We start from the raw sequence: 288,358 nt of genomic DNA on the forward strand, positions 1-288,358 counted from the left end.
GACTGGTGCACAAGGACACCCAGGTCTCGTTGCACTTCCCCTTTTCCCAATCTATTGCCGTTCAGATAATAATCTGTCTTCCTGTTTTTGCCACCAAAGTGGGAGCTGTTCCATTGGGACGGGCTCCACTTAAACCTGGGATCAGTGTCCTGGCGAATTGAATAACTAGGGCAGTAGAAAGGGCTTTAAGCTAAGGAAGGGTGGGTGGGAGGATTCAGGAAAGAGTAAATTTAAAACCAGCAAGAGAAATATCAAGGCTCTAGAGCAGAGTAGAGTTTTGGGTAAAAATAAGCAGATTGGGTCAGGAAGGGACAGAGAGAGTAACAAAGGTAATCAGGCATCAGTGACTAAAGTGACATCAGGGAAAAATAGAAATAAGTCAAAGCTAAAGGCACTATATCTGAATTTGCGATGCATTCACAACAATATAGATGAATTAATAGCGCAGATAGAAAGTAACAGGTTTGATCTAATAGCCATTATGGAGACGTGATTGCAAAGTGGCCAAGGTTAGGAACTAAATATTCCAGGATACTTAACTTTTAGAAGAAATAGGCAAAATGGAAAAGGAGGCCCTGATAATAAAGGATGGGATAAAGGCAGTAGAGAGAAAGGATCTTAGCTCTGAAAATCAAGAAGCAGAATCAGTTTGGGTGGAGCTAAGAAATAGCAAGGGGCAGAAAATATTGGTGAGAGTTGTTTCTAGGCCCCCAAACAATAGTTGTAATGTAGGGCAGTGTATAAATCAGGGAATTAGAGGCACATGCAACAATGGTAATACAGTAATCATGGGGGACTTTAATCTGCATCTAGACTGGGCAAACCAAATTTGCAGTAATAGTGTGGAGGACAAATTCATGGAATGTATGCAAGATAGTTATCTAGATCAGTATGTTGAGGAACCAACTAGGGAATAGGCTATTTTAGATTTAGTATTATGCAATGAGAAAGGGTTAATTAATAATCTTGTAGTAAAGGGGCCTTTAGGAAGAATGACCATAATATGATAATATTTTATACTGAGTTTGAAAGTGATTTAGTTAAATCCGAAACTAGGTTCTTAAATCTAAACAAAGCAAATGACGGAGGTATGAGGGGTGAGTTGAATATGGTAGATTGGGAAACTACATTAACTAGTATGATGGTAGAGAAGCAATGGCTAGCATTTAAAGAATTAATACATAATTTACAACAAATATACATTCCTTTAAGGCACAAAAACCGCACAGGAAAAGTGGTCCAACCGTGGCTACCAAGGGAAGTTAAAGATAGTATTAGATCAAAGGAAGAGGCTTATAATGTTGCCAAAAAGCGTAGTAAGTCTGAGGATTGGGAGGATTTTAAAATTCAGCAAAGCAGGACCAAGAAATTAATGAAGAATGGGAAAATAGAATATGAGAGTAAACTATCGAGAGACATAACAGACTGTAAAAGCTTCTATAGGTATATAATAAGGTAAAGATTAGCGAAACTAAATGTTGTTCCCTTACAGGCTGAGACAGAAGAAGTTATAATGGGGAATAAGGAAATGGCAGAGAAATTAAACAAATACTTTGGGGCAGAAATTCCGTTCCCTATGGGTGTGTACGCGTTGTGTACTCACCCGTAGGGCCAACAGAAATGCCGGTTTTAGGCATGCACTGCACATGCGCTGGAAACCGGCATTTCCAATCTGTCAAGCTGCCTGCCTGGGAGCAGGGCCTCTGCGGGTGGAGAGTTCTGTTTTTTGGAGACCCTCTACCCGCAGAAAAAACTTACAATTCTTGCGCCTGGTAATACCAGGATAAGAGTTGAAAACATTTTTTTTTTTAATTTCCACTGATTTATCATTTAAAAATACTTTAAAGAAAGGTAAGTTTATTTTTAGCCCCGTTAAAAACTAATTATTTTTTTCAAAAAATAAAATTTTTGTTTAAAATACTTAATTTATTGTAATTTAAAGTCATTTTAAAAATGTGATTTAAAAAATGTTTTATTTAAGTTTTACTATATTTTGGGGGTGATCTCTATTCATATATTTGACAGGTCTTCCTGTCAAATGTATGAAGGGAGATTCCCTTCTCTGATTGGCTCCCCATGGCCCACATGATCCCAGGGACGCTGCGAACCGCCTGCGCCTCTGGGATACGTGGGCCCTGCGCACCGGCAGTTTGGAGAGGCCCATCAATGGAACTCTGCGCCTCCCAGGAGCCCTCCGGTCCAAGCGCAGATTTATCCAGATCGCAGCCCTCTGCCCGCGGGAGGCCTGCGAACGGAATTTCCGGGCCAATGTGTCTGTCTTCATGGAAGAAGATGCAAAAACCTTCCCAGAAATAGTGGGGAACCAACGGTCTAGCAAGAATGTGGAACTAAAAGAAATTAGTATTTGTAAAAAAATAGTACTGGAGAAATGAATGGGATTGAAAGACAATAAATCCCTTGGACCTGATGGCCTACATCCTTGGGTTTTGAAATAGGTAGCTATAGAGATAGTGGATACATTGGTTGTCATTTTCCAAAATTCCATAGATTCTAGAATGGTTCCCACGGATAGGAAGGTAGCAAATGTAACCCCACTGTAAAGTCCGCGCCTCAATAATACACGGACTTCGGGAGAACAATTAAACAGGTATTTTACTGAACAGAGGGTACTCTTTTAGTTTGGACCCAAAAAAAAACAAATTGGACTGTAAATGAACAAAAGTTCAACTAAAACTTAACAAATCAAATTAAAATTTGGTTTTCCGGGTTGATGATGCACTCCAGTCCCCGCGGCGCCCACCGGTCGCGGAAATACTCAAGCGCACCGGTGGACTCTGCGTGCTCCATCTCCAGGGCCACCCGGGCACGAACATGGCCGCGGAAGAGAGGCAGGCAATCTGGCTGGACGACCCCCTCGACCGCCCGCTGCCTGGGCCAATTGATGGCTCTTTTAGCCAGGCCCAGGAGCAGTCCCACGAGGAGGTCCTCCAACCTGCCCGCTCCCCTCCGCACCGGGTGACTGTAGATCAAGAGCGTGGGACTGAAGTGCAACCAAAAATTGAGGAGCAGCCCCTTCAAGTAGTGAAAGAGGGGCTGCAACCTCTCACACTCGACATAAATGTGAAACACGGACTCCTCCAGGCCGCAAAAAATGCAGGCGGCCTGGGAGTCCGTGAACCTACTTAAAACCATATTGCACGGGACCGCTCCGTGCAACACCCTCCAGGCCAAGTCCCCGATGGAACAAGGGAGGACTCCCGCATAGAGAGCCCTCCATTGGGGACACTCGCCTCCGCCAGTCGGCAAGACGCCACGCCAAGGCGTGTCTGGACGGCAGACGAAGATGGCAAAGTGGAGAGTGTGCAGGAGCAGCCCGTACAGGAACCCCTCCGCGCGGAATGAAAAGGCATGGAGGGTATTTCCTCGAGACGGCTCAAGTTGTGAGGTGCCGGTTCCCGAGGGGAGTTTTGGGGCCGGGCGCCGATGAGGAATTCCGTTCGAACGGGGGCAATCTCGGACGGGATCGCCCCACGTGCTTGAGCCGCCTCGAAACACCCAGTGGAGTCGGGACCCAGTGCCACCTTCACCGACTCGATGGCTTCGACCGCGAGCCGGACGTTAGCCCAGGACAGGCGCCGCGCCAGCTCCTCTGGCGCCATCCAGCCCGCTCCTCCGCCATCGAGCAGGTCCCTGACTCTGGTCACCTTGCCAGGCACAGCCCTGCCCTCCGCCAGCCGCCCGAACCCGCGGTCGTGGAGGTGCGGATTCCTGAGCAACGGCTCCCGAAGGAGAGCTGCCGCTCCTGATGGGGGAAAGCTCTGCCTGGAAGCGACGTAGTTCCAAACCCATAGCAGTTCCTGGTAGAAGACAGGCAGCTCCTGCAGGCCGGCACACCTGCCGCCCACTTTCACAAACAGGAGCTGCGTGTCGTAATTGAGGGCGTGCAGCTGGCGGTAGAAATACGTCGCCAGCGCACACCATCTCGGAGGATTCTCGACATACAGGTATCTCTGCAGCATCTGAAGACAGAAAGTCGCAGCCTGGGTGCGAAGGCACACCAGCACCTGACTGCCCTCCCTAAGCGGGAGACTCAGAACCGCAGCAGAGACCCAGTGCTTCCTTTTGTCCCAGAAGAAGTCGATGAGCTTCTTCTGCATCTTGGCAACAAATGCAGGGGGAGGGATCAAAGTGACAAACCGGTACCACAACATGGCGGCCACCAGCTGGTTTATGACCAGCGCTCGACCCCTGTAGGACAACACTCGGAGCAGTCCTGTCCAGCGTCCTAGGCGAGCGGTGACTTTGGCCTCCAGCTCTTGCCAGTTCGCCGGCCAGGCGTCCTCGGCAGGGCTAAGGTAGACTCCCAAATAGAGGAGGTGTGTGGTGCTCCAGGCGAAAGGCCTGAACTCCTCCGGCAGGGAGTCCACCCGCCACTGACCCACCAGGAGTCCGGAACATTTCTCCCAGTTGATCTTGGCGGAGGATGCGTCCGAGTAAATCTGCTGGCATTCCCGCATCCTCCGCAAGTCAGCGGGATCCGTGACCGTGAGGAGCACGACATTGGTGTAAGCTGAGAGGACCATCTCCACGCCCGGCCCTTGCAGAGCCAGTCCCGTCAACCTCTTCCGCAAGAGGCGCAGGAAAGGCGCCACGCAAATGGCGTATAACTGACCGGACATGGGGCATCCCTGACGCACCCCCCTCCCGAAGCGAAGGGGCGCCATCAAGGACCCGTTAACATTAATCAGACACTCCGCGGCGGCGTACAGAAGTCGGATCCGGGCGACGAAATGCGTCCCGAACCCGAATGCGCGCAGAGTCACGAAGAGATACTCGTGATCCACCCTGTCGAATGCCTTCTCCTAATCCAGGGAAAGGAAGGCGACCGACAGACCAGCCCTCTTGGAGTGGTGGACCAGGTCCCGGACCAGATGGATGTTATCGTGGATGGTCCGGCCCGGGACCGTGTAGGACTGGTCGGGGTGGATCATGTGGGCCAGCACGGTGCCAAGGCGAGCAGACATGGCCCTGGCAAAGATTTTATAGTCCGTGCTGAGGAGGGAGACCGGGCGCCAGTTCTTAAGGAGGCGGAGATCGCCCTTCTTAGGCAGCAGGACAATGACCGTCCTGCGCCAAGAGAGGGGCATCTCCCCGGTCGCCAAACTTTCCCCCAGGACCCGCGCGCAGTCGCCCCTCAAGATGTCCCAGAACGCCCTGTGGAACTCCACGGTCAGCCCGTCCAGCCCCGGGGACTTTCCCCTGGAGAGCTGGCGGAGGGCGCCGGTCAGCTCTGCCAGGCTTAGCGGAGCGTCCAATTTTTCAGCGCCCTCCGGGCTGACCTTCGGCAGGTCCTCCCACAAAACTCTGCGTGCATCCTCGCTGGACGGATCCGGAGAGAACAGAGCCCCGTAATAGGCGTGGGTCTCCGCGCTGATTCCCTCCGGATCCGAGACCAGAGATCCGTCATCGGCCAGCAGCCCCAAGAGCTGCTTACGGACCCCCCGTCTTTTTTCCAGCGGGTAGAAGGGGGAGCCGCGGTCCAGGTCCCGCAGGAGCTGGATCCGCGACCTCACGTACGCGCCTCGGGACCCGACGAGCTGCAGGTCCTTCAGCGCGCCCTTCTCCTCTTCATACACCTTCCGTAGGGCCGGGTCCTCGATGACCTGACCGAGACGGGACTCCAGTTCGAGCACCTCCTTCTCCAATCGCCCGACCTGGGCTTCCCGCCCCTTGGTCGACCCCTTCGCGTACTCCTGACAGAAGAGACGGACGTGAGCCTTGCCAACGTCCCACCATAGCCTCAAGGAGGGGAAGCCCCCCGGCTTCCTTCTCCAGTCGGCCCAGAACCGACGAATCGAATCCCGGAACTGCGCGTCCTCCAGCAGCAGGTTGTTAAAATGCCAGTACACGGACCCCGCCCCCCCGCGCGCAGCGGAGCGATCTCCGCCCACACCAGGTGGTGGTCCGTGCACAGCACCGGCCGCATGGATGCCGCTGGAACGTAGGAGACGTACGCCCGGGAAATGTAGAGGTGGTCGATTCTGGACCTTCCTCCCCCAGACCTCACGCTAGTGAAGCGCTGGAGTCAGGGTGGAGATTTTGCCAGACGTCCACCAACTCGAAGGACCCGACTAGGTCCCTCAACTTCTCCATCGCCGCCGGGCTTCGCGGGGGACCCGAACGGTCCCTCGCCTCGCGGGTGCAGTTAAAATCCCCCCCGAGGATGACGCACTCGCCCACGTCGACGGAGCCCAAAAGAGCGGACACTTCTTCGAAGAAGCGCACTTGCTGCGCACCGGTCTGAGGGGCATACACGTTCACTAGATGGAGCGGCACGCCCCCCAGGCGAACAGTGACCTGGAGCAAGCGGCCCGGCACGTGCTCCTTGATCCCCAAGATCTCCGGCTGAAAATGCGGGGCCAGCAAGATAGCCACCCCGCTGGAATTGTTGGAGAGGTGACTCATGCTGACCCCTCCTTGCCACTCCAGGAGCCACGTGGCTTCGTCTCCCGGAACGGTGTGGGTTTCTTGCAGGAAGCACACCGCATACATCCCGTCCCGAAGGACCGAGAAATTATTGAATCTGCGGCGTGCCTCCCTGCTGCCGTTGATGTTGAGGCTGGCTATGGTTATCTTCATGTCAGAAGCATAGTGCAACCTCTACCTACACCTAATGGGGGGAGGGAGCGCAGCCGCTGGTCAGCCACCACTTCCTCAGCAGCCCAGTGAGGAACGTTCTGATCCGACGCAGCTCGAGCGGGTTCACGCCCTCGTCTGCGCCCATGATTTTAACGGCGGCGCGGACGGACACGATGAGCAGCGCCAGCTCTGACCACCTGTCGAAGGCCAGCCGGATCTTATTGTGCCGACCCAGGCACGTGGCCATAAAGTCCAGGAGTTCCCTTACGGGAATGAGGAGAGACTCGGCGAGGGGCACGAGGTCATCCAGCGCCTCATCGGCGCTGGAGTCCAAATCGTCCTCCGTGCCCATCATCGAGTCCCCATCCTCCTCCAGGGGGTCGTCACCAGCGGCCGACCCGTCCGTCGCGCAGTGCGCAGCGAACGGCTCGGCCGCACCAGCCGGCCCCGCCTCCGCCTCCGCCCGGGTCCCACCCCCAGGATCGGTGGCAGAGGATTCCTCCCTGGGCTCCTCTAGGGGCGCCGGGCCAGAAGACGGCGGCGGTTCAGAGTCCCCCTCCGCCTCAGACGCCAGAACGACCGGAGAAACCGGGGAGAGAACAATTTCCAGCTCCTCCAGTACGTCCGGCACCAGAGACGCAGCCAGGGGGCCATCCTCCTCCCCGCCACCAACCTCCGACCCAGCGGATGGGGTGGTTTGAATTAAAACCTCTACCAGGATGAGCAGCCCCTGGGAGATGTCCGGGTTGCATTGGGCGAGCTCATTTTCCTCGAGCTCGCCCGACCCAGACCCCAGGCCGCCCAACCCGGCGAGGGGTAACGGCACCGATAAAATGTCAATCTCCGCCGTGGGTTGTCCTGAGCCCACCCCCATGGGCAGGGTCTCGTCCCCATCCCCGGGAGGCACGTGCCGGACAGACACATCTGCCTCAGCCTCCCGAGGGACAGGCGACCCCTGCCGATCGCCGGTGGTGAGGACAGCGGGGGGGGGGCGGCGCAGTACCCGCGGCGGGCGACGACTCCCCCTGCTCGGAGGGACCTTCCTCCTCCCGGTCCTCCTCCTCTTCCAGGGGGTCGCGCCTTCTTTATAGCACGGAGGGAGCGAGGGAGACCTCCATGTCTGCAGAGGTCTCCTCCTCTGCTCCCTCCGGTGGAGCAGGTTTGTCGGGTTCCTCGGGCCCGAGTCCGGCCGCAGGTATTGGCGTTTCCGCTACGGCAGTTGCGGCCACAGGCTCGTGCACGAGGCTCCTCCCACTCGCGTCTGCCCCAATTAACTCCGCGAGGAGCGCGAGTGTAAGGGGCTTAAGGGGCAAGGGCTGGCCCTCCATGGGGGGACCCGCCCTAAGGTGTTTTGATTTTTGCCGCGCCTTCCTTCCGGCCGGACGTGCTCCCTCCCCCCTGCCGGAGGCCTTGGTCGCATCGGCCTCCGACGTCGACCGCGCATCAGCGGTTCCCGACGCGCAGGCAAATCCGGGGGGAGAAGCGGCAGCGGCGCCAGCCTCGGCCGCACTAAATGCTCTGGCGGCCTTGGAGGCAGGGCAGTTTTTCCGAATGCGACCCACCTCCTTGCAGGTGTGGCACCACACACTGTCTGACGTCCAGAAGACGCGATAGGCGGTCCCCTCGTGGTGGACGACGAACGCCCCGTCGGTGTCCTCCTCCCGCGCCAGCTGGATATACAGCTGGCACCGGAAGGAGAAGACGTGGCGAAGGCTGGCTTCCCGGAAGCCGAGCGGGATGGGCGTGATCCCTGACCTCACCTCCCCAAGTTGGCATAAATGGGGGAGGAGGAGCTCACCAGAAACATAGAGCGGGACGTTCGAGATGACGATCCTCTGCGTGGTGGCCTCGAGAGGATCCACCGGCAGGAAGGTCCCGCCCACGGTGAGCCCCTTGGCGACGGCCAGGGACACCGCCCGCTCCGACCCCAGGAAGAACACAGCCTTCCCATACATTTTTGACGCTGCGATGATGGCTGAGGGGCCGACAACCCCAGCCATGGCTTTAACGCAGGCCTCAATGGTCATAGTGGGGTGAGTGTAGCTCTTCACCCCAAGCTTTTTTGTCATGAGTTTAAAAGGTGACGGGGCAGCAGAAGCAGCGGGAGCAGCTGTGACTGTGGCTGCCACTCCCGCATAAGTCCTGGCTGGCCCCGCCACCGGCGAAGATGCAGTCGCCATTATGGGGTATTTCTATAAGGGCTACACTCACCCCAAGGCACAGGCCTGAAGGTGTTAATGGCCTCAGGTATTTTTTGGTCCTCTATTGAGCAGAGGGAGCTGTTTAAAATGAAGGCACACCTCTCCCCTTATTGATTGAAATTGGGAGATGGGCCTTCTCCCCTCTGCTCAATAGGCAATTAATAAATAGAGATGAAATTGAGGTGCCTCAGAGAAAGAGGCAGAGAGAGACAAAGAGAGAGAGAGAGAGGGGGGGTGGGAAGGAGGGAGGCCGCAAGGGCAGGGTTGCCACTCAGGATGGTGGGTGGGTGGGTGTTGGCAGGGGTGCACTCTCCGATGGAAATTTAAAGTCTTTGATGGTGGTGGTCTTCTGGCAGGGGGAGAAGATGTCTTCACCTGGGAAAGCTGGAGATGCCCCAGGCTCAGTCCCAAACCAGGTCTTAACGATGTAATAAATGAAATTGGACTTCACCTAGGCAGCTCCAGCTGTCCCAGGTCAGGCAATAGAAGGGCTGCTTATTAGTGGTGTGTGTGCCCTAGTTTTTAACAAGAGCCACACACACACACAGACAGCCCTTGATGATCCGGCCTTTTTTCTTCTTTTCTCCCCCCACCTAAAATACAAAGTCTTTGGGAGAGTGCCCCAAATAACACCCAGCTGTAGATGTTCTGAAAGATGATATTCCTCCCTCCTTCCGAACAGTTGGTGTTGGTTGATGGTGGTTTCTCTCCCCTCTCTCCCTCTCCTGAAGTGGAGGCCAATTTGGGGTGGCAGTAATGGGAAAGGCCTCTCCCCTGGTTGATGTTGTTGCTGGCCTCCTTTCTCCTTCTCCTCCTCTGTCCTCTCTCTCCAGGCACCTCTGTTGTCGTGATGATGATGGTGGAGGTGGTGGTGGTGACCTATCATTGTCCTCCTCTTCCTGGTCAGGAGACCACCACTTTCCACTCTCCACTCTCCTGGTTTGGCTGCTCCTTCTCCTCCTGCTGACTGAGGCAGCTGCACAGCCAGCAATGCTGAGAATGAGGTCTGAACAGGAGGGCAACGTCAGACTGAAGTACAGAAGCCTGCTAGGGCCTTTTAGGCAGGGGTGGTCACTGCCGGTACTGCCGTATAAAATCAGTTCTTCTCTTAAAGGTACATACACAACAATTCCTCCCCTTTTAGATAAACAGTACATAACATTCATTTAACAACTAAATAATAACTAATTACAATTACAATTTTCTCGGTACTATATACATCAAATGAAATAATCATTTATAAGTTCAGTCTTTGAGGAGGCTTCCTAATCCTGACTGGATAGCGCCTTTCTCGAGTATCCTGTTCTTGCGGTGGAGTCGATTCTGGCTCATTGTCATTGGTTGGTTCGTCAGCTTCCAATACCACTGCTTCTGAGGTAGACGCAATCTGTACTTCGGGCTCATTACCAGGTGCACATGCTTGTGGTATAGGTTTGGCTTGTTCCTGTGACTCTAGAATCTGGTCAGCATGGCGTCTCACAATGCTCTCTCCAACGTCCACTGTGTACATTAGTGGTCCCTGCTGTGTGCATATCGTTCCTGGCTGCCATTTTTCTGTTCGGTAGTCGCGGGCCAAGACTGGTTGTCCTATCTTGAAGCTCCTGGTTGGCTTCTCGTTGATGTGCTGGAATTGCTTATCCTCAACATCTCGTCTTATGTTTGGTTTGAGCAAATCCAGGCGACATCTTAGCCTTCGGTTGAAGAACATTATGGCTGGAGCTTGGTTGGTGACTGCATGTGTCACATTCCGGTAAGCAAACAAGAAATTATCTACCTTGTGTTGTAGTGGTATGTCGTCGTTATACATCGCCTTTATTGCCTTTTTAAAGGTCTGAACAAACCTTTCAGCCAATCCATTTGTGGCTGGATGATATGGGGCAGATGTGTAATGTTTCACCCCATTATTCCTCAGAAACCTCCGGAAATCCTTGGACACAAACTGTGGCCCATTGTCGGAGCAAATCTGTTCTGGCAAGCCATTCCTGGCGAAGATGGTCCGTAGGACTGCAATAGTTTTCTCCGTGGTGGTGGAGGACATTTTGATGACCTCTGGCCATTTCGAATGGGCGTCCACGGCGATTAGAAACATTGAGTCCATAAATGGACCAGCAAAATCAATGTGTACCCGTTGCTATGGAGATGAGGGCCACTCCCATGGGTGTAGAGGGGCCTGTGGTGGTGCATTTTGGACTTTCTGGCATCCTGAGCAGCTCTTGGTCAGGTCCTCGATTTGTTTATCGATTCCCGGCCACCACACATAAGCCCTGGCTAGGCTTTTCATTTTTACCCCTCCCAGATGACCTTCATGAAGCTCATTGAGCATTCTGTCTCTCAACTTGGGTGGAATTACCACTCGGGATCCACACATCAAGGTCCCCCGGCACACTGACAGCTGTTCTCTCCTTGGCGAGAACGCTGGCAACAGTGAGTCGCCATGTGCTGGCCATCCCTTCACCGTCAAATCATAGACCCGAGAGAGTGTCGGGTCATTTCGGGTTTCCTTCTCTATACTTGAGTTTCTAACAGGCAGATATTCGACTATGGTCGCATGGAATATCTCAACAGGGTCCACTGCAGGTGCTTCCTCTACCGTAGACAACGGTAGGTGCGACAGCCCATCAGCGTTTCCATGCTGCTTCGTACCCTTGTATTCTATGTCGTACTGATGTGCCCCTAGAAAAAGTGACCATCTTTGCAGCCGTTGCGCCGTCATCACCGAACGCCCTTCTTTGGGTTAAAAATGGAGACCAGGGGCTGATGATCAGTCAGTAGGGTGAATTTCTGCCCGTGCAGATAGTGATTGAACTTCTTCACCCCCCACACCAGGCTGCGGGCCTCCCTGTCAATCTGGGCGTAATTACGCTCGGCTGAGGTTAACGAGCGCGATGCAAAGGCTATTGGCCTCTCTGAACCGTGAAGGAATTTGTGTGACAGCACCGCTCCAATGCCGTAGGGAGACGCATCACATGCCAACCGAATCGGTAGTGTTGGATTGTAATGGGCCAATACCTCTTTTGAAGTGATTAGGCATTTACATTTCTGAAAGGCACGCTTACACTCATCACTCCATTTCCATGTTACTCCAGTTTGCAGCAGGGCATTCAGTGGGTGCAGAATTGTAGATAAATTCGGCAAGAACTTATGGTAGTAGTTCACCAGCCCGAGAAACGACCTCAGTTGCGACACATTTTCCGGTGCTGGAGCCTTGACTACAGCCTCAATCTTGTCTGGCGACTTATGCAACCCTTCCTCATCAATCATGTGGCCACAATACGAGATTTGTCTCCTGAAGAACTCGCATTTGGGGCGGATGGCTCGTAGCCCATATTCCTGCAATCTAGTGAGCACCTGCTCCAGGTTGGCAAGGTGTTCACTGTCATTTTGGCCCATCACCAGGATGTCGTCCAAATAACACTGGGTCCCTGGGATCCCCTGCAGGACTTGTTCCATTGCCCTCTGCCAAATAGCCGGGGCTGATGCTACCCCGAATACCAGTCGATTGTACTGGTAAAGGCCTTTGTGAGTGTTTATCGTGAGGTATTTCCTAGATGCTTCTTCCACCTCCATTTGTAGATACGCTTGGGCCAGATCAATCTTTGTAAAACGTTTCCCTCCAGATAGTGAGGCGAAAATATCTTCTATCCGTGGAAGTGGATATTGTACTGTGTGCAGGACTGGGTTCACAGTTACCTTGAAGTCCCCACAGATGCGAACCTTCTTCGGCTCCCCAGGTGTGCTGCTCAATGATTTCTTCATTACAGGAATGATGGGTGTGGCCCACTCGCTCCAGTCCACCTTGGACAGCACACCCGAAGGCTCCAGACTCTCCCGTTCTGCTTCAACGGCTGGGCGGATTGCGTACGGCACCGGTCTGGCCTTAAAAAATTTTGGGTTTGCATTATCTTCGATTTTTATCGTTGCCTTTACTCCTTTTAGAGTCCCAAGTCCTTGTTGGAACACCTCTTTCGCGTCAGTTAGAATTTGTGACAGACGTCCAGGTGCGACGTCATCATCCTTTTTGTCAGTCACAGTTAGCGCCTGAATGGAATGCCAATCCAATTGTATTTTTCGGATCCATTCACGTCCCAATAATGGTGGTCCTCCATCTTGTAGTATATATAGATGCAGTTTCTGTGTTTCCTTGCCGTTATATTTAACTGGCACCCTTATTTTTCCTCTGGGGTAGACTTTTTGCTCCGTGTATGTCTTCAATACAATGGACGTGTCCTTTAAGGGTATGTGTGAGAATAGCCGCTCATAGTCTCATCGATTCATGACAGTTAGGGCTGATCCTGTATCCAATTCCATCTTTACTTGGGACCCTGCTATCATGAGGGTGACCCAAATGGTTCGGTGATCCTCCAAGCTGGCAGTGCTTCGATAACTTGCGTAGTTCCGTAAGATAGTCAGCATTGCTCTCATCTTTGTGCTGGTTTCTTTTATGGAACTTGAATCTTTCTGCTATCAGCAGCGATGTAGGGCTTAGGTGTTCCTGTAAGATATTAACAATCTCCTCAAAACTTTTCTCCATTGGTTTAGCTGGGGTAATTAAATTCCGCAATAGGCCGTACGTTCTCGTGCCCATCAAATTTAATAATACCGACGCCTTCTTTCCATCGGCCACCTCATTTGCCTTGCAGTACACTTCAATTCTTTCCACATACGTGGTCCAGTCTTCTGCCTCATTGTCGAAAGCAGTGATACTGCCACTTTTCGGCATCTTAGGCGATTTAAAATGGCGCCTCCCGCGCTTTTTCTTCTTCCCCAATGGAATAAAATGGCGCCTCCCGCGCTTTTCCTTCTTCTCCAATGGAATGAAATGGCACCTCCCGCACTTTTCCTTCTTCCCCTTGCTGTCACGCTGCTCCTAGCGTTCTACAGGGTAATGGCGACGACCTGCGGCTTCGGTGCGTCTCACTTTTCCTTCCCCTCGTTTATTTTCTCTCCGCTGCCCGGTTCTTGAGCACCGACCGCGCTCCACCCTCTCTCTCTCTCTTTCTTCCCGGCGACGCTGCGCGGCCCCTTTTGCAGAGCCGCTCGATCGAGCTCGAGCCCGCCGCAGTCCGGAAGGGTCAGCGCACTACCTGCTACCAGCACGATTTGCTGGAACACCTTGACCTGGGGAGCCAAGCTCAGCTCTCCACAGCCTCTCCCGCAATTCTCCGAACACCGATGGATCCTTGGGCGGTTGCCCGCGGTCGACGCCCGTTGCTCAGACTTCGACCTCCAAGAAGCTTCTTCTCAGGGTGAGGTGATGCAGTACCGCAGGTGAGTTCGAACCTGCTCGTCGCCACTGTCAAGTCCGCGCCTCAATAAAACATGGACATCGGGAGAACAATTAAACAGGTATTTTACTGAACAGAGGGTAATCTTTTGTTTGGACCCAAAAAAACCCCAAACAAATTGGACTGTAAATTAACAAAATTTCAACTAAAACTTAACAAATCAAATTAAAATTTGGTTTTCTGGGTTGACGATGCAGTCCAGTCCCCGCGGCGCCCACCGGTCGCGGAAATACTCAAGCATGCCGGTGGACTCTGCGTGCTCCATCTCCAGGGCCACCCGCCGCGAACATGGCCACGGAAGAGAGGCAGGCAATCCGGCCGGACGACCCCCTCGACCGCCCGCTGCCTGGACCAATTGATGGCTCTTTTAGCCAGGCCCAGGAGCAGGCCTACAAGGAGGTCCTCCAACCTGCCCGCTCCCCTCTGCACCGGGTGACCGTAGATCAAGAGCGTGGGACTGAAGTGCAACCAAAAATTGAGGAGCAGCCCCTTCAAGTAGTGAAAGAGGGGCTGCAACCTCTCACACTCGACATAAACGTGAAACACGGACTCCTCCAGGCCGCAAAAAATACAGGCGGCCTGGGAGTCCGTGAACCTACTTAAAACCATATTGCACGGGACCGCTCCATGCAACACCCTCCAGGCCAAGTCCCCGATGGAACAAGGGAGGACTCCCTCGTAGAGAGCCCTCCATTGGGGACCTCCGCCGGTCGGCAAGACGCCACGCCAAGGCGTGTCCGGACGGTGTTGAGTCTGGATGTCCCAGTTAGGTTTAGGATCAATCACTGGACACAGACAACAAGAATAACTTTTAACAGGTCTTTACTATTCGATGGTCAGGGCTGAACTGCCCAGCAAATCCTTGCACACCACTTATATACCGGTGTGGTCACCACCGGTATTACAGTATTACAGTATACAGCAGCCAAGAGAAAGTAGTACATCTCTTAAGGTAGTTCTCTTAAGGTGGAACAGGTTACATACACCACAATCCTCCCTTTTTAGCTTAACAGTTATATCCCCATTTAACATAACATAATAACATATATATATACAACTTCATGCAAAACAGTTCAAAGATTCAGTCTCTGAGGAGGCCTCCTGATTCGAGCTGGATAACGCCTTTCAGGGGTCTCTGATTCTCGTTGCTGGGGTGACTCATCTAGTTGGTCTCTTATGGATTGGACATCATCATCAGGTACATTCACTTCTGAGGTAGATGCTTCAGGTTCACTAACTTCTTTCACAGTTGTCTCTGCCGTAACCATGGGATCGACCCTTGTTCTCGATTCTACCAGTTGGTCAGCATGACGTCGTATTACATTTTCACCAATATCTACCGTGTACATCAGGGGTCCTTGTCTGGCCCGAATTGTTCCAGATTGCCATTTCTCATTTTTATAGTCCCGGGCTAACACTGGTTGTCCTATTTCAAAACTCCGAGTGGTCTTGTTATTTATATGCTGGAACTGTTTATTTTCAACTTCCCTCCGCACATTTGGTTTTAACAAGTCCAACCTGGACCGCAACCTCCTGTTGTAGAACATCACAGCAGGACTTTGGTTTGTCACTGCATGAGTGGCGTTTCGATATGCCAGTAGGAATTTGTCCACCTTGTGTTGTAGTGGAATCTGATCTTCGCTCATGGCCTTTATTGCTTTTTTAAACGTTTGTACAAATCTCTCGGCCAACCCGTTTGTAGCCGGATGATATGGGGCAGAGGTATAATGTTTCACCCCATTCTTCTTCATGAATCCCTGGAATTCTTCTGACACGAACTGCGGTCCGTTGTCTGAACATATTTGCTCTGGCAATCCATTTCTCGCAAATATCGTTCTTAACACCGCGATCATCTTTTCCGAGGTAGTGGTAGCCATCTTAATCACTTCTGGCCATTTAGAATGTGCATCCACCGCAATTAAAAACATGGAGTCCATGAAAGGACCAGCAAAGTCAATATGTACACGTTGCCATGGGGTTGAAGGCCATTCCCATGGATGCAGCGGTGCAATCGAAGGTGCATTTTGCACTTTTTGGCACCCTGAGCAGCTTTTCGTCAGCTCCTCTATCTGTTGGTCGATACCCGGCCACCACACATAAGCCCTAGCAAGGCTTTTCATCTTGACTCCCCCCAGATGACCTTCATGCAGTTCCTTTAGAACTCTCTCTCTTAACTTAGGAGGAATAATCACCCTTGTTTCATACATCAATGTTCCTTGACAGACGGACAGCTGTTCTCGTCTTGCTGAGAATGCCGGTAACAGTGGATCACCATGTGCTGGCCATCCCTTCACTGTCACTTCGTAGACCCTGGACAGTGTCGGGTCATTCCTGGTTTCTCTTTCAATACTTGCATTGGTGACTGGTAAACATTCGATGATGGTCGAGTGAAATAACTCAACAGGGTCAACCGTCGGTGCCTCCTCCTCTGTAGGTAGTGGCAGGCGCGACAGCCCATCAGCATTACCATGCTGCTTTGTACCTTTGAATTCGATCTGATATTGATGTGCCCCTAGGAAAAGGGACCATCTCTGGAGTCTCTGTGCTGTCATCACCGAAACACCCTTCTTAGGGTTAAAAATGGATACCAACGGCTGGTGGTCTGTCAGAAGCGTAAACTTTTGGCCCTGCAGGTAATGATTAAACTTCTTTACTCCCCACACAAGGCTGAGAGCCTCCCTATCTATCTGAGCATAATTGCGCTCAGCGGAGGTCAATGATCTGGATGCGAACGCAACTGGCCTCTCCTGGCCATTTGGCAACTTGTGTGAGAGTACTGCCCCAATACCATATGGAGAAGCATCACAAGCCAAACGAATAGGCAGCGTTGGGTTGAAGTGAGCCAACACTTCCTCTGAGGTGATCAATGCCTTGCTTTCGCGAAAGGCCCTCTTACAGTCCTCGCTCCACTTCCATGGTACTCCCTTCTGCAAAAGAGCGTTCAGCGGGTGCAGCACCGTGGATAAATTTGGCAGAAACTTATGGTAATAGTTAATCAACCCTAGAAACGACCTCAATTGGGATACATTATCTGGAGCGGGAGCCTTCACAACAGCTTCGATCTTGTCAGGAGACTTATGAAGCCCCTCCTGGTCAATGGCATGACCACAGTACGAGATCCGCTTCTGAAAGAATTCACATTTCTGGCGATTAACTCGAAGACCATATTCTTTCAATCTGGTGAGCACCAGTTCCAAGTTTGCAAGGTGTTCCTCGTCATCATCTCCTGTAATCAGAATATCGTCCAGGTAACATTGTGTACCTGGAATTCCCTGTAATACCTGCTCCATGGCCCTCTGCCAAATTGCTGGACCCGATGCCACTCCAAAAACCAGTCTATTATACCGTGTTGATCGTGAGATACTGGCGTGACTCTTCCTCAACTTCCATCTGTAAGTACGCCTGCGCCAGTTCTATCTTGGTGAAGTGTTTCCCGCCAGACAATGAAGCGAAGATATCCTCAATCCGTGGAAGCGGATACTGCACCGTGTGAAGCACCGGATTAACAGTGATCTTGAAATCACCACAGATGCGAACCTTCCCCGGTTCCCCCGGCTTGTTGCTCGATGAATGCTTCATGACTGGGACAATGGGCGTGGCCCACTCACTCCAGTCTACCTTAGACAGTACTCCTGAACGTTCTAGCCCTTCCAGCTCAGCTTCCACAGCAGGTCGTATTGCATAAGGTACCGGTCTGGCTTTGAAAAATTTCGGGTTTGCATGTTCTTCAATCTTGATGTTTGCCGTAATTCCTCTCAGTGTTCCCAGTCCTTGTTGGAACACCTCTTTAGCATCGTCCAATATTCTGGACAATCGTTTAGGTTTGACATCTTTTGTACTGGAATCTACCGTTAGTGCTTTTAAGGAATGCCAGTCCATATTTATTTTCCTAATCCACTCCCGTCCCAGTAGTGGTGGACCTCCCTCAGGTAGCACATATAAGTCCATTCCTCGGCTTTCTTTGCCCTTGTGGACCACCTTTACCTCTATCTTTCCGATGGGGTATACTCTTTGCCCCGTGTATGTTTTCAATACAATCTCCGTATCCCATAGGGGAATATGTGGGAATAACCTTTTGTAATCTTTCTTATTCATGACCGTCAATGCCGATCCAGTGTCCAATTCCATCTTCACTTGGACTCCTGCTATCTGAAGTGTGACCCAAATTGTTTGGAGGTCTGCTCCCTTACCAACATTGTGTACTCTTAGACTACCCAGTTCATTACTGCTGGCGTCTGAATCTGACTTCTGTTCGTTCGAACTGTTCTCTGTCACCTTGTGTACCTTTTTGTACTTTTCCTGCGGTGACTTTTTGTTGCTGGTTTTCTTTCCTGACCGGCATACTTTAGCTATGTGGCCAAGCCTGCCACATTTTCTGCATTCCTGATTTTTGAACCAGCACTGGTTCTGATCGTGTGTTGTCTTTCCACAACGATAACATTTTACTGTACTCAAGACCATTTGATTGGTACAGAGTTCCGGTGACCGTAGCTGCATTTCCACAGTGCCTCTTGCTGCGGCTTCTTGCGATGCTGCAATAGTGACAGCATTATCAAGCGTAAGATCATTCTCTTCAAGCAGTCGCTTTTGTGTTCCTTCTTTTAACAATCCACACACAAATTTATCTCTCAGCGCATCTGCTAGCCCTGTCCCAAACTGACAGTACTTCGATAGCTTACGTAGTTCAATTAAAAATTCAGCGTTGCTTTCGTCTTTCAACTGCGTTCTTCTGTAAAATTTAAATCGTTCCGCTATCATCAGCGGCGTGGGGTTTAATTGATTTTTCAGGACAGTAACAATATTCGCGAAGGTCTGATCCGCCGGTTTAATTGGTGATAGAAGGTGCTTCAATAGCCCGTATGTCTTCGCCCCCATTGAGCTTAATAAGGTTAATGCTTTCTCATCATCTGGTACCTTATTTGCTTTATAATAAACTTCCATGCGTTCTACATACGTGGTCCAATCTTCAACATCACTATCAAAGGTATTAATGCTCCCATGTTTAGGCATCCTTGCAAGTTTAAAATTATTTTTTTTTTAAATGGCAGCTTCCCGTGCTTGTCTTCTTCCCCCGCCTACTAAAATGGCGGCTTCCCGCGCTTGGCGGTCTTTCCCGCGCTCGTCTTTTTCCCCCGCCGACTACAATGGCGGATTCCCGCGTTTGCGTTCTTCCCCCGTTGGCTGCAATGGCGATTGCCTTGCTGCTGCCGTTCTCGCCTCCCCAGCGGTTCTCACTCCCCGACGCTGCTTTGCCTTGCAGCCCCGCTTGCAGCCCGGTCCTTTACACCGGCTGCGTTTGAATTCTCCGTGGCTCTCATGCCTTAAGCTTCTCAACTCCCTGACGCTGTTTTGCCTCGCAGCCCCGCTCGCAGCCCGGTCCTGTACACCAGCTGCGTTTGAGTTCTCCGCGGCTCTCGAGCCTTAAGCTGCCCCAGTCGCTGCGCCTCTTGGCCTCGATTGCAGCCCGGCCCTTTCTACCGGCCGTGGTCGAGCTCTCCGCCCTTATTCCTCCGTTTTCACTCCCCTACTCCACAGTCAACGCGGCCGACTTTCTGCTCGTGTCACTGATCGGCTTACCCACCACCGTGGTAGAAGGGATGAACACTGCCTGTCGCTGATGGAGGGCTTCGTGGTCAGAATTCTTTTTCTTTTTAGCCCGGGTTCTCGATGCCTCCCGTGCGATGGTGCTCAGCAGGATGATGAGGGCGGATGCCTCTTCTCGACGCCCGTTTTGAGGACGAAGCTGCCTTGGATGTAAATTTGCCACAGGGTAAGATCGGACTCGTCGCCACTGTTGAGTCTGTATGTCCCAGTTAGGTTTAGGATCAATCACTGGACACAGACAACAAGAATAACTTTTAACAGTTCTTTACTATTCGAAGTTCAGGGCTGAACTGCCCAGCAAATCCTTGCACAACACTTATATACCGGTGTGGTCACCACCGGTATTACAGTATTACAGTATACAGCAGCCAAGAGAAAGTAGTACATCTCTTAAGGTAGTTCTCTTAAGGTGGAACAGGTTACATACACCACAGACGGCAGACGAAGATGGCAAAGTGGAGAGTGTGCAGGAGCAGCCCGTACAGGAAACCCCTCCGCGCGGAATGAAAAGGCACGGAGGGTATTTCCTCGAGACGGCTCAAGTTGTGAGGCACCGGTTCCCGAGGGGAGTTTCGGGGCCGGGCGCCGATGAGGAATTCCGTCCGAACGGGGGTAAGCTCGGACGGGATCGCCCCACGTGCTTCAGCCGCCTCGATACACCTAGTGGAGTCGGGGCCCAGTGCCACTTTCACCGACTCGATGGCTTCGACCGCGAGCCAGACGTTAGCCCAGGACAGGCGCCGCGCCAGCTCCTCCGGCACCATCCAGCCCGCTCCTCCACCATCGAGCAGGTCCCCGACTCTGGTCACCTTGCCAGGCACAGCCCTGCCCTCCGCCAGCTGCCCGAACCCGCGGTCGTGGAGGTGCGGATTCCTGAGCAGCGGCTCCCGAAGGAGAGCCGCTGCTCCTGACTGGGGAGAGCTCCGCCTGGAAGCGACGTAGTTCCAAACCCATAGCAGTTCCTGGTAGAAGACAGGCAGCTCCCGCAGGCCGGCACGCCTGCAGCCTACTTTCACAAACAGGTGCTGCGTGTCGTAATTGAGGCCGTGCAGCTGGCGGAAGAAATACGTCGCCAGCGCACACCATCTCGGAGGATTCTCGACGTACAGGTATCTCTGCAGCGTCTGAAGACGGAAAGTCGCAGCCTGGGTGCGAAGGCACACCAGCGCCTGACCGCCCTCCCTAAGCGGGAGACTCAGAACCGCGGCAGAGACCCAGTGCTTCCTTTTGTCCCAGAAGAAGTCGATGAGCTTCTTCTGCATCTTGGCGACAAACGTAGGGGGAGGGATCAAAGTGACCAACCGGTACCACAACATGGCGGCCACCAGCTGGTTTATGACCAGCGCCCGACCCCTGTAGGACAACACTCGGAGCAGTCCTGTCCAGCGTCCTAGGCGAGCGGTGACTTTGGCCTCCAGCTCTTGCCAGTTCGCCGACCAGGCGTCCTCGGCAGGGCTAAGGTAGACTCCCAAATAGAGGAGGTGCATGGTGCTCCAGGCGAAAGGCCTGAACTCCTCCGGCAGGGAGTCCACCCGCCACTGACCCACCAGGAGTCCGGAACATTTCTCCCAGTTGATCTTGGCGGAGGATGCGTCCGAGTAAATCTGCTGGCATTCCCGCATCCTCCGCAAGTCAGCGGGATCCGTGACCGTGAGGAGCATGACATCGGCGTAAGCCGAGAGGACCACCTCCACGCCTGGCCCTTGCAGAGCCAGTCCCGTCAACCTCTTCCGCAAGAGGCGCAGGAAAGGCTCCACGCAAATGGCGTATAACTGACCGGACATGGGGCATCCTTGACGCACCCACCTCCCGAAGCGAAGGGGCGCCATCAAGGACCCGTTAACTTTAATCAGACACTCCACGGCGGCGTACAGAAGTCGGATCCGGGCGACGAAATGCGTCCCGAACCCGAATGCGCGCAGAGTCCTGAAGAGATACTCGTGATCCACCCTGTCGAACGCCTTCTCCTGATCCAGGGAAAGGAAGGCGACCGACAGACCAGCCCTCTGGGAGTGGTGGACCAGGTCCCGGACCAGATGGATGTTATCGTGGATGGTCCGGCCCGGGACCGTGTAGGACTGGTCGGGGTGGATCATGTGGGCCAGCACGGTGCCAAGGCGAGCAGACATGGCCCTGGCAAAGATTTTATAGTCCGTGCTGAGGAGGGAGACCGGGCGCCAATACTTAAGGAGGAGGAGCTCGCCCTTCTTAGGCAGCAGGACAATGACCACCCTGCGCCAAGAGAGGGGCATCTCCCCGGTTGCCAAACTTTCCCCCAGGACCCGCGCGTAGTCGCCCCCCAAGACATCCCAGAATGCCCTGTGGAACTCCACGGTCAGCCCGTCCAGCCCTGGGGACTTTCCCCTGGAGAGCTGGCGGAGGGCGCCGGTCAGCTCCGCCAGGCTTAGCGGAGCGTCCAATTTTTCGGCGTCCTCCGGGCTGACCTTCGGCAGATCCTCCCACAAAACTCTACGTGCATCCTCGCTGGACGGATCCAGAGAGAACAGAGCCCCGTAATAGGCGCGGGTGTCCGCGCTGATTCCCTCCGGATCCGAGACCAGAGATCCGTCGTCGACCAGCAGCCCAAAGAGCTGCTTACGGACTGATGCACTATCAATTACTCATAAAAGACTGAGAGTTAAGAGAGTAACTAAAGGCTTTTATTAACAATAGAATGAAGGTCTGCCTCGAGTGGTCGACCGGTCCAGAAATACAAAGGGCTGGGGAGCAGTCACCTTTATACTAGGACTTGTGGGAGGAGTCAGCCGAGGCATGTCCAGGCATGTACACAGTGGAATACAAACAGTGGTTTACCACATTCACCCCTTGTTTAAAATTGAGTCCGGCGGGGTGAAGTCTATTAAAAGTTAGTGTATTGGAGTCTCTCCGGAGGTCTTGTCTGCCGCTGTGATCGGCGTGGCGACGGCAGGGGTAGTGGAGCTTCCGGCGTCGAGTCCTGCGTCGGCTGTGGCACAGGCGTGTCGTCCTCGTAGATGTCGAGCGGGTCGCGGGGCCCAGGCCTGCCGTCTGCTGGGGCTGGATATCGGATCATGGGGGGTGGTGGTAGTGAGTAGTGGGTTACTGCGGCCCCCGAGGGTGCAAGGTCTCTTATGGAGACTGTGTCCTCCCGCCCGTCCGGGTATGCAATGTAAGCATACTGGGGGTTGGCGTGGAGGAGGTCGACCCTCTCGACCAGGGGGTCCGTTTTATGGGTCCTCACGTGCCTTCTCAGTACGACCGGCCCTGGGGACGTCAGCCATGGTGGTAGCGATGTCCCCGATGTGGACTTCCTTGGGAAGACAAACATTTTCTCATGAGGGGTGGCATTAGTGGCAGTGCAGAGCAGTGACCGAATAGAGTGGAGCGCATCGGGGAGCACATCCTGCCAGCGGGAGGTTGGAAGGCCCCTAGACTTTAAGGCTAGCAGGGCGGCCTTCCAAACTGTCGCATTTTCTCTTTCCACCTGTCCGTTCCCCCGGGGGTTGTAACTGGTGGTCCTGCTTGTGGCAATACCCCTAGTTAGCAGGTACTGACGGAGTTCGTCGCTCATAAACGATGAGCCCCGGTCGCTATGGATATAGCTGGGGAAACCGAACAGGGTGAAGAGGTCGTTCAGACATTTAATGACCGTGGCACTGGTCATGTCCGGGCAGGGGATGGCGAACGGGAAACGGGAGTACTCATCAATAATATTGAGGAAGTACACATTGCGGTCGGAGGAGGGGAGAGGCCCTTTAAAATCAACGCTCAGGCGCTCGAAGGGGCGAGTGGCTTTTATCAGGTGGGCCCTGTCTGGTCTATAAAAGTGCGGTTTGCACTCAGCGCAGACTTGGCAGTTCCTGGTCATGGTCCTGACCTCCTCAATAGAGTAAGGCAGGTTGCGGGCCTTGATGAAGTGGAAGAACCTGGTGACCCCCGGGTGGCAGAGGTCATTGTGGAGGGCCCGCAGTCTATTGATCTGCGCGCTGGCGCAGGTGCCACGCGATAGCGCATCCGGAGGTTCATTGAGCTTCCCGGGCCGGTACAAGATCTCGTAATTGTAGGTGGAAAGTTCGATTCTCCACCTCAAGATCTTGTCATTTTTGATTTTGCCCCTCTGCTTGTTGTTAAACATGAAAGCAACTGAACGTTGGTCAGTGAGCAGGGTAAATCGTTTTCCGGCCAGGTAGTGCCTCCAATGACGCACAGCCTCCACAATCGCCTGGGCCTCCTTCTCAACAGCGGAGTGTCTGGTCTCCGGGCCTTGGAGGGTTCGTGAAAAGAAGGCCACGGGTCTCCCCGCCTGATTGAGGGTAGCGGCCAGGGCAAAGTCGGACGCGTCGCTTTCCACCTGGAAGGGGATGGATTCGTCCACTGCGTGCATGGTGGCTTTGGCAATGTCTTCCTTGATACGGTGGAAGGCTAAGCGGGCCTCTGCCGTCAAGGGAAAAGAGGTGGACTTGATCAGCGGATGGGCCTTGTCCACATAGTAGGGGACCTACTGGGCATAATAGGAGAAAAACCCTAGGCACCTCTTCAGGGCCTTGAGGCAGTGGGGCAGTGGGAGTTCCATAAGGGGACGCATCCGGTCGGGGTCGGGGCCGATGACTCCGTGTTCCACAACACAGCCAAGGATGGCGAGGCGGTTTGTGCGGAATATGCACTTCTCCTTGTTATATGTCAGGTTCAGGAGTTGGGCGGTGCGGAGGAATTTTTCAAGGTTTGCGTCATGGTCCTGCAAGTCACGGCCGCAGATGGTCACATTGTCCAGATATGGGAACGTGGCCTGCAACGCATTTTGATCTACCATCCGGTCCATCTCCCTTTGGAAGACGGAGACCCCGTTGGTGACGCCAAAGGGAACCCTAAGGAAGTGGTAGAGGCGGCCATTTGCCTCAAAGGCAGTATACTGGCGATCCTCAGGGCGGATAGGGAGCTGGTGGTATGCTGATTTCAGGTCAATGGTCGAGAAGACGCGGTACTGCGCGATCTGGTTGACCATATCAGCTATGCGGGGGAGTGGGTAGGCGTCCAGCAGGGTGTAGCGATTTATTGTCTGGCTGTAGTCGATGACCAGGCGCTGCTTCTCGCCGGTCTTAACGACCACAACCTGGGCTCGCCAGGGGCTGGTGCTGCCCTCAATAATCCCTTCCTTCAGGCGCCGCTCCACTTCAGTTTTAATGAAAACCCTGTCCCCGGCACTGTATCGCCTGCTCTTTGTGGCGATGGGCTTACAGTCGGGGGTGAAGTTAGCAAACAGTGGGGGGGGGGTGACTCTGAGTGTGGAGAGGTTGCACCTGGTGCGCGGCGGGCAATTTGGGAGCTGCTAGCTGCGGACTGTGAGTGGGGGTAGTGGTCCACCGTACGCCATCGTAACACTTTTAAGGTGGCACTGAAAATCTAACCCCAGCAGGACGGCAGCGCAGAGGTCGGGCAGGACCAGAAGTTTAAAATGATCGTACACGGTCCCGTCTACTACGAGTGTCACTACGCAGTAGCCGCCGATGTCCGCCGACTGGGACTCGGAGGCCATAGAAATCCGCTGGTGCGCAGGCAGGACTGGGAGAGAGCAACGCCGCACCGTGTCGGGGTGGATGAAGCTCTCCGTGCTCCCAGAGTCAAAAAGGCAGATTGTATCGTGGCCATTTACCTTAATGTCCATTGTGGAACTGGCCAGCTGGTGCGGTCTCGCTTGGTCCAGTGTAACGGATGCCAGCGTAGGGGTTGGTGTGTCGCTGTGGGTATCAGATGAGGCGGTGTTGGGGGCCTGCTGCGTTCCGGCTGTCGCCCAAGATGGCGGCGTCCATGATCCCCATGTGGCTGGAGGCATCCAAAATGGCTGCTGTACCGGTGGTTCGCACATGGCCGGGGAGGCCCAAGATGGCGGCCCGCATGGCCCACACACGGCGCTGCTGGGGTTCGGGGTGGCTTTGGCCCTGCAGACGTTAGCGTAGTGTCCCTTCTTCCCGCAGCCCGAGCAGATCGCGTTTTTCGCCGGGCAGCGCGCTCTGGGGTGTTTTGCCTGGCCACAGAAGTAGCATTTCTGGCCTTGGGGCACTGCTGTCTGGCCTTGGGACACTGCTGCGGTAGTTGGGCCGTTGCTGGGGTGTGGCTGGGGTGGCACGGCGCTATGAGGTGGTCCTACCGTGTCCCAGGCTGTCATTCCCCGTGGCGTCCACGGTGCAGAGGAGTAGGCATTCATGCCCCGGTAGGCTGCATCCAATGATAGTGCGAGTTCAGAGGCCTTGTTGAGGTCGAGGTCACTCTGCTCCAACAGTCGCTGTCGGGTGTAATTGGATCTGTGGCCCGCTACAAAAGCGTCCCGGATAAGTTCCTCTGTGTACACGGCGGCCTTTACATCCTTACAACCACAGGCCCGGCCAAGCACAGACAGTGCCTGAAGGTATTCTACGGTCGATTCCCCAGGTTGTTGTTTACGACTCCCCAGAAGGTGCCTGGCGTACACTTCGTTCACTGGGCGCGTGTACTGGTCCTTGAGGAGCTTGATAGCGTCCGCGTACAAGGTCGCGTCTTGGATGACCGAGTACACTCGGTGGTTCACTTTGGAAGTCAGGACATCCAGTTTGTCCTCGTCCGATTTGATTGCTGCGGAGGCGGTCAGGAATTTTTCGAAACACTTAAGCCAGTGAGTAAACTTGGTGGATGAGTCCGCCTCCCGATGATCTAAGTCCAGGCATGCTGGTGTGAGGATCTTCTCCATTATAAAAATTTTGTTAATAAAATTGATGCGCTATCAATTACTCATAAAAGACTGAGAGTTAAGAGAGTAACTAAAGGCTTTTATTAACAAAAGAATGAAGGTCTGCCTCGAGTGGTCGACCGGTCCAGAAATACAAAGGGCTGGGTTGCAGTCACCTTTATACTAGGACTTGTGGGAGGAGTCAGCCGAGGCATGTCCAGGCATGTACACAGTGGAATACAAACAGTGGTTTACCACACGGACCCCCCGTCTTTTTTCCAGTGAGTAGAAGGGGGAGCCGCGGTCCAGGTCCCGCAGGAGCTGGATCCGTGACCTCACGTACGCGCCTCGGGACCCGATGAGCTGTAGGTCCTTCAGCGCGCCCTTCTTCTCTTCAAACACCTTCCACAGGGCCGGGTCCTCGACGACCTGACCGAGACAGGACTCCAGGTCGAGCACCTCCTTCTCCAACCGCCCGACCCGGGCCTCCCGCCTCTTGGTCGACCCCTTCGCGTACTCCTGACAGAAGAGACGGATGTGAGCCTTGCCCACGTCCCACCATAGCCTCAAGGAGGGGAAGCCCCCCCGCTTCCTTCTCCAGTTGGCCCAGAACCGATGAAACGAATCCCGGAACTGCGCATCCTCCAGCAGCAGGTTGTTAAATTGCCAGTACGCGGACCCCCCCCGCGCGCGCAGCAGAGCGAGCTCCGCCCACACCAGGTGGTGGTCCGTGCACGGCACCGGACGCATGGAAGCCGCCAGAACGCAGGAGACGTACGCCCGGGAAATGTAGAGGCGGTCGATTCTGGACTTTCCTTCCCCAGACCTCACGCTAGTGAAGGCGCTGGAGTCGGGGTGGAGATTTCGCCAGACGTCCACCAAGTTGAAGGGCCCAACCAGGTCCCTCAACTTCTCCATCGCCGCCGGGCTTCACGGGGGACCCGAATGGTCCCTCGCCTCGAGGGTGCAGTTAAAATCCCCCCCGAGGATGATGCACTCGCCCGCGTCGACGGAGCCCAAAATAGCGGACACTTCTTCGAAGAGGCGCACTTGCTGCGCACCGGTCTGAGGGGCGTACACATTCACTAGATGGAGCGGCACGCCCCCCAGGTGAACAGTGACCTGGAGCAAGCGGCCCGGCACGTGCTCCTTGACCCCCAAGATCTCCGGCTGAAAATGCGGGGCCAGCAAGATAGCCACCCCGCTGGAATTGTTGGAGAGGTGACTCATGCTGACCCCTCCTTGCCACTCCAGGAGCCATGTGGCTTCAGCTCCCGGAACGGTGTGGGTCTCTTGCAGGAAGCACACCGCATACTTCCCGTCCCGAAGGACTGAGAAGTTATTGAATCTGCGGCACGCCTCCCTGCTGCCGTTGATGTTGAGGCTGGCTATGGTTATCTTCATGTCAGAAGCATAGTGCAACCTCTACCTACACCTAATGGGGGGAGGGAGCGCAGCCGCTGGTCAGCCGCCACTTCCTCAGCAGCCCAGTGAGAAACGTTCTGAGCCGACGCAGCTCGAGTGGGTCCACGCCCTCGTCTGCGCCCATGATTTTAACGGCGGCGCGGACGGACACGATGAGCAGCGCCAGCTCCGACCACCTGTCGAGGGCCAGCCGGATCTTATTGTGCCGACCCTGGCACGTGGCCATAAAGTCCCGGAGTTCCCTTACGGGAATGAGGAGAGACTCGGCGAGGGGCACGAGGTCATCCAGCGCCTCGTTGACGGTGGAGTCCAAATCGTCCTCCGTGCCCATCACCGAGTCCCCATCCTCCTCCAGGGGGTCGTCACCAGCGGCCGACCCGCCCGTCGCGCAGTGCGCAGCGAACGGCTCTGCCGCACTAGCCGGCCCCACCTCTGCCCGGGTCCCACCCCCAGGATCGGCGGCAGAGAATTCCTCCCTGGGCTCCTCTAGGGGCGCTGGGCCAGTAGACGACGGCGGTTCGGAGTCCCCCCCACCTCAGACGCCAGAACGACCGGAGAAACCGGGGAGAGAACAATTCCCAGCTCCTCCAGTACGTCCGGCACCAGAGTCGCAGCCAGGGGGCCATCCTCCTCCCCGCCACCAACCTCCGACCCAGCGGATGGGGTGTCTTGAATTAAAACCTCGACTGAGATGAGCAGCCCCTGGGAGATGTCCGGGTCGCATTGGGCGAGCTCATTTTCCTCGAGCTCGCCCGACCCAGACCCCAGGCCGCCCGACCCGGCGAGGGGTAATGGTACATATAAAATGTCAATTTCCGCGGGTTGATCCGCGACCCCCGCCATGGGCAGGGTCTCATCCCCATCCCCGGGAGGCACGTGCCGGACAGACCCATCTGCCTCAGCCTCCCAAGAGACAGGCGACCCCTGCCGATCGCTGGTGATGATGACAGCGGGGCGGGTGGCGCAGTACCCGCGGCGGGCGACGACTCCCCCTGCTCGGAGGGACCTTCCTCCTCCCGGTCCTCCTCCTCTTCCAGGGGGTTGCGCCTTCTTTTTAGCATGGAGGGAGCGAGGGAGACCTCCATGTCTGCAGAGGCCTCCTCCTCTGCTCCCTCCGGTGAAGCAGGTTTGTCGGGTTCCTCGGGCCCGAGCCCGGCCGCAGGTATTGGCGTTACCGCTACGGCGGTTGCGGCAACAGGCTCGGGCACGAGACCCCTCCCACTCACGTCTGCCCCGATCAACTCCGCGAGGAGCGCGGGTGTAAGGGGCGCAAGGGGCAAGGGGTGGCCCTCCACGGCGGGACCCGCCCCAAGGTGTTTAGTTTTATTCCGCGCCTTCTTTCCGGCCGGACGTGCTCCCTCCCCCCCGACGGAGGCCTTGATGGCATCGGCCTCCGGCGTCGACCGCGCATCAGTTACTCGGGATGCGCGGGCAGACCCGGGGGGAGGAGCGGCGGCGGCGCCAGCCTCGGCCACACTAGACGATCTGGCGGCCTTGGAGGCGGGGCAGTTTTTCCTGATGTGCCCCACCTCCTTGCAGGCGTGGCACCGCACACCGTCCGACATCCAGAAGACGCGATAGGCGGTCCCCTCGTGGAGGATGACGAATGCCCCGTCGGTGTCCTCCTCCCGCCCCAGCTGGATAAACAGCTGGCGCCGAAAGGAGAAGACGTGGCGAAGGCTGGCCTCCTGGAAGCCGAGCGGGATGAGTGTGATCCCCGACCTCACCTCCCCAAGTTGGCGTAAATGGGGGAGGAGGAGCTCACCAGGAACATAGGGCGGGATGTTAGAAATGATGATCCTCTGCGCGGTGGCCTCGAGAGGATCCACCGGCAGGAAGGTCCCGCCCACGGTGAGCCCCTTGGCGACGGCCAGGGACACTGCGCACTCCGACCCCAGGAAGAACACAGCCTTCCCATACATTTTTGAGGCCGCGACGATGGCTGAGGGGCCAACAACCCCAGCCATGGCTTTAACGCAGGCCTCAATGGTCATAGTGGGGTGAGTGTAGCTCTTCACCCCAAGCTTTTTTGTCATAAGTTTAAAAGGTGACGGGGCAGCAGAAGTAGCGGGAGCAGCTGTGGCTGTGGTTGCCACTCCCGCATAAGTCCTGGCTGGCCCCACCACCGGCGAAGATGCAGTCACCATTATGGGGTGTTTTTATAAGGGCTACACTCACCCCAAGTCACAGGCCTGAAGATGTTAATGGCCTCAGGTATTTTTTTTTTGGTCCTCTATTGAGCAGAGGGAGCTGTTTATTGATTGAAATTGGGAGAGGGGCCTTCTCCCCTCTGCTCAATAGGCAATTAATCAATAAAGATGAAATGAAATTGAAGTGCCTAGAGAAAGAGGCAGAGAGAGACAAAGAGAGAGAGGGGGGGGTGGTTGGAAGGAGGGAGGCCGCAAGGGCAGGGTTGCCACTCAGGATGGTGGGTGGGTAGGTGTTGGCAGGGGTGCACTAAAGTCTTTGATGGTGGTGGTCTTCTGGCAGGGGGAGAAGATGTCTTCACCTGGGAAAGCTGGAGCTGCCCCAGGATCAGTCCCACACCAGGTCTTAACGATGTAATTGGACTTCACCTAGGCAGCTCCAGCTGTCCCACGTCAGGCAATAGAAGGGGTGCTTATTAGTGGTGTGTGTGGCTTAGTTTTTAACAAGAGCCACACACACACACAGACACCCCTTGATGATCCGGCCTTGTTTCTTCTTTTCTCCCCCCACCTAAAATACAAAGTCTTTGGGAGAGTGCCCCAAATAACACCCACCTGTAGATGATCTGAAAGATGTTCTCCTTCCCTCCTTCCAAACGGTTGGTGGTTGATGGTGAAGGTGGTTTCTCTCCCCTCTCTCCCTCTCCTGAAGTGGAGGCCAATTTGGGGAGGCAGTGATAGGAAAGGCCTCTCCCCTGGTTGGTGTTGTTGCTGGCCTCCTTTCTCCTTCTCCTCCTCTGTCCTCTCTCTCCAGGCACCTCTGTTGATGTGATGATGATGGTGGAGGTGGTGGTGGTGGCCTATCATTGTCCTCCTCTTCCTGGTCAGGAGACCACCACTTTCCACTCTCCACTCTCCTGGTTTGGCTGCTCCTTCTCCTCCTGCTGACTGAGGCAGCTGCACAGCCAGAAATGCTGAAACAGAGGGTAACGTCAGACTGAAGTACAGAAGCCTGCTAGGGCCTTTTATACAGGGTGGTCACTGCCGGTACTGCAGTATAAAATCAGTTCTTCTCTTAAAGGTACATACACAACACCCACTATTTAAGAAAGGAGGGAGGGAGAAAATGGGGAACTACAGATCAGTTAGCCTGACATCAGTAGTAGGGAAAATGCTAGAATCTATTATTAAGGACGTGGTAACAGGGCACTTAGAAAATAATAATAGGATTGGGCAGAATCAACACAGATTTATGAAAGGAAAATTATGTTTGACAAATCTGTTAGAGTTTTTTGAGGTTGTAACTAGCAGAATAGATAAAGGGGAACCAGTTAATGTTGTGTATTTGGATTTTCAGGAGTTATTCAATAAGGTGCCACACAAGAGGTTATGAAACAAAATTACAGCTCATGGGATTGGGGGTAATATACTAGCATGGATTGAGGATTGGTTAACTGACAGAAAACAGAGAGTAGGAATAAACAGGTCATTTCGGGTTGTCAGGCTGTAACTAGTGGGGTACCGCAAGGATCAGTGCTTGGGCTTCAGCTATTCGCAATCTACATCAATGATTTGGATGAGGGGACCAAATGTAATATATCCAAGTTTGCTGATGATACAAAGCTGGGTGGGAATATAAGTTGTGAGGAGGATGCAAAGAGGCTTCAAGGGGATATAGACAGGCTAAGTGAGTGGGCAAGTACATGGCAAATGGAATATAAAGTGGAGAAATGTGAAGTTATCCACTTTGGTAGGAAAAATAGAAAAGCAGAGTATTTTTTAAACGATGAGAGATTGTGAAATGTTGGTGTTCAGAGGGTCCTGGGTGTCCTTGTACACAAATCACTGAAAGTTAACATGCAGGTACAGCAAGCAATTAGGAAAGCAAATGTTATGTTGGTCTTTATTACAAGAGGATTTGAGTATAAGTGTAAAGGCGTCTTACTGCAATTATATAGGGCCCTGGTGAGACCACACCTGGAGTATTGTGTACAGTTTTGGTCTCCTTACCTAAGGAAGGAAATACTTGCCATAGAGGGAGTGCAACGAAGGTTCACCAGACTGGTTCCTGGGATGGGGGGATTGTCGTGTGAGGAGAGATTAAGTAGACTAGGCCTATATTCACTAGAGTTTAGAAGAATGAGAGGTGATCTCATTGATACATACAAAATTCTTACAGGGCTTGACAGGGTAGATGCTGAGAGGGTGTTTCCCCTGGCTGGGGAGTCTAGAACCAGGGGTCACAGTCTCAGAATAAGGGATCGGCCATTTAGGTCTGAGATGAGGAGAAATTTCTTCACTCAGAGGGTGGTGAATCTTTGGAATTCTCTACCCCAGAGGGCTATGGAGGTTCACTTGTTGAGTATATTCAAGACAGAGATTGATATATTTTTTAATATTAAGGGAATAAAGGGATATGGGGATAATGCAGGAAAGTGGAGATGGGGTAGAAGATCAGCCATGATCATATTGAATGGTGGAGCAGGCTTGAAGGGCCGAATGGCCCACTCCTGCTCCTATTTCTTATGTTCTTATGTCCCACAGGTACAGGGCATCATCGATTGCGTACATGTGGCCATCAAGCAACCCACATCACCCAGGAGTGTTTATGAACCACAAGGGCTTCCACTCCCTCAATGTGCAACTTGTCTGCAACCATAAAAAGATCATCATGCATGTGTGCGCCAGATTCCCTGAGCTGTCATGACTCTTCCGTGCTGCGCCAGTCCACCCTCCCTCAGCTCTTCACACCTCCAAACAGACTTACCGGCTGGCTGCTTGAAGTCAAGGGCTATTCACTGAAGATGTGGTTGATGACATTGTTGAGGAGGCCAAGCATTGAGGCCAAGGAGCATTATAAAGACAGCCACATGTCCACCAGATGTGTCATAGAACAAGCAATCAGCATACAGAAGATGTGCTTCTGATGCCTTGACAGATCTGGAGGAGCCCTTCATACACACCAGCCAGTGTCTCCAGAATGATCCTCGTATGCTGCGTGCTGCACAACATAGCACAGCAGTGAGGATTGGAGCTGCAGGAGAAGCAAGGCACAGAGCACACAACCTCTGAGGAGGAGGATGAGGAGGAGGATCATGAGGTGGAGGAGGACGATCATGAGGTGTAGATGGCACCAGCAGTGGCGCACATTGCTGCCCGGGAGGCCTGGGATGGCCTCATAATGGCCCGATTTCCTTAACTTGCACCAGTGCATTCATATGGCTACCAGATGCTTTACCAATTCCACCGCCCCCCGACTTCCCCATAACACCACAAAGCAGTCCTACAATGACCAAGCCATTCCTGTCACCCAAACCCCCAGTGCTCGAGGTTAAATAACGGATCACCATTCACTCCTGGTGACAAAGCTACTTCCCAGGTAGCAGGCAAAAATGGACAAGATGGAAAAGTGGTGCAATTAAATAAATTTATGTGCATCATAAATAGAACTGAAACTTAGTAGTAACATTTTGGCAAACACCCATGTGCATACACTTGTGCCTCTACGATTGTGTCTTTTTTCATTTCCATGTGCTTCTATGTGGTGCAACCCCTGTGGCTTCAGCAGAGGTAGAGTTAGGCTACTCACTTCATTGCTGCGACTGCATAGACACTTTTGGTGGCTGTCCTCTGGGTTTTGGAGCCTGTGAGGGCCCTGCCAAAGACTGCTCCTCCAGCAACTGTGCAGGGGCAGACTTGGCCATCGGGATCCGAGGCAGCATGTGGGGCTTTGACTGAGGGGGAGGCACTGGGGGAGAAGTGGGAGCACTTTGAGAAGAGCCCCCACTTCCACGTCTCCTTTTACCATCATCAATCTCATGGGCCACCTGCTCTTCCCTGCTACCAAGGAGCTGGAGAGCATCCTGCTGCACGTCAGTGGGGTGATGAACGCCCAAGTCTACATTGGTATCCTACCTCGAGGTGAGGTCAATGAGTCTTTGCAATCTGTTGTTCACAGCAAGCATGTTCTTGCTCGACTGGCGCATTTGCTGCTCCTAGCAGGTGGCCATCCTTTCCATGGAACAGCACATCATCACCATCGCCTGCGAGATGGTGGTACTCATAGCAAAATACTGCAGATGTTGGAAATCCGAAATAACAACAGAAAATGCTGGAAAAACTCAGCAGGTCAGGCAACATCCGTGGAGAGAAATTTGAGTTGACGTTTCGGGTCGAACCCTTCTTCAAAATGTTGGAGATGGACTCTCCATTCTCTATACATTTTCGCACATCGCGGCTGCAAAAGCTGCCAGAGCCTCGCAAATTTGTTGCTGCTCCTGCAAGATCACCCTCTTTCTCGATGGCCCCTGAGGTTCATAGAAACATAGAAACATAGAAAAATAGGAGCAGGAGTACGCCATTCGACCCTTCATGGCATTGCCAAATGGCATCCTTCTGTGGTCTAGCTTCCTATGATTGCATTAGGATAAGGGTGAGTGTCAGTGATAGTTAGTCAGATGGGGATATGAGTAGTTGCATAGAGAGTGAGGGATGGGTGCACCTTGCCAGGTAGGCTGGTGTGAGGATTGACATGCAGGAGTAAGCTTAGGAAGGCAGAGTGATGGGGTTGGGTTGACATGAACATCAGGATGTAGGTGAATGTGGCATTGCACTCACCTTTCCTGACCTCATGAGGTCATTAAATCTTTTCCGGCACTGGCTCCAGGACCACCTTACTACATCCCTGCTGCTGACCTCCTCCACGATCTCCAGCCATGCCCTCTTGGTGTCTCTCGATGCTCTTTTGCGCCCATCCCCAGGGAACAGGACCTCCCTGCATGCTCTGACTCCCTGGACCAGGACTTCCAGGGAGATATCAGTGAATCTGGACGCAGTCTTCTGTTGGTGTGACTCCATGACACACACAAATCTTGGTGATAGCCAGCAAATTTCACCCCTCCCAACTACCTTTATATTTACACCAACAACCTTCATGTTTGCGAGGCTGTTTTAAACACCTGAACTGAAAACCAGTCATCAGTGATGTTAGCAGACCCGCTCCATTTAATTGGGCTGGGAAACCTGCATGACTGTTTCAATTGATGTAATTGAGTTAAACGCGCAGTGCAGAACGCGCTGTTAAAAATTTCTCGATGGCGACCCGATACGTGGCCCGCACGCACCCACCCTGACCCTCGGGTAAAGATTCTCGCCCAATTCATTTATGTAAACTAGAAACAGTAGCAACCATAACACTGAACCATGCCGCACATCGCTCAGTATTTTCCCACATTATGATATGACTCCTCTAACAAGTCCTGTTGCTCTCTACCCTTCAGCCAATTTCTTATGCATTCCAAGTTTTACCCTGTATTCCAAAAGCTTTGCGTTTAACTGTAGCTTTTCATGTGGAAATTTATCAAATGCCTTTTGCAAATCTAAGTACCTAAGGTTTACCAAATTCTACTTGGGTTGTCACTTCCTCGAAGAAGTCAGGTTGTCTTTGCTAGCAACAAGTTGTCTGAAAGTATAAGTGTTATAGTGATTCAAAATATTTGTACATGGAAGCTCCAGTGCTAAGTGGCAATTTATAAATCAGGAATATTTTGTGCAAATGGCACTGGGAATATAATTTATAAGATAATGTTTACAAATAAATGTTAATTTTGCTATTGAATAAAAGTCCTATTTTTGACAAATAGCATCTAAGGATTAATGCACATTTGTAAAAAGAAATCTGCAAATAACGTTGCTGATAAACTACACAGATATTGATTTTGTTGATCAGCAAATCTGTGAATAGGTGTCAGATGCTGCCATAAAGTAATAGACAACATATAAAATCATCTTATGTTACTGCTTAGTTGTAAATGCGAAAGATGCCTTATACTGCTTCATTCATTACCTCATAATGGATTTTATCACTTAATAACACAAACAAAAGGAACTCAAATGCCCAATACAAATAGTTTACAATTAATAGATTATCGTTCTTCTGAAGTGTGATTGTTTTACTGTCTTTTCCCCTCAACAGTTTATTTTCCCTCCTTTCCTGTCCTGTAGGCATTGGCCTAGAAATTCGATGAGCTGGGCAACGGCCGGTGCCACCGCGGGCCGAAGTTAACGGCCGCCCGCAAAAAGAGAGCAGGCAGCACTGATATTTTGGTGCTGCCTGCTGATTTAAATTAGCACAGCACAAAACTTACCATGTAACGCGCTTCGGGCGCTAGTCTCAGCAAGAGGCCCAATGCAGCGAGGCTGTTGCATTCCTGGAGTGAGACAGCATTCTCTTAAAGCTAGCCTGTCATTTTAGAAAGCAGTGTCAATCCCTTAAAGGGGAACTGCCTTCTAAAAAATTTTTAAAAATCATTTAAAAATAGGCAGTCTTTAGCTCTTAGAGCTCAACTGCCTTCTGAAAAAAAAAGCTTTAAAAATAATTCTGAAATGGCAGTCTTCAGCTCTTAAAGCTGAACTTTAATCCCAGTTTGGCATAAAAATAAAACAAAAAGGTGACTCAACCATGGCTAACAAGGGAAATTAGGGATAGCATAAGATCCAAGGAGAGGACATATAAATTGGCCAGAAAAAGCAGTAAACCTGAGGATTTGGAGCAGATTAGGGTTCAACAAAGGAGGACAAAGGGATTAATTAAGAGGGGGAAAATAGAGTATGAGAGTAAGCTTGCAGGGAACATAAAAACTGACTGTAAAAGATTTTATAGATATGTGAAGAGAAAAAGATTGGTGAAGTCAAGTGTAGGTCCCTTACAGTCAGAATCAGGGGAATTTATAATGGGGAACAAAGAAATGGCAGACCAATTAAATACATACTTTGGCTCTGTCTTCACAAAGGAGGACACAAATAACCTCCCAAAGATGTCGGGGAACATAGGGTCTAATGAAAGGGAGGAACTGATAGAAATCAGTATATGTAGGGAAATGGTGTTAGGGAAATTGATGGGATTGAGGGCCGATAAATCCCCAGGGCCTGATAATCTACATCCTAGGGTACTTAAGGAAGGGGCCCTAGAAATAGTAGATGCATTGCTGGTCATCTTCCAAAATTCGATAGACTCTGGAACAGTACCCATGGATTGGTGGGTAGCAAATGTTACCCCACTGTTCAAAAAGGCTGGTAGAGAGAAAACGGGGAATTACAGACCGGTAAGCCTGACATCGGTAGTGGGGAAAATGCTAGAGTCCATTATAAAGGATGCAATAGCAGAGCACTTGGAAAAAAGTGACAGGATTGGACAAAGTCAACATGGATTTACAAAAGGTAAATCGTGCTTAACTAACCTACTGGAATTTTTTGAGGATGTAACTGGTAAAATAGATAAGGGAGAACCAGTGGATGCGGTGTATTTGGATTTTCAAAAGGCTTTCGATAAGGTCCCGCATAAGAGATTAGTGTGAAAAATTAAGGCACATGGGATTGGGGGCAAGGTATTGACTTGGATAGAGAGCTGGTTGGCAGACAGAAAGCAAAGAGTTGGAATAAACGGCTCTTTTTCCGAGTGGCAGGCAATGACTAGTGGGGTACCGCAGGGATCGGTCCGTAGACCCCAGCTATTCACAATATATATTAATGATCTGGACGAGGGAACTAGATGTAATATCTCCAAGTTTGCAGACGACACAAAGCTGGGTGGGCATGTGTGCTGTGAGGAGGATGCCGAGAAACTCCAGTATGATTTGGACAGGTTGGGTGATTGGGCAGAAGCATGGCAGATGCAATATAACGTGGATAAATGCGAGGTTATCCACTTTGGTGTCAAAAACAGGAAGGCAGTTTATTGGGAGAAGGGGAAGTGCAACAAGACCTGGGCGTCCTTGTGCACCAGTCGCTGAAAGTAAGCATGCAGGTGCAGCAGGCGGTTAAGAAGGCAAATGGTATGTTGGCCTTCGTAGTGAGAGGGTTTGAGTACAGGAACAAGGATGTCTTGCTGCAGTTGTACAGGGCCTTGGTGAGACCACATCTTGAGTATTGTGTGCAGTTTTGATCGCCTTATCTGAGGAAGAATGTTCTTGCCATGGAAGGAGTGCAGCGAAGACCCACCAGGCTGATACCTGGGATGGCAGGAATGACGTATGAGGAGAGATTGGGTCGATTGGGCTTGTACTCACTGGAGTTTAGAAGAATGAGAGGGGCTCTCATTGAAACTTATAAAATTCTAACAGGACTAGACAGACTAGATATTGGAAGGATGTTCCCGATGGCGGGGAGTCCAGAACCAGGGGTCACAGTCTAAGGATAAGGGGTAAGCCATTTAGGACAGAGATGAGGAGCAATTTCTTCACCCAGAGAGTGGTGAACCTGTGGAATTCTGTACCAAAGAAGGCAGTAGAAGCCAATTCATTAAATATATTCAAGAAGGAGTTGGATATATTTCTTAAGGCTAAAGGGATCAAGGGATATGGAGAGAAGGCAGGAACAGGGTACTGAATTTGGATGATCAGCCATGATCTCATTGAATGGCGGAGCAGGCTCGAGGGGCCGAATGGCCTACTCCTGCTCCTATCTTCTATGTTTCTATGTTTCTATGCACTGACTTCCACATGTAAAAAAAGGTAAAAGTGCTTCAGCACTAACACAAATGGCTCAACAAGCCAGGGAAGGGGCACCCAGAGTCTCGCACACAGCACTCCAGCTTTGTGCAGGCTTCAACACTGCAAGAGAGGTCCTTTACCCACAGGGGGCCAGGAGGCCCTCCAGAAAGAATGTTGTGAGACCAGATTATCGAGGTCATCACTGTCAGCAGTGTCGCCCCCCAGGGCCTGGCTCCAGTGCCCAAAAATATTTCATGACCTCAGACCAGCGGTCAAGGTTGGTGAATGCATCTTATAAACCATCTCCTACCAAGTGCACCATTAGCCTCGCACACTGCTCATTGCACAACTCCCTCCCCCGTCTCCCACCTACCAACATTCTGCACCAATCACAAGGCACACCTCACATTCCTAGCTTCACCTCACCCCCTTGGAGGAGACAGTGCTGGCCATTCTTGGCAGGGGCATAGTGGAGCCCTTGGACAGCGTCGGAGCTGAAGGGATACAAGATGCTGGTAACCTCAGATGTTATCCTCCTTCTCATATCCCACTTCCCCTCATCCCACAATATCTTCTCATTTACAAGATGTGCATGGTGTAAGCATGCAGCTCTTGTTTTCTCACCCTCCCTTCACCACAACTCTACCCTTGTGCCTTCCTCATTTCAGGCACCCAAGAAATACAGCCTGCCCAGCCAGAGGAGGAAGAAGAAGAAGAACCGTCACTCAATTTGACACTCCCAGCCAGCAGCTCCTTGAGGTTGTCCTGTAAGGCCATCTGCAGTGTCCCCCACTGAAAGTCAGCAGCCTTCCACCAGCCATGCTACAGTCACTGGGGTAGCACTACAAGACATCACTAAGATAGGCAAAGGCACACAAAAGAGAATCACTAAAAATAGAAAGAAAGACTTGCATTTATATAGCGCCTTTCATGACCACCGGATGTCCCAAAGTGCTTTACAGCCAATGAAATACTTTTGAAGTGTAGTCACTGTTGTAATGTAGGAAACACGGCAGCCAATGTGTGCACAGATAGCTCCCACAAACAGCAATGTGATAATGACCAGATAATCTGTTTTTTTGTAGTGATGTTGATTGAGGGATAAATATTGGCCAGGACACCAGGAATATCTCCCCTGCTCTTCTTCAAAATAGTGCCATGGGATCTGTAGTGTCCGAGTATCAATAATACACGGACTGCAGGAGAACAATAATAACAGGTATTTACTGAACAGAGGGTAAGCTTAAACTGAAGTACAGAAGCCTGCTATGGCTTTATATACAGGTGTGGTCACTGCCAGTACTGCAGTATAAATCAGTTCTCTCTTAAAGGTACATACACAACAATTCCTCCCCTTTTAGATAAACAGTACATAACATTCATTTAACAACTAAATAATAACTAATTACAATTAAAATTTTCTCTGTACTATATACATCAACTGAAATAATCATTTATAAGTTCAGTCTTTGAGGAGGCTTCCTGATCCTGACTGGATAGCGCCTTTCTTGAGTATCCTGTTCTTGCGGCGGAGTCGATTCTGGCTCATTGTCATTGGTTGGTTTGTCAGCTTCCAAAACCACTGATTCTGAGGTAGACGCAATCTGTACTTCGGGTTCATTACCAGGTGCACATGCTCGTGGTATGGGTTTGGCTTGTTCCTGTGACTCTAGAATCTGGTCAGCATGGCGTCTCATGATGCTCTCTCCAACGTCCACTGTGTACATTAGTGGTCCCTGCTGTGTGCATATCGTTCCTGGCTGCCATTTTTCTGTTCGGTAGTCGCGGGCCAAGACTGGTTGCCCTATCTTGAAGCTCCTGGTTGGCTTCTCATTGATGTGCTGGAATTGTTTATCCTCAACATCTCGTCTTATGTTTGGTTTGAGCAAATCCAGGCGACATCTTAGCCTTCGGTTGAAGAACATTATGGCTGGAGCTTGGTTGGTGACTGCATGTGTCGCATTCCGGTAAGCAAACAAGAAATTATCCACCTTGTGTTGTAGTGGTATGTCGTCGTTATACATCGCCTTTATTGCCTTTTTAAAGGTCTGAACAAACCTCTCAGCCAATCCATTTGTGGCTGGATGATATGGGGCAGATGTGTAATGTTTCGCCCCATTATTCCTCAGAAACCTCCGGAAATCCTCGGACACAAACTGTGGCCCATTGTCGGAGCAAATCTGTTCTGGCAAGCCATTCCTGGCGAAGATGGTCTGTAGGACTGCAATAGTTTTCTCCGTGGTGGTGGAGGACATTTTGATGACCTCTGGCCATTTCGAATGGGCATCCATGGCGATTAGAAACATTGAGTCCATAAATGGACCAGCAAAATCAATGTGTACCCATTGCCGTGGAGATGAGGGCCACTCCCATGGGTGCAGCGGGGCCTGTGGTGGAGCGTTTTGGACCTTCTGGCATCCTGTGCATCTCTTGGTCATATCCTCGATTTCTTTATCGATTCCCGGCCACCACACAAACGCCCTGGCTAGGCTTTTCATTTTTACCCCTCCCAGATGACCCTCATGAAGCTCATTGAGCGCTCTATCTCTCAACTTGGGTGGAATTACCACTCGGGATCCACACATCAAGGTCCCCCGGCACACTGACAGCTGTTCCCTCCTTGGCGAGAATGCTGGCAACAGTGAGTCGCCATGTGCTGGCCATCCCTTCACCGTCAAATCATAGACCCGAGAGAGTGTCGGGTCATTTCGGGTTTCCTTCTCTATACTTGAATTTGTAACAGGTAGACATTCGACTATGGTCGAATGGAATATCTCAACAGGGTCCACTGCAGGTGCTTCCTCCACTGTAGGCAACGGTAGGCGCGACAGCCCATCAGCATTTCCATGCTGTTTCGTACCCTTGTGCTCTATGTCGTACTGATGTGCCCCTAGAAAAAGTGACCACCTTTGCAGCCGTTGCGATGTCATCACCGGAACGCCCTTCTTTGGGTTAAAAATGGAGACCAGGGGCTGATGATCAGTCAGTAGGGTGAATTTCTGCCAATGCAGATAGTGATTGAACTTCTTCACCCCCCACACCAGGCTGAGGGCCTCCCTGTCAATCTGGGCGTAGTTACACTCGGCTGAGGTTAGCGAGCGCGATGCAAAGGCTATTGGCCTCTCTGAACCGTCAAGGAATTTGTGTGACAGCACCGCTCCAATGCTGTAGGGAGACGCATCACATGCCAACCGAATCAGTAGTGTTGGATTGTAGTGGGCCAATACTTCTTTTGAAGTGGTTAGGCATTTACATTTCTGAAAGGCACGCTTACACTCATCACTCCATTTCCATGTTACTCCAGTTTGCAGCAGGGCGTTCAGTGGGTGCAGAATTGTAGATAAATTCGGCAAGAACTTATGGTAGTAGTTCATCAACCCGAGAAACGACCTCAGTTGCGACACATTTTCCGGTGCTGGAGCCTTGACTACAGCCTCAATCTTGTCTGGGGACTTATGCAACCCTTCCTCATCAATCATGTGGCCACAATACGAGATTTGTCTCCTGAAGAACTCGCATTTGGGGCGGTTGGCTCGTAGCCCATATTCTTGTAATCTAGTGAGCACCTGCTCCAGGTTGGCAAGGTGTTCACTGTCATTTTCGCCCGTAACCAGGATGTCGTCCAAATAGCACTGGGTCCCTGGGATCCCTTGCAAGACTTGTTCCATCGCCCTTTGCCAAATAGCCGGGGCTGATGCTACCCCGAATTCCAGTCGGTTGTACTGGTAAAGACCTTTGTGAGTGTTTATCGCGAGGTATTTCCTAGATGCTTCTTCCACCTCCATTTGTATATGCGCTTGGGCCAGATCCATCTTCGTAAAGCATTTCCCTCCAGATAGTGAGGTGAAAATATCTTCTATCTGTGGAATTGGATATTGTACTGTGTGCAGGACTGGGTTCACAGTTACCTTGAAGTCCCCAGAGATGCGAACCTTCTTCGGCTCCCCAGGCGTGCTGCTCAATGATTTCTTCATTACAGGAATGATGGGTGTGGCCCACTCGCTCCAGTCCACCTTGGACAGCACACCCAAACGCTCCAGACTCTCCAGCTCTGCTTCAACGGCTGGGCGGATCGCGTACGGTACCGGTCTGGCCTTAAAAAATTTTGGGTTTGCGTTATCTTCAATTTTTATCATTGTTGTTACTCCTTTTAGAGTCCCAAGTCCTTGTTGGAACACCTCTTTCGCGTCAGTTAGAATTTTTGACAGTCGACCAGGTGTGACGTCATCATCCTTTTTGTCAATCACAGTTAGCGCCTGAATGGAATGCCAATCCAATTGTATTTTTCGGATCCATTCACGTCCCAGTAATGGTGGTCCTCCATCTTGTAGTATATATAGATACAGTTTCTGTGTTTCCTTGCCGTTGTATTTAACTGGCACCCTTATTTTTCCTCTAGGGTAGACTTTTTGCCCCGTGTATGTCTTCAATACAATGGTCGTGTCCTTTAAGGGTATGTGTGAGAATAGCTGCTCATAGTCTCGTCGATTCATGACAGTTAGGGCTGATCCTGTGTCCAATTGCATCTTTACTTGGGACCCTGCTATCATGAGGGTGACCCAAATGGTTCGGTGAGCCTCCTTTGCGATCACGTTGTGTAACTTTAGACAACTTAGCCTCCTGCTCCCGGAGTCATTATCACTCTCCTGATCTTCCGAACTACTGTCTGTCATTCTTTTTTACTTTCTTGTACTTTTCCTTAGTAGTTCTTGTAGTGTTGGTTTTCTTTCCCGACCTGCAGACTCTTGCTTTGTGTCCCATTTTCCCACATTGCCTGCATACTTTGTCCTTAAACCAGCAGTCCTTCTGATCATGGGTTGTTCTGCCGCAGCGATAGCACTTTTCTGCTCCATATGCTATTTCGTTAGCGCTGTATTCTTGTGGTTTCTGTTGTATTTCCGCAGCTCCCCGTGCTGCTGCTTCGTAGGATACTGCCACGCTGAAAGCCTGTTCTAGCGTCAGGTCCTTTTCCGAAAGTAGTCGTTTCTGGGTTCCTTCACTCTGGAGCCCGCAGACAAACTTATCCCTTAAGGTGTCTGCCAGTCCTGCTCCGAACTGGCAGTGCTTCGATAACTTGCGTAGTTCCATAAGGTAGTCAGCATTGCTCTCATCCTTGTGCTGGTTTCTTTTATGGAACTTGAATCTTTCTGCTATCAGCAGCGGTGTAGGGTTTAGGTGTTCCTGTAAGATATTAACAATCTCTTCAAAACTTTTCTCCATTGGTTTAGCTGGGGTAATTAATTTCCGCAATAGGCCGTACGTTCTCGCGCCCATCAAATTTAATAATACCGCCGCCTTCTTTCCATCGGCCACCTCATTTGCCTTGCAGTACACTTCAATTCTTTCCACATACGTGGTCCAGTCTTCTACCTCGTTGTCGAAAGCAGTGATACTGCCACTCTTCGGCATCTTGGGTGGTTTAAAATGGCGCCTCCCGCGCTTTTTCTTCTTCCCCAAGGGAATAAATTGGCACCTCCCGTGCTTCTCCTTCTTCCCCTTGCTGCCACGCCGCTCCTAGCATTCTACAGGGTAATGGCGGCAACCCGCGGCTTTGGCGCATCTCACTTTTCCTTCCCCTCGTTTTATTTTCTCTACGCTGCCCGGTTCTTGAGCATCGACCGCGCCCTGTGCGCTTCACCCTCTCTCTCTCTCTTTTCCCCCCGACGACGCTGCACGGCCCCTTTTGCAGACCCGCTCAATCGAGCTCGAGCCCGCTGCAGTCCGGAAGGGTCAGCGCACTACCTGCTACCAGCATGATTTGCTGGAACACCTTGACTGGGGAGCCAAGCCCAGCTCTCCACAGCCTCCCCTGCAATTCTCCGAACTCCGATGGATCCCTGGGCAGTTGCCCGCGGTCGATGCCCGTTGCTCTGTCTTTGACCTCCAAGAAGCTTCTTTTCAGGGAAAGATCCCCGTGAGGTGATGCAGTACTGCAGGTGAGTTCGAACCTGCTCGTCGCCAGTATAGTGTCCGAGTATCAATAATACACGGACTGCAGGAGAACAATAATAACAGGTATTTACTGAACAGAGGGTAAGCTTAAACTGAAGTACAGAAGCCTGCTATGGCTTTATATACAGGTGTGGTCACTGCCGGTACTGCAGTATAAAATCAGTTCTCTCTTAAAGGTACATACACAACAGGATCTTTTACGTTCACCTGAGAGGGCAGACGGGGCCTCGGTTTAACGTCTCATCCGAAAGACAGCACCTCCAACAATGCAGCACTTCCTCAGTACTGCAGTGGAGTGTCAGCCTAGATTGTTGTGCTCAAGTCTCTGGAGTGGGACTTGAACCCACAACCTTCTGACTCAGAGGTGAGGGTGCTACCAACTTTTTTTTGTTTTATTAATATACTTTATTGAACATTAAGAACATTTACAACATCGTGATCACTTCATTGTATCATACAATTCCATTCCGCCGCTCTGCACAGCCATTCCGCCACCACATTTTAACATCAAAACCTGAAGTATAATTTGTCTCCTGTAACATAAATTAATCGATTGTACTTTAAAAATTGATTGTAAAATACTATCTTTAAATTCCTTTCTGAATAAAACATCCACAGAGCCTTATAATGATCTTTTAGCTTATATTTAAAATACTCTTTTAGATTGATTCTCTGCCCCTTAAAAAACAGAGCATTCCTTCTTTGCACAATCACGAATCTAGCCAAACTGAACGTTAAATTAATTGCCACTCCGCTAGACTCAGGCAGACTCTCCTGCAATCCCCATCTCAAAATTGATTCGCATTCTCGCTTTTCGGTCCCCACCCAGCAAAAAATCTTCACACAACTGTCGAACATAGTACTTAAAATCATTTAACTGTGGACATAATGCCAGTAAATGGGACAGAGTCTCATCCCGTGTCCCACACACTGGGCAAGTTACCCCCTCCACTCATCCAATCTTGCACAAGACCGTCATGGTAAAAATCTGGTTATGAGCCAATTTGAAATCCAGTTTAATCCACTCTGGACATTTAAAATTCGTCCACACTCCCTTCCAAATCCTGTTGAAGTCCAGCTGTGGGTATATACTCTGCCAAAACTCCTGACCAGCAGGTGTCTTGGATCTCCATTCTCTAAATACCTCATAGAAATCTCGAGTATTACAGTTGTCAAATTGAACCAACTCTCCCCCTTTCTCCAGCAGAAAGCTTGGAAAAGCGGGACGCATTTTACTTCCTTTGGAGATTTCTGCATTTATTTCTTCCATCCAATCCTGTGGCACTGCCCTCACAATCTTCTCATACATGATCCCTATTGCTTTTTCCTCTACCTCCTGATCCTCCTCCCACACCATGTCCCTCATAATCGCTTCCAGCAACCAACCTGGAATTACCTCGTATAATACATCTTTCACACATATAATACCAACTTTTATAAAAGCTTGATTAAATAAAACCTCTCCTTCGATCTTGACCCACCTGTTCAAAAATAAGGGCTGTTCTAAAAATTCCTCAGCCCCCTTGGGCATAAACTGCACACTTTTTAAGAATTGGGCCCAAGTCTCTACAATCCCCTTATAAAACCTAGGGAGAAGTTTAATTGATTTCAAAAACATATTATTGTATTCCATATACAATATCCCCTGCCCTCCTATCCCGCTTCGTTTTAAAAAAGGCTCAAAACAACTCTTCCAAAAACTTCACCCATTTGATTCTAAAGGATTTTTTCTTCAAATCAATATCTGGGAAATTGAGTCCTCCCTGATTTCTCCGTCCAATGATGGTATTGTGAGCCACCAAGGCTGGTTTCCCTTTCCATAAAAACCTCACACAAGCCTCTCGGATGGACTTTTCCGCCCACTCAGGAATATCCTCCACCATCAATAAGTACCATAGCTTAGATAGCAGGAGAGCAGACACCACTCTTGCTCTTCCTTGCACTTTCAACCACCTTCTTTCCCATCTTCCCAAAATCTTTTTAATTTTCATAACCTTCGGTTCCTAATTTAATCGATCCACTTCATCACTGTCTTTCTTGCACCCCATATGCACCCCCAGAACATCCAAAACCTCCACCACCTTAAAGGGACTTTCCCCCAACCATTCCCTCCTACCCATTCCTGCAACCAGGCATTGGGACTTACTATAATTCACTCTGGCTCCTGAAGCTCTACAATATTCCTCCACTACATCCATAGCTTTCCTCACTGACTCCCCATTTCTCAATGTTAAGGTTGTGTCATCTGCATATTGGTGTATCACCGACACCAGCCCAAAACGGGGAACCACAATCCCAACTATTAAATCCGTGTGTTAATGGAGACACGGAATGCAGGAGTTGGTTTAACAAGTCTTTACTGAATGGAGACAATCGGGAACTGAAACTACAGAAGGCTGCTAGCGCCTTTTTATACAGGGGTGGTCACTGCTGGTACTGCAGTCTGAGACCAGTTATTCTCTTAAAGGTACACATACACAACAATTCCTCCCCTTTTAGATAAACAGTACATAACATTCATTTAACAACTAAATGATAACTAATTACAATCACAATTACGGTTGCTAGATACATTGGTTGAGGTTAAGCAATTATAAGTTCAGTCTTTGAGAAGGCTTCCTGATTCTGTCCGGATAACGCCTCTTTGGGGTATCAAGTTCTTCTGGCAAGGTTGAGTCGGGATCAATGTCGTTGTTTGGTTCATCTGCTTCCAATATCACCGATTCTGCGGTAGATGCAATTGGTACGTCGGTTTCATCGCCAGGTGTATCAGACCGTGGTGTGGAGTTGACGTTTTCCCGTGACTCTAGAATCTGGTCAGCATGGCGTCTTACAATGCTCTCTCCAACGTCCATGGTATACATGAGAGGTCCTTGCCGTGTACAAATCGTTCCTGGCTGCCATTTCTCTGTGCGGTAGTCCCGGGCCAAAACTGGTTGACCTATCTTAAAACTCCTGGTCGGTCTTTCATTCATATTCTGAAACTTCCTGTTCTCCACATCTCTTCTGATGTTCGGCTTAACCAAATCCAAGCGGCATCGTAGTCTTCGATTGAAGAACATCATGGCAGGAGTTTGGTTGGTAACCGCATGTGTCGCATTCCGGTAGGCAAACAAGAAGTTGTCCACCTTGTGTTGTAGGGGTATATCTTCATTACACATTGCCTTGATAGCCTTCTTGAATGTTTGAACAAACCTCTCGGCCAATCCATTAGTGGCTGGATGATATGGGGCAGATGTGTAATGCTTAACACCATTGTTCTTTAAGAACCTCCGGAACTCTTCAGACACAAACTGTGGTCCATTGTCAGAGCAAATCTGTTCAGGCAGCCCATTCCTGGCGAATATGGTTCGTAAGACTGTAATAGTTTTTTCTGTGGTGGTTGAGGACATTTTTATTACCTCTGGTCACTTTGAATGTGCATCCACCACAATTAAAAACATCGAGTCCATGAAGGGACCAGCAAAATCAATGTGCACCCTTTGCCATGGAGATGAGGGCCACTCCCATGGATGTAGAGGGGCTTGTGGTGGGGCGTTTTGGACCTTCTGGCATCCTGTACAGCTCTTGGTCATCTCTTCGATTTCTCTATCGATTCCCAGCCACCACACAAATGCTCTAGCTAAGTTCTTCATTTTTACCCCTCCCAGATGGCCCTCATGAAGCTCATTGAGCACTCTATCCTTCAATTTGGGTGGAATTACTACTCTGGATCCACACATCAAGGTTCCTCTGCACACTGACAGCTGTTCTCTTCTCGGCGAGAATGCTGACAGCAGTGGTTCGCCATGTGCTGGCCATCCCTTCCACCGTTAAATCATAGACCCGGGATAGTGTCGGGTCATTTCGTGTTTCCTTTTCTATGTTTGCATTTGTCACAGGGAGACATTCGACTATGGTCGAGTGGAATATCTCCATTGGATCCACTGCAAGTTCTTCTTCCACTGTCGGCAACGGTAGGCGCGACAATCCATCAGCATTCCCATGCTGTTTAGTTCCTTTGTACTCGATGTCATATTGGTGTGCCCCTAGGAAAAGGGACCACCTCTGTAGCCGTTGTGCTGTCATTATCGGTACGCCCTTCTGAGGGTTGAAAATGGAGACAAGAGGTTGATGATCAGTTATTAGAGTAAATTTTTGACCGTGCAGGTAGTGATTGAACTTCTTCACCCCCCACACTAGGCTGAGGGCCTCTCTGTCAATCTGGGCGTAGTTACGCTCAGCTGAAGTTAACGGAGCGTGACGCAAAAGCTATCGGCCTCTCAGAACCATCAAGGAATTTATGTGACAGTACCGCCCCAATGCCGTAGGGAGACGCATCACACGCCAGTCTTATCGGTAGTGATGGGTTGTAGTGAGCCAATACTTCTCTTGAAGTGATTAGGTCCTTACTCTTCTGAAAGGCCCGCTTACATTCATTGCTCCATTTCCATGCTACTCCCGTTCGTAGTAGGGCGTTCAGTGGATGCAGAATTGTGGACAAATTCGGCAAAAACTTATGGTAGTAATTCACCAATCCGAGGAATGACCTCAGTTGCGACACATTTTCAGGCGCTGGAGCCTTAACTACCGCTTCAATTTTGTCAGGGGACTTATGCAACCCCTCTTCATCAATCACGTGGCCACAATACGATATCTGTTTCTTAAAAAACTCGCACTTGGGGCGATTGGCTCGTAGTCCATGTTCATGTAGTCTAGTGAGCACCTGCTCTAGGTTGGCAAGGTGTTCACTGTCATCTTCACCTGTCACCAGGATGTCGTCCAAGTAACACTGAGTCCTCGGAATCCCTTGCAGGACTTGTTCCATCGCTCTTTGCCATATCGCCGGAGCTGATGCTACTCCGAATACCAGTCGGTTATACTGGTAAAGACCTTTGTGAGTGTTTATCGTGAGATACTTCCTAGAGGATTCTTCAACCTCCATCTGCAAATATGCTTGTGCTAGGTCAATTTTTGTTAAATGCTTCCCTCCAGATAGTGAGGCGAAGATATCTTCTATCCTTGGAAGAGGATATTGTACTGTGTGAAGGACTGGGTTCACTGTCACCTTGAAGTCCCCACAGATGCGAACCTTCCTTGGCCCCTCAGACTTATTGTTTAACGTTTTCTTCATGACAGGAACGATGGGTGTCGCCCACTCGCTCCAGTCTGCCTTAGATAACATGCCTGCATTCTCCAGATTCTCCAGCTCTGCCTCGATGGCTGGGCGAATTGCATATGGTACCGGTCTTGCTTTGAAAAACTTGGGAATTGCATTCTCCTCTATTTTTAACGAGGTGGTTACGCCTTTAAGAGTGCCCAATTCTTGTTGAAATACCTCTTTGGCGTCAGCTAAGATTGTTGACAATCGTCCAGGAGTGACGTCGTCATCCTTTTTACCAGCTACCGTCAGTGCCTGAATGGAGTGCCAGTCTAAACTTATCTTTCTGATCCATTCACGTCCCAATAACAGTGGTCCACCATCTTGCAGAATGCAGAGATACAATTTCCGTATTTTCTTGCCGTTGTATTCGACAAGCACCCTTATTTTTCCTCTGGGGTATACTTTTTGCCCTGTATATGTCCTCAAGACAATGGATGTCTCTCTCAAGGGTATGTGTGAGAATAGCCGCTCGTAGTCTCGTCGATTCATGACGGTTAGAGCTGATCCTGTATCCAATTCCATTTTGACTTGGGACCCTGCTATCGTGAGGGTGACCCACATGGTTCGGTGATCCTCTTTTGCGATTACATTGTGAAGTTTGAGACAGCTTAGTCTCTTGTTCCCTGATTCACTATCGCTCATCTGGTCTTCGGAACTACTGTCCGTCATCTTTTGTACTTTCCTGTATGGTTCCTTAGTAGCCTTTTTATTGTCGTTGGTCTTCTTCTCAGACCTGCAAACTCGTGCAATGTGTCCCATCTTTCCGCATTGCCTGCATATTTTGTCCTTGGACCAGCAGTGCTTCTGGTCATGGTTTGTTCTGCCGCAGCGATAACATTTTGCAAATCCCCGTGTCATTTCGTGGGTGCCGTATTCCTGTGGCTTTTGTTGTATTTCCGCAGCTCTCCTTGCTGCTGCTTCGTATGATACTGCCACGCTGAAAGCCTTATCTAACGTCAGCTCTTTCTGAGAGTAACCACTTCTGGGTTCCTTCACTCAGGAGTCCACAGACAAATTTGTCCCGTAAGGTATCTGCCAGTCCTGCTCCGAACTGGCAGTGCTTTGATAGCTTGCGTAGTTCCGTAAGGTAATCAGCATTGCTCTCATTTTTATGCTGATTTCTCCTGTGGAATTTAAACCTTTCTGCTATCAGCAGTGGTGTAGGATTTAGGTGTTCCTGTAGGATAGCAACAATTTCGTTAAAACTCTTCGCCTTCGGTTTGGCTGGAGTAATCAGGTCCCGCAGTAGGCCGTACGTTCTTGCGCCCATTAAATTTAGCAATACCGATGCCTTTTTCTCCTCGGCTATTTCGTTTGCCTCGCAATATACCTCGACTCTTTCCACATACGTGGTCCAGTCTTCTATTGCATTATTGAAGGCTGTGATATTGCCAGTCTTTGGCATCTTGAAAATCTAAGATGGCGTCTCCCGCGCTTTTCCTTCGTCCCCGATGGATCAAAATGGCGCCTCCCGCGCTTTTCCTTCTTCCCCGCCGAGTTAAGATGGCGCCTCCCGCGCTTTCCCGCCGCTGCCGCTGCTGTTAACGCCGCTCTCCGCGGTATTTTTATTTTTAACCGTTCCCGTCGTGGAGCGGACCCTCTGGGACACTTCCCTCCCTCTTCTTAGGTCCGAACGCTGCCCGGCTGCGAAGCACCGGCCGCGCCCTGTGTGCTCCACCCTCTCTCTCTCTCTTTGCTTCCCGACTCGCTGCCCAGCCCCGTTGCAGAGCCACCCGATCGAGCTCTAGCCCGCTGCAGCCCAGGAAGGATCAGTGCACTACCTGCCACCAGCCCGATTGGCTGGGAAACCACAGACTGGAGACCAAGCCTGGCTCTCGACAGTCTCTCCTGCAATTTTCAAGCCGATGATTTGGAGGGCGGTTGCCCATGGTCGACGCCCGTTTCTCGAGTTTCTGTGGATTATTTTTTTATTTTTCTCTCTTCTGGCTTCGACCGTCAATAACGTCGTCTGAGGTGCTGCTGAGTTGCAGGTAAGTTCGTTTCTTACTCGTTGCCAGTATTAAATCTGTGTGTTAATGGAGACACGGAACGCAGGAGTTGGTTTTACAAGTCTTTACTGAATGGAGACAATCGGGAACTGAAACTACAGAAGGCTGCTAGCGCCTTTTTATACAGGGGTGGTCACTGCCGGTACTGCAGTCTGAGACCAGTTATTCTCTTAAAGGTACACATACACAACACCAACTATACCTTGTTTCTTTCGCATCATGTAACCTAATGTTTCTGCTACCAATGTGTACAACAATGGGGACAGTGGACAACCCTGGATACTTGGATAAAAAACCATTACATTTAACACAGCTAAATATGTTTGAATAAAAAATCCTTATCCACTCAATGAAATTTTCCCCGAAACCAAATGCTTCCAAAACCTTCAATAAAAACTCATGAGAGACCCTATGTTCTGGACTTATTACACGCAGGTAGCACCCTCTAGTGGTAGTTATTGCATAGCAGTGTGTTATTTGACCTTCTTCCTGTCTGCCCCGGAAGTAGTATTCCAGGGAGTGTTTGCTGAGTTGTGAACAAAGCCCACATGAGGCAGCCATTCTCAATCCTCCTCCGTCCTTCCTTATAAGAACATAAGAAATAGGAGCAGGAGTAGACCAATCGGCCCCTCAAGCCTGCTCCACCATTCAATAAGATCATGGCTGATCTGATCCTTCCCTCAAATCTACTATCACTCTCCATCCCACCCGAACCCATGTGATCTCCCGGGAGAGGCGAAAAACCAGATAAAAAAAAACAATGTCCAATTTGGGAGAAAAAGTCTGGGAAAATCCTCTCCGACCCATCTAGGCGATCGAAACTCGTCCAGGAGATCACTCTGTCCCTATATTTTCTACAGTACTTACCTTCTGTAAAGGCGATCTCCACCCCAGCCAGGAACAGGAATAAAACCATCTCCTGAAATCTAACAGAATTAGAACACAAGAAGTAGAAGCAGAACCAGGCTACACAGCCCCTGGGCCCGCTCCACTACCCACAGGGCCACGACCACTCCGAACTTAGATTCATGTCCAATTTCATGCCTGCTCCCCGTAACCCTTAATTCCCTTTACTTCTGGGAAGCTATCTATTTCTGTTTTAAATTTATTTAATGATGTAGCTTCCAAAGCTTTCTGAGGCAGCAAATTCCACAAACCCACCACCCTCTGAGTGAAGAAGTTTCTCCTCATCTCAGTTTTGAAGGAGCAGCCCCTTATTCTAAGATTATGCCCCCTAGTTCTAGTTTCACCCATCATTGGGAACATCCTCACCGCATCCACCCGATCAAGCCCCTTCACAATCTTATATGTTTCAATAAGATCGCCTCTCATTCTTCTGAACTCCAATGAGTAGAGTCCCAATCTACTCAACCTCTCATCATATGTCCACCCCTCATCCCCGGAATTAACCGAGTGAACCTTCTTTGTACTGACTCGAGCGCAAGTATGTCTTTTCTTAAGTATGGACACCAAAACTGTATGCAGTATTCCAGGTGCGGTCTCACCAATACCTTGGACAACTGCAGCAATACCGCCCTGTTTTTATATTCTATCCCCCTAGCAATAAAAGCCAACATTCCATTGGCCTTCTTGATCACATGCTGCACCTGCATACTAACTTTTTGAGTTTCGTGCACCAGGACCCCCAGATCCCTTTGTATTACAGTACTTTCCAGTTTCTTGCCATTAAGATAATAACTTGCTCTATGATTTTTCCTGCCAAAGTGCATAACCTCATATTTTCCAGTATTGTATTCCATCTGCCAAATCTCTGCCCACTTACTTAGCCTGTCTATGTCCCTTTGCAGGTTTTTTATGTCCTCCTCACTCACTACTTTCCCTCCCATCTTTGTATCATCTGCAAACTTTGATACGTTGCACTCGGTCCCCTCCTCCAAATCGTTAATATAGATTGTAAAGAGTTGGGGACCCAGCACTGACCCCTGCGGAACACCACTAGTTACTGATTGCCAGTCTGAGAAAGAACCATTTATCCCAACTCTCTGCTTTCTTTTAGAGAGCCAATCCTCCACCCACGCCAGAATATTACCCCCAATCCCATGATTTTTTATCTTGAGCAATACTCTTTTGTGCGGCACCTTGTCAAATGCCTTTTGGAAGTCTAAATACACTACGTCCATTGGTTCCCCTTTATCCACCGTGTATGTTACTTCCTCAAAGAACTCAAGCAAATTTTCAAACATGACTTCCCCTTCATGAAACCATGCTGAATTTGTCCTATTAAATTATGTTTACCCAAATGTCCCGTTACTGTCTCCTTAATAATGGACTCTAAAATTTTACCAACCACGGATGTTAGGCTAACAGGTCTATAGTTTCCAGCCTTTTGCCTACTACCCTTTTTAAATAAGGGTGTTACATTAGCAGTTTTCCAAACTGCCGGGACCTTTGCTGAGTCCAGGGAGTTTTGGAAAATTATTACTAATGCATCCACAATCCCTACCGCCACTTCCCTCAAGACCCTAGGATGTAAGCCATCAGGTCCAGGGGATTTATCCGCCTTGAGTCCCATTATTTTACCAAGTACCACTTCCTTAGTGATTTTAATCGTATTTAGCTCCTCCCCCCTAGAGCCCCCTGTTTGTCCAGTGTTGGGATATTCTTAGTGTCCTCTACCGTAAAGACTGATACAAAATATTTGTTCAGTGTTTTTGCCATCTCCAAGTTTCCCACCATTAATTTCCTGGTCTCATCCTCTAAGGGACCAACATTTACTTTAGCCACCCTTTTTCTTTTTATATAACTATAGAAACTTTTGCTATCTGTTTTTATATTTTTTGCTAATTTACTTTCATAACCTATCTTCCCTTTCTTAATCAATCTTTTAGTTATTTTTTGCTGTCTTTTAAAGACTTCCCAATCTTCTATCCTCCCACTAGATTTGGCTACCTTATATGCCCTTGTTTTTAGTCGGATACTATTCTTAATTACTTTACTTAGCCACGGATGGCTATCTTTTCTTTTACACCCTTTTTTCCTCAGTGGAATATATTCTTTTTGGAAGTTGTAAAATAACTCCTTAAATGTACACCACTGATCATGTACCATCTTACCCTTTAATCTATTTTCCCAGTCCACTCTAATCAATTCCGCTCTCATACCTTCATAGTCTCCTTTATTCAAGCTCAGCACGCTTGTTTGAAATCCAATCTTTTCACCCTCTAATTGAATATCGAATTCAACCATGTTATGGTCACTCATTCCAAGGGGATCCTTTACTAGGACATTTTTAATTAATCCTGTCTCATTACACAGGACCAAATCTAAGGTTGCTTGCCCCCTGGTTGGTTTAGTTACATACTGCTCAAGAAACCCATCCCTAATACACTCAATGAACTCATCCTCAAAGCTGCCCTGCCCAATTTGATTTGTCCAGTTAATATGATAGTTAAAATCCCCCATAATTATAGCTGTTCCCTTATTACAAGCCTCAACTATTTCTTGATTAATACTCCGTCCAACAGAGTTGCAACTGTTCGGAGGCCTATAGACTACGCCCACTAGTGTTTTTTTCCCCTTATTATTCCTTATCTCCGCCCAAACTGTTTCACTATCCTGCTCCTTTGACCCAATATCATTTCTCTGTATTATAGTGATTCCTTCCTTTATTAACATAGCCACCCCACCTCCCCTTCCTTCCTGCCTGTCCTTCCTGATTGTTAAATAACCTGGTATGTTTAATTCCCAGTCATGGTCACCCTGCAGCCATGTTTCTGTAATGGCCACAAGATCATACCCATATGTAGTTATTTGTGCCGTTAACTCATCCATTTTGTTACGAATGCTATGTGCATTCAGATAAAGAACTTTCAAATATGTTTTGTGACAGTTAGTTCCTGTTTTTTCCCCTTTTACTACTTTACCTTTTACTCCATACCTTCTGTCCCTTCCTGACACATTCTGTTTTTTAATTCCCCCACTGCTACCTAAGTCTATGACCTTCTCCGTTGTCATTTTTATTATTTGCTCTCTAGAAACCTCCCCCCCACTAATTAGTTTAAAGCCCTCTCTACAGCCCTAGTTATATGATTCGCCAGGACTCTAGTCCCAGCACTGGCCAGGTGAAGTCCGTCCCAATGGAACAGTTCCCTCCTGTCCCAGTACTGGTACCAGTGTCCCAAGAAGCAAAACCCATTTTTCCCACACCAGTCTTTGAGCCACGCATTTAACTCTTTAATTTTATTTATCCTAGCCAAATTCGCTCGTGGCTCAGGTAATAATCCAGAGATTATTACCCTTGAGGTTCTGTTTTTTAATTTGACCCCTAGCTGCTCATACTCCTTTAACAGAACCTTCTTCCTTGTCCTATCTACGTCGTTTGTACCAACATGGACCACGACAACTGGATCCTCCCCCTCCCACTCCAAGTTTCTTTCCAGCCCAGAAGAGATTTCCTTAACCCTGGCACTGGGCAGGCAACACAGCCTTCGGGACTCCCGCTCTTGACTGCAGAGAACCTTATCTATCCCCCTAATGATACTATCCCCTACCACTACAACATTTCTTTTTACTCCCTCCCACCCTGTTCCATGGTGCTGTGGCCAGGTTACTCATCCTCCCTGCAGTCCCCGCTCCCGCCCTCACAGGGAGTAAGAACCTCGAACCTGCTTGACAAGAGCAAGGGCTGCATTTCCTTCAGCACTACCTCCTGGATCCCTGTACCTGCCTCACTCATAGTCACACTGTCCTGTCCCTGACCACGGGCTACATCTGCATTAATTAATTTCATAGGTGTGACTACCTCCTGAAACATAGAGTCCAGGAACTTCTCTCCGTCCCTGATGTGTCACAGTGTCTGAAGCTCGGTCTCCAGCTCTTTAATACGGAGCCTGAGTTCCTCTAGCAGCAAACACTTATTGCAAATGTAATCACCGTGAGCCTCAATGGTGTCCACCAGCTCCCACATTTCGCAACAGGAGCACATCACCTGTTCACCCATATCTATGTAATTAATTAAATTTCTTATTATTAGTTATGAAGGCCCTCTGCCCCGATATAGATGATAATATTACACCACTATTTAATAGGACTTGCCAACTTAAATGTACAGAAGAGAAGGAAAAGGACCTACCAACCAGCTGATTACCAACCTCCCTTTTGAATGCTGTCTGTGGGGCCTGTCCAGTTGAATTGTCTCGCTGCTCCGCTTCCGCAGTGCTGGATTAGCCTGAGAGTGGGAAGCAAAACAGAGCAAAAACACCCCCTCACCTCCCACTTGCCTGAACTCTCCCACTTACCAAACTCTGCTTACACTCAATGCACTGCACTCAGCGCTGCCGCACTAAGCCCGCCCCTTTTTATACCCGGATTCTACTTCCGGTTTAAACTCCCCAACAGCTTAATTTACTCTAAAATATTAAACTTACTTCAAATAATTAACTTTTTCACTCACTAAAATTCAGTAAATACACTTAAATAACTTTTTCTCCCACTTACCAAACTCTGCTTACACTCAATGCACTGCACTCAGCTAGGCAAGACAAATGTCTGTGAGTATCCTTGTTTAGTAACATGATAAGAACCTTGTCGGTATAGTATTTTGACAATACTTTGTCCATAAGAAGTTTATTAGCTGTTAGCTACCAAGGTTTAGCTTCAGTGCTATTTACTTATACAGTTAGTCTATTCTGTTTTCATAAACATGTTTGTAGCTTATGTAACATCTAATGTATAGTACTTAGCTCTGTGTACAAAACATGCTTTGTCTTTGTTTACAGTTTCACAATTTTATTCAAGTAAAGCTTCAAAACAGCACCCTGCTTCTCGAGGAGTTATTTGAATGAGTGTTTAGCTGACTGGATAACTGGATAGGAGTTACATCTAGCGAGACCAGTACAGTGAAAAGACAGCAATACGGCTAGCTGTGAAGAGAGGAGATCCTCCACGTGGAGCAGCAAGGACTCAAGAGTTAAGTGGCTGTCATCTAGGCACAGAGTAAGCCTTCACGACACAGCCAACTTAAGTCTTCACCTTGTACACCACACTTACCTCACATCATCATGGCAGGAGGTAATACCGAAAACGCTACTCAACAAGTAGAAGACCTTAAACAGTTAGATGAAACTGAAGAATGTGACAATCTGTCTATAAGCTCTGGTTACTACAGATCATCAGCTGGTTCTAGATCATCAGCCGGTTCACGGTCATCAGCTGGTTCTAGGGTTAGTATGGCCATCGCCAGAGCACGGGCTAGGGCAGAAGCAGCCCAAGCCAGAGCAGCTTATGCCAAGAAAGAAATAGAAATAAAAGTTGAACAGGCCCGTCTCCAAGCCACATTAGACGTTCTGCAGGAAGAAAAAGAGATAGATGCTGCATTAGCTGAGGCACAAATATTGGAGGCAGTTTTAATGGAAGCTGATCCTGAGTCAGCTAACAAACTTTTAATTCCCGTTCCACGTCAGAGTCGACTACAGCGCACCACAGACTACGTGAGCGACCAAGCCGATACACAGTTTACGAGAGAGAGAGATGAAGACCCGCACATCTCTATAGACTTGAGCACATCATATAACATGCCCCATGTCAGCAACCGAGTTCAAAATGGACTGCATGCCCCAAGTCACAGGATCCTCCCCCACAAAACAGAGGACACCGTGCAGAGGAATTGAGCGCTGAAGAGAGAAAGCCAGCAGCAAACCCCCTCTCATTTCCTTGAGACCCCCAGCAGAGCCCCTACTCAAGGCAACCATGGCATAGGCCCCACCACCTACGACCTTGCCAAATACCTTGCACGCAGCCAGCTGGTGACTATAGGGTTAACCACGTTTGATGATAGACCAGAGAATTATTGGGCCTGGAAGTCCTCCTTCCACGATGCCATATCGGGCAGGAGAAGAGCTCGACCTCCTTATCAAATGGCTCGGCCCAGAGTCCGCCGAACAGGCACACAGGATAAAAGCAGTCAATGTGAGACATCCGCCAGCTGGGTTGATGATGGCTTGGGTGAGGCTGGAAGAAAGCTACGGCTCGCCTGAAGCCATTGAAAGGGCTCTCTTTGCCAGGTTGGAGGACTTTCCAAAGTTGACAAATAAGGAACCCCAGAAGCTCCGCGACCTTGGAGATCTACAGTTGGAACTCGAAGCTGCAAAGCAGGATGGCTACCTACCTGGCCTATCGTGCTTAGACACTTCCAGAGGGGTAAGCCCCATCATTGAGAAGCTTCCATTCAATCTGCAGGAGAAGTGGACATCATTCGGGTCAAGGTTCAAGCTGGAGTACAATGTTACCTTCCCTCCATTCTCTGTGTTTGCCAACTTCATCCGTAGAGAAGCCAAAGCCAGGATAGACCCTAGCTTCAACTTCTTCTCCTCCCACACAGCACTTGCCAGAAGAGACAAGTTTGACAGACATGGAAAGACACCAATATCTGTCCACAAAATGCAAGTGTCTTCAACCGAGAACACAAGGGATCAGGAGAAATCCAAGGATATGAGCAAACAATGCCCCATCCACAACAAGCCCCATCCATTAAAGAAGTGCAGAGGCTTCAGAGAGAAGTCCCTAGAAGACCACAAACAGTACCTCAAAGAGAACTCTATATGTTTCAAGCGCTGCTCCTCCTCGAACCATCTCGCCAAGAACTGCAAGGTAGATGCAAAATGCACAGAATGTGAAAGTGATCGGCACATTTCAGCACTCCACCCAGGCCCAGCTCCCTGGAAGTCAGAGTCGTCTCCTCCCACCTCAGAGCACGGCGGTGAGAGAGAGGGGGCCGCCTATCCGGAGGTTACATCCAAGTGCACTGAGGTATGTGGAGAAGGAGTGAGCACAAGAGCATTCTCCAAGATATGCCTCGTTAATGTGTACCCTGTAGGACGTCGCCAGGAATCTGAAAAGATGTATGCCATACTAGACGAACAAAGCAACCGTTCTCTAGCAAGATCCGAGTTCTTCGACATCTTCAAGGTCAAAGGAAGTCCGTCGCCTTACACGCTGAAGACGTGTGCTGGACTTTCAGAGACAGCCAGCAGGAGGGCCTGTGGTTATGTTGTTGAGTCAGCCGACGGGAAGATTAGTCTCCCCCTTCCTACACTCATCGAATGTAATCAAGTCCCCGACAACCGTTCTGAGATTCCCACTCCGAATGCAGCTCATCACCACAGTCATCTGAGATGCATTGCAGACGAGATCCCACCTCTTGATCCAGACTCAGACATACTCCTGTTGTTGGGCAGGGACATCTTGAGGGTACATAAGATAAGGAAACAGATCAATGGTCCACATGACGCCCCTTTCGCCCAAAAACTAGATCTCGGCTGGGTCGCTGTTGGAGACGTGTGCCTCAGGGGTGCTCACAAGCCATCTCAGGTGAACACACTCAAGACTTCCATGTTGGAGAATGGTCGTCCAAGCTACCTTACCCCATGCAGTAGTCAGATCCGAGTGACAGAGAAGTTCAGTCATACGGCCCAGCCTCAGAAAACCCCAGCGTTGATCTCCACAGACAGCACACAGATGATGCTCACTGGAGAGAACCTGGGTCAGTCAGTCTTCTGTTGCACCACCAGTGACCACAAACTTGCTCCATCGATCGATGACATGAGATTCCTCCAGATTATGGACAATGAGGTCTCTCGTGACAGCTCTAACAGCTGGGTTGCACCCTTACCCTTCCAGAACCCTAGACGACGGCTGCCGAACAACAGGGAGTATGCCTATAATCGTCTTAACTCACTCTGTCGCACACTAGAGAAGAAGCCAAAGATTAAAGCACAGTTCCTAGAGTTTGTTGAGAAAATGCTTGTCAACGATCATACAGAGCTAGCTCCTCCACTGCAGGAAGGCCAAGAGTGTTGGTACCTCCCCTCCTTCGGAGTCTATCACCCCAAAAAGCCAGAACAGATCCACGTGGTGTTTGACTCCAGTGCACCATATCAGGGAGTCTCTCTCAATGATGTACTCCTCACAGGGCCCGATCTCAACAACAGCCTCTTGGGGGTACTCATGAGATTCAGGAAAGAGCCCGTCGCCATCACTGCCGATATCCAGCACATGTTTCACTGCTTTGTGGTGAGAGAAGACCACAGAGACTTCCTCCGCTTCCTGTGGTATCACAACAACGACCCCAGCAGAGACATTGTGGACTACAGAATGCGTGTCCATGTCTTCGGCAATAGCCCGTCCCCTGCTGTCGCCATATACGGACTAAGGAGGGCTGCCAAGGAAGAAGAAGATGACTTTGGCAGTGATGTGAGAGGGTTCATCGAACGAGAGTTTTACGTCGATGATGCACTGAAGTCATTCCCGACTGAAGCAGAGGCCATCAGTACCCTTGGACGAGCTCAGGAACTACTTGCAGTATCCAACCTCAGGCTACACAAAATAGCCTCTAACAGACCAGCAGTGATGGAGGCTTTCCCCCCTGAAGATCGTGCTAAGGATGTCAAGGATCTAGACCTCTTCACTGATGATCTCCCCCTACAGCGTAGCCTAGGAGTGTCTTGGAGCATAGCAACAGACACGTTCACGTTCCAAGCCTTAGATGACAAGAAGCCCTTCACACGTAGAGGAGTGCTCTCTACAGTCAACAGCCTATACGACCCTCTCAGCTTTTTAGCCCCTGTCACCATACAAGGCAGGCTGCTCCTCAAGGAACTCTCCACACGTGCTGAAGAGTGGGATTCACCCCTCCCTGAAGAAATGGAAGCAGAGTGGAACAGATGGAGAGACTCACTTCAAGACTCACAGGAGATCCAAATACCTCGCTCCTATATGTCCTTCTCTCCCTCAAATGTCCAATTCAAGGAGCTTTGTGTCTTTGCAGATGCATCCGCTAAGGCCATCGCAGGTGTGGCTTATCTGAAGGTCACACCTCAAGATGGACAAAGCAAAGTCGGCTTCATCTTTGGAAAGGCCAAGTTGGCACCCCAACTAGATCTCACTCATCCCACATGGGTGGCACATGGGAGCGCATGATCGGCATTGCCCGCCGCATCCTCAACTGCATGCTTCTCCAAGGTAGATCGTCGTGCCTCACACATGAAGTCTTGACAACACTGATGGCTGAGGTCACCGCCGTGATGAATGCAAGGCCCCTCATCCCAGTATCTTCAGACCCAGAATCACCCCTCATCCTCACTCCGGCCATGCTTTTGACCCAGAAGGCAGGTGTTTCCCCTTGTCCCCCAGGGGAGTTTGGGAAAAGAGAACTCTTCAAGCAAGAATGGAAATGGGTTCAGAGCCCAGCAGACACGTTTTGGGGCAGGTGGCGGCGGGAGTACCTCAATACACTGCAGAGCCGACGCAAGTGGCAGGACAAGAGGCCAGATCTCAAAGAAGGAGATGTTGTCTTGATGAAGGACAGTCAGGCAAAAAGGAATGAATGGCCTATGGCTATCATCATGAAGTCCCTTCCCAGCCAGGACAGGAGAGTGAGAAAGGTGGACTTGAGAGTCATCAAAGAAGGAACAGCCAAGGTCTTCTCTCGGCCAGTCTCTGAGGTGATCCTTCTTTTGTTGCCAGAGGACTCCAGTGACAAGTAGAGTTAGGATTATGTGGGGTCATTAATGACCCCAGATGGGGAGTGTTCTGGACTTATTATATGCAGGTAGCACCCTCTAGTGGTAGTTATTGTATAGCAGTGTGTTATTTGACCTTCTTCCTGTCTGCCCCGGAAGTAGTATTCCAGGGAGTGTTTGCTGAGTTGTGAACAAAGCCCACATGAGGCAGCCGTTCTCAATCCTCCTCCATCCTTCCTTATACGCTAGGCAAGACGCAATGTCTGTGAGTATCCTTGTTTAGTAACATGATAACAACCTTGTCGGTATAGTATTTTGACAATAATTTGTCCATAAGAAGTTTATTAGCTGTTAGCTACCGAGGTTTAGCTTCAGTGCTATTTACTTATACAGTTAGTCTATTCTGTTTTCATAAACATGTTTGTATCTTATGTAACATCTAATCAGTACTTAGCTCTGTGTACAAAACATACTTTGTCTTTGTTTACAGTTTCACAATTTTATTCAAGTAAAGCTTCAAAACGGCACCCTGCTTCTCAAGGAGTTATTTGAATGAGTGTTTAGCTGACTGGATAACTGGATAGGAGTTACATCTAGCGAGACCAGTACACCCTATCAAAGGCTTTCTCTTGATCTATCTTTAATACATAAGCCTCCCTCCCACTCTCTTCCATGAGCTCTATCGCATCTCGGATTGAGACCACAGAGTCTGCGATGTCCCGGCCTATGACTCCATAGGACTGAGAGGGCAAAACTATTTGCGGCAACAGCTCCTTCAAACGATTTGCCATAACCCTCGCCAAGAGCTTATAATCCACATTTAATAATGTGATGCACCTCCAATTCTTCAGATCCCTTCTATTCCCTTTATTTTTATATAAGCTAAGTTTATGACACCTCTCCTCATAGATGGGGCCAGGCTTCCCTCAATTTTAATTTCCTTAAAAACTTCTAAGAGCAATGGACTTAAAATCTCAAAATTTCTTTATAAAATTCTGCACTTAGTCCATCAGACCCTGGGTTTCCCCCTCCCCCCCTCATTCCACTTATTGCTACTTTTATTTCCGCTAATACTACTTCTTTGTCACACATGCTTCTCTCATTCTCCTTTAAAACCTCTTCAATAAAAGCAGTAACCTTCTCCATCGCCAAATTGGAAATGTCTTCTTTTGTATATAACTCTTGATAAAAGCTGCTAGCCGCCTCTAAAATCTCCCCACTTTCATGAATGATCTTCTCCCCAACCTTCAACTCTCCAATTAATGATAATCTCTGTCGCAGCTTCTCTTGCTCTAGAAAATATCTAGTGCATCTTTCGCCCTCCAATGCATCTCTAGCCTTTGCATGGAGAATGGCCCCCTTGCATTTTTCAGCTTGCAATAATTCCCACTCTTCCTTTAACACCCGGAATGTAGTCTCAGCTCCCTTATCCCCTCCGTCAACTGCTTTATAGACATCCGTAAATCTTTTCTTTATATTCTCTTCTCGACGCCGGTTAGCTGCTGCTCCCTTTTTCCCATAACGTACCGAAAAAACTTTTACCTCATATTTGAAATTGTCCCACCAAACTCTTCTTTCTTTCAAGAACAAAGGTTCCTTCTGAGCATTCTTTATTATATTTAAAATCCCTTCTTTATCAGCAATTTCTTTCAGGTATTGATTGTTTAAAATCCATAGACCTGAACCAATCTTAACTCTGCTGTTCCTAATTCTAAGAACCAAAGCCGAGTGGTCATTAAAAAATACTTTTTTATAATAAATCTCCATCACCTCAGAACTTAACCCTTCCCGCATTAACACAAAATCTATTCGGCTCTGTTTTAAAACATCACCCACCCAACCTGTTCTGGAGAACTCCCTTTTTATGGGGTTCCGGTCCCTCCATAAGTCTCTCAAATTTAAATTTGCCATCATTTTTACAATCATCCCTCTGGAGTTATCATCTTTAAAGGTCATCTGGGCTGAAATGTCCATCCAAGATAAAAATACATTAAAATCCCCCACTATACAAGGATTTTCCACCGCTGCCACTTCAGTGAATAACCCCCGAAAAAACTCGCGACACTTGCAATGGTCGTTCGGTGCATAGATATTAAAGAGATCGCAATTAAATTCCTCCATCTTTACCCTTAGCCGTAAAAATCTCCCCTCAGAGTCCTTGTCCACCAAAACAACGTTCTCTTTTATGGACGGACTCACCAAAACAGCCACCCCTCTACGGTTATTGTTTGCACAACTTGCAAACACCTCTCCCTTCCAAACCTTCTGAACTCTTTCTAGGATATCCTCATCCCAAAAGGTTTCTTGCAGACACAACAAGTCCATACCTTTAAAACCCTGCAACAACTGCTGCAATTTCTTCTCACCCCTCAGTCTGTTCACATTAATCGAGACCAATGTAATCATGGCTCCGAAGAAGGGAAGTATGCCTGATAATCTCCCCATCATTTAATCTCTGGCCCTTCCCTCCTCTCATGCTCCTTCCCAACTTTTTGGCCAGCTGTTGCTTTTTCCTGCAGCCTCTGACTCTTCTTCACCTCCTGTTTGAACCTTCCCTGCTGTTTCAGCCTCTTCCTTGCATTAAGCTTGGGCCAAGGAGCTGCCCTTTCTCCCTCCTTCTGCCCCTCACTAACCTTTCCCTTTCCAAATGGTGCCACCCCACCCACCACTTCCATGTCTCTGTCCCCCTCTAATTCCTCACTCTTAAGCTCTTCTGTAACCCTCTGTGCCTGCTCCCCATCAAATATATGTGCCTGCTCCCCGTCAGATACATAATCCTGCTCCCCATCAGATACATCATCTCCCATAGAGAGTCTTCCTGCTATCGCGGTTTCTCCAGCAGTGCCGTTCCCTTCGACCTCATCTCCACCTCTGACCCTTGTTCCCTGATCCTTCTCTTCTGGGACAATGGCGCACCTATATTGCTCCCTTCTGGCATCTTTGTCTCACTGCTCCCGTCCTGCTGCCCCTTTAAGGCTCCTGCCTCTTGCACCCTCTCCTTGTCTTGCCCCCCCCGCTCACCGAGATGTCCGACTCCCCATCTTTCTTTGGAGTACTTACATTTACCACGCACCCCGCTCCCGCCTCCTCTCCCCCCGCGGACACCAGATTCTTTAGGGAGAGCTAAACCGTATTAAGGCTCGAGACTGCACTTGACCCTTGCTGCCCGCTGCTGTCTTTGTTCTTTTCTACTGTACTTGGTGTGTTTTCCACCATCTCCATCCTGTTCTCTGCTCTGTAATTTTCTGCCTCTTCCTGTGCTCTTTTTCCTTCAATTTACCAGCTGTGCCCTCTGACTGCTCTGCTCCTCCGGCTGTTCCACTCTCACCTCCTGCTCCTTCCCCCATCTCCTCGTCACTCATATAGCTTCCTTCTGCCTCACACTCACAGCGGGTGGAGCCTTTGTGACACACCCCACAGCTCTCTGCCTTGCAGCTCCGAGCGATGTGTCCAGGCTCGTCGCAATTATAACAGTACAAGTCTGGACAGTTTCTTACAAGATGGTCATGTCCAAGACAATAATAACAAACCTTCACTTAGTTACCATGCAGTATTCGCAAATACTGCACTCCTTCCATTGTCTCGAATTTCATGCTGTACGGTAATGACTTCACCCCCTCTGGGAACCGTACCTTTACGTAACGGGTTCCATCTGCTACCCGTGTTCCTGGATAGTATCTCCTCTTTATTGCTGAGCAAATTTTAATGTCCCACGACTCCACCTTTTTGATTAGCACATTGTCCTCAATATAAACTGGCAAGTTTAAGAATGAGACCACCACCTCTTCCGAATATAACAGAGATACCGCCAAGAACTTATCGCCAACTTTCAGACTGAGTAAAAGTCTTTCCACCTCCTCTCGGCCACTGACCGTCACCTCGAACCCAACATTCGGCTTTGGTCGGCAGGCAAAGCAGCTTCCCTCGCCACAGTCCTCATGTACCGCTTGGATAATATCCCAAGCTCGTATCTCCTTATCCTCGCACTGAACCACCACCGTGTTTTCTTTTCCAAACCTCCTGGGGTCCCGGCCCAAATCTTTGGGCCTTTTTCTTTCCCTTCCAACCAGTTTCTCCCCTAATTAATTTCATCTTGGGAACACTGTCCTCTGAGGGGCCTGGCACTCTGGACCCCTCAGCAGCCATCTGGCTGTTGTTTATGGGCCAAAAAGGCCCTAAAACCTGAAAACAAAAACCCCAAAACCCACCACCAACTTTTTACAAATTCACTCCAACTCCCTGCTGCAATCAGGCAACCAGTAACACCTGCTCACTCCTAGCCCCTCCCACCTACCCACTGAACCACAGCTGACACTAAGGGACTGCACAAGGGTGATTAGTTGATTTCTTGATGTCATATTGGATGGATAGATGAATAAAGTTGGATTGGAAAGTTTGCCAGATGACCACCCACTTACTATCCTCCTGAACTCTATATAGCTGCGGGGTGACCACCTCATGGAACGTGTTCTTGAGGAAATTCTCAGCCTCCTGTATGTCCTGCAGTAACTCCAGCTGCTCCTCAAGCTCAGAAAGCCTGAGCTTGTGTTCGAGCAGCTGGAGGCACTTCTGATTATCCAAGACACATGAAACGTCCTGTAGTTCCCACATGGCTCAGGAATTCCAGGCAATGGGTCTCAATTGTCCCATTATTTTGCTTAAAAGTCTAACTACTTATGTTATATATATGTTTTTAGTTTAGCATCCCTTTACTCTTATTTATTATTCATTTATGTATGTATACCAGATTTTTGTTTAATGCAATTCGGATCCCTTTAATGTTTAACTCTACTTAGTTCATTTTAATTTTATCCCCTCAGATCTACTTAATTACTCTGATTAATTATATATTTACTGTTGCCTCTTGGTTTAAAGTACTTAGCAACTCCTTCCCCCTCTGCACCGAATTCCCACTCTCACCAAATTTTCGTCACCACTCTGTTTAGCAGATTCTCACAACTCTGTGTGCACAGCCTACCATAGGGGTACTAATTAAAATCTAAGCACTTCTCCATGGAGAAGAAACATCACCCAAAGCAGCCCAAGTACATCTACTATCTTGTAACAGTACAACACTACAAGACATCAAGACTTGGTTTTTTGCCTGCCATCTCTGACAGTGATAATGTGTGACAAGGGAAACTGACAGAGGAGACGGGTTAAATTAATAAATGCCAAACAAAAGTAAATGTGTATGAAAACATAAAGTTATGAAATGGAAACCTAGATAATTTATTGGATGCAGTAACCTCCTCGAATCTTTTGAAGTGAAGCTCACTACCTCCCTGTATCAATGGAAGAACTTGAAAAGAAAATCTCTCGCGGTGGAAATTTATAAGGAGTTTGAATATCATTTGGTAGAAACTGTGGTAACTAAGTATCAAGGCTGCTTTATTGTCTTATGCAAAAGCGTTCGATAAAGCATTTATCTTGTGTTAACCTAAATTGCACATTAGGTATCGTGATGTGAATTGTATCACTACAATGACATTATACGGTTCACCATGGTATTAGGCACTGTAACTCATAAACTCTGCTGATTTTGCCAGTATGAATCATGGAAAACAGAACTGCAACAAATATCGCTGCATAGAGTTCACACTGGGGATGCAGAGCACATCAGTCTTATGGTAGGCCTCAGGCCTCTGCACCTGACGATACAGGGAGCGGGTGCCCGATGCATTTCAGGACAACTGGCACCAGCCATTCTGTTCTTAAAATTAGTCTTGTTCTTCATCTACATGCTCCACCCACATGAGGTGGCTGCCTGCTCTGTGTGCATAGGAGACTTGTGGATTGAAGTGGACTTCACCACCCAGCAGCTAAGATGGACCTGCTGAGGATGTGGTACGTCTGCATTGGCTTCTTTTCTTTGGGTGCTCTCCATCATATGTACAGCCAGGGCTGGCAGGAGGATCCTGAGGGATGTCACCATCATCCATGCCCTCTCCAGTCGAGCCCCATTTGCTTGGTGGTTCCTTGTTCTGGGCACTGCCTTGCCATTATCACTGATTGGCATGACAGCAATCCAAATGCATGAAGTCCCAACACCTAGGGCTGGATTTTGCAGGGAGGTCAGCGGACGTGATTGGTGGTGGGTCGGGTAAGAAAGTGGGTTTTTTCTCCAGTGGTCGGGACCCTGCTGTGAACCTACCGCCACGCACCTTTAACAAATGTCAGATCTGTCAGCGCTGAGCAGACCCGACACGCAGCGGCGAGGGAGGCAATTAAAATCATTAGTGGCTTGTTAACAGCCATTATCAATGTTTTTTCCCAGCTTTTTGGATTTGACAGGTCGCCCACCAGTTTCCCGCTGTGCCTAGACCTTGCCTGTGAAGCTGAGGCGGGAGGTCAGTGGCCATTGGTGTGATCTCACCAAGGCCCTGTACAATTGTAGTAAGACTTCCTTACGCTTATACTCCAACCCACTTGCAATAAAGGCCAACATGCCATTTGCCTTCCTTACTGCTTGCTGTACCTGCATGCTAACTTTCTGTGTTTCTTGTACGAGGAAACCCAAATCTCTCTGAATACCAACATTTGAAAGTTTCTCACCATTTAAAAAATATTCTGTTTTTCTATTCTTCCTACCAAAGTGAATAACCTCACATTTCCCTACATTATACTCCATCTGCCACTTTACTGCCCACTCGCTTAGTCTATCTATATCCCTTTGCAGCCTCTTTGGGCAGGATTTTCATTGGGCTGTGGAGGCGGGATTGGAGGCGTGTGGGGGGTTAAAAACCCGAATTCGGGGGGGCACGAACCCATCCCACCCCCAACCCGCCTCCATGCCAGTTTCAAAGGAGGCGGGTACCCGACCCGCACTGGGACCTGCCTCCCCGAGGCAGGAAGGGGATTAGTGCCAATTAACGGCCTGTTAACAGGTAGTTAACAGGCAGCTTTTAGCCTAATCCCTATTTTCATTATTGAAATGTGGGATTCCCGACGGCTCCAAACCACACCAAGTTAACGAGGTGGGCCGTCGGGATGAAGGGCTTGGAGGGGTCGAGATGTCCGGTGTTCAGGTGAGTGATGGGTGCATGAGTGCAGAGGTAAGTGTGTTTGGTGTGTGTAAAGTGTTTAAAGAAGTTGTACTTACATTTACATACCTTTACAGTCTTCCTTCCTTCAGGTCTCAGGAGTCCCTCATCTCACTGGCACAGAAAGCAGAATGGCTGTGATCTGTCAAAAGTTCCAGCATTCAGCTTTCTGTTCTGGGGAGATCTCTAAATCATCCTGAGAGGGAGGAATTAACTTAGATTATAGATTGTCAGTGTTTGACAGCTTCAAATAGCTGTGAAACGCTGATATTTCATCTGTCAAAAGGTCTTGAGAGATTAAATATCAATCTGTGATGTCACCTGTTACTGGGTGGCCCTTAATTGGCCTGCTGAGCCCACTGGGTGGGCTCAACAAGGTCAATCAAGTCAAAATTGCGTGGGTTGGCTAGAACTCGATGGAGGCGGGACTTATACAACCCCGAAAGTTGTAGTCCCGCCTCTTACCCAACTCCTCAATGAAAATCCAGCCCTTTGTGTTCTCCTCACAGTTTAGTGTCCCACCTAGCTTTGTATCATCAGCAAACTTGGATACATTACACTCGGTCCCTTCATCTAGGTCATTAATATAGATTGTAAATAACTGAGGCCCCAACACTCATCTTTGCAGCACCCCACTAGTTACAGCCTGCCAACCTGAAAAAGATCCGTTTATCCCTACTCTCTGTTTTCTGTCCATTAACCAATCCTCTATCCATGCTACTATATTACCACCAACCCCATGAGCCCTAATATGTGTAATAACCTTTTATGTGGCACCTTATCGAATGCCTTTTGGAAATCCAAATATACTACATCTACTGGTTCCCCTTTATCCACCCTGCTAGTTGCATCCTCAAAAAACTCTAATAAATTTGTCAAACATGATTTCCCTTTCATAAAACCATGTTGACTCTGCCTAATCATGTTATGATTTCCCAATTCCTTGATACCTCTTCCTTAACAATGGATTCCAGCATTTTTCTGATGACTGATATCAGGCTAACTGGCCTGTAGTTCCCTGTATTTTCTCTCCCTCCTTTCTTGAATAGCGGTGTTAGATTTGCAACCTTCCAATCCGCTGGGACCATTCTAGAATCTAGGGAATTTTGGAAGGTCAAAATCAATGCATCCACTATCTCTTCAGCCCCCTCTTTGAGAACCCTAGGATGTATGCCATCAGGTCCCATGGGGATTTGTCAGCTTTTAGTCCCATTAGTTTCTCTAGTACTTTTTCTCTACTTACATTAATTACATTAAGTTCCTCACCCTCATTAGACTCTTGGGTCCCCATCATTTTTGGTATGCTTTTTGTGTCTTCTACTGTGAAGACAGATACAAAATATTTGTTTAACGTTTCCGCCATTTCCTTATTCCCCATAATAATTTCTCCTGTCTCAGCCTCTAAGGGACCAATGTTTACGTTTGCTGCTCTCAGTATGCAACCTGCTGTGTAATAGGCATTCATGGAAAAGTTTGAAATACTTTAAGACAGTGTGAATGTGAGGTAATTATAAGTATTAATGGAAAATTATGGTGTATACTTCTACCTTAGCTGATCCAATCATCAAATTTAATTCCACATTGTATACAGGTACACTGGATGTTGCCCATGACATTCACACTGGTATGACACCTCTTCTTATTCCCCCTAAGTTGTTCTTCTTAAGGTTTACAGCGTTAACTGATAAGGTGGGACTCTTCTATGCTTCACTTCCTCCAGGAGTATTTGAATGGCCCTATCAGAGAAAAGTAACACTGCAATTTCCAACACTGCTTACATACATTGCTTTTTTAATAAGCTTGTTGCATTCCAAATTGTTCAAAGCATGATGCCTGCCCCTTGAAGCTGCTGCAGGCCATTGAATCCTACAGCAGCACATGATTTCCTGCTCACTTTGAGCTCCCAATTACAATGGTTTCCCACTAGATCCACCCACATTAATCAAATGATGACTCTGGAAATACACACAGGGTCGGTGCATTACAGGTTGGCCGAGTATTATCCTTGCACCAACCTACTTCTGATTGGATTAACATGTTTCATCAGAATGCTAGTCCATCAATTCAACCTTTCTGGCACCAATTACCTTGAGCTCTTAGCACAGATAAACAAAACCCTGGAACACTTGGATTCTTCTGTGTATAACATTAATAGTCTGCCGATGTTATTGTTCCTGTTACAAGTTATACCAGTGCATCTCTTTTGCCAATTACTTTTGCAATATGAATAGATAAATGATTATGGTAGCTGGAACTGTAAGTGACACTAGATTGTGCCTTAATAAATTACGCCTGATCAGAGAAGGTGAAGTCTTTATGCTACATCATATTAATTACTGCCAAGCAGCAGAATTCACCATAACCTACACTGGATTACATAACTTTAGAAAAGTGTTTGGTTGGACTTTGAAGCAAAATGATGTGCACCTATACTTCTGACTAATTTGTAGATAATTTTCTCAAGGGTATTTTTGACATTGATTGTTCCACATACACTTAGGTGCTGGAAGGATGGGTGGGTAACAAGAATCTGGAATAAAGCAGTTCCATCAATTTTATGGTAGCCATGGTGTGGAGATGCCGGAGTTGGACTGGGGTGGACAAATGTAAGAAGTCACACAACACCAGGTTATAGTCCAACAGCTTTATTTGAAATCACAAGCTTTCGGAGCGCTGCTGACGAAGGAGCAGCGCTCCGAAAGCTTGTGATTTCAAATAAAGCTGTTGGACTATAACCTGGTGTTGTCATAGAGTCATAGAGTTTTACAGCACAGAAAGAGGCCCTTCGGCCCATCATGTCCGCGCCGCCCATCCACCCCTGTCCTGTCTAATCCCATTTTCCAGCATTTGGTCCATAGCCTTGTATGCAATGGCATTTCAAGTGCTCATCCAAATGCTTCTTGAATGTTGTGAGGGTTCCTGCCTCTACCACCCTTTCAGGCAGTGAGTTCCAGATTCCAACCACCCTCTGGGTGAAAAAGTTCCTCCTCAAATCCCCTCTAAATCTCCTGCCCCTTACCCTGAATCTATGCCCCCTTGTTATTGACCCCCCTACTAAGGGGAAAAGTTCCTCTTTATCTACCCTATCTATGCCCCTCATCATTTTGTACACCTCAATCAGGTCCCCCCTCAGCCTTCTTTGCTCCAAGGAAAACAACCCCAGCCTGTTTAGTCTTTCTTCATAGCTGAGGCGCTCCATCCCAGGTAACATCCTGGTGAATCTTCTCTGCACCCTCTCCAAAGCAATCACATCCTTCCTATAGTGAGGCAACCAGAACTGCACACAATACTCCAGCTGTGGCCTCACCAGCGTTTTGTACAGCTCCATCATAACCTCCCTGCTCTTATATTCTATGCCTTGGCTAATGAAGGCAAGTATCCCATATGCCTTTTTAACCACCTTATCTACCTGTTCCGCTGCCTTCAGAGATCTATGTACATGTACACCAAGGTCCCTCTGACCCTCTGTACTTCCTAGGGTCCTACCACTCATTGTGTATTCCCTTGCCTTATTTGTCCGTCCAAAATGCATCACCTCGCACTTTTCAGGGTTAAATTCCATTTGCCACTTTTCCGCCCATCTGACCAACCCGTTTATATCGTCCTGTAGCCTGAGGCTTTCCTCCTCGCAATTTACCACCCCACCAATTTTCGTGTCATCTGCGAACTTACTGATCATACCTTTTACATTCTCATCCAAATCATTTATGTAGATCACAAACAACAAGGGACCCAGCACCGATCCCTGAGGTACCCCACTGGACACAGGCTTCCAGTCACAAAAGCATCCTTCGACCATCACCCTCTGCCTCCTGCCACTCAGCCAGTTTAGGATCCAACGCGCCAAGGCACCCTGGATCCCATGGGCTCTTACCTTCTTGACCAGTCTCCTATGCGGGACTTTGTCAAAAGCTTTACTGAAGTCCATGTAAACCACATCCACAGCATTTCCCTCATCCACCCCCTAGTCACCCCCTCGAAAAATTCAATCAGATTTGTCAGACATGATTTACCCTTGACAAAGCCATGCTGACTATCCCCGATTAATCCTTGCCTCTCCAAGTGGAGACTAATTTTGTCCCTCAGAATTTTTTCCAATAATTTCCCTACCACAGATGTTAGGCTCACTGGCCTGTAATTCCCTGGTTTATCCCTGCTACCCTTCTTGTGACTTCTTACATCAATTTTATGAGAAGTGGGTTTGTTACAAGTTAAGAGTCTTGCCTTAGATATTCTCTTGGGCACAGTGGTGCTAATATCTATGCTAATACGTGCCTAATATCTAACTATATGATAGAATAACCCAGAGGTGTAACAATAGTACCCCCTTGTGATCTGAGCCAGATATTAATGTCTTGCTCACATGGCTCTTCAATCTTTTGGAAGGCAGACCAAAGAAAGTCTTAGGAAGATAAGGTTGTATATGAATTATTAAGCTGTTTTATTTCACAGTGAGTAAACATATAGAGCAACAGTCATGATAGGAATCACTTATTTCAATCAGTAAAACTTTACATAATAATATAATATAATGAAAGTGATACACTTCCCTAGATTAGTAGGCCATCTTGCTTGACTTAAATAAAAGCATTTGTAATGGTCCTCCTGCATTCTAACCATCCGGGGACAATTTTAACCTAACTCCCTGGGTGGAAAGCTGACTGGATCAGGTGGAACACTGGATTTACACCCAGCCTGATAATACTCTCTGTTGACTTCAATGGGAAATTGGAACCAAATATTAAATCAGATTTATTAATTTCTGCAAATACTTAATTGATTTCACAAGATTATAGCTGTTAACATTCAACAACAACAATGTGCATTTACAATCTAAAAAATGTCACAAATCACTTCACAAATGGAAATAGATAGGGGAATAAATCTGAGCCATGGAGCGAGAGATTAGAATGGATGACTGAAAGCTTGGCTGAAAAGACAGATTTTGAGAAAGTTGTTACAGGTGGAGAAAGAAGCTGAGAGGAAGAAGGGTTTAGTGAGGGAGTTCCAGAGAGTAGTGCTGAGGAGGCTGCAGGCTTTGTGTGATAGTGTAAAATGGTGGGTGAAGGGAGAAGGGATGCTTAAAAGACCTGAGCAAATGATCAAAGGGTGCAAGAGGGGATATAAAACTGGAGGAGTTTGTAGAGATAGAGGAGAATGAGGCCATGGAGGGAATTGAAGACAAGGATGAGGATTTTAAATTGAATGCATTGGGGACAGGGAGCTAGTGTAGATCAGTAAAGGTGGCTGGAACTCATCTTTGGACAAGCTATAGTTTATGGATGGTGGAGGATGGCAAATAGTTCATTGGAATAATTACATTTAAGAGTGACAAAAGTATAGATAAAGATTTCAGCAAAACTTTCAACTAAGAAATTATTTCCTTTAATTGTAAATAATCAGAAAATACTTGATGAACAGTGTCATTGCTACATGATTATTTGTTGATCTGACAGCTAAAGGACATAGTTCACGAACATCCCTCTGGAAGCGAGTTTTGGAGATCTCCACTGTGATTAATGATTGGCAATCAATCTGGTGCAGAATACAGCAGATTCCTGTATGCTACTAAAGAAAGAAAATTTAAATTAAATTTAAATAGACAAGTTCACTTATGTTCTCAACAATGTGTAGATGCATTCAGTATGAATTGTGCCCAGTCCATGGCCTATCTTAGTCAATAATAGATCAAAGGGAGATAATAGAAATCCTTTCTTCATGAGCTGGGCTTGCAAGGGTTAAGCTACCCTCTTATTTCTGCAAGGATTAAGAGAGCGGACTCTCCTCCACACCCCTGTAAATCTTGCAGGCTCTTGCAGGGACTCTTTTGTGTTTATATACCAAACAGCCAGTGGGGGAAGCTATTTATGTGTTAGACAAGTTGGAAAAGGCCATCAAAGGCTCTGGAGAGAAAGCCAAGCTACATGGTTTAATATCTAAACTGTTGAACTGTTGAATCCTGCCTAAAATGAGCAAAAAAACATACCTACATTTTTTTTCTGTTAAGTAGTGATTTTAAAGGAAAAACTTCATAAAATAGAAAGGAATATAAAACAATAATTAATACTCTGTAGCCTAAATTTGATTCTGGAGAGGGCAACTAAAATAGAATTGTAACATTTAGTTTTATGATCTGCATACTGGTCGAGAATTGTGACTTTGATTTTTACTGAATTAGTCCATCAGCAGATAACATACACATTGCTCACTTATTTATAGATCATTTGGAGGTCCTCTGTAATAAATGATCCATTGCATTCTAGCAAACACAAAATTCTGGCTGAATGATCACTGCATTTTCTAGCAGACAATGTGTACGTCCTGGAGAAGATGAGGTCATTTTTCTACATGTCAAGAAATTTTGTGTTGAACATTATCATAATCTGTGACTTCATGCATTTATTACTAATTAATGGAACCTTTATAATTGTCTCTCATTGTCAGGTGGTAATCAGACGCTGGTGTATTGGAACAGATTAATTACATGGAAGCACATGGAAGCCAAAATAATTGCATTTGAAACCAACAAGCTACATTTTAAAATACAAAAGGATTAATGTGTTTAACTAACATTATCTATTGACAATACTTTGCCTTTGAGTGTTGTTGAACTAAACATAAGCTATAAAGTTAGAAAGCATGCATGTGTTCCCTAAGTATACACATGTTACAATATATCTACACTGTGATTCTGATACATGGTACAACATGTTGAAATAATACGCTGGAGTAAATTATAATATTTGGGAGTCATGTCTCAGAAACATAATTAGTTTGAAATCAGGTATAAAAATAAACAACACATCAAACTTCATAAGGCAGCTGAAGCAATGTCTAAAAGTGAGTGTTTATTGGAAATAATGGCAACTAGAAAGCTAGCCGTGCATGGCAATTACTCAATACTACATCTTGGGTCCAAAGCAACTCATGAATTAATGTCCTCCTTCTTGCTTAATTAACACATACCTTTTAATTTATTGCCATATAGTTCTATAGCACAGAAATTATTGCTTACAATATTAGCGTACAAACCCTGAATGTACATGTGTGACATTGCTCTGTCTGATATTTTAATGGAGGCATTGACCTGTTTAAAATAAAGCACAGAGGAATGTCATACACTATACCATCCCCAACACCCCATGAACCCGGCTCCAAATGCACAGAGATGGTGGACCTTAAAAAATCTGACAAGGAATGGTTCCCCCAACTGCTTTTATACCACTAGATGCCCAGGTATGCATAACCACAAAGTGTTTTCTCATTACCTGTTACTCATTTATTGCTGCCCCATTCAAAGAATACCAAAGCCTTTGATTCAATCCTTTGAATGCCTACTATGCACAATCATACTGCAGCAAGGTACAAATACAAGCTTTATCTTTTTAAAATATTTGTTCTTGGGATGTGGGTGATGCTGGCAAGGTTGTATTTATTGACCATCTCTAATTTCCCTGAGTGACTTGCTAGGTCACTTCAGAGGGCATTAGGTTCAACCATGTTGTATGGAACTGGAATCAAATGTAGCCCAGACTGGGTAGGGGTTCCCATCCCTGAAGAACACTAGTGAAACAATTGGGTTTTTCTGACAAGACAGCAGCTTTCACTTTTTCTGGTGCCAGCCTGCAAATTACTAGCTATATTGAATTCAAGTTCACAACTTGTCAGATTGGTTTATGAACTCAACCTCTGCAGCCCCTGATTTTCTGTGCATACATTTAAATGGATGGAATATCAAGATCTGTGGGCTTGCGATTTTGTGCCCTGCACTCCCTGTATGTGCCGCCCATTACTGGGAGAGTCAGATCGTGCTTTCAGCCCCTGAAATTGCTCCTCCTGGCCCCACAATACGTTGGGCCTTCTTTGCCCTGGACTAACACTCCTCCCCTGACTGCAATCGTGCCCGATCCTCCCCCCCCACCCCAAACCCCTTCCTCACTTATCTTTCCAGTGGCTGTTTCTGTGGGTTTGTGCTGGGAACATAAGAACATAAAAAATAAAAGATAGGAGCAGGAGTAGGCAATTCGGCCCTTCGAGCCTGCTCCATCATTCAATAAGATCATGGCTGATCTTCTACCTCAACTCCACTTTCCCGCAGTATCCCTATATCCCTTGATTCTCTTAGTATCCAAAATCTATCGATCTCTGCCTTGAATATACTGAGCATCCACTGCCCTCTGGGGTAGAGAATTCCAAAGATTCAGAACCATTTGCATGAAGAAATTTCTCCTCATCTCAGTCCTAAATGGCCGACCCCTTATTCTGACACTCTGACCCCTGGTTCGAGACTCCCCAGCCAGGGGAAACAGCCTCTCAGCGCCAACCCTGTCAAGCCCCTTAAGAATTTTATATGAATGAAGCCTGGCCCTGATAGTAATCCAAAGATATTTCTAAAGAAAAAGACAATTCAACAAAGCTCTACAGTAATGCTGTGGCAAAGAAAGCTGTAGCGAATCTACAATGAGTACCTTTGTTCTTTACTTACTTTTTCATTACCTTATGCTTGCCATTCCTTTACAAGTATATTTTGCTGCTGCGATGCCTATGTACTCCTACCAGAATGTGGCCTAGAAATTCATTGTAGCCACTTTTGGGGCGGTAAAGTCGGGCGGCCGCTAAAGTTTGCGCCCGCCGCCAAATCGAGGCCACTTCTCCGATATTCATTAGCTTCGCCCTAAGAGTTTGCTCGAGCGCTAAAACTGGCGCTGGACGCCTCTCTTTAGGCGCTAAGCCGGAGGTGCTGAGCGAGAGCGCCGAGGCCGGGCGCAGCGCAGGTGCGGCCATCTCGTGATTGACAGCAGACACCCTGGCGCCGGCCAGCTCTTAAGGGGGAAGGGTCGACTTGGTCTGCTGCCACGCCCTGGATAGTGGAGCCCTCCAGCTAGGCCTGAACACTGCTGCTGGACCCAAATAGCGCCTGAAGCCATGCAGAAGGCCCGTGAACGAGCGCAGCGCTTCTCAGAGCGTGATCTGAGTGTGCTGGTTGGTGGTGTGGAGAAGAGGCGCCATATTTTGTACCCGGACAATGGCAGGAAGGCGCCGGTCCGCGTCTACCGGAGAGCCTGGAGGCATGTCGCCAGCAAGCTGTCAGCCAACAGCGAGGTCCCCAGGACCGGTGTCCAATGCCGCAAAAAGTTTAATGACCTTACTCGGATTGTCAGGGTGAGTACCCTTTCCAGTGACCTCCTCATCCTTGCACGGTGGCATAGTGGTTAGCACTGTTGCCTCACAGCGCCAGGGACCCGGGTTCGAATCTGGCCTCGGGTGACTGTCTGTGTGGAGTTTGCACATTCTCCCCGTGTTTGCGTGGGTTTCCTCCGGGTGCTCCGGTTTCCTCCCACAGTCCAAAGATGTGCAGGTTAGGTTGATTGGCTATGATAAATTGACCCTTAGTGTTAGGGGGATTAAATACGTGGGGGTTACGGGGATAGGGTGGGATATGTGTTGGTGTAGGGGTTACGGGGATTGGGTGGGATATGTGTCGGTGCAGGCTCGATGGGCCGAAATGGCCTCTATCTGCACTGTGGGGTTTCTGTGACTTCTGTGACTATGTGCACCTCACATTATGGGCAAAGGGACCTGAAAGCTCTAATGGCCAGCCCTCATCCAGCAGCTATGGGACAGGCATGAACATCAATTGCACATTCTGCACTTAACACACTGGCCAAGCTATTCCACCATGGGAGGCAGTGCACACAAGATCAGGGCGACACACTGGCCAGGCTATTCCACCATGGGAGGCAGTGCACACAAGATCAGGGTGACACACTGGCCAGGCTATTCCACCATGGGAGGCAGTGCACACAAGATCAGGGCGACACACTGGCCAGGCTATTCCACCATGGGAGGCAGTGCACACAAGATCAGGGCGACACACTGGCCAGGCTATTCCACCATGGGAGGCAGTGCACACAAGATCAGGGCGACACACTGGCCAGGCTGTTCCACCATGGGAGGCAGTGCACACAAGATCAGGGCGACACACTGGCCAGGCTATTCCACCATGGGAGGCAGTGCACACAAGATCAGGGCGACACACTGGCCAGGCTATTCCACCATGGGAGGCAGTGCACACAAGATCAGGGCGACACACTGGCCAGGCTATTCCACCATGGGAGGCAGTGCACACAAGATCAGGGCGACACACTGGCCAGGCTATTCCACCATGGGAGGCAGTGCACACAAGATCAGGGCGACACACTGGCCAGGCTATTCCACCATGGGAGGCAGTGCACACAAGATCAGGGCTACACATTGTACTTAGAGGCCGTCCTTTCTCTTGCAGGCCAAGCTGGCCAATAACAAGAAGAGCCGGACTGTGACCGGGGGAGGCCGACCCCAGATCCAGCCGCTCACCGAGCTGCAACATCGCGTGGAGCGCATCATGGGTGACCGGGTGATTGGCCCCGTTGCATCTGGAGATGCCGACCCTGTTCTGGGCACCAATGGTAAGGACATCACCTTTTGGACCTCTCTCGTCCCACTTGCGCATCAAATCTACATCCTTTGCCACTGTCCGACCAATGCGCTGAATGCCACCACTCATGCATCCCTCGCTGATGCCCTCTCCTCACTCTAAAGCTACTCTTGTGCCTTCCTGCTTTCAGATGGTGAGGAGGAGGTCCCTGAACTTGCCAGTGACAGCCCCTCAGAAGAGGAGGAGGAGGAGGAGCAAGAGGAAGGCGGCCCATCAGGGGAACCCTCAGCCGCAGCAACCCATGCGAATGTAGGGGACACGTCTTCCCTGGAGGGGAGCGTGGCGGAAGTGTCGGAGGGGAGGGGAGCTCATGGGACCTGCGGCCTGCAGAAACGCGGGAGGTGGGTGGAAGCTCGGCGGCCTTCTCCCCAGAGGGGGGAAGGGTCGGAGGGGAGTCCAATTGCTGGGCCCAGCGGCATCCAGCAACGCAGGAAGGGTCAGCCAGCTCGGCGGCCTTCTCCCCAGAGGGAGAGTCCGGCCTCCAGTCCGGAGTTGGTCTTCGCCGAGGAGATGGAATGCCTCGAGGACTTGTCCGTGGACTCGGAGCGCCGGCACATGGAGCTCATGGGGGTAGTGGCACGGTTGCCTGAGGCCATCGAGTCCCTCTCTCGGAGTGTGACCGACGTCGGGACCTCACAGGCCATCAGTTTGGCGGAATTCGGGGCAGAGCAGGCAGCGAGTCGGGCGGCATTCGGGGCAGCTCAGGCAGCGAGTGGGCAGCTGATCAGTGGTGCCGTGCAGTCACTGGGTGCTCTGATGAGGTCACTGAACAGGTCAACACGGGCACTCACTGCTGCCACACTCGCTGTGTCAGCCAGGCATCGCCAGGGCACCCGGCGCGCTGCAGCAGCACAGCGGTCTGTCCCTCGGCAGGTTGGTGCGCATGCTGCAGGGCTGGCCCGGGCGAGTGCCAGTGTCTCAGGCGACCAGCGAGCGCCTGCCATCCGCCAGCTTGCCCCCATTCCTCCAGCCGCCACTGCCACTCCCCCAGTGGAGCTGCCAGGAGCTGCTGTAGCGACTGATGCTGGCCAGCCACAGCTGCAGCATTCAACAGCCGCCCGCTCGACGGCCAGACCTCGACTAGGCCGACCCCCAAGGGCATCTGCCATCACGACATGTGCCCCTCTGGAGCCTGCCCCCAGCCTTGCAGCAGCCAATGGCCTTACTTTGAGGAGGAGCAGCAGGGCGGGCAGGGGCCACACAAAGATGGCCAAGGCATCGCCCTAGCGGCCCAAAAAGTCGAATGTGTGGCCAGTTGTGTTTGTTTTTTGAGGCCGAGAATTGGATGTTTGTTTTTTGAAGGCCGAGAATTGGATGTTTGTTTGTTGAAGGCCGAGGATGCGATGTTTGTTTTTTACGAATGCCGAGGATGACGGCCATTTTAGTTGCACTGTTTTGTTAATCCTCTCCAGGTTGTGGGAGCGAGTAATGTGTTTGAGTGTTTTTTGGGGGTTTCGTCTGTTTTTGGTTTTCATGTGGGAAGGGCCCTGAGTTTGTACAATAAAGCATTTTATTTATTAACATTGTCCATGTTTGATCTTTGAAGTGTTGGTTGCCTTAACCGGCTGAGGGCTTGCAGAGCGGCTGCAATCATGTTCTTTCATTGGCACAAGCCATTCCCTGACAGGGGGCCTAGAAGTGACGTTCAATAAGCCGCCGACGGGCGGCCCTTGGACCTTGTGCCTCCCTCCTGGGCTGGTACTCCTCGTCCTCCTCCTCCTCATGCTCCTCCTGCTCCTCCTCCTGAGGTGGTGGTCCAACGTGAGGTGGCAGTGCCTGAGTCCTGCGGATAGCCAGGCTGTGCAGCATGCAGCAAACGACGACGAATTGGGAGACTCGCTCCTGCGAATACTGGAGGGCTCCCCCGGAGCGATCGAGACAGCAGAACCGTTGCTTGAGGACACCGATTGTTTGTTCTATGATGTTCCTAGTCGCTTGATGGCTCTCGTTGTATGCCTCTTCAGCAGGGGTCCTGGGCGCGCGGAGCGGGGTCATGAGCCAGGTACACAAAGGATAGCCTTTGTCCCCGATAAACCATCCTCTTGGGGGAGGCTGTGCCTGGAAGATGTCAGCCACAGTTGTCTGTCGCAGGATAAAGGCATCGTGTCTGCTGCCTGGAAAGCGGGCATTGACAGCTAGGATACGCTGCCTGTGGTCACACACCAGCTGTACATTGAGGGAATGGTAGCCCTTCTGGTTGCGGTAATCCTCGGCATGCTCCAGAGGTGCCCGCAAAGCCACATGCGTGCAGTCAATGGCGCCCTGCACCATGGGGAGGCCCGCTATTCTTGCAAATCCCACTGCACGCTGCTGCTGCTTGTCCAGGGTCATGGGGAAGGAGATGAATTGATGTCTCCTTCTGAAAAGGGCTTCGGTCACCTGGCGGATGCAGCAATGCACGGCGAACTGGGAGATGTTAGCGATGTCCCCAGCAGCGGATTGGAAGGAGCCAGTGGCATAGAAGTTGAGAGCCACCGTCACCTTCACTGCCACCGACAGAGACGTCCTGCGCATCAGCTGTGGCTGCAGATCTCTGTGAAGCAGCTGGCAGATGTCTGCAACCACCTCCCTTCTGAATCGCAGCCTCCTAACACACATCGTGGCAGACATGGTCAGATAGGAGGACTGCTGGCGGTATACCCTGGGTGGGTAAGGCCTCAGTTGGCGACGCCTGTTGCCCCCTCTGCGTCTAGCCAGGGCTGCCACTCTCTCACGGCATCTGTAAGCCCTTCTGGCATAAGGCTGAAAGTCAGCGTTGGCACCCAATGCAGCCCCCATTATATGCTGGCAAACATTGAGCTCTCAATGAAGGCAAAGATAATTGCTAAGCTCTGGCCTGAGCCAAAAATACCTGTCCTAGTGTTGGTCCAAACCAGTAAGCTCTCCTCCTTGGTCTCTCTCCAAAAAACCGTTGCACAAGAGTGAATGCTGCAAAATGGCTGGCCTTTATAGTGCAGGGTAAGTGCCCTTTAATTAGCGCTCCCCGCGGCCCGCCTCGGCTGTGTACCGTTCTACTTCACAGTCGTCAGGGCTGCCCGGCGCACAATGGGCCGGCGCGAGTGAAGTTCCGGTTCGGGGCGCACAAAGGGCGTTGCACTAGTAAATGACGTCATGATCTGCGCGCGCAGCAGGGCGCGCGCTAAGACTTTGCGCCGGCGCTAAATGTGTACTGAAGTTGGGGCAAGGCGCAGATCGCGCTGCGCCTGGGCGCTAAGCGCCTAGCGCTCGAGATCTACTCCTCCTAAGGCGCTAACGGCTGGCGCGCCCAACTGAATTTCTAGGCCTATGTCTCCCAATTGGTTAGCAATAAAATTGGCACAAAAAAGTACAATGGTTCTGTGCTGTCTTGTGCTTTACTGGTTAGCAGAGCCTCACTGTAATTGAAAACTATAATAATTCCATGAATAATTACTTGAATAAAATAGTGCCAAATTAATGTAGAGAAATGTATTTCACAGCAGGTTGCAATCTTAATGAGACCACTTCTCAATGTTTTTAAAGGAAATTTGTATTCCTTCATGTTTAAAATAGGGTTAATGAAATTCTAACCAGGATTAAATGGAGTCAGTACAATGCAAAATATGATATACATGCCAATATAGACTTATGCTATGCAGTTTCTAGAAGTTTAGGAACGTTTGAATAATACTAAATGCAGGCTTCTCTCCCCAACTCTTTTTAAAATAATTTTGCCTAGCGCTAAATTCCTGACAGTAAATAAATGCATTCCAACTTTTCTTGCTGTGTGGTGTGGGAGATTGAGAGTGCCTGCCAAAATACTACCCACCTCATGCTTCCTTCCCTCACCACATGCTACTAGAGTCTTTCCTTTACAATTTTTTCAAGGTTTACCTTGGTGCCAATTTCAGTTTGATCCTAATGCTGTATTCCTTAAAAATTTATAGAGTTTCATCAGAGGAGACCATAACGATGCTTCCCTCAGGGATTCCTCTTTACCTCACTTACAATGAGGAAGAAAAGGAGGATAAGAAGGAGCTCCACAGGATTGCTAGGCTCATCAGGCATCATTGCAGGTGCTTGGCACCAGCTGCAGGTACTCACACAAATGCACCTCATTCCCAAGATACTCTTATCTGGACTTCATCAATGAGCAAGGCTTGAAAAGGCTGTGTTTCTTTCAAGAGCCCATATATATATATATGACTTCCATTAAAGTGAATGGAAATAAAAATCAGGAGAGATGTAAAACAGGCTTCCGATTCACTATCATTTGTTTTACACTATCACACAAAGTCAAGATCTACCCCAAAGAATGGTCAACATATGGAGTGGAGTCCTAGATAGAATAGTGGAAGTGGAAACTCTGGGGTAATTCAAGACTGTTTAACATTCAAGACATAGATTAACTTTAAACTTTCTTTCATCTACTCTAGAAATGTGCTGAAGGATAATGATTCCAAAGTCAAATTTAAAATGGGTGCAGGAGAGCACACAAAACAACCATCTGAATTCAAGATGCTGTTAAGGAGTTATCAAACCTCAGCTAATTCAGATGCAGGCCCAGTTAAAAGGGTTTTCTCTCAGGATGATTGTTAAAATGAAATTCTCTTAAGTCCACAACATGATGCATTGCTGGCGCTATGTGGGGCTGCCCTCAAAGGGCAACTTGATAAGTAGCGATAGGCTGTGATTTACGATGATTGTGCAGCAGATTGTTTCATCTGGAAAAAGTGTTCTTCCAGATTACTCTCTGTAGAGAGTATAAGCTTTTGGCTTTGACAGTAAGTGTATTGGTTTTCTATTTAACATGCACACGTACATAGTGACATTTGTTAATCCTAAAGTGCTGGTGTATCAAGAGATGTAGATTCTTTAGTATTTTAAAGCTCCATGCATAATGCATATAGTAGACTGTGTTATACGTAATATGTACTTAAATCACTATTTAATGCTGTATGTGTTACAGTGGTGATGTTTGTGAATTTAACCATTATATTTTAATCTAATTAATTATTGTAATTATATCAATTAAGTAAATCCTGGTGTAAGTTTTAGCACAAGAATATTTTTGTTAAAGATTAATAAATTGGTTACTTGCAAGAAGTACATTTGACTTAATAAAATTATAATAGTAATTTTGATTATAACAAATAACATTAACAAAATTCTTTGTTTTCTTTTGCTTTTCATTAAAATTGTTAAAAATAAAAATAGTTTAGAGCAGACAGAGCAAATCAGTCAAACCATCCTACACCTGATCTAATTTATTTAGATTTTGCACATGATAAACCCAAGCTCTCCTGTAATTGTATAACGTAGCATCTATTTAACCCTTTCTTTTGAAGAGACAAAGCTCAAAAAGCATGGCTCCAAAATCATTGTCATTGAATCACATTTTAACAAAGGAGAAATCTGGGTGAATTAAAATCAGTAAGTTTCTTTCAAGAGCCCATATATATATATATAATAATATAATATGACTTCCATTGAAGTCAATGGAAATAAATTTTGCTATGCAAACTATTTCTATTGAACTCCACCTAGGCACTGCCTTTTGATTAATAATTGGTGAAAATGGTTTCATTCAGAGTAGAAGAATATAGCTATGGAGAACATTCTTCAATCTGTGTATTTTAAGTAAGGCTGTGATTTGTAGAAAATTTGTCATTTTCCCTAACACTGTTGAAAAGATTTAATGAGTAGACAATAATTAGATTTATTTTTCAGTGAGGAGTTGTTATCATTTCTTATGTATTACCATGCTGTACTTATATTTTAGTGACAGGCATTTATTTGTTTTGAATAAGACAAATTTATGACATTTGATCTTCAAATAATATTGATACAGAGGCCATCTCATTGGTCATCAGTGCTTAGGGATCACAGATAGCTTGTGATTTTGGCTCATTTGACCTATTGTTACGTAGCTTTTAATTAACTTCTAAATTCCATTCACTTATTTTTACATTTATTGTGCTGTCATCACACTAATGAGGCCTACTATATGACAAAGTTACGATGAGTGAATTGTAATTTTTAAATCATTATGAACACAGACCAAAAAAAATCTAAATTTATTAAAATCTGATTTATATCAAAACATTACTCTGATAATTTATATAGTTCAAAAGCACTGTATTTTTGTATATTTTATGTATATTATATTACAAGTATTTACTATGTGATCTTTATAGTGCAAATAAATGCTAAAATGTAGAAGCTTCCCTGGAGGTGATGTTGGCAGTGATAAGGGCAAGAAGAGATGGCCTAGAAATTGGGTTCTGGTCTTGCCAGGGCTGTAGCGCCAGAAAGTTTGCGCCAGCGGTAATGCGGCAGCGCCCGCCGAAAATTCGGGTGCGCCGGGCCCAGATGGCGGCGGGCGCTAAAACCCTCCTTTAGCGCCTCAAAACGGGCGTGAACTTGGGTTTCCCGGCGCTAATCCCCCGCTGCGGCACCCAATGCGGTGCGGCAGGCGGGGGAACTGCAGGCCTCCTCCTCCTGTTAAGGAGGAGCTGCCTGCAGCCGACAACTGTCCGGCGGATTGACCCGACATCTGAGCCCGGCACCTCGGGGAAGTGCCGGGCTCGCATGAGACACTGATCAGGGCCGCGGGGGGGGAATGCAGGAGTCCGGGAAGGGAGGTGCGGGCAGGCGGCCGCCGCTCCACCTTTATGCGCCGGCGCACACTGGGGGAAGACTCTGTTGCCAGAGTCTTAGTTGTGCCTGCCACGGGCGAGGCGGGCGCAACTGAATTTCGGCTTGGGGCCGGGTTACCACGGCAACCGGGACGCTGCGCACACCGATGACGTCATCGGTGCCGGCGCAGCGCTACCGGTCTACTGCCGCAGAAGGGCCCCAGGCAATTTAGGAACCGGCGCCAATTGCAGCGCTAGGCCCTCTAGCGCCGCAAAATCAGTGCTAAGGGCACTGAATTTCTAGGCCAAAGGCTATTTGACATCCAAGGCAGGAAGCCCCAGAGAAAGCTGTTGCTGGCACTGTGGAGTGCCACTCAGGCCATGTACTTTTGCTGCCATCCCTATTTGTGGGCCAGGCACTCTTACCTATATATGTGCAAAAAATCTACATGCAGAGATGACGATTCCCCAAGGAGGCTTTCACAGAATGGTGCACATTCCTTCTTTGACTCCGCACCCATTTCTTTCTTTACACCGTTTCTCCAGGATTTCGGCGGATCTTCCATTAAAGTTACGGTGGATGATCAGGAGAACCCCATGGAAATTCAACCCCTTTGTAATGGCAGGAATCCCGATTACCCTTTTAAAACCTGGGCATGCCTATGTACTTGGAAAGTGTTACCATATGCATGAGTGTTGAATAGTCTCCCTCTGTGATGCTGCGCCAGCCTTATAATGAAAGTGGCTTCATTGAAAAGAACATTTTGACTTGTAGAACTCACTCCAGCCATTTCTCTCTCAGAACAGTTTTAAGAGCAAGCAGCAGTCCTTTAAGAGCTGCTGTGCTTAATTTCAGTCCCCTAAACCCCTGTACTCCCAGCGAATTGTGTATTATGAGCCGGGAGTGTCTTGATATTAAGCAATGAGCTAACCTGAGGTTATGGTATGAAGTCTGTTCATTGTAGTGTAGGTGCATGCAGCTGCCAAAGAACAGCAGTCCTGGTGCTGCTCCACCTGGTCCTGCAATATTGATCCCTAAATCCTCGGACTCACCATGGGCAGCATCATGGGAGAGCTACAATTAATATATAAAATTAGAATGAGTTCACACTTCTATTATCAACTGCTTACCAAATATTTTTGAGTGAAATTAAACATGTAAAATTTGCTGAAAATGCACTTTAAAGCTACTTTAAAATTGTTGTAGCTAACAGCAACTATCAGGAAGCTAAAGTCGCTGGATTTCTCAAGCAGAACCCAATTTGCAGATTAAATATCTAGATTGGTGTTAACCCAAGGGATGATTATAACCCTTATAAAAATATCAGTAATGAGGAAGATATTACCTATTAAGGATTTTTTCTCAAAACATACAAAATTATATTCTTTATTATAATTTACTACTAGCTGCACATATTACAAGTTCATTAACAGCGATGACAAGATTGCTGAGCACATCCACAGTCTGTCAGCCAAATGCAACCTCATGGGATTTCTTTTTTGACACTTAAGTTGCGCAACACATTTAATTACTGTACTTGTGGACAGCATAAAAGCATATGGTGAACGCTTTTTATTTGCCACTTATCTGTAATAATTAGCTCACAAACAGGTGAAATGACTCCATAGTCACAGATAGCAGGTGGATATTTTGTATTAAGTACAATGACTAATATAGTTAAACAGGTGACTGTGTCCATTACCAGCGTTATATAATTGACTTCAACCACTTTACATCAGCATCAGTCAGAGTAATTGTTCTAGGTACAGAAGCCAAAGATAATTTTTTGTATGTTCTATATCTCACAATATTGCAGATTCCTTTTTCCCCAATTATATATTAGTTCAGGAATTCCTCCCTTTTCATCCCTCTCCGCTGTGGAGCTTCTCACCGTCAAGTAGCTTCATCCACTTGGGATGATGGGATACTCTGGATCTTGGTCTACTCCGCAACCATCAGTGCCACTTGACATTTGATTGGCAAGGAATCTGTTTAAAGTAAGCTCATCTGAGGTTTTGCACCTTCTGGTAACTATCTTGCGGCCAGAAATATGTGGGAGGAGAAGATGTACCTACCCATGACCTCTGACACTGATCTCACCTAAGATTTGTGGTGTTGCAGGGGTGGGGGGAGGCGGGGGGGAGGCGGTGGGGTCCCTTTATTAGCATGTGAATGAAAAGCACCCGAGCCACTAGGGGTGCAGCAAAGGCATCTGCCTGCCCCCTTGCTGGCTCTGTGGACCCAGGGATGGGGCGAACACATCAGGTCCCCTCACCCAGAAGAATTTTGATGTCCCCCAGCTGCCCTCTTTGTAATGGGGACACATATAAATAATTTAAAAAATTACTATTATTCTCTGGGGGCGCAGCCCACAAGAAGGGATAGGATATAAAGCATAGCATTGGTGACTTTACCAGGGCAGACTAAGAGCTGTGGGCAAGGTTGATACTGAACTGGTTTAATTTGAGTAGGAAATTATAGGGGAAATGAACATGAAGCTCAGGGAACAATGACCTAGAATGGGAAAGGGAGTTTAGGAATGGAATGGTAGCTGAAGAGGATGAAAGAGTTGAGGTTAGGCTTTTTTGAGGACTAAGGTGATGATGGCAATGCTGAAGAGTTGTCCTGAGCAGAGATGTTTAATTGCAGTAAAGTTGTCTTTTCCTGTGGGGGCCAAGGTTCTTTCGTTGGTTGGTGACATATTTTGCATTATGCAAGGTTTTGGATGGTTCTGTAATTTTGGCGGGAACTGCTTCTCCGTTGGTCTATTGTCAGTATGTAAAATGACTGAGACAGTCTAGATAGTCCCCAGACAGCTTGGTTAATGCCAATACCCAAAACTGTCCATTTACAGAGGCCAATCCCAATTCCTTTGTTGCAGCCTTTTTCTTCCACAGGCTCAAACATGCTTTTTAAAATACCAAATCTCGGGGTTTTGACTTTGAATCTCTCTCTTTAGGCCCAATATTCTTTTATCATCCTGTGATAGTTTAGAATAGTCCAAAATCCCTTCCTTAGCGTTATTCTCTGAGGTTTGGGGGATCTGCGAGATTTTGAGAATCTTACACAATGTCAGAGAACATTGGGGCTGAGAATATAGTTGTGAGGTCAGGAGCTGGGCAGGAAGGGGAGTGAGAAAACAGGAGATGAGACTCATAGAGGAGATGTGTCCGATAGTGGTTGGGTGAAAGATAGAGATACAGAGTGACAGGGCAACAAGGATGGACCCCCAGACGCTTAGTCCCTACATTTATCTGAGTGTCAGCAGATGGCCTAGCACCATCCAACTTTTCACAAGCAGGCAGCTGCTTCCCACCCACTTCCTGCCTGTTCCGGGTGAGAAGTCAGCTAGCGACATGTTAATGAGGCCAGGATGATCCATATCGGCCTACTCCTGAGGTCCCCACCATCACAGAAGCCAGTCTTCAGCCAATTCAATTCACTCCACGTGATATCAAGAAATGGCTGAACACACTGGATACAGAAAGGTTTATGGGCCCTGATGTAATAAAGACTCACTCCGCACTTGGTTGTACATAAAGCAAGGTTTTAATCGACTTGTAACAAAACATGGCGGTCTAGTTAATAGTCACTAGCTTCCTGTTTCCAGATTGTCTCTGCCCAAGTTGGGCCCACGCCCGAGTATTTATGCTCCTCGGACGGCGCCCTCAGCTGGCTGTTCAGTAGTACTTCCTGAGTTACTTCTTGTAGAAGTTGCGATTTATGACATTCTTCCTCCCTAAAAGGTTTGGAAGTCCAGTCTTCCTTTAACGGACTAGTCGGACCAAAAATAGCCGTAGTCGTTTAGCTTTCTGCTTGTGACCGGAAGGCATGTCTCCCCGGACCGTGTCCTGGTCCCTAGGTCGCTTGGCCCGTACCAGTAAGTCGGTAGAGTCCGCGTCGTCTTGATCGTCCTGTGGAGGCCTGGGAATATCATGACTCCGGGTGCGGGTCCCCACAGGCGCAGAGCTGGCCCCATCCTGGGTCGTAGCCGGAGATTGTCCGGCGTCCTGATTTCGGGTGGCCATCCTATGGGGAGCGTTCGGCTCCCTGAGTTGATCCGGTAGCACTGCCGGCAGATCCCTCGATGTCCCAGGTAGGGCGTCATCTTCATAGGGGTGTGGAGTGTTGACATCATTGTTGTGGGATCCTTCATCATTCAGTCCCGTGTGACCAGTTGGGCAGGGAGCCAGATCTCTGAGCGAGACGGTGGACTCCCAGCCATCGGGGTACCGCACATGCGCATACGTGGGGTTTACCTCCGGTAACTCCACCTCATCAATGAGAGGGTCGTTCTTGGCAGACCGGATGAACCTTCAGAGTAGCACAGGGCCTGGAGCCACCAACCATGACGGTAGAGATGTCCCGTGTGTAGAGCGACGCCGGAACTTGAAGAATCACTCATGAGGTGTGACATTAGTGGATGTGGAGAGAAGGGACCTGATAGAGTGTAACACATCGGGGAGCACAGTTTCCCACTGCTGGTCTGGTAGGTTGCGTGACCTCAGTGCCAGACGGACAGTGTTCCAGATGATGGCATTGTATCGTTCAACCTGTCCATTGTCGATTGGGTGATATGGTGTCGTCTTACTCGAGGCGATTCCCCGTTGGGAGAGATAACTTTTAAGTTCACTCGACATAAAGGAGGGACCCCGATCCGTGTGGATAAAATTGGCCGTCCCGCAAAGGGAAAAAACCTGATCGAGGCATTTAGTTACCGTAGAGGTAAGCATATTAGGACAGGGGAAGGCAAAGGGAAAGCGTGAATACTCATCTACCATTGTAAGTAGGTAGGTGTTCCGCATCGACGAAGGCAATGGCCCTTTAAAGTCTATGCTGAGCCTCTGCATAGGCTGCATTGCATGTATGAGTAAGTCATCTGATGGGCGGAAGAATTGTGGTTTCAATTCTGCACAAATCCTACAGGAGGAGCATGTTTTCTTTATGTCCTCCGTTGAGAATGGTAGATTTTTGGAGCACACAAAGTGCAACATATGGGTAACGCCAGGATGGCATAAGTCCATATGCAGATCCGCCAGAGTCGACGTTGACATTGAAGAGCAAAATGCCCATGTGAAGGTATCTGGGGCCATATTCTGTTTGCCGGGTCGGTAACGGATAGTATATCCAAAGGCGGCCAGCTCCATCCTCCAGAGTTGAATTTTATTATTTTTGATTTTCGTGCGCTTCCGGTTATCCAACATGAAGGCCACGGAGCGCTGGTCAGTTATGAGCGTGAAATGACGCCGAGCAAGAAAATGACTCCATTGGCGTACAGCCTTGATGATGGCTGTAGCCTCCTTCTCGACGGGGGGGGGGTAATGGAGCTCACTACCCTGTAAGGTTCTGGATAGGAATGCCACGGGCTGACCACTTTAATTCAAGGTAGCCGAGATCGTCACCTCCGATGCATCGCATTCGACCACAAAAGGAAGGTTTTCGTCAATGGAGCGAAGCGTGGCTTTCTCCAGCTGTCGTTTGAGGAGGTTGAAGGCAGAAATAGCCGTTGCTTCCAATGGAAAAGACTTTGCATGAAGCAGGGGCTGTATTTTATTGGAGAAGTGAGGTATCTACTTTGCGTAATAAGCAAACATGCCAAGTGCCCGACGAAGAGAGCCGAGATTCGTAGGGGGAGGGAGCTCCTGAAGTGGACAAAGTCGCTCTGGGTCCAGTTTAATAACACCATTGCCCACCCAGTAGCCGAGAATATTCACTGATGGCACCGATTTCACCGATTTGGATTTGTTTAACGTTAAGTGGCGACGACGGAGAACGTCAAAAAATCTCCGAAGATTGGCGTCATGCTCCTTTTGATCATGGCCGGCAATAGTGATATTGTCTAAATACGGAAAGGTATCCATCAAGTTCTCTTGCCGGACTAGGCCATCCATTGCCTGTTGGAAGACGGCCACCCCATTGGTGACCCCAAATGGAAGGCGACGAAACTGATAAAGCCGACCATTGGCCTCAAAGGCCTTATACTTTTTGTCAGAGTCTTTCAGCGGTATCTGATGGTACGCGCTCTTTAAATCGAAGGTTGAAAATACCTTGTATTTGGCAAGGTTGTTGACCATGTCATCTATGCGTGGTAGCGGATAGGCATCCAGATCGGTATATTGCTTAATAGTCTGCGAATAATCAATACACAGACGTTTCTTATGTTGTTTTAAAGGGCTTTTCACAATGACGACTTGAGCCCGCCAGGGGGATGAACACGGCTCGATAATACCGTCAGCTAAAAGGCGAGAGATTTCTGCCTCGATAAATGCTCGGTCGTCTTGGCTAAAGCGCCGCGATTTGGTGGCTATGGGTTTACAGTGGGGGGAGAGATTGGCAAACAGGGAGGGCTCACCGAGTAAGGCCGCCGAGAGTGCACAAAACGGCACCTTAGAAATGGTAAGCTCCGGCTTCGACCCTCCAAACTCAAAAGTGAGTTTTTTGTGCTGCTTCTGGAAGTCCTGTCCCAGAAGCACATCGCTACATAAGTTTTCGAGTACTCCGAGCCGGGTGGAGGGATACGTGCGACCATTGAGGATGAGGTTGACAAGACAGAAGTCAGAAGAATTGATGGTCAGAGTCGTCAGAGTCATTGCAATCTCCCTGTCCGAGGGATAAATGCGCAGTTTTAACCTGCTGACAGCCCGCTTACTAATGAAGCTGTCAGAGCTGCAGGAGTCGATTAGCGCGTTTAGAGTGTGCCCATTTATTGAACCCTTCGTGGCTGCGTGGGACAAACTTTGGGGAGGAACAGCTGTGATGGGAGGAGGGGTAATTTTTCCTTCGGCAGCTGTAGCCTTAGCAGTGGTTCTTGGGGGTGGAGCAGCTCCATAGATAGCAGCTGTGAAGCTAACAGGAGTTCTCGACCGGTATACTTTAGAGGAGCGGCCTTTCTTGTTAGCAGAGGCCCGTGACTGGCATACCTTGGAAAAGTGTCCTTTCTTGCTGCAATGATTGCAGGTCGCATTACGAGCTGGTCAAAATTTTCTGTACTGGAACATACTTCCACAAAAGAAACACTTTCTTCCTGATTGCCAGGATGCTGCTAGGGCGGGGTTGTCATCAGCAAAGGCCTCTAGGGTAGGGTCGTCGTCCGTTAGAGTAGAGTCATCATCAGCTGGGGCATCCACCCGAGACCTATCGAATGACTTATTAAAGGTGATAGCCGCCGCCCGTGCACGTGGTGGGAGATAAGTGTCTGCATTCTTCTTGGCCAAGTCCAGGGAACACGCCTGGTCATAAGCAGCCTGTAAATTGAGGGTTTTATTTTCCAGCAGGCGCTGACGTATAAAAGGGTACACAATCCCATTGATAAAGGAATCGCGGATTAGTTCCTCTTGATACTGTTCAGCTGTAACCGCTTTAAGGTTACAATCTTTGCTGAGCCTGCGAAGTTTCTGGAGGAATTCATCGAGTGACTGCCCAGGCTGCTGCCAAGTTGTGGCCAGTAGGTGTTGAGCAAAGATTTCATTCGGGGACTTGACATATAGCTGCTGTAAAATTTGGATAGCAGCGTCGTAGTCTATACAGTCCTCAATAATCATACACATGAGGGGATATGTAGTTAATAAGCATTCATAACTTATTAGGGGCATCCGCCTCACATTCTTCAAGAAAGTTGCTAAAGGTACGAAACCAATGCTTCCATACCTTTGCTGCCGCAGGTGCATTCGGGTCCAGGTCGAGACGAGCAGGTCTAAGGAGTTTTTCCATGATGGATCAGTTTCTTGCCCAAGTTCCTTTCTGCGGTTCGAGTTGCAGCTGGTTGTTCCGAATCACCCAAGGCGTGGAGACGATAACAATTCGATTAAATTGACGTAATAAAGACTCACTACGCACTTGGTTGTACATAAAGCAAAGCTTTAATCGACTTGTAACAAAACATGGAGGTCTAGTTAGTAGTCACTAGCTTCCTGTTTACAGATTGTCTCTGCCCAAGCTGGGCCCACGCCCGAGTATATATACCCGTCGGACGGCGCCCTCAGCTGGCCGATCAGTAGTACTTCCTGAGTTACTTCTTGTAGAAGTTGCGATTTATGACAGGCCCCGACAACATCCCGGCTTTTGTGCTGAAGACTTGTGCTCTAGAACTAGCCAAGCTGTTCCAGTACAGCTACAACACTGGCATCTATCCGACAATGTGGAAAACTGCCCAGGTATGTCCCGTCCACAAAAAGCAGCACAAATCCAATTCGGCAAATTACTGCCCTATCAGCCTACTTTCAATCATCAGCAAAGTGATGGAAGGTGTCATCAACAGTGCTATCAAGTGGTACTTACTCACCAATAACCTGCTCACTGATGCCCAGTTTGGGTTCCGCTAAGACCACTCGGCTTCCGACCTCATTACAGCCATGGACAAAGGAGCTCAATTCCAGAGGTGAGGTGAGAGTGACGGCCCTTGACATCAAGGCAGTATTTGAATGAGTGTGGCATCAAGGAGCCCTAGTAAAACTGAAGTCAATGGGAATCGGGGGGGAAAACTCTCCACTGGCAGGAGTCATATACATAGCACAAAGGAAGATGGTTGTGGTGGTTGAAGGTCAATCATCACAGCCCCAGGACATCGCTGCAGGAGTTCCTCAGGGCAGTGTCCTAGGCCCAACCATCTTCAGTTGCTTCATCAATGACCTTCCCTCCAACATAAGGTCAGAAATGGGGATGTTTGCTGATGACTGCACAGTGTTCAGTGCCATTCAAAACTCCTCAGATAATGAAACAGTCCATGCCTGCATGCAACAAGACCTGGACGACGTTCAGGCTTGGGCTGATATGTGGCAGGTAACATTCACGCCACAGGAGTGCCAGGCAATGTCTATGGGCCCCAACAACATCCCAGCTATCGTGCTGAAGACTTGTGCTCCAGGATTAGCCAAGCTTGACATTCAACAGCATTACCATCACCGAATCCCCCTCCATCAACATCCTGGGGGTCACTATTGACAAGAAACATAACTGGACCAGCCACATAAATACTGTGGCAACAAGAGCAGGTCAGAGGCTAGGTATTCTGCGGCAAGTGTCTCACCTCCTGACTCCCCAAAGCCTTTCCACCATCTGTAGGGCACAAGTAAGGAGTATGATGGAATACTCTCCACTTGACTGGATGAGTGCAGCTCCAACAACACTCAAGAAGCTCGACATCATCCAGGACAAAGCAGCCCACTTGATTGACACCCCATCCACCATCTTAAACATTCACTCCCTACACCACCGGTGTACCGTGGCTGCAGCGTGTACCATTTACAAGATGCATTGCAGCATCTCGATAGGCTTCTTTGGCAGCACCTCCCAAACCCGCGACCTCTACCACCTAGAAGGACAAGGGCAGCAGGCGCATGGGAACACCACCACCTCCAAGTTCCCCTCCAAGTCACACACCATCCTGACTTGGAAGTATATCGCCGATCCTTCATCGTCGCTGGGTCAAAATCCTGGAACTCCCTCCCTAACAGCACTTTGGGTGTACCTTCACCACACGGACTGCAGCGGGTCAAGAAGGCGGCTCACTACCACCTTGTCAAGGGCAATTAGGGATGGGCAATAAATGCTGGCTTTGCCAGTGATGCCCACATCCCATAAGCAAGCAAAAAAAGGCTAAAATGGTTCATTCTGCCGCGGGTGGGTATCTAACTGAAACCAACAGATTCCCGCTAGAAACCTGCTCGCCGTTAAAATCCCTCCATGCTGCCATGGCGAAGCTTTACCTGTCAGCAGCTTAAGTCATAAATTTGGGCACTCACCTCCGATCATTCATTTAAATAAGTGGCAAATTGTTGGCAGCGCTCATCTGAATTTCCGATTGCACATCTGATAGTCAAAGCTCCCATATCTGACAGCCATTCAGTAGTTAATTCATATGAACCACTGCTTGGCATCCTGAACATTTGATCTGGAGGCTTTCAGAGGCTACTGTGCTATATTATGCTTTATTTCTGTAAGATCCCTTATACATTTGAAACCCTTTGTGGTAATGACTATATGCATACGTGATTACAAGTAAATAATAAAAATCATACCAATCCTAGCTCGAAAATGAAAAGTCTCAGTTTGCTTATGAAAGTACAAGTGATTTGTGAAGCTATTCTGAGTAATTTAATCTTTTTCTGAAAAGAAAATAGAAAACTTTTTGTTTGGAAAGGGAACTGAGCAGCATACCAATGCAAACGTTTAAACTCAAATGCAAGTGATGTGATGACATGTTTGAATGCAATTTGTATCTTTGTACTGTGTGTTTATAAACAAGCAAAACAGGTTTTTCTGACAAGATGCTCTAGAAATTGATATTGTCTGTATCATATCCCACTCAGCTTCAAAAGGAAGATACATTGCCCATAATATTTCGGGGTGGGGGGGATGGTAGAGATGAGGAAGGCCATTCAGCCCATCTAGCTCATTCTTCCATAGTAACCTATTTCCCCATCACACTGTCTAACAGACTCTTGAATGAAAGAGTTTTTGCCTCCACTACCCTGCCCAGAAGACCATCCCAGGTACTAATCACTCTGTGTGAAGTGCTTCCTGGCACCAGTTTTGAGTTTGCCTGTCACCAATTTGTACCAATATCACTTTATCATTCAGTCATGAATTAGCTTGAAATAGTACTCAGGATGAACCTTTTCTATTTCACTGAGCAGTCTATATAGGTAAGCCCTTCAATTGCTTCCTTTTTAGACTGAAGAATCTTAGTTTTTCTATCTTTTTCTCACAATTAAGCTCTCTGGTAGGAATCAGTCTTAAGGTTTCCAGAGCATGGCAGGGTTTTCCTTGTGCTTCAGTAACCAGAAATGGCCAAATAGCCAAACAGATAGATAAGACCAGCGCTGTATCTCTCTCAGTCGGGCAACATTTTTGAAAAAGATTAATTTTTAATTCTTGGAAATGTACCTTGAACTAAAACATTGGATGAATATTTAGTTAGGAATGGGGTTGAGGGATAAAAGCATAAATACAGAGAGCGATAACAGCAACTTCAACGCTGTATGTAATGTGATGGTTCCTGAGCTGCTGAGGACCATGAACATAATATACCAAGAAGGGTAATTAGACTGGGTAATGTACGATGATAGGTCAGATAATAGTTTTGCCTGATCTTACATTGGGGAGATAGGCCAGGAGAAAGTTACTTCAGACTAGTGTGTTGGGTAGATGATCAATCCACATTCAGCAACTTTTCTCAGATTGCACACCCTATCACTATGCGTGAGATTTACTTGACGTGTTTATACAACATTATGGTGGTATTAACCCATTTGAGTGGGGCAGCTGGGTGACATGGATGTTGTATCTCCCTGAGAGATACCAGTCTTCTCTGTGCCAACTCCTGCCATACCCTATTGCTGGGCACTTGCTCAACATGTAGTACAGGTTGAGCGTCCCGAATCCTGCAACCTCGGGACTGAAGCCGAGCCGGTTTTCGGGTTTTTCCAGGCTTCGGAACGTGTTTCTGATGTCCGAAGTCCAGAAACGCCTGAGCCCAGGTTGTGATATTTCTAGACTTCAGACATCAGAAACATGTGCCGAGTCTGGAAATGCCTGGGCCCAGGTTGCGTTTTTGGTAAGCCTCCCTCAGGGTGTCCGGATTCTGGAACATTCCGGATTCCGAAACTCTGGATTTGGGACGCTCAACCTGTATTAGATCATTCTCAAGAAAACACATACGTATGGTGAAGACCTCTGTTAAGGGGGATCTTTGCTGCAGTAGGCCCTGGAGCTGCTATATCCAGATCTGTGCAATCCAGTCATGCACCACTATATAAATGAGGTTAGTTTACTGCTCCACAGTAGCCAATACACCTTGCAGAGTGCTTAGTATACTCTTTAATGACTACATGAATCAATGGTGCTCATAAAGCAGCATTCTTTGTATGTAGGCCCTGATAGCACTAATCACAGAACTGAACAGCTGAGAATTGCCTAGAGCATGCTCTTGGTTAGCAAGTTTCAGCTCTTCTGCTGCCAGCTCCATTTGCTCCTTCCCACTTGTGCTGTGTGCTGCACCCAGTGCTCTCTCCTCAGTCTCAAAACCTAAATCTCTCATTGGATGTACCTGTGCTAGAGGATGGGTGAAGTAAGTGATGCTGTGTGCTGTGAGGTGGTAGGCTCAGAATCTTTCATCTCTGTGGCTAATAGAAAGAAAGAAAGACTTGCATTTATCAAGCGCCTTTCACAACCTCAGGACGTCCCACAGCCAGTGAAGTACTTTTGAAGTGTAGTCACTGTTGTAATGTAGGAAACGTGGCAGCCAATTTGCACACAGCAAGCTCCCACAAACAGCAATGTGATAATGATCAGATAATCTGTTTTTAGTGATGTTGATTGAGGGATAAATATTGGCCAGGACAACAGGGATAACTCCTCTGTTCATCTTCAAAATAGTGCCATGGGATCTTTTAGGCCCACTTGAGAGAACAGACAGGACTCAGTTAAACATCTCATCCAAAAGACAGCGGCCTAGAAATTCATTAGGGCGCTGCCAGCTTTGCGCCCAGTTAACGCCTAAAGAGTGATTTTGCGCCAAAAATGAGTTTGCGCAGATATTCAGCGCAGCGGTATTAGCGGCGGTAGCCGTTAGCACTGCGCCGGCATCGATGACGTCATCGGTGTGCGCAGTGCCCCGGTACCGCCCCGAAACCGGCCTGATCCCCATATTTAGTTGCGGTCGCCTCCTCCGAAGCGGCCGCAAACAGCGACCAGAGAACGGGGCCGTACTGAATCCTTAGTGGGGCGCTTTAAAGGGGAAGGTGCGGCCGGCCGCTTTTTCGGCGGCCGCCTGCCCGCACCTCCTTCCCCGGCCTCCTCCACTCCCCCCCCCGCGGCATTGCCGGCTGGTTTGCGGGAGCCCAGCACTTCTCCGTTGTGCCGGGCTCTTTTGCCGGCACTCGCGATCGGGGCTCCGGCTGTTGCAGGCACCTCCCCCTTAAGAGAAGGAGGAGGCCTGCAGTACCGCAGCCTGCCGCTCCGCAGCGGCTAGCGCAGTGGCGCCAAGAGCGCTGATATTCAGTGTCAGCGCCCCAAGCGGAGGCGGGCACACCCTGGTATAGCGCCCGGCTCCGAATTGGGGCGCTAACAATGAATATCTGACGATCGCTATAGGCTTCCCGCCCAGCGCTAACTTTTGGGCGCTAGCCAGCTGGCGGGGCCATAGTGAATTTCTAGGCCAGCATCTCTGACAGTGCAGCACTCCCTCAGTACTGCACTGGAGTGTCAGCCTAGATTTATGTACTCAAGTCTCTGGACTGGGACTGGGACCCACAACCTTCTGACTCAGAGGCAAGAGTGCTACCAGCTGAGCCACAGCTAATGGCTCCTTGGGGAAACCTATGGCAACATAAGAGGAACACTTATTACCATGGCCTCAGCAACACACTCTATCTAACAATTTTGACTTGTCAATACAGCGGTGTGCTGTGACGTTGTGGTACATGCAAAGTTTGTGAGTGCCTGAGTCTGTGAATGATTTGGGGAGAAAGGCTAAGCAGAAATGAGGAATACTAGCCTGGTGCTGGTGGCACTTTCCTGTATGACCTTCTCCAATTGGTTCAAAGGAAACTGGACCCACTATTTGGAGAGTCACGTCTTCAAGATGGATAAAGGATTTGAAGGTAGAAGAACTACTGCCTGTTGTTTTGCCTCACTCTTCTATTATGTGCTACTTTTTCCTGCAAGCAGAAACAAATTAGTGAAATGCTGGAAGTTTGAAGAGACATTACAATCCCAGTGGCCACCCTGCCTCCCAAATTAAGTCTGAGTCAATGTGCAAGCACAATGTAAGTGGCTGTTGGTGGTAGCGACAGTGATGGGTTTAATCTTTCTGATAAACGAGGCACATTATCTGAAGATTTCCTTCACAGCTGGAAGGTGTGCCATACATGAGTATGGACTGCCTTGCGATTGCATGAGAGGTTGAAGGGATCCCAGATGTTATTCATGTGTCCACAATCAAGGTGCAGCTGGTTGAGGTGAAAGACTTTGTTCCAAGCATAACATTATATTTCAAGCAGCTACATGTTCCTTGGCAAATTACCTCAATGTTCAGAACTTTTATCTGCATCTGTGGAGCAGTTCTCCACAAATGTGAAACCACATTTGCCTGCTCCCAGACAGACTGGATAACAACCTTTTGAGGAAGGTTTCCCTCTGCCCCAAGGAGGACAGCCCTCCTTTGCTGTGCCTGCTTCAAAATAACTTCCAGTGCTTTTTCAATAAAGAGGCCAGTTCTCTGTCTTCCACGGGCTCTTGTAATCCAATGAATGGGATTCATGAAACAAACTTCAAAATCGGCAACATTTGTAAGTGCTCCTATAAGGCAGAGCAGGGGCTCTTAAATCTGCTGTGTGCTAGATATTGTGCCCTGCGACTTACAAGCTGCCTGCACAGGGCTCAATCCATGCGTGCAGAACAAAATAATTCTGTTAATGAAAGCAGCTCAGAAATTCATGCGACGTTGGCTGAGTGCACGTGGGACTTGAGTTATGTTCACATCTTTCCGGCCCCAGTATCACTGTGCTGGGAATGGAAAATAAGCCCTATTATTCCATCAGCATGCAAATAGTATGCGATCACCACCACAAAATAATGCAGGTGAGTGTGTGCTTCTCGGAGATTACCTACGATGCTTTCATTGTGAGGCAATCGAACGTAACATATTTCCTTGAAGGAGAATAATAGATGTATGGCTGGCTCCTTCAAGATATGGATTAGACAATACAACGATAGTTGATGAAACCTCTGCACAAACCCTGTCCTGCATCAGAGAACAGATACAATGGGGTAAGATGGCCAAACCAAGGTTTTCAATGAGCAGACCTTTTAGGTACTAATCCATATGCTTGGATCATTTAGGGGAGGCCTAACAAAATACCCCAGAGAAACTCAGAAAAAATGCTACATATAATATGCTTTGTGCTACAAAATATTGCCATGGATAGAGGCCTTTCCATGGACTTTAATGAGAAGCAGTAATAAGCCATGGAGGGCAGGAGAATGATTGTTTTATTGTCCAGGGAGCTTTGCAATTGACCACTATTCATTTTCTGCTTAATTTTTCCTAAGAATTGAATATTCAGTTTGCTTTACTTTTGGAGAAATTATATTTTCTTTTTTGCACAACAAAAGAATGACAGTCTGTAAGATGTATTGAAGCATTAGGGGTAACTTCTTCATGTTCATTCTCCAGGTTCCCTATTCCTAAGCCTTCTCCTAGCTGAGGGTCATAGCTGTTCAGCCAATTAACCAGGTTAAGGGGATTCTTAGGAACCTCTACCCCTATCTATCTGCAAATTTCTCTGATGTACCTGCATTAGTAACAGGGGGGCTCTGTACTTGAATGACTGTAAGTTCGGTGCTTTTGGGTGCGATGGCTGCAGTCATTTATGTAAGGCTACACTGTAACACAGAACTGCTGCTGACATGAGAGTGAACTGGCTGCTCATTTGTGAAATCCAGCAGAGCCAGAGATGCTCTCTTTGCACACAGAGTTGCTATTCCTCTCTTTTCTCCTCTCTACCTTAACAGGGTAACTCTTCTCTTCCCCTTCAAGAGGCACTTCCCCTTTAACAGATACTCTCTCTTTAACTCCCTCACATCTCTCTCTTTCACTTATGCTAAAAGCACCTGTCTCTCTTTCTCTCCATGACAACCCAAAAGGGTATTTGTCACTCTCAGCCTCCTCAATTGGATCACTCTCCTCCCCCATCAAGAGGCTATCTCTCTTTTTCTCCTATCACTCACATTTTTTGTCTCGCTCTATCACCCAGGCTACAGCACTGCTGAAATAACTAAAGCTGGGAGCTTGTTCATCATAGGGGAACTCTTGCTCATGACTTTTATGGGGCTATCATTGGTTATATCACTGGTTCTCAAATTTTCTGTGGCATTATTTGCCAAAAAGCTCTCATTTCTTTAGTAATAGATACTAGTACCAGTAAGCCTACGAAAACATTCTCTCTCTTTCCAGTCATATCGGTTTCAGTGACCTTTACAAAATAAATTTAATTTCTCTAATCCCCAGAATTTATTTAGATCTCTGTATCTATTTTTCATTAATGAATTCTCCCTTTCTCAATATGTATTTTTATCTCTTTATTTCTTTTTTACTCCTCAGTACTTCTTCCCCCCTATCCTTTGTGCTATTTAATTCTCTTTTTTAGATAATACAATCCCGGCTGTGCAGCATCAGTTCCGCAGATCTCCGTGATCTCGACTGGTGATGCAAGGTCAGCTCATTATAATATTAAAGTGTTGTTCCTCGCACAAAGGGCATGATGGGTTGGCAATGTGCAGAGTTCATGGGGGGTGGGGGAGGGGGGAGGATTTTAAGTGCACTTAAATGGCTGGTCACATCTCCATCTTCAATGGATGTTTTTTAGGAGGAGGCAGGTGCCTAACCCCCTCGGAAAATTGGCCTTTTGAGGTCTAGCGATCATAGAGAAGGTGGGCTGGGTGGCTCTAGCGCCTAATGGTAACAATTTGTGTGCATGCTCCCAAGCTCAGCTGCACCTTGGAGAGCCGAGCACGTCGCACATGTTGCAGAATTTGGGCCTCTATACCCGATAATACAAGCTGCTAGACTCCAATGCACATTATATTAGTCTATCTCCCTCTGTCAGTACCTTCTTCCCTCAGTATTTACCTCTGCACTTGGTATAGTTTCTTCACTCTCTGATGAGTTAGTGTTGAGGGCTTTTTCCTGATCCGCCTGAAATCTGTCACTTTTTCTGTTGATGTCCCTTTGGACATACCAACTGACAGAGATCTAAGGAATTTTAGTGAACTCTGGACTAACACATCAACATGATATCATAGCTGGAAATTAAATGGGCAAAGCATATGAATTGCTGATATATACAGACCCTCTCTTTTCTCTCACATCTTGCCTCTGCTAAACTGCATCTCCTCTGCTGGTTGATCTGAGGCTCATGAGAGTTGCAGGGGCAGATTTTAACTCGGAGCGGATTCGGAAATCACTCTGTGAGTTCATTTCTCATCCAGCAGAGGCAACAGGAGGCCAAGTTAATTTTAAATGCTGGGACTCATTTCAATGGCAGCCCTCTACATCGGAGTGGGGATGAGACAGTTCAGAGAGTTTGCTCGCGGGTGAAGATCGGTCAGTTCTTAAGGGGCTTCAGGAAAGGAGGATTCAGCAGAATAGCTAGGTCTGTTAAAAGTGCCCAAAAAACCAACACATTCTCCCTAGATACTACTTCCTGATTTATGCCACCTTCAGAATTCTTGTCAACCTTAGTGGTGCCTTTGACAAAAGGGCATGGCCCTTCAGTTTATTGTCGCAATTTTAGGAAAAAAAACCTCTTCATTGGCTGCGATTTCGCCTACCGAGGCGGGTCCAGGATGGCTGGGGTTAGTGGTGGGGTGCGACCCCGGTGCTGGCTTCAGCACACTCTGTAAAATGAATTTTATGATGATTGGGCTTGTTAAGCCCGCCCAACGTGTTTCCCGGCCAATTGAAGGAAGCAAGTCTGATGACATCACTGGATGACGTGTCATCAGTTGGTTTCCTTAAAAGGACCATGCGCAAATTGATTTTGACATTTGTCCTGTCAGTGTTCTACAGCATTGAGGTGCTGCAAACACTGACAAGTACTACACAGAGGTGCAGGGCTGCACCCAGGCTCTCCCATGACTCCCTCCATATGCTTATGGAGAGAGTCAAAGCAGGCAGGGAGGTTCTCTTCCCTTCTCACGGGTGGAAGAGACCTCCCCAGGAGATCAACGCAGCCTGGTTGCACATTGCACAGGAGGACACAAGCAGGGATGTCGTTAGGAGGACCAGGCTGCAGTGACGCAAACCTTTCAATGATCTCAGTAGATCACGAAATGTTACTGCAAAGCCACACTCAACCTCATCCTGCTGTGCCACTCATCACATCCCCATCACTCTATCTTCCCTACCCTACTCCTTACTCACACCAACCTAATTTGCACCTCCACCCATCCCTCTCTTCTTCTTCTTCTTAGGCAGCCCCTCGGAACCGAAGATGACTTGGTTCCACATTAAAAATGAGTTCTCAGGTGACTGATGAGTCCAATGCGGAACCTACAGTCTCTGTCACAGGTGGGGCAAACGGTGGTTGAAGGGGCGGGTGGGTGGGGTGCTTGGGTTGACGTGCGCTCCTTCCACTGTTTGCGCTTGGCTTCCGCTTGCTCCCAGCAAAGAGACTCGAGGTATTCGGCATCTTCCCGGATGCTTCTCCTCCACTTTGTACGGTTTTGGGCCAGGGATTTCCAGGTGTCGGTGGGGATGTTGCACTTTTTCAAGGAGGCTTTGAGGGTGTCCTTGAAGCGTTTCCTCCGCCCACCCAGGGCTCTCTTGCCGTGTCGGAGCTCCAAGTAGAGCGCTTGTTTTGGGAGTCTCGTATCAGGCATGTGGACGATGTGACCCATCCATCGGAGCTGATTGCGCATGGTCAAAGCTTCAATGCTGGGGATGTTGGCCTGAGTGAGAACACTGACATTGGTGCACCTATCCTGCCAATCGATTTGCAGGATCTTGCGGAGGCAGCATTGGTGGTACCTCTCAAGTGCTTTTGAGGTGCCTGCTGTACATGGTCCATATCTCTGAGGCATACAGGAGGGCAGGTATTACTACTGCTCTGTATACCATGAGCTTGGTGCCGGGTTTGAGGTCCTGGTCTTAAACACTCTCTTCCTCAGACGACCGAAGGCTGCACTGGCAAACTGAAGGCGGTGCTGGACTTTGTCATCGATGTCTGTCCTTGTTGACAATAGGCTCCCGAGGTATGGAAAGTGGTCCACGTTGTCCAAGGCCTTGTCATGGATTTTGATAATCGGGGGGCAGTACTGAGTGGCGTGGGCAGGTTGGTAGAGGACCTTTGTCTTACGGATGATTAGTGTAAGGCCCATGCTCTCGTATGCTTCAGTGAAGATGTTAACGATGGTTTGGAGTTCGGCCTCCGAGTGTGCGCAGACGCAAGCATCGTCTGCATACTGTAATTCAATGACAGAGGAAGGGACGACCATGGATCTGGACTGGAGGTGACGGGGGTTGAACAGTTTCCCATTTGTTCTGTAAATTAGCTGCACTCCAGCGGGGAGCTTACTGAGGGTGAGATGGGGCATTGCCGCAAGGAAGATCAAGAAGAGCGTTGGTGCGATGACACAGCCTTCCTTGACCCCGGTCCGTATATGAATTGGGTCTGTGGTGGAACCATTGGTCAGGATCACGGCTTGCATGTCGTCGTGAAGCAGGCGGAGGATGGTGACAAACTTTTGAGGGCAGCCGAATTTGAGGAGGACACTCCATAACCCCTCATGGTTGACAGTGTCAAAGGCCTTTGTGAGGTCAAAGAAGACCATGTACAACGGTTGGCTGTATTCGCTTCCTATTCTTGTACTTATTCTCATCCTAGTCCAATCATACCAACTAACAACACACATGGGTAGGCACTTGGGTGTTTCAGCCAATGTTCATGTGAAGTTTCTGTTAATGTGCTGTCAATCATTGACATCTTTATTTTCAACACTTTGTGTTCTTGGACAGATTTGAGTGCACCTTTGGAAGTGGTTTAGTGAGTTGCAGTGAATGGTGAGACATAACGGTACACTCCGCAATGGTGATGAGTATGAAAGGAATGGCTTGGGTATTATAGGGATGCTTTATGGTGTTGGTGTGGGGTGGTGCCAACCTGGCGCATCTTGTGGCAGCTAGGGTTTACAGCATCAAGTGAAGTAAATCTGGCAATGGTGAGGCCATCCCTGGCATCCCGGGCAGCAGTGTGGTCGGGTGCTGATGCCCTCTGTCCTGTGCAGCATCAGATGATTGCAGAGAAGGTTTGTGATGTTGTTGTTGGTGCTGCTGGTGTTCTTATCATGGTGGGATTGTGAGGACCAAGGTGAGATAGTTTCAAGGGCACCAATGCTGATGGAATAGATGGCAGGTGAGGTTGAGGTGACAGAAGCAATCTGTCAATAGTGAGAGAGGTTGTTCCAATGAGGTGACACTGGATAGTGAATTTGCTCCAACCACTTGCAAGCTGCATAAAGCTCAATCTGTCTTCCAGAATGCAGCAAGCAACAGCTTCTAACCTTGCAAAGTGAACACCTATGAAATGGGTGTTTTGAGAGACCACTTGCAGCTATCAAGTAAAGAAATCATCACATGCTGACATGACACCCGACCTCTTTACCTGATGTGCTCCCTGGCAGCTGGGAAGCCATTGGCAAACTCTAATAATCTAAAGGTGAGCTTAAAATACTATTTACTTGCCTCTTAACAATCTATCTAATGATCTAAATTGCCTACCCTGCTGCTTGGTGTCGGGTCTGTTCAGCGATGACAGACCCGACATCTGGGAGACTAGCATGGTTGTGGGTTGACAGCGGGTTCCATACCCGCTGTTAAAAAAAACATTTTCCCATCACCAAACATGCCCACTGAGCACCTGAAAAACTCCCCCATGGTCTATCTGAATCACTGGGACGGATATGTAAGGTTTCACAAAATTTCAGAAATTTCTGCAGCCCCCGAAGATTATTTGATTAAAAGACAACCTGGTTGGAATGTACCTTAAAAACCCAGGGCATCAAAAATGGCTGTCAGGCCTCGTGGCAGAAGGCAAAGGCAGCCTGTCTGAACATCTCCCATCACTGACTGAAGTACTTGAGGTACTTAAAACTGTCAATCAACTGCGGTTTAGAAAGTTCAACAGAGGAACAAAAGGATTGTTTGTTTACACGAGCTCTCTACAATGTTGACTCAAGGGATTAAGTACTTAAAGCTGTCAATCAGTTGCGGTTGGGCGGTGACCACAAGACAATGGATTGTTTACAAAGCACTTGAGTGCTGTTGACTGAACACTTAAGGATTTGTTTGTCCAGCACTTGAGACATTTTAAACTGAGCACAAACCAGTTTAAACGAATGGGAAACACATTCAAACCCATTACAGTCAATGGGGACAGATCAGTCCCTTTTGTATAGCCCAGATACATCCAGGTTTGGGCGCAAAGATAACAGCTCCCAATGGGGTATAAAGATAGCCCCTCAGGAAGCCATTCTCTCTCTCTCTGCCGCCTTGCTTCCGATGCCCTGCCTACAAGAGGAACAGCTCAACAGCCTGCCCAAAGAAGTGGAATACCAGCAGTTACTTTTGAATTACTGGGTATCTCTACATCGGGGCAGTGAAGAATTTAAGACAGACTGCAGGGGCACGGAGCAGGTGTTCACTGGTGAGCATAAGCTTTCTGGTCCATTACAAGGCAACCTAGATAGGTATTAGGGGTGGGAATTAAAGGGGAATTTTGTTAAATTGTAATTTTAGTCAATTTTCCCTCGATGTGTCCGTTTCTCCTCCCCTATCAAGTAAAGGTGTGCTGTATTAAGTAAAGGTGTGCTGTATTAAGCAAAGGTGTGCTGTATTAAGTAAAAGTGTGCTGCATTCATCATTATTTTTAATTTATTCTTTATTTCAATAAATACTGGTCTTCTTTGCACCCAACCACGAGTCTCGTTTTGTCTACATCACTACTGAAATAAGTCCGGCGGTCAGAACCAGAAAAGGGAGCTATTCGAAACCGCACGGGGCCTGGAGCAGCTCAGATACTTCTGACTTGCCAGAGACAAACCCCAGGGGCAACCAAATCACACCCCAACCTAACCCCCCCTTTCTACAAAATGGCGACCATGGCAGGACCGTCGGCAACAGTATGCGATATAGCAGACGGTGGTCTGGGTCTGGAGACAGCAGCAGTTATTGGGTTTCTTTTGATCATACCCCTGATATGTTTGTGGTTAGGTACCCGCAGGCTTAGGGAAGTTAAAGCAGAGAGTTGGGATAAGGAAATGGAGATTGAAGAATACCAGGCCAAGATAGAGTGCCTGGTGGACCAGCTTAGTGAGGGCAAAAGCCACATGAGGTACGAATTAGAGTACCTGAAGTGCCTAGTTGCAGAGGCCAAGAGCAATGAGACGAGGGTGCGGGAGGAAAACGCCCGCCTCATACAAGAAGTAAAAGAGCAGGAGGAAAAGGTTAGAGACGTAAAGGCAGCGTATAAGCTGGCCTGCGACCAAGGGTTTGAGGAAGCAGATCATGGCCCCTGTAGGGAAGAGATAGAAAGCTTGAATATGGCTTTAAAGATGGCAAAGGGGATGATATGTCTTATCAGCCCGAAGACAGGTCAGTCGGACTTTACCGGCAACCCAAATAGAACCGTCCCCCAGGCAACACCCAGAACAAGGTTGGTTAGGAAATCAGCGATCCCACGACCGCCACCCACAACTCCAAGCTTTCAGGAGCTCTGGCAGCAAAGGGGGGAGGAGGATGAGGTGGTAGAGGAAGCACAGCAGGCCCCGCTAGATAGGCCGGGACCAGGACCAGTGTACCCCCTCCAACAACGGAGGTACGGTCCGCCCGTTGATGACGATGACCCAGGGGCCATCCAGAATCAGTTTGTGGTGCCGTATGGCACCCACCAGCTCAGGGACATGGTTAGCCACATCCCCAAGCTCACTAAAAAGGGAGACCCCTCACTGCACTTCAGGGAGATAGAACAAGCAGCTTGTGTTAATGACTACGATGACGCAGAGCAAGCAAACATGCTGCTGTTTTCCCTGGGAGGTGATCTCCTCCAGACCCTATCTGGTGAGTGCAAAAGGGGGCAGAAGGATTATGAGGATCTGAGGAATGAGATTTTGGAGGCCATGGGACTCAATGATGGTAGTCCATTCGCCCGGGTAGAAAGAACAGTGCAGCTCCCAGGGGAGTCCCCGCAGGCGTTCGCAGACAGGCTGTGGCCAGTCTACCGGAGCGCATGCCCGGGAATGCCAGGACGGGCAGCACTGAACCCAGTCCAATTGACTCACTGGCTCCATTGTCTCATGACAAACAGCCTACCCCAGATCCAAGCCCAGGTCACAGCTTGGTTTGACCCCCGAAACCCCCAGACCACCGAAGAAGCGGTGATCTCCCGGCTCACAGTAGCCTTTAGAAACATGAGGTGTATCGAGGCACCCCAACCCAAGGGAAAAGTCTATGAGGTTAAACCTGGGAGCCAGAGTAAGAAAGAGTGGCACCAGGAGGGGAACCGTCCCTCCCAGGCTAGGTTAAATTGTTATGGGTGCAGGAAAGATGGGCACTGGAGAGAAGAGTGTAAGAATCCCTGGAAAGATAACAAGGGAAAGGATCCCACAGCCCAGCTCAAAAGGCAGGGCCGGATATCCCTCCCGCTGCGATTGAGTCATTTTTACAGTCCTTACGGTCTCTTCTGACTGGCCAGGGGAGATTAGCAGCCACCACCGGTGCTTTGACCTCGTCTGCCCCACCCCACTCCCAGCAATGACTAGAGCCAGTGCAGCCTGTTGACCTGTGTCCCCGCGAAAATGCTGAGGGGAGCAGGCCCTATGTTAAGATGGGGGTGAAGACGGTGCAGGGGAGATATTCGGTGGACACTGGAGCTTCCAGCACAGTGGTCCATTCGGAGGACCTGACCAATTCACCCTGGCCTAACAAGGTCCCATTTAGCTTAATGGGATCCACAGGGAACGAGCAGGCTGGGGAAAGGTCAAAACCTTTGGCCATAGGTTTAGGATCCCTCCATACCACGTGGGAGGGTAACCACAAGACCAACGAGGTGGCCATGCAGGGGGACAGGGAAGGAAAGTTCTGGGACCCCTGTAGAGCAGGCCCGGTAGCAGCAATCCAGGACAAGGGAGGCACACAGGGGATAGTTTTGGCCCCGGACCAAAAGCAGGTCCAAGCCCAAGATTCCGCCTTTAAGGCCGCCCTGGTAAGGGAAAAGAGTTCAGAACAGGGTTACTGGCAGGCTGCTAGCTATATTAAACAATGCAAATTGTTTAAGCCGGAGGCATGGAAACAGGCAGCTAGGATTGTACCTGAGATTAGAAATCCTCAGCCTGCAGTGCGTACACTCACACAGACTGCACACGCAGGTGCAGTCGCGTGCGTGAAGGGAGAAGTTCCCCAGCACTTGGCCCGAGCGATTTCCCCTCTCTTGTGGGACTCCGGGGAGGAGCCTGAACCAGGTTTTAGACCTGAAGGGGAAGATTCTCAGCCACCGGCAGCCGGTGGCAAGGGATTCCCTGTCCCCAGCCCAGGTTTGGGAAGGGAGGGACCCGAGGGAGAAGGTCCCCAGCCAGGAAGGAGTGTGACCCGAGCTAAGGGTCCACTCGCCAGGGTAGCCCCACCAGCGACACTCCCTAGGAGGTCTCTTCAGGTACCCCAGCTCAAGAAAGTATGGTCACCCACTTTCCAGTGGAATAGGGCAGGCTCCCAAGTCAGGGGGAAGCCAAAAGACAGAAGTCCCCAACCAGCAGCCATAAGCTGCGAGGGACTAGAAGTTGGGACCAGTCCAGCTTTGCTGCAGGCAGTAGCCTGCAACAGTCCAAACAGGGATTAGGCTGGCCGCCCGGAGACGGGCGGCGCTTGTATATAGCTTTGTTCAAGTAACGTGTATGGAGGATTAAGTTAGAATGTGTTAATTTTAATCTTATATTGTAATCCGGTAGTGTTAATTATTAGAGTATAAGTTTTAAGTATGGTATCATTCCAGAATGTTGTCTATGTGAGCCGAGGTTGCGGGACCCGATCACATTCCCCCGAGCCAGGGAACCTGGCTAGATGTTTTTTTGTAAGTCTTTTTCAGAGTTTCGGGAGGTGCAGAGGACCATCGTGTCTTTGGATGCTCGGGGAAGGGAGCACTCCTAGCCCACAAAGGGAGGGGTCTGCAGGAGGCAGATGCCCACAGCAATTAAACTGTTATTGGAAATCCAGATTAAGATTAAGAGTTTACAAAAAGCTTGTTAATTATTTTATATTTTGTATTATGTACTGGTCCCAACTCCAAAGGAAATAATGTGCGAATTTAGTTCCTAACTGTGAGATTGTACTACTTGTTTAGAGTCAATTGAACAAATTGCATATGCCTGTGAATTGTTGTGTTCGTAGATTGTGGAAGTTTGAAATACATTTATGGCTGAAGAATGGTGCCATTTATTAAAGTGTCAGACAATTGCATTATAAAAAAAAGTAAGCTCATTTTCTTCCGTTTGTATTTTTAACAGATATGTTTTGGCTTGATGGTAATCCCATTAAAGATGTTGGCCTAGAAATTGGGTTGGAGCACCAAAGTGGTGCAAAAGTCGGCGCAGCGCAGGATTTAGCGCAGCGATCGGAGTGATACTGATCGCCAGAAATTCAGTTTCAGTGCCCCTCGAGGGACACGGGGCGAGGCTCGAGGCGCTCCGCGTCCCTCTTAGGGTGCTGAAACTGATTATCACAGCACAACGTGCCACAGCACCACATGCTGTGGCACGGCACGCTGCGGTACTGCAGGCCTTCCTCCCACTGTTAAGGGGGAGGTGCCTGCAACAGTGCGATCCGCGATCGCGAGTGCCGGCAAATGAGCCCGGCACCAAGGAGAAGTGCCGGGCTCTCGGGAAACAGCCGGCAATGCCGCAGGGGGGGGTTAGGAGGCCGGGGATGGAGGTGCTGGCAGGCGGCCGCCGAAAAAGCGGCCGCCCCGCACCTCCACCTTAACTTGCACCGCTGCCGGCACAGTAAGGCCCCACGAACCAGGCGCGGGTTGCGAGTGTGCAACTGCGGCGTTCGCTACCAAATATCGTGAACGGGGCATGAATGGGGCACTGCGCACACCGATGACGTCATCGGTGGCGGCGCAGCGCAAATGCCTAACGCCACCATTAGCGCCCCTACTGAATATCGCCACAGATGCAGCCAGTGGTGCTACAGCCACTGACTGCCTCTTTAGGCGCTAACAGGTGGCGCTACTCACCCAATTTCTCCCCCATTGTATCATGTTAAAACTATGTCACAAGTGGTGCAGGGGCATTGGACCCCCCTATGCTTGAATTACTGTAAATACTCAGTGGTGCAGGGGCATTGGACCCCCTCCATGTTTGAATTATTGTAACTAATCATGTTTTTCTGTCGATAGATGCATACCGTGTACTGCGATTCTCTCTGGGTAGGGGAGATGGAGATGTCAAGGGATCAAAGATAGATGTAGATAAGTATAAGGGAAGGTTGTTTGTGGGGGGGTCAGAAATTATTGCTCACCTTTGAACAGGATACTACAAGCAAGTTTTAGTATCCTAGGGAGGACTGTAAGGTTTTGCAAAATTTCGGACATTTCTGCAGCCCCCGAAGATTATTTGATTAAAAGAAAACCTGGTTGGAATGTACCTTAAAACCCAGGGCATCAAAAGTGGCTGCCAGGCCTCATGGCAGAAGACAAAGGCAGCCTGTCTGAACATCTCCCATCACTGACTGAAGTACTTGAGGTACTTAAAACTGTGAATCAACTGCGGTTTAGGAAGTTCAACAGAGGAACAAAAGGATTGTTTGTTTACACGAGCTCTCTAGAATGTTGACTCAAGGGCTTAAGTACTTAAAGCTGTCAATCAGTTGCGGTTGGGCGGTGACCACAAGACAATGAATTGTTTACAAAGCACTTGAGTGCTGTTGACTGAACACTTAAGGATTTGTTTGACCAGCACTTGAGACATTTTAAACTGAGCACAAACCAGTTTAAACGAATGGGAAACACATTCAAACCCATTACAGTCAATGGGGACAGATCGGTCCCTTTTGTATAGCCCAGATACATCCAGATTTGGGTGCAAAGATAACGGCTCCCAATGGGGTATAAAGATAGCCCCTCAGGAAGCCATTCTTTCTCTCTCTGCCGCCTTGCTTCCGATGCCCTGCCTACAAGAGGAACAGCTCAACAGCCCACCCAAAGAAATGGAATACCAGCAGTTACTTTTGAATTACTGGGGTATCTCTACTTTGGGGCGGTGAAGAATCTAAGACAGACCACAGGGGCACAGAACAGGCGTTCACTGGTGAGCATAAGCTTTCTGGCCCATTGCAAGGCAACCTAGATAGGTATTAGGGGTGGGAATTAAAGGGGAATTTTGTTAAATTGTAATTTTAGTCAATTTTCCCTCGATGTGTCCGTTTCTCCTCCCCTATCAAGCAAAGGTGTGCTGTATTAAGTAAAAGTGTGCTGTATTTATCATTATTTTCAATTTATTCTTTATTTCAATAAATACTGGTCTTCTTTGCACCCAACCACGAGTCTCGTTTTGTCTACATTGCTACTGAGATAAGTCCAGCGGTCAGAACCAGAAAAGGGAGCGATTCAAAACCGCACGGGACCTGGAGCAGCTCAGATACTTCTGACTGGCCAGAGACAAACCCCAGGGGCAACCAAAATCACACCCCAACCTAACCCCCCCCCTTTCTACAGATATTATGTTATGCACACTGTGCAGGCTCTGTAAACTGATCTCACTGAATAACTCAAATCAATGTGTAAGTTTGGATGTATCTCTCATGATACACTTGGAGTGCCGGGGCTACCATGTGTCACATCAGTAGTCAATGAAAGGCCGCTGGCTCCTTGTTGTGCACTGGGCAAATGACTTACAAGGGGGTAGGTGCACTGTTGTGGGGGCACTGGTACACATGGCAAAGTTCACTGGTCAAGTGTGCCAAGAGGACAGGATGGCCACTGGGCAGGAAATCCTAATTTGTTTTGGCAATAGTTAAGACAGCCTCCCCTTCAATATGCAGCTTAGATGTGTGCTGTGCGGCTGTAGCACTGCTCAGGTATTCCATGTGCATTATGAGTCTGTCGCCCTCATTTACATTAAAATCAGCAGCCTTATGACCTTAACGCACAGCTTGTGTTCAGGCTCCCAGTCCACTCACCACATTATTTAGGATGGGCTCAGTGCCTCCAGTATGATGTAGGCCTCAGGCTTCAGTGCCTAATTTTCTGGGCTCAGCGGCCCACCATCATATGATTAACCCCAGGTGAGTATAGTGGCAAACTGTAGGAAGTTTTGTATTGTGGGCCCACATCGTCTGGAAACTGTTAAGATTATTCAAATGCAGATTAAAGGCTTCAAACAAGTAAAACATTCCTCTCAGCAGGCTAGTCAGCTGAAATTATGCTGTGCTGTATTAACAAGGAATGTGATAACACATTTGTATGAAATTTCTCTGTCTGTTATTTTAACAAAGGCAACGATAAACTTGTTACTAATATTACACAGCACAATTTCAACTCATAGTTTGGAGATGAACCCGTGCACCAGAGGCGATAGGACAATGTACTAACCTCGTACACCACCAAGTCCTGCTCCAGTTGGTTTATATTTCTTGGCAGCAGATAGACACTAGAGAAAAAATATTCTGCAATTATCTATTTTTTCAAAGTTTCAAATTGCATGCATTTTTGTTTCATTTTGCAAAGTGTCTAATCTAACTAATACTATCACAAGCTGCAGAGTACAATTAGACTCACCTTCAAACATTGCCAATCTTTCACTTTGATGAGCGCCAGAAAAGTCCCACACCTGTCCCTTTTCTATTTCTTTTGTAAAGTAGTCATTTTTATTGTATTAATATATTAAAATCTCCTGTGACATGCTGAAAAAAATAAAATGTTAGACAACTTCAGCACACAAAGTGTTAACACAAATGATTGCATGTCTTTTGATTTTAATTGCAATCCCTTTTTACTCAAGCCTCAAATACATCACTTAAAATCGAGTGGAGATGTGATTTTTTTTCTCTCATGAAGCCCAGCAAGGCCACTTAAAGCTCATGATACACTGAAAGGCGTAATCCAACTCAAATGTAAATCATAAGTTCTTGAAAGCAAATTACAAATGAAGATAATAGGGCATTACACTGCAACTAAAGCATCAGCCAATCCATCTCAGGCAGTTTCTTTTCAGACAAAATTGCAGCAGCTCTGTTATCATCAGTAATAGGGCAGCTTGATTACAAGGTTATAGTAAACAATCCTTTTACATGACATCACTGAATAGAAGAGTACAAACAAGGCTCATCCATTGAAATCAAACAGAAACACAAGGCAAGATACCGGACCTTTACTGTTCCTTTAACGATTGGTCCATTGCTTATTTATTTTCTGTTTGTAGATACTTCATAATCACGAGCAGCTCTGGTAAGGCCTTAAATTGCTTTTGTCATTATGAGCAAATAGCTCATTGTACATGATTACAAGTTTGACATGTTAATGATAACTACAACACAAATTACAACTGAAAAAAGCCAGGGCGGAACTCACTTCTACTTTACACCATGAAACCAGACATTTCCACAAGGATATTCTCTTTTTCTCTTTCTCACTTTCTTTCCCTCACAATGAAACATGGGTATGATTAAAATAAGAGGACTGAATTTTCTCTGCTCCCAATTAATGCTAAAAAATGGGTACAGTGCAGAAGAAAAATGGGTGTTAATCTTTAACTCCTATTCTGCTCCTGAACAACATTGCATTTGAACATGGTTTATGAAATTTTCGTGTCAGCACCTGACTGTGCCGGAAGAGGGTATAGCAATGTAAATTGAATGCAAATAAAGGTTTAAGGGCTTTGTACCCATATTTAATCTAAAAACACCGGGTGTAAATCAGGAACAAAGAGCCCCAATAAAAACCTGGTGTAAGGAATCCTGCTGGGGCACTGCCACCATCCCAGCCATGGCACAACAGCATGAAATCATCCAACAACAACAACAACTTGCATTTATATAGTACTTTTAATATAGTAAAATGTCCCAAGGCACTTCACAGGAGGGTTATCAAACAAAATTTGGCAGCAGGCCATGTTAGGACAGGTGAACAGGTAGGTTTTAAGGAGAGTTTTAAAGGAGGAGAGCGAGCTAGAGAGGCGGAGAGATTTAAGGAGGGAATTCCAGAGCTTAGGGCCTCGGCAGCATGGCCACCAATGGTGGAGCAAAGAAAACCGTGGCTGTGCAAGAGGCCAGAATTGGAGGAGCGCAGCAATCTTGGAGGGTTGAAGGGTGGGAGGAGATTACAGAGATAGGGAGGGGCAAGGCGATGGAAGGATTTGGAAACAAGGATGAGAATTTTAAAATTGAGGCGTTGCCAGACTGGGAGACAATGTAGGTCAGCGAGCACACGGTTGATGGGTGAACAGGACTTGGTGCGAGTTAGGATACAGGCAGCAGAGTTTTGAATGAGTTCTCAAGTTTATGGAGGGTGTAGGGTGGGAGGCCGTCCAGGAATGCAGTGGAATAGTCGAGCCTAGAGGTAACAGACATGGATGAGGGTTTGAGAAGCAGATGTGCTGAGGCAGGGGTGGGGATGGGAGATGTTACGGAGGTGGAAGTAGGGGGCCTTGGTGAAGGAGAGAATATTTGGTTGGAAGATCAACTCAGGATCAAATGAGATGCCGAGGTTGCGAACGGTCTGCCTCAGCTTCAGACAGTGTCCAGGGAGAGAGTTGGAGTTGGTGACTAGGGAACGGAGTTTCTGGCGGGGATCGAAGACAATGGCTTTGGTCTTCCCAATACGTAATTGGAACAAATTGATGCTCACCAACACTGGATGTCGGACAAGCAGTGTGCCAAATCAGAGACAGTAGAGGGGCCAAGAGAGGTTGCGGTGAGGTAGAGCTGGGTGTCATCAGCGTACATGTGGAAACTGACATTGTGTTTTCAGATGATGTCGCTGAGGGGCAGCATGTAGATGAGAAATAGGAGGGGGCCAAGGATAGATTCTCAGGGGTCTCTAGAGGTAACAGTGCGGGAGCAGGAAGAGAAGCAATTGCAGGTGATTCTCTGGATACAACTGGAGAGATAGGAATGGAACCAAGTGAGGGCAGTCCCACCCAGCTGGACAAAAGAGGAGGGGCGTTGGACAAGGATGGTGTGGTCAACTGTGTCAAAATCTGCAGACAATGGAAAAAATGCTTTAAATAAATGTGAACATCTTTGACACACATCACAGCTTCTGGCATTCGTTAATTAAAAGATTATCATTCTCTATCAGAAGGTGCCCAGGTAATAATATTGACACATTACCTACAAAAAACAAAATCTTTCTGGTTGTCCCATTGTGCTTTCACTGTACCTGACCTTTTTAAGGTATAAAATGGTTTTAAGACTCAGCAAGTACCTAGATTTCCACTTCTCTTCATGGCTGTGACCATTAATACACCACTAATAGTGCCCATGTGGCGCCTCTTTTAATTTAATAAGCCAGAGAACAAGATCGAATGCTTAGCAGTGGCTCCCTTTGGAGCGTGCTTCCAGCTCAGTCCACACTACAGTAATTGCTCAAGAAAGTCAGCCCTAAGTAGTTTTAAATCAGGATGCGAACATATGAAAAATGCCAGACAGAAAAATACCAGCTGAACCATTGGGGGGAATTTTAACCCCCAGGACGGATGGGAGAGGGCTGACCCCCAACCCACCTCCCACTTCCGGTTTTATTGGAGGTAGGCGGGGGCAAGGGGGGGAACGTGGGTGATTAACCTGCTCTCGAGAGGTGGGTCAGTCATTTACATTTGTTAATGAGGCTGCATGTCTCAAATTTTACCTGAATTTTACACTTAACGGCTACCGTCCGGGTTTCCCAGGGCTCAGAAAACCCGGCAGCTGAAGAGAGGCAAAAACGGCCAGATCCAGAAGGTAAGTGCCTTTCCAGCACTGCTTGTAGGCCAGGATTGCAGTAGTGCTTCCCCCTGGCCTCCCCAAGCAAACTTGCCTCCTTCCCCACAATTGGCCTCTCTTTCCCTCGCAATCCGATCTCCCACCAACCTCTACAATCTACCCATGGCCTCCACAATCCCCTGCTTGGCATCCACGATCTCTCCCCGACCTCCAAACCTCCCCCAACCTCCGGTCTCCCCCCACCCTCCACCCCAAGCCTCCACAATCTCCCCCCAATCTTCAATCTCCCTCTACCTCTGATATGCCCCCCTCCCTTCGACCTTTCCTCCCTCCCTCCACCGTCTCCCCCTCCCACCCTCCTATCCGCTCCCCAGCTGCGTCTACCAGCGCAGGCCTTCCTGCCCAACCGCCAGCCAGCCTGTTAATCTGGCTGGCTGCAGGCCGGGAAACAAAAAAAAAATGTAAATGAGATCCTTCTGTTAAATTCGGCAGGATCTCCACGTTACCCGCAACAACTCCCCCTGCACCGCACCCCCCCCCACCTGTAATGTATATACCTTTAAGGGGGGAATTACTTTTTACAGCTCATGTATACTGTAGTACTGGCAGTGACCACACCTGTATATAGCACTGAGTAGTAATCTGTACAGTTCAGTTCCAGAGTGAGCCACGTTGAGTAAACACCTGTTGTACCATTCTCCTGCAGTCTGTGTCTTACTACTGACGGACACAACATTGGCGACGAGGCAAATTCGATCTTACCTGCAACTCTGCATCACCTCCCAGGGATTCATTCCTGGAGACCAGTAGATTGGAGGTCAAGGCCAGAGACACGGGCGTCGACCACGGACAACCGCCCAGTCATCCAGCAGAGACTCGAGAATTGCGGGGGAGGCTGTTGAGAGCCAGGCTTGGCTTTCCAGTCGCGGTGGTCCAGCGAAACGGGCTGGCAACAGGTAGTGCGCAGACCCTTCCCGGACAGCGGCGGGCTAGAGCCCGACCGAGCGGCACAGCAAAAGGGCCGAGCAGCGTCGACGGGAGAGAGAGAGAGAGGGCAGAGTGCACAGGGCGCAGCCGGTGTTCAGGGGCCGAGCAGCGTCGAGGAGAGGGAGAGAGATGCGCAGAAAACTGTGAGGCGCCGCCATTGCCACGAGGACTGCCGAGAGCGGCGTTGGCAGCAGCGCAGGAGAAGCGCGCGAAACCTACAGGGCGCCACCATTGCCACGAGGACCACCGAGAGCGGCGTTGGCAGCAGCGGGGGAGGAAGGAAAGCGCAGGAGATGCCATTTTAAGCCATTTTAAACCACACCCAAAATGCCGAAGAGTGGCAGTATCACCACATTTGACAATGAAGTCAAAGATTGGACTACATATGTCAAATGAATAGAGGTATACTGCAAGGCAAATGAGGTGTCAGATGACAAGAAAGCGCCGGTATTGTTAAATTTAATGGGTGCAAAGACGTATGGCTTATTACGAAATCTAGTAACCCCAGCGAAGCCAGTGGAAAAGCGTATTGGAGACATAGTGATGATACTACAGGAACATTTAAACCCCACACCGCTGCTGATAGCAGAAAGATTCACGTTTCACAAACGGAACTAGCATAAGGATGAAAGCAATGCTGAATATTTAACAGAACTGCGCAAACTATCGAAACACTGCCAGTTTGGAACGGGACTGGCAGATACCTTAAGGGACAAGTTCGTGTGTGGGCTTCAAAGTGAAGGAACCCAGAAACAGCTTTTATCTGAAAAGGACCTTACGCTGGACAAGGCTTTCAGCATTGCGGTATCATATGAAGCAGCAGCACGGGGCGCTGCAGAGGTACAACAGAGACCGCAAGAATATGGCACAAACGAAATGTCATATGGAACAGAGAAGTGCTATCGCTGCGACAGAACAACACACGACCACAATGATTGCTGGTTCAAAAACAAAGTGTGCAGACAGTGTGGAAAAGTAGGACACATAGCACAAGTCTGCAGGTCGGGGTAGAAAACCAGCAATAAGAAATCTCCAAAAGAAAAGTACAAGAAGGTACATAAGGTGACGGAGAATAGTTCAGATGAACAAAAGAGTGATACCGACTCCGAAAACAGGGAGCTGAGTTGTCTGAAACTACATAATTTGATCAAAACGGAGGATCACCGAGCCATTTGGGTCACTCGCAAGATAGCAGGAGTCCAGGTAAAAATGGAATTGGACACAGGATCAGCTCTAACAGTCATAAACCGACGGGACTACGAGCGGCTATTCTCACACATACCCTTGAGAGACACAAAAATTATTTTGAAGACGTACACGGGGCAAAAAGTCTACCCCAAAGGAAAAATAAGGGTGACCGTTATATATAACGGTAAGGAAACACCAAAACTAGACCTGTATGTATTGCAAGATGGAGGACCACCATTACTGGGACGTGAATGGATCCGGAAAATACAGCTGGATTGGCATTCCATACAAGCATTGACTGTGGCTGCCAAAAAGGATGACGACGTCACACCTGGACGACTGTCAAAGATCCTAACCGACGCGCAAGAAGTGTTCCAGCAAGGACTCGGAACACTAAAAGGCATGACAGCAACAAATAAAATTGAAGAAAACACAATCCCAAAATATTTTAAGGCCAGACCGGTACCTTATGCGATCCGCCCAGCTGTCGAAGCAGAGCTGGAGAGTTTGGAACGTTCAGGAGTACTGTCCAAGGTAGACTGGAGCGAGTGGGCTACACCCATCGTCCCTGTGATGAAAAAGTCATTGAGCAGCACGCCTGGGGAACCAAGGAAGGTTCGCATCTGTGGGGACTTTAAGGTAACAGTGAACCCAGTCCTTCACACCGTGCAATATCCACTTCCGCGGATTGAAGATATTTTCACCTCGCTATCTGGAGGGAAACGCTTCACTAAGATTGATCTGGCCCAGGCGTATCTGCAAATGGAGGTAGAAGAAGCATCAAAAAAATACCTCACAATCAACACCCATAAAGGTCCCTACCAATACAACCGGCTGGTATTCGGGGTAGCATCAGCTCCGGCTATTTGGCAAAGGGCAATGGAACAAGTCCTGCAAGGGATCCCAGGGACCCAGTGTTATTTGGACGACATCCTGGTCATGGGTGAAAATGACAGTGATCACCTCGCCAACCTGGAGCAGGTGCTCACTAGATTGAAGGAATATGGGCTCCGAGCTAACCACCCCAAATGCGAGTTTTTTAAAAAACAGATCTTGTATTGTGGCCACGTTATCGATAAAGAGGGGTTACATAAGTCCCCAGAAAAGATTGAGGCAGTAGTCAAGGCTGCAGCACCGGAAAACGTGTCACAACTGAGGTCATTCCTCGGGCTGGTAAACTACTACCATAAGTTCTTGCCAAATTTGTTTACAATACTACACCCACTGAACACCCTACTGCAAACTGGAGTGCCATGGAAGTGGAGTGACGAATGTAAACGAGCTTTCCAGAAGAGCAAAACACTAATCACATCAAAAGAGGTATTGGCCCATTTCAACCCAGCACTACCAATTCGGTTGGCGTGTGATGCGTCACCCTACGGCATTGGAGCGGTGCTGTCGCACAAATTCTTGGACGGCTCAGAGAGGCCAATAGCCTTTGCGCCACGATCACTAACCTCAGCCGAGCGTAACTACGCCCAGATTGACAGGGAGGCCCTCAGCCTAGTGTGGGGAGTGAAAAAGTTCAATCACTATCTGCACGGGCAGAAATTCACCTTGCTGACTGACCACCAGCCTCTTGTCTCCATTTTTAATCCGAAGAAGGGCATTCCGGTGATGACAGCACAACAACTACAAAGATGGTCACTCTCTCGAGGGGCGCACCACTATGAGATTGAATATAAGGGCACAAAACAGCATGGAAATGCTGATGGGCTATCACGCCTGCCACTGCCTACTGTGGAGGAAGCACCAGCAGTGGATCCTGTCGAAATATTTCATTCGACTATAGTTGAATACCTACCGGTAACTAACGCTCGTATAGAAAAGGAGACCCGAAATGACCCGACACTGTCTCAGGTATATGATTTGACGGTGAAGGGATGGCCAGCACATGGCGACTCACTGTTGCCAGCATTCTCGACAAGAAGAGAACAGCTGTCAGTGTGCCGGGGGACCTTGATGTGTGGATCCCGAGTGGAAATTCCACCCAAGTTAAGGGATAGAGTGCTCAATGAGCTTCATGAGGGTCATCTGGGAGGGGTAAAAATGAAAAGCCTTGCCAGGGCTTATGTGTGGTGGCCGGGAATCGATAAACAAATCGAGGACCTGACCAAGAGCTGCTCAGGATGCCAGAAAGTCCAAAATGCACCACCACATGCCCCTCTACACCCATGGGAGTGGCCCTCATCTCCATGGCAATGGGTGCATATTGATTTTGCTGGTCCATTCATGGACTCAAGGGCCTAGAAATTCAGTTGGCTGCGCCAGCTGTTAGCGCCTTAGGAGGAGTAGATCTCGAGCGCTAGGCGCTTAGAGCCCGGGCGCAGCGCGATCTGTGCCTCGCCTCAACTTCAGTAGACATTTAGCGCCGGCGCAAAGTCTTTGCGCGCGCAGATTATGACGTCATTTCCTCGTGCAACGCCCTTTGTGCGCCCCAAACCGGAACGTCAGTCGCGCCGGCCCATTGTGCGCCGGGTGGCCCTAACGACTGTGGAGTGGAACGGTGCACAGCCGAAGCGGGCCGCGGGGAGCGCAAATTAAAGGGCACTTACCCTGCACTTTAAAGGGCAGCCATTTTGCAGCAATCACTCTTGTGCAACGGATTTTTTGAAAAAAACCAAGGAAGGGAGCTTACTGCTTTGGCCCAACACTAGGACAGGTATTTTTGGCTTCAGGCCAGAGCTTTGCAATTCGCCTTCACTGATATCTCATTGTTTGCCAGCATATTATGGGGGCTGCATGGGGTGCCAATGCTGAGTTTCAGGATTATGTCGGAAGGGCTCGCAGACGCTGTGTGAGAGGGGCAGCCCTGGCTAGACGCAGAGGGGGCAACAGGCATCGGCAACGTGGGCCTTACCCACTCAGGCAATACCGCCAGCAGGTCTCGTATCTCAACATGACTGGCGCGCAATGTGCTAGGAGGCTGCGATTCAGAAGGGAGGTGGTTGCAGAGATCTGCCATCTGCTTCACCGAGATCTGCGTCCACAGCTGAGTTGCAGGACGTCTCTGTCGGTGGAAGTGAAGGTGACGGTGGCTCTGAACTTCTATGCCACCGGCTCCTTCCAATCAGCTGCTGGGGACATTGCTAACATATCCCAGTTCGCCGTGCATTGCTGCATCCACCAGGTCACCAATGCCCTTTTCAGAAGGAGACACCAATTCATCTCCTTCCCCATGACCCTGGAGAGGCAGCAGCAGCGTGCAGTGGGATTTGCAAGAATCGTGGACTTCCCCATGGTGCAGGGCGCCATTGACTGCACGCATGTGGCTTTGCGGGCACCTCTGGACCATCCCGAGGATTACCGCAACCGAAGGGCTACCATTCCCTCAACGTACAGCTGGTGTGTGACCACAGGCAGCGCATCCTAGCTGTCAATGCCCGCTTTCCAGGCAGCAGCCACGATGCCTTTATCCTGCGACAGACTACTGTGGCTGACATCTTCCAGGCACAGCCTCACCCAAGAGGATGGCTTATCGGGGACAAAGGCTATCCTTTGTGTACCTGGCTCATGACCCCGCTCCGCGCGCCCAGGACCCCTGCTGAAGAGGCATACAACGAGAGCCATCAAGCGACTAGGAACATCATAGAACAAACAATTGGCGTCCTCAAGCAACGGTTCCGCTGCCTGGATCGTTCCGGCGGATCTCTGCAGTATTCGCCGGAGCGAGTCTCCCAGTTCGTGGTCGTTTGCTGCATGCTGCACAACCTGGCTATCTGCAGGACTCAGGCACTGCCACCTCACGCTGGAGCACCACCTCAGGAGGAGGAGCAGGAGGAGGAGGAGGAGGAGGAGGAGGAGGAGGAGGAGGAGGAGGAGGAGTACCAGGCCAGGAGGGAGGCACAAGGTCCAAGGGCCGCCCGTCGGCGGCTTATTGAACGTCACTTCTAGGCCCCCTGTCAGGGAATGGCTTGTGCCAATGAAAGAACATGAATGCAGCCGCTCCACAAGCCCTCAGCCGCTTAAGGCAACAAACACTTCAAAGATCAAACATGGACAATATGAATAAATAAAATGCTTTATTGAACAAACTCAGGGCCCTTCCCACATGAAACCCAAAAACAGACAACACCCCCCAAAAAACAGTCACACACATGACTCACTCCCACAACCTGGGGAGGAATAACAAAACATTTAAACAAAAACGGCCTTCATCCTTGGCCTTAACAACACAACCATCCCCAGAAACAAAACAACCATCCCAATATAAAAAAACATTTGCCCAGACCCTCTACTTTGTGGCCCGCAAGGGCGATTCCTTGTCCAGCCTTTGGCGGCCCCTGGCCGCCCTGCTGCTCCTCCTCAAACCGTGCCCAGTGGCTGCTGCAAGGCTGGGGGAAGGCTCCTGAGGGGCACATGTCGTCACGGCAGATGCCCTTGGGGGTCGGCCTAGACGAGGTCTGGACCTCGAGGGGCCGGCTGGTGAATGCTGCAGCTGTGGCTGGCCAGCATCAGTCGGACCAGCATCTCGTCGCAGCTCCACTGGGGGAGTGACAGTGGCGGCTGGAGGAATGGGGGCAAGCTGGCGTATGGCAGGCGGCCGCTGGTCAAGTGACACACTGGCACTCGCCCGGGCCCGCACTGCTGTATGCGCTGCAATGTGCTGAACGACAGACCGCTGTGCTGCTACAGCGCGGCGGGTGTTCTGGTGATGCCTGGCTGACGCAGCGAGTGTGGCAGCAGTGAGTGCCCGTGCTGCCCTGGTCTGTGACCGCATCAGACCAGCCAGTGACTGCACGGCACCACTGATCACCTGCCCACTCGCTGTGCGAGCTGCCCCGACTTCCACCCAACTCGCTGTCTGTGCTGCCCCGAATTTGGCACGACTCACGGCCTGTGCTGCCCCGAATTCGGCACGACTCGCGGCCTGTGCTGCCCCGAATTGCTCCAAACTCCTGGCCTGTGAGGCCCCGAACTTGGCCACACTATGAGCCAGGGACTCGATGGCCTCAGGCATCCGTGCCACAACCCCCATGAGCTTGGTGTGCCGGCGCTCCGAGTCCACGGACATTTGATCGAGGAGGCGCAGCTCCTCGGAGTTGACCGTCGCCGGGCTGGAGGCCGGACTCTCCCTCTGGGGAGAAGGCCGCCGAGCTGGCCGACCCTTCCCGCGTTGCTGGATGCCACTGGGCCCAGCAACTACACCCCTCTGGGAAGAAGGCCGCTGAGCAACCGCACACCCCCTGCGTTGCGGCACGCCACTGGTCCCAGGAGCGACACTCCCATCCGACACTTCCCCCAGGCTCTCCTCCAGGGAAGACGTGTCCCCTACATTGGCATCCCCTGGCGCGGGTGAGGGTTCCCCTGATGGGCCGCCTTCCTCTTCCTCCTCCTCCTCCTCCTCCTCTTCCGAGGGGCTGTCACTGGCAGCTTCAGGGACCTCCTCCTCACCATCTGAAAGCAGGAAGGGACAAGAGTAGCTTTAGGTTGAGGAGAGGGCGTCAGCGAGGGAAGCATGAGTGGTGGCATTCAGCGCATTGGTCGGACAGTGGCAAAGGATGTAGATCTGATGCGCAAGTGGGACGAGAGAGGTCCAAAAGGTGATGTCCTTACCATTGGTGCCCAGAACAGGGTCGGCATCTCCACTGGCAACGGGCCCAATCACCCGGGCTCCCATGAGGTGACCCACGCGCTCTTCCAGGTCAGTGAGCTGCTGGATCTGGGGACCGCCTCCCCCGGTCTCAGTCCGGCTCTTCTGATTGTGGGCCAGCTTGGCCTGCAAGAGAAAGGACGGCCTCTATGTACAGTGTGTAGCCCTGATCTGGTGTGCACTGCCTCCCATGGTCGAATAGCCTGGCCAGTGTGGAAAGTGCAGAATGTGCAATTGATGTTCATGCCAGTCCCATAGCTGCTGGATGAGTGCTGGCCATTAGGGCTTTCAGGTCCCTTTGCCCATAATGTGAGGTGCACATGCAAGGATGAGGAGGACACTGGAAAGGGTACTCACCCTGACAATCCTCGTGAGGTCATTGAACTTTTTTCTGCATTGGACAGAGTTCCTGGGGACCTCGCTGTTGGCTGTCACCCTGATGGCGACCTCCCTCCAGGCTTTCCTGTAGACGCTGGTCGCAGGCTTCTTCCCACTGTCCGGGAACAGGACTTTGCGTCTCCTCTCCAAAGCCCCAACCAGCAGCTTCAAATCATGGCCAGAGAAGCGCTGCGCTCGTTCACGGGCCTTCTGCATCTTTCCCGGCGCTATTGCTGTTCAGCAGCAGTGTTTAGGCCTAGCTGGAGGGCTGCAGTGTCCAGGGCGTAGCAGCAGACGAACTCGACCCTTCCCGCTTTAAGAGCTGGCCGGCGCCAGGGTGTCAGCTGTCAATCAAGAAATGACCGCACCTGCGCTGCGCCCGGCCTCGGCGGTTTCGCTCAGCACTGCCGGCTTTGCGCCTAAAGATAGTTGTGGAACGCCAGTTTTAGCGCTCGAGCAAACTCTTAGGGCGAAGCTACTGAATATCAGCGAAGTGGCCTCGACTTTGCGCCGGGCGCAAACTTTAGCGGCCGCCCGACTTTTCTGCCCCAAAAGTGGCTATACTGAATTTCTAGGCCAATGTTTTTAATAGCCGTGGATGCGCACTCGAAATCGCCTGAGGTCATCAAAATGTCCTCCACCACCACGGAGAAAACTATTGCAGTCCTACGGACCATTTTTGCCAGGAACGGCTTGCCAGAACAGATTTGCTCCGATAACGGACCACAGTTTGTGTCCGAAGAGTTCCGGAGGTTTATGAAGAAGAATGGGGTAAGGCATTACACATCCGCCCCGTATCATCCAGCCACAAATGGATTGGCTGAGAGGTTCATACAAACCTTTAAGAAGGCAATAAAGGCTATGTACAATGACAACATTCCGCTGCAGCATAAGGTGGACAATTTCCTGTTCGCCTACCGGAATGCGACACATGCAGTCACCAACCAGGCCCCAGCCATGATGTTCTTTAACCGAAGGTTAAGATCTCGCCTGGATTTGCTCAGACCAAACGTACGAAGAGATGTTGAGAGTAAGCAATTCCAGCACATCCATGAGAAGCCAACAAGGAGCTTAAATGTAGGGCAACCAGTCTTGACCCGCGACTACTGAACAGAAAAATGGCAGCCAGGAACGATATGCACACGGCAGGGCCCACTAATGTACACAGTGGACGTTGGGGAGAACATCGTGAGACGCCATGCTGACCAGATCCTAGAGTCACAGGAACAAGTCAACCCCATGCCTCGCCCATACGTACCTGGTGAGGAACCCAACGTACAGGTCGCATCTACCCCAGAAACAGTAGCATCGGAAGCTGATGACCCAACCGACGACAGGGTACCAGAATCGCCTCCGCACCAAGAGCGAGACACTCAGGAAAGGCGCTATCCAGAAAGGATCAGAAAGCCTCCCCAAAGACTGAATACATAAATGGACTATTTTCAGCTAACGTTGTATGTTAAAAGTGTTAATTGTAATTAGTTTGATATTTAATTGTTAAATGAGTGTTATGGTACTGTTAATCTAAAAGGGGAGGAATTGTAATGTATATACCTTTAAGGGGGGAACTACTTTTTACAGCTCATGTATACTGTAGTACCGGCAGTGACCACACCTGCATATAGCACTGAGTAGTAATCTGTACAGTTCAGTTCCAGAGTGAGCCACGTTGAGTAAACAAACACCTGTTGTACCGTCCTCCTGCAGTCTGTGTCTTACTACTGACGGACACAACACCACCCACCCAACTCGCAAATATCGGGGCCATCTAGTGTGTCCCATACAGTCGTCATGCCTCATGCTTTATGATTAAGACGTTCCCTACTCATCCGGGTCTATGTAATCTCCTGGTTGAGGTGAAAAACTAGTTAAAATACCACAGTTATTTAAGGAAAAAGGTCTCGAAAATTGCACTCAAATCCCTCCGCCCCCGCTCCGCACCCCAAGGTGATCAATGCTGCTCCAGGAGACTCTGCTGATTATTATTTATGTTACTTGGTACCTACCTCTTGAATGACATGACCTCCGCCCCTGGCAAGATCTGCTCCAGGTTTCTTTAGAAGGTATACAGAGAATCAATACTCACCATAGGACTTGGCAACTTGTTTCATAGGTTTTCTATTCTCTGGGTAAAGCAGAATTAATTAACATCTAACTTAATTCTACACTTATATGTAAACTTATAACAATGAATATGACTTAGAAATTTGATTGTGTTGCTCCCACTTTTCAGGTGTAAAATGGGTACTTCAGGGTTCGATATAGTGGGTGGCGCATGCCCACCTGTCCCGCACTGAAAGTGCGCTGTCAACCATATTGGACCGGGCTGCTGCATAGGCGTCCAGGCCGCAAGCCAGAACAATTCAGGAATTTCATTATTATATTTAAGTAAGGACACTAAGCTGATTGTAAGACCCTTTTGTGAAATTGGTCTGCCCCAGTGCTCAACTCCACACGTGATAAACTCACCCAGTAACCCATGGCACTAACAGTCAGGCACCCTGCAGGTGTGCTAGTTAAAGGGTTCATCCCTTCCATACAGGTTAGTTGCTGGTTTATCCTGTTAGGCTGCAAGTTAACTTATGGGCCTTTTTAAAATCTTTTTTCTGTGTTCCACAAGTGAATTCTGACTTCTGGGAACAACTTTGTGCTGGTGCTGGAATACTTTTGTCTCCTTTGGAAACAATATATTCCAGTCATGGGTAGTCTGATCACGCTGCCTTTGGGGCTGGAGGAGGAAGGGGAGCAGGGAAGAAGACTGGACAGAGCAGCACAGATGGGAGAAGAGGGAGGAGGAGGGCTCTGCACAGGAGGCCATACCCACTGTGGGTCTTCAGGAAGCACTTCTCATACCTCAGCTTCACCAAGGAGCAATGTGTGAGGCCTGCACTTCAGCAAGGAGGCTGTCACGGAGCTCTGTCACCTGCTGCATCCACAACTGGAGCCCCAAACCAGGGCATGGGCAGCACTGCCTGTGGCTGGCAAGATCACCGTGGCCTTTAAATTTGACTCCACAGGGACATTCTAAGCTGCATGAGGTGACATCAGCAACATATCACAGTTGCTGTGCACCGCTGTATCAGGGAGGTGACCAAGGCTCACTACATCAGGAGAACACATACATCATATTCCCCATGGACAGAGTGAAGCAGGAAAAAGGGAGCACTCAGCTTTGCCCACATTGCAGGCCTCCCCAGGGTCCAAGATGCCATAGACTGAATGCTCCTTATTACCAGCCTGGAATCTTTCTCATTAGAAAGGGATTCCACTCCCTAAATATACAACTTGTTTTGGACCACAGGCAGTGCATCATGCAGGCCAGTGCCTGGTTTGCTGGCAGCAGTCATAATTAATTCATCCTGCGCCAGTCCTCTGTGCTGCTTTTATTCCAACCAGGCTGTCAGCTCACTGTCAGGCCTCCAGACATGGCTTATGACTCTTGTCAAGAACCCGGGCACAATCTCAGAGCTGGCTTACAATGAGAGCCAAACATGCCATGAGAAATCTTGAGTAGACCACTGTGTGCTTAAGCAATGTTTCTGCTGCCTGAACCATTTGGGAGGAGATCTGCAGTACAACCATGATTGTGTTTCCAGATTTGTGGTCATCTGCTGCATACAGCATATCTTCTGCTATACTGAGGGACCATTTCTTACCACCAACTGGGCAGTAAGAAGGGCAGGAAAAGGAGGAGCAGGAGGAAGAACAGTATCAATAGAAGGAACAGCAGGAGCATCATTGACCACCAGTGTCTCCAGTTGCCAGAGCTCTCAGAGAGCAACGCATCCAAGAGCGCTTCACCTGAAGCATCTCTTCCACCTACCCTGAAGAGGAGCATGATCTCCCTCCTCCTGTCCACCACCTGGACCAAGTCCTCCAAGCAGCATTGGAGAACCTGGCGCACCAATCTACAGGTCTTGTAGCCATTTCATGCTCACATGCATTCTCTCCTGCTTGCAGCCGAGTATAACAGCATAAGAGATGCTGGCTGCCTTTAAGTGGCTTCACAGACACCTGGGCCGCGATTTCCCCTATCTCGGCGGGTCCATGGCGGGCAACGTCGGTGGCGGGCCACAGCCTCACTGCCGGCTCCAGCCTGCTGTCCAAAATGATTTTCCCCTGATTGGGCTTGTTAAGCCCACCCAACGCGTTTCCCAGTCAATTGAAGGAAGTGGGTCTGATGACATCATTTGGTTTCCTTAAAGGGACCATGCGCAAATTGATTTTGACAGTTGTGCTGTCAGTGTTCTATAGCATTGAGGTGCTGCAAACATTGACAAACACTGCACAGAGGTGCACGGCTGCACCTAGGCTCTATGCTTATGGCGGGAGTCACAGCACGCAGAGAGGTTATCTTCCCTACCCATGGGCAGAAGAGACCTCCCCAGTAGACCAATGCAGCTTGGTTGCACATTATACAGGAGGACACAAGCAGGGATGGCATTAGGAGGACCAAGCTGCAGTGGTGCAAACCTTTCAATGATCTCAGTAGATCTCTGGAAAGCCACACTCAACCTCATCCTGCTGTGCCTCTCATCACATCCCCATCACTCTACCTTGCCTTCCCTACTCCTGCACATCCTTACACCAACTTACCTTGCACCTCCACCCATCTCTCTCCATCTACATTATCACTTCTCCATCTCACTAGCCACCCCTCACACTCATCCTCATCCTAGTGCAATCATAACAACTAACAACACACTTGGGTGTTTTATGTAATGTTCATGTAAAGTTTCTGTTAATGTGGTGCTAAACATTGAAACCTTTATTTTCAACACTTTGCATTCTTGGACAGATCTGCGTGCACCTTTGGTTTAGTGAGTTGCAGTGAATGGTGAGACATAACGGTACCCCCCGCAATGGTCATGAGTGTGAAAGGAATGGCTTGGCCATTGTAGGGATGCTTTATGGTGTGGGGTGGGGTGGTGCCAACCTGGTGCATCATGTGGCAGCTAGGGTGTACAGCATCAAGTGAAGTAAATCTGGCTATGGTGAGGCCATCCCTGGCATCCCAGGCCACAAAGTGGTCAGGTGCTGATGTTCTTTGTCCTGTGCAGCATCAGTTGATTGCGGAGAAGGTTGGTGTTGTTATTGGTGCTGCTGGTATGCCTGCTGCTACTGGTGTTGGGGCTGACCGTGGTGGGATTCTGAGGACCAAGGTGGGATAGTTTCAAGGGCACTGATGCTGATGTAATAGATGGCAGGTGAACTTGAGATGACAGAAGCGTCTGCCAGTGGTGAGAGAGGTTGTTCCAATGAGATGATACTGGATAGAGAGTTTGCTCCAAACACTTGCAACCTGCATAAAGCTCAATCTATCTTCCAAATGCAGTAAGTAACAGCTACTGAGCTTGGAAAGTGAACAGCTGTGAGTTGGGATCTTTTATAGCACATTTGTAGCTGTCAAGTAATGAGATGATTCCATGGGCATATAACTTTCGACCTGCTTACCTGATGTGATCCCCGAGTAGTGTAGACCTCATGGGCAACCTCACAAAATGTAAAGGTGAGCTCAAAATACTTCTTAATGGGCTGTTAAGAAGGCCATAATGACCTGAATTGCCTCCCCCGCCGCTATGTGTCGGGTCTGTTCAGTGTTGACAGACCCGACATCTGTGAATGACGCATGGCGGCAGGTTGACAACAGTGTCTCAGGAAGCTCAGGCTGTCTCATCAAATGGTGTTAGATATCTGTAGCCTCCTAGAAGAAGACCTGCTCTCTGCTGTACCTGGTGGCCACATTTTACCAGAGGCTGTCAAATTGACCACCACCCTTAACTTGGATCCTTCCAAGAATCTGCCGAAGACATATCCAGCATCTCCCAGTCAGCCGCCCACAAATGCATAAGACTGATCGGTTGTTTGCCAGGGCTGGCAATTATGTGAATTTTAACTGCAATGATGGTAGTCAGAATGAGCGGGCACTCAGGTTTGGATCTCTGGCTGGCTTCCCACAGATGCAGGACATCATCAACTGCACATATGTGGAAAACCGTGCACCCCAGATCAACCAGGAGTATTCGTGAACCGCAAGAGCTTCCACTCCATAAATGTACAGCTGGTGTGCAACCACAAAAAGATATTTCTGCAGGTGTATGCAAGATTCTGGGAAGCTGCCATGATGCTTTAATCCTGCGGTAATTCAAGCTCCCTGACGCCTTTGGACCTGGAAGCACACTTAAGGGGTGGACGTTAGGAGGCAAGAGGTACCTGTTGTGTATTTTGAATGTTGTATTTGAATTGTCCCACATAGCTTACCGTAGTTGTGATGTGTAGTGCACTATGGGAAATAGAGTGCATGAAGTTGAGAAGATTCTCTGGAAAGCATGGCTGTTAACTGAACTCTGTCTCCTGTGTACTCTTTTAATTGTTATACAAGCAAGGCTATTAAATTCTTGGGATTTAACAAAAGTGGCGACGAGGACGTCTGAACTTACGTGGCTCTGCTGTGCGGAAGATAGTCGGGTTTTACGTGTTTAAAACTGTTATTTGTGCCGTGGACAGTTAATTAAAGTGAGGCTGGCTCGAGGATAAAGGAGCTTGCAATGGCGGGAAGACGAGACGGCGTATAAGGTACTAAATACTTGAGGAAGGGGAGGAAAAGCAGTGAGTAAATCGGGAAGGACATTTATTCAACTGTGAAACGATCTGTGAATTGAAGCACTAAATAACTGATAATGATTTTAGTTGAGTTCAACATTGGAAGGATCCTTAGTGAATGGTAATTAGGAGCCTGAGAGAAGGAAAATGGCTGGAATTATCGGTAACATTGGACCGTTTGATGAGAATGTCAAACAATGGAGCTCATACACAGAACGATTTGAATACTTCACACAAGCAAATGACATTGGAGGGAACAAAGTAGTACCTACATTGTTCAGTGTGATGGGACCAAAGACTTTCAATCTTTTGCGTACTTTAGTGCATCCAGATAAACCAGGGACTAAACAATATAGCGAAATTGTGGAGATACTAAAAGGGCATTTTTCACCCAAACCCCTAGTCATAGCTGAGAGGTTTAGGTTCCATAGGCGTAACCAGGAAGAAGGAGAAACAGTGACCATGTTTGTAGCTGCACTAAAAAGACTATCAGAGCACTGTGAGTTTAATGACGTGCTAAATGATACTATAGAGACAGGCTAGTGTGTGGTATGAGAACTGAAGCCATACAGAAGAGACTATTAACGGAGAGTAATCTGACTCTACAAAAGGCCATTGAAATCAGTATTTCCATGGAATTGGCAGCTAAGGAAGCTCAACAGTTGGGTGCAACAGAAAAAGTGCACAAAGTAAGAACAGAGAGCCAAGGGCCATGCTTCCGTTGTGGCAAAACGGGGCATCTTGCGTCTGCATGCTGGTGTGTGGACATGGATTGCCACAGCTGTGGTAAAAAGGGACATATTCAGCGCGCATGCAGAAATAAAAAGGACACAGAGAAAACGTCAAAGACGGAAGGAAGAAAAAAACCATTCAGACAAAAGACAAAGAAGCATGTCCGCTCTGTAGAACAGGACAAAACAGAGGCAAGTGACACTTCAGAGGAGGAAATGTCACTGAACGTGTTGACTATAGCTGGGGATTCGCATGGCTACTGGGTCTCACCCTTGTTAGAGGGGCAGCCTGTGCGAATGCAGATCGATACCGGGGCAGCAGTATCTCTTATGTCAGAGACAGTCTACAAAAAGACATTAAAGCCCCTTCCACTTCAGCCAGCTAACATAGCGTTAAAGACATATACCGGTGAAAGAGTAACCGTGAGAGGTATCACTGAGGTCACAGTTCAGTTGAATGGACAAACAAGGAAGTTACCACTCTACGTAGTTAAAGGAGACTACCCCTCCCTGCTGGGACGTTCGTGGATGGAGAGAATAAAATTAGACTGGTTATCAGTCTACATGATGTCACACAATGATCCAGGCTTACCTGCCATCTTAAAGAAACATGCAGAAGTCTTTAATGGAGAACTGGGTAGCATGAAAGATATTACTGTGAAGCTTCGTATTAAGCAGGATAGCAAACCCAAGTTCATGAAGGCACGACCCGTAGCTTATGCCATCAGACCAAAAGTCGAGGCTGACTTAGAAGCCCTAGTTGAAAGCGGAGTACTAGAATCAGTCAGCGTGAGTGAATGGGCAACGCCCATCGTACCAGTGCTCAAGAAAGGGGGTGGAGTATTTATATGTGGAGATTTTAAAGTAACTGTTAACCCTGTATTGTCAGTGGAGCAATATCCGCTCCCCCATATTGATGATTTGTTTGCGGGACTTGCTGGGGGCCAGAAGTTTAGCACAATCGACCTCTGTCAAGCCTACCTGCAAATGCATGTGGGTGAACAGTCATGAGAAATGCTGACTATTGTGACACACAAGGGCCTATTTAGGTATTGTCGACTTCCTAACGGAATTACATCAGCTCCAGCGCTTTTCCAACGTGCTATGGACCAGATCCTTAGTGGATTGCCTGGAGTCCAGTGCTACTTAGATGATATCTTAGTTACTGGGTGTGATGACCAAGACCATCTGCGTAACTTGGACGCAACGCTACAGAGACTGAGGGATTACGGACTCAGAGTTCGCAGGGATAAATGCAATTTTTTTCAGGCATCAGTTGAGTACCTCGGTCATGTGATCGATGCCACAGGCCTTCACAAGGCACTGTCCAAGACCAAGGCAATCGTGGATGCCCCAGCACCTGAAAATATCAGCCAGCTGCGTTCTTTTCTAGGGTTACTGAACTACTATGGACGGTTCATACCGAAACTAGCCTCGATGCTGAGGCCGCTGCATTGGTTGCTATGTAAAGACAAGGGCCTAGAAATTCAGTATAGCCACGTTTGAGGCGCTACAGCCGGGCGTTCACTAAATTTTGCGCCCGGCGCAACTTAGCGCTACCTTCGCCGATATTCAGTTGCAACGCCCCAAGGGGTTGCTGCTGCGCTAAAGCAGGCGATGCACAACTCTCATTAGGTGCTAAGCCGGCGATCCGGGGCGCTAACACCGAGGGCGGGCGCAGCGCAGGTGCGGCGAGTTGCTCATTGAGGGCAGACAGTTAGGCGCCGGTCAGCTCTTAAAGGGGGAGGGTGGAATTGTTTGGCTGCCACGCCCTGCACACTGCAGCCCTAAAGCAAGGCCTGAACACTGCTGCTGGAACTGCTCCACGCCCAGGAGAATGGAGAAGGCCAGGGAGAGAGCGCAGCGCTTCGGCGAGGGTGACCTGAGGGTGCTGGTTGGCGCAGTGGCGCGCAGGCACCATGTCCTCTTCCCTGAGGGTGGCAGGAGGCCGCTGCCCGCCGAATATCGGAAAGCCTGGAGGGAGGTGGCAAACAGGGTCACGTCCAACAGCGTGGTTGGCAGGACTCCAACACAATGCCGGAAAAAATTCAATGACCTCACTCGGGTTGTCAGGGTGAGTATCGTTTCCAGTATCCTCCTCATCCCTGCATGTGCACCTCACTTTATGGCCAAAGGGACCTGTAAGCCCTAATGCCCAACCCTCATCCAGCAGCTATGGGACTGTCATGAAAAGCACTTGCATATTCAGGACTTTAAACACTGTCGGGGCTATTCGACCATGGGAGGCAGTGCAGGCAAGATCAGGGCTTCACACTGTCAGGGCTATTTGATCATGGGAGGCAGTGCAGGCAAGATCATGGCTTCACACTGTCAGGGCTATTCGACCATGGGAGGCAGTGCAGGCAAGATCAGGGCTTCACACTGTACTTAGAGGCCGTCCTTTCTCTTGCAGGGCAAGCTGGCACATAACAGAAGACAGCAGCGACAGACCGGGGGAGGCCGTCCTGACCTGAAACAGCTCAGCGACCTACAGCAGCGAGTGGAGCGGATCATGGCAGGCCGGCTGATTGGCCCCGTCGCCACTGGAGATGCCGACACTGTTCTGGGCACCAATGGTAAGGTCATCAACTTTTTGGCCTCTCTCTTTCCACTTGTGCCTCACACCAGCATCCTTTGCCACTCTCGAACCAATGCAGTGCATAGCAGCACTCATGCCTCCCTCGCTGCCGCCCTGCCCTCACTCTAAAGCAACTCTTGTGCCTCCCTGCTTTCAGATGGTGAATCGCCAGGTGAGGAGGCGGCCCCTCAAGCTGGCACTGTGTCGGAGTCCGACATAGAGGAGGAAGAAGAAGCCGGCCCATCAGGGACACCCTCAGCCGAGGCAGCCCATGGCCATGATGGTGACACGTCTTCCCTGGAGGGGAGCAGGGGTGAAGGGTCGGAGGAGAGTGAAGCTCCGGGGCCCTGCGGGCTGCAGCAACGTGGGAGGGGTGGGGAAGCTCGGTGGCCTTCTCCCTGGAGGGTGAGTGCAGTCTCCAGTCCTGCTACAGTGAGCGCAGAGGAGGTGCGGCTCCTAGCAGAAAAGGGCGCCCAGGCTGAGCGCAGGCACACTGAGCTCATGGCTGCAGTGGCAAGGATGCCTGACTCCATAGAGTCACTGGCAAGGAGTGTGCAGGAATTCGGGGCAGCACAGGCCAGGAGTCTGCAACAATTCAGTGCAGCACAGGCCAGGAGTCTGCAGGACTTCGCGGTAGCACAGGCTAGGAGTCAGCAGGACTTCACTGCATCACAGGCGGCTTCTAGCCAAGTGCTCAGTCGTGCCGTGCATTCACTGGCTGGCGTCATGCAGACACAGACCAGGGCCACACGGGCACTAACTGCTGCCACACTCGCAGGATTGGCCAGGCATCGCCGGTGCACTCACCGCGCCGCAGCAGCCCAGCAGTCTGTGCTTCAGCAGATGGCTGCGCATGCTGCAGTGCTGGCCCGTGCGAGTGCCACTGTATCAGTCGACCAGGGAGTGCCTGTCCTCTGTCAAGTTGGCAGCATTCCTGCAGCCAACACTGCCACTCCTCCACTGCAGCTGCCACCAGCCGTAGGACAGACTGCTGCCGCCCAAGCAGAGTTGGAGTAGTCAGCAGCCGGCCCCTCCAGGCCCAGAGCTGGTCCAGGCCGACCCCCAAGGGCATCTGCCATCTCACCATCTGACCCTCAGCAGCATTCCCCCAGCCTTGCTGCAGCTACTGGGGTCCCATTGAGGAGGAGCTGCAGGGAGGGTAGGGGCAAGTCATGGACGCGAGATGGATCACCCTCGCAGGGGAAAAAGTAGAAGGTGTGGCCAAATGTGCTGTTTTATATATAGAGGCCGAGACTGGTGTATTTGTTTTATATATAAAGGCCGAGACTGGTGTATTTGTGTTTTTTGGGGGGGTTTCTCTCTATTAGTTTGTCATGTGGGAAGGGCACAGAGGTCTCACAGTAAAAAAATTTCTTAAATCGCACTGTCCATGTTTGCTATTGGAAGTCTTGGTTGCCTTGATCGGCTGAGGGCTTGCGGAGCGGCTACATTCATCTTCTGTCATTGACACAGACCATTCCCTGAGAGGGGGCCTAGAGCTGACTTGCAATAAGCCGCCGACGGGCGGCCCTTGCACTTCCTGCCTCCCTCCCGTGCTGGTGCTCCTCCTCCTCCTCCTCCTCCTCTGGTGGTCCTCCAATGTCTGCTGACAGTGGTTGAGTCCTGCGGATAGCCAGGTTGTGCAGCATGCAGCACACTACCACGAAATGGGAGACTCGCTCAGGCGAGTACTGTAGGGCTCCCCCGGAACGATCCAGACAGCGGAACCATTGCTTCAGCATGCCGATTGTTTGCTCAATGATGTTCCTGGTTGCTTGATGGCTGTCATTGTATCGCTCTTCAGCAGGGGTGCTGGGCGCACGGGGCGGGGCCATCAGCCAGGTGCACAAAGGATAGCCTTTGTCCCCGAGAAGCCATCCTCATGGGTGAGGCTGGGCCTCGAACATGTCTGCCACAGAAGTCTGGCGCAGGATGAAGGCATCGTGGCTGCTGCCTGGAAAGCGGGCATTGACAGCTAGGATGAGCTGCCTGTGGTCACACACCAACTGCACGTTGAGCGAATGGTAGCCCTTCCGGTTGCGGTAATCCTCGGCATTCTCTAGAGGTGCCCACAAAGCCACATGCGTGCAGTCAATGGCGCCCTGCATCATGGGGAAGCCCGCTAATGCTGCAAAGCCCATTGCACGCTCTTGCTGTAACATTTGCATATTGATTTATCATTGGCCCGCAGGCATCTGTAAGGAATACCTATTATATTCACATGTGATCACATGCTGAGTTGTCATTGGCCTGCAGGCATCTGTAAGGACTGCTATTGTTTTGGAGGACCCAGGGTCCTAACTCCATCTTGGTCCACACGGTGCTGTACTGATTGAGAAAGCTTACAGACCTGATGCTTCATTAAAAGAGTTTAAACTGTAATACTCTGTTGTCCTGCAATTTATTATTTTTATACAAAGTGTGCAAAACAAGACATGGTGTCAGAACAGGGATTTGAAATGGACATCGTTGGAGCTCCCTTACCTCGAATGAATTGGGAATCCTTTGAACTTACATAGAGAATGGTGCAAGTTCAAGCAACACGTGGAATTAATGTTCTCGGGTCAGTTGAAAAGAAAAAGGAGAGGAAGAAAAATGCAGCTACCTACTCTTGTGGATCGAAGAAAAAGGGAGAGACATTTTTAACACATGGTCTCTCACCGCAGATGAAGCAAAGGTACTGAAAAGTTATTTTGACCATTTTGAGGCATATGTGATGCCCAAGACAAATACGATATTCGCTAGGTACAAGTTTCAGGAGAAAGTACAAGGAGCTAGTGAGTCGTTTGAACAGTTCGTGACTGAGCTAAAACTGCTGGTAAAAGACTGTGCGTATGCAGATAAAGATGAGATGGTCAGAGACCGCATCGTGTTTGGAATACATTCAGCTAAAGTGAGAGAGAAACTTTTGAATGTTGGGTCCGGGCTAACGCTGGACAAAGCTATAGACATAGCTAGATCGCACGAGATAGCCCAAGCACAGTTGAAAATCATAACCGGCGCCACGAGCAGCTCGAGTGAACAGACAGTGCATGCAGTTAATAGACATACACCAAAGAACACCGCCCAGAGAGTGTGTTTCAGAACAGAAAGAACAGCGAGAGTTCTAAAAATGGGCGACACAGACATAAAACGCTTCAAAAACTGTGGATATTGTGGAAACAACTGACATGGAGAAAAGGTGCAATGCCCCGCCAAAGGAAGGCAATGTACTAAATGTGGTAAACGGAACCACTTTGCTAAAGTTTGCAAGACTGTTTTCGGAAAAGCAGTACACACAGTGAGTGACAGCCAAATGCCAGATAGAGAGCAAATGCAGAGGAACTGTTTATTGATACTGTGTCACAGAAAAAACTGATTTCAGAGACTGAGCAAGCCTATGCCGATATTGATATAGGAAAACAGGGCAAAGAGCTTAAGTTTAAACTAGGCACTGGATCTCAGGTTAACGTAATTCCTCTGAGTGAGTATCACAGCTTAAAGGATGAGTGTGAGCTACAGCCCACCTCACGCAGACTGACCAGCTATGGGGGTGAGCAGCTCATTGTAAAAGGCACATGCGTGATGAAATGCAAGTACAAAGAAAGCGACATGATGTTGAACTTTTACATTATTGACACTCAAGCACTTCCAGTGCTAGGTCTAAAGACATGTTTAGACATGGACCTCGTCAAGCTAGTCCTATCATTGACAGCACCAGTTGAGAAGCAGACAGTCATGGAGGAGTTTGCTGACATTTTCAAGGGAATCGGTCTATTCCCAGGTGAATGCATTATTCACCTTGACCAAACAGCAACCCCTGTGGTTTGCCCACCGAGAAGGATACCCCTTGCTCTATGTAGTCGCCTGAAGGAGGAGCTGCAGAGCATGGAGAATACAGAAATCATCATCTGGGAAACAGAACCGACAGAGTGGGTCAACGCGTTAGTAGTGGTTGAGAAACCACGTACAGGCAAGCTCAGAGTCTGTCTTGACCCCAGAGATTTGAACAAGGCTATCAAACGCCCTCACTACCCTCTACCAACGCTAGATGACATCACACCCAAGCTAGTGGGAGCACGTTACTTCAGTGTAATGGACGCACGATCAGGATACTGGACTATCAAGCTCACGGAAGAGTCATCTAAGCTAACAACGTTCAACACACCATTTGGATGCTACCGATTTCTGCATTTACCATTTGGTCTTATCTCAGCTCAGGATGAATTCCAGCGGAAGATCGACGAAACTTATGAAGGCCTCGACGGAGTAGTCGCAATCATAGATGGCATCCTCATCTATGGCAGGAATAGAGAGGAACATGACAGGAACCTCCGTGCGATGCTACAAAGATCACGGGAGAAAGGTATCTGGCTCAACCCCGAGAAAAGCATAATCGGATCCACCAAGATCAGTTATTTTGGGCATCGCCTCTCAACTGATGGCATTAAGCCGGATCCAGAGAAAATCGCTGCCATCAAGAAGATGGAGCCGCCGAAGAACCGCGCAGAGCTAGAGACAGTACTAGGCATGGTTAACTACTTAGCCAAGTTTGCCCCGAGTCTCTCCGAAATCAACGCACCCATGCGTCAGTTGCTCAAACAATCCAATGAGTTCCTGCGGGACAAACAACATGTTTGTTTCAGAAAATGAAAGACCTAATCACCAGAGAACCAGGACCAGTTCTTGCATACTTCGACCCCAACAAAAAGCTCAGACTACAAGTGGACACGTCAAAGTACGGACTAGGCGCAGTATTACGGCAAGAAGGAAAGCCCATCGGCTACGCTTCCAGATCTCTCACAGACAGTGAAATCAACTATGCTCAAATCGAGAAAGAGTTATATGCAATTCTGTTTGGATGTAAGCGTTTCCACCAGTATGTCTATGGCCGACAAGTCATTGTGGAATCCAACCACAAGCCCCTCGAGTCAATCAATGGGAAACCACTAGCCGCAGCCCCACCAAGGCTACAGAGAATGACCCTTCAGCTACAGAAGTATGACTTCACAATCATTCACCGTCCAGGCAAAGACATTCCTGTCGCAGACACGCTCTCCAGAAAGTCTCTTAGCTACCAGGACAACAGCCTCAGTGAAGGCATGGATGTGCAGGTGCACATGGTGTACAACAGCTTACCTGTGAGTGACTCAAAACTGAAGGAGATCCGAGCAGGAACAGGGAAAGATGCACAACTCACACTGCTGAGCAAAGTCATACATGAAGGATGGCCTGAGGAAAGGAGGAAATGCCCTCAGAGCATATCTGAATTCTGGAACCACAGAGACGAACTGTCACAAATCAACGGAATCGTCTTCAAAGGGGAGAAAATCATCATTCCTACCAGTCTCAGAGAAGAGATGTTGACAAAAATTCATGCTGGACATATGGGCATGGAAAAATGCAAACAAAGAGCACGTGACATTATGTTTTGGCCTGGAATGTGCAAACACATTGAGGACATTGTTGGAAAATGTTCCATTTGTCTAGAACGCCGCACATCAAATGTCAAAGAGCCCGTGATACCTCACCGTATCCCAGGCATGCCCTGGCAGGTCGCGGCAATGGATCTGTTCACATGGAACAACGAGGACTACATAGTGACTGTTGATTACTACAGCAGATTTTTTGAATTGGACAAGCTTCACAGCACCACATCTGCAGCTGTGATCCACAAGCTAAAGGCAGCCTTTGCCGGGCATGGCATTGTAGAGACTTTAGTCTCAGACAATGACCCCCAATACAAATCAAAAGAGTTCGAGTCATTTGCCAAGGCATGGGATTTCACACATGTCACATAAAGCCCACGTTACCCTCAAAGTAATGGCCTTGCTGAAAAAACTGTCCAGATTGCAAAAACACTCATGGACAAAGCCAAAGCGGACAAAAGAGACCCCTACATCAGTCTCCTTGAGTACCGCAACACTCCGGTTGACAACTTCAAGTCGCCAGCACAGCTGTTGATGAGCCGCAGACTTCACTCAATCCTTCCAAGCACCAACCAGCAGCTGCAGCCAGAGGTCGTCAGCTGCAAGCAAGTGCATGCAAAACATGTACAGAGACAGCAACACCAAAAGAGATACTATGACAGGTCAGCTAGTCTACTGCCGCCGCTGCACAATGGAGAATCCGTCAGAATCCAGGAGCATGACTACTGGAAGCCAGCAGTCGTCATCCAGCCAGCTGACACTGAGCGATCATATCATGTCCGCAGCCCAGAAGGACAGGTGTACCGCCACAATCGCAGGCACCTCCTGAACACCAAGGAACAACACCGTCATTCCGACGAGTGGATCAGTTCAACAGAGTGTGATGAACAGAGCAATACACAAAACACATCATACTTACCTGAACCTAAACCTGAACCGGATTTGTTGACCGATTCAGGAGCATGCTCAGTTCCATACCACACAAGGTCGGGACGAGAGGTCAAGCCTAGAGTTATCCTTGACTTGTGAACTGTCAAAGGGTGTAGGCAGATCGCTGCCCTAAAAAAATAACTGTACATCGTTATTGAAACGTTGAGATGTTTTCAGTGCTAGTTAAATGTTGAGTTTACTTATATGTTGATGCTACTGAGAACATTATGTGGAAGAAAGGTTCGAAAGTAATGCATAACATTTTTCTTTTAAAAGAAAGGGGATGTAACATTTGCATATTGATTTATCATTGGCCCGCAGGCATCTGTAAGGAATACCTATTATATTCACATGTGATTACATGCTGAGTTGTCATTGGCCTGCAGGCATCTGTAAGGACTGCTATTGTTTTGGAGGACCCAGGGTCCTAACTCCATCTTGGTCCACATGGTGCTGTATTGATTGAGAAAGCTTACAGACCTGATGCTTCATTAAAAGAGTTTAAACTGTAATACTCCGTTGTCCTGCAATTTATTATTTTTGTACAAAGTGTGCAAAACAAGACACTTGCTGCTTGTCCACGGTCATGGGGAAGGAGATGAACTGACGTCTCCTTCTGAAAAGGGCATTGGTCACCTGGCAGATGCAGCAATGTACCGCGAACTGGGAGATGTTGAAAATGTCCCCAGTAGCGGATTGGAAGGAGCCGGTGGCATAGAAGTTGAGAGCCACCGTCACCTTCACTGCCACCGACAGAGACGTCCTGCTCCTCAGCTGTGGCTGCAGATCTCTGCGAAGCAGGTGGCAGATCTCAGTGACCACCTCCCTTCTGAATCGCAGCCTCCGAACACACAGCTCCTCAGACATGTTAAGATATGAGAACTGCTGGCGGTATACCCTGGGTGGGTAAGGCCTCCTTTGCCGATGCCTGTTGGCCCTTCTCCGTCTGGCCATGACTGGCACTCTCTCACGGCGTCTCTGAGCCCTTTGAATGCAATGCAGTAAGCCAACGTTTCCACCCATTTCAGCTCCCATTATATGTTTCCAATCAATGCTATGACACTGAAAGTTAAATACAAGTGCAAAGCTCTGGCCTGAAGCCACAAGTACCTGTGCGAGCGTTGAGTCAAGCCAGAAAGCTCTCTCCCTTTGTCTCTCTCCAAATATCCGTCTCTCACAAAGAAGGAGTGGAGCAAAATGGCTGCCATTTATACTGCAGGAGGAGTCCCCTTTAATTAGCACCCCCCGCGCCCCACAGCGACTGGGAACCGTTCCCCTATACCAGTCGCGGGGGGCGCCAGGCGCACAGTAGGCCAGTGCCACTGAATTTCCGGTTTGGGGCGCACAAAGGGCATTGCACCATGAAATGACATCAGGATCTGCGCGCGCAGCTGAGCGCGTGCAGAGGTTTTGCGCCGCCGCTAAATCTTAACCGAATTTCGCAAGAGGCACACTTCGTGCCGCGCCTGGGCACCAGCCGCTTAGCGCCCCACTTCTCCTCCTCCTAAGGCGCTAGCGGCTGGCGCAAACAACTGAATTTCTAGGCCAAGAAGTGGGAATGGACTAACAAGTGCCAGGAGGCGTTCATGACAGCAAAGGACACGCTCCTGAAGTCAGAGGCTTTGACGCATTTTAACCCTTCATTACCAATACAGTTAGCTTGCGATGCATCGTCATATGGTGTGGGAACAGTCGTTTCTCATATCATGCCAAACGGAGAAGAGAAGCCGATAGTATTCGCATCTAGGACTTTGAATAGAGCTGGAACTAACTACGCCCAAATAGAACGAGAAGCACTGAGCATCGTTTTTGGCGTTCACAAGTTTCACCAATATTTGTATGGGAGACAGTTCACCCTACTAACAGATCACCGCCCTCTCACAACCATCTTCAGGCCACATACAGGGATTCCGTCGCTTGCTGCGAGCAGAATGCAAAAGTGGGAGCTGCTGTTGTCTGCACACACATTTAACATTAGATATCGCAAGTCTGACCTGCACGGCAACGCCGACGGTCTTTCCCGGTTGCCACTGCCTGTCACCAAGCCTATGACGTGTAGTATGGACATCTGCTATTTTAGGCAGGTGGAGAACGCGCCTGTTACTTCGACACAGGTCCAACAAAACACCAGAAATGACCCAGTGTTGTCTGCAGTGCTGGATATTATCATCAGGGGCAAGCTTGTCAGCGATGACCCAAACCTGAAACCATAAAGGAGAAATGAACTGTCGGTGCAGTCTGGATGTTTGCTGTGGGGGAGGAGAGTGGTTATTCCACCATCGCTACGGAAACCAGTGTTACAGCAACTACACTCCGGACACTGCGGAATGGTTCATATGAAAGAAATAGCGAAGAGCTACTTCTGGTGGCCGGGTATGGATGGACAGATTGAGGACAAAGCTAAAACCTGTTCCTCATGTCAGAGAGTTCGTAATGTGCCACAGCTTGCACCTCTTCACCCCTGGGACTTTCCGGAGGAAGCATGGCACCGCATTCATGTAGAATTTGCAGGTCCATTCGAGGAGAGAATGTTCCTGGTAGCTGTTGACGTGCACAGTAAGTGGCCAGAGGTTGTTATAATGAGGTCCACCACCGCTGAGAAGACCATTGAGAAGTTAGGTGAGGTGTTCAGCCGATTTGGATCTCCGATGCAACTTGTCTCAGACAACAGTCCACAGTGGGTGTCACAAGAAATGGCTACATTCCTGCAGGTGAATGGCGTACAACATATCAGGGCTGCACCATACCACCCTGCGACCAATGGTCTAGCTGAGAGGTTTGTTCAGACCATGAAACACTCTCTAAAGGCATCGCAAGGCCAGGGAATGCTTCATCAGTGCCTGAATAGTTTCCTGTTGAGTTACAGGAACACACCACATGCGACCACAAAAGCATCACCTGCCACTCTACTGCTCAAAAGAGAGCTACGAACCAACTTCGACCTGCTGAAACTGCCAAAGGTGAAAGACGTGGTACAGTATCAGCAGGACAAGCAGATCAAGCGACGTGAACAACGCTCCAAAGACAGAGTCTTCAGTCCAGGTGAACATGTGTTGGCACGGAACTACAGTGATGGACCTAAGTGGGTTCCTGCTACTGTCATTGCACAGACTGGTCCAGTATCCTACACTGTACAGACACCCGAGGACATTGTCTGGAAGAGACACACCGATCAACTTCTACGAAGTGCAGCAACACCCACTGAACCACCAACAGCAGTTTATCTGCCATTGGGTGACGCTGTGGGTCATCCGCCTTCTACACTGAGGGGCTCACCTTCTGAGGAAGCAGCCGCTTCAGCCCCTATCTCATCAACAAGGGATACCTCTATACAGGCACCTCAGCCGCCTACACCTGTGTTGACGTCACCTGTGAGAGACAATGAACTGGAGAGCCAGGTTGACCGCCGGTATCCTACCAGAGAGCGGCTGGCCCCTATACGTTTGAACTTATAATTCAAAGGCTTACCCTTTATCTGGAGCAGAATAATCCCCATGGGTATAGCCATGGTTGGAGGAAGTCTACCCTCACTCCCAGGTTATTGTGTTTTTAAAAAATTGTGGTTCTATTGGGACATCTAATGTAAGAGGGGAGGAGATGTTGTGTATTTTGAATATTGTATTTGAATTGTCCCACATAGCTTACCATAGTTGTGATGTGCAATGCACTATGGGAAATAGAGTGCATGAAGTTGAGAAGATTCTCTGGAAAGCATGGCTGTTAACTGAACTCTGTCTCCTGCGTACTCTTTTAATTGTTATACAAGCAAGGTTATTAAACTCTTGGGATTTAACAGTACCCACTTCAAATTTGGCTGATGATGCCCGTCAGAAACCCGACCAATGAAACCCAGCAGCACTACAATGAATGCCATATGACCACCAAATGTGTGATTGAATAAGCCATTGACATGCTGAAGATGTGTTTCATGTGCCTAGGCTAAGGGACATTAATATAAAATAGTCACTGATAAATCCAATAAGGAATTTAGGAAAAACCTTTTTACCCAGAGATTGGTTAGAATGTGGAACTTGCTATCACAAGGAGTAGTTGTAAATAGCATACTTGCATTTAAGGGAAAATTAGATAAGTACACGAGGGAGAAAGGAATATAAAGTTATGTTGATAGGGTTAGATGAAGTAGGGTTAAAGGAGGCTGGTGTATAAACACTGCCATAGACTGGTTGGGCCAAATGGGCAGTATCTGTGTTTTAAATTCTATGTGGCTTTAACAGATCAGAAACAGTCCAAAAATGACTGAAAAACACTCCCCTTGGTATTACTGTGCCCTTTAAATGAACTTCCACTTGACTTATCAGTCCCTAGCAAATCTGTGTGTCTCATTTTATCAACATTGTTTATACTGGATGTTCTGCACACAAAAAGGTCAGGAAATTGCAGACAGGACATCCTTACCCCAATTGGCATATTTAAATGAAGCTCCCGCCTGCTTTGCCTGCCCCAAGCCCCATCAGAAACACAAATGGCATGTCCAATGGAGAGTAAAATCGGCCCAGTAATGTTAGGTGCCCAGATTGGTTGAACTGGTGAATGGATGATGCACCACAGACATTACTCTCCCACAAGCTCTCTCTGCTCAAAAAGTGTGGCTTCATTGCATGGACCACTTCTAGTCCTCCTGAACCAGGTACACATGTCTTTAGGTCCATTTTTAAAAATTCATTCACAGGATGTGGGTGTCGCTGGCAAGACCAGCATTTATTGACCATCCCTAATTGCCCTTCAGAAGGAGTAGGTGAGCTGTCTTCTTGAATCACTGCTGTCTGTGTGACGAAGGTACTCACACAGTGCTGTTAGGGAGGGAGTTTCAGGATTTTGACCCAGCGACGATGAAGGAATGGTGATATATTTCCAAGTCAGTATGGTTTATGACTTCGAGAGGAACTTGCAGGTGGTGGTGTCCCCATGCGCCCGCTGCCCTTGTCCTAGGTGGTAGAGGTTGTGGGTTTGGGAGCTGCTGTTGAAGAAGCCTTGGCAAGTTGCTGCAGTGCTTCTTGTAGATGGTACTCACTGCAGCCATGTTGCATATTTCACATGACACATTTTCATCCTGCTGATATCACTTTACCTACAGAATCGCATGACGATTCTGGTCGCAACTGGGGGTGGGGCGAGGGGGTGGTTGGGGGCACTGTCAAGGGAGGCCCAAGACTTTCTTGTGAGGCCTGAAGGGCTTCTCCTGTCTCACATGAAAACCTAAAATAAAATTTTAAAACTTAACTGGTGGACCTCTTCTGGCCACGATCTGGCTCCTGACAGGGATGGCCTGACAGGGAAGCCATCACTGCTCCCCCACTCAAGCCATCTACTAAAATTGCATATAAAAACAGAAAATGCTGGGAGCACTCAGCAGGTCAAGCAGCATCTGTGGAGAGAGAAACAGAGTCAACATTTCATGTCGATGACCTTTCGCCACTAAAATTGCAAATCGGGTTCTGCTGACATCGTCGGACCCTATCTGCATATTTAAAGAAATATCCTGCTGCTTTCCTGTGGGTGTCCCACTCCCAGCTCAGAAGAACAGGTTAAGATTGGGACACAGCAGGAAGGCAGCGGGATCAGAGTGGGTAAGTGACTGTTCGCATTTTAACTGCCTCCCAGAGAGTTAAAATCAGGGCCAATTAGTCTCTGTCTCCTATTTACTATCCTTGTCCTCCCTGCACTTGTCCAATAGATTCCCTGCCCTTGTCCAGTAGAGTCCCTGCACTTGTCCAATAGATTCGAGGTACTTGCAACCCTTGTGGACAAGTGCGGGGACTGCAGGAAAGAGGAGCAAACTGACAACGGACCGTGGTACAGGAAGCCGTTCAAGGGGGGGGGGGGAGTAAAAAGGAAGGTGGCTGTAGTAGGCGACAGTAGATTTAGGGGAAATAACAGCAGAAAATGCTGGAATAACTCAACAGGCCAGGCAACATCCGTGGAGAGAAAATAGAGTCAACATTTCAAGTTCCTCTAGCAGCAAACACTTGTCGCAGATGTAATCACCGTGAGCCTCAATGGGGACCACCGGCTCCCACATCTCGCAACAGTAACACATCACCTGCTCCATTCTATATAATTAATTAAATTTCTTATTATTAGTTATGAAGACCCTGCCCGGATATAGATGATAATGTCACACCACTATTCAAAGGACTTACCAACTTAAAGGTATAAAAGAGAAGAGAAGGAAGAAAACCAACCAACCAGCTGATCACCAACCTCCTCCTTGAATACTGTCTGTGGGGCCTGTTTGGTTGACTCGTCTTGCTGCTCCACCTCCGCAGTGTTGTCCAAGCCTAGGAGTGGGGAACAAAACAGAGCAAAAAACACACCCTCACCTCCCACTTATCCGAACTCTCCCACTTAGCAAAACTCCAGCACCACTCAATGCACAAGGCACTCCGTGCACTGCACTAGCCCCTCCCCTTTTATACACGGATTCTACTTCCGGTTTAAACTGCCCAAGAGTTTAAAAAACCCTTAAAAAATTAAACTTACTTCAAATAATTGACTTCTTAACACACTAAAATTCACAAAATACACTTAAATGATTTTTCTCCCACTTAGCAAAACTCCAGCACCACTCAATGCACAAGGCACTCCGTGCACTGCACTAGCCCCTCCCCTTTTATACCCGGATTCTACTTCCGGTTTAAACTGCCCAAGAGTTTAAAAAACCCTTAAAAAATTAAACTTACTTCAAATAATTGACTTCTTAACACACTAAAATTCACAAAATACACTTAAATGTTTTTTCTCCCACTTAGCAAAACTCCAGCACCACTCATAAGTAAGCCCAGTCTCGGATAATAATCTGCGCTGCATTCGGTCGTCCATTATTCCGCAAACTAGCCTATCTCTCAGCATTTCCTTCAGGTTGTTCCCATAATTACAATCTTGTGCTAATTTACGCAACACTGCTACATAGTCCATTACACTCTCTTCCTCTTTCCTGTTCCTTGAATTAAACTTGAACCGCTGTACAATCTCACTAGGCTTAGGGTTGAAATGTTCTTTTAGCAAGGCCACTAATTCAACAAATGATTTGTCTCCAGGCTTTTCAGGACTGAGCAGATTCTTCATCAAACTGTAGGTTTGGCTTCCCACTGAACTAAGCAGAATGGCTTTCCTTTTTCCGGCATCATTTATTTCATTTGCTTCGAAAAAATAACCCAACACTTCACAGTATTCCTCCCAGGTTTCTGCTTGACTATCAAAAGCGGAAACCGTTCCTACCGTGGCAGCCATGCTCTCTTCCAGCTGGTAGCTAACCGTAGCTCGTAATTTTGTTGTTTAAGCGTCCTGGCAGACTTTTCTTCTTTATTCAGGGTCCTTTAGTTACCTTGTCGCCAAATGTGATAAATCCAAGTAGTGAGACAAGGAATCAAAGAGGCGAGGTATTAGGATTAATAAGAGTACTTTATTAAACGACTGCGAAACAGCCAGGCAGGCTTGCATCCAGGCATTGCACCTTTGCTGACCTTGACAGGAAGCAAACCTCTGACCTTAACAGGAAGCAAACCTCTGACCTTAGCAGCAGCATTGGCTACAGCACCACCTGATGGATAACCTTAATCATAACATCCCAGATTACTATAAGGTAGAACGGGAATTCTGAAAGCGGGACAAAGGGTCAGCCGTGTGGGGTGAAGACTCCTGGCCAGAGAAGTGGGCACGGAGATGAAGGCGGCGGAAAAAGAGCTCAACATCGTGCCGAGCTCGAAATTCATTGAGGTGGGGGCATAAGGGGATGAAGCTCAGGCCTTTGCTGAGGACTGATCATTCGTGGTCAGAGAGGGGAAGGTCAGAGGGGATAGTGAAAATGCGGCAGATTGGGAGAAGGGGGGTCAGAGGAAAGCGAAGGGGAAGAAGATTCCGGAGGGGCATTGGTGTTTAAGCATTGATGGAGCTTGCGATCCTTGACATCGGAAAGGAAGAAAAAAAGTTTTTTGTTGACGCGTCGGATGAGTCAAAGGATGAAATGGAACTGTGGACCCGGACAGCTTTGAGATAGAGTGCGTCAGTGCTGCTGAAGAGAGAGGTCGAGAGTGTTCATGTGGCGCCGCATGGCGTTGAGCCTGGATCTCAAGATGCGGCGAGAGCAGTAGTTCGAGGAACGATGAATATCTTGGAGATATTTGTAATCCTGTAATCGTTTCAGCCTGTTCTTGCCCCACGGAACTTATCTCTTCCTATCTCGACTCTATCTTTTCTCCCCTTGTCAAGTCTCTTCCCACCTACATCCGCAACTCTTCGGACGCCCTCCGCCACTTTAACAGTTTCCAGTTTCCTGACCCCAACCGCCTCCTTTTCACCATGGACGTACAATCCCCTCTACACCTCCATCCCCCACCCGGATGGCCTGAGGGCGCTCTGCTTCTTCCTTGAACAGAGGCCCAACCAGTCCCCATCCACCACCACCCTCCTCCACCTGGCTGAACTTCTTCTCACATTGAACAACTTCTCCTTTGACTCCAGTCATTTCCTCCAAATCAAAAGTGTTGCTATGGGTACCAGCATGGGTCCCAACTATGCCTGCCTTTTCGTGGGATATGTGGAACACTCTTTGTTCCAGTCCTACTCGGGTCCCCTCCATCACCTCTTTTTCCGATACATTGATGACTGTATGGGTGCTGTTTCCTGCTCTCGCCCTGAACTAGACAATTTTGCCTCCAAATTCCACCCTTCCCTCACCTTCACATGGTCCATCTCTGACTCTTCCCTTCCCTTCCTCGACTTCTCCTTCTCCATCTCTGGGGATAGGTTATTGACCAACATTCACTACAACCCCACTGACTCCCACAGCTACCTGGACTACACTTCCTCCAACCCTGCCTCCTGTAAGGACTCTTTTCCATTCTCCCAGTTTCTCCATCTCCGCCGCATCTGCTCTGACAATGCCACCTTCCACACCAGTGCTTCTGACATGTCTTCCTTTTTCCTCAACCGAGGATTTCCCTCTATCATGGTTGACACGGCCCTCGACCGTGTCCGTTCTATCTCCCGCACTTCTGCCCTCACCCCTGCCCCTCCCTCCCGGAACCACGATAGGGTTCCCCTTGTCCTCACCTTTCACCCCACCAGCCTCCACATTCAACGGATCATCCTCCACCATTTCCGCCACCCCCAAAGTGATCCCACCACCAAACGAATCTTCCCCTCCCCTCCCCTTTCAATATTCCATAGGGACGGATCCCTCCGAGACACCCTAGTCCACTCCTCTAGCACCCCAGCACCCCTTCCCCTTTGCCTGGCACCTTCCCGTGCAAGTGCAGGAGATGTAACACCTGCCCTTATACCTCCCCGCTTCCCACTGTCCAGAGCCCCAAACAGCCCTTCCAGGTGAAACAGCGATTTACTGGTACTTCTTGCAATCTAGTATACTGTATTCGCTGCTCACGATGTGGTCTCCTCTACATTGGGGAGACCAAACGCAGATTGGGCGGCCACTTTGCGGAACACCTCCGTTCAGTCCGTAAGGGTGACCCTGAGCTTCCAGTCGCCTGTCATTTTTATTCACCGCCCCATTCCCACTCGGACCTCACCGTCCTCGGCCTCTTGCATTGTTCCACGGAAGCGCACCGTAAACTCGAGGAACAGCACCTCATCTTCCAATTAGGCACTTTATAGCCTTCCGGACTCAATATCGAGTTCAACAATTTCAGATCATAACCTCGGCCCCTATTACATTTTTACTTATATTTTTTATCCACACCTTTGTTTTGGCCTTTCCCCCCCGACCCCCCCCGCCTTTCTTTTTTTTCTCTCTCCCACATGGCAGCTGTCTCCCATTCTGCCAGCGCATTTCACACCTAATCTAGAGCCGTCTTTTGTCTCCACTAGTCCTATCACCATCTCGTCTCGTTTTGAATACCTCTTAATGTCTCTTCTTCTCTTTTGTTCTCTCCCAGCCTGGCCTCTTAATCTATTTCATTTCCTGTGCTTCTTTAGTCTTGACAAAGGGTTTTCACCCGAAACGCTGACTCTATTTTCTCTCCACGGATGTTGCCTGGCCTGCTGAGTTTTTCCAGCATTTTCTGTTGTTTTTTTGCTACTATGCTCTGTTGTGCCCAAATAATCCTGAGTCATAAACAAATCATTTCTACAACATACCTTTAGGCTCCAAGTAGTCTGAAATCACACACAGCATTGTAATGGCAGATTGCTTGTTCCAAGATAGCCACAAGTAGCCTTTTAATGTGCAAAGCATGTTTATTAATTTTAGTGTAATAGCAAAAATGTTTTAATAGTTAGCATATCAATCACTGTTTATAAAGCCTTTAAAATTCATTTTTATTCGGTTCATCTCACTATTGGCACATGTTTGAAAAGCACATTGAGATGGTTAACGTTTCAAAATGCAAATCCTGTGGAAATGTGCTCTCGGTTTACTCTGTGCTGTAATATTTGTGTCTGAAGTTTTCTTGTTAGCCTTTGGTCAATTATTTGTATGTACCCATACTCAGAACACACCAAAAAAGCTGTAACAATGAAAATATTATAAATAGTAAATAAACCAAAGGCTGTTAAGTATACCCCCAAAAAGGTTATCAGAATTTGATATCACTTGAGTGATCCTTGCAACATGTGGAAAGATATTAGCTTCTGGAAGCAAGAGGCAGCCATTTCAAAATGAGGCCCAAAGCCCAAAGGTTTGGAATCTGATAAGAGAGTGTTACATAATGCTTCAAAGCCTGAATCATTTGAAGAAGTACAAAGATTGTTTTTTAATTGTATCCAGTGGAAAGTAATTTTTAGAGATGAAAAAATTTAGAAGGACCTAATCAGCAGTCTAATTGACCTGAATGTTCTATGTTCTGTATCTGCCCGGCCCTCTCTCACAGCCTGAAGCCGGCTCACGAGCGGTCCGGGGCTTGGCTCCATTTGCGTCCGCGGGCCGTGGACTCGCCCTCTCTCTCCATCCCTCTGTCTCTCTCTCTCCTCCCCCCCCCTCCCCCTCTCCCCCCCTCCCCCCTCCCCCCCTCCCTCCCCTCTCCCCCTCCTCCTCTCCCCCTCCCCTCCCCCTCCCCTCTCCCCCCTCCCCTCCTCTCCTCTCTCCCTCCCCCTCCCCCTCTCCCTCCCTCCCCCTCCCTCCCCATCCCTCCCCTCCCCCTCTCTCTCCCCCCCTCCCCCTCTCTCTCCCCCCCTGCCTCACCCTCTCTCTCTCTCCCCCCTCTCTCTCTCACCCCTCCCTCCCCCCCCTCTCTCTCCCGTCCCTCCCCCCTCTCTCCCTCCCCCCTCCCTCCCCCTCTCTCTGCCCCCTCCCTCCCCCCTCTCTCTGTCCCCTCCCTCCTCCTCTCTCTCTGCCCCCTCCCTCCCCCTTTCTCTCTCTGCCCCCTCCCTCCCCCCTCTCTCTCTCTCCCCTCCCTCTCCCTCTCTCTCTCCCCCACCCTCACCCTCTCTCTCTCCCCCCTCCCTCCCCCTCTCTCTCCCCCCTCCCTCCCCTTCCCTCCCCCTCTCTCTCTCCCCCTCCCTCCCCTTCTCTCTCTCCCCCCTCCCTCCCCCTCTCTCTCTCCCCCCTCCCTCCCCCTCTCTCTCTCCCCCCTCCCTCCCCCTCTCTCTCTCCCCCCTCCCCTCCCCCTCTCTCTCTCCCCCCCTCCCTCCTCCTCCCCCTCCCCCTCTCTCTCTCCCCCTCCCTCCCCCTCTCTCTCTCCCTCCCTCCCTCCACCCCCTCCCTCCCTCCCCCCCTCCCTCCCACCCCCTGTCCCTCCCCTTCCCCCCACCCCCTCTCCCTCCCCTTCCCCCCACCCCCTCTTATCTCTACATTGTGTATATTCTCGCTCCCCCGCTCACTCACCATATCCCGGGAACTCCAGCTCCAACACAGCGTCACTCTGGCCGGGCCTGACAGCCGCTCGGCCCGAGACACAGAGCGGGGGAGCGGCAGCGGCCAGCCGTCAACCGCGCGGCCCGAGACACAGAGCGGGGGAGCGGCAGCGCCGGCTGTCAACCGCGCGGGCCCCTCTAAACTGCCCTGGCACCGCCGGGCCCCCCCAGATAGTCTATAATATATCTGCATGCACTTCCTGTCAACTTTTCTATTATTAATTTGTCTGTCTACATTTGTAATGGAAACTGATTATGTCAAACATCTCAGGCTGTAAATGCAACCTTCTTTAATGGAGGTGCTGCAGCAACACCTGTGATGGGAGGGTGTAATTGCAGTAGCGAAGTTTACACAGGCAATTTCCATTATAAATGTGGACATAGAAATTTATAATGAAAATACAGAAATAAGGAAGAATGTATGAGATTAAAATGGGGACTAATTTACATATACGCTCTCCGGTCCAGTACTCCCCACCCTCTAGCCCTGCTTCACCTACAAACTACACTTGTTCCTGACTCCCCTGTGCAATGATATGGAATATCGGCTAGTTATAATACATAATGTACATAGTTTACTAAGTAATCTAAAACATTAGGGAAAAAATGATACAAAGACTCCTGATTCACATGGTGTTTACATCACCTCCTGGTGCTCGTGGATCCGTGACAATTTTGCTTTCAACCTGGATCCAACTGAAATGAATTCTGTAAATCACCAATGATCACAAGACTGGGAGAACCTGCTTTTAGGCAGTCTGCATTGTTTATGCTACCAAAATGTGATTCTTAAAAAAAAAATATTTGAGGTTTTAGTGATGTTTTGGGGCTTATAGTATTTATAGGTTTGACAGCTCTTCCTGTCAAACTTATGAATGAAGCATTCCCTGGTACCATTGGCTCTCCATGGCCCACATGTTCCCAGGAGACGCATCAAACTAACTGCACCCCTGGTGTAATGTATATACCTTTAAGGGGGGAACTGTAGCGGTTCGAGTAAATCGCCACGAAATGAAAGAGTTTAACTTCGACGAACTATAAATAAGTTGTTTATTTACCAGAACAGGATAATTACAGCAGGTAAGGTAGCAGGTAAGATGGCTGACTGCAGGAGCACCATGTTGTAGGTCTTGTCCCAGCGGGGACTCCACAAGGACTGAGTTCCCAGTCCCGTGGGGAGCGTCATGACCTCATTACGCTCTGCTCTATATTCCCGCGCTTTGGGCATCACGTGACCGCATCGTGACGTCAGCACGTTCGCGTGCGCTTAGGCGGTCACGTGACCTGCGCCGTTGCATCAGTACCTCTCCCCGGTACGGAGGCTGGCCTTTAAGGCCAAGGTTGCGAGGCTGGGCTGTGCCGGTACTTGCCGCGGGAGTGGAGGATCGCTTCGCTCCCGCCTGCTGGCCGATACGGCCGAAATCGCGGTAGGCCGGGCTGTGCCAGCGGCCATCTAGGAAACCCGAGTCGGGCCGGCGGCCGGCGCGCATGCGTCACGTGATGCGTGACGTCAGCGCGTTAGGTCGCCTCTTAAAGGGGCAACGGCCTAACAGGTAAGTTAAAGGGGCAACAGCCCCAACTGGTAAGTTATACAAATAAGTAAGTTAAGTACATACAGTTAAGTAAGTTATACATACATAAGTAAGTTAAGTTAAAGGGAATTATGTATCTCAATGTAAAGGACAACCAATGGGACCGCCACACAGGCCCCCCCAGAATTCGCTTTAACGAAAGTCCAAGGATGAGATGGTCTGACGAGCTGGTGGTCACAGTGGTCATGCTGTCTCGACTTAGTAGGCGAGGTATAAAGATACTACTCGTAAGCGGATCCTTACGCGCATCATGGCGAATAAAACGTTTCCGTCAAGCGAAGGACCATAGAGACGTGCGAAACAGCAGGCCTTGTCAGAGTGACGGGCAGATTGGGCGGACGCGGGCGATGTCTCCGTTGACTGGTGAGCGAAACCTTCGGGAGGCTGGAACGCACAGAACAGTGCGTGCCATAATGCTACGACATGAACGGAACGGAGGGTGAAGAGTTCCTGCATTGATCTGTGATCGGTGAGGCTAGCAACTTTCACGTGGCTGATCGCGACCGCAGGATGCCCGTTGGACCCGTCCTCGATGTGTGCAGCTTCAATAGACATTTGCATTTGTTAAAGGGAAAAATGGAGAAAGGGCGGCAACGGTCCAGGTTGTTGTTGCTTTCAGGAGAGGTTAACTCGACCTGGTGGGCGCCAACACTTGTAAATTTAAGAAAAAACAGCCGAAAGGGCGGCACACTTTTGTTCACGCCGAATCGTGTAGTAAGTAACACAACCAGCAAGCTGAAAAGCTGGTGCGTCGTCAGCGGGGAAAGAGTCATCAAGGCTCACGAGGGAGGGGTTCTCGTGGGCGAGGAGTGCGTCCTCGTATTTTGCGGGGATGAGTCCTCGTGGTATCCCCGCGGGGTGCGCTCCGATCTTGTGGGCCCAAACATGCTGTACCCCGCGCTTGGAGAGATGTATACTTGCTGTTACTTTGGATGTAGAGGCAGACGATCCGTGTGGCAGTAGAAGAATCGAATACGGAGACCGTGGTCTATACCGCATCGATGTTCTCGGCGAACAGGGCTTCTTCCTTCAAAAAGCACGAGGGAGTCCGTGGCTCCCTGGCTTGTGGTAGCAACAGCAGAACGGCTGATGCTTCCATAGCATGCTTCTTTTGTGAAAAACGTTCACAAACCCACCAATTGTAGCGCTGGTGGACGACGGTTGCCGTTGGTCGTGCTCTACTTCTATGAAATTATTCATAAAAAACGGGTTCACCTCCAAGCTGCGCTTCCGTTGCGAAGACGTTCGCAAAGACGGGGTCGCTATTGGTGGAATCGGTATTAAGCGGTTGCTGTTCCGTGTTGTTCGTCGGTTGTACGTTGGTCGTCTTGAGTGAAGACGAGGTTCAGGTGTGCGTTGCTACCGTGAAAATCGTTCACGGATACGGGTTCACCAATTGTAGCGTTGGAATTGATGAGCTCCCGTACTCACGTCGTGGGGTCACCAATGTAGCGGTTCGAGTAAATCGCCACTAAATGAAAGAGTTTAACTTCGACGAACTATAAATAAGTTGTTTATTTACCAGAACAGGATAATTACAGCAGGTAAGGTAGCAGGTAAGATGGCTGACTGCAGGAGCACCATGTTGTAGGTCTTGTCCCAGCGGGGACTCCACAAGGACTGAGTTCCCAGTCCCATGGGGAGCGTCATGACCTCATTACGCTCTGCTCTATATTCCCGCGCTTTGGGCATCACGTGAACGCATCGTGACGTCAGCACGTTCGCGTGCGCTTAGGCGGTCACGTGACCTGCGCCGTTGCATCAGTACCTCTCCCCGGTACGGAGGCTGGCCTTTAAGGCCAAGGTTGCGAGGCTGGGCTGTGCCGGTACTTGCCGCGGGAGTGGAGGATCGCTTCGCTCCCGCCTGCTGGCCGATGCGGCCGAAATCGCGGTAGGCCGGGCTGTGCCAGCGGCCGTCTAGGAAACCTGAGTCGGGCCGGCGGCCGGCGCGCATGCGTCATGTGATGCGTGACGTCAGCACGTTAGGTCACCTCTTAAAGGGGCAACGGCCCAACAGGTAAGTTAAAGGGGCAACAGCCCCAACTGGTAAGTTATACAAATAAGTAAGTTAAGTACATACAGTTAAGTAAGTTATACATACATAAGTAAGTTAAGTTAAAGGGAATTATGTATCTCAATGTAAAGGACAACCAATGGGACCGCCACAGAACTATCTTTTACAGAGCATGTATACTGCAGTACCGGCAGTGACCACACCTGTATATAGCCCTGAGTAGTAATCTGTACAGATCAGTTCCAGTGTGAGCCACGTTGAGTAAACACCTGTTGTACCGTTCTCCTGCAGTCTGTGTCTTATTATACACGGACACAACATTGGCGACAAGGCAAGTTCGAACCTACCTGCAACTCTGCATCACCTCCCGGGGATTCGTTCCTGGAGATCAGTGGATTGGAGGTCAAGGCCAGAGACTCGGGCGTCGACCACAGGCAACCGCCCAGTCATCCAGCAGAGACTCGAGAATTGCGGGGGAGGCTGTCGAGAGCCAGGCTTGGCTTTCTAGTCGAGGTGGTCCAGCGAAACGGGCTGGCAACAGGTAGTGCGCAGTCCCTTCCCAGACAGCGGCGGGCTAGAGCCCGACCGAGCGGCACAGCAAAGGGCCGAGCAGCGTCGATGGGGGAGAGAGAGAGAGGGCAGAGCGCACAGGGCGCAGCTGCGGTTCAGGGGCCGAGCAGCATCGAAGAGAGGGAGAGAGAGACGCGCAGAAACCCGCGAGGCACCGCCATTGCCACGAGGACCGCCAAGAGCGGCGTTGGCAGCAGTGCAGGAGAAGCGAGCGAAACCTACAGGGCGCCGCCATTGCCACGAGAACCGCTGGGAGTGGTGTTGGCAGCAGCGGGGGAGGAAGGAAAGCACGGGAGACGCCATTTTAAGCCATTGGGAGACGCCATTTTAAACCACACCCAAAATGCCGAAGAGTGGCAGTATCACCGCATTTGACAATGAAGTCGAAGATTGGACTACATATGTCGAACGAATAGAGGTATACTGCATGGCAAATGAGGTGTCAGATGACAAGAAAGCGTCGGTATTGTTAAATTTCATGGGTGCAAAGACGTCTGGTTTATTACAAAATCTAGTAACCCCAACGAAGCCAATGGAAAAGAGTTTTGAAGTCATAGTAACGATACTACAGGAACATTTAAACCCCACACCGCTGCTGATAGCAGAAAGATACAAGTTTCACAAACGGAACCAGCATAAGGATGAAAGCAATGCTGATTGTTTAACAGAACTGCGCAAACTATCGAAACACTGCCAGTTTGGAGCGGGACTGGCAGATACCTTAAGGGACAAGTTTGTGTGTGGGCTTCAAAGTGAAGGAACCCAGAAACGGCTTTTATCTGAAAAGGACCTTACAATGGAAAAGGCTTTCAGCATTGCGGTATCATATGAAGCAGCAGCATGGGGCGCTGCAGAGATACAACAGAGACCGCAAGAATATGGCACAAACGAAATGTCATATGGAACAGAGAAGTGCTATCGCTGTGGCAGAACAACACACGACCACAATGATTGCTGGTTCAAAGACAAAGTGTGCAGACAGTGTGGAAAAGTAGGACACATAGCATGAGTCTGCAGGTTGGGAAAGAAAACCAGCAATAAGAAACCTGCCAAAGAAAAGTACAAGAAGGTACATAAGATGACGGAGAATAGTTCAGACGAACAAAAGAGTGATAACGACTCTGAAAGCAGGGAACTGAGTTGTCTGAAACTACATAATGTGATCACAACGGAGGATCACCGAACCATTTGGGTCACTCTCAAGATAGCAGGAGCCCAGGTAAAGAAGGAATTGGACACAGGATCAGCCCTAACAGTCATAAACCGACGGGACTACGAGCGGCTATTCTCACACATACCCTTGAGAGACACAAAAATTATTTTGAAGACGTACACGGGGCAAAAAGTCTACCCCAAAGGAAAAATAAGGGTGACCGTTATATATAACGGTAAGGAAACAACAAAACTAGACCTGTATGTATTACAAGATGGAGGCCCACCATTGCTGGGACGTGAATGGATCCGGAAAATACAACTGGATTGGCATTCCATACAGGCACTGACTGTGGCTGACAAAAAGGATGACGACGTCACACCTGGGCGACTGTCAAAGATCCTAACTGATGCGAAAGAAGTGTTCCAGCAAGGACTCGGAACACTAAAAGGCATGACAGCGACGATTAAACTTGAAGAAAACGCAAGCCCCAAATTTTTTAAGCCCAGACTGGTACCTTATGCGATCCGCCCAGCCGTCGAAGCAGAGCTGGAGAGTCTGGAACGTTCAGGTGTACTGTCCAAGGTAGACTGGAGCGAGTGGGCTACACCCATCGTCCCTGTGATGAAAAAGTCATTGAGCAGCACGCCTGGGGAACCAAGGAAGATTCGCATCTGTGGGGACTTTAAGGTAACAGTGAACCCAGTCCTTCACACCGTACAATATCCACTTCCGCGGATTGAAGATATTTTCGCCTCGCTATCTGGAGGGAAATGCTTCACTAAGATTGATCTGGCCCAGGCGTATCTGCAAATGGAGGTAGAAGAAGCATCAAAAAAATACCTCACAACCAACACCCATAAAGGTCTCTACCAATACAACTGGCTGGTATTCGGGGTAGCATCAGCTCCGGCTATTTGGCAAAGGGCAATGGAACAAGTCCTGCAAGGGATCCCAGGGACCCAGTGTTATTTGGACGACATCCTGGTCACGGGCGAAAATGACAGTGATCACCTTGCCAACCTGGAGCAGGTGCTCACTAGATTGCAGGAATATGGGCTCCGAGCTAACCGCCCCAAATGCGAGTTTTTTAGAAAACAGATCTCGTATTGTGGCCACGATATCGATAAAGAGGGGTTACATAAGTCCCCAGAGAAGATTGAGGCAGTAGTCAAGGCTCCAGCACCGGAAAATGTGTCACAACTGAGGTCGTTCCTCGGGCTGGTAAACTACTACCATAAGTTCTTGCCAAATTTGTCTACAAAACTACACCCACTGAACACTCTACTGCAAACTGGGGTGCCATGGAAGTGGAGTGACGAATGTAGACGAGCTTTCCAGAAGAACAAAACACTAATCACATCGAAAGAGGTATTGGCCCATTACAACCCAGCATTACCAATTCGGTTGGCATGTGATGCGTCACCCTACGGCATTGGAGCGGTGCTGTCGCACAAATTCTCGGATGGCGCAGAGAGGCCAATAGCCTTTGCGTCACGATCACTAACCTCAGCCGAGCGTAACTACGCCCAGATTGACAGGGAGGCCCTCAGCCTAGTGTGGGGAGTGAAAAAGTTCAATCACTATCTGCACGGGCAGAAATTCACCTTGCTGACTGATCACCAGCCTCTTGTCTCCATTTTTAATCCGAAGAAGGGCGTTCCGGTGATGACTGCGCAACGACTACAAAGATGGTCCCTTTTTCTAGGGGCGCACCACTATGAGATTGAATATAAGGGCACGAAACAGCATGGAAATGCTGATGGGCTATCATGCCTGCCACTGCCTACTGCGGAGGAAGCACCAGCAGTGGATCCTGTCGAAATATTCCATTCGACTATAGTTGAATACCTACCAGTAACTAACGCTTGTATCGAAAAGGAAACCCGAAATGACCCGACACTGTCTTGGGTATATGATTTGACGGTGAAGGGATGGCCAGCACATGGCGACTCACTGTTGCCAGCATTCTCGACAAGGAGAGAACAGCTGTCAGTGTGCCGGGGAACCTTGATGTGTGGATCCCGAGTGGTAATTCCACCCAAGTTAAGGGATAGATTGCTCAATGAGCTTCATGAGGGCCATCTGGGAGGGGTAAAAATGAAAAGCCTAGCCAGGGCTTATGTGTGGTGGCCGGGAATCGATAAACAAATCGAGGACCTGACCAAGAGCTGCTCAGGATGCCAGAAAGTCCAAAATGCACCACCACAGGCCCCTCTACACCCATGGGAGTGGCCCTCATCTCCATGGCAACGGATGCATATTGATTTTGCTGGTCCATTCATGGACTCAATGTTTTTAATAGCCGTGGATGCGCACTCAAAATGGCCTGAGGCCATCAAAATGTCCTCCACCACCACGGAGAAAATTATTGCAGTCCTACGGACCATTTTTGCCAGGAATGGCTTGCCAGAACAGATTTGCTCCGACAACGGACCACAGTTTGTGTCCGAAGAGTTCCGGAGGTTCTTGAAAAAGAATGGGGTAAGGCATTACACATCCGCCCCGTATCATCCAGCCACAAATGGATTGGCTGAGAGGTTCGTACAAACCTTTAAGAAGGCAATAAAGGCTCTGTACAATGACAGCATTCCATTGCAGCACAAGGTGGACAATTTCCTGTTCGCCTACCGGAATGCGACACATGCAGTCACCAACCAGGCCCCAGCCATGATGTTCTTTAACCAAAGGTTAAGATCTCGCCTGGATTTGCTCCGACCAAACGTACGAAGAGATGTTGAGAGTAAGCAATTCCAGCACATCCATGAGAAGCCAACAAGGAGCTTCAATGTAGGGCAACCAGTCTTGGCCCGTGACTACCGAACAGAAAAATGGCAGCCAGGAACGATATGCACACGGCAGGGCCCACTAATGTACACAGTGGACGTTGGGGAGAGCATCGTGAGACGCCATGCTGACCAGATCCTAGAGTCACAGGAACAAGTCAACCCCATGCCTCGCCCATACGTACCTGGTGATGAACCCGACGTACAGGTCGCATCTACCCCAGAAACAGTAGCATCGGAAGCTGATGAACCAATCGACGACAGGGGGCCAGAATCGCCTCCGCACCAGGAGCAAGACACTCGGGAAAGGCGCTATCCAGAAAGGATCAGGAAGCCTCCCCAAAGACTGAATATATAAATCGACTATTTTCAGCTAATGTTGCATGTTAAAAGTGTTAATTGTAATTAGTTTGATATTTAATTGTTAAATGAGTGTTATGGTACTGTTAATCTAAAAGGGGAGGAATTGTAATGTATATACCTTTAAGGGGGGAACTATCTTTTACAGCTCATGTATACTGCAGTACCGGCAGTGACCACACCTGTATATAGCCCTGAGTAGTGATCTGTACAGATCAGTTCCAGTGTGAGCCACGTTGAGTAAACACCTGTTGTACCGTTCTCCTGCAGTCTGTGTCTTATTATACACGGACACAACACCTGGGATACGCAAACACTGTGCGCCAGCATTTGGAGGAGGCTCAGGATCGGAATCCCACGCGGGCCCACAGCGCAACGGCTGGTGCACTCGGTAAGTGCAGGTCGGGGGCTTGCACCTGCGGGAAGCCCCCGACCCAAAATTCTGGGCCAATATGTATAGGATAGTAACATTAGCGTCTGCTTTGAAACTAAGGGAACTGTTATATTGCATGTGTCAGTTTGGGGTGGATAGCTGCACAGAGCAGCACAGAGCGAGGAACTTGTGTTACATTACCAGCTCTGCACTGGTCTGAGGTCCCTTCACCCACATGTAAATTTTAAATTTTAACATTATAAAATGAGCCAGTGGGACATTTGGGGAAGACAAAAGAATGGGTTACTTCCCACCCCAATTACTGCTTTAATTTGACACAGACTGTGTTGTATAATTGGCCTGTAAGAGTCCAGAAACTGTTAAACTGTTAAGATACATCTAAAACAACTAATGACAACTCACATTATTGTAGCTTCCCTCACACCGAGATTTTTTTACAAGGAGGAGCACAGAACGCCAAAAGGAAGACAAGAAAGCTATCATTAAAGAGTTCTCCAGATGTGTTACGAGTGTCAGCTGTGGCTCAGTCAAAAGGTTGTGGGTTAAAGTCCTGCTCCAGGGACTTGAGAATGTAATCTAGGCTGATACTTCAGTGCAGTATTGAGGGAGTGCTGCACTGTTGGAGATGCTGGCCGGAATCTTCACCTTGGAGTTGGGTTGGGTGCGTGCAGGCTGCGTAGCGGGTCGGGAACCCAAAGATTGGAACAGCACGTTCTGCACTGCGCGTTTAACTTAATGGCCCCATTTGAAAGACTCATACGCGTTTCCCGGCCCAATTAAATGGAATGGGTCTGATGACATCACCGATGACTCATTTTCAGCGCAGATAGTTAAAGCAGCCTTGCACACATCTTATTTCAAGGTTGATGTAGGAGAGTAGAAGGTGGTTTCAAGAGCTCTAAATTACGGAATATGAGTGACAAATCTGTGGGCCATGGAGACAATACAATGGGCAGCGCAAAGATTCACAGATGCCTCCCTGGAAGTGCTGGTGCAGGCAATATAAGAGCACGCAGGGAGGTCCTCTTCCCTGGGGATGGACAAAAATGACCAGCCAAAGAGACAGAAAGGGCATGGGTAGAGATCGCAGAGGAGGTCAGTAGCAGGGATGTCATGAGAAGGACGTGGATCCAGTGCCGCAAGAGTTTCAGTGATCTCATGAGGTCAGGAAAGGTGAGTGCAATGCCACACTCACCTACATCCTAATGTGCCTATTACCACAACCCCATCACTCTGCCTTCCCAAGCCTACTCCTGCACATCACTCCTCACACCAACCTACCTTGCGGGTGCACTCATCCCCCTCTGTCTGTGTACCTACTCGCATCCCCATCTGACTAACCAACATTGACACTCACCCTCATCCTAATGCAATCATAGCAAGTAACACCACAGAAGGAGGCCATTTGACAATGTACACCACTCCCTCATAGTCACCCTCTACAGATGTAGCCATCCATTCCTTGCACTCATTCCTTCGCTCTCACTCAAAGTTCTCTCCTTTCCCTCCTTGCAGGAGAAGAGAGCCCAGAGCAACAGGGAGAGACAGAGAACCGGAGGTGACCCTCCAGTCTTCAGTAACTTGACACCAGCAGATTTGTAAAGCTGCTGGCAGTGGGAGACAGAGAGAGGGTACATCCCAACAACCTGGTGACAGAATTAAATCTCATACAGCCACATGGCATACAACATGTCACTCATATGGTGACTGATGTCAGCAGCTAGTGAAATGTCAGCATGTGCATAATGATAACATTTCCCATTCTTATCATAACACTTCTAATTCATCTCTTTACTCTTCCACAGGTCCATCAAGTGCCCATCCCACTGTCCAGCCGGAGGAGGAAGATGACTCCTCTGAGGAAGCTCCATTCTCTGAGGGTGCACCATCAGCAGATCCATGCACAGCCAACACCAGTTGGGTCCTGTGTGAGATAGAGTGGAGTTGTCACCTGGTGTCTCACATGTCACAAGTGAACAAGAGCAGATGGTGTTAACAGGACAGCAGTGGAGACTCCTCACCGGAGGGTGCAGGACGCTCCAAGCTCTGCTGAGCTGTATGCAGATGCTGAGCCTCAGGGGCCATCAAGAAAGAGGGTGATCTTGGTCAGGCAGCAACAATTGCATGAGGTTCTGGCAGCTTTTGCAACTGTGATTTCTGCAAATGTACAGAGAATGGAGGAGTCCATCTGCAACATGAGCACCACCATCTCACAGGCGATGGCGACGATGTGCTGTTCCATGGAAAGGATGGCCACCTGCATGGAGCAGTAAATGCACCAGTCACACGAGAACATGCTTGCTGTGAACGACAGATGGCAGGTGCTCATTGACCCCATCTCGAGGAGTGATATTAATGTACACTTGGGCCTTCACCGCCCCTCTGATGTGCAGCAAGGTGCTCTCCAGCTCCTTGCTAGCAGGGAAGTGTGGGTAGCCCATGAGAGGGATAATGTTGAGAGGGGACATGGAAGTGGGGGCTCTTCTCAAAGCGCTCCCATTTCTCCTGTGTTGCCTCCCCCACAGTCAGAGCCCTACATTCTGCCTAAGATCCTGATGGCCGAGTCTGCCCCTGCACAGTTGCAGGAGGAGCAGTCATTGGCAGGGCCCTCACCGGCTCCAAAACCCAGAAGACGTCCACCAAAAGTGTCTAAGCAGTCGCAGCAGGGAAGTGAACAGCCTGCCTCTAACTCTGCTGAAGCTACAGGGGTTGCACCTTGTAGAAGCACACGAAAAAGAAAAAAGACACAGTCCTAGAGGCATGAGGGTATGCACATGGGTGTATGAAAAAATGTTAATATTAAGTTTCAGTTATACTTATGATGCACATAAATGTATTTCTTTCCACAACTTGTCCGTCTACCTGGGAAGTGGCTTTGTCACTTGGAGTGAATAGTGAGACATTAATTAACTTTGAGCAATGGGGGTTTGGGTGAGAGGAATGGCTTAGTCACTGTAGGACTGCTTTGTGGTGTTGTTGGGTGGGGCAGAAGTTAATCCAGCATCTGGAGCCATATGGGTGCACTGGATCAAGTTAAGTAAATCTGGCTATTATGAGGCTATCCTGGGTCTCCCAAGCAGCAATGTGTGTCGCTGCTGGTGCCATCTCCACCTCAGGTTCTTCCTCCTCCTCCTTCTCGTCTTCAACCTGTTCCTCCTCCTCCTCCTCCTTTGAAGAGGCTGTGCGCTCTGCGCCTTGCTCCTCTTGCAGCTCCAATCCTCACACGCTGCGCTCTGTAGTGCAGTGTGCAGCATACAATGATGATCCTGGAGACCCTGGCTGGTGCCATTCAATAAGATCAGCCATGATCTTATTGAATGGTGGAATAGGCTCAAAGGGCCAAATGGCCTACTCCTGCTCCTATTTCTTATGTTCTTATTTTCAAAGGGCTCCTCCAGATCTGTCATGGCATCTGAAGTGCATCTTCAGCATGCTGATTGCTTGCTCTATGACACATCTGGTGGACATGTGGCTGTCATTATAACACTCCTTGGCCTCATTGCTTTGCCTCCTCAAAGGTATCATCAGCCGTGTCTTCAGTGGATAACCCTTGTCTCCAAGCAGCCAGCCAATAAGTCTGTTTGGAGGTGCGAAGAGCTGAGGGAGGGTGGACTGGCGCAGCACAAAAGAGTCATGACAGCTCCCTGAGAATCTGGCACACACATGCATGATGATCTTTTTCTGGTTGCAGACGAGCTGCACATTGAGGGAATGGAAGCCCTTGTGGTTCACAAACACTCCTGGGTGATGATGGGCTGCCTTGATGGCCATATGTGTGCAGTCAATGACCCCCTGCACCTGTGGGAAGCCAGCCAGAGCTGAAAAGCTGAGCACCCACTCAGTAACACTGGCCTCATCAGTAGCAAAGTGAACATAACTGGCTGACTTGTCAAACATGGCATCAGTCACCTGGGTGATGCATCTGTGGGCAACCGACTGCGAGATCCTGGAAATGTCTGCTGTAGATCCCTGGAAGGAGCCTGAGGTGAAGAAGTTGAGGGTGGTGGTGACTTTGACAGCCACTGGTAAGGCGTGTCCACCAGGTCCTCTGGGCAGCAGGTCTTGTTCCAGCAAGCTACAAATGTCTGCCATGAGCTGGCACAATAACCTGAGCCTCCTGAAGCACTGCTGTTCAGTCATGTCCAGGAAGCTCATCCTCTGCCTGTACACACTGTGTTGGGGTTATTGCCTCCGGCACGGTGCACCACTGTGCTGATCCCCTCTCTCCTGTGGAGCATCAGGTCAGTGAGGAAAAGACTGCTGGTGTGGTTGCTGCTGCTGCTGCTGCTGCTGTTGTGGTTGGTGTTGTTGGTGCTAGGGCTCATCTTGGTACGATTCTGAGGTCTAAGGTGAGACAGCATAAATGGCACTGATGCTGATCTAATAGATAGCTGGTAAAGTGGAGCTCAGAGGCACAATCCTTTAATGTTCCGATAGTGACTAGCAATGTGGAAAGAGCAGCTTCTGTGGTTGCAGAAATGACCTGCAAACTCCTGAAAGCTAAATCTTGGCACAAAATGGTGTCAGCAAGAGCCTTTCCCTTAGGCAAGGAAACAGGTGTAAGGTGTGAGTATGTATGTGTTTTTTCCAGCTCTCAATTAATTAACTCGTACAATGGCCATTGAGCTCCCGCCTCCCCTTCACAGGCGAGGTTCCCGAGGCGCATGAATCCCGTGCTCAAGAAGTTAAAGCCAAAAATTGATGATAAAAAGCCTCTTAAGGGTCTCCCAACAAGCATTTAAGTACTTCGATGAGGTCACCCCCCCTCTCCCAAGCGGGTCCATGGTGCACTGGGAAATGCGCCTGAGTTAAATGCGGAAGTCAAAGGGTTGATTGCGGTTTCCTGACGCGCTGCCAATTTCCACGATTTTTACTACTGACCCGCCCCCAAACCCGCTCGGCACTGGGAAAATTCCGGCCACTGTCTTTGGGATGAGATGTTAAATGTTTGCCCTCTCAGGTGGATGTAAAAGATTCCATGTCACTATTTGAAGAGCAGGGGAGTTCTCCCGGTGATCTGGCCATATTTATCCCTCAACCAACACCTAAAACAGATGATCTGGTCATTTATTTCATTGTTGTTTGTGGGACCTTGCTGCGTGCAAATTGGCTGCTGCATATCCTACATGACAACAGTGACAACACTTCAAAAGTACTTCTTTGGGCCATCCTGAGGTCATGAAAGGCGCTATATAAATGCATACCAGTCTTTCTTTTTTTTCTTACAAGCTTCTCAGCTCTAGTAATTTGTAAATATGCAGCACAGAAAATATCTTTAATACAGTGAGCTAAGTTGATAAAAGTCAGTTTTTAATCACATGTTTGCTGTAAAACCAGAAAACTCATTTCACAGGGAGGAAACTGGCCAAATCCTGAATTATTTCAGTTTAAGGTATGAGAAGCAAATCCACCACTGAGGCACTCTCTTAGTATTTGAGACTAAGCTGCACGATAAGGTTTAGCAGGATGAAAGATGCCAATTCAAAATAAGAAGCAAAATGAGAGTATTGCCATCAGAACAGATCCTGTGCAAATGCATAATGTAATTCTGTTCACATCCACAGGGCTGAATCTGAAAGCTAATAAACAAAGAGTCAAAGTTCCTTTTACAGAATTCAGAACACAGCAACTCTCAGACAAAGTCACGTTCAAAATGACAAACCTTGGGCTCAGATCAGGGGAGAAACTTGCACCTGTTTTTGGAACTGATTTCTTGCCTATTTGATGGTTTTATTTTAAGCGCTGGTTGAAGTTTCTGGCAAAATCTTCTCAGAACTGACAGCTCTGTATAGGGTTAGCATTTATGTTTTGAAGAATAGAGGAACAAAGCAAAAGAAGAACTAAAACGTACCTTGGTAGATCCCCAGCCCTCAATTGTTTCAAATTTAGTACAAAGTTATTGCCAAAAAGGTGCTTTTGTGAAGAGGTTATGTATCTTTAAAGGAGGTCAATAAGTCACTAAAAAGCAGGCAGGAGGTTTCCATACAGTTAGAGAAACTACACTGAATTTTGTCACTACAATTTACTTTTTGAAACTTTTTTATTTAAATATTTTCATATGATGAAATAAATTGGAGACTGAGCAAAGGAAGGAAAGTCTGATCTATCAGCAAATCCCAAAGGATGACCAGAGCTGTGGTCACAACATACCAGTTTTGGCAGTAGCAACTTACGATATGAACGCTGATTAAAATAGACACAAAATCATTCTGAAAGGAATCAGATTTATCGATGAGTTGGCACCAAAAGCCACAGAATTTTGTGAAAAAAGAAAACTTTTAGAAAAAACTCTGGGGGTTAAATTGGATAGCCACCAAAAACGGGCGCGGGGATTGCAATGCGCGATTAACCCGCACCCATTCAGTGGGATGCAGGCAGGACACCAACTTTGTGCTGCCTGCTCATTATGATGATTTCTGCACGCAGCCAGGATTACCCGTGCTGTTCATTAGCTTCACACATCAGCAGGATCCCAATATCGTTGCTAACTTGCACTACTTAAAGCTAGCCTGTACTACTTAAAGCTAGCCTGCACCTTTTAAAGGGGAGGTGCATTGTGGCTACAGCAGGTGCTGGGAGCAACTGAATATGACCTGGGAAAGAATGAAGAATGGCTGACCATGGGAGAGAGCAGACACCTAGGTTTTTGGACGCTGCACTGGGGGTCTTGGTGGAGGAGGTGGAATGGAGGAGAGATATCCTGTATTCTCAGGGGGGGCAGGAGACCCTCCAGACACATGTTGAGAAGGCAGTGGGAACAGATAGCCGTGGAGTTTAATGCCAGGAGTGTAGCCCCAAGGACCTGGATACAGTGCCGGAATAAGTTTAATGACCTCACACAAGTGGTCAAGGTCAGTGAATGCATCTTCAAAAGCCATATCCTACCAACTGAATCACTAGCCTCAGCCACTGCTCAATTCACCACACCCCCATCACTCACCTAACAACAATCTCTAGCAATCAGGACTCACATCCAACATTCACATGCTTCACCTCATCTTCACACACTTAGCCCTGTTGCAAGCCTCACACCCTAATCTCACAGCTCGCACACACTGCCAGCTATTCAACCATGACAGCCACATCACCCAAACAGATTGCACGACACTCACTGAAACACTTCCGTCTCTCTTGCAGGAGAAGGTGGCACACAACCGGAAGCAGGAGGAACTAATTGGAAGGGGAGAAGTGTGCCTGCATGTTCTCCTCTCCCCTCACCACAACCCAATACTTGGCCCTTTTTCATTTCAGATACCCAAGAACTGCAACTTGCCCAGGCATTGGTGGAAGAGCAGGGAAACATGAAGGTGAAGACACACCATTCTTGATCTTACACCTGTAGCCACCAGCTCAGAGACTGACACTGTGCATAATTTAGAGGCTAGCATAGAGGTGGGATCTGCATGTGGTGAGACACTGGATACAAATGCGCTGCAGCCAGGGTGGGGGGAAAGGAGAGCGCAGGTGCCAGCTCATCGGAGGGCGAAGTCGCACACTAGTTCTGCTGCAGACTCAGATGAGGACTTTGATGGGCCAGGCTACAGAAGAAGGCTGATGGATGTACACACTGAAATGCTTGGTGCATTGGGAACCCAGCCAGAAAGCCTGTGTTCAATGTCAAGGAGCATGGAGGAGTCCGGCACCAACTTGGCACAGGGCTTTGCGCAGAGCTTGGAGCCCATCCTTTCCAAGATGGAAAGGGTGGCCATCTCCATCAACACATCTGTGGAGCCAACCATGATGTAGCGTCTGACGGCTGATGTCTCAGCTTCCATTGCAGCACAAGCAGCATCTACCCAACGTCTGAGTGCTGCAGTAGAAGCTCAGACTGCTGCCATGCAATCTTAGCTTGCTGCCATGGAAGCTCAGACAGCTGCCATCGTGGCGCTGGGTACCAGTATGCAAAGGGGCTTCCAGGATGTCACAGTACTCCAGCAATCTGTTCCCCAACAGATCTGCTCCCTAAAGATCCTCTGCGGATATGGGCTCCTGCTGAGAGCCCTTTTTCCCCTCCTCCTCTTCCCTCTTCTAGCAGCTTGTCCTGCTCTGCGTGGCCTCTTCTCATTCCCCCAGTCATGCTCAATGCCAAGAGGAAGCTCTACTAGGCCACTCATGTCTGGAAGCAACTGGTTTGTGCACAAGGCAGACCTCTCTCTGTAGACTATTGAAACTTTTAGTAAGTATGGAAAAGCACACAAAATGCGCATAGTTGCAGCAACAGCTGGAAGAAATAATCCAGCAACTAACCTGTAAGTAGTTGATGATCCTTTGAAATAGCACTGGGGGTGGGGGTGGGGGTGTTATTTCATGCCACTGAACACGTGTTCAACTGTGCAAAGTTAAGAGAGGGTGTAGGCAGGAGTATGGAGCTTCAAAATGGCCACACTGGAATTAAATCGAGTTTACACACTGATTGAGGCCATAATCTGCCTGCTCTGCATACTTCCAGTGGACGTTATGTACATGAGCACTAACCCCTTTACCAATATAGCATCTGCCGCACTTTGCAGCAGAAGTGTGCGCGCGCGCTGCAGATACCAATTTGGAACATTGAGGGGCCTTGTAGCACCCATAAACAGGTGCTACCGAGCCTAATTTCACCTCTTTTGTCTTTAAACCTTGACTAACATACAAATTGATGCTAGAATGTGGAATATGATGGAATCCAAATTTAACTTTGTTGATGACCTCCACCAGCATGATAGGCTGAATGGCTCCCTTCTATGCTGGAATTTCTATGATTCTATGATAATAAAGTCTGGCTGGAAGGAAACCTTCACACCCAGCAATTTAAATTCCCTTAAAGTGTCTGGAAATTACCTAGCTTACTAGGAGCCAGAATCTCTATTGGGTTGAAATCTCACTGTGCAATGTTAGTAACAAACCTATTAATACATTACTCTTCTACTTTAGCAAAAGCATTTACACATTTCAAATAAATAGATTGAAGCCATCTTTAAAATAGTGGATTTTCTTTTAGTTGCACAGCATGATTTCAACCCATTTAAGTTCATGGTGAACCTCATTTCGTATTGACAGAACTGATTGAGGGTTAACCTGTTGGCTGCTTGAGCTACAGATATTTTTTTGCAATGGCTTTTCATCCTTGACGACTCAGTGATAACATCCTTCTTAATCGTGTGAAAATCTGCATAAAAAGCATAAAAAGATAGGAAAGAGGAAAGATCATTCAATCCGGCTGGCTCCTTTCGCTTCCAGCTTTTGTTTCAGAACCAGAAAGGATAATTTCTCTCCCAAAACCCATATTCCTGTACTCTCTGCTTAATCAGGAATTGATCTAATTTCATTACAAATACTTCAGTTGAGCCAGCATCACTGCACTACATGGCAGTCTATTCCACAAACTGACGACTCTAAATGTGAAGGTTATTCCTTAAATTAAGTTTGACTTAATTTCATGTCTTCCAGTTCTTCTATATTATTTTAGCATGAACAGCTCTCTGTATCCACATTTTCAATTTTGCCTGAATCTTCATTTTTCAAACAAGAATAAATTTAGGCTACCTCACCTCTCTTCAAAGTTTTGAGCACATGACCTGATGAAAAATGATGGTGAATGGTCACATGATCTACTTTGATCTACGGTGCTTATAAACCAACAGAATGAAAAGGAAAATTATAGTGGCCACTACAGTTAATCAATAGTGCTCCTTGGAGCTACTGTACGCAGGAAGCAAAGTCATGAGCCTGAGTATTAGCCCAGCCCAAGCTTGATCCTGAATCAGAGTCTGAGTCACAGACCGAGCCTATTTGTAAACTGCTAATGAGGCGATATGCTTCTTTAATACAGGAAACTCTCGTTTAAACGGCACCTAAATATCTGGAATTCTCTATTAACCAGCAAAATTCTCACTCCGAAAACAACACCTCAATAACCGGCAATGTTGCCGAGTCTGAGTCCGAGTCTCCCGCGGTGGCTGAGTTAGGCAGTGGGGGTAGTTCCCAAACTGCCAATACTCGGCTTCTTGGTGCTGTCGGAAATCAGAACACCTCAATATCCCTGTAACAGGAGTCTGACTCTCCCGCGCTGCCGGTAGTCTCTTCTGATCCGCCATTTTACAGGTGTACTGTGTGTCTCCCACACTGCTGGTAGTCATTGCGTTGCATTACCCTCAACTGGCAGTACTGTACTTAATAAAGCATCTTCCACCATCCATTTAACACAACATTCTGTAGGTGGGTACCCAATTACTGTATACTGCACATTACTTGATTTTTTATTTCTTTGTTAAAAATAGCCTTGGTAGATAACCCTCTCCGTCATCCGGAATTTTTGATCAACCGGCAAACGCCGGTCCCGTCGGTGCCGGATACCAAAGAGTTTCTTGTATTAGTGTCCTTGTGCCCAAAAGATCCAGCTTAATTTTATGTGGTGTGGCCAGTTTTGTGGGCAAGACCTGCTTCCAGTGTTTTTTAAACTAGTGCAGAAACTTGATTTGCATTGAACGCAATTTATGCTTTTAAAAGAAGTAGGTGAGCACATTGCAGATGCCCTAACTATAATCTTCCAAAGTTCTCTCGTTTCAGGAACCATTCCTTTAGATTGGAAAATTGTGACCGCTACTAAGAATGGCGAGAGAGGGAAACCAGGGAATTATGGACCAGTTAACCTAATATCTGTTGTTTGGAAATTGCAAGAGTCTATAATTAAGGATAGGGTGACTGAACACCTCAAATTTTCAGTTGATCAGAGAGCCAACATGGATTTGTGAAAGGTAGGTCATGCCTGACAAACCTGATTGAATTTTCTAAAGCGGTGACTAAAGTAGTGGACAGGCAAATGTCTATGGATGTTATTTATATGGACTTCCAGAAGGCATTTGATAAAGTCTCACATAAGAGACTGTTAACTAAGGTAGAAGCCCATGGAATTGAGGGCCAGCATGGAACTAGTTAGGAAATTGGCTGAGTGGCAGGGGACAGGCAGTAGGGTAATGGGTAGGTGTGGTTTATGTAACCTGTTCCACCTTAAGAGAACTTAAGCCTGTTCCACCTTAAGAGATGTACTACTTTCTCTGGCTGCTGTATACGTAATACCGGTGGTGACCACCGGTATATAAGTACTGTGTAGTGATATTGTATTTAGTATAGTCCTGACCTCCAACTAGTAAAGACCTGTTGAAGTTTATTCTTGTAGTCTGTGTCAGTAATTAATCTTAATACAACTGGAACACACAGACTTAACAGTAGGTACTCAAATTGGCAGGAGGTGACAAGTGGTGTCCTGCAGGGATCTGTGTTGGGGCCTCAACTATTCACAGTATTTATTAATGACTTAGATGATGGCACAGAAAGTCATATATCCAAATTTGCCGATGACAAAAAGATAGGTGGAATTGTCGGCAGTGTAGATGAAAGCATAAAATTACAAAGTGACATCGACAGACAATGGGCAAAACTGTGGCAAATGGATTTCAATGTAGGCAAATGTGAGGTCATCCACTTTGGACCTAAAAAGGATAGAACAGGGTACTTTCTAAATGGTGAAAAGCTAAAAACAGTGGCGGTCCAAAGAGACTTGGGGGTCCAGGTACAGGAAACTTTGTGCTATCTGGCACCGACGGGACCGAGCTGTTGCCGTCCCATCAAAACTGCCGGACAAACCAGCGCTAATGTTGAAACATATGGAGATTTTGAGCTCCGTATCTGGCAACAAACCCTGTTGCTTAGCAACAGCTTCTAAACAGTCAGCCGTACCTTGCAAGCATCTCTGTAGCTTAGCAACAGCTTCAGTGAGACCTTGCAGAGCCTGACTGGTGAAAAAAAGCAACGAAAAGAAAAAAAACCTAACGAAACGGCTCCTGATTTTTGCCGGTGGCTCGAGCATTCCGGACAGTTAACCGCCCGATAAACCAAAGTTTCCTGTATATAGATCATTAAAATGTCATGAACAGGTACAGAAAATAATCAACATGGCTAATGGAATGCTGGCTTTTATATCTAGAGGACTAGATTACAAGGGGCAGAGGTTATGCTGCAGCTATACAAAACCCTGGTTAGACCACACCTGGAGTACTGTGAGCAGTTCTGGGCACCACACCTTAGGAAGGATATATTGGCCTTGGAGGGAGTGCAGTGTAGGTTTACCAGAATGATACCCGTACTTCAAGGATTAAGTTACGAGGAGAGATAACACAAATTAGGGTTGTATTCCCTAGAATTTAGAAGGTTAAGGGGTGATCTGATTGAAGTTTTCAAGATATTAAGGGAACAGATAGAGTAGATAGAGAGAAACTATTTTTGCTGGTTGGGTATTCTAGGATTTGGGGGCATAGTCTAAAAATTACAACCAGATCTTTCAGGAGTAAAATTAGGAAACACAAAGACAGGTAGAAGTTTGGAACTCTCTTCCGCAAACGGCAATTGATGCTAGATCAATTGTTATTTTTAAATCGGGGATTGATAGCTTTTTGTTAGCTAAAGTACAGTAGTCAGTAGCAGTTAGCAACATGCATCTGTTGTTATTGATATTGTATTTTACCAACAACAGCATCATGTAAAATATAAAGAATAAAAATAAGCACCAAAAACTAAACTGATTACCTTTTGTTAACTTATTTTAGATGCTTTACTTTTATCTGATAGAGTTGGCTCCATGTAAACACAGAGCGGAACATTTTCCTGTTATTGGTGATAAACCATAATGTGAGTAGAAAGAAGACACATCCAATTCTGCTACAAATAGCAAACAGGAAACCTTCTCCCCCTCCCCCAATTGTAATGAAAGACTCAATGGTTATAGTAGCACACTTTTCAGATTATCCTCAGCTTATAGAAATCATGACCTGTTTGTCTTGATTCAGCTATACTTAAAAAATCAGGCAGTCAGGATTGCACTTGTAACAGGGCAGATGCTCTTTATCCAGTCTAATGATCAGTAACATGTCATTCTAGAATGGTACACTAGGTGGAGCTGTATAGCTGTTTAGCTGTATGTTTAAGAGTGGACTACCCACGATGCACTAGGCTACCCACAAAGCAGTAGTCAAGAGGGATGCTGTACAAGTCCACATGGCATGAATAAAGTGACTAGCTAGAAGCTAGCTGTTCATAATGATAATGTCTAGTTATTTATGAACATAACATGGTACCAGGATTGGTAAAATCTGCTGAATATTGTGAAATGCGACATGGAGCATTTGAAGCCACCGGAGGGTTTGAAACTCACTGGGAATGTCGACTGCAATTGGCGGACTTTCAAACAACAATTCAAACTCTACATTGCTGCCATCGGATTCGGTACGATGCCAGACGCAAGGAAAATAGCGTTGCTGCTTATGGTTGCAGGCCCACAGGCGATAGAGGTATTTAATACATTTGTATTTAATCCAGAGGAGAACAGAGAAAAATTAGATGATATGCTAAAGAAGTTTGATACACATTGTTCTCCCAAAAAGAACGAAACCTATGAGAGGTATGTGTTCCGTTCACAGACACAGCAGCAAAATGAGACTTTTGATAGCTTTGTGACCGATCTGAAACTGAAAGCACAGACATGTAATTTCTCTGAACTGAAATCATCTATGATTCGTGCCCAGATTGTGGTTGGTATTCATGATAAAAAGGTCAGGGTACGTCTGTTGAGAGAAACTGAACTAACATTGGAAAATGCTGTGAAAATATGCCAAGCCAGAGAGCTAGCTCAAAAGCACGCGAAGACTTTCAGTGAAATTAATAATGATGCGACTGTAATGAGTGGCTGTGCTGCTGTCGGTGCTGTGTCCTACAAGGGGAAGAAAAATGGGCAGAACAGAAATGAAAAGCAATCGGAGGATGGAAATTTTAATTGTAAATGCTGTGGTTACAAACACCAGTTAAGAAAATGCCCAGCATTTGGAAAAATGTGCACAAAATGTAATGGAAAGAATCACTTTGCCAAACAATGCTTTTCAAAAGTAAAAACAAAGAAAGGGCAACAAGTCCAAGTCAATATAATTGAGGACACTGAGATATTTTCTGTAGGAATGGTGTCATGTGACAATATCAAAAAGGATACAGAAAATGTGCAGCCCTCAGGAATGGACAATGCTGAACATAAAGTTAATGCAGTAAAAGACGACAAATGGATAATGTCACTGCCGGTAAATGGAGCATTAGTTACATTGAAACTAGACACTGGGGCAAAAGCAAACTTAATCAGTATGAGTGACATTAAAAATATGAAAGAAAAACCCAAAATACAGAAAAAGTCAGTACTACTGAAGAACTATAATGGACAGAAAATAGATAGCTTAGGTGTATACAGACTTAAAGTGAGATTCAAAGACAAAGTGCATCATCTCATGTTTTCTGTTGTGGCTGAAGGACTTGATTCACTACTAGGTGACAAAGCTTGTGAGGACTTAGAACTGGTCAAGAGAGTCTACCATATAAACTGTGCCATAAGCAGACCAGATGACTCAGTGGATTCTGTAGTGAGTAATTTCCAGGATGTGTTTAAAGGATTTGGAGTTCTACCATTCACTTACAACCAGCTAAAGGAGGATGCTCAGCCAGTGGTACATGCTCCACGGAGAGTTCCAGCACCCCTGTGTGACCGGCTCAAGAAAGAACTGGACAGAATGACCACACTAGGAGTCATCAGGAAAGTCGAAGAGCCAACAGACTGGGTTAACTCCATGGTATGTGTAAAGAAAAAGAACAATGATCTAAGAATATGCATGGATCCAAAGGACTTAAATGCAAACATAAAACGTGAACACTACCAGATTCCCAAGTGAGAAGAAATCACCAGTGAAATGTCAGGTGCCAGATACTTCACAAAGCTCGATGCCTCACAAGGATTTTGGCAACTAAAACTGGATGAAGAAAGCACCAAATACTGTACCTTCAACACACCATTTGGCAGGTATTGTTTCCTCAGAATTCCTTTCGGGATAATATCTGCATCTGAAATCTTTCATAGAGCGATGGAACACATAATTGAAGGTCTGGAAGGAGTTTGGGTCTATGTTGATGACATCACCATCTGGGGCTCCACACTGAAAGAACACAATGAGAGACTGACTAAAGTGCTGCAGAGCATACGCCGGAAAGGACTAAAGCTCAACAAAGCCAAGTGTCAGTTTGGCATCCAGGAAGTCACTTTCCCAGGAGATAATCTATCTGGTAAAGGAATAGAGCCAGATATGGAAAAAGTAAACGCCATACTCAACATGCCCCGACCCACTGACAAAAAAGGAGTGCTACACATCATGGGGATGATAAACTTCATTGGAAAGTTCATTCCTAACTTGTCAGCCAAGGCAGCCTGTCTGCGAGACCTGCTACATAAAACAAATGAGTTTGCATGGACAGAAAGACATGAACAAGAGTGGATGAACCTCAAAACAGTGCTGACAACCACACCTGTACTCATCTTCTTTGACCCAACAAAGAGAATCAAAGTGTCAATGGATGCATCAAAAGATGGCCTAGGCACGGTCTTGCTACAAGCAGAGGGTGAAGATTGGAAGCCTGTTGCCTATACCTCCAGGTCTATGACTGATTCTGAGTGTCGATACACCCAGATTGAAAAGGAATGTCTAGGCTTGGTAGTTGGACTAGAAAAGTTCCATGGCTACATATATGGACTTCCCACCTTCACAGTTGAGACAGACCACTGCCCACTGGTTGCCATCATAAAAAAGAACCTGAATGAGATGTCTCCAAGGATTCAACGACTCATGATGAAGCTGCAAAGATATGACTTTGAACTGATCTACACACCAGGCAAATACATAGTGTTAGCAGATGCACTATCCCAAGCACCCACAATGAGTCACATGAGCTCTACTGAGGAAGACATGGATGTTCATGTGAGTATGGTCACTGCTGCGCTGCCCGTGTCAGACACAAAATCAAAGCAAATAGCAGAAGAAACAGTAAAAGATACAGTGTTACAAACAGTTATGCTACCCTGCTGTGCAAAAGAAAAGCCGAGTAAGGAACTGAGACAGAGACTTCAACTGTTGAAGCTGAAGCAGAAATCATACTATGACAAGTCATCCAAAACTCTGAAACCATTGACAAGGGATGATGTTGTCAGGATTGAGGATCCAGATGCAAGGAACAGGAAAGCTACCGTTCTTGAGGAAGTAGGACCAAGGTCATGCACTGTTAGAACTGAGGAAGGACAGATTCTCAGGAGGAACCGCCGTTCCCTCCTAAAAACACAAGAAACTATCCAAGAGCAAATCGATGACAATGCCGCAACTGAATCTTGTCACTCACCACCAGAACAATCTAACACAAACACACATACAGGCTCTCATGAAAACACATCAGACTTACCTGTGCTGAGAAGATCCACACGTGAAGTAAAAAAGCCTGATAGACTTAATCTTTGAGTATAAAGTAAAGCTTTGAAAATGTGTTGACTGTTGTGAAAATGTTTATGTTTATAGAGCACTAACAAAAGTGTTACTGATATCATCTTTATTGTGTTTCTTGAAAGTTGATTGATACTGATTGATATTGATTTTGTTTAACCTCAAAGAAAGGGGGATATAATGATCAGTAACATGTCATTCTAGAATGGTACACTAGGTAGAGCTCTTTAGCTGTATGTTTAGCTGTATGTTTAAGAGTGGACTACCCATGATGCACTAGGCTACCCACAAGGCAGTAGTCAAGATGGATGCTGTACAAGTCCACATGGCATGAATAAAGTGACTAGCTAGAAGCTAGCTGTTCATAATGATAATGTCTAGCTATTTATGAACATAACATCCAGTAGCCATTTTTTTCACTAGTTGAAATAGATCTGTCTTAAAGTACATTAAGCACACACGATGGTTAACATTTCTCCATACCTCTGGGACCTGGGTTCAGTTAGGCAGTCTCAATCCAGGTTCTAGGAAGCATGGGCCCACTAAATTAGCAATTTCTCTCAGAGTGTTGAGCAGCTGATGTAGGAAATGGAAACTGATAGAGTAGTGCAGTAGGGGGTGCTCTTCAAAGGTTTGGGTTTGAGGTACATTACTGGGGTAGAGTGGAGCGAGATTTGCACTCCATCTAACTGTGCAGTACTTGAGTGCTTGAAACTGACATTTGGTGCCTGAACTGGGAATGTTTTCATTCTGCTGCATTGTTATTCTTCATCTTAATGGGCAAAGAATTTACATTAAAATTTATTTTTGAAAGCTCTCCACACAAGCCATGGCCTATTGTGAGTTAGTCACATCTTTAAATCGCATGAACCATGGAAGGGGTACTCGCGCTGATAACATGCTGTTCACTATCGCCATAACATATAGAATACACAATAGAAACAGTTCCTTTCTGCCACTTAAATAACTATATAGAGAAATGATCATTACCTCGCAGTAAGAAGTGGATTACTCAGCTCTTCACTGAGTTAGTAATTCACTAAAGAGATACAAAATAAGTGTTCATAAGAGCAATGTTACAGACTGTTGAACTAAACACAATTGCCTTCCTCGGAACATACATTAAAATACATTAGATGACATTTTAGTAATGCTTCACTGTGTTCCTGGATGTTGCTGTAATGTTGATATAAAATATTTCCTTTGTTGAAGCAATATGTAGCAGAGTAGGAGAATAGCTAGAACCTGTTAGCCTGTCCCCTGGTGATTTTTCAGCATATCTGAGATGGGCAGAAAACAACGCAGGGACGCAGCCATTTTTCAGGGGCTCATCTCATTGGGGCACAATGCACACACACATGTGTGGGCAGGCATATATTAGTAACATATATATGCCTGGTTTCAAGACTGAGATCGCTAATTTTTTGTTAGATAAGGATAGCAAGGGATATGGAGCTAGGGCGGTTTCCCATGCTTGCCCTTTTGAAACACTAGATGCAGAGGCTGCCTGTTAGGCCCCAATGTTCAGAGCTGGCCCTTAGATCATGAAGAGAAGGAGATCCTATGAACATGCAACTCTCAGAATGCAGCTGTATACAAATCTCATGATCAAAATAAAAAGAATTCTTTCCCAAAATTATTTTTACAGGCACCTTTGCTGCGACAGGTCCCTGACAATTGTTGTACAGGAACATAGAAATAAGAGTAGGCTATTCAGCCCCTCGAGCTGGTTCCGCTATTTTATTAGATCATGGCTGATCTGTACCTCAACTCCATTTACCTGCCTTTTCGCCATATCCCTTGATATGCTTACCTAAAAAAAACTATCTATCTCAGCCTTGAATATTACAATTGACCCATCATCCACAGCCTTTTAGGGAAGAGAGTCACACATTTTCACCATCATTTGTGTAAAAAAGCGCTGCCTGATTTCACTCATAAATGGGCTAGTGAGGCAGAGCCACTAAGGGACTCTGATCAATTGTATATAATTCCCTTTAATAATATGTTAGCTACAGCCTGAGTCTGTATCTTTGTTTTCACTGTTTACATGTACAGAGCGCGATCCTCCGCCGACGGGAAAAACGTGATGACGTCATGACGTCAGCCACGGGACCGCCCAAGCAGTCCTCGTGGAGCCTCCGAACTGACTAGATCTATATTCGATGTTCTCCTGTAGTTATCCGTTAAACTCTGTTAGTTTTCATTAAACCTCGTTTATTTGATCGCCTGAGTAGACCTCAGTCTTTTGGATAGGAACTAGACATTCCTACATTGGTGACCCCGACTTTTGCGAACGGTTTTCACGGAAGTTACCGAACATGGAATCGAATGCTGTTGCTTTGAAGCTACCACAGTTCTGGGAGCAACAGCCAGCCACGTGGTTCATCCAGGCTGAAGCCCAGTTTGCAATCAGGAACATCGTTGCGGATCAGACCCGTTACTATCACGTGGTCTCCGCCCCCGACAGCGCCACAGCCTCGCGGATCGTCAGCCTGCTTGGTAATCCACCAGAAGATCGCAAGTATGAAACGATAAAGGCGCGGTTGTTACAGGTCTCCGGGCTCACGAAGTCGGAGCGCGCCCGCCGGCTGCTCCATATGCCCGGCCTCGGGGACTCCAAGCCATCTGAGCTCATGAGCCAAATGCTCACGCTCCTGGGCTCCGAACTGGAATGCTTCCTCTTCAGGGAGCTATTCCTCAGCCAGCTACCGGAGCAAGTTCAGGCTGCCCTAGCCAGGTCGGAAGTCACAGACTGCGCAGAGCTGGCTGCCGATGCGGACAAGATCTTCATGGTGACACAGCAGTACTGTGCTGCCACAAGGTGCCCATCCCCCACAGACACTGCTCCAGCCCCTCAACTTGAGGGGTTGTGCTTCTACCACGCCCGTTTTGGCGCGAAAGCAAGATGCTGCCGCCCTCCCTGCAGCTTTTCGCTCAAAAAAAGACAGCAGCCACCCTGTCGAAAGTGGACCGGTTATAACGAGCTCCCTGCGGCTGCGATGACAATCGGTAATTCGGGAAAACTCCTCTTCATCAAGACTACCGACGCCTGAACGATGCCACTACTCCTGATCGGTACCCGATCCCTCATATTCAGGATTTCTCTGCCCATTTGGCAGGAAATATCATTTTTTCAAAAGTCGACCTTGTCCGTGGCTACCACCAGGTCCCCGTACACCAGCAAGACGTCCCGAAAACTGCAGTCATCACCCCATTCGGCCTGTTTGAATTTCTGCGGATGCCGTTTGGATTGAAGAACGCTGCACAGGCTTTCCAGCGCTTGATGGACTCTGTGCTTCGGGACCGCAAGTTTCTATTCGTCTACCTTGACGACATCCTCATCGCCAGCCCTAATAAAGCGGAGCACATCTGCCATTTGCGCACCCTCTTTAGACGCCTCAGTCAACACAGCTTGATCATCAACCCGGCCAAGTGCTAGTTCGGCCTGCAGCAGATTGATTTCTTGGGCCATCGCATCACATCGGACGGCGCAATACCCCTGCAAATGAAGGTGGAGGCAGTAACTTCGTTCCCACGCCCGCAGACCATCAAGGCCCTGCAGGAGTTCCTCGGGATGGTAAATTTTTTATCATCGGTTCATCCCTAATGCAGCTCTGCTCATGCAGCCCCTGTACGAGGCCCTCAAGTGCAAGTCCAGCAAGGATCCGATTAGCTGGATGTTCGACATGGACTGGGCGTTCGTCGACACAAAAGGTGCTTTAGCCAACGCAACCATGCTGGCACACCCGCTGCCAGGTGCCACCATCGCCCTTACCACCGATGCATCAGACTACGCCATTGGCGCAGTGCAGGAACAGTGGGTGCATGGGATGTGGCAACCGCTGGCGTTTTTCAGCCATCAACTACGGTGAAACGAACGGAAGTACAGCACGTTCGACCGGGAGTTGCTGGCCCTTTTTCTGGCCATCCACCATTTCCGGTTCTTGCTAGAGGGACGTCCGTTCACGGCTTTTGTAGACCATAAGCCACTAACGTTCGCTATGGCCAAGACCGCCGAACCGTGGTCAGCTCGGCAACAACGTCAGTTAACGTTTATCTCAGAATTCACCACTGACGTTCGGCATGTGTCCGGTAAAGACAACCTGGTGGCGGATTGCCTCTCCCGCGCGACCGTTCATGCAGTCCAGCTCGGCATCGACTATGCCCTCATGGCTGCGGATCAAGCCTCGGATCCGGAAGTCCAATCTTACAGAACCAACCCCTCTAGCCTCTGTAATGAAATCTGTTTGTCTTGATCCTGTATTCGGTTTGCACTCATGTATATTACCCTCCCCCACTGTGTATAGTTTCACTTCCTCTTTCCCGACTAACCTGGGAGGTTCCAGGTCTTGACTCTTGGCTCCGCCCCTGACTTCTCTTACGTAAAGATCCCAGGATCTGTATGACTCATTCCTGTGAACCAGTCGGCGTGTTGAGATGTTAGCTCTGATCTTAGTGATTAAAAGCCAACTTGTTTAAGTCTATAACTTCTAGTTTTGTGGTTATTGAAGGCCCATCAATTTTAATCACTAAAGGATACTAGGATTGATCGGCTCCTAAAACCAGAGCATCTGGACTTGGATCCACATTCTGCTGAAGCATCAAATCAATTTGGACACTGGCTCAAATGCTTCGAACTCTTCGCGGGGGCCTCATCCGCTAGCGAGGTAGATAAACTGAGTCTACTGACTACTTGCGTAAGTCATCGGATTTATTCGTTCATCCGGGACGCCACCTCTTACACGGAGGCCATCACTATCCTGAAGGCCCAATACCAGAGGCCGGTAAACGAAGTGTACACCAGACATCTGCTGGCTACACGCAGGCAGCGACCAGAGGAATCAATGGACGATTTCTTACAGGGCCTAAAGGACCTGGTCCGGGACTGTAACTGCAAGGCCGTGACGGCCAACGCGTACTCTGACGAATTGGTCCGCGATTCCTTCATCACGGGCCTCAAATCGAATTATATCCGGCAGAGACTGCTGGAGAAGGAGGTCCTGGACTTAAAAAAGGCAGTGGCCACTGCGCGATCGCTGGACGTGGCCCAGAGAAACTCTGACTCTTATTCTTCCGGCCATGCAGCCCTCACCGCCTCGTGCACGCCGAGGGGGCCGCCATCTTGGAATCAGCCATCTTCCCCATCCAGGTCTCAGACCAGCTCTACGCCGCCAGAGTCCCTACACAGAAGTTCACCCAGGAGTCCTACTACAGCGGCAATGTCTCGAGGCCCGAAATGTTACTTCTGAGGCCAGGCCAAGCACCCCAGACAACGATGCCCAGCGAAGGACGCTACATGCTTCAAATGTAAGAAAAAGGGGCATTTTAGCAAAGTCTGCAGGGCGAATCCGATTTCCAACTCCGTCACCGCCTCGTGCGTGCCGTGTGGGCCGCCATCTTGGGATCCGCCATCTTTTCCCGACTCAACGGCCGCCCAGGGCCCAACAGTGGCTTCAATCACGGTGGATCAATCCAGGCCACACCCGTTGACAAAATCCATGATGGACATACAGGTAAACGGGAATTTAACGAAATGTTTAATTGACTGTGGGAGTACTGAGAGTTTTATCCACCCTAGCCTGGTACGGCAGCACTCATTAACGGTAACCCCTACACGGAGCAGAATTGCTATGGCTGCTAAGCCCCACACTTCGGACATTTTGGGCTACTGTGTGGTAACACTGACTGTAAAAGGCACGGACTACAAGGATTTTAAACTCCTCGTGATGCCAGAACTCTGTGTTAATGTAATCTTGGGCCTGGACTTCCAGTGCCACCACGAAAGTGTCACGCTAGCATATGGCGGGTCCCAGCCGCCACTCACAGTCTGTGGCCTATCAACCTTAAAAATCAGCCCGCCCTCTTTATTCGCTAATCTCGCTCCGAACTGTAGGCCCATAGCAACCAAAAGTAGACGGTACAGTCTGGAAGACAGACACTTTATCGAGGCGGAAGTGGACAGACTCCTGCGGGAAGGCATTATTGAATGCAGTACCAGCCCGTGGCGTGCCCAAATAGTCATAGTTAAAAATAGCGAAAAGAAACGGATGGTAATTGACTACAGCCAGACTGTTAATATTTATACCCAGCTGGACGCCTACCCTTTACCCCGCATATCAGAAATGGTCAACCAGATTGCGTAATACCGAGTCTTCTCGACTATCGACCTCAAATCCGCGTATCACCAGCTCCCCATTAGAATGGAGGACCGCCCATACACCGCCTTCAAGGCGAACGGGCGCCTCTACCATTTTCTCAGAGTGCCCTTCGGGGTAACAAATGGGGTCTCGGTCTTCCAACGTGAGATGGACCGCATGTTTGACGAGAATAAGCTACAAGCTACCTACCCCTATCTGGACAATGTCACTATCTGCGGGCACAACCAGCAAGACCACGATCTAAATCTTGCGAGATTTTTTAAAACTGCCCTAAAGCTGAATCTAACCTACAACGAAGACAAATGTGTCTTCAACACAACCCGTCTCTGTATCCTCGGCTGTGTGGTGGAAGATGGGGTAATTGGACCGGACCCTGACCGATTACGCCCCCTAAAGGAACTGCCCCTGCCACACAATCCCAAAGCTTTAAAAAGGTGCCTGGGATTTTTTTCGTATTATGCCCAATGGGTGCCCAATTACTCTGATAAGGCCCAACCCCTCATTAAATCGATGTCCTTCCCACTATCAGCTGAAGCTCGGGAGGCTTTCACCAGTATTAAACAGGACATTGAAAGGGCTGCAGTGTGTGCAGTGGACGAATGCATTCCCTTTCAAGTCGAAAGCGATGCGTCAGACTTTGCCTTAGCTGCGACCCTCAATCAGGCTGGGAGACCTGTGGCCTTCTTCTCCCGAACCCTTCAGGGACCTGAAATCAGGCACTCTTCTGTCGAGAAGGAGGCACAGGCTATAGTGGAGGCAGTGCGGCACTGGAGACACTACCTAGCCGGCAAACGTTTCACCCTGCTCACCGACCAGCGGTCGGTGGCTTTCATGTTTAATAACAAACAAAGGGGGAAAATCAAGAATGACAAAATACTCAGGTGGAGGATCAAACTATCCACGTTCGACTATGATATTATGTACAGGCCGGGAGCCCTTAATGAACCCCCAGACGCCCTATCGCGGGGAATGTGTGCCAGCATTCATACGGACAAATTACAGGGTCTCCACAACGACCTCTGTCACCCAGGGGTCACCCGACTATACCATTTTTAAAAAGTCCCACAATCTGCCCCACTCCATCGAGGAGGTCAGGGCAATGACCAGAGCCTGCCGCATCTGTGCGGAATGCAAGCCTCGTTTCTACAGGCCTGACCGTGCACACCTTATCAAAGCCACACGGCCATTCGAGCGCCTAAGTCTGGACTTCAAGGGACCCCTTCCCTCTGCCGACCGTAATGTATCCTTCCTCAATATCATTGATGAATATTCCCGCTTCCCCTTCGCCATTCCCTGCCCAGACATGTCCAGTGCCATGGTCATCAAGTGTCTCTGTAATCTATTCTGCATGTTTGGCATGCCGAACTACATACACAGCGATAGGGGGACGTCATTCATGAGTGACGAGCTGCGCCAGTTCTTGCTCTCGAAGGGGATAGCCACTAGCAGAACCACTAGCTACAACCCCCGGGGTAATGGGCAAGTGGAAAGGGAGAATGCTACTGTATGGAAGGCTGTCACGTTAGCCTTAAAGTCAAAAGGCCTTCCGACCTCCCGCTGGCAGGAAGTCCTCCCAGACGTGCTCCACTCCATAAGGTCTCAGTTATGTACTGCCACTAACGCTACCCCTCACGAAAAGATGTTCATTTTCCCCCGGAAATCCACCTCGGGCATATCTCTACCCGCGTGGCTGACGTCTCCAGGGACAGTACTATTGTGGAAGCACGTGAGAGGCCATAAAACGGACCCCCTTGTGGAAAAGGTACAGCTCCTCCATGCAAACCCTCAGTACGCCTATATCGAATACTCTGACGGGCGAGAGGACACTGTTTCCATAAAAGACCTCGCTCCCTCGGGGAGCGGAGAGAACGATGGGAGACTACCCGATGAAGACCTACACTACAAAGAGACAGGACGCCCAGAGGTATCAATACCCAACTTTAACCTGGAGGACACTGCAGATAACCTGGAAGACACTGCGGAGGCCCGGACAGCGGAGGAACCAGAATCCACTCCCCTAGAGGCACCCCAACTGGCTTTGCGCCTATCACTGAGAACTGCAAAACCTCCTGACAGACTCACTTATACCAACTTTTAAGAAACATCACCCCGATGGACTAAATCTATAGAAGGGGTGAATGTAATGAAATCTGTTTGTCTTGATCCTGTATTCGTTTTGCACTCATGTATATTACCCTCCCCCACTGTGTATAGTTTCACTTCCTCTTTCCCGACTAACCTGGGAGGTTCCAGGTCTTGGCTCTTGGCTCCGCCCCTGACTTCTCTTACATAAAGATCCCATGATCTGTATGACTCATTCCTGTGAACCAGTCGACGTGTTGAGATGTTAGCTCTGATCTTAGTGATTAAAAGACAACGGGCTAGATTTTCAGTATAGACAGTTTTGGGGCGCTAACCTTAGCGCCCGCCCGAAGTTAGCGCCCGCCCCAAAGTAGCGCCCCGTTGCCGGAAATTCAGTGGCTTCGCCCTAAGAGAGTGGTGGAGCGCTAAAAGAGGCGTTGCACTCCTACCTTTAGGCGCTAAGCCGGCGGTCCAGAGGGATAGCGCCCAGGCGGGGCGCAGCACGGGTGCGGTCATTTTTGCACTGACAGCAGACCCCGTGGTGCCGACCAGCTCTTAAAGGGGGAAGGGACGAATTGGTCTGCTGCCACGCCCTGCACACTGCAGCCTTGCAAAGAGGCCTCAACACTGCTGCTCAGCCCCAGGGAGTCATGGCAACGCCAGAGAAGGCCCGTCAGCGTGCCCTGCGCTTCTCAGAGGGTGATCTGGACATAATGGTCACAGCTCTGGAGGTGAGGCACAAGATCTTGTTTCCAGAGAGTGGGAGGAATCCAACCCACCATGACTACACCAAAGCCTGGAAGCAGATCGCCCAGAGGGTGACGTTCACCGGCGAGGCCCCCAGGACCCACAAACAATGCCGTAAGAAATACAACGATCTGACCAGGATTGTGAAGGTGAGTAGCCTTTCCAGTCTCCTCCTCATTCTTGCATGTACACCTGACATGATGGGCAAAGGGACCTGAAAGTCCTATTGGCCAGCCCTCAGCCAGCAGCATTGGGACAGTCATGAGCATCAAATGGCCATTCGGCACTCTACACTTTGGCCAAGCTATTCCACCATGGGAGGCAGTGCACAGTACATCAGGGCTTCACTCTGTCCAAGCTATTCCACCATGGGAGGCAGTGCACACTACATCAGGGCTTCACTCTGTCCAAGCTATTCCACCATGGGAGGCAGTGCACACTACATCAGGGCTACACTTTGGCCAAGCTATTCCACCATGGGAGGCAGTGCACAGTACATCAGGGCTTCACTCTGTCCAAGCTATTCCACCATGGGAGGCAGTGCACACTACATCAGGGCTTCACTCTGTCCAAGCTATTCCACCATGGGAGGCAGTGCACACTACATCAGGGCTTCACTCTGTCCAAGCTATTCCACCATGGGAGGCAGTGCACAGTACATCAGGGCTTCACTCTGTCCAAGCTATTCCACCATGGGAGGCAGTGCACAGTACATCAGGGCTTCACTCTGTCCAAGCTATTCCACCATGGGAGGCAGTGCACACTACATCAGGGCTTCACTGCGCACTTACAGCCCGTCCTTTCTCTTGCAGGCTAAAGTAGCGTTTAATCGCCAGGCCCGTGCCAGGGGTGGCCGCGCCAAGCTGCAGAAGCTCACTCGGCTGGAGGAGCGCGTGTGTGTGCTCATGGGAGCCCGTGTGATTGTCCCCACAGCGTGCGGTGTATCCGACCCTCCACTGCCCGGCAATGGTAAGGACCTCGCCTTTTGGCCCTCTCGCGTCGCACTGGCCCATCCGAGCTACCTCCTTTGCCACTGTCCCACCAATGCGCTGAATCCCACCAGTCCTAACTCCCTCGCTGACGCCGTCTCCTCACTCTGAAGCTACTCTTGTGCATTCCTGCTTTCAGCTGGTGACGACCAGGGCCCTGAGGCTGCCAGTGACAGCACCTCCGACCAGGAGGAGGAGGAGGAGCAAGCCGGACCTTCGGGGGAACAGTCACGTCCCGCAGGAGAGGAGGAAATGCTTGACACCTCCTCACTGGACGAGTGCCTGGAGGAACTGTCGCAGGGCAATGCAGCTTCTGGGACCAGTGGCGTCCAGCCACCCAGCAGCCGTGCGCGTGGCCCGCGGCCTTCCCCCCAAAGGGGGGAAGGATCAGAGGGGAGTGCTGCTGCTCGGCACACTCGCCGTCACCAACGCGGCAAGGGTCCCCTAGTTCGGCCCCCTCCTCCCCAGCGGGAGAGTCGCGACTCCAGTCCGGACACCTTCACTTCGGAGGAGGTGCGGAAGCTGGATAAGATGGCCGACGACTCGGACCGGCGCCACACGGAGCTCATGAGCGTGGTGGGGCGCATGCCTGAGGCCATCGAGTCGCTGGCGACCAGTGTGCGCGAGTTCGGGGCAGCAACTGCCGCGACTGGCCGCATGCTGACTGATGCCGTCAAGACCCTGGCGGATGTGATGCGCGCGCACACCAGGACCACAGGGCCACTCACTGCTGCCACACGCGCTGTCTCAGGCAGGCATCGCCAGGGCAGGCGCTGCGCTGGACCATCCCAGCAAGCCGCCCGTCGGCTGATTGCTGCGGATCCTGCAGTGCGGGCCCGGCCGAGTGCCACCGCGCCACAGCACCAGCCAGCGCATCCCAGACGCCAGCTGGCCCACATTGCGCCATCCGTCGCCGCCATTCCCCCTCTGGGGCGTCAACGGCAAGCGGCTGCAGCTGATGGTGGCCAGGCTCAGGTGCGCCACTCAGCAGATGGCCCCTCGAGGCCCAAACGCCGTGTAGGCCGCCCCCCAGCGGCATCTGGCGGAAGGGCATCTGAGCCTCAGGCGCCTTCCCCCAGCCTCGCAGCAGCCACTGGGCAGAGCTTGCGAAGGAGCAGCAGGCAGGGCAGGGGAGGCAAAATGCTGGCCAAGGTCTCGCCCTCGCGGGCCACTCAGTAGAGGGTGTGGGCAGCTTTCCTTTAATATGGCGGTGGCCATCTTTATTTTGCCCATGGTTGTGCTTTTGGAGGGCTTATTTTTTGCGTTAGGCCGACGTTGAGGCCCGGTTTCAATAAAGGTGGAGTGGCTCCTCCCCAGTTTGTGCGAGTGAGTCGTTTGTTGGGCTTTTTGTGGGGCCCGTTTATTGTTTTTGGGGATTCATGTGGGAAGGGCTTTTCATTTTTGTGCAATAAAAAATTATCTTTATTCATGCAGTCTCCATGGTTGTTCTTCTTAGTGTTTGTTGGCTTCGCCGGCTGAGGGCTTGCGGAGCGGCTGCATTCATCTTCCCTCATGGCCCCTGGCCATTCCCTGACAGGGGGCTTAGAAGTACCATGTAATAAGGTGGCGTCGTGCGGCCCTTGGCCCTGGTCGCTCCCTCCTGGGAACGTACTCCTGCTCCTCCTCCTCCTCCTCATGCTCCTCCTGCTCCTCCTCCTGAGGTGCTGGTCCAACGTCAGGTGGCAGTGCCTGAGTCCTGCGGATAGCCAGGTTGTGTAGCATGCAGCAAACCACCACAAATTGGGAGACCCGGTCCGGCGAATACTGGAGAGCTCCTCCGGAGCGATCAAGGCAGCGCAACCGCTGCTTGAGGACCCCAGTAGTTAGCTCGATGATGTTGCGGGTGGTTTGATGGCTCTCGTTGTAGGCCTCTTCAGCAGCGGTCCTGGGCGCGCGAAGCGGGGTCATGAGCCAGGTGCACAAAGGATAGCCTTTGTCCCCGATGAGCCATCCTCTTGGGGAAGGCTGTGCCTGGAACATGTCATGCACAGTACTCTGCCGCAGGATAAAGGCATCGTGGCTGCTGCCTGGGAAGCTGGCATTGACTGCCATGATGCGCTGCTTGTGGTCACAGACCAGCTGCACATTCAGAGAATGGTAGCCCTTCCTGTTGCGATACTGCTCGCCATGCTCCAGAGGGGCCCGCAAAGCCACATGCGTACAGTCAATGGCGCCCTGCACCAAGGGGAATTCCCCGAGTCTGGCAAATCCCAATGCGCGCTGATGCTGGCTCTCGAGGGCCATGGGGAAGGAGATGAATTGGCTTCTCCTTCTGAACAGTGCTTCGGTCACGTGGCGGATGCAGCGATGCGCGCCATACTGGGAGATGTTTGCTATGTCCCCAGCAGCGTATTGGAAGGAGCCGGTGGCATAGAAGTTCAATGCCACCGTCACCTTCACTTCCACCGACAGAGACGTCCTGCACCTGAGCTTTGGCCGCAGATCTCGGCGAAGCAGGTGGCAGATCTCTGCAATCACCTCCTTTCGGAATCGGAGCCTTCTAACACATCGCGCGGCACTCATGTTTAGGTAGGAGCGCTGCTGGCGGTATAGCCTGACTGGGTAAGGCCTACGTGGCCGACGCCTGTAGCCCCCTCTGCCTCTAGCCAGGGCTGCCCCTCTCACAATGCGTCTGCGAGCCCTACGGATATGGCGCTGCAGCTGCGCGTTGGCACCCCATGCAGCCCCCATGAAATCCTGGCAAACAGTCTAATTTCCAAATGGCCACTTGCAGCGCTATTGCCTGAGTCCAAAAATACCTGCCTCTTGCTGCTTGAAACCAGTTAGCTATCCTCCTTGTTGTGTCTCCAGAAATGCGTTGCACAAGACTGTTTTCTGAAAAAAGGATGGCCTTTATACTGGAGAGGACGTTCCCTTTAATTAGCGCCCCCCGGGGCCCGCGCTGGTTGTGTTGCGTTCCTTTTTCCAAACGCACCGGCCGCCTGCCGCACAATGGGGCGGTCCGACTGAAGTTTGCAATCGGGGCGGCCAAAGGGCGTTGCACGAGGATGTGACGTCATTTTCTGCGCGCGCATCCGGGCGGGCGCTAAACTTTGCGCCGGCGCTAACGGGCAACTTAATTTGGGGCGGAGCGCAAACTGCGCTGCGCCCGGGCGCTACACGCATAGCGCCCGGAAATCACTTCTCTTAAGGCGCTAACTGCTGGCGCAAGCTACTGAAAATCTAGCCCAACTTGTTTAAGTCTATAACTTCTAGTTTTGTGGTTATTGAAGGCCCATCAGCCTCCAAGCGGCCGACGTCAAATTCCATGCCGCGGGCACTATGCTACTCTGCGACATCTCCGTACCCCTCGCCCTATCATCCCAGTCGCCTGGCGCCGAAAAGTTTTTGACGCCATACACGCATTGTCGCACCCTGGCATGAAGGCCTCGCAACGGCTGATGTCGTCCAAATTCGTGTGGTGGGGCATGCACATGGATGTTCGCGACTGGGCCCACACCTGCGTGGTCTGCCAAAAGGCTAAGGTGCAGCGTCACGTCAAGGCTCCATTGGCCACTTTCGCTGTTCCGGAATGTAGGTTTGATCATGTGCATGTGGACCTGGTGGGGCCACTTCCGCCTTCGCACGGGTTTACTCATCTTCTTACAATGGTGGACCGCACCACTCGATGGCTGGAGGCAGTTCCTTTGTCATCCACCACTTCCACGGACGTCGCCAGGGCATTCATCTCCTCTTGGGTTGCCCGTTTCGGGGTACCGGCAGACATCTCGTCTGATCATGGGCCGCAGTTTTCTTTGGAGCTCTGGAACGCTGTGGCTCAGGGCCTCGGCATCAAGCTACATCGCACCACTGCCTACCATCCACAGGCGAACGGCCTATGCAAACGATTCCACAGGTCGCTCAAGGCCGCACTGCGAGACAGCCTTCAAGGCGCCGGCTGGGTGGACAGGCTTCCATGGGTCCTTTTGGGTCTTCATATGGCGCCTAAAGAAGATCTTCAATCATCCACGGCAGAGCTCGTATATGGCCAGCCGCTACGCGTACCAGGGGATTTCCTCCTGACTCCAACAGAGCCATGGTCCGCATCCCAGCAGCTCATCAGACACCAGGAGGCAGCCAGAAGTTTCACTCCAGTGCCTACGTCGCATCATGGCTTGCAGAGCTCCCACGTCCCAGCTGAGCTGAAGAACGCCGACACGACGCTCATGGGGACTCGCTCAAACCCCCTTACACTGGTCCTTTCCGCGTGACAGCGGTCGATGTCGGAGGTAAACCGGACCACATTTCGGTTGACCGGTTGAAGCCGGCTCACTTGGACCTTGACCGCCCAGTCGAGATCGCACAACCGCCGAAACGTGGCCGACCACCCACAGTCGCCATGCCAGATCAAACACAACCGCCCGCCAGCTCGCCCGCCGTCCATCAGCTTCCACTTCAAAGCTACAGAAGTCGATCTGACAGGCTTGTCAGGCCTCCTCGCCGTTTTACTTTTGCTATTAAAGACAATTCTGGGGGGGGCGCATATGGCAGAGCCACTAAGGGACTCCGATCAGTTGTATATAATTCCCTTTAATAATATGTTAGCTACAGCCTGAGTCTGTATCTTTGTTTTCACTGTTTGCATGTACAGAGCGCGATCACTTTAATAGCGCGGGTAAACATGATGACGTCACGCCGTTCATCACGTGATCCTCCACTGACGGGAAAAACGTGATGACATCATGACGTCAGCCACGGGACCGCCCAAGCAGTCCTCGTGGAGCCTCCGAACTGACTAGACCTATATTCGATATTCTCCTGTAGTTATCTGTTAAACTCTGTTAGTTTTCATTAAACCTCGTTTATTTGATCGCTTGAGTGGACCTCAATCTTTTGGATAGAAACTAGACATTCCTACACTAGCTCTAATTTTAAGATTATGCCCTCTTGTTCTGGAATCCCCCACCGGAGGAAATAGTTTCTTTGGGCTAAATTTTAACCTGGAAGAGCGTGTGGATTTGGGTGTGGGTGGGGTGGTTAAAATCAGGAAAAATGTCAGTGCGTCGGTAAGCCAGGTCCAACACGTCGACATCCGCATTTAAGTCGAGCGCTGTAGGCTGCGTGCGCTCAACCTCCTCAGGAGAGGCGGATTGTCAATTACCATATGTTAATTGCTCAATTAGAGTGATATTAACAACACTTTTGACTTTAACGTTGTGTCCACAGGTTTCCCGGGCTTCCTGAAAATCGCCAGTGAAAGCAAGGCGAGTACACAATGGGAATTGAGGAGGCTGAAGCAATCGCAGGGAAATATGCCAATAAATACTCAATACTCACAGCTGCTTTCTTACCTGCTAGTGGGAAAGGGTTTGTTCACAGTACTTTTGCTGAGAGGTTACTTTCTACACTTTGGAGCTTACTTTCTGTACTTTGGAGATTTGATCTATCACATTAGGATGGGTGCCGCTTATGCTGCCTTAGATTGGACCTCAAATAAAGCCCATCTCAGATGAAGATGCCAAGCAACAGCACCCGCAGCAGTCTGCTGCTCACAGTGCTGTACCACCACAGCAGAGAGGGGACCAGCAGAGAGAGGACCAGCAGAAAAGGAACCAGCAGAGAGGGGAACCAGCAGAGAGGTGACCAGCAAAGAGGGCAGCAGAAGAGAGGTGAGCAGCAGAGAGATGACCAGCAGAGGGGACCAGCAGAGAGGGGATCATCAGAGGGGATCAGCAGAGAGGGGACCAGCAGAAAGGTGAGCAGCAGAGAGATGACCAGCAGAGAGAGGACCAGCAGAGAGGGGACCAGCGGAGAAGGGACCAGCAGAGAGGTGAGCAGCAGGGAGATGACCAACAGAGAGGGGACCAGCAGAGAGGTGACCAGCAGGGAGGGGACCAGCAGAGAGGGGACCAGCAGAGAGGAGACCAGCAGAGAGGGCACCAGCAGAGAGGGGACCAGCAGAGAGGCGACCAGCAGAGAGGGGACCAGCAGAGAGGGGACCAGCAGAGAGGGGACCAGCAGAGAGATGACCAGCAGAGAGGGGACCAGCAGAGAGGTGACCAGCAGAGAGGTTCAGCTTGCAGGAGGCAATACCCATGAAACAGGGCCTGCAGGCAAAGGCTGAGTTTCCTTGACATGTCTGAACACCAGTGTCTCAGGAGGCTCAGAATGTCACATCAGGTAGTGGCAGACATCTGCAGTCTCCTAGAAGAAACCGTACTCCCTGCTGGACCTAGTGGTCACATGTTACCAATGGCTGCCAAAGTCACCACCGCCCTCAACATTTTTGCCTTCAGATCCTTCCAGGGCTCTGCCACAGACATATCCAGGATCTCCCAGTCGGCCCCCACAAATGCATAAGACAGGTGACTGATGGCTTGTTTGCCAGGGCTGGCAATTATGCTAACTTTTCCTGCAATGATGCCAGTCAAAATGAGTGGGCACTCAGCTTTGTGGTTCTGGCTGGCTTCCCACAGGTATAGCATGACATTGGCTGCACACACATGGCAATCCGGGCAGCCCCAGTGAAGGGATATTTACTAGTCCAAGCCCCTTTAGGGCCACCCCGGATCAAGCGTATTTCTCAGACGTTCACTTTCATCTAAAGTTTGAGGTAGCCGAATCCTAAAGACGCTTAATTGGGTCTAAAGGTCCAGGCTATTTCTCCCTAAAGGAAAGGAACAACCCGAAAATGTTACCGTCCTCCAGATAGTGCTTTTATAAGTTTAGCTAGACTGTAACGTCCCAGATATTATGACGGTCCGGAGATCTCCCCCAGAATTCTGTAACTCTTCACCAAAGTGTGTACAGAAATTGAGTTCGCGAGTTATTGATACAGAAGACTTATGTGAGACAATTCTAAAAATATATAGAGATTTATTAAAGAACCGACATGCAATTTACAGTTGATGAATCAGTCAACCGCAACATTAGCAGTTCTAAAAAGAGAAAAAATGCTTTATTTTTAACAGAGAATCTTACTTTTAAATCTTAACTTCACTACAGTATTACAGCTCTTAAAGGTTTCTATGCAGGATATTCATCAATATCAAATACCTTTGATCCCCGAGGTACAAAGAGTGGTAGACTACAGAGCCGCCTCTCGAGCCGAGAATCGGTTTGCCCGATTAAAGCGAGTCTGATATCCCATTTGAAACTTCAATATTTATACCCTTTTCCAGTTGTATTTCCTTTAATGTTTTCTGCTGATGCAAATTAATTATCCCTATTCATCTTTCTGCTGACCTCTGCAATTCTTACTGCTACATCAGCTGGTAGCATTCCAGAATCTTGTCTCATCTCTAGGTGTATAAGGGTCATCATATAGAATGGTGTGAAAGGCAGGTGTTCCTTATTTTATGTCATCTTTACGAGGGCAGATGTTCCTTATCTTATGTGCCATCTTTCCAAAGTTTAAATTAGAACACCTTATCCAGGGTGAACCATTGTTTTGTTCCCAAAAGGTCAGCTTGTCGGAGCCATGCACCTTCTGTTTCAATATGGTTATTTATTCAGGGTCAACAACTGTCTTATCTCAATAGCCAGAATTCTTTCACAGCTATTTCATAGTTGGGTTTCTAAATTTCCAAACCCAGTTTGTCCTGTTTTAATAAGGCCAGAATTCTTTCATAAGATAGTGTCATTTTCTAAATAAGTTATATGGCTTATTCCTTCATACCAGAACAACCAGAAGCATTCGTCAACCACAAGGGCTCCACTCCATCAATGTGCAGCTGGTGTGCAACCACAAAAAGATGTTTATGCAGATGTGAGCAAGATTCCCAGACAGCTGCCATGATGTTTTTGTCCTGCGGCAATCCAAGCTCCCTGATTTCTTCAGATCTGGAAGCAGACTTAGAGGATGGCTGCTAGGCAACCAGCGATAACCATTGTAAGCTTGGCTCATGGCACCCGTCAGAAACCCAACCAATGAAGCCCAACAGCGCTACAATGAATGTGTGATTGAACAGGCCATCGGCATGCAGAAGATGCGTTTCAGGTGCCTGGACAGATCTGGAGGCACCCTTCAGTACACACCAGCCAGGGTCTCCAGAATAGTTGTAATTTACTATGCTTTACACAACAGCGAGCCTTGGACCTGCAGGAGGGACAAGGCAAAGAGCTCAGATCCTCCTCAGATGATTCGGAGGGGGAGGAAGAAGAAGAAGGTTAGAAATGGGGATGTTCGCTGATGACTGCACAGTGTTCAGTGCCATTCGCAACTCCTCAGAAAATGAAGCAGTCCATGCCCGCATGCAGCAAGACCTGGACGACATTCAGGCTTGGGCTGATAAGTGACAGGTAACATTCGTGCCACAGGAGTGCCAGACAATGACTATCTCCAACAAGCAAGCATCTAACCACCGCCCCATGACATTCAACGACATTACCATTGCTGAATCCCCACTATCAACATCCTGGGAGTCAAAAGTGACCAGAAATTTAACCTGACTCCCCAAAACCTTTCCACTATCTACAAGGCACAAGTCAGGAGTGTGATGGAATACTCTCCACGTGCCTGGGTGAGTGCAGCTCCAACAACACTCAAGAAGCTCGACACCATCCAAGAAAAAGCAGCCCGCATGATTGGCAACCCATCCACCACCTTAGACATTCACTCCCTCCACCACTGGCGTACCGTGGATGCAGTGTATACCATCTACATGATGCACTGCAGCAACTTGCCAAGGCTTCTTTGGCAGCACCTCCCAAACCCGTGACATCTTCCACCTAGAAGGACAAGGGCGGCAGACACATGGGAACACCACCATCTGGCATGGATGAGTACATCTCTTGTGTGACGCCCAGCAATGAGCTTGAAGGCTGCTGCATTGGTCAGATCCGGACCTGCAAGGCGCGCCTCCCCTCATCCTTCTTGTCCTCATCCTCCTCCTCGTCCTCCTCCTCTTCTTCCGAGGATGCTCTGTGCTGAGCCACTTGTTCCTCAGGCAGTGCTAAGCCACGCTGCTGTGCGATGTTGTGCAGGGCACAGCATATGACGATCATTCTGGACTCCGTGGCTGGTGCATACTGCAGTGCTCCACCAGATCTGTCGAGGCATCCAAATTGCTTTTTGAGAAACCCGATGATTTGCTCTATGATGCTTCTGGTGGAAATGTGGTTCACATTGTACCGCTGCTCATCCTTGTTTGATGGCCTCCTCATCGGTGTCATGAGCCACTTTTTCAGGGGATAGCCCTTGTCACCAAGTAGTCATCCGGAAAGTTGGGTTGGCGGATTGAAGAGCTGAGGCACAGTGGACTGCCGCAGGATGAAGGAGTCATGGCAACTGCCAGGTTACTTGGTGCAAACATGCATGATGATGTTCCTGTCGTTACACACCAACTGGACGTGAAGGGAGTGGAAGCCCCTGCGGTTGACAAAATCAGCTGGGTTGTGATGGGGTGCCCTTATAGCCACATGTGTGTAGTCTAAGATGCCCTCCACCCTTGGGAAGCCTACCACATTTGCAAAGCCAACCGCACGCGCGGTTACACTTGCTTCATCTGTGGAGAAGTGGATGTAATTGTGCGCCTTTGCAAAGAGGGCATTGGTGGCCTGCATGATGCAGGCATGTGTGCCCGACTGAGAGATGCCGCTGATGCCTGCAGATGATCCCTGGAAGGAGCCTGAAGCAAAGATGTTGAGTGTGGTGGTGACTTTGACAGCCGCTGGTAAGGAGTGTCCACACGCTCCACTGGGCTCCAGGTGCAGCATTGCGCAGATGTCAGCGACTACCTCTCACAGAAGTCTCAGCCTCCTTTGGCACTGCTGCTCACTCATGTTGAGGAAGCTCATCCTCTGCCTGTAGACCCTGTGTTGGGGGTATCTCCTGTGGCGAGATGCCCTCTGCCCTGTGCAGTATCAGCAGGCTGAGGAGAAGGTTGGCGCTCCTGCTGTTGGTGCTGCAGCTGTGCCTGGTTGTGCTGATGCCACGGCTGTTGTTCCTCTGAATCTGATGACCAGGATGAGAGGATGTAAATGGTTCCCATACCGCTGGTATATATCTCAGTCAAGGAATGGAGGTTGTGTGTGCTCAGACAAAGTGGCCAGAGGGTTTTCCAAGGAGGTCACACAGCAGATGGATTTCAGATTCAACACACTCAAGATTAGTTGAGCTGCAAAATGTCTCCCAAACTTCAAGCCACTAAGTTGTGGCATGTGAAAGAATGAGAGATTGCAGGATCGCTTTTAAGCTGCTCGAGCAGCTGGCAACGATTCAGGTCCAAGGTCAACCTGGCTCGATTCACCTGGCGTGTTTTAATGAAGGTGGGCAGCATGGTGAAAAACCTCCAAAATCAGATCAAGCCTTTAAAATAGGATTATCCAGGCAGTTAACAACCTGTTAACTGCCTTAACAACCTGTCCCGCCATTTGGTGTCAGGTCAGTTCGGGAGCGGCTGACCCAACACTTCCCAAAGTCGCATGGAGGCGGGATGGAGGCGGGTTTGCAGCCCACCCCCAATTTCTACGATTTTCGCAACAGACCTGCCTCCAAACCCGCCCCCTCAGGACAATTAAATTTGTGACCTTAGTGTTTGTCCTCCGTGTGCCTTTACATGTCTTAGTGCTCCTATGAAGTGCTACCCAGTGGCTGCAGCATGGCTGGTGGCTTGCACTGGGGGAGACTGCAGATGTCCTTGCAGGATGACCTCAAGCAGCTCTGGGCCTAGAAGGCCTGACTGCCGACTGCAGGGGGGCAGCGGTCTGGGCTGGCTGGTTGACAGGCAAATGCAAGGGCAGTGGCAGAGTGGCAGTGGATGAAGTACGAATGCTGTCATCCTGAGAAAGGACAGCAGGTACGTGCTTCATGGAGCCACTGCCACTCCCCTGGAGCGATGCCTCAGTAATCTGTTGGAGGATGGATTTCTGGACTGCTGTGACATCCTGCAATCCCCTTTTCACACTGGTAAGCGCAACCATGATGGCAACAGTCTGAGCTTGCGTGGCAGCAAGCTGAGCAAGAATGACAGAAGTCGGAGCTTCCACTGCAGCAAGCAATTAGGAAAGCAAATGGTATGTTGGCCTTTATTACAAGAGGATTTGAGTATGAGAGTAGAGACGTCTTACTGCAATTGTATAGGGCCCTGGTGAGACCACACCTGGAGTATTGTGTACAGTTTTGGTCTCCTTACCTAAGGAAGGATATACTTGCCATAGAGGGAGTGCAGTGATGGTTCACCAGACTAGTTCCTGGGATGGGGGGATTGCCCTATGAGGACAGATTGAGTAGACTAGGCCTATATTTTCTAGAGTTTAGAAGGATGACAGGTGATCTCATTGAAACATAAAAAATTCTTACAAGGCTTGATAGAGTAGATGCAGGGAGGATGTTTCCCCTGGCTGTGGAGTCTAGAACCAGGGGTCACAGTCTCAGAATAAGGGGTCAGCCATTTAGGACTGAGATGAGGAAGGTGGTGAATCTTTGGAATTTTCTACCCCAGAAGGCTGTGGCGGCTCAGTCATTGATTATATTCAAGTCATTGATTATATTCAAGACAGAGATCGATAGATTTTTGAATATTAAGGGAATCAATGGATTTGGGGATAGTGCAGGAAAATGGAGATGAGGTAGAAGATCAGCTATGATCTTATTGAATGGCAGAGCAGGCTTGAAGGGCCAAATGGCCTATTCCTGTTCCTATTTCTTACGTTCTTATGTTCTTATGTTCACTCGGATGTTGGGTCACTTCCACTTGTGCTGCATTGGAAGCTGAGACATCGCCCATCAGACCCTGCATCATGGTTGAGTCCACAAGTGCTCTAATGGAGTTGCCCATCACTTACAGAAATCATGGGCTCCAAGCTCTGCGCAAAGCCCGGTGTAAGGTTGGAGCCAGACTCCTCCATGCTCCTTGACAGTGGCAACAGGGTATCTGGCAAGCATGGCAATGAAACAACCCATTCTGTGAGCATGCCCATCACCCTTCTTCTGAAGGCCGCCCCATCAAAGTCCTCATTTGAGTCCTGTGCAGCAGAACTCGTGTACGACCTCGCCCTCCGGGATCAGGCACCTGCGCTAACCTTTCCATATGCTATGCACTCCATATTTTCAAAGCAAACTCAATAGTTTGCAGTGATCCCTGTGTATTTCCCCACCCCTCCCCCGACCCCCACTCCACCCCCTGCGCTGCCAATCAGAATATCGAAGGAGCAACCATTTCTGCTGCAAATACACAAGAACTACATTGCTTTGTGTTTTGTTTCATTACTGGACTTTGTTCTTCTAGAATTGGCCACATCAATTGCATACTATTCAGATATGGAGCAGCCTGCATTTACAAATTTATAACAAATTGAACATTTGATGTATGCTGGATAATAAGTACTGAAAAAGGTCCCAGATGATATTTGGTGGAAATGGATTTGATAAATGCTCTTTTTGTTTTCAATGGATGCTAATGATGATTCACCTGAGCTGGAGGATAAGACCTGCTTTCTTGGTTTGTATCCATTAGGAACAAATTGCCCATTGATGCAGTGCCTGTGATGAAGTTGCAAATGGAAACATTTTTCAGGGAACAATGATACTGGAATGACTTAGTGCAACCCTACACCTTGACAGGTGCCACTCTTCGACAGTCTAATTGATCTGAGCCATACTTATCCCTCTGAATCTAACTGTTATCATCACAGCTCCAGCAAAAAGGAGCCCACAATGTGTCAGTGACATAAGACAGTAGAACAAGCACTAAATGAACTCCACGGGATAGACTTACTGTCTGAATTGCAGTACAATAATTCCCATTGAACCGAGAAGTCTGGAAATATCCCAGTCCTTTGAGTCCTCTGGTATTAGTGTTCATTATTTTGCTACATGACAAACCAGTTACTTGTCCTCACATGGCTCTGCATGACAGGCGCAGTTTAGATAATTCTTACAGTCATAACCTGTCGTTAGACAGAAGGATAATGATTAAGGAACAAAATGTTCATAATAAAAGTGACATGTGTTTGACCTTGTATCTTCATTAATAGAACTGATGAATATGGTGATAAATAGTTGTGGTTCTTTAGTAAAAATGGCGATAATGTTAATGCTTCCTAAGAAGATCAGGCCAAAAATGGGCACCTTGAACTGCTGTGACATGTGAAAACTAATAAGTTTTTACAAACTCTATTTGTTCCACCTCAAAATAGCATAACTCTCTCATTCTTGATGAATCCAATTGATAATAAAAGGTTAATGTTTTATAATCTGTCATACACAGCTTGTCCTGTTATCTTTCATGAACTTGATTCACTTGTGGAATAGCAGCAGCTGAACTAGTCACAGTTCTGTGCATTAAGTGAGATACACACAGAATCCTGAATGTGTGACACAGAAACAAAATACTGTTATCCAATTTTGCACTATTTTCCTGAAAAGCAAATGGATACTTTGTGGCAGCAGCCAATGTACAACGCAATAAGGGGCCTGATGATATTGACTCTGAATTTAAACAGCTCATCCGAATTTAAAAATGAATAAATAGCAGAATGTTAGAGCTGACAGCATTCAGTTAATTGGAATTAACAGGCAAATCTGCTAGTTATAATCTGTAATATACTTATAGCAAATACCCTTTTTGATTCTATTTGTATCAAAACAGTGGCTATCAATGCACAAAATAACAACAGAAAATGCTGGAAAAACTCAGCAGACCAGGCAACATCTGTGGAGAGAAAATAGAGTCAACATTTTGAGTACAGTTGTTTTAAGTATTAATTTATATGTCCTCGCTGTAGTTATGACATGTTATAAAATAACAAAAGAAAGAAAGACTTGCATTTATATAGCGTCTTTCATGACCTCAAGATGTTCCAAAGTGCTTTACAGCCAATGAAGTACTTTTGACGTGCCATCGCTGTTGTAATGTAGGAAACGTGCTAATGCAAATTTAGCACACTTCCCTGTGAGTCCTTCATTAAAACCAATCTACATTCAGTCTCTGTCATGCATTGCTTTCCTGATGAAACAATGAAAATTTTTTAAATGTTACCAAACTGTCAATATACAAAGCTTGGGACTCTCAGTGTAGAAGAATCCTATCACAAAGTTTCCATTACATATACAGAAGCTAGCTTGAGCTCCAGCTCCATCAGATATCATCAAACTATCTATGCCACTGCTACACTGACTTGCTGCTGGCATGAATCCTGACCACGTCACAAAGGCACCTCCTAACATCCTAAAAAAAAATCCACCATTTTCTACATTAATAACCCACACAAAGGTGGCCTTTAAGAAAACAAAGACAACTTGATTTAAAGAGAATAGCATGCAGAAATGCAAAATATGCAAATTTCCTGCAAAACTCTTGTGATTTAGTTGCTCACGAGTTATGAAATCCTCACTTGTGCAATGTTCTCCATATCCCATTCCTCTGTTTTCGGTGTATCCCTGTTTTTACTGATCTTTGTTAATAAGTGTCAGTGAAATTTTTGATTCCAGAAAATTTGGATATAGCATTAAACAAATTACTTAATCTGCTCATTGGGAGGGGGAACAAGATAGAATAGAACTGTTAGTGTAGAAAATATGCAGTTACTGTTGAGAACTAAAACGAAAATAACTTCTGGAGTAAATAGTACAAATTTGTACAGTTATGCTTCTCTACAGCCTGTGGATTTCCAGTAGCTGAAAAATAAAATTAACAGCAAAAATGGATATCCGAGCTAACGACAATCTGTTAAATTCATTGAAACTACCAGCAACAGGGAAAAATTAAAAGGCATCTTATGTAAACATATTGGCAAGAAGTGGTTTTAAAAGAGTACAGTACATAATAGTTCCATTTCAGTGCAATATATACATAAAATGTGGAATACCTAGACATGTCTTTTAGAAATGCATAATTAATCCAGGAGGATCAATTCATTATCAGCTTACTTTCTGCTTGTATGATATTTAATGCCGCTGTTGATACTAAACAGCATTTTAAATGTGTTAGCTGATGTCTGCTTAAATTTAAATTGAATGACATGCACAGAGTTGCAGTGTTATAGGTGTCATAGGCAGCAATGCCCCTAGTGAGCTTGTGTCTATCAGTTTGCTCCCTTGTGCAGTTTGAGAATTTAATCTTCTCCATAGTAGCTCAACAATAAAAGCCTGCAAGCGTTTGTGATCCCAGGACAGGTCTTTATACATCTTTGACTTAAGATGCAACAGTTGGTTTTCTATGTGGTACTTCTTCTTGTCTCTTAAACTTAGCTTAAAGTATCAAGAAATGATAAATGGAGAATAATCTTTCTGCGTTTTCAACAAAATGAATTGGAAACACTTTTGCATGCGAATGTTTCAGGAAAATCACTATAAAAAACAGCAATCCTTCGAGACAAAATATATTTCCTAATGGAACTGATGTTACTGTCCTTATGTTGTCTGCTTTGTTTGGACATTGTATTTCTTCTACTAGTTAATTCAATTTTTTTTCATCATTAGGATTTTTCCAATTAATCTCAGCTCTATTTCCCCCTCATCCATCACCAATGCCAGTGGCTCAAAGTAAAAACTGTAGAAATGAATAATCGAGGCCTATGGCACCAGTATTGGCGCAAGTGTAGCATGTTTCAACTGTCGAGTAGAATCTGCCTTGTCCATTCTTTGTCAATGGTAAAGGAAATGAAATTAGACTAATATGAATCTAATTTTTGCCCTGATTAAAGGACTGCAATTTCCCTAGGCATTGCCTGACCAGGTCTTGACTTGTGAGATATTTCATGTGAGATATTTCATGTTCTGGGAACGTCAGTCACAGGGAGCCTGTCTCCTTAGGTCATCATTCTTCAGATTCACTTGTTTTACACAGAACATAGGCTAAAAAATCTAGACTTCCTTTGGGGTGTTAATTAAGATGAGCATCAAAAATTAATCAGCAAATTCACTAGGGCGAAGGGGAACTGTCTGAAGGCCTCAATATAAAACATGCTTACCGAGAGGATAAATGAGCCTTCAGCTATTGACAAAGAGAAAACAACCACCCAGACCGCAATATGACACAAAAATTCATATAAGTATAACATTTTACATTCATTTTACTTGTCAGCTTGTCACGTTTAATTATAAAGGTTGATTCGCTATTTGGTAGAATGGAAAATCATGAAAGCCTGGTCTTTCGAATCTCATCATTTAGCCAATATCTTTAGAAAAGGATGTATCCATGGAACAAGATTAATGGGAAAAGAGTGAAAACTATTACTTTAAAGTCTAAAAGATTGTTTAAATATTATTATTGACTGAAATTCTTGTTCACTGGATGTGGTTGCAACACATGAACAGTTCCTGATGTTCATGGACTTTGTTTTTCAGGGAATACCAGACTTCATTTGTTTCTCTTCCATTATCCATTTGCCTTGCACAATACAACATGGCAAATGCCTATTCTGTTCTAGTTTCCTTCTTTTATTTTTGCTAAGTGCACCTAGGATATATTTTCTAATACAGGAAATATAATAGTTGGCAATGACCTTACTGCAGGTAATGACCTCGGGTGCATTGCTATTTACTCTCCCAAAACTGAATGAAAACAAAACACCAAATACCAGTACACTTGATTCATTCCATTACTTTAACAACATTAATATTTACTTTTCAAATGCTCTTCATAAAGGCAATAGCTCCCATGTATGTAACAAGATACTGTAGAATATTCTCAGGTGCATGTGTGATAATGCTTGGTTTTGAATCCTCTATTGCTTTTTTCTACATCTACATACCAAGCCCTTTCCAGTTTTTGGAGAGACTAAGAGGCACTCTACATTTAACATCAGCTCAATTAAATAGTGTGAATTAGAATGTCAAACTGCTTGTTGTCATGTTTCTAAAAGGTTGTGTGACAGCCCAGTAACAAGATTTCCACTAACAAATACAAGCAGATGTTAAAACAGAGTCCCTAAAACCTGGAAAGACTAAAAAAAAGCACAATCAAGGGACTCCCTCATGATCACAAAACACATCGTGAGGTGCCATGAATATAGGTGACACAAACCAACTGTGAATGAATTATTATGGTGCACACATGCCCAGACTTACAGCATAAAACTTTTATTCAAGCTGCAAAATATTTTTGTAGCCAGAGGAAATGTAGGACATAGGTATGAGCACCACAAACTGTGAGCAGAAAGTTAAAGATCTTGGACAACATTTTGCACCCATTTTTGAATGAAACCCAGTGATGCTTTTCACTTTATATTTGTATTTTTTGGTTTTCATATAACTGATCAAGCTTTAGGAAAATAGTTCAAATAAGCTCCAACAACAACAAAACATGATATTTGCCACTCTGTGTGTAGGTATGAAAGATAATAGCTGTCAATGTTTAGTCATTAATACAATGGAATCGGTATATGCAAGAGATCTGGACAGTCTATTGTCAGATTTACTCTTAGGTACCCTGACAATATCAGTGCTGGAAAATTCACAAACAAATTGAGACTTAAAAAGAATTGGTTATATCCAATTTGGTAAGATGTGGATTTGCTGTGCAGTCACCTAAAAATACCTGAACATTAGAGGCTTTCTAGGGCATTGTTATATTACAGCTACCATCTGTAAAGAGCAATGTGGAACTCCAGGTCTGAGCTAAACTGCTGACTCCATGTCACTCAGTGGCCAAGAGAAATTGAATGCTGTGCAACCTCTCTGCCATCTGACTATCAACCCACACTCCCCACAATCGTGAACCCCATTGCCTGCCCCGCCCCCAGGAGTTACCTTGCTGCTGGCCAGACTGGCTGCCCAATAGTGCACCATCCCAAATCCGGTGAGTTGCAATGGGATACCTGTTTGAAGCGAGCAACTCGCTGATTCTATTTCAATGAGGCCTGGACCTTGAAGTAGGTCAGTCCTCTTCATTCCCGGTATGGGCAGGTGGCTGGCTCGCTCTGCTGCTCATCCACCAGATCATTAAAATCTACCCCAAGGTGTCCCAGCATCCAACCTTCCAGTCTTTCTCTCCCTTCAAATAATGGTGGCACTGATGATTGGCTTAACGTGAAGATATCTTCAAGCTCCCTTGGAAATGGGCATTTACCTGTATAATTCAGTCCAATTGGTTGCATACTAGCTGCATGTTGATTTTTTAAAGTTCATTCTCGGAATGTGTACGTCATTGGCAAGGCCAGCGTTTATTACCAATCCCTAGTTGCCCTTGAGAAGATGGTAGTGCACCTTCTTCTTGAAGACCTGCAGTCTATGTGGTGAAGATGTGCTACAATGCTCTTAGGTAAGGAGTTCCATGATTATGACACAGCGACAATAAAGAAATGGCAATATATGTCCAAGTCAGGATAGCATGTAACAAACCACTACAAAACACAATAATAAGAATGAAACCAGACGGACCGCTCAACATCGACCTCGGCACCGGTTATGGATACGATCACGGCACAACCAGCCCAGTCGACCCTGCAAAGTCCTCCTCACCAACATCTGGGGACTTGTGCTAAAATTGGGAGAGCTGTCCCACAGACTAGTCAAGCAACAGTCTGACATAGTCATAATCACAGAATCATACCTTTCAGCCAATGTCCCGAACTCCTCCATCACCATCCCTGAGTATGTCCTGTCCCACCGGCAGGATAGACCCACCAGGGGTGGCGGCAAAGTGGTATACAGTCATGAAGGAGTGGCCCTGGGAGTCCTCAACATTGACTCTCCGGAACCCATGAAGTCTCATGGTTTCAGGTCAAGATTGGGCAAGGTAACCTCCTGCTGATTACCACCTACTGCCCTCCCTCAGCTGATGAATCAGTACTCCTCCATGTTGAACACCACTTGGAGGAAGCACTGAGAGTAGCAAGGGCACAGAATGTACTCTGGGTGGGGGACTTCAATGTCCATCACCAAGAGTGGCTCGGTAGCACTCTTACTGACTGAGCTGGCTGAGTTCTGAAGGACATCGCTGCCAGACTGGGCCTGCAACAGGTGGTGAGTGAACCAACACAAGGGAAAAGCCTACTTGACCTCATCCTCACCAATCTACCTGTCGCAGATGCAGCTGTCCATAACAGTATTGGTAGCAGTGACCACCGCACAGTCATTGTGGAGAGGAAGTCTCATGTTCACACTGAGGACACGCTCCATCGTGTTGTGTGGCACTACTAAATGGGATAGATTAAGAACAGATCTAGCAGCTCAAAACTGGGCATCCATGAGGCGCTGTGGGCCATCAGCAGCAGCAGAATTGTATTCCACCACAATCTGTAACCTCATGACCCAGCATATCCCTCACTCTACCATTACCATCAAGCCAGGGGGCCAACGCTGGTTGAATAAGGAGTGTAGAAAGGCATGCCAGGAGCAGCGTACCTAAACATGAGGTGCCAACCTGGGGAAGCTGCAATACAGGACTACATGCATGCTAAAAAGCAGAAGCAGCATGCTATAGACAGGCCTAAGCAAACCCACAATCAACAGATCAGATCAAAGCTCTGCAGTCCTGCCACACCCAGTCGTGAATGGTGGTGGACCATTAAACAACTAACGGGAGGAAGAGGCTCCATGAATATCCCCATCCTCAATGATCGTGGAGCCCAGCACATGAGTGCAAAAGACAAGGCTGAAGCATTTGCAACCATCTTCAGCCAGAAGTGCCAAGTGGATGATCCATATCGGCATATTCCTGAGGTCCCCACGATCACAGAAGCTAGTCTTCAGTCAATTCGATTCAATCCACGGGATAACAAGAAATAGCTGAGCGCACTGGATAAAACAAAGGCTATGGGTCCCGACAACATCCCAGCTGTCGTGCTGAAGACTTGTGCTCCAGAACTAGCTGTGCCTCTAGCCAAGCTGTTCCAGTACAGCTACAACACTGGCATCTATCCGACAATGTGGAAAACTGCCCAGGTATGTCCTCTCCACAAAAAGCAGGACAAATCCAATCCGGCCAATTAGCGCCCCATCAGTCTACTCTCAATCATCAGCAAAGTGATGGAAGAAGTCATCAACAGTGCTATCAAGTGGCACTTACTTAGCAATAACCTGCTAACTGATGCCCAGTTTGGGTTCCGCCAAGACCACTCGGCTCCCAACCTTATTAAAGCCTTGGTCCAAAAATGGACAAAGGAGCTGAATTCCAGAGGTGAGGTGAGAGTGACTGCCCTTGGCATCAAGGCAGCATTTAACCGAGTGTGGCATCAAGGAGCCCTAGTAAAACTGAAGTCAATGGGAATTGGGGGTGAAAACTCTCCACTGGCTGGAGTCATACCTAGCACAAAGTAAGATCGTTGTGGTGGTTGAAAGTCAATCATCACAGCCCCAGGACATCATTGCAGGAGTTCCTCAGGGCAGTGTTCAAGGCCCTACCATCTTCAGCTGCTTCATCAATGACCTTCCCTCCAACATAAGGTCAGAAATGGAGGTGTTTGCTGATGACTGCACAGTGTTCAGCGCCATTGACAACTCCTCAGATAATGAAGCAGTCCATGCCCGCATGCAACAAGACCTGGAGGACATTCAGGCTTGGGCTGATAAGCGGCAGGTAACATTCGCACCATACAAGTGCCAGGCAATGACTATCTCCAACAAGCGAGAGTCTAACCACCACCCCTTGACATTCAACGGCATTACCATCGCTGAATCCCCCACCATCAACATCCTGGGGGTTACCATTGACCAGAAACTTAACTGGACCAGCCACATAAATACTGTGGCAACAAGAGCAGGTCAGAGGCTAGATATTCTGTGGCGAGTGTCTCACCTCCTGACTCCCCAAAGCCTTTCCACCATCTACAGGGCACACGTAAGGAGTGTGATGGAATACTCTCCACTTGCCTGGATGAGTGCAGCTCCAACAACACTCAGGAAGCTCGACACAATCCAGGACAAAGCAGCCCGCTTGATTGGCACCCCATCTACCACCTTAAACATTCACTCCCTCCACCACTGGTGTACCGTGGCTGTAGTGTGTACCTTCTACAAGATGCACTGCAGCAACTAACCAAGGCTTCTTTGGCAGCACCTCCCAAATCCGCGACCTCTTTCACCTAGAAGGACAAGGGCAGCAGGCGCATGGGAACACCATCACCTCTAAGTTCCCCTCCAAGTCACACACCATCCTGACACTCACTGCAGAATACCCAGCCTCTGACCTGCTCTAGTAACCATGGCATATTGCCGATCATTGCTAGGTCAAAATCCTGGAACTCCCTACCTAACAGCACTATGGGAGTACCTTCACCACACAGACTGCAGCAGTTCAAGAAGGCAGTTCACCACCACCTTCTCAAGGGCAATTAGGGATGGGCAATAAATGCTGGCCTTGCCAGTGATGCCCACATCCCATAAACAAATTTTAAAAAAGGAAGAAATTTGTAGCTGATGGTGTTCTGTGCACCTGCTGCCCTTGTCCTCTTAGTTGAAGGAAATTGCGACTTTAGGAGGTGCTGCTTAAGAAGCCTTAATAAATTGCTGCAATGCATCCTGTAAATAATACACACTGCAGCCACAGAATGCCACTGGTGGAGGGACTGGATGTTTAAACCAATGGATGGGGTGCAGATCAAGCGGCCTGCTTTGTCCTGGATAATGTCAAGCTTCTTGAGTGTTGTTGGAGCTACACCCAACAGGCAAGTGGAGAGTATTCCATCACACTCCTGCCTTGTCCCTTGTAGGTGGTAGAGAGGTTTTGGTGAGTCAGAAGGTGAGACACTCACTGCAGAATACCCAGCCTCTGACCTGCTCTCGTAACCGTGGCATTTAGTGGCTGATTCATTTCAGTTTCTGGTCAATGGTAACTCCTAGAATGTTGATGGTGGGGGATTCGGCGATGGTAATGCTGTTGAATGTCACAGAATCACAGAAACCCCACAGTGCAGGTAGAGGCCATTTCGGCCCATCGAGCCTGCACCGACACATATCCCACCCGATCCCCGTAACCCCTACACCAACACATATCCCACCCTATCCCCGTAACCCCATGTATTTAATCCCCCTAACACTAAGGGTCAATTTATCATAGCCAATCAACCTAACCCGCACATCTTTGGACTGTGGGAGGAAACCGGAGCACGCGGAGGAAACCCACGCAAACACGGGGAGAATGTGCAAACTCCACACAGACAGTCACCCGAGGCCGGATTCGAACCCGGGTCCCTGGCGCTGTGAAGCAACAGTGCTAACCACTATGCCACTATGTCATGGGGTGGTGGTTAGACTCTCTCTTGCTGGAAATAATCATTGCCTGGCACTTGTGTGTCTCAAATATTACTTGCCACTAAACTGGACCAAGCCTGGATATTACCCAGGCCTTGTTGCATGCGGGCATGGACTGCTTCATTATCTGATGAATTGTGAATGGAGCTGAACACTGTGCACTCATCAGCGAACAACCCCACTTCTGACTATAGAAGGTCATTGGTGAAGCAGCTGAAAATAGTTGAGTGTAGGACACTGCCCTGAGGAAGTCCTGCAGTGATGTCCTGGGGCTGACCACAACCATCTTCTTTTGCGCCAGGTATGACTCCAGCTATTGGAGGGATTTCGCCCTGATCCCTATTGACTTCAGTTTTACTAGAGCTCGTTGGTGCCATACTCGCTCAAATGCTGCCTTAATGTCAAGTTACTCTCACCGCACCTCTGGATTTCTGCTTTTGTGTTCATGTTTACACCAAGTCTGTAATGAGGTCTGAAGATGAATAGTTCTTGCAGAACCCAAACTGAGCATCAGTGAGCAGGCTATTGGTGAGAAACTGCCATTTGATAGCACTGTTGATGAGTCCTTCCATCACTTTGCTGGTGATTGGGAGTAGGCTAATGTGGCAGTAATTGGCCGATTGGATTTGTCCTGATATTTGTGGACAGGACATACCCGGGCAATTTTCCACTTTGTTGGGTAAATGCCAGTGTTGTAGTTATAGTGGAACAGCTTAGCTAAGAGCACAGCTAGTTCTGGAGCATTGATCTTCAGCACTACAGCTGGCATGTTTTCAGGGCCCATAGTCTTTGCTATTTCCAGTGCACTCAGCTGTTTCTTGATGTCATGTGGAGTGAATCGAATTGGCTGAAGACTGGCATCTGTGATGGTGGGAACCTCAGGAGGAGGCCGATGTGGATCATACACTTGGCACTTCTGGCTGAAGATAGTTGTGAACACTTCAGTCTTGTGTTTTGCGCTTGCTTGCTGGGCTCCGCCATCATTGAAGATGGGGATGTTCTTGGAGCTTCCTCCTCCCGTTAGTTGCTTAATTGTCCACCACCATTCATGACTGGATGTGGCAGGCCTGCAGAGCTTTTATCTGATTCATTGGTTGTGGAATTGCTTAGCTCGGCCTATAGCATGCTGCTTCCACTGTTTAGTATGCATGTAGCTCTGTATTGTAGCTTCACCAGATTGGCACTTCATCTTCAGGTACACCTGATGCTGCTCCTGGCATCTTCTTCTATACTCCTCATTGACCCAGGGTTGGTCATCTGTTTTGATTATGATGCAGAAACAAGGGCTATGCCAGGCCATAAGGTTACAGATTGTGGTGCTATACAATTCTGCTGTTGCTAATGGCCCACAGCACTTACTTGATGCCCAGTTTTGAGCTGCTAGATCTGTTTTTAATCTATCCCACTTAGTACGGTGGTAATGTCACATGACACAATGGAGGATATCCTCAATGTGAGATGGGACTTGGTCTCCATGAGGACTGCGTGGTGGTCACTGTTACCAATTACTTAAATAGATGCATCTGCGACAGGTGGCCTGGTGAGGAAGAAGTCAAGTAGGTTATTTTCTCATATTGGTTCTCTCACCACCAGCTGCAAGCCCAGTCTGGTAGCTATGTCCTTCAGGACTCAGCCAGCTCGGGCTGTGGTGGTACTGCCAAGCCACTCTTGATGATGGACATTGAAGTCCACCACCCAAAGTACATTCTGTGCTCTTGCTATTCTCAGTGCTTCCTCCAAGTGGTGTTCAACATGGAGAAGTATTGATGTATCAGCTGAAGGAAGGTGGTAGGTGGTAATCAGCAGGAGGTTTCCTTGCCCATGTTTGATCTGAAGCCATGAGACATCATGGGGTCCAGTGTCAACATTGAAGACTCCCATGGCCACACACCCCCACTGACTGTATACCACTGTGCCCCCACCCCTGGTGGGCCTGTCCTGCCAGTGGGATGGTGACAGAGGAGTCTGGTATGTTGGCTGATAGATATGATTCTGTAAATATGGCTGCCAGGCTGTTGCTTGACTAGTCTAGTAGATAGCTCTCCCAACTCAGATTTAGTGAGGGGTATTTTGCGTGGTCAAAATAGGACAGCTTGGAAATCAAAATCGGGAGGGATGTATAATGGGCGGCTGAATTGAGGTCGCCTCTTTTACAGTATCACCAAAAGTCAAAATGACCCCTGTAGCCTTTTAGATGAAAGGTTCAAACATGATCCCACCTGCCTATTCAGGAGTGATAAACAAGATCCCATGCCACTCATTGAAACAGAGTAGAGGAGTCTTCCTGGTACTCTAGTCAACATTTTTTCCTCTATCAATGCTACCGAGACAGATTAATCGATCATTTATTTCACTTCTGTCTGTGGCACAAATTAACCATTGCATTTGCCTACATAACAACAGTGACTGCATTTCAAAAATAATTAATTGTGAAGCACTTTGGGATTTACTGAGGATAAGAGGCACTATATAAATGCAAGTTATTTCTTTACATCTGCATGAAGCAGATATACTTACTTTACTTGACCAGAACTTGGCAGAAGTGGGGACAGTTTTAATTTAAAAGGTTAGTGTCCTTGTGGCAAATGATTGCTCCACATTTAATTGCTGTCAGAAAACAGCAAATTGAAAAACTGCCCAGTATTAAACTTCATTATCCACACAGCTGGTCCACTTATGCTGTAGCAAAGTGCCATAGCAAAATTCCTCCCCTTGTGCTGAGGAGGGCAATCTAGCTGTGCTGATTATGGCAAGGAGGCCTGCCCACTATATGCTATGCCCCTGATGCCAAGATTTCAAACAGGTCGGGGCAGACAGAAATTCCACCCGACCCCAGATCTACCCCCAAAAGGCCAGAAGAAGTATTTTTAGCTTAAAAGGCTCAAAATTCTGGGCCATACCACTATCCACATCCCACTAATCTGAAAAGCATCCATTTACTTTATTTTCTTTGCCCTATTCATCCCTCTACCCACGCAATTACATTCCCCTTGATATCATGTACCTTAAGTCACTTATTTGGCACCTGATCGAATACTTTCTGAAAATCCATATATACAACTTCCATCACATATTCTTTGGCCACGAAATTCGGCTCATTTGTGCCTGCCGTTAGCACCTCTGGGGGCGCTAATGGGGTGTAAAGGGCTTATCACCCTGGTGAGGAATAGCGCCTCCTGAGAAATTTGGCGGGGTGCTACTGATGTGCTAACCAATAGCGGCGCGCCCCTGCCAATAGAGACCTGGGCCGCTGCTCCGGCGGAGATGGCGTCACTGTCGTGCGCCGCGACCCCTTAGCACCCTGCCGCGACCCCTTACCGCCCCGTGGGAGAAATTTGGTTGTGCCCATGAGGCTGCCGTGGTCAGTGCCAGCACTAGCCTCACGGGTCACGATCCGGGCCAACCTCCGCTTGCGGGCGCTAATTAAAGGGAGGTGTGGCCATGACCCGCGCTGCCATTTTATTTTTGTTGGCGGCCCTTGGCGTAGTCCGTGGCTGCCATCGCACAGTGTGGCACTGCGTCTTGGTGCCGGGCTGCAGCCACGGCACCATGCCGCCCTGGTGGGCCAGTGTGGGCCATCGGAGGCCCTGCAAAGCTTGCAGCGTCCCTCCCCTTTAATGGAAGGGAAGAGGTGCTGAAACGCATCAGCGCTACGCGGAGTGGCCATGTAGCGCTCCAGCGCTACTGGGCTTTGCGCCCCCGACACCACCTGGAGAGGAAGTGGAGTGCCTGAGATAGCGCTCCGCTTCCTCGCCGGGGTGGTAAGCCGAATTTAGCAGCCGGGGTGGTACTTCCACGCCGGGCACCAAATCTCTGGTGATAATTTGGTTACAGCTCCCAAACGGGGCATAACAGAATTTCACCCCCAGAATATCTATACACTCTATGATTTCCTTGAAAATTTGAATTAAATTATCCAAATGTGAACTGTTCTTTGTAAATCCATATTGACTGTTCCTTATTAGCCCATGCCTTTCTAACTTCATTCTATATTAATGAACTCTAGAAGTTCACCCATAAATGAGGTAAAATTAATCAGCGTATCATTTCCTTGCTTACAACAGTGACTACACATCAAAAGTACTTCATTGGCTGTAAAGCACTTTGGGACGTCCGGTGGTTGTGAAAGGTGCTATATAAATGCAAGTCTTTCTTTCTTTTTAACCTTTGTCCCTTAAATGAACGGTGGTGTTACGTTTGCAAGCTTCTATTCCTTTGGCACAACTCGCATTTCCAAAGATTTTTGGAAAATTATGATAACTGACTTCAGTATTTTCTTCCCAACCTCCATCAGTGTTCTGGAATACATGCCACTTAGGCCCAGTGATGTTTATATATTTAATCCCATCAACTTTTTTAATAATTGGCCCTGATATTGCTCACTGTAGCACTTGGGAATGCTAATTTTCCAGGTGGTATGGAGATGAACGGAGGTGGAGCAGCACCAGGAATTTCCTCAGGATTTCTCCCAATTGGCTGCTGCAACTATGGCAGAAATCCCAGATACACAAAGAAATGGGGTTACTGACAAGCTTCTGCCATCGATTGGGAGAATCCTGGAGCAAATTCCCTGCAGAGGTACCTAGCCCCAGGAATCTATAATTCCCAAGTTCCTCTCAGTACAACCAAGAAGATGATCTGGAATGGCCTCAGAATCGGAGGGTATAAAAGGGGCAAGCAGCAAGGTGAAGAGGGAACAACAAGTAAAGTTTCCCTTTTGTTATTCAGGACCCACTGGATCTTCAGACTTTGTACCTTCTGGCTATTGTTCTCCAAAAGCAGTGAGAAGGTGACCAGACTTGCAGCTGTAACCTCTCACAAACCTGTGTTCCTGACCCCAATTCCAGAAGGTAGTCCTGCGATCCCACTCACCAAATTCCTGCGGTAATGTGAAAGGAGCTGAAGACATAAAAGCCTAGAAATTGGATGTGGCCACAAAATGGGCAGTGTTAAAGCCCAACGACGTTAGGCGGCGCCAGGTCAAAATGGTCTAAGTAGTAAGCAAAATTTGTGCTCAGTTGTCATTAACATGATTATAGTCTTGATCTCAGCGCTAAAACCGCTGCTCATTAGCTTACCGCTCAACAGGTAGGCTAATATAGGGTCCAGTCTAATTCCCAGTCATGTTTGGCACAGGCTTTATTCAGTACTTAAAGGGGAGGTGCACTGATACTACAGCACCTCATTGTCAATCCAGCTCCAACACCACCTGGAAGCAGATGGTAGTGGAAGCAGATGGCTGAGCCTCAGCACAGGGAGAGAGCCCGAAGATTCTCAGATGCAGCTCTTGAGGCACAGGTGGTGGCCGTGGAGAGGAGACAGGCTGTCCTCTTCCTGCAGACTGGCAGGAACAGAACGCCACATACATCTCGAAGGCGCTAGCAGGAGATAGCCGCCTATGTGACGGCCAGCACTGTGGTCCCCAGGTCAGCGATCCAGTGCCACCATAAGTTTAATGACCTCACACAGCAAGCCAAGGTGAGTGAAGGCTTCAGTAAATGCCATATCCCACCATCTGCACCAAAAGGCTCACACATTGCTCAATGCACCACACCCCCAGCACTCACCTACCAACAATCTCTACCTAGCACCACTCAGACATCACAAACATAGCTTCACTTCACCCTCACAACCTGACCACTGCTGCAACACTCACACCCTCATCTCTCACTTACACACACTGACAGCTATTCAACTATGGCAGGTACATCACCCAAACACATTGCACCACACTCACTCGCACACTTCGCTTTCTCTTGCAGGGCAATATCATGCATAACAGGACGGAGCAGTGGCAGACAGGTGGGGGGGGTGCGCGGGGGGGTGGTGGTGGGTAAGCTGCCATCCAGGACCTCAGCCAACTGGAGGAGCGAGTGCTGGAGATCATTGGGCAACAGATCATGGAGGCCGTGGCAACTGGTGAGGTTGAAGCCCTTGGGGACAACATTGGTATGCTCATTCCTAATCCTTCTTCTCAAATCCCACTTCCCCCTCATCCTATAATCTCTTCTCATTTTCAGGCTGCTGATGCTGTATGCATGCATATCTTGCTTTCTCCCCCACCCCCCCACCATACTCTTGTGTCTTTCTGCTTTCAGCTAATTAAGAACAAGCACCAGACCAGCCTATCCCCGAGGCGATGCACAAGAGCGAGGGGGGAGAAGAGGAGGAAGAAGACACAGCGTCACTGCATCTGTCACTCGCAGACACCAGCTCAGAAATTGGCGCGGAGTGTAATTTAGAGGTTAGTGTAGAAACGGGATCTGCACAGGGTGAGGCACCGGGCACAAGCGGGCTGCAGCAAGACCGTGGGAAAGAGTAGCTAGGGGGCCAGCTCCCCGGAGGGCGATTTCGCACAAAAGTTTAACTGCACAGGACTTATATGAGGACTTTGATGGGGCGGCCTTCAGCAAAAATGTGCTGAGCATGCACACCGAATTGCTAGGTGCAATGGCATGTCTGCCAAAGAGCCTCTTGGCAATGTCAAGAAGTGTGGTGGAGTCTGCCTCCAACATTGCACAGGACTTTTCACAGAGTTTGGAGCCAAGGGTTTCCAGGCTGGAATTGATGGAACACTCCCGAAGAGACTGTGTCAACCCAGACATGATGCTGCATGTGATGGGCGATGTCCTGGCTGCCATTGCAGCACAGGCGGAAGCAACCCAACGTCTCAGTGCTGCAGTGGAAATGCAGACCGCTCTCATGAAGTCTCAGTTTGCTGCCACCCAAGCTCAGACTGCTGCCATCATGGCTGGGTTTACCACTGTCAACCGGGGCTTCCAGGGTCTCATAGCTGTCCAGCAATCTGTGCTCCAACAGTTTGCTAGGAATGCTGAGCTGCCATCCGGGGGAGTGACAGTGGATCAGGGGAGCAGGACCCTGCTGTCCTCTCTCAGGATGACAGCATACTTGTTCCCACCACTGCCACTTCACCATTACCCTTGCCGCTGCCTCCCAGTCAGCTAGCCCAGGCTGCTGCCGCCCATGCCGAGGTGGTGCAGTCTACAGCCGGGCCTTCTAGGTCAGAGCTGATCGAGGTCATCCTGCAAGGCCATCTGAAGTCTCCCCCATGGAAATTCAGCCATGCTGCAGCCACTGGGGGAGCAATTTGTAGGTGTACTAGATCAGAAAAGGGCACTGAACAACAAGCACTAAGGGATTTCACAAGGGAGATTAGTTCATATCGTATGTGTAAATTGATTTTGGATAAATGTATTAATTTTTGTTTGTGCTGGCTCTCATTTCAGCTTTGTGCCCAGGAGGACGCCATGTGATTCCGTGACAGAGGGATGGTATGAGGGGGGTCTGGTGAGCAATGGGGATCTGGGGTTTCATTCATTAGATTCGGAGTCTGATGAGCCGGTCACGGACAGCCCGTCCAGAAGGGGGATTGGTTGTCTTCCTCCTCCCTTCCTCCTCTCCCTCGTCCTCCTCCTGAGATGGTGCCGCAATCTCTGGTGGCAAGGGCTGTGCCCTCATGATAGCCACGTTGTGAAGCATGCAGCAGACCACCGCGAAATGGGACACCTGCTCCGCCAAGTACTGGAGGGCTCCTCCCGGATTGCGGAGGAGAGTTATGAACCAGGTGTAGAGCAGATAACATTTGACTCCAAGCAACCACCCTTGAGTTTCATGTGGTGCTGGAAGATTGCTGGCGCACTGGACTGACGCAGGATGAAGGCAACATGGCTGCTGCCAGGATAGGGGGCATTGACCATCAGGAAACGTTGGGTGTGGTCGCACACCAACTGCACATTAAGTGAGTGGTAGGCCTTGCAGTTAGGATTGTTATGCGTCACCCGCAAAGCCTCATGGGTGCAGACAATGACACCCTGCACCATGAGGAAGCCCGCTAAAGTGGCAAAGCCACATGCGTGCTCATCCTGCTTCTCTCTGCTCAGACAACAGGTAGTCCCTTCTCCTAGTGTACAGAGCCTCAGTGACCCTCCGGATGCAGTGATGGATGGCGAACTGTGAGATGTTAGATATGTCTCCTGCTGCAGACTGGAAGGATCCACTGGTGAAGAAATTGAGGGCCACGGTGATCTTGACTGCCACTGGGAGAGCTGTGTTCGCCCTGCTCTCAGGCTGCAGGCCTGTTTGCTGGACATGGCAGAGCTCTGTGACCAGCTCCTTGGTGAAGCGTAGCCTCCTAATACACTGCTCCTTGCTTAAGTGGATATAAGAGAAGTGCTCTCAGAAGACCCTAGGTGGGTAAGGCCTCCTGTTGAAATCCCTCCTGGCCCTCCTCCTCCTCCCTCTGCATGCATCTTCTCGTCTTCTTCACTGCCTCCGCTCCCTCTCCCGAAGATACTCGCGCGTGAGGGGGACTGTCAGTAGAGCCCCCACGACTGTGAGCAAGTGTTGTGAGCAGAAGCCTTTAAATAATAATGAAGGTGTTCTTCACTTGCACCAACACTCCCTCTGTTACCTTAGAACCTTGAAAGAAGTTAATAAAGCTGCTGGGGTTGCAGAAAGTTGTGCAGAGCCAGTCAGACTGAACAAACATGTCAGGTGCAAGTGATTGCTGATGATTTCTTTAAATACTGCTACTGGAGCCTCCTTCCTGCTTCTTGTGCAGCCCGACGCACCTCAGGAATGCTGGTAAGTGAAGCAGCAAAGTTGAAACTCGCAGATCGGGTATCAAGTGAGCATTGCACACTCACTGACATCACGATCTGCATTATCTACATAATTTTGCTGAGTGCTGCCGGCCATCCAAAAATGGTGGCCGTCGTGGGACCACCCAGCAGCAGGCGGAAGAGCAGCGGCTGCCATATTTTTTCCTGAATCTGGCGGTAACGGGTGGCACTAACCCCCTGAATTTCTGGGCCAAATATTGAAATTTGTGGTCACCTTGATGACCACTGAGAGCGCCATCCCATGTTTGAGATTGTCTTCTAAACCTGAGCTTCTGGAAGCACTGCTCTTCAGTTATTACTAGCTAGTTGTGGATTGGCCTATAATTGCAATGAGTGGCATAGTGGCAGGTACTTTGATGCCATCTGACACCTGTGGCAGCCCTACTGTGCTCCTGCTCACTCTCCTCCACTAAGTCCTTTCCCCTCTCAGGTTGGCTATAGTTGACCCTGCATGACAAAATATTGTATTTAATAATTTGTAGGAAACAAATTAAAAAAGAGAACTGAACAGGTAGTTCATAACATTTATCAACTTTGTCTAAAGCTGATAATATACAGCTTCTGCTATAATGCAACTAAAATGAATAATTGCATAATTTTCAATGAAAATGCAACTTCCTAATTGTCCTTTGTCAACATAAGCACTGTAATGTTTGCTAAAGGTGCAAAGGTGCTGGGTTCCTTTCTATTTTTGTGCCAACAAAGGAATATCTTCACTTTTAGAGAAATCAGTACTGGAGGACACAAGCACAAAATGGTCAAGTTGGGAACAAATAGAGATTGAGGTTGGTGGGTGTAGAGAGTGACTTACAACACAGTAAGACAAAAAGTAAGATTTGGTAAGGGACAGCCTATAAGAAATATTCACAAACAATAGAGCAGAACTGGGCAGAAATATAATATAATGAACAGTGTTGTGTATGTACCTTTAAGGGAATAACTGGTTTTAGACTGCAGTACCGGCAGTGACCACCCCTGTATAAATGGCCCTAGCAGGCTTCTTTATTTCAGTCTGACGTTGCCTCCTGTTCAGTAAAGTACCTGTTAAACTGTTCTCCCGAAGTCCGTGTATTATTGAGGCGCGGACTTTACACTGGCGACGAGTAAGTTCGAACTCACCTGCAGTGTGGCATCATCTCACGGGGATCTCGCCCTGAGAGGAGGGTTCTTGGAGGTCGTAGTCTGAGCAACGGGCGTTGACCGAGGGCAACCGCCCAAAGAATTCATCGGTGTTCGGAGAATTGCAGGAGAGACTGTGGAGAGCTGTGCTTGGCTCCCCAGTTAAGGTGTTCCAGCAAATCGTGCTGCTAGCAGGTAGCGCGCTGACCCTTCCGGACTGCGGCGGGCTCAAGCTCGATCGAGCGGCTCTACAAAACGGGCCGCGCAGCGTCGCCGGGAAAAGAAAACAAGAGAGAGAGAGGGTGGAGCGCACAGGGCGCGGTCGGTGCTCAAGAACAGGGCAGCGGAGAGAAAATAAACGGGGGGAAGGAAAGCGAGACGTGCCGAAGCTGCGGGTCACCGCCATTACCCTGTAGAACGCTAGGAGCAGCGTGGCAGCAAGGGGAAGAAACAAAAGTGCGGGAGGCGCCATTTTATCCCGTTGGGGAAGAAGCAAAAGCGCGGGAGGTGCCATTTTATTCCATTGGGGAAGAAGCAAAAGCGCGGGAGGCGTCATTTTAAATCACCCAAGATGCCGAAAAGTGGCAGTATCACTGCTTTCGACAACGAGGTAGAAGACTGGACCACGTATGTGAAAAGAATTGAAGTGTACTGCAAGGCAAATGAGGTGGCCGATGGAAAGAGGGCATCGGTATTATTAAATCTGATGGGTGCGAGTACGTACGGCCTATTGCGGAATTTAATTACCCCAGCTAAACCAATGGAGAAAAGTTTTGTGGCAATTGTTCATATCTTACAGGAACACCTAAGCCCTACACCACTGCTGATAGCAGAAAGATTCAAGTTCCATAAAAGAAACCAGCACAAAGATGAGAGCAATGCTGACTATCTTACGGAAATACGCAAGTTATCGAAGCACTGCCAGTTCGGAGCAGGACTGGCAGACACCTTACGGGATAATTTTGTCTGCGGGCTCCAGAGTGAAGGAACCCAGAAACGACTACTTTCAAAAAAGGACCTGACGCTAGAACAGGCTTTCAGTGTGGCAGTATCCTACGAAGCAGCAGCACGGGGAGCTGCGGAAATACAACAGAAACCACAAGAATACAGCACTAACGAAATGGCGTATGGAGCAGAAAAGTGCTATCGCTGCGGCAGAACAACCCATGAGCAGAAGGACTGCTGGTTTAAAGACAAAGTATGCAGGCAATGCGGAAAAATGGGACATATAGCAAGAGTCTGCAGGTCGGGAAAGAAAACCAACACGACAAAAACTACTAAGGAACAGTACAGGAAAGTAAAGAAACTGACAGATAGTAGTTCGGAGGATCAGGAGAGTGATAAGGACTCCGGGAGCAGGAGACTAAGGGCTAGATTTTCAGTATAGACAGTTTTGGGGCGCTAACCTTAGCGCCCGCCTGAAGTTAGCGCCCGCCCCAAAGTAGCGCCCCTTTGCCGGAAATTCAGCGGCTTCGCCCTAAGAGGTTGGTGGAGCGCTAAAAGAGGCGTTCCACTACTATCTTTAGGCGCTAAGCCGGCGGTACAGAGCGCAGCGCCCGAGTTCGGGCGCAGCGCACAGCAGACACTCTGGTGCCAGTGAGCTCTTAAAGGGGAAGGGTGCATGTGTTTTTTTTCAAAGGCAGAGTCTGGGGAATGATGATGAGAGGAGGAGGAGGAGGAGGAGGAGGAGGAGGAGGAGGAGGAGGAGGTGGTGGTGGTGGTGGTGGTGGTGGTGTCCGGAAACATAAATACGCCATTCAGAACAACACACACTGCATCCTTCCACACAACACATGCAGACTGCCGTTTATAGTGCAGGAGGAGTGCCCTTTAATTTGCGCTCCCCAGGGTGTGTTGCGTTCCATTTTACAAACGCTCTGGACGCCAGCCGCACAATGGGGCAGTCCGACTGAAGTTTGGATTCGGGGCGGCCAAAGGGCGTTGCACGAGGATGTGACGTCATTTTCTGCGTGCGCATCCGGGCGGCCGCTAAACTTTGCGCCGGCGCTAACAGGCAACTTAATTTGGGGCGGGGCGCAAACTGCGCTGCGCCCGGGCGCTACACGCATAGCGCCCGAAAATCACTTCTCTTAAGGCGCTAACTGCTGGCGCAAGCAACTGAAAATCTAGCCCTAAGTTGTTTAAAGTTACACAACGTGATCGCAAAGGAAGATCACCGAACCATTTGGGTCACCCTCATGATAGCAGGGTCCCCAGTAAAGATGGAATTGGACACAGGATCAGCCCTAACTGTCATGAATCGACGAGACTATGAGCGGCTATTCTCACACATACCCTTAAAGGACACGTCCATTGTATTGAAGACATACACGGGGCAAAAGGTCTACCCCAGAGGGAAAATAAGGGTGCCAGTTCAATATAACGGCAAGGAAACACAGAAACTATATATGTATATACTACAAGATGGAGGACCACCATTATTGGGACGTGAATGGATCCGAAAAATACAATTGGATTGGCATTCCATTCTGGTGCTAACTGTGACTGACAAAAAGGATGATGACGTCGCACCTGGACGTCTGTCACAAATTCTATCTGACGAAGAAGAGGTGTTCCAACAAGGACTTGGGACTCTAAAAGGAGTAAAGGCAACCATAATGATTGAGGATGATGCAAACCCAAAATTTTTCAAGGCAAGACCAGTGCCATACGCGATCCGCCCAGCCATTGAAGCTGAACTGGAGAGTCTGGAGCGTTCGGGTGTGCTGTCCAAGGTGGACTGGAGCAAGTGGGCCACACCCATCATTCTGGTAATGAAGAAAGCATTGAGCAGAACGCTGGGGAGCCAAGGAAGGTTCGCATCTGTGGGGACTTTAAGGTGACTGTGAACCCAGTCCTGCACACAGTACAGTATCCACTTCCACGGATAGAAGATATTTTCACCTCACTATCTGGAGGGAAACGTTTTACAAAGATTGATCTGGCTCAAGCGTATCTACAGATGGAGGTGGAAGAAGCATCTAGGAAATACCTCACGATAAACACTCACAAAGGCCTTTACCAGTACAATCGACTGGTATTCGGGGTAGCATCGGCCCCGGCTATTTGGCAGAGGGCAATGGAACAAGTCCTGCAAGGGATCCCGGGGACCCAGTGTTATTTGGACAACATCCTGGTTACGGGCGAAGATGACAATGAACACCTTGCCAAGCTGGAGCAGGTGCTCACGAGATTGCAGGAATATGGGCTACGAGCCAACCGCCCCAAATGCGAGTTCTTCAGGAGACAAATCTCATATTGTGGCCACATGATTGATGAGGAAGGGTTGCATAAATCGCCGGACAAGATTGAGGCTTTAGTCAAGGCTCCAGCACCGGAAAATGTGTTGCAACTGAGGTCGTTCCGCGGGTTGGTGAACTACTACCATAAGTTCTTGCCGAATTTATCTACAATTCTGCACCCACTGAATGCCCTGCTTCAAACTGGAGTAACATGGAAATGGAGTGATGAGTGTAAGCGTGCCTTTCAGGAATGTAAATGCCTAATCACTTCAAAAGAAGTATTGGCCCACTACAACCCAACACTACCGATTCGGTTGGCATGTGATGCGTCACCTTACGGCATTGGAGCGGTGCTGTCACACAAATTCCGTGACGGTTCAGAGAGGCCAATAGCCTTTGCATCGCGCTCGCTAACCTCAGCCGAGCGTAACTATGCCCAGATTGACAGGGAGGCCCTCAGCCTGGTGTGGGGGGTGAAGAAGTTCAACCACTATCTGCACGGGCAGAAATTCACCCTACTGACTGATCATCAGCCCCTGGTCTCCATTTTTAACCCAAAGAAGGGCGTTCCGGTGATGACGGCGCAACGGCTGCAAAGATGGTCACTTTTCCTAGGGGCACATCAGTACGACATAGAGTACAAAGGTACGAAACAGCATGGAAACGCTGATGGCCTGTCGCGCCTACCGTTGTCTGCGGCGGAAGAAGCACCTGCAGTGGACCCTGTGGAGATATTCCATGCGACCATAGTTGAATGTTTGCCTGTTACAAACGCAAGTATTGAGAAGGAAACCCGAAATGACCCGACACTCTCTCGGGTCTATGATTTGACGGTGAAGGGATGGCCAGCATATGGCGACTCACTGTTGCCAGCATTCTCGCCAAGGAGAGAACAGCTGTCAGTGTGCTGGGGAACCTTGATGTGTGGATCCCGAGTGGTAATTCCACCCAAGCTGAGAGATAGAGTGCTCAATGAGCTTCATGAGGGTCATCTGGGAGGGGTAAAAATGAAGAGCCTAGCCAGGGCGTTTGTGTGGTGGCCGGGAATCGATAAAGAAATCGAGGATATGACCAAGAGATGCACAGGATGCCAGAAGGTCCAAAACGCTCCACCACAGGCCCCACTACATCCATGGGAGTGTCCCTCATCTCCATGACAACGGGTACACATTGATTTTGCTGGTCCATTTATGGACTCAATGTTTCTAATCGCTGTGGACGCCCATTCGAAATGGCCAGAGGTCATTAAAATATCCTCCACCACCATGGAGAAAACGATTGCAGTCCTAAGGACCATCTTCACCAGGAATGGGTTGCCAGAACAGATTTGCTCCGACAATGGGCCACAGTTTGTGTCTGAGGATTTCCGGAGGTTCCTGAAGAATAATGGGGTGAAACATTACACATCTGCCCCATATCATCCAGCCACAAATGGATTGGCTGAGCGGTTTGTTCAGACCTTTAAAAAGGCCATAAAGGCAATGTATAATGACGACATACCACTACAACACAAGGTGGATAATTTCTTGTTTGCTTACCGGAATGCGACACATGCTGTAACCAACCAAACTCCAGCCGTACTGTTTTTCAACCGAAGGCTAAGATGTCGCTTGGATTTGCTCAAACCAAACATAAGACGAGATGTTGAGGAGAAGCAGTTCCAGCACATAAATGAGAAGCCAACCAGGAGCTTCAAGATAGGACAACCAGTCTTGGCCCGCGACTACCGAAGAGAAAAATGGCAGCCAGGAACAATATGCACACAGCAGGGACCACTAATGTACACAGTGGACGTTGGAGAGAGCATCGTGAGACGCCATGCTGACCAGATTCTAGAGTCACAGGAACAAGCCAAATCTATACCACAAGCATGTGCACCTGGTAATGAGCCCGAAGTACAGATTGCGTCTACCTCAGAAGCAGGGGTATTGGAAGCTGACGAACCAACCAATGACAATGAGCCAGAATCGACTCCACCGCAAGATCAGGATACTCAAGAAAGGCGCTATCCAGTCAGGATCAGGAAGCCTCCTCAAAGACTGAACTTATAAATGACTATTTCAGTTGATGTATATAGTACCGAGAAAATTGTAATGTAATTAGTTATTATTTAGTTGTTAAATGAATGTTATGTACTCTTTATCTAAAAGGGGAGGAATTGTTGTGTATGTACCTTTAAGGGAATAACTGGTTTTAGACTGCAGTACCGGCAGTGACCACCCCTGTATAAAAGGCCCTAGCAGGCTTCTGTATTTCAGTCTGACGTTGCCTCCTGTTCAGTAAAGTACCTGTTAAACTGTTCTCCCGAAGTCCGTGTATTATTGAGGCGCGGACTTTACAAACAGGATGTTATCAGACTGGTATCACTTTAGTGCTTTCAGTACTTTAAACACTGATTTATTTTGATACAGAAATACAACTGAAGTCCTCAAAGGATTAACTTTCTCTACCATCGCTGCCAGTTTTTAGCACAGAATGACTGAATGAGAAGCAAACAGGGGAGGAAAGAATGTGGTCCTACTTTTGATCCCTTAAATGCTGAGGTGATACCCAAGGATAAGAAGCACATTGCCTGTAGGGGGACCATTGAAAACAGATGCTGACAGATGCTAACTGAAGTGAACTGGGCATGACTCTACCCGTACATCCTATGCTGTAGAGGAGCCCGCAGTGCTTCAAACCAACAAAATATCAATCACTAAAGCATCTTTAATGTAGTAAAATATACCAAAGAATTTCACAAAGGCAAACGCATATACTGAACAGTTGTGCGAGGTAGTTAATGAAAGTGACCAAAGGCATGATCAAAAGGTAGATATGAGGTGTCTTTTGAAGAAGGGGAGGGAGGTAGCAAGATGGAAGGGTTTAGAAAGAGAGATGCAGAGTGTAGAGTTAAGATGGATGAAGCCTATCCTATTGGAGGTGGAAAGGGGGGTGTTGAATGCAAAGGTGGAAGAGTGGAGGATGAATGCTGGCACATTTGGAATGAGCTAAACAGAATGGATATAGTTTTTCCAATCTTAAATTGAGAAATGTCTTGATTATCCAAGACAAGCAGACAGACAGCACAGTTGGGGTTGTGAAGCCAAAGTGGTGATGGAGATGTAGAGTCAGGTGCCATTAGTATAAATATGGAAACTGACCCTATGCTTATGGATTATGTTGTCAAGGGGCATCGTCTAGACAAGGAAAGGGAGGAGACCAAGAAGGGAACCTTGGGGCACTCCTGAGCTGACTGTGTGGAGAAAAGGGGAATCCATTGCAGGACATGTGCTGGGCTATGTTGGGATAGATAGGAGCAACACCATGTAAGGGCAATCCCATGGAGGTGGACCATAGAGGAGAGATGGTGGAGGTGGATGCAGTGGTCAGCTTTTTCTAATGCAATGGAGAGATCAAGGATCAAAATGAAGGATAATGTACATGGACCACAAGGATGTAATTGGTGACTTGAACCAGGGCAGTATTAGTGCTGTGGGCAGAATGGAAATCAGAACAAAGGGATATAAACAGGGAGTGAAGAGAGAGGTGGGCTCAGAGCTGGATGGCAATGACATGTTTAAGGGTCTTAGAGAAGAAAGGGCGGTTGGACTTAATGGGTATGGGACAGGACAAAGGATCAACAGTGCATTACTAGTCACAATACTTTTGTTTGACGAGTATGTAGAGACTCACATACCTTTAGCATATGACTTGAGGTCAGGAATACATTACAGAAAGAAGATCCCGAAGAATCTAAAGAGATAGCATTACCAGAGGTAGCAGTAACCTATGAAAGCAAATGATTGGGCTAAGTTTTACAAGAAAAATGTCCATTACTGCCAGAAACAAATCTCAATAATGACACAGTAGGCCATGTATTGATTTCTTTGTGGGTTCAATGATGAGACATTTATGAAAGAAGATGACTTTTAGTCTAAAGTTTGTTCAACTCTTTGTACAGCATTCAGGAGACACCATTATGCTAGTGATGCATCTAGAACGAAACAGAAACTAAACTCCACTGCCTTGCTTGTCTCGGTCACATGACCTCTGCTGGTCAGGCACAAGCAATCAATACCTGCAATCATGCTGCTAAGGCATCATAATCGAACAGGCAAATACCATCTCTATTTGCTGATATCATTACATCTCCTTTCCTTAAAACAAAAGTATTTTACTTTTAACTAACAACATGTTTTCTTTGTATTAATCTGCATTTTAACTGTAACACTTAATGAACTTACATTATCATTATCATGATCAAGGTTTTTTAACCTTACTTTGTGTGTTCACATGAAATATGTCAATACACTAGAACTTGAAGAAAGAATAAGATAACATTACTTCCTTCTATAACAATAGTCCTTAAATTTGCTCAATGAGTCTCTCAGGAGGCTTCATGTGTCTTGAGGATTTTCTGATTGATTGTCCTTGAATCTGAGTTGTTGCCTCAGATGATTGGTTCTCAGCTGTGTGATCAGGTTGTTCAACAGTATCAGTCTCTTGACCTGCTGTGGCTGGTCCCATGAGAAGATCTCGATGATTTCTTCTCAGAACAGTACCCTCATCTGTCTGAATGGTGTATGATCTTGGTTGAACTTCTGAGTTCCCTTCTGAGTCCATGTGTTTGTTTTGTCTTTGACCCTTACTTGGTCACCAGTGTGGAGTTCAGGTAGGTTTTGTGTTCCTCTGTCATAGTAGTACTTTTGCTTTTCTTTCTGTTGTTCTTTGAACTTCCTCACTTTCTCCCCCTCTTTTGTTTTCAGGAGGTTCTCCGGGATGGGTAGGTTTGACCTTAGCCGACGTCCCATCAGGAGTTGGGCTGGTGACTTACCACACTCGAGCGGCGCTGTGCGGTATACAAGCATGCTTTGGTAGAAGTCAGTTCCACTGTCTTTTGCCTTGTACTTCAGTCTTTTCACTGTGTTTGCGGGCTCTCCTGGGTCAACAGCTCTGGACAACGTGTCTGCTGTATACATCAGCTTACCCGGTGTGTACGCAACATTCAGTTCATCATAGACTGTCTCTCCTTTGCTTTCCACAACGAGGACTCTCTTTACCAGGTTCAGTCTCTCACAGGCTTTTAAACCTAGTATGGCTTGCACATCCTTTGGCACCACGATTAATGCTAGCGTGTGCTCTCTGTCCTTGTGTGTCACTTTGACAATGCATCTTCCTTTCACTGGTATATCAGTACCTGTGTATCCTGTCACTTTCACTTTTATTCCATGTATCTTTGGTCTGGGTCTAATTTTCTTAAAATCAGTCTCTGATATCACATTAACTTGTGCTCCAGTATCCAATGTAAATGGAATGTGTATGTCATTCACTTTTAGTGTCAACATCCAGTCTCTTTCTTCTTTTTTGTTTTCAGACACAACATCTACATAGAACTCCTCTATCTCGCTTTCATCTACTGCATGGACCTTGCTTTGTTGCATTTGGTTCTTACAGCAACGGGCATAATGGTTGTTCTTGTTGCAACTATTGCATTTTTTACCATATGCTGGACACTTTTTTGGTGGATGCTGTGTACCGCATCGACTACATGGCTTTCGATTGTCCCTTTCATTTTCGTTCGCTGGCCACGCCTCTTTTTTCACATTGGCGCTCTTTTTGTTAAACGGTTTGTGTCCGTTCTTACTCACTGCATCCACGTTGCAGCTATTGTCACTGAACAGCTCCTTTGCCTGCAACTTCACAGTCTCTGTAGCCCTACACAGTGCTATGGCTTTTCCCAGGTCTAGATCTTGCTCTCTTAGCAGTCTTTCCCTTAGACCATTATCCGGAATACCACACACCAGTCTGTCTTTTATCAGCGAGTCTGCCAGTCCCCCAAATTCACACGATTTGCTTCTGTTTCTCAGTTCAGTCACATACTGATCAATAGTCTCACCCGTTTTCTGTACATATGTGAAAAATCTGTGCCTCTCAAACGTCACGTTACGTTTAGGTATACAGTAGGCCTCAAACTGTTCCATTATTTTATCTAGCTTCATTTTGTCTCCATTAGCAGCGAATGTGAAATTATTATACACCTCCAGCGCTTCATCACCCACGACATGTAAGAACAGTGACGATTTATTTTTATTACTTTTCTTGTCAGCTCCGATTGCTGATAAATACAACCCCACACGTTGTTTGAATCTCCTCCAATTTTCAGCCACATTACCTGTCAACTGAAGCGTCGCCGGAGGGAGTAAACTTTCCATTTTTTACTTCGTTAGCTATTCTCTACTGGTAAGTAACGATGTTCTCTTTTGGCTTGCTAATCTGTGGAGAGCTGATTTAACTTCAGATTTTTTCCTCTTCATCTCTTTCAATCACTTCTGACACCATGTATTGATTTCTTTGTGGGTTCAATGATGAGACATTTATGAAAGAAGATGACTTTTAATCTAAAGTCTGTTCAACTCTTTATACAGCATTCAGGAGACACCATTATGCTAGTGATGCATCTAGAACGAAACTGAAACTAAACTCCACTGCCTTGCTTGTCTCGGTCACATGACCTCTGCTGGTCAGGCACAAGCAATCAATACCTGCAATCATGCTGCTAAGGCATCATAATCGAACAGGCAAATACCATCTCTATTTGCTGATATCATTACAGGCCACGCACACAGGTTTTAAATGTTTTTAGTAGTTCTTTGATCAATTGTAACATTAATATTTGTGGCTCCATTTTCCTTGAATCTCTCCTTAGAGATTGTCCAGGGGAGAGGCAAAACATTTCACATGAATATGAATATGTGGAGTATTATAAACATATTCCATTCATGTAGTACTCCCTGCTAAAATTAAATGAAAAGTAGTTTGAAAATGTGAGGTGCCTTGGAATACCCACACAAGGAAAAGCTTCATAACTCATGTTCCTGCTTATCAAGGATGAAACTATATTGGCATAAGCTATCCAGGTTGATATTACAGGGAAGTAGAGTGCTTTGATTTGACACAAGTTTGACTTTTTATCCCCAAAGGCAGGCTGTTATAGTATTGTTTTTGTTAACCCCAAAACCTCCCTGTATATTTAGCATGGTAGTATTTATCAGTGGACTTCTGCACCTCAGCCAGAAGCTACGTGTAAAATATGTAAAAAGGAAAATTTAACTGTGCAATTGAGGAGATTGACAATCCCAAGCTTCATGGATCTCATGAGTAGGTTTAAACTTGTGTCATAGAGGAGACTCAGGCAAGTAACTGCGTTTGTTTATGAAAATATTTAATTTTAATCTACAGATTTCAGTAAACACATTTATAAAATAGGGAAGGTGGTATGATTCAAAAGCCTGAGGTCACATCTTTGTGTTCTTACATAATTCTATTCATCTTCATCAGACTTACACAAACAACATTTCAGCCAACCTGATTGCAATATGCTATCCTTTAATGTTAACTGCTAGTCAAGCCAAGCACGGCACAGGGACAATAAAAATGCGATCTTAGTTCTTTGCAATAGACCCAATATCTAGGCACTATAAAGATTAGAAATGTAGAGAATGTAACTCCAAGATGACTATAACAATTTTGAAAGGTACATTACTTTTTTGCACTAATAGTAAAATACTGCATAAATATATCGTTTAGGTCACATTAGTATTAATGATATTAGAAAACAGAAAACAAAAGGAATGGCATAGAGATATATTGTGCTGAATAATATTACCAGTCAATTTATCATCAGTTTTGACTGGTGACTTGCACAAATTAACACATGCAACAAAGACTAAAGCAAGAAGCTTAATTCGACATGCAATATTTCACTCACAAGATGTGATGATTGCAAGTTTGCAATCATGTGAAAGTGTTAATTAATATCAACCAAATCTTTGCAAATGAATGACTGTTTGACACTCCTCAATTTTTATTTTCCATAATCTTGTTTGCTGGAGCATTATGAACATATAAGACTGTTTTTTTTATTACCATCCATGAATTCACATGAATAGGAATTGATATAATTTATTTAATTTGGAGGCTTTCTTTCCACAGCAGGTGGAGGCTGTGAGCTGTGACTGTCAAATCCTGCCAAGGGTGCGGGGCATGACCTGGGAGACAGAGCTAAGGAACTGACCTTGTCACACTTGAACACACACAGCTGCTAACCCACTGTTTGGTCACATTATCTGGTGCAGTGCAATGTCGTCTTCTAATTAACTTAGGATAAGAATTATATCGAACCCTAATTTGTAATAATGAATTGTGATGGTTTATCATGAAAGACTAAGGCAGTATTTCTTTAAAATGATTCCTTATTCACAGCCAATGTGAACAAAACTAATAACATTAGGAAAAGCAAAAAAAAATAAAGCTTTAAATATTAATAGACATTTTATGGCTCTATTTAAATATTAGTTTGTATTAGGTGTAAATCGTCTATAAAACAATTAGGTAAGTTTTCTTAAAAATATTCAATAATAATATCAGACAATACTTTTCTTAATTACTGCATCTTAATTTATGTTTTGCTTTGTTTTTCTTCTTTCCAGTGGGTTTACTCTTCCAGTCAGTTATGTTCAATTCTGAAGGATTTTGAATCAATATTAGTTGAGTCTCAAATTGGAAAAGTGTTCTTGTTAAACACATTTTTTCACAACTATTAATATTATTGTTGAGTTTGTAACCAATGCTGGAATCGGAGGGGGGGGTGGGGTGGGGAGGTCGGGTTACAAGTATCTCTAGAAGCTCAAAAAACATATACATTGCATTGAAACATTAGAGAACATGTGTGATCGATTAATCAGTCAAATAACTAATTTTCACATCATAAAGTAATATATGTTCTAATAAATAAAACAAAAATCACACTGCCTAAGTGATAAATGAATAAATGATAATGTTGATTAGTATATTATCACATTGGTTGTTGTACTGTTAAAAAGTTTTGCTGTACAGCTCAATCGTCTTGCATTTCCAGTTCAACTACTGCTGAAATTCAGACAATGATTTTTAAATATTTTATTGAAATTTAGACTGAGATGAAAACTATGCTTATTTTTACGATAATGGCCTAAAATAATGAACTGAAATCTAAGGTCTTGGGCTTCCCTGGTAATCCAGAGAGTTCAATGAGTAGATAGCTGAGCTATAGAAGCCAAGAAGGTCCCAGCTTTGAGCCCCAGTCCATGTTGAGTTAGCTGATCTCATCCAGGGTCGCGGAAGATGCATGACAATTAGCCTCTGTGATCTTGGGCTAGGGAGGGTAAAGATGGCTCTTGACTTGTCTAGCAACACCTGCTGGAAATGCAGGTTGGTCAAATAGCCTGCTGAAGGTTCACATATGAACAATGGCCAATTGGGCAAGATGTCATAGGGCATCCAACAGCTATGAAATTGTACCCAGGTAACCTTTCAGAAGAGGGGAGAGAAACAAAATTTAGGGTACAAACAGGAGAGACAGTGGGTGGATATTTTTTGTGATGCTTCCATTGGACAGGAAGCAGTTGGAACAAGCCTGCCTGATCGAAGTGGTCCAAGGCCTGAAAAATGTTCTTGGTCGGGGTCGGCCGGGCCTCATTACCATTCATTTGGCAGGCTGCGTGCGCATTTGGAGCAAGAAATGAATTAGCAAAGTAGGAATGCATAGGATGAGAAGTCTATGGGCTAAGGGCATAATGGCTGGAAGATGAGCCCCCAACTATGCAGTGGAAAGGTGTGGGATAAAGATTAATCCAGAAGGCAGAGGAATGGAAGTTGTGGGATCTGCATTAATGCCACTAAATACTTCTCATAAACATCAGTACTAATGTAGGTGAAAATAAATGCCTTGAGGTATATTAAACTGGCATGAAATGATAATAGTGTTCAATCTATACTTCAATTTAAAGAGAATAGTTTTTAAGAATGTGACACATTTTTTCTTTAATATTTAATTTGCTGTTGTGTTTGTATTATTTCTTACAAAAGTTAGAACTATTTGCAAAAGGCAAAATTAAAGTTGAAATGTAACTCTTTATGCTCACTGTTAATGAATAATAATAACTAATGTTCTGTTGATGTGTTTTAGCCTTTTTACAAATCAAAGGATTGAGAACAGATATGCTATGCATTTTCTATCAACTATGCCTTGGGATTTAGTAAGAAGTTTTGATTTTCAAGACCCTGTTCTGAAGAGGAGCAGAAAATAAGAGGCGGAAAATGCTTCTGTAAAGTTTGAGATGGATTGGATGCCTTGTTTTGTTCTGAAATATCATTAACTTTATCAACAAGTAAAATAGCATTTTGGTTCAATGCTTGGTAACATTTTTAATGACATTTTAATTAGGAGGTAGCGCAACACACAGCTATTTCACTGCTTTCAGCTTCTATTTTGTGATGTTATTAACTAGGAGATTGGACGCAAACATTGACATTACCAAAGTGCATCATCCTTGTATTGTTTCAATCTTTTTTTCCTTGGTTATTTGGTCAGAACCAGGGAGATTTTCTTTATGGACTGTGAGCAAAAAGAACTTGCACATGTTTTGCTGTTTTGAAAGATTACTGTAAATACACAAACAATAACTCAGGAAAATAGATCAACCATTGCAGGTCACTGTAAACTTCAATGCAATTCTTACAGACCTCATTAAAAGTATCATTGCTGAAGTACAGTTTTACTTAGAAAAGATCCTTAGATGAGATTCAATTACTCGAATGATGTCTATATACGGGTTACTTTGAATTTCACATTGTTGAAATACCACCTGTTCATCTGTGTGTGTTTAATATAGAATACATAGGTTCATCCTTCAGATATTAAACTGAGGCCTCATCTGCCTGGTCAGGTGGATGTTAAAGATTCCAGGCAGCACTTTCTGAGGCCCTGCATCACCAAGGCAGCCTATTGCACAAAGGGTGGCTTATAGGATTTTCCATTAAGTCACCTGCTGTGTGCAAGGCCTTGATGTTTTCTCGGGGTCTTGGAACATTGTCTCCTGTAAGAAGAGGTGTAGGAAATTCTCCTACTGTCCTATCCAAATATTCTTCCTCAACCAATAGCATCAAAATAACCTCAGAATAACTGATCATTCAATTCAGTGGGATACCGCTGGTTCCAGGATGGCTGCTGGGCTTGCCCACATAACAACAGTCACTGTACTTCAAAGTAATTCTTTCTAAGATGTGTTGTGTGACATTCTAACAGTATGGTAAAATAGTATATAAATGCAAGTATTATTGTATTATTATTTTATAAATACAGCCTATTCATGTATAAATAATTGATATATAATCCAATTGTCAACTAAAATGTATCATTAAATTCATCATAAATATGTAATAGCTTATATATCAAATTCTCAGGATCACATTGAGCATGGACATGAAATTTGATAATTTGTCCATCATGTTTCCTCATAGGAAACCAATGAATACACATTAACCAATTTCGAGCTTCCGCATTTTACTTTAATAAGAAATTGTCTTAAAGACAAAATATGATTGAAATGTGATGCTACTACTACTACAACAAAATGCAGACATTAAAATGGAAAGGGTTGTTTAAAACATTGAACAGGTTATTCTACAGTCAAAAAGACTCAAACTCTCATTCTAATATAAATGATAAAGATTTATATGGAGGTTATTCCACCATATCCAAGAAATCAATTGCTTTTACAAATTCAATGATCCATTTGATGCCAACAATGTTATATATAAAATTTCAACAGATGTTACTGAGGCACTGTTTGATGTGGATTTATGCTGTGTGGTGTTACATTACAATGCATGGACTGGGTAATTTCTGAGGTAATTCTCTGGCATCTTCACAGCGGCATGCATTCCCACAGCCACAGTATATCCCTTACAGTCAGCAACTGCTCTGTCCACTAGTTATACAACACAACTGGATAGGCCAAATCATCTGCTCAGAATTCTTTCTACTGCACTGATATGATAGCCAGGCTTATGCTTAATGCTTCTGTAAAAATATCATTTCTTTGCTATGTTTTTTTTATTCCTTGGTTAATGGGCTGGCTTACTCTAAGCCTGTAGACTAAGGGACGGACTAAAAATAAATTACACAATGCACAACAGTAACATTGGTATACGCAGAAAATTACTCCTGCACATTTGATCCTAGGAGAATATCCAATCCTGCATTTGTCTCATGTGTAGCTGTTTTTAGGATGGGAGAAATACTAAGATCATGGTCGAAGCAACTGTCAAAGGTAAAAGATGCTAGTTAAATTCACTTAAATAGCAATTGCACAAAATTATTTCTCCTGCAAATAAGAACACAATGTATAGGCATTTGATTGCTTTTAGACAGACAAATAAATGTTAAGTTAAAGAAATTAAACAAATCTTGGTTTGATAGTTTGGGCTTTTCAAGTTATATCCTCTTTAACACTCAAGTAGAAACTTTTAATTTGCTGTAGGTGTTGATTTTATATCAGAAGTGAAATCTATGTTAATTATGGATAAATACCCAAGGAAAGCAAAAATAATTAAATTTTAATTTGTGATGTTCAGTTATTTTCTATTAAGGTCATGCATCTTCTTAAGAAAACCAAACTTAAAAATTCAAATAACATTTTTAAATTAATTAAATTAAGCTAACATTAATTAGTATGTGATATTAAAATACTGCTATTAAAATAATTTTTTAGCATATAATATTCTACAGCTGTGTCATTCTAATCAAAACTAGAGTTTGCAGCAAGATGCGACAATGGAAAACTATTAGACTCAAAGTACTGGGAAAATTAACGAGCCAAATAAAGACAGCTATCAATTAATGAAGTTGGTATCTGTAATATTCTTCATTTTCTTTTTTATTATCTTATTAACAAGACTTTAATTTGAGTGATGACAGATAGGAGGGTTTATAAAATAATGAACTATGTGCCTGTGGTATTATCTACCAGCGTTCAGTACTTGGCTTCAATAAAGATAACAATCCTCTGTATTGTTAGAACCTGTCTGACTCCCAACTACTAGACACTTCCTACTGCTCTGCTTACATACAAACACTCCAAATTAGCAATTCGACTCCTTATTTTGGTTTTTGATTCCCCTCTGGCTACTAATTAAAGCTTAATCAAAACCGTTGAACTGATGTTGTAAAGAATTCATTAATATTAAAATTAGCCCCAACAATTTTTTTTAGCAGGGTGGGTGGGAGGAGGAGGAATTGGTAAATTTCTATTTTCTGACAAATGTTTGAGACTCAAGTGTGTTGTTATTTGAGATTCATGTGTAAAAAAGGTTAATATTTCTGATATAAATGTTGGATTTCTTAGTTATTAGTGCAACATAATGTGCAAGGCACACTTATTTCTTGTACAATATTCACAGCAACAAAAAGTTGAAATCGTGATTTTCTTGAATCTTCCAAAAGCATTTTTAAAATATTATTAATTTAAACAGTTGGTAACACTGCATTCTTAAAAATAAAATGATAATCTGATGTAGAAAATAGTCCTTTTAAGATTCGTAACTAATTAACGGCTAAAAATCAAATAATATTTAAAAATATAGTTTTATTACAGAATATATTGGAATGGTTTTAATGCAAGATATTTTAAACATATCAAGAGTTTTCTATATGCAAAATAGGCCTACGTCTTTGCTTATTTCTGTCTGATTCATTTAGAAAAATAGACAATATCTATCTGGATAAGTTAGGTTTGACTTTATTTAGAAAATTATTTATCTGCCATATTAATCCAATTATTCTATACGAATTCTAGTTTCTCAACTACTTAAATGAATAAATATGATAGTGGACCATGCAGAAATACCTTGCTCGCTGCTAATTTTTCATCAAGCCCTGTGTTTTAAACTTATTTGACAACCTTTATTAACTAAAATTAATCTTTTAAAAAAATAATCATCAAAATAATATCTCTCCAGCTTGGATCATTATCAGATCCAGAAAACAAACATTAACATTCTTGACTACATTTATGAAATTAAGTTCTGTCATTAGACAATTTTGTCTTAGTTGGGCATTTTATGCAACATATACTCTAATATTTCCATTACAATGTTCCAAAAGTAGTTTGATTTAAATAGTAATGTATATTCTCAATGTAGCTCATTCAGTCTCTTTTGGTTGTGATAAGCCTGACACTTAAAATAGGAGGAAATTGTTTTAAGTTTGTCTGCTCCAACTTTATTATACACTTCAATTCATTAACATTCCCTTTCAATACAAATAAAAAGAGTTTGATTCTTAAATTATAATATTTTGAGTAACTATTGTCATTTTGACAACAGCAAATCTCTTGATAACTTGCTATTTCATTTTTTCCCAAAGAACATTAGTATTCATGCATTAACTTGTCATTTTGTTCAAACTTAAGCCCAATATTACGGGTTTAAATGACATTTTATTTTAATTATTAATTGTTTCTAATTCCCTTTTGATTTTGAATAAAATGATTAATTATTTTATTGAGGAGGCAAAGTTATCAATTTTATTTTAAACAAACAGAATTCTTTCCAGAATAAGCATGCAAATTGTGTACAAAGTAATACTTTCTGATGGATGTTATTAAAACCTAAAAAATTGAGATGTATTTAAACGCTGTGAAAATTGCAATAAAGAAATTAAGCATCAACAGATAATGAAAAATAAAATATGCATCTAGGCCACATGTAACTAGATATTGTGACATAGAGATCTTGCGTGCATATCCAAAAGAAAACAACATATGTCTATTTTTTTCTCACTGACCAAATCAACAATGGCATGCATTGCACACAATTCTAAAATCTTGGTGACAATTTCTCTGCTGTTATTCAAATACAATTTGACTTATGACAAGAGGATGTAATTTACAAAACAGAACATGCCTATCAGTGGAACTTGAATTTGCATAATGAGGATACTTTCATTTCTGCAAGCACTTTTCTTTTTTGACATACCAACTTGAAGCCAGGCAAGCACCCAGTGAAAAAAAATGTCACTATACATAAGTAGGGAAATGATGAATAAAGCAGCCGCCTGTTTCCGAGCTCTAACATTTATCAGAACCTGAGTAAACAGAACAAGTTTTGCTTTCAGAAAACAATTATAGCCCTGCCAGGACCTGCTGTTATAAAGTATTGTATCAAATTAGAAAACTCCAACAATGCCTTAAGCAGTAGTCATCACAGAATGAGAAAAACATAAAAAAGTATTTTAAGGTTACGATGAGATGCCGAAGAACAACATTTTGACACTAATTTAATTCAGTTGTTAATTTGATTACCATTCTGATCTAATTATTTCTGAAATGTCTATGGAAAATGTACTTTTACATTAGCTATACACTGTATAAAACATTTCCACTTACTAATCACTGCTTCCCTTGTATTAGAAGCTGCTTTTCCAGAGGACACAAGCTGATGGATATCAGTTAGTAGCAATGATTAAAAGAAAAGAAGGAACTTGCATTTATATAGCACCTTTCACAACCTCAGTATGCCCCAAAGCACATTGCAGCCAAAGAAGTATTTTTGAAGTGTAGTCACTATTGTAATGTAGGGAAATGCAGCAGCCAATTTGCACACAGCACGCTCCCACAAACAACAATAAGATAATTGTTTTTCCAGTGGTTTTTTTTGAGAGGTAAATGTTGACCAGGACAAACCACCCTTGCACTTCTTCAAATAGTACCATAGGATCTTTTATATGCACTAGAAAGGGCTGACAGGGCCTCAGTTTAATGTCTATATGAAAGACAACACCTCTGACAATGCAGCACTCCCTCAGTATGACACTGAAATGTCAGTCTAAGATTATGCACTCAGGTATCTGGATCTGAACTTGAACCCACAACCTTCTGACTTAGAGGATAGAATAATACCACTGAGCCCTGAACGTTTGAGTTCTGCTAGCCTTCTTTAGTAACTGTGATTTGAAATATTAACTGTAACTCAGGGAGGCTGAATTTTAAAAGCTCCTGACCAGTTGTAGTCCTAAGGAAGAATATAGGAAACTATTTCATCAAAAATTGCCTTTAATCTATAGAGATTAGCCTAAAAATGTATTGATGTGGGAACTGGGTTATTTCATTTTGTAGCAACAATTAATATTAATTAATCCTAATATTATTTTGCACCTTGCAACATATCTATAGGACTGATCATGTGAAATTGCAGTGCTGAATATAATAAAAGAAAATGAGAATAAGATGAATACAGTATTCTTAAATTAGAGAAATGTTCACAAAAAATATACTTTAAATTAATAATCATAAAATATTTGCCAATCAAATAAATACAGCAAAGAAATATTTTTATATTCCCTGTACAAAAATTGTTAGTGGTAAAATGATATGGCTGGATTTGGTATTTAGTTACTGTGATATTTGTAATTTATTTAGTAATATAGTATAGCTTAAAATAAACCATATTAAGCATTGCCATTTTCAGCGCATGGATGTATTATGTCTTTTTAATATAAAGTCAATATACATATGCATCAAAATAAGATTCTAATCCTACATAACCAAACAATTAATTATCAGATATTATTTAAAAATTGGCTACCTTTTTCATTCAATTTCTCTTCCATTTGAAGTAAATAATGCAACATAATCTCATGCTGATTAACACACCATGGGGTAAAAATGCCTTTGGTTGTTACTTCTAGTGATATTGTAAATGTATCTGTGACAATTCTTCTGTTTAGTATCTGTAGCAAACTTATAAACACATTGCAAAGAACGCATTTATCATTACTTTAGAAATACTGAGATTGCAGAGGAAAGCTTCATGAACACATTTAGCATGTTGCTACACACAGTGACCAAAAGAATTCTTACCCCATATCATTAATTTTATTACACTTGAGATCTGTACAACAATTAATTGAGAAGTAATAATTAGCTGTGTTCAATTAATCGCAGAGTGGATGGCACTCCTACTGAGGATAGTGTAGCTTGTTATTATGCTTTAGGTTTTGTTGTCAGTTTCTAGAAAGCACGTTAGAAAATAATTAACAATGCAAAGCTTTGTTTCAAGGAAACCTAGCTACATTTAAAAGATATGATTTTGATAATCGTAAACTCAGTCCTCTGATCTTTGTCGTCTGGGGAAACAAAGTGACCCAGTTTGTAGCACTGCTCTTAGAGACACTGCTACTTCTTGTACATTTAGTGCACTTTGGCAATTTTTTAACAGTGGTATGATTACTTTACGTAGTCTATAGTTCTTCTAACACTACATTTCATAGAATGTTGGAAGTTTAGAAACTGATATATGATTAAAAGTAATATACAGGATCAGAAAGGTTCATCGGGCTGATCCCAGTGTCTAGAAAATATCATGTCCCACGATACCTCTACCATAGTTTAATTTCACTACAAGTTACAAGTGAATTTTGAGATGTCCGAAATTAGGTTCCTTTTGCTAGATTTCTCCCATTAGAAGTCTGTGAATCCCAATTTGCTTTTATAGATAAAGAAGCTCAACACCATCCAGGACAAATCAGCCCGCTTGATTGGCACCCCATCCACCACCTTAAACATTCACTCCCTCCACCACCGGCACACCGTGGCTGCAGTGTGCACCATTTACAAGATGCACTGCAGTAACTTGCCAGGGCTTCTTCAGCAGCATCTCCCAAACCTGCAACCTCTACCACCTCGAAGGACAAGGGCAGAAGGCCCATGGGAACACCACCATTTCCAAGTTCTCCTCCAAGTCACACACCATCCTGACTTGGAAATAGACCGCCGTTCCTTCATCATCGCTGGGTCAAAATCCTGGAACACTCTACCTAACAGCACTGTGGGATTGACTTCACCACACGGACTGCAACAGTTCAAGAAGCTTGTTCTAATTTTTGCAAAAGATGACTGTCCCATCAGCTCTTCCATAACATTCTAAATTGAACAGGCATGTAGAATGCTGGTGAGTAATGCTCCACTGGCTTAATTTCCTTTAAACAACCTCAACCAGTTGTCTGCAGTACAAAGCATCATTAATATAATTTTGTCCAATTACAAAACATTTGGCATTTGTCTCAGATTGTTTGTCTCCTCTCTGATAAGCTGAATTTTGTTGGAGGGGAACATCTTACCCTTGATCGTTCCTTGTGTAAAACAGTAAAATTATTTCCTTGTTAATAAGATTGAGTTTTGCAACTAATTGGTTTGCTTGTCTATTACCTCCAATCTGGAATACTTTATTAGTGCATAAGTTCAACAGCTAAGTAAAATATTTTATCATCTTTCACTGCTGGCTATCACATATTCTCTCCTCTTGTAATGCTGAAAGTGATGCACATCACAAATGTCACCCACCTTTCTACTACTTTATTGTGTGAGGGGTATGTGTACATTTATTGCATTTTGTGCATTCTTACAGTATATTAGCAACATATACAGCAGGTAATTTTCTGAGTGTGCACAGGTGACAAGGAAACTTACCTCCTAGCAATGTATATTGAAAAATCGCAAACACAATTTATTGCTAACTATCAGTGAGCTGGTCAGTGTCTCACCCAGTGACAATCCCAATCAAAACTATTTAGATCTTGGGTGGATTTCTCTGGACTGGTGAGTGAGAGAGAGGAGGGTGATCAGGATGATGGAGATCCTGCCCCCTGGGGTCAGCGAGCCCTCCATGTAGCACCTCTGTTGCCAGTGGGAAGAGGTCGCTGACAAGGTCAATACCAGGATCTTAGCTCTCACGACATGACTGCAATGCCAAAAAAGGATTAATGACCTGAGGAGAGTTGTCAAAGTAAGAATCTTACCTCTTACTTCAACTATTCTCTCCTGACACCTGTAATCACTCTACTCACTCAGTCCCCTCCCCCACTTCCTTTCAGTCTCCTACAATAATTGTAACACACTTCACTCCACCGCCTTCTTCTCCTCTTACTCTCAGCATTGCTGCAACCCTCAATTCTCAACATCTCATATCTTGCACACATCTGCACTATTCAACTATGACAGGCACATTCTCAAACCAGCTCATAAGGCTATCACTAACACACTCCCTTTCCTGTAGGAGGAGGTTGTGTGTAACTAAGGCACATCTATCTCACCCTACACACTTTGCCTGACAAACTGTACCTGATTTCAGCGCCACTCATCTCGCTCTGCTCCCCCTTCACATGAATACCTACCCTTGCCCCTCTCTTTCATTTCAGGTGCTGAAAATATCGAGGTCCCTGTGCCAGTGCAGTAACAGTGCAGCCTTCCTGAAGATGCAGCATCACCCAATCTGACCATAGCAAGCACCAGTTCAGAGACTGGCACCACACATACTTTAAAGGGAAGCCTCTGAGAATAGGCATTAGGCTCCATTAGAATCTGTTAATGAGTGTCCTAACACCTGTTGAAGGACCTCTCCATTAATGGACTGCTTTATGATTAAATGATGACGTTAAATCAAGGGATTAAAGTCCCCACTGCAACCAGAAGCTGGGGGTTGGGGGAAGAGATTATGTGAATTTGAGCTAGACAGGCCTTTTTGTTGAATCAAAAACAGAAAATGCTGGAAATACTCAGCAAGTCGGGCAGCAGCTGTGGAGTGAGAAGCAGAGTTAACGTTTCAGGTCAATGACCTTTCATCAGAATGTTGAATGTTGTTTTTACATACCTGCTCCAACTTGAAACAATGGCGGTTATTAGTCTTTCCTATGATCCATCCAGGCTCATTGAGTTGGAATGGACCGATTCATTTAGAATGTAGCAAGAAATAATTTCTAGGAATCTCCATTTGGGGAGGGGTGGTAGCTGGTTAAGTGGCAGACCAACTTGACAACTTTTGGACAGGGAGCGTGTCAGAGGTCAGAATTCTGCCTTCCTGTCCAGGTAGGAGACAAAAGAAAGAAACACATAATGAAGGCAAGTATCCCATATGCCTTTTTAACCACCTTATCTACCTGTCCTGCTGCCTTCAGGGATCTATGTACATGCACATCAAGGTCCTTCTGATCCTTTGTCCTTCTTAGGACAATTTGGCACATTAGGAACATTGGAGAGGGTGCAGAGGAGATTCACCAGGATGTTACCTGGGCTGGAGCGCTTCAGCTATGAAGAGAGACTGGACAGACTGGGGTTGTTTTCCTTAGAGCAGAGAAGGCTGAGGGGGGCACCTGATTGAGGTGTACAAAGTTATGAGGGGCATAGATAGGGTAGATAGAAAAGAACTTTTCCCCTTAGTAGAGGGGTCAATAACCAGGGGGCATAGTTTCAAGGTAAGGGACAGGAGGTTTAGAGGGGATTTTAGGAAAAACTTTTTTACCCAGAGGGTGGTTGGAATCTGGAACTCACTGCCTGAAAGGGTGGTAGAGGCAGGAACCCTCACAACATTCAAGAAGCATTTAGATGAACACTTGAAACGCCATAGCATACAAGGCTTTGGACCAAGTGCTGGAAAATGGGATTAGAATAGACAGGGCTTGATGGCCTGCGCAGACACGATGGGCAGGATTTTCATTGAGCTGTGGAGGTGGGATTGGAGGTGTGTGGGGGGTTAAAATCCCAAAATTGGGGGGCACGAACCCATCCCGCACCCAACCCGCCTCCATGCCAGTTTCAAAGGAGGCAGGTACCCGACCTGCACTGGGACCCGCCTCCCCGAGGCAGGAAGGGGTTTAGTGCCAGTTAACTGACTGTTAACAGGCAGTTTTTAGCCTAATCCCTATTTTTAATGTTGAAGTGTGGGATTCCCAACGGCTCCAAACCATGCCAAGTTAGAGGAGGCGGACCATCGGGATGAAGGGCTTGGAGGGTTCGAGATGTCCGGTGTTCAGGTGAGTGATGGGTGCATGAGTGCAAAGGTAAGTGTGCTTGGTGTGTGTAAAGTGTTTAAATAAGTTTTACATACCTTTACTTACCTTTACAGCCTTCCTTCCTTAAGGTCTCGGGAGTCCCTCATCTCACCGGCTCAGAAAGCAGAATGGCTGCGAGTTGTCAAAAGTTCCAGCATTCAGCTTTCTGGTCCAGGGAGATCTCTAAATCAGCCTGAGAGGAAGGAATTAACCTGGAGTACAGATTGTCAGTGTTTGACAGCTTCAAATAGCTGTCAGACACTGATATTTCATCTGTCAAAATGATGAAATATCAATCTGTGACGTCACCTGTTGCCGGGTGGCCCTTAATTGGCCTGCTGAGCCCACTGGGCAGGCTCAACAAGGTCAATCAAGTCAAAATCGCGTGGGTTGGCTAGAACTCGATGGAGGCGGGACTACAACCCCGAAGGTTGTAGTCCCACCTCCTACCCGACTCCTCAATGAAAATCCAGCCCAATGGGCCAAAGGGCCTCTTTCTATGCTGTATAACTCTATGACTCTCTGACATGGTTGAGGATGAGTTGTGGAAGGTTAGTAAAAGAGACAGGAAGGGAACAACTCCCTCCTACTTAAGAGAAAGACAGTTAGATTCAGAGAAACAGCTGCCCAGAAAATGATGTTAGGCCACTAACAGAGATAGTATATACTTTTTCTATATTATGAGGAGGGACTGAATTAAGTTGAGGAAATGTGAGATTTGTTGTAGCTGTTATTTGTCAAATCATATCTGGCCTTATCTCACTGTGTTAATTAGTTCACCTTTTGGAAGAGTGGGGTAGCACTTGTGAAGGCACATGTGAGGTTATAACAAGGGGGTTTCATTGTTATGCCACTGGGTCACACTATAGTACATCTAGATATTGGGCAGTAAAGGTAAACTCCGGATCATAATGAACATGAGATCCACCCACAGAAGAGATTGGCAATATTGAACCCGAGAGAATATCTAGGGCAGATATGAAATTTGTAACACCTGGGAGGAAGACACAGCAGGAAAATTTCCTTTGGTCATTAGATATTCGTCACAACATCCTCTGTGAATGTGACTGTGGTGCATTACCCATCTTCGTCCAACCTGACCTCGTTGCAGCCTTGGATATAGCCAACCACACCATCCTCTTCCACTCAAAGCCTTGTGTGACTGCCCTCACTTGGTTACACTCTTACCTATCCAATTGTAGCTAGAGCATCTCTACCAATGGCTTTCCTTTCCATGCTCCAGAAACCTTCAAGGATCGATCCTTGATTCTTGGCCCTCTCCTCTTTCTCATCTGCAAGTTGCTGTTTGGTGACATCATCCATAGGCATAGCATCAGCTTCCATATGTATGGTGATAACACCCAGCTCTTCCTCTCCACCACCTGTCTTGATTCTTCCATGGTCTCTGTGCTTTCATACTGTTTGTCCAACATCCAGCATTGGATGAGCCATAATTTCCTTCAGCTGAACATTGGGAAGACTGAAGCCATCTTCTTCATTTCCTGCCACAACCCCATATCCTCTCTATCAAAAATATTTCTTACATCCATCTCCACCCCACCTCTCTAGGCATTACTGCCACTAAAACCCTCATTTATGCCTTTCATTCAACTATTCCAATACTCTCCCAGTTGGTTGCCCATTCTCCACCCTCCATAAATGTTATCTCATCTAAAACTCTGCTGCCAATGTCCTATCCCACACCAAATTCCACTCACCCATCACCCCATACTTCCTGATCAGTCCCCCAATGCTTCCAATTTAAAATTCTCATCCTCATATTTAAATCCTTTCATGGCCTTTCCCCTCCCTAACTCTGTAACTTCCTCCAACTCTAAAAGCACTTCGAACTCTCCATCTGGACTCTTGTGAATTGGCCCCTACCTTCACCCCACCAATGGCTGCTGTGCTTTCAGCCATCCAGGCCCCATGTTCTGGGATTCCCTCCCTTTTCTACTAGAAAAGAAAATTGTGCATGGTATAAAATGGGCTGTCGATGCACTATCACCTGTTTTGTGCTATTGCCCAAGACCAATATCACCCTCATGTTCTTCTGGAACACTCTTATAATTTTACATGGTAAATATTCCACTTATATTTATGATGGCTCTAAAACATTACAACCAGGGGAAATCCTCTTCTCTGGTATGTTGTGCTATCCTGGCTTTTTGAGCATCCTGCATCATTCCTGCCTTCATCCTAAATGTATTGTCATTTCTATCATTTCAGCCAGTTTTTAATAATTTATATAAAAGATAAACATCCTGAAATTAACACATTTTAAATTAAGAACTTGCAATTTCTTAAAAGTAACATTAGCTGCAACAAGGGTGGGGTCGCTGCACCTGTTTTTAGTTATGCTATTTTCTAAGACTAATATACATTTTTAAAGGGCTAGAAATTGACAAAATGCTTTACATTGATGAGGTAGAATGATCTCTGAATTGTCAGAGCAGGAACATCATTCTGTTCTTCCATTTCTGTGTGTACACTAGCCATTTTCTTATCAGCTGAACAACACACAGAATCACGGTACAGAATCAATGCACCAGTTGCTGGTAATCCTGCTGGGTTTATGCCACCCCTGCAATTGGTGTAACTTTACACCCAAAACAAACTCCCCCTAACACTTCAGGCAAGTGTAAGCTGGTGAACTTAAGAGGGTACCTTACTGAAAAGAAGACCCAGGAGTGTGAGGCTCCTGCATTGTACCTCTTGGAGGAGGTCTGCCAACTATTACTTGAGTCTTGTTTCCTTACTTGCCTCACACAAGGAACTTTGTCAAACATTTTTGGAAAATTCAGGTGAATTACATGTACTGGATTACCTTTATACACTAGCTTAATCACCCCCTCAATTAATTCCAATAGACTTGTAATGCATGACCTAAAACCACACTGACTGCTCCCTATGATACCTGAGCTCATCACATGCTCATCCATCGTATGTTGTAGAATACAGGGCTAAGTTTCAGCTTTGCCACCTGGGCATTAATGTGGCAGAATACCGTTATGGAACTAATATAAAATCACTGGGATGAAAATTGGTCAGGTTCTATAAGAGGCTGATGATCTGCTCAACCAGGTTCTCGCCCAAGCAATGAAGTTGAAAATTACTGTTTACATCTGGCGTGTACTTGTGGGAACTGTAGACCTACAGACACTGACCAAGGCCAAAACCTAACTTGCAACCCCATGCATGGACTCCCTGACCATTTGTTATTTTATATGTAAACATTGGCCCAAAAATTGCTGTTACAATATTGGTGAGGCTAATGGTGCTCGCGCTTATTTATGTGCAAATGCCACAGAAACTTCAGGCGAGTGCAGATGTGTGATTAAATACAGAAATTGAAACGTTGCTGTCGAAGATGCGCTGCTTCACCACTTGCTTCGTGAAAACAGCATCTCGCTGTCTGACTCGCCATTCAAATACATTGAGCGAGTGAAGATCCTGCATTTACATGGCAGATGCAAAGTAAGCTCCCCACAGAAAGTTAAGTCAAGTCATTTCAATTTTAAGTATCCTTTTAACGATGTGATAAGTGTTAATTACTGCCAGTTAACCTCTCTGCCAACAATTACAAGTGTGGAGTGTCATTCCTTCAGGTTTTAATTGTTGTTGGTGATTTTTTTAATTTAATTTTTTTTTAAATCTTTTACTTTTCTTTCTGACTTTTTTCTCTCTCTCTCCTAATCCAACCTTTCTTTCCCTTTCATTATTTCTCTTTCTGTTCCTGATGCGCCATTGAATTCATCGGCTCTAATTTACACTTCCTTCCCAGTCCTTGGGGTGTTAATTTCACAATCCTTCAATCTGATTGGTTAAGGAGATGCACAGTTGCTTTCCCTGTTCACTCAGATCTCAGTTGTCCTGTAGAGGGCGCCGCGCCATTTCCATTCCGTACTTCCAGCAATTTGCAGCCCAAAATATCATCGACATTAAATAGGCAAGGAAAAATCTAACTATTAATGGGCGCCATTCGTTGGCCTGCCACAGAAAATGCTGCGCCATTATATTGGAAAAATACAAATTCAATTCAGTTTGCATAAGAAAGCCATATTAGCCTTGAAATGAATGTAATAACATGATTTTCACAAAAAATAAGAACTTTAAATGAAATTATGAATATATCAAATGTAACAACATGCTTTTAATGGAGACATTATATTCACTAGTCTTTATTAAATGGTAATCACACATTTATTTACAATTCATAAATAAGATTGTAATTCCAATTACAATAAGAGATTACACTGTTGTCTCTGATGCCACAGCAAAGGCCACTATAGCATTATTACTAATAACCCATTTTTTAATTGTATGAATTTCAGTAAAGATATCTTTAGTAGGTCCTAACCTTTTTAGATTCAAAATGTAATGAGAGAATTATGGAGAGCACTATTTATTAATATTATATTAGTAAAGAATCCAGCTGCAACCCCATTCTAGAATTCAGGAATTGGTTATAGAAAGGAATAGAAAACAGTTGGTCATTAAAAAAAAGTATTTCCTGGCCCCCCAAATTAGGGAAGTTTTGTATAAACTAAATGGCAGATGTTTCCCAACAAAGGCCCCTATTCACGAGCTTTTACTAATCTGCAAAAATATGGTTTTCTGCAATTTTTCTGCAAATAGCAAAGAAAAGCCAAATATATTTTTGCAGAATAATAATGAAAAGAATTCTAGAAAGCCAGTTTTTGACGATATATTAAATCTTTGTAAACATTAGCAATGAGCTTTATTCTGAGGTATAATGGACGGATATACTTTGTGATGCTGAGGTTTAATGTTGATACATTTGTTTTCCTGAGCACTTATGGAAACATTTTCAAGGTATAGATCTTGAAAATGTTACATTGTGTTATATAAGCCAAAATATTAAATGATCTGTTTAAAATATATCGTCTAATTCAAAGATTCTATTCAAAAGAAAATAATCTGGGCTGTGTTTTGACTCTTAATTACTTTGGCAAAATTCCCATATTCATAAACTGAATATAACAGGATGTCAAACTAATTCGTTAATATTTAAATACAAAGTGAAACCATATGTTCAGTCCATTGAGTTTTGTGAAAATTAAAACATTAAAAACAAACCAATGCCTTACTGGAAACATATATAATGTTGATGGGTGCCTCATCTTGATTTATTTAGGAAGCGCTCCCTATTCCATGCAACTCATACCCTTTCGTTTCTTCACTTTAATTTTATGTTATGTGTCAGTATTCGACACCAAGTTTAGAAATTATTTTTTCAGGGAAAAATAGAACGTCTGTTACCATGGAACTGTCAATGTTTGACATGTCTGTTATAAACCATTATGAACCACTAGGGGGAGCTGCAGGTTTAAAAAGTGCCTCAAAGGAAATTTGACTGTCATAAATAATTACACCATTCCTATTTCAATTTCAGCATGGTTTTCACAAGAGAAAATTATTTTCTGTTCTTAAGCTGTAAGCCAATACAGTTAAATAATTTGAATATTTAACTAAGCATAATCTATGCAAGTATCTGATAATTTTATTGTAACAACCGTACTTCATTTTGTGACATCAGAGTCAAATTTTCAATCCTAGTGAAGTTAAAATTGTGCACAATTACAGTGTGCTTTGTGTGACAGACTTGCATAAAAGACTTCATAACAGAAGTGACAGCACTGTCAGGTTTGTCCCTAGATCTGGTGAACTGTTTGTGAACCTCTCGTGGCTGTAGGTGAATCATTCACTAGTCTGAACATTGAGACAGTTACACATCACCACCTACATGCACGGCTTTGTTACATAAATTCTTTACTGTGTATACAATGTCATGACTCATGGAAACAACAAAATAAACTTCCCACCTTTAGACAATCCTGGTCTTAACAGCACCCAGCCTCCTCTTTTAAACACTACAAAATTACACAATGGGTTAAATTAAAGAGTTAGAAATGTTAAAGCCTGAAACATGCAGTTTTGAACTGTACTGATTTTTGTCTTATGTTTTGAAATACATAGAAGATAGTGAATGTTTATGTGATCTAATTCACAGAATTTGAGTGGTTCTGTTTGGTCCTACATCATGAAAACTGTCAGTGAAATCTTGCATCATGTTGCATTAATTTAATAAAACCATCAAATGGCCTGGCTAATATCAATATCATTTATTAAAAATATCTAAATTAGATTGAATAGTCACCAGTGAAAGAGGCAGTGGTCCTCAGTTATTGGTGAGCAGGTGTATGGGATTAGACTAAGTGGCTCACAAAAACACAGGCACAGACTTGATTGGCCAAATGGGATGGTTCTGTGCTGTAACTCTCTATAACCCAATTGTGAGTTCAGATGATAAACAGCACTCACCCGATCTTTACTCTTGTGGGATTTAAAATAAATATTGGGGTAGAAATTCCATTTCTGCACTTGCCAACCCATAACTGCTCACACCTTCACTTTAATGGAGGGATAGCTAAGGGTCGGCAAGTTCTGACGTGGAGTTTCGAACCCGTTATCTTTTTCTTCTCCATTTGGTCCTCTCTGGGAGTCATTGGCTCTTTGCTTGGTTATAGCTCACAGGCGCTTGGCACCCTCTGCTACTCTGCCCAAGTGCCCATTATTTTATTGGCAAGTGATTGTCAGCATTACTGTTAAGCCTGCCCCTGTCCTCGCCCAAAGTCCCCACATGGGCATTTCTAGCAGAGGTCAGTGGATAGTGATCAGAAGCAGGAATCCTGACCAGCTTTCCCCTCCCTAGCCCAGGGGTGCTGAAGCTAATTGTAGTGACCCTATCACCATCCTGACTGACATCACCTAACTCCGCACAAACTAGGGATTGAATCTGGGTGTTACCAATCCGTGTGGCTCGGCTACTCGCTGGATGAGCCTGCAGGGGAGCAATTCTTGTGGTTTATGATGTCATCTGAACCACTCAATTGAATTACTGTCTTGTAACTCACTGACAGTTATCCACCGGCCTCAGCACCTGTTAGCCACCTCTAGGCAGCAATCCTTTATAAATGCACTTTCATGTTCCACTTGGATATCATGCAGAAATATTGTGAAATAAATCACCAGAAAAGGTAGAAATAGAGGGAAAAGAAAAAAGTAAGTTGTTTTCAAACAATAATTTTTAACGGTAGCTACAGCCCAATTTTTTTATTACACACACAGTGCCTCCATTCTGTAGATTTGCCAACTATTAGGATTGTGTATAAGCCTGGCTTCTGATTTTTTTGATTTAGTGTGACCTGCGCTGAACCCAAAGCTTATCAACCCAAAGCTTCTGGCTCAGACCCCTGAATGTATTAAATCAGTATAAGTATTGTATTCAGAAACTGGGTGCAGCATCAAGATTTTTTTTTCAGTCCGAGAATCCATTTGGTATAGTGGAGAAAATAACTATTAGGAGTAAAAGAAGAAAATATAAAAGATGGAATTCTGAAATAAAAACAGAAAATACTGGACCTGCTGTATACCTCCAGCATTTTTGGTTCACTTTCACCTTTATTAATTCTAAACCTGCTTTTGTAAATGTGTTTGCCCCGATGACCCAGTCACTAGGAAGTACAATGACAACAGCACGGAATCGCTCAGCTGCTGATATTGTTTCCTTCCTGTGCGGAAGCACCTCAACTCTAGTTAATGCTTCCCCTAATGGCCCATCTGAGATCAGTAATTCACAGTGTTGGAATCACAGGTGTGAAGCCCCATCCTACCATTTCCTGGCATTGGGCTTTAATCCACTAAAGTGCTGAACTCCTGTTTAGTTTCCTCCACCCCCCACCTCCCTCCCACACCGATACAGCAAGTTTTATTTCACTAAGGTGTCCTTGCTTAAAAAGTTATAAACGGTCTTTCTAAAAACATTGCTTCACATAATGAATCTTAATGTTTGCCCAGATACAAATGTTGTTCCTTACCAGCTATTAGAAAACAGGCTATTTTAGGGGAATTGTGGTATCAAAACTTAAATTATTGTACTATAGAAGGAAATGCCTTTTATGGCTGATTTGTAGTACTGGGGCTTTGCAGCACAAACTCATTGTGGATTAAATGTTTTGTTTGTTTTCTGTCTTTAACTGGATTTCTTCTGAAACTTTGAAATTCTAAAAGATTTACAGATTTATATTAAAAAATTAATGGAAAAAAAAGGATAAAACGGCGGGGCGGGTTGGGAGGAGTTAGTTGCATCTCAGTTATTCCAATTTAGTGCCACTAATAAAACAACAGCTTCAGCTGCACTTATATTGGCCTGAAATTTGCAGTCAGTGGTGAAGCGATGGCGCTCGCCACTGACCTCGAAGAAAGCTGCCCTCAGGATCTAGCAATCTCTATGGCAAGAATTTCAGCTCTCCCAACCTTAGTTTGAATCTGGCACCGAGTCAAATGAATCTCCAGTGTCCAGAAACAGTGATGTCATCAAGCAGGCTGAGCAGCCAATCACATTGAAGAATTCTCACAGACAGCACACCAGGAAGTAAAATGCACAGATTCTAATTTACTTTTTATTCAATTTTACAGAGTGCGAAATAAAATTGGGACATACGCCTAGAATTAAGGTAGACACTGAAATATCATAAACAAACTTTAAAAAAATATATATTATTTTAAAAACCATGTAATTCTTAATCATATTAATGGAAAAATTTGACATTCCACAAATATAAAATTAGTTTTTCAGGGCCAGAATGGTTGTATAGCAGTCAATAAGGCATTAAAAACCCAGCTGCACCTCTTTCAACAAGGCTTAACTTTTTTTTTCGGGGGGCGGGGTGGTTTAACAGTGATATTCCAGCATAATAAGGAAAGTTTTCATCCTTCAGTGTGGTCTCTGTGGAGTTCCACAGCGCAACCTGCGGCGGAGCAAGGGATGACTGACCGCAACTTCTGGATTCCCGCATTTATCTGCGCATGCATTAAATCCTGAAGTTGCTGTCAGTTTCAGAGGGATAATGACGGATATATTGCAGAATACTTCAGTGTCGGGTCCTGCCCCAACTCCAGAGAGGAAAGGTACGAGATTCCCTGGAGGGGTCAGTCTCACACCACTTGGCTTTGGCACCGCATGGAATGTAATTCAATGTCAAACTGAGTTTAAAAAATGCTCCGGTGGGGTGGGTGTGTTCTTTGGATATCCAGAGTACTTTTTTTTAAACTTATGTTGAGTTGGTTTAAATGCTTAGAGAGAAAAGACTCTAAACATTTAACTTTTAATGGCCTGGAGGCAAAGTCTGCACATGTCTGTAACCTTGTATGCACAGGGCTCTCTCCTGGGCAAGTGAATTTTAATCAGAGCTATGTAGTATAAACTAGGTAATGTCTGGCTGGAACCAATAGTCCAGCTACTAGGCTAAGACCAGTAACTGCAATACAAATGCACCATAAAGGTAATTCCAGAGCAAGATAACACTACCTAATTCAGATAAAATCTTTCACAAAACTGAAATTGTTTTAAATTCACCACAGGAATAGTTTATGTAAAATATTTTAAACTGTTGTTTATTTCAAGGAGAAATAGAAACAGTTTGCCCACAATACAAAATATATTTGTTTGAGTAACTTCATATTTTCTTAGAAGCTCTTGTTTAGTTAAAAACCTGTAATATTACCTTGATATATTTAATCTAATTCTAATTCATCAAACCTTTGAAATAGCTGACAAAGATCCAAATGTAACTAAAAAATACAGAAAATATCTACAAGTACATCAAAGGATGTGAACTGCAATCTCTTACTGTAACATTCTCAAAAAACCACAACCTCTGATCTGCTTTGTCATTAACACAGCACCCATTTAAAATTAACTCTTTGAAACACGTCTCTGTTAAGAATGACTCCCAAAATCACGATATATATTAGATAGATTATAGTGCCTCTCAAATCAAAATCTATATTGCACAGTATTAACCACATCAGTAAATTCTCTCCATGTCAATGTCCTTTTGGTGAATATATATAAACAATTGAAGACAGTTACATTTTCTGCAGAAATGCAATCCCTTGAATTCCTTTCATAAGTTGCACATTAACTACATTGGTGGTTGCTGTTTTTCCTGCTACTATTCCACCATGACTTTAAACTGTACTCGGATAATTTTAATCTTTAATATTATTGAGGTAAAGATGTGTAAAACTTAATCCTAGAAGTATTTCATTCAGGACATTTCAAACTCTTCCCTCACACGTTTGAGCTTGTCTTTACTGACAAGTCATTTATTTTACTCTGAGTTTAGTTTGACATATCTTAAGCTAGTTAGGTAAACAACCCATGCTAGTTAGCTTATTGTCTGGCTTTAATCAGAACACCAACCTAAGATAAATATGTGGTTGCTTTTAATTAGCCTTACTTAATTAAAAAGCACCAGAAGTATTGTAGTCATTATGAACCCTTGTAAAGGAACAGGCACCTACTCTGTTGCCTGTCTGTTCCAGAAAATTAGATTTTTTTTCAGGGGGGGTGGGTGTACTTCATGAGAAATAAATTTTAGTGTGTGTATCATGGCTTCTTGCATTTTATCTGAGTGAGATGGATGTGCATCTTGCGAGTGTTAGACCAATGCTGGGCTGTATTAGCCATCATTAGCACCCCGGTATGGATCCAATTCACTAATTACTTATGCTGTCCTGGTTCACTGAGATTTAAGTACCAAGTCAATCCCATTATCTGCAGTCTCCCAAGCTTGCCGGAGTCATCAGTCTTTTGTGGAAAAGAAGCACAAGGGTTATCAATAGCCCCAAAATGCTCAGGATTTTCCTGCTTCATGAGAAAGTGAGATTATCCCTGACCAAAGTTGCAGCTTTTGTAAGCTGCTGCTCTGGATGTGATAAAAGAGAAGGGTGACAAATATCCATGAAGCCACAGAGAGGAGAAAATGCTGTGTTCCTGCAGCTGTTCCAGGGTTTCAGGCAGCTCTTTCAATCTCCTCAGAGCTGTGAATTACAATTCATCTGTTAAAAACACAAGATAATATAGTCAGAAGTCAGAATAAAATATTCTAAAGGCCCGAGGCTTCCTCGCGGAGGATAAACTGAATCTCTCAGCTGCCAGTGTTATTTCTGCCCTCCCTTTACATCCCACACATTTGGCGTCTGCAGTGTTTGGGCCCTGTCTGCTTGGGACGCTTGATTGACATCTGCTCTGCCAAGAGGAAAGATTTGGCAGCTATTGGCAGCCTCATCACATTCATATACCCGATGCATGTTGCTGAAGCACAGTTAGTGCTGGAAAGACATTTTGTCTAAACAGCGTGACACCTCTTGGAATGGAGTATGTAGATGCCAACATTCAGTTTTGTTTTTGACAAGGTATAACCTCAGTCGGTAGACCCTAGCTTAATGTGAGGAGTGGTTTGGAGGGGATAATCAAGAACCATGCTTTTCCCTACACAATAATTGATTTTAAGGCTTTGGTGGAATGACGCTAGAGACAAATACATCACAAAGAAGGTCATGGAAACAGAAAGAGGAAAAGGCATTGTCCAGGCTAATGTGGAATAGTTGATTAGATGTGTGAACAGCTGTAAGTTTAGAAGTAATGTATTCATTGACCATTTTAATATTAATCTGTACAAAGGATGCAATAATCATTGAAATAGTAATCAATAACTGAAAGTTATTTTAGAATTCTAAATCAAAGCACTCATTCACTAGCTAAATCTTAATCGTACGACTTCACAAAAGAGATTCACTAGCCTGTTATATTACGTGAGAATAGTTTAATTAAACTTAGAAACGTGAATACTACCAGACATTGCTAAATATCCCTGCTGTGTTTGTTATAGTATCTGTGAAATTCACTGCAATATCACACACTATTAGCAAAAAAAGAATCCGGGCCTGGGAAGGATAATTCTCGAAATCATCTTGGCATTTGACAAATGCATTGATACCAGGGACGTTTCGATTGGGTTGACATGCTGCGGTTGGGTTGATATGTAAGACGTTGTCCTATAGGCGGTGCTGTTGTCAGCCTCTTCGCTGTACGAGAAACATTAAAAGTAGATCAGAGCCCGAAGTGACATTTAATCTTCGAAATATTAACAAACCCTCTGTTCATCGCCTATATCAAAGAATGCGGGGTAAATATGAGGGAAGAGCGTCAGATCTAGACAAATACAACAAGGTGTGGTGGAAAAAAGGTGGACAATTTGGAAACACTGAATGTGGGATGTAGGGGTGGTCATGCAGCAATGTAACTAGTCTGAGTGGAACAGGGGCTTGCATCCTCCGGCCAGCCTGTGCTGCGGACTGCAGGTAAATAAGTTCACGTCTGACCGGGTCAGTGACTTGACAAGAAAAAAACCAGGGGAAAGAAGTGATCGGGAGGTGAATTAAAAAGGATAACAAAATTCCGGCGAATGAGATCTGAAAACATCAATTTTCAATTGACAGATTCCATATTAAATATTAAGCAGCGCCTTTTAAAATGTAATTATTTCCACTTTCGGATGGTCCAGACACAGATTCAAATCCTATTTTTAATATGCATTGAAAAACAGCAGGGATCTACCGTGTAATCCAGGCCCAGGGTTGGTTTTTTTTTCTCTTTGGAAATTTTCCTTTCTGAAGTAATAACTGAAAGGGAGCAGCACTAAATTAAAACTTCCATTTGAAGTGGGGAGATTACTTTTTTGAACTGTCTCCCCACCCAGAATATTTTATTACAGTATGAAACACGGGCTTCTTAACTATATATAAGAAACATTACTGTGTTCAGGGCAGCAAAATGAACTTGACTCAATTATCAGGTTGTAAATTGATTTCGAGAAATCTGATAGATGAATGCAAAATTAGCATCTGCACTCTGGCCTCCCCCTCTCCCCGTCAGCACTGCTCAGTCACCGTGCGCACATGATTGACAGGCCTGGCAATGAACAGTGGCTTTGGTCCTTTAACAATTTTACCTGCAAAGACAAGCTGTGGCACCGCTCCCTCCATCTCACAGTCGGAGCAACATCCCAGAAAAGAAGAGATGAAAGTCGAACGGTCACAATATAGGCTTTGCAGGGTGCCGATTTTATAAGGCTTAAAACTGAAAAACTTTTTTTTTTAATGTTGACTTAACAACACTGATTTTTTTCTTGCATTTATATAGAGCCTTTCACAGCCTCAGGCTGTCCCGGAACACTTCACAGGAAATTAGTATTTTAAAATGCCTCTGTTGTTTTGTGGGAAACCCGGCAGCCGATTTGTACACAGCAAGGTCTGCAGACAGCAAGGAGATAAATGTCAACTTAATCTGCTTTGGTGGTGTCAGTGTTAAATATTATTTAATGTAATTTTGTTTAACGATTCTGAGAAAATCAAGGCACATGGAACATTTAAATTGCAGATAACATTTTAAAAATATACATAAATGTACAGTTTCCCTTCTTTCATCTCCTAACTTGAAAATATTCCACTTTCAATAAACTGGGTTTGGTTGCTTTCCACTAAGAACTTATAACTGAAGCCAAAACATATTGTAACAAATTATATTATTTACTTGAAAAACTGTAAGCTGTACTAATCTAATTCATTTGTAAGTTTAAGGTGCTTTTTGTCTTTGTATTAATTTAGGGGAGGGAGAGGAGGGGGATTATACATTCTATCTAATGAAGGACCCCGTTAACATTATTCTATCTTTGTCTTTTAGAGGCTCGCTGGCCTGCTGTGCATTTCCAACAATTACTGTTTTTAATTCAGATTACTGGCATTTGCAGTTTTTCTTTTTATCTCTATATATTTTTACAGTGGTTTCTGGTAGTTACAAGGTCCTTCAACAGGCAAACATAGGCATAAGATTGAGAATGTAATGTCATAATTAAAACACTCTTGTTGTAATTTTGGAATAATCAGAAATGAATTCAGCGGCAGGATTATGTTTGTTCTCTTTAGTTCCCCCTCCCTTGATGGAATTGGAGAGGAGGTTGTTGAGAGGGCCTGGCCTGCAAGATCTGAAGCTTGGAGCTGTGAATGAAGAAAATACTCAGCAAACAAAACAGCCTACCACACAAGAAACTTCATCTGTTCTTACAAAACCCTCCTTTCTTTACATCTTTTCTTCCCTAATAACAGCTGCCCTCTCGTTCACTGTTACTCAGCAGAGAAGAACAAAACCTCCCTCTGACTATCTGTTTTTCTTTTCTTCCCCAGAGTAGGTCTCATTACTGGTGATTAGCAGATGATTAAAAACAATTCAGCTTTCCCCAGTAGATATTTTCTCCCAGTTTGTGACTAAAGCGTCAGTCTTCAATGAACGTGCTCCTAAGCTTATTACCAGGCTCAGCGGATTAAGTGCCAGTGAGCGGCATGCCTCTGATATGGTGATGCAGCGAGTGACACGGTGCTGCTCAGAGGTGTGGACTAGTGGAAATAACAGTATAAACATAACAGGGAAAAGGTAGATGCTGTTTCATTCTGTATTCTCTGCAGATAGGACAAAGTTCCTTCATTCCAAGACAACTATCATCCACCCATTATCCAGGGCTGAGACCCTTTACTGCCTGCCTCCCCAATGATTAAAACCGAATGCATTTTTTCTCATGCCTATCTTTTGTATGTACGTGAAAGTTCATTCAGCACAGCACAGGCAAGATTGACAGCCCCACAAACATGTGAATCTGTAATTAAAAAAATAAAGAATACGAAATGGAAAAGATTAGGAGTTAAGTGAATAAGACCCCGATGGAATACATATCTGTTTAACTTTACAAGCAGGGACAATGGGACTTGTGTGATAAGACCCAAACATTTTATTACTTAAACTAAACACAAGCGTTTAATTTTGCCACATCTTTAGAAACATCTAAAGTGCTCTTTATTCATTTTTCTTTTTTAACATTCACAATATAACATGGCCTAGAAATTGGGTCACGTAACATCCGTTTATTAGGTGCAAAGCGGTCTCACATTGCCCCAAAATGGCAGGCAGGAAGCGTGCGCACTGTCCACCAGACAAGCATCGCCCGCCGTATTGGGTAAGGACAGACAAGAGGCGTCCTTTACTCGTACCTGAATGCCTGTAAATAAGGGACTTGCTTCAGGTCCCTGCTGCAATATTGGTTTACCCTGATGCATTCAGGGAAACCAACCCTAAAGATCACATGCAAAAATAAAAGTAAGTTACTTCCAAGTAAGCACCATCCCAATCGCTGCCGCTGCCGGCCCCGAGATCCCCGACCTCCAGGCCCAGGCCTCCGATCTCCAGTCCCCCAGCCTCGACCTCAAGGCTCCCCGATCCATGATCTCCCTCCCCCTCAGCCCCAACCTTCAGGTTCCCCAACCGCTACTCCACCCCCCGGCCAGCAATCGCTCCCCCAAGTGGGCCATGATCTGCCCCCCCCCTCAAGCCATCCGATTCCTCCACCCCCCCCCCCCAAATCAAGGCCTGCGAACCGCCCCCCCTCCGAATACCAGGAAAATGCACAATAAAAAATGAAAAAATTCTGAGGCCACGATTTTGCCGGCACTCAGGGGGCGGATTTGGAGACGGGTCAGAGGTTAAATTTGTTTTGATTGAAAGCAGGTTCCACACCTGTTGTCATCCCGCCTCCACACAGTCTTCCCAAGTGTCAGGTCACCGATTTGCAAATGGACCTAGCGGCGAGAAACAGGTTAAAGGCAATTAGCTGCCTATTAACAGGTACTTGTGAGCAGGTTTCTGGGTCGGGTTTTACGCCATCCGGACAACATGCCAGGTAAGTGTGGCATGTTGTGAGTCTGGTCTGATGTTTGTGTAAAGATGACAGCTGCAGAAGTGGTGTCAAGGATGCAATGTTGCACATGGTGAGTTTCAGAGTAAGGAAAATGTTGGTTACTGCATTTTTAATACATATACAGATTTCTTTAGCTTACAAGTTTTTAAATCCGACTGTATGTCCAGTGCCACCTCATTGGGAGAACCTCTCTCACCAGTGACAGATCGCTTCTGTCATCTCACCTGCAGCTGCCATCTATTCCAGCAACATCGGAGCCAATGAAACAATCAGACCTTGGTCCTCCAAATCCTTCCACAATCATCGCCAACACCAACATCACCAACCTTCGCCGCCATCACCTGATGCTGCACTGGACACAGGGCATCGTTGACAATATTGCTGGCCGAGAGGCCAGCGATGGTATCACCATGGCCAGACTTTCTTCACTTGATGCTGTAAACCCTGGCTGCCACATGATGCACCAGGTTGGCACCATCCCACACCAACACCGTGAAACATCCCTTTAATGTCCAAGCTATTCCATGCATACACATCACTATAGCGGGGTGGGGGGGGAGTTATGACTAAACAATCACTGGAACTCAGTAAGACACTTCTCAAGGTGCGCTCAGATCTGTCCAATAAGGGGCACTTTTTGAAAAAGATTTCACTGTATGACAACAAATTACCAGAAACTTCACATCGACATTGGCTAAACCTCTCAAGTGCCCACCCTTGTGTGTTGTTAGTTGGTATGCTTGCAGTAGAATGAGGGTGAGTGTAAGGGGTGGCTAGTGAGATGGGGAAGTGATGAAGTAGATAGAGAAGGTTGGGTGGAGGCGCAAGGTAAGTTGGTATCCTGGGGAATTCTCTTCCACCCTTGGAAGGGAAGAGAATCTCTCTGCGTACTGTGACTCCCTCCATAAGCATACGGAAGGAGTCATTGGAGAGCCTGGGTACAAAAGTTCACCTTTGTGCAGTGATTGTCAGTGTTTTCAGCACCTCAGTGCTATCAAACACTGAAAAATGAACTGTCAGAATAAAATTGTGCATGGTCCCTTTAAGGAAACCAGCAGATGACGCATCATCAAATGACGTCATCAGACCCGCTTCCTGTTAATTGGCCGGTAAACCCACTTAACAAGGCCAATCAAGGGAATATCATGACTGTAGAGCGGAGGCAGTTGGGGGGCGGGACTGGAACCCGGAAACCAGCTGACCCATTCCGACACCAATGAGAAAATCATGGCCTGAGAGTGGGATATATTTAGCTGAATCTCAGCTATGAGTCCACTCTATGTAGGGTATATGCAGATCATGCAATAAATTGAAGCAATGTTAGTACAGAAAGATAACTGCTGTGAGGCAATATGGAAAACAAGTACAGAATAGGAACATGTGTAGGCCATTCAGCCCCTCCAGCCTGTTCTGTCATTCAATGAGATCATGGCTGATCTGTATCATGCAGCTTGAAACTACTGATACTGTTCTTCCTCCAACTTAAGTTTCCGCCTAAATTTTCTATCATTCTGTCATCACATTATTGTCGCATTCTAGGCACCCATGCGTGCACATTATTGGTTTTCAGGATATGTAAAGTCCAAGCAAATTTGCAACCGGGGTAAGTTTTACAAACCATTTCAAATAAATCCCAATGGAAACCAAATGCATCCTGGATCAATTGCTTTCAAAGTCACATAAAATAAGGTTTAAATTAGGAGACCCCAGTCATGCATTCATCTTATGAGAGAGGGAGTCAATATACTCATTACTGCATCATGTTGGGATAAAAGTTGGATTCTTACCAATTGTCTGCAGATTTTTCTATGAAACTCCTAGGTTTACAAAAGCTGTGCACCTGTAACACACACTGACAATTAGCAGAGAATAATTTTGTACAATGGATTTCCAAACATGTCAAGAATCCACAAAGCAAAACAGTAGCTTTTCACCAAAGTCTGCCTCCATGATTTTTCTTTATGCTAAGAGTTGAGATCGTTAATAGAAATTAGCTTACAAGAAGTTTGAAGAGCATGGCACAGTGTTAAAGATGTTCTTCTTCTTCTTAGGCAGTCCCTCGGAACCAAGGATGACTTGCTTCCACATTAAAAATGAGTTCGCAGGTGACTAATGAGTCCAATACGGGACCTACAGTCTCTGTCACAGGTGGGGCAGGCGGTGGTTGAAGGGGCGGGTGGGTGGGGTGCTTGGGTTGACGTGCGCTCCTTGCGCTGCCTGCGCTTGGCTTCCGCTTGCTCCCGGCGAAGAGACTCGAGGTGTTCGGCGCCTTCCCAGATGCTTCTCCTCCACTTTGTGCGGTCTTGGGCCAGGGATTCTCAGGTGTCGGTGGGGATGTTACACTTTTTCAAGGAGGCTTTGAGGGTGTCCTTGAAGCGTTTCCTCTGCCCACCTGGGGTTCTCTTGCTGTGCCGGAGCTCCAAGTAGAGCGCTTGTTTTGGGAGTCTTGTATCGGGCATGCGGACAATGTGACCCGTCCATCGGAGCTGATTGAGCGTGGTCAGAGCTTCGATGCTGGGGATGTTGGCCTGAGCAAGAACACTGACGTTGGTGCGCGTATCCTGCCAATGGATTTGCAGGATCTTGCGGAGGCAGCGTTGGTGGTACCTCGCCAGTGCTTTGAGGTGCCTGCTGTACATGGTCCATGTCTCTGAGGCATACAGCAGGGCAGATATCACTGCTGCCCTATAGACCATGAGCTTAGTGCCGGGTTTGAGGTCCTGGTCTTCAAACACTCTCTTCCTCAGGTGACCGAAGGCTGCACTGGCACACTGAAGGCGGTGTTGGACTTCGTCGTCGACGTCTGCCCTTGTTGATAGTAGGCTCCCGAGGTATGGAAAGTGGTCCACGTTGTCCAAGGCCTTGTCGTGGATTTTGACAATCAGGGGGCAGCACTGTGTGGCGGGGGCAGGTTGGTAGAGGACCTTTGTCTTACGGATGTTTAGTGTAAGGCCCATGCTCTCGTATGCTTCGGTGAAGGTGTTTACAATGGTTTGGAGTTCGACCTCCGAGTGAGCGCAGACGCAAGCATCGTCTGCATACTGTAATTCGATGACAGAGGATGGGACGACCTTGGATCTGGACTGGAGGCGACGGAAGTTGAACAGTTTCCCGTTTGTTCTGTAAATTAGCTCCACTCCAGTGGGGAGCTTATTGAGGGTGAGATGGAGCATTGCAGCAAGGAAGATTGAGAAGAGCGTTGGTGCGATGACACAGCCTTGCTTGACCCCGGTTCGTACGTGAATTGGGTCTGTGGTGGAACCGTTGGTCAGGATCACGGCTTGCATGTCGTCGTGAAGCAGGCAGAGGATAGAAAGGTGACAAGTCTGATTGCGGTAATTATAGAGGAGTTTCCCTGCTATCTGCCACAGGGAAAGTCATCGCAAGAATCCTCCTCAATCGCCTTCTCCCAGTGGTCGAAGAGCTCCTCCCAGAGTCGCAATGCGGATTCCGCCCACTAAGGGGCACAATGGACACGGTCTTCACCGCACGTCAATTACAAGAGAAATGCAGGGAACAGCACCAACCACTGTACATGGCCTTCTTTGATCTCACAAAGGCCTTCGACACTGTCAACCGTGAGGGATTATGGAGTGTCCTCAAATTCGGCTGCCCTCAAAAGCTTGTCACTATCCTCCGCCTAAAGATGTTCAGCACTGGTGTCACTCCATATTGTTGCACAAGCATGCTGCACTTCAAAATTCTAGAATATGGATTCTAATCCCCTTCTCTGCATGATTCTTTCACATGGTCTGCTTTCTTCCTTCCTCCCTTCTTCATTTCAGTCTGTAGAATTGTCAGCAGCAACCAGGTCATGATGTGCCGCTTGTAGAGTAATCTGTTGGGAGGTGTGTCTACCCTCTTGAAGGAGCTCGATATAAGCTGTTGAAGCTGCTGCTCATATCCATACCCCAGAGCAAGGGAAAGACAATTCTAGAATGTAAGTCAACTCGTTACTTCCTTCCCTTACCTCCTAATTGTTGGCTAAAGAAGTCATCTTGCTGGAAATGGGGGACTAATGAGAGAGGCTAAAATAAAGACAGAAATAACATAACAATAGGGCAACATGAATATCATATAATTGTAAAAATATCATTTGCTCATTTCTTGTTTTATATTTATTATATAAATCCAGAAATTACAGCTGGCAATATTAACAAAACGATGGTTAACATGCTCCTATGACATTTGTTTGTCTACTATTTTAATGCTGGCATTAATCCATTTGTTTTAAATGGATTGCTAATATAGGTCCATTCATTTTGCCAACAGTAATTTCTAGGCTATAATGTTTAGGTGGCAATCAGTATAAATATATAAAAAAGACTAGTCATAATCTGTGGAAATATCAGAACCTACAGGTGACTTTTAATTTGTGCATGGTTCTTGGTGGCTATTGAGACTGATCCCTAATTTATTATTTAAATTCTTATTACAAGTGATATTTTAGGAAGGAATAATTGCTCACTAATCCTTCCTACAGCACTGCATGGTAATGAATTTAAAGATAACATTTGAAGTAAAATCTGCTTTGTGTGGTTTTAATGTATTTGCATTTATTATGATAATAATGGAAAAACTCTTCTCAGGGTTGTGTGGAGCAATATACGACATAGTGAAAAAAAGAAAACATTTGTAAAAATGACAGTGTACATTATATTTCATTGGTACTGTGTTAACTTTATATAGGGCATCATGTGGATTGGAGCATTTCACGAGACAGTAACACACCAAGGTATTAAAATAGTGTCATAAACTATTAGAAAAAAGCTTTTTTATATTTGTTCTCAGAATGTGGGTGTTGCTGTCAAAGGTTGTATGAATTGCCTTGAGAAGGTGGGCCTTCTCACTGAAACGTTGCTTTCCTTGTACTGATGGTGCTCCTTTAATGCTGTTAGGTAGGAAATTCCAGGATTTTGACCCAGCAATGATGAAGGACTGGCAGTGTGGGGGCTAATGTCTGCAAGGTTTCTCCCAATCGTCCACAGTAACCCTGGCAAAAGAACTGTGGAAACTCCAGAAGAAACAATGTAAATGTCGTTTATGCCATGTTTATGGGGTTTCCGTGGCTCTTTTGCCGAACTTACAGCAGACTAGTGGAACCCCCCCCCCCCCCACACCCCGTGGAAACTCATCCTCCATATGTCCAAGTCAGGATGGTGTGTGGCAATGGTACAGAGAGTGCTGTGTCAAAGCCAACCTCTAGACCCCATATTTTCCACTCGTTTTTCCCCTCCAGTTCCTTACTTTCTAGTAGAGATTGTCCAACAGCAGCTCTTCACTCTATCGCTCTTTCCTTGTTACAAACTCTCTCTTCCAGGCCTTCACTTTTTTTCTCCCCTTTCCTGTGCAGAGCCATCTCCCCAGCTTTTCACCCTCTCTTCCCCAATTCATGTAAAATAAAGCCCTGTCTCCAGACTCCTCTTTCTTCATTTCCCTGTAGACCCTCTCACCTGCTTTCATCTTGCTTTCTCTCCTCCCTGTATTAAGCTTTCTCTCCTGGCTTCCCTCTCTCGCCTGTGCAAATATGCCTTAATGTGACTGTTAGCCAACCACTCTTCCTAGTGACCTATCTGAAAAGCAGATAAAGCTCTTCACAGATACAGTGACAAGTTGGAATGCTGTCTTCCACTGTTTGAAGCTCAAAGCTGTGAAGATTGAGATATAAAAGAGCAGCCTACTGCTTTAGTACAGAGCTACTATACATCCAGTCGATTTTTTATGCCTTTGCATCGATCTGTCAACCAGCAACAGAAGACACTCAAGTCCTAACATGTGATGAATCCACAGGAACACCAGCTTTCAAGAAATGTAATTAAAATATTCAGTATAATACTCCAGAAACATGGCTTTGCTTTTGTCTTATAACTTTGTTTTTCATTATCTGGCTTTAATGCAATTTCCAGTTTTTATTGCATTGTTTATTATATTTCTTTTCGAATAGCGAATATCAAATCTTTTAAGTGGAAAGTCACGTATTTGCCTTTTTATTGAGATTATCGCCTGGAAATTGCAGCAGCTGCACTTATTAAGCAGCTACGCAACATTTAAATGCCTTTAACATCCATTTAAACCATTGCATTTGTACAAGGAACAGCAGGACAGGGGTTAACATCAGGAAATTTCTGAAAGATATCGGCTGCTCCACTTGGTTTGATGATGCATGGGACAGAAGGGCCCTCGCTATCTCAAAGCAGCTGGTGCAAGAACCTTGGCAGATGATAGCAGACAAGGTCATTGCTGTCCACACAACCCAGCAGACTGAATACTGCTCACAAAGAAGCTGGCCGATGTCAAGAAAGGTGAAACTGTAAAACAGCTTTCTATGTCAACTGCAAGATATAGCCTCAAAACCTGTAACTCATTTAGTGCTGCCCCATTCTAAGCATAAAAGCTTATCCTGTGCAGTCTTGTCAGGAGACAGACATCTCATTGAATGCTTACCATGCCTTGACCATACTGCAGCATGGCAGAAATACAAGCAGCAGTTTAAAACTGAAAATGTTATCACACTGAAATCTTCAAAGGGCTTGACAAAGGAAATCCTTGCAATTCCTATCCTAAACCTAGCCACCTCTCTCTACACATTTAAGAACCATCTTTGGCCTCCCCCTACCTTTCACCCCCACCATTGGTGGCCGTGTCTTCAGTCATCTAGGCTCTACATTCTGGAATTCTCTCTCTAAACCTCTCCGCCTCTTCATCTCCCTCTCTTCTGTTAAGACCAATGTTCCCTCTTATTTTTTTTGGTTGCATGCGCGGCCCATTCAAAATACCGCGCATGTGCAGTTTTTTGCATTGGAAAGCTGGCGAGCCATCTGCGAGGTAGGTCCAGAGAGCGGCGTGGCCTTAAAGGGAACAGTGGTTAAGACCCTCCTTAAAATCTACCTCTTTGACCAAACTTTAAGTCACCCCTCCTTTTTTGTCAGCATCAATTTTTGACTGTGCTTCAGTGAAGTGCCTTGGGACCTTTTCGACATAAAAGGAGCTGTAGAAATGCAAGTTATTATTCTCAAACCCACTTTTTCAACAAAGCTTTTGGTGACTCCCTTCTAATCACTCCCTTATTGGCTCAGTGTCTGTTTCCTTACATCTATTTGTGAAGGACCTTGCAATGTTTCTTTATGTTAAAGGCACTATGTAGAAGCAAGTTATTGTTGTAAAATGACCTAGCTGCATGATGTTCAATTACTATCAAACTGATGGACTGTGGCTTGAGCAGATGCATGTTACTTTATGTGCACCCTAAACTACCAAAATCGCAAAACTGCTTCTCTGCATGCAGGCCAAGATGGCACATAAGATTGGAGCATGTCACAGGCACTACAGCTCTGGGCTGTATTTAAGATGGCCACCCTGGACATCACTAAGTATGAAAGAGTAGAGGTGGGTAAAGCCAGAGGACCCCCTAAAGCTCTTATCATATCTTGTCACCTTACTCACAGATAGAAAGGCACACTCAACCACAAAAACATCACACTGTAGGAGTCTACGTACTCCTAACAAAAAATACTGAACTTGGAGAGGTTCAACAGAAAAGGTTTAATTGTTGAGACTGCATGTTGAACACAAAATGGCGTCAGAGCCTACACCAAGTCTGACTGCCTTTCATCAGTCCACAGCTTCGACTGCTCCTCCCCCGCTCTGGGCTTAACTATGTTGCAGATCGAGTTTCTTAAAGGTGTGATCCTTCTTAAAGGCATGACGCCTGATTTATAGTCTACGGACCGAAAAGCGGATTGTGTCCTTTCTTTGATCGGTACGCCACACAGCTCCCCCCAGAATCCGCTAGTAGGGAGTGTACGAATCGGCATGGCGGCTCGATGGCACGGCCGGAACGGCTCTTGGCAGTTGGTGTCGGGAGCGGGGCGGTCGGACGCGTCGGGCTCTTAGGCGGTCTGCCCCGCGGTGGGGGTTGGCCCACTTGAACGGGTTCATCGGGCTCTAGGTGCGCCAGCTTGAGCCGGTCGACCGACACCTTGTCAGGGAAATGGGTGACCACCAGGCGGAGCAGTAGAAGCAGGCAGGTAGTGCAGGAGACCCCTGTGGCCATCCCCCTTTCAAACAGGTATACCAATTTGGATACTGTTGAGGGGGATGACTCACCAGAGGAAGGCAGCAGCAGCCAACTTCCTGGCGCCGGGGGTGTTGCTGCTGCTCAGGAAGGGAGGAAAAAGAGTGGGAGAGCAATAGTGGTAGGGGATTCTATCGTAAGGGGAACAGATAGACGGTTCTGTGGCCGTAGACGTGACTCCAGGATGGTTTGTTGCCTCCCTGGTGCCAGGGTCAAGGATGTCACTGAATGGCTGCAGGGCATTCTGAAGGGGGAGGGGGAACAGGCAGAGGTCATGGTTCACATTGGGACCAACGACATAGGTAGGAAGAGGGATGAGGTCCTGCAACAAGAATTTAGGGAGCTAGGTAGCAGATTAAAGAGCAGGACCTCAAAGGTTGTAATCTCTGGCTTACTCCCGGTGCCACGTGCTAGTGAGTATAGGAATAGGAGGATAGAGCAGATGAATGCGTGGCTAAAGAGTTGGTGCAGGAGGGAGGGCTTTAGTTTCCTGGATCACTGGGCCTGCTTCTGGGAAAGGTGGGACTTGTACAAGTTGGATGGGTTGCACCTGAACCAGAGCGGGATAAATATCCTTGCGGGGAGGTTTGCTAGCACTGTTTGGGGGGGTTTAAACTAAAATGGCAGGGGGTTGGGAACCTGAGCAGGGAGACAGAGGAAAGGAAAACAGGGATGAAAGCAAAAGATAGGAAGGAGAAAAATAAAAGTGGCAGTCAGAGAAATCAACGGTTTAAATCAAACGTGGCCACAGTAAATAATAATTCTAATAGGTCTAAGAGCGTTAAAAAAATTAGCCTGAAGGCTTTGTGTCTTAATGCGAGGAGCATTTGTAATAAGGTGAATGAATTGGCTGCGCAAATAGAGGTAAACGAATACGATTTGGTTGGGATTACAGAAACGTGGCTCAAGGATGGCCAAGCCTGGGAACTCAACATCCAGGGGTATTCGATATTCAGGAAAGATAGGCAAAAAGGAAAGGGAGGTGGGGTAGCATTACTGGTTAAAGAAGGGATTAATACAATTGTAATGAAGGATATTAGCTCTGATGATGTGGAATCTGTATGGGTAGAATTGAGAAATACTAAGGGGAAAAAAACATTAGTGGGAGTGGTATATAGACCTCCAAACAGTAAGGTGGAGGTTGGGGATGGCATTAAAAGGGAAATTAAAGAAGCGTGCAATAAGGGCACAGCAGTCATCATGGGTGACTTTAACCTACATATAGATTGGGCCAACCAAATTAGTAACAATACTGTGGAGGAGGAATTCCTGGAGTGTTTACGGGATGGTTTCCTGGACCAATATGTCGAGGAACCAACCAGAGATCAGGCCATCTTAGACTGGGTATTATGCAACGAGAAAGGATTAATTAGCAACCTTGTTGTACGAGGCCCCTTGGGTCTGAGCGATCATAATATGATCGAATTCTTCATTAAGATGGAGAATGAAGTAGTTGACTCAGAGACAAGGGTCCTCAATTTAAATAAAGGAAACTACGATGGTCTGAGGAGCGAGTTGGGCAGGATTGAGTGGGGAATGGCGCTCAAAGGGTTGACGGTGGATAGGCAATGGCAAACTTTCAAAGACCAAATGGATGAGCTACAGAATTTGTTCATCCCAGTTTGGCGTAAAAATAAAACAAAAAAGGTGACTCAACAGTGGCTAACAAGGGAAATTAGGGATAGCATAAGATCCAAGGAGAGGACATATAAATTGGCTAGAAAAAGCAATAATCCTGAGGATTGGGAGCAGTTTAGGAGTCAACAAAGGAGGACAAAGGGATTAATTAAGAAAGGGAAAATAGAATATGAGAGTAAGCTAGCGGAGAACATAAAAACTGACTGTAAAAGCTTTTATAGATATGTGAAGAGAAAAAGATTAGTGAAGTCAAGCGTAGGTCCCTTGCAGTCAGAATCGGGGGAATTTATAATGGGAAACAAGGAAATGGCAGACCAACTAAATGCATACTTTGGTTCTGTCTTCACAAAGGAGGACACAAATAACCTCCCAGAGATGCCGGGGAACATAGGGTCTGATGAAAGCGAGGAACTGAAAGAAATCAGTATTTGTAGGAAAATGGTGTTAGGAAAATTGATGGGACTGAAGGCCGATAAATCCCCAGGGCCTGATGGTCTACATCCCAGGGTACTTAAGGAAGTTGCCCTAGAGATAGTAGATGCACTACTGATCATCTTCCAGAACTCGATAGACTCTGGAACGGTACCCATGGATTGGAGGGTAGCTAATGTTACCCCACTATTCAAAAAAGGTGGTAGAGAAAAAGTGGGGAACTATAGACCGGTAAGCCTGACATCAGTAGTGGGGAAAATGCTAGAGTCTATTATAAAAGATGTAATAGCAGAGCACTTGGAAAGCAGTGACAGGATCGGACAAAGTCAACATGGATTTACAAAAGTAAATCATGCTTGACTAATCTACTGGAATTTTTTGAGGATGTAACTGGTAAAATAGATAAGGGAGAACCAGTGGATGTGGTGTATTTGGTCTTTCAGAAGGCTTTCGATAAGGTCCCACACAAGAGATTAGCGTGCAAAATTAAGGCACATGGGATTGGGGGCAAGGTATTGACTTGGATAGAGAACTGGTTGGCGGACAGAAAGCAAAGAGTTGGAATAAACGGGTCGTTTTCCGAGTGGCAGGCAGTGACTAGTGGGGTACCGCAAGGATCGGTCCTAGGACCCCAGCTGTTCACAATATATATTAATGATCTGGATGAGGGAATTGGATGTAATATCTCAAAATTTGCAGACGACACAAAGCTGAGCGGGAGGGTAAGCTGCGAGGAGGATGTCGGGAAACTCCAGTACGATTTGGACAGGTTGGGTGATTGGGCAGAAACATGGCAAAAGCACTATAATGTGGATAAATGTGAGGTTATCCACTTTGGTGGCAAAAACAGGAAGGCAGATTATTATTTGAATGGCAATAGATTGGGAGAAGGGGAAGTGCAACGAGACCTGGGTGTCCTTGTGCACCAGTCGCTGAAGGTAAGCATGCAGGTGCAGCAGGCGGTTAAGAAGGCAAATGGTATGTTGGCCTTCGTAGCAAGAGGGTTCGAGTACAGGAACAAGGATGTCTTGCTACAGTTGTACAGGGCCTTGGTGAGACCGCACCTTGAGTATTGTGTGCAGTTTTGGTCACCATACCTGAGGAAGGACGTTCTTGCCATGGAGGGAGTACAGCGAAGATTCACCAGACTGATACCTGGGATGGCATGAATGACGTATGAGGAGAGATTGTGTCGATTGGGCTTATACTCACTGGAGTTTAGAAGATTGAGAGGGGATCTCATCGAAACCTATGAAATTCTGTCAGGTCTGGACAGACTAGATGCAGGAAGGATGTTTCTGATGGCCGGGGAGTCCAGAACCAGGGGTCATAGTCTAAGGATAAGGGGTAAGCCATTTAGGACTGAAATGAGGAGGAATTTCTTCACCCAGAGAGTGGTGAACCTGTGGAATTCTCTGCCACAGAGGGCGGTGGAGGCCAGTTCATTAAATATATTCAAGAAAGAGTTGGATATGTTTCTTGAGGCTGAAGGGATCAAGGGATATGGGGAAAAGGCGGGGACAGGGTACTGAGTTTGGATGATCAGCCATGATCACATTGAATGGCGGAGCAGACTCGAAGGGCCGAATGGCCTACTCCTGCTCCTATCTTCTATGTTCTGCCGCCCACTTCGAGGAGGAAGAACTTGTTCCCCATCTGGAGTAGCTTGTAGGGTCCGTCGTATGGGGGCCGTAGAGGTCCTCGGTGGGCGTCATGGCGCACTGTGTGGAGTTTGCACATTCTCCCCGTGTTTGCGTGGGTTTACTCCGGGTGCTCCGGTTTCCTCCCACAGTCCAAAGATGTGCGGGTTAGGTTGATTGGCTATGATAAATTGACCCTTAGTGTTAGGGGGATTAAATAAGTGGGGTTATGGGGATAGGGTGGGATATGTGTTGGTGTAGGGGGTACGGGGATCGGGTGGGATATGTGTCGGTGCAGGCTCGATGGGCCGAAATGGCCTCTATCTGCACTGTGTGGTTTCTGTGATTTCTGTGATTCTGTGAAAACAAATTTGGCCATGTGCAGGCTAGGTGGTACGTGGGTTGCTGGTTCGCCGTGCCGGCCGGTGGGTACCGGAGCGAACTGTTGTGCTCGGTTGGCGAAAGTGCGGCGTTGCTGGTCAGCCGACCAGGGGGTCGTGGCAGTGGACAGGAACTTTCCGGGTACGCGCAGCGGTTGGCCGTATACGAGTTCCGCCGCCGAGGCTTGCAGGTCTTCCTTGACCGCGGAGCGTAGGCCAAGTAGCACCCACGGGAGGCGGTCGATCCAAGCCTCGTCCTCGAGGCTGGCGCGGAGGGACGCCTTCATGGACCTGTGGAATCGCTCGCACAGTCCATTGGCTTGGGGGTGGTAAGCCGTGGTGCGGTGAACGGCCGCCCCGAGGTTTCGGGCGATGGCGGCCCACAGATCAGAGGTGAACTGCGGGCCTCTATCCGACGTCATGTCGGAGGGGACGCCGAACCGAGCGACCCAGGTACCGATGAACGCCCTCGCGATGTCGGCGGTGGTGGTGGACGTCAGTGGAATGGCCTCGGGCCAGCGGGTGGTACGGTCCACGATTGTCAGCAGGTGCGTGTGACCTTGTGATGGCGGCAGGGGGCCGACGAGGTCGATGTGGACGTCGTCAAACCTTCTTTCTGGCACGGTGAACTCCTCGAGTGGGGCTTTGACGTGCTGGTGGATTTTGGCACGCTGGCAAGCTATGCAGAATCTGGACCAGATGCGCACACCTTTACGCAGGCCGCGCCAGACAAATCGGTTGGCCACCAGTCTAATGGACGCGCGGGTGCTGGGGTGTGAGAGGCCGTGGACACCCGTTTTCGCCAGGACGCCGGGACTACGGGGCGGGGTTGCGCCAAGGAGGTTACGTCAGTCAGTCGCAGCCCTGGGAGGGTTGTGGGCGCGGAGAGCAGATCGGGGTCGGTGCGTTGCTCCGCTGCCAGTTGAGCATAGTCCACTGCCAGGTGGGCGCCGTGGACGGCGGGGCGGGATAGGCAGTCGGCCACCACGTTGTCTCGACCGGAGATGTGCCGGATGTCCGTGGTTAATTCGGACACCGCGGCGAGCTGGCGTTGTTGCCTGGCTGACCACGGGTCCGCAGATTTCGCCATCACGAATGTCAGGGGTTTGTGGTCGACAAACGCGGTGAAGGGGCGGCCCTCCAGAAGAAATCTAAAATGGCGAACTGCCAAGTACAGTGCGAGGAGCTCGCGGTCAAAGGCGCTGTAGTTGGCCTCCGGGGGGCGCAGTTGTCGGCTGAAAAAGTCCAGCGGTTGCCAGGCCCCGTCGACCCACTGTTCGTACACGGCGCCGACCGTGTGGTCGGAGGTGTCCGTGGTGAGGGCCACCCTGGCGTTGGGCTGTGGGTGAGCGAGCATGGTGGCGTCGGCGAGCGCCTTTTTGGCCGAGTCGAAAGCGGTCAACATGTCCGCCGACCACTCGATCGCCATTCTGTCTTTCTTACCCCGGAGGGCTTCGTATAGGGGATGAAGTGGTTGTAAAAGTTGATCATCCCCAAGAACTCCTGGAGGCCTTTGATGGTGGTAGGCCGGGGGAACTGCTGGACGGCTTGCACCTTGGTGGGCAGGGGAATGGCTCCGTCCTGCGTGATGTGGTGGCCGAGGAATTCGATCCTGCTGAGGCCGAATTGGCACTTGGCTGGGCTGATGATGAGCCCGTGCTCACTGAGCCGCTGGAACAGGGTGCGGAGGTGCTCGATGTGTTCCTGCTTGGAGGAACTAGCTACCAGGATATCATCCAGGTAGACAAAGAGGAACTTCAGGTCCCGGAGGACCGAGTCCATGAGCCGCTGGAAGGCCTGGGCCGCGTTTTTGAGGCCGAAGGGCATTCGGAGGAACTCGAATTGCCCAAAAGGGGTGATTATGGCCGTCTTGGGAACGTCCGTAGGGTGGACTGGCACCTGATGGTAACCGCGCACCAGGTCGACTTTGGAGAAGACTGAGCGGCTGGCCAGTCTAGCCGAGAAGTCTTGAATGTGCGGTATGGGGTACCGATCCGGCATGGTGGCGTCGTTTAGGCGCCGGTAGTCCCTGCAGGGGCGCCATCCCCCGTCGGGTTTGGTGACGATGTGGAGTGGGGAGGCCCAGGGGCTGTTGGAGCGGTGGATGATGCCAAGCTGTTCCATTGTGGCGAACTCGGCCCACGCGATCTCCAGCTTGGCCGGGTCCAGCCTGCAGGCATGGGCATACACCGGTGGGCCTGTGGTGGGGATGAAGTGTTCTACCCCGTGCTTAGCAACTTTCGCGGAGATGGTCGGGTTGGTGAGGGCTGGGAACTCAGCCAGGAGTGCTGAGTAGTCGTCCGTTGAGTGGGCGCGGCACTGCCACGCCATTTCGGCGGGTTGGGGGGGGGCCATGGCGCCCGGGATAGGTGACATGGTGTTCATGTCCACGAGGCGGCGCCGAGGCATGTCGACCAACAGGCCGTGGGCGCACAGGAAATTCGCACCGAGGAGTGGGGAGAGCACCTTGGCGGTGATAAACTCCCAGTGGTAGCGGCGGCCTGCGAGGTCGATGGTGACGGTGCGACTGACGTACGTCCGGATGTCGGTGCCGTTGGCGGCAGCCAACGCAGGGCCGCGGCCGCCTCGCTGGATCTCGAGGGCGGACGCGGGGATGATGCTGCGCTGCGCGCCCGTGTCACATAGGAAACGGCGTCCAGAGGCGCTGTCCGTAACGTACAGCAGCGCGCCTGCTTGCCCCACGGCCATCGTGTAGGCCGGTGTGGGGGCGTTTGGAAACGTGCAGGGATGGCTGTAGCGGCATGCCCGTGCGCCGAACCAGGTATGGAAGTAGCAGTAGCCCTGGGTCGGAGGGCTTCGGGGCCTGGGGGGCATCGTGGTCGAGCTGTGTGGCCGCGCGATAGAGGGTGGAGCGCGCGCCGACGCTGCGGAGGCCAGGTCGGGGGTGACGGCGTGGTTGGAGCCGGCGGACAGGAGCTTATCGGCTTCGTCAGCCAGGGCCTCGAGGTCCGTGAGCCTGGATGCCACGATCGCCGGGCGGATGCTGGGAGGTAGTTGGCGGATAAAGAGCGTGCGGAAGAGGGAGCCGGGCGGTTTCTCGTTGGTCAGAGCAAGCATGTGTGAGAGCAAGTCTGACGACATGGAGTCACCGAGGCCCGGGAGGTCGAGGAGGTGGCAGTTGCGCAAAAATTGGGAGGCTGTGAATTTTTTAAGGAGCGTGGCCTTGAGATGTGCGTACTTGCCTTCCTCCGAAGGGTTTTGTAGTGTTGTCCAGACTTTCGTGATTGTGGAGCTGCCCAGGGAGGCGAGGAGGTAGTCGTACATCGTTGCGTCGGCGGTGATGCCGCGGAGTCGGAATTGCGATTCGGCTTGAAGGAACCAGGCGGTGGCTAGGTTCTCCCAGAACTCCGGCAGCTTCACTGAAACTGCGTTTGTGTCAGCCATGGTTACGCTTAGGAGTCGTCCTGAGCGTCGGGGTCACCAATGTAGGAGTCTACGTACTCCTAACAAAAAATACTGAACTCGGAGAGGTTCAACAGAAAAGGTTTAATTGTTGAGACTGCATGTTGAACACAAAATGGCGTCAGAGCCTACACCAAGTCCGACTGCCTTTCATCAGTCCACAGCTTCGACTGCTCCTCCCCTGCTCTGGGCTTAACTATGTTGCAGATCGAGTTTCTTAAAGGTGTGATCCTTCTTAAAGGCATGACGCCTGATTTATAGTCTACGGACCGAAAAGCGGATTGTGTCCTTTCTGTGATCGGTACGCCACAACACACAGCATATTGCAATGCCCGCACATTTTGAAGGAGCTTCTTTGAGACTGCATTTTGACATATGTTCCACTTCTTTTTTTTAGGCCTACACCTGCAATGGTAACTTTTCTGTTCTCTCCACAGATCCCTGTTGAGTGTTTCAAACAATTTCTGTTTTAGTTCTAGATTTTCAGCATCTGAAGTTCTTTGCTTTTTGTTTGCTTAGATGAAGTAAATTAGGAATTAGATGGTGCACACAGCAGACCAGCATTAAGGGAAAGCACTGTGGTGAAACTCACTCACACTTGACAAACAGATAATGGCCCGGATTTAATGAAGCCGATGACAGTAAGTCCTCAGAATGGCCCCGCAAGTTCCGGGTTTCCACGTGCGCTGCGCATGCATGAAAACCCGGAACTTGCGATCTGTCTAATTTCTCTTTGACAGATCGTCCACATGCGCCCCAAAAACACTTTCACTGGCGCAGAGTTGGGCTATTTGCCAACTACTGCCCAGTGAATGTCCACAAAACCCTTATGCCTGGTAAAAGCATAAGGGTTAATATGAATGTTAAATTAAAATTTTAAAAGTGATTAAAACATGCAAATACATTTAAAACTAGTTCATGTAAATTTTGGGCCAGAATAAAATGTTTCTTTTATTTTTTTAAAAATTAAATTTTTATTTTAAATGCTTAATCAAAGGGACTTTTAATTAATTTTGCACATGGGAATATATATTTTTGTTAGAATTGTGTTTTATTTGGGGATTTCTCATAAGCTTAATCCCCCTCTCTAATTGTTGACCTGGCCCACGTGATCCCAGGGATGCTTCTGAACTGCCTGCGTCCCTGGGATTCATGGGCCTTTACGCTGGCGTAAGCCTGGAGGCTGATGCGCTATCAATTACTCAAAAGACTGAGGTTAAGCGAGTAACTAACAGGCTTTTATTAACAAGAGAATGAAGGTGTGCCTCAAGTGGTCGACCAGTCCAGAATACAGAGGGACTGTGGAGCAGTCACCTTTATACCTGGACTCGTGGGAGGAGTCAGCCGAGGCATGTACAGACATGTACACAGTGGAATACAAACACCCACACAGGCAGGTATAACAGTGGTTTACCACATTCACCCCTTGTTTAAAAAAGAGTCCGGCGGGGTGAAGTGTATTAAAAGTTTGTGTATTGGAGTCTCTCCGGAGGTCTTGTCTGCCGCTGTGATTGATGTGGCGACAGCAGGGGTAGTGAAGCTTCTGGCGTTGAGTCCCGCGTAGGCTGGGGCACTGGTGTGTAGTCCTCGTGGGTGTCGAGCGGGTCACGGGGCCCAGGCCTGCCGTCTGCTGGGGTTGGATATTGGATCGTGGGGGGGGGGTGGTAGTGGGTAGTGGGTTACTGGGGCCCCCGAGGGTGCGAGGTCTCGTATGGAGACTGTGTCCTCCCGCCCGTCCGGGTACGCAATGTAAGCATACTGGGGGTTGGCGTGGAGGAGGTCGACCCTCTCGGCCAGGGGGTCCATTTTATGTGTCCTCACGTGTCTTCTCAGTAGGACCGGCCCTGGGGACGTCAGCCATGGCGGTAGCGATGTCCCCGATGTGGACTTCCTTGGGAAGACAAACATTTTCTCATGAGGGGTGGCGTTAGTGGCAGTGCAGAGCAGTGACCTAATAGAGTGGGGCACATCGGGGAGCACATCCTGCCAGCGGGAGGTCGGAAGGTCCCTAGACTTTAAGGCTAGCAGGGCGGACTTCCAAACTGTCGCATTCTCTCTTTCCACCTGTCCGTTCCCCCAGGGGTTGTAACTGGTGGTCCTGCTTGTGGCAATACCCCTAGCGAGCAGGTACTGGCGGAGTTCGTCGCTCATAAACGATGAGCCCCGGTCGCTATGGATATAGCTGGGGAAACCGAACAGGGTGAAGAGGTCGTTCAGACATTTAATGACCGTGGCACTGGTCATGTCCGGGCAGGGGATGGCGAACGGGAAACGGGAGTACTCATCAATAATGTTGAGGAAGTACACATTGCGGTCGGAGGAGGGGAGAGGCCCTTTAAAATCAACGCTCAGGCGCTCGAAGGGGCGAGTGGCTTTTATCAGGTGAGCCCTGTCTGGTCTATAAAAGTGCGGTTTGCACTCAGCGCAGACTTGGCAGTCCCTGGTCATGGTCCTGACCTCCTCAATGGAGTAAGGCAGGTTGCGGGCCTTGATGAAGTGGAAGAACCTGGTGACCCCCGGGTGGCAGAGGTCATTGTGGAGGGCCCGCAGTCTATCGATCTGCGCGCTGGCGCAGGTGCCACGCGATAGAGCATCCGGGGGTTCATTGAGCTTCCCGGGCCGGTACAAGATCTCATAATTGTAGGTGGAAAGTTCGATTCTCCACCTCAAGATCTTGTCGTTTTTGATTTTGCTCCTCTGCTTGTTGTTAAACATAAAAGCAACTGAACGCTGGTCAGTGAGCAGGGTAAATCATTTTCCGGCCAGGTAGTGCCTCCAATGACGCACAGCCTCCACAATAGCCTGGGCCTCCTTCTCAACAGCGGAGTGTCTGGTCTCCGGGCCCTGGAGGGTTCGTGAAAAGAAGGCCACGGGTCTCCCCGCCTGATTAAGGGTAGCGGCCAGGGCAAAGTCGGATGCATCGCTTTCCACCTGGAAGGGGATGGATTCGTCCACTGCATGCATGGTGGCTTTGGCAATGTCTTCCTTGATACGGTGGAAAGCTAAGCGGGCCTCTGCCATCAAGGGAAAAGAGGTGGACTTGATCAGCGGATGGGCCTTGTCCGCATAGTAGGGGACCCACTGGATGTAATAGGAGAAAAACCCTAGGCACCTCTTCAGGGCCTTGAGGCAGTGGGGCAGTGGGAGTTCCATAAGGGGACGCATCCGGTCGGGGTCAGGACCGATGACTCCGTGTTCCACAACACAGCCAAGGATGGCGAGGCGGGTTGTGCGGAATATGCACTTCTCCTTGTTATACGTCAGGTTCAGGAGTTGGGCGGTGCAGAGGAATTTTTCGAGGTTTGCGTCATGGTCCTGCAAGTCATGGCCGCAGATGGTCACATTGTCCAGATATGGGAAAGTGGCCTGCAACGCATTTTGATCGACCATCCGGTCTATCTCCCTTTGGAAGACGGAGACCCCGTTGGTGACGCCAAAGGGAACCCTAAGGAAGTGATAGAGGCGGCCGTTTGCCTCAAAGGCAGTATACTGGTGGTCCTCAGGGCGGATAGGGAGCTGGTGATACGCTGATTTCAGGTCAATGGTCGAGAAGACGCGGTACTGCGCGATCTGGTTGACCATATCAGCTATGCGGGGGAGTGGGTAAGCGTCCAGCAGGGTGTAGCAATTTATTGTCTGGCTGTAGTCGATGACCAGGCGCTGCTTCTCGCTGGTCTTAACGACCACAACTTGGGCTCGCCAGGGGCTGGTGCTGCCCTCAATAATCCCCTCCTTCAGGAGCCGCTCCACTTCGGTTTTAATGAAAACCCTGTCCCCGGCACTGTATCGCCTGCTCTTTGTGGCGATGGGCTTACAGTCGGGGGTGAGGTTAGCAAACAGTGGTGGGGTGACTCTGAGTGTGGAGAGGTTGCACCTGGTGCGTGGCGGGCAATTTGGGAGCTGCTGGCTGCGGACTGTGAGTGGGGGGAGGGGTCCACCGTACGCCATCGTAACACTTTTAAGGTGGCACTGAAAATCTAACCCCTGTAGAACGGCAGCGCAGAGGTGGGGCAGGACCAGAAGTTTAAAATTATCGTACACAGTCCCGTCTACTAAGAGTGTCACCACGCAGTAGCCGCCAATGTCCGCCGACTGGGACTCGGAGGCCATAGAAATCCACTGGTGCGCAGGCAGGACTGGGAGAGAGCAACGCCGCACCGTGTCGGGGTGGATGAAGCTCTCCGTGCTCCCAGAGTCAAAAAGGCAGGTTGTTTCGTGACCATTTACCTTAATGTCCATTGTGGACCGGGCCAGTTGGTGCGGTCTCGCTTGGTCCAGCATAACGGAGGCCAGCGTAGGGGTCGGTGTGTCGCTGCGGGTATCAGATGAGGCGGTGTTGGGGGCCTGCTGCATCCCGGCTGGCGTCCAAGATGGTGGCGTCCATGATCCCCATGTGGCTGGAGGCGTCCAAAATGGCTGCTGTTCCGGTGGTTCGCACATGGCTGGGGAGGCCCAAGATGGCGGCCCGCACGGCCCACACGCGGCGCTGCTGGGGTTCGGGGTGGCTTTGGCCCTGCAGACACTGGCGTAGTGTCCCTTCTTCCTGCAGCCCGAGCAGATCGCATTTTTCGCCGGGCAGCGCACTCTGGGGTGTTTGGCCTGGCCACAGAAGTAGCATTTCTGGCCTTGGGACACTGCTGCTGTAGTTGGGCTGTTGCTGGGATGTGGCTGGGGTGGCACGGCGCTATGAGACGGTCCTACCGTGTCCCAGGCTGTCGTTCCCCGCGGCGTCCACGGTGCAGAGGAGTAGGCATCCATGCCCCGGTAGGCTGCGTCCAATGATAGTGCGAGTTCAGAGGCCTTGTTGAGGTCGAGGTCACTCTGCTCCAACAGTCGCTGTCGGGTGTAATTGGACCTGTGGCCCGCTACAAAAGCGTCCCGGATAAGTTCCTCTGTGTACACGGCGGCCTTTACATCCTTACAACCACAGGCCCGGCCAAGCACAGACAGTGCCTGAAGGTATTCCTCGGTCGATTCCCCAGGTTGTTGTTTACGACTCCCCAGGAGGTGCCTGGCGTACACCTCGTTCACTGGGCGCGTGTACTGGTCCTTGAGGAGCTTGAGAGCAGCCGTGTACGAGGTCGCATCCTGGATGACCGAGTACGCTCGGTGGTTCACTTTGGAGGTCAGGACATCCAGTTTGTCCTCATCCAATTTGACCGTTGCAGCGGAGGCGATCAGGAATTTTTCAAAGCACTTAAGCCAGTGAGCAAACTTGGTGGATGCGTCCGCCTCCCGATGGTCTAAGTCCAGGCATGCTGGTGTGAGGATCTTCTCCATTATAAAAAAATCTTGTTAATAAAATTGATGCGCTATCAATTACTCAAAAGACTGAGGTTAAGCGAGTAACTAACAGGCTTTTATTAACAAGAGAATGAAGGTGTGCCTCGAGTGGTCGACCAGTCCAGAATACAGAGGGACTGTGGAGCAGTCACCTTTATACCTGGACTCGTGGGAGGAGTCAGCCGAGGCATGTACAGACATGTACACAGTGGAATACAAACACCCACACAGGCAGGTATAACAGTGGTTTACCACAGAGGCCCAGGGTCCAAAGACTCCGAAGCTCCAGAGACACCAGGTACTTTCGGAATTTTTTTTCGGTTCGGAGGTGTATTCTTCTGGTACGCCTCCAACCGCAAATTCAGGGACAATAAATTAGTTGCCCCGGGAGTTTCTTTCTAATTATGTAGACTAAGCTAGCATTACAGCAAAGGATGATCAATGATGGCAGTTGAGGAAGTGCAGAGAATAGTAGAAATACTTTGAAATACTAGCTGTGATTTTGCTTACCTCGGCGGGTCCTTGGCGGATGACGTAGGTGGCGGGTCCCGACCGGATGCTGGCTCCATCCCGCTGTCTGAAATGAATTTCCTGAGATTGGGCTTGTTAAGCTCGCTCAGCGCATTTCCCAGCCAATTAGAGGAAGCGGGTCTGGTGATGTCATTTGATGATGCATCATCAGCCGGTTTCCTTAAAGGGACCATGTCCAAATTAATTTTGACATTTCTGCTGACAGTGTTCTACAGCATTGAGGTGCTGCAAACACTGACAATGACTGCACAGAGGTGCAGGGCTGCAACCAGGCTCTCCCATCACTCCCTCCAAATGCTTATGGAGGGAGTCACAGCACGCAGGGAGGTCCTTTTCCCTTCGCATGGGCAGAAGAGACTGCCCCAGGAGATCAACACAGCCTGGTTGCATATTGCAAAGGAGGGCACAAGCAGGGATGTGGTCAGGAGGACTTTGGTGCAGTGCTGCAAATGTTTCAATGATCTCAGTAGATCACGAAATGTTAGTACAAAGCCACACTCCACCTCATCCTGCTGTGCCTCTCATCAGATCCCCATCATTCAGCCATCCCTACCCTACTCCTGCACATCCTTACTCACACCAACTTACCTTGCACCTCCACTCATCTCTATCTATCTACATTATCACATCCCCATCTCACTAGCCACCCCTCACACTCACCCTCATCCTCATCCTAGTGCGATCATACCAACTGACAACACACAAGGGCAGGCATTTAGGTGTTTTATGCAATGTTCATGTAAAGTTTCTGATAATGTGGTGTTAAACATTGAAACCTTTATTTTCAGCACTTTGTGTTCTTGGACAGATTTGTGTGCACCTTTGGAAGTGGCTTAGGGAGTTGCTGTGAATGGTGAGACATAACAGTACCCACTGCAATGGTGATGAGTGTGAAAAGAATGGCATGGGCATTGTAGGGATGCATTATGGTGTTGCTGTGGGGTGGTGTCAAACTGGTGCATCATGTGGCAGCCAGGGTGTACAGCGTCAAGTGAAGTAAATATGGCCATGGTGAGGCCATCCCTGGCCTCCCGGGCTACACTGTCGTTGGGTGCTGATGCTCTATGTCCTGTGCAGCATCAGTTGATTGCGGAGAAGGTTGGTGTTGTTGGTGCTGCTGGTGTGCCTGGTGCTGCTGGTGTTGAGGCTGATTGTGGTGGGATTCTGAGGACCAAGGTGAGTGAGTTTCAAGGGAACCCATGCCGGCTGTTGTGCTGAAGACTTGTGCTCCAGAACTAGCCGCGCCTCTAGCCAGTACATCTACAACACTGGCATCTATCCGACAATGTGAAAACTGCCCAGGTATGTCCTGTCCACAAAAACCAGGACAAATCCAATCTGGCCAATTACTGCCCCATCAGTCTGCTCTCAATCATCAGCAAAGTGATGGAAGGTGTCATCGACAGTGCTATCAAGCAGCACTTACTCAGCAATAACATGCTCACTGATGCTCAGTTTGGGTTTCGCTAAGATCACTCGGCTCCCGACTTCATTACAGCCTTGGTCCAAACATGGACAAAGGAGCTGAATTCCAGAGGTGAGGTGAGAGTGACTGCCCTTGACATCAAGGCAGCATTTGAGCGAGTGTGGCACCAAGGATCCCTAGTAAAACTGAAGTCAATGGGAATCGGGGGGGAAAACACTCCACTGGCTGGAGTCATACCTAGTACAAAGGAAGATGGTTGTGGTTGTTGGAGGTCAATCATCACAGCCCCAGGACATCGCTGCAGGAGTTCCTCAGGGCAGTGTCCTAGGCTCAACCATCTTCAGCTGCTTCATCAATGACCTCCCCTCCAACATGAAGTCAGAAATGGGGATGTTCGCTGATGACTGCACAGTGTTCAGTGCCATTCACAGCTCCTCAGATAATGAAGCAGTCCATGCCCGCATGCAACAAGACCTGGACGACGTTCAGGCTTGGGCTGATAAGTGGCAGGTAACATTCACTCCATACAAGTGCCCAGCAATGATTATCTCTAACAAGCGAGAGTCTAACCACTGCCCCTTGACATTCAACAGCATTACCATCACCGAATCCCCCACGATCAACATCCTGGAGGTCATCATTGACCAGAAACTTAACTGGACCAGCCACATAAATACTGTGACAACAAGAGCAGGTCAGAGGTTAGGTATTCTGTGGGGAGTGTCTCACCTCCTGGCTCCCCAAATCCTTTCCACCATCTACAAGCCAAAAGTAAGGAGTGTGATGGAATACTCTCCACTTGCCTTGATGAGTGCAGTTCCAACGACATTCAAGAAGCTCGACACCATCCAGGACAAAGCAGCCCGCTTGATTGGCACCCCATCCACCACCTTAAACATTCACTCCCTCCACCACCGGCGTACTGTGGCTGCAGTGTGCATCATCTACAAGATGCACTGCAGCAACTCGCCAAGGTTTCTTCAGCAGCACCTCCCAAACCCATGACCTCTTCCACCTAGAAGGACAAGGGCAGCAGGCACATGGGAACACCACCACCTCCAAGTTCCTTCCAAGTCACACACCATCATGACTTGGATGTATATCGCCAATCCTTCATCGTCGCTGGGTCAAAGTCCTGGAACTCCCTCCCTAACAGCATTATGGGAGTACCTTCACCACACAGACTGCAGCGGTTCAAGAAGGCAGCTCATCACCACCTTCTCAAGAGCAATTAGGGATGGGCAATAAATGCTGGCCTTGCCAGCGACGCCCACATCCCATGGACAAATTTTTTAAAAAGATGGCAGGTGAAGTAGTGACGACAGAAGCGATCTGTCAATGATGGGAGAGGTAATGAGGTCAGACTGGATGGAGACTTGTGTAAAGACTTGCAGCATCCTGAATCTGTAGTGGAAATGCAGTTTAGAGAAGTTAGCGGTTAAAGGAACATGTCTCAATCAGCTGGGAGCTTTGACTTGGCATTTGAAGCTGTCAACTCATCAGCTGATTCTCCACTTGCACTGACCTCCTGCCTCAACTTCACAGACAATGTCTAGGCACAGCAGGAAACCAGTGGGTGACCTTTCAAATCCAAAAAGCTGGGAAAAAACCATTGATAATGGCTGTAAACAAGTCACTAATGATTTTAATTGCCTCCCCTGCCGCTGTATGTCGGGTCTGCTCAGCGCTGACTGATCCAACATTTGGTAAAGGTGCGTGGCGGCGCGTTCACAGTGGGGTCCCGGCCCGCTGGGGAATAAAAACACTTTCCCACCTGACCCGGCACCAATTGCACCCGATGACCCCCCCAAAATCCAGCCCACTTTCTTAGTTTAAGGAGTGTCCCTTAAAGAAGCTGCTGAGACACTTAGCTGACTATTTTTCGTATGTCAGCTTGGTTCAGCAGCAGTCTTCCTGGTGTCAGCTTGGTTCTGTTGGTAGCACTTCTGCCTCTGAGTCAGGTGGTTGTAGCTTCAAGCCCCACTCCAGGACTTGAGCACGCAATCTAGTCTACAACTCAGTACAGTACTGAGGGAGTATTACCATCTGACATCCTGTGTATGTATATTGAAAAAAAATACTTCAAATGAAGCAGTTCAATGGACTGAATGTTGGAATCCCCATGTATTCTGGTGTTTTGTTATCTTTTCTATTTTCAAAAGTCTCTCTTTTTAAGTCATTCCCCACAAACCATTGAACAGGCATGCAATACTCCTACCAAATCCATTCTGCAACGAGCTACTATTGACTATGACATCTTACCAGGTGAACACCCTTTGTTTTTTTTTCTTGCTTCCTTCTGAAGAGGTATCTTTAGCTCGGTCATAATCTCCCATAAATTGTCCTTCTGAGACTAGAAATTCAGAGTGGGGAAATTATATTGAAATTAAATTGATTCTTGGCCGACTATGGCATAGACTGCCCACATACCACATCTCAGCTACTTTTCTCACATTTTCTGAAAATAGAAACCAATTTGGTTCACTATAGCACAACTAGTCTCAGACCAGTATCTTGCCAGTATCTTTAGTTCTCAGTTTGTGCACTGTATCACTTTTAACGGCTGCTGTAAAAAGTGTGTGAGAACACTTGCGATTGTTGCTAGATGCAAAGGAACTCCATTTGCTTTTTTTAAACTTTGTTTCAACGACAGCTTTTTTAAAGTACTGGAGTCCTATTGCACAATTGTGTAATGTCAGTCAAATGGCTTAAACTGCCTGAGAAATGGTCTGCAGGAGTGTCAATGCTCAATGTTCTAACTGTATCTGAGTAATTAATTGGGCAGAAAGGCCATGGTAGGCAGAGGCCACAGAAGTCATACATTGTGTAAAATAATGCAGTAAAAAGTCAGTTAGTGCCTAAAGGTCCAGTGACATCAAGTCCAAAATACTACTCCAAGGAGTTAATGAAGAGGAACCAAAAGTGATAGAAAGTCTTTTTATCTAGCCGTAGAAAGTAAAATACATTCTCAAAGGGAAAGAGCCTGTGAACAATTCAGGGAGATTGGGAGCTCTCCAATTGGATAAGATAAACTTTCCATCCATATGTTTCTGTTTATAGATCCACTGAAGCCTCATACAGAAGTGCAAGTAGCAAGTGTAAAAAATCCAGTTAGATTGGTTGGCAGGCATTCCACCTAGAAGTAAGATCACAAGTCCAAAGGGCTCTGTCTGTGTAGATTTTATGCAGTACAGAGATTTACTGAACTCTTAATTCTTCAGTTGGGCTCTAGTGCTTAATATAAAGCTGTCAATAACCTCAATAAAACAAAGGGGAAGGGGTATAACTCAGTAACCAACAACTGCCATCTGTTTTCAAACATAATGCTCAGAGCAGTCACTGATAGTGTTACATTTCCATTTCAGAATCACGTTGCCAGTGTTCAGACTAAAACCTCATACCAGGTTAGGCAGTGATTCAAAGGCTTTCTTTTTTTCTAAGCTGGGATATAATGGTGTTCTAAATGCAGAAACAGTGATGCGATCATTTTAGTAGGAGATTATTTTATTTTATTACAGTAAAGTGCCAAAGCAGGCCTTTCCCAGATCAATTCGCACACTTAGTCATTTATCTGACAAGCAACATCCTTCTATTAGATTGACTAGAGTGAAAATGCAGAGGCCCATCATTTATAAGGAGTATAAAGTGTGACACAATCTCTAGTGTAAACTATAAAGGTTTGGTACCTAACCAGTTTCTTAAATGACTTATTTGTAATAAGTACTGTGACTTTCAATAATTTCCTCTTACCTTCCAAAAGGAAGATAAATCGAGCCCTGAAGCTAGTAGTGGATTTTGGATGATGAGAGTAATCCAGATACAGCATGATGGAAAACTGAATCATGAAATTGTCTTCTCCATCAATCCCCATTAAATGACCTTTTTCTTAAACTGTTTTTATTCCAATGTATTTCCCTTTTATTCTGCCACAGATCCTCTTTCAGGGTAATGAGTGGGAAGATTCGGTAATAGTATCAACTTGGGTCAGATAGCAACACACTCACCTCTGAAGGTTGTGGGTTCAAGATCCACTCCAGGATTAGGCTGACACTTTAATGCAGTACTGAGAGGCTGCTGCACTGTTGGAGGTGCTGTCCTTCAGATGACATTAAACCATTCCCTGGACTGATTGTTCCAGTGGCTTAGGTGAATGTTAAATATCCAATGGTACGAATCGAAGAAGAGCAGAGGTCCTGGCCAATATTTCTCCCTCAAGCAACATAATCAAAAACAGACTGACTGGTCATTCATTTCATTATTGTTTATGGGATCTTGCTGTACAAAATAGTTGCCATGTTTTAAAGTAGTCATTGCACTTCAATGTAATTCATTGCGTGTGAAGCTGTTTGAGACAGTTCTGAGATATGATAATGTGCTCTATAAATGTAAGTCTTTCTTTCTAGAATTTCTTTTCTATGACTGCTGTTAATGCTCACAACGATTGAAAAGAAGATATGAATGCAACAAGCAAATTGGCTTAATCCTCATTCATCTCAATTAAATTAAAGAATGACTGTTACATAGAATGTTACCACACAGAAACAGGACATTTGGCTCATCAAATCTGTGCTGATGTTTTCTCCCCGTGGGCCATCTAGTCTGATCCCACTGCTTGCTCCCAATAATTTGAATATTCCTCTTTTTCAAACCACTATCTAATTCCCTTTAAAACAATTTAATGGATTCTGCTCCAACAATGGTTTGTGGCAGAGAATTACACATTTTAACCAACCTCTGCAAAGATTTTTTTCTAACCTCCTCAAAAATTAGTTTTGTTATTATGTTAAATTTGTGCTCTTTGATTAACATCCCACTGACCAGTGGCAACAATCTGTCACATTTTATCTTAACGTAACTCTTTATAATACTCAAAGATCTTAGCTCTAGTGAAAAAAGCCCCAACTTCTCAAATATGTTCTTACAGCTGTAACTCTTTATCCCTGATAATATCCTAGTGAATCTATGCTGCACCTTTTCCATTGCTTTAATATCCTGCCTATAATGCGGTGCCCAAAGCCATACACATTATTCAAACTGGAGCCTAACTAAGGTCTTATGAAAGCTTAACTTTATTGTTCTGCTTTTG

This window comes from Somniosus microcephalus, chromosome 10, assembly GCF_052327205.1.
Source record: "Somniosus microcephalus isolate GS21.2 chromosome 10, FLI_Smic_1.0, whole genome shotgun sequence".
NCBI classification, from domain to species: domain Eukaryota; kingdom Metazoa; phylum Chordata; class Chondrichthyes; order Squaliformes; family Somniosidae; genus Somniosus; species Somniosus microcephalus.